This window comes from Ovis canadensis, chromosome 14, assembly GCF_042477335.2.
Source record: "Ovis canadensis isolate MfBH-ARS-UI-01 breed Bighorn chromosome 14, ARS-UI_OviCan_v2, whole genome shotgun sequence".
NCBI classification, from domain to species: Eukaryota; Metazoa; Chordata; class Mammalia; order Artiodactyla; family Bovidae; genus Ovis; species Ovis canadensis.
The window spans coordinates 33,962,099-34,250,456 of record NC_091258.1 but is presented as its reverse complement, the minus strand read 5'-3'; the positions used below and the strand labels follow the sequence as shown (position 1 = coordinate 34,250,456).

General features: G+C 41.4%; 1 protein-coding gene and 1 pseudogene across 2 annotated transcripts; both read left to right on the top strand.

Moving 5' to 3' along the window:
- The first annotated feature begins 47,498 nt into the window (after window positions 1-47,498).
- Window positions 47,499-167,990, top strand: TOX3 (TOX high mobility group box family member 3). 2 transcript variants are annotated; one of them, XM_069549826.1, is made up of 7 exons: window positions 47,499-48,064; window positions 135,220-135,285; window positions 139,539-139,790; window positions 155,436-155,705; window positions 159,780-160,007; window positions 161,595-161,675; window positions 166,076-167,990. In XM_069549826.1, exons 1-7 carry the CDS (start codon window positions 47,978-47,980, stop codon window positions 166,754-166,756), a joined length of 1,665 nt encoding a protein of 554 aa, XP_069405927.1. In that variant the 5' UTR covers window positions 47,499-47,977; the 3' UTR covers window positions 166,757-167,990. The 2 variants fall into 2 exon arrangements, with proteins under 2 accessions (XP_069405927.1, XP_069405926.1); XM_069549825.1 differs by having other exon boundaries at window positions 139,536-139,790.
- A 45,734-nt stretch (window positions 167,991-213,724) lies between these two features.
- LOC138419779 (histone H3-like centromeric protein A pseudogene) lies at window positions 213,725-215,473 on the top strand (annotated as a pseudogene).
- Window positions 215,474-288,358: the final 72,885 nt, after the last annotated feature.

The following is a 288,358-nucleotide window of genomic DNA, read 5'->3' as shown; positions in this document are numbered from 1 at the left end:
GGCACAAACTCCAAAGACTGAGTAAGGACACATCTGGGTTGTTGTTGTTGTTGTTTTAATATTTTATTGGACTATATGTATTTTAAAAATATATGTTGAACATGAGTTTGAACAAGCTCCAGGAGTTGGTGATGGACAGGGAAGCCTGGCGTGCTGCAGTCCATGGGGTCGCAAAGAGTCGGACATGACTGAGCGACTGAACTGATGGACTAATAGTTGCTTTACAATGTTATGTTAGTTTCTGCTGCTGCTGCTGCTGCTAAGTCGCTTCAGTCGTGTCTGACTCTGCGAACCCATAGATGGCACCTACCAGGCTCCCCTGTCCCTGGGATTCTCCAGGCAAGAACAGTGGAGTGGGTTGCCATTGCCTTCTCTGTGTTAGTCTCTACTGTATGGCAAAGTGAATCTGCTGTATGTAATCATAGACTCCCTCGCTTTTGGACTTCCTTCCCATTGCGGTCACCCCAGAGCACTGAGTAGAGCTCCCTGAGCTCTACAGCAGGTTCTCATTTGTTGTATAGTCACAAGTCATGTCTGACTCTTTGTGACCCCATGGACTGTGGCCTGCCAGGCTCCTCTGTCCATGGGATTCTCCAGGCAAGAATACTGGAATGGGTTGCCATTTCCTTCTCCAAGGGAACTTCCCAACAAAGGGACTGAACCCACATCTCCTGCATTGGCAGATGGATTCTTTACCACTGAGCCGCCTGGAAAGCCCGGTTCCCATTAGTTATCTATTGGCTTTCGCTGGTGGCTCAGACAGTAATAGTATCAGTATTGTATATATGTTAATCCCTATCTCCCAGTCATCCCATCCTCCCTTTTCCCCTTGGTATCCATACGTTTGTTCTCTACATCAGGACGCATTTGTTTTTAAAATGGCATTTTGTTTTATTCAATATTTACTGAATGATTGTTTTCTTGGAACAAGGGGAAGCCTTATTAGGGAAGAGATGGGGGAGGGTGAATCATGTAGGGTCATAAGACTATGATATGGAATTTGTGTTTTATAATACAAGAAAGGGGGTGAGTGACTAAAGCTCTTTCCTGCTTCCCCCCTTGTCCCCATAATTTGCATTCCTGCTATTACTCTGTTGCTCTTCTGTTTACTAGTTTCAACAGAGTGTTCTCCGTCACATGCCAGCTTCCCTGTCTCCCCAGAGTTTACCTACCCCACCTCTACCCTGTTCATTTATTTATCTTCTGAATATCTTCTCACTGAGATCCAATTTCTCGATCTGGTGTTTTTGCTAGCCTGCAGACTTGCAATCTGATGAGGAAGGAAAGTTTGAATGGTTCTGGACCACATCATGATCAATGGCAATTGTCAGACCTCACATCAGTTCTCTAGGTTGGAAGAGATCCACCAGATGAAGCCGTATCTTCCTTTTCTCGTGAATGGCATTTATTACCTTGGACTTTTCTTGAGTCTTTTGGGGAAAAGAGATGAGCCTATAAGTAAGGAGGATTGAGAAGGAAGGAAAGAAAGATTAGGAGCTGTTGAGGCCTGGGAGAGTTTCAAGAGAAGGGTGAACGTCAGCCAGTGATTCCCTCACCTGACCTCTGGACTGAGAGATGTTATCTTCGTCAACAGAGTACATTTCTCTTTTCAGTTTTCAACAAGCCCTTCTTTCTCCTGAACACTGGCTGTGGACTTGAGAAAAAAACAACCATTTAAGAACCTAAAATGTAAACTCACTGGTTATCCTCTGATTAAAGAATAAAAATAAGAGTGTTTTTTTTTTCTTCCCTTCTTTTTACACACACACACATGAACACACACACCCATGCTCACAATTTGTCAACTGTTGGTGAGAATTTGTTGCTGGATTCCTCTCTGACATAGATCAAATGGATTTTATCTTTTACTGGTGTAGTATGGTTTCTGTGGAGTCCCTGCTTTAGTTTCTTTCTTTAAACAAAAAAAGAATATAAATTATAGGAATAACGTGGCAAGTTATAGCAATGAATGGATGAAGGCCTAGAGGAGAGGGAGGGCAGGTGGATCTGGGCTTCTTGCCTAAAAAGAGTACGTGCCTTTTATTTTACAAAAAGAAAAAGGTGATACTTAATTTCAGGTTTCTATAGCAAGGAGAGTGGAACTGAGCCCTGGACTTTTCTGGATTCCCTTGAGGAAGATGACTCAATGTGGTTCCTTAGACACTTGAGCTTACCTGTTTTCACCTATTGTGATGGTTGAAAAAACCCATTATATCTTCCAAATTCCTGTAGAGGAGTTAGGCTGAGTAAACTCTGATCCCTGTAGAGATTACTTTGGAGATTCAAGAGCAAATATATCCAAATGTGATTTGAGAACCTGCCAAATATTATGCAACCATTAAAATGTATTGATTACTCACTCACCCTTGGATCCCAATCAGACAAACCTTGGCTCCATATCAGACAGATAGGATCCCTATCTGGCTGGAGAATGAAGGCATGTATTTATTATGTTAGGATTCTTTCCATTTCAAGGGACAGAAAACCCAATCCTTAACTGACTCAAACAAAAGAGATAAACTATTGGTTCATATAAGTGAAAACTGAGGGATGTAGCTCTGCGTGTGAGTTAGTTATCGATGAGCAGTATATAATGAGATTCCTTCAACATATAGTAGTTAAAACTACTGCTTTTGGACTTCTTTGGTGATCCAGTGGATTCCATGATCCCACTGCAAAGAGTGTGGTTTTGATCTCTGGTCAGGAACTAATATCCTGCATGCCATGCAGTGTGGCCAAAAATTAACAACAACAATAACAAAACCCAGCTCCTTATTTAGTTCAAAACCTATGGGTCAGCAGAGTAAGCTGGGCTCAGCTGGACGGTTCTGGTCTCCACTGACTTCCCTCATTCATCTGTAATCGCTGTGGATGGGGTTGGTAGCACTGCCTCTGGCAGTTGACTGGAATGCTTGGCTCACCCCTTCCCCATCTCTCGTCCTGCTAGGCTGGCCCAAGCTTTGCTGCATCCTGGGCAGATTCTGAGGGAAAGAGAACCACCACCTCCACTGTCACTACATTGGCCAAAAGAGTCACAGGACCAGTGCATATTTATGGGGCAGAATCCATCTCTCAAGGATCCTGGTGAGAGAATTTATAGACTCATTCCAAAGGGTTTGGATGCAGTGAAGGGTAAAAACTTGCTTCCGTTTTTCTCCAGTTGGTTTCCTTAAGATTAGCTTTAGGCAAAGCTGTACTGGGGACTTGAGCAATGTCATCATTCTGTTCTGTTGACTTCAGCCTCCAGCTCCACATGTTGGCACAATGGCTGCAGCAGTTCCAGCCCTCACGTTCAAGTCTAGTGGGAAAGAACAGCCCATCAGATCACTTCCTGCTTTCAGTCTCATTGGCTAAGCGGGTCGTGTGTGCCCATAACTAAATCAGTCTTTGTGACAGTACAGTGATCAGCCCAGGTCTGACTATGTGCTCCACCCACGCACTGCAGCTGAAACCCCAGTAGAAATGTGAAGGCTTTAAGGAGGGGAGTGATTGAATCTCAAGTAAAAATCGTTGGCTCTTGCCAAGAGGAGTAATGGGCGCTGCTAGTGGCAGTGACAATGCAGAATGACAGCAGACGCCCATAATGTGCTCAGGATAGAATGCAGCACGTGTGCTGAGTCTCAGTGTGTTGGTTATGTAGACTAACACAGAAGGTTAGGGGCAGTGCCATGCAGCCAAGATTTGAGCTCAGATCTTCAGATCCCAAAGTCTACACTCCAGTTTGAATTATTTTTTTCCTCCTCATGACTGAGCATAACTCTACATGATATGGGGAATATATGGTCCTCCCTGGAGGGACTTTTACTTTGTAATAGAAATATCACCCTGATGGCAGCTTCAGCTTTTCACGATCATCTTCTCCGTGTTGCGGGATCAATACACTTTCAAATACTTTCCCATTCACCAAGGCATTATCTCCCCAAACTTCTTTGTCCCTGCTTATATTTGTCAACTTTACAATCCTTTTATTACCAGCAAAAGCTTTGGGAAGCAACAAATAAAAGCAGGGATTATAAAAGGATTCTTATTAAAGCACGCTTTCTTTGAGCACAGAGTACAATGCCCTCCGTTCTCCCCTTGTGAAAAGATGTGTTTTCTTGTTTAATTAGAACAGACCTCCATTCCATTAGAAGAGGACAAGTAGGGCAGCCGGATTGAGACTCCAGGCCCCAAGGAAAAAAAATTATTTATTTAAGCTCCAGCCGACTTTAAGAGTATATTGCAACTTTGTGAAATGTTCGATCATATTCTGAGATGATGAATACATGTAAAGCACTGTGTCCCCACTGTATGGTAACTGGTCATAGCCTCCGTTTTTGTTGTTTATTTTGTTGTTGTTACTTTGCAATTAAAGCCTGTGTTGGAGAAACGCAAAGCCAAGTGCATCAATTAGGGTCCTAGCAGGAAACAGATGGCACACTCAATTTGGATAATTCAAGGGAAGCTTAGTAAAGGATTGTTTGCAAAGATGTGAGCAGGGTTAAAGGAAACCATGAGGGATAGTGTCATACCCTAGAGTTAGCAGACATGGGCACTGTCTCAAGTAGAGCAGGGGTTGGCTCTATGTGAGACATGATCCGTGGTCCAGATCAGACTTGCTAACTGTTTATGAAAATAAAGTTTTATTTAACCATAGTTGAGCCCATTTGTTTTGGGCTTCCCTCGTGGCTCAGCAGTAAAGAATCCACCTGGAATGCAGGCGACACAAGAGATGTGAGTTTGATCCCTGGGTTGGGAAGACTGCAAGTTCAACCCCTGGGTCGGGAAGATCCCCTGGAGAAGGAAATGGCAACCCACTCCAGTATTCTTGCCTGAAAAATTCCTTGGACAGAGGAGCTTGGTGGGCTACAGTTCATGGGGTCTCAAAGACTCAGACACAGCTGAGCGCTCATGCAGGAGCCCATTTGTCTACTATTGTCTGTGGCTGCTGTCGCATTTCAAAGGTGGAATTCAGTAGTTGCATCAGAGACTGGATGGTCTGCAGTACCTCAAGTATTGACTCTCTGGCACTTGACAGAAAAAAATGTACATCAGTGCCAGGATAAGGCAAGGGTCTTAAGAGTCAGGACTTATTTATATTTTGCACCCTAGCCACCACACTTGGCTAGCCTAGTCTCAGCTTGATTTGCTGATTTCAGCTTCCTGACAGGAGCTGTGACTTTCTGGGCAGAGATTCAATCAGTGCATGGCAACCCTGCAGATGGACATGGGGCACACACACCACCATCTCCTCCTGCCTTCCAAGCCCTCATATGGCCCTATCCACTTGGAAGGTACAGGGTCTGGGGGCTGGTATATAGGGTTCATAAAGATCAGCCTCCTGGGGAACAGAGTTGGGTGAAGATAGGGGGAGAGGACATAATAGTTGTTAAGAGAGATTTGCTCCTCTCTCCAGGAAAGGCACTGTGGTATCCAGCACTACCTGCCAGCCCTTCTCACACTTCTCCATGTATCTGAATCACCAGGGGATCTTGTAAGATGTAGATTCTGACACTTTAGGTCTAAGGTGGGGCTCAAGATTCTGTACTTCTGACAAGCTCTGAGATGATGCCAAAGATACCAGTCCCTGGACCACATAGTGAAGTCCCAGGGTACAGAAATGAGGATTTAGGGGTGGTTATTCTAACTTAGGATCTGGATCTGTTGTGGGTGAACTTCAGAGTTTGGGCAAAACATTTTCTTATTTCAAAACTCATGTCCCGGGGACTTCTCTGATGGTTCAGTGGATAAGAATCCTCTTGCTAACGGAGGGGCCAGGGGTTTGATCCCTGATCTGGGAAGATTCCACATGCTGCGGAGAAACTAAACCAGTGCACCACAGCTACTAAAGCCCATGCGCCCTAGAGCCTGGGCTCTGCAACAAGAGAAACCACTGCAATGAGAAGAAGCCCGCACAATGCAACAAAGACTATCCCCTGCTTGTCACAACTAGAGAAAGCCTGCTTGCAGCTATGAAGACCCAGAGCAGCCAATAAATAATTTTATTTTTTTAAAAGCATGAAAGGGTACAAAACTCCAGGGCTTGTCGACAAAGGAAGCAATAATAATCATACCACCTCAAGGTGGCTTACATGAGATCATACACGGGAAAACCATTGTCTCCCAGAAAGCGGAAGTGTGAGCTCTGATTCTTCTCAGGCTGAAAGGACCGGGCTGTCTCTCAACCTGAGGGATCCTGTCCTCTCTCTGGCTCTGCAATGCCTTGCGCAGCAGATATGTAAGAAGCCTTGTCCCCTGATGCTGCGGTAAGCACATCTCAGCTTCTAGAGAAATTTACCTTGGGCAACTGACAACTGTCAGGAAAATGCGGACGGGGAGGGTTTGGCCTAAGCTGCATACATGTTCCTGTGGGTGGGGAGCTTGACGGGAGGGTTGAGGGGTGGCTCCCAAGCTAAGGAAAGTTGGTCTGAATTGTCCACGCAAAGGCATCTTTGGCAAATAGAACCTGTTAACCAGGCCACAAGCAGTGAGACCCTACTTTTTCTTATGGGATGCGGTGATAAAGAAATTACATAGTTATTTGAGAGGAACATAAATAAAGATTAATAGGTTAATGAGTTATTTTCCTTTCATTACTACACTATTGTACTTTATTATAATTGCTTTGCACTCATTTAATTAAATTTGAACTGGGGCCAACACAAGATAATTTGTTTTCCCTGTACTGAACAATGAGTATGCAGATTGGATGTACTGAAGCAGTAATCAGCCCTCTGTTTGCAACACTTTTCTACTCTGAGTAGACATTATAATTGATAATTTGATTGTTGCAGCACTCTGTGCAATATATTTTAAAGCAACATTAACATAATGGAAATTATGTTGTGAGCTTAATCTCAGCTTTTCACTGAGAGGCTATCTGGCTCCTCGGTGTAAACCGGTGAGGATATGACAGCCGCAGAGCTAGCCCTCTCTCTGACTCTCTATCTCTTTGTCTATCTCTCTCTCTCAAGCTTTTCTCTCTATCTCTCTCCCTCCTTCCTCTCTTCATTCCCTTCCTTCCTGTTCCTTCCTCCATCCCTCTCCAACCTTTTCTGTAATTTTTCCTTCCTCCTTCTCTTCCTTTCTCCCCATCTTCATTTTTTGTCTCTCCCTCCCTTCTTCCCTCCTTGCCTCTTTCTCTTTCCTTTCTTCCCTTCTTGCACAACCACATTCGCTTTCTTGTCTTGCCTGGTTCTCCAGAACCGCTGAAGAAAGCAAAGGGAAAGTGGGGAGTGTGGACAGCAGCCCACCCAGGCTGCGTCTCTTTATTTTGAGACCCATTCACGTCCCTGGGACGTTCGGGAAAAGCAAGCGAAGGCCTTTCCCGCAAACAACCAAATGAGATATTATTCAAGGTGGTCAGAGGGACAGCCAGCTCCACACTTTGTGTTCTTGCTGATCTGATGGTCATAATGGATTGATTTGCAAAGCGGTCATGAGTTCTTTGAGGGCAGAATCTGCCAAGGTTGGCAGATGAGGAAAAAGCCACTGGCATCACCTTTGTCTAAAATCCTTTATTTTCTTGGAACTGCAAACACTTTCTTGAAAAGATGCAGCCCTTATCCTTATGAATACACTCTCAGAACCAATTCTTTTTGGCCCAGTGGTTTCTTTGTCCCATAGTGGAAACTCACGAGGTTCTGCTTAATGATTCCAGGCCCAAGATCTTGGGCACAAGTAGGGGAACCTCATGCCCAGGTGACTTATGTTGAACTTTCACAACTCTGTAAATATTTGCTTTGGGAGAAAACCACCTGTGAGTGGTTGAAAATCACTGTTTTGCAAGAGCCTGTGGAGGGGGTTCTGAGTGTTCTTTGTTCTCCTCTACACTGTCTGGGCCCTGATTTTTTTTGCAAAAATCTAATTTCTTTGAAGAAAAGCCTGTCCTTTCACCTCTGCTCTTTCTGAGGCCTGGGCACCCACACTCTAGTCTCCTGTTAGATTTTCAAATGATCTGTCAGTGTGACGAAGCGTGTTCCTACAAACTCCATGTGCTTTTGGATCAGGCAGGAGGAGAAGGGGGCAATAGAGTATGAGATGGCTGGATGGCATCATCAACTCAACGGACATGAGTTTGAGCAAGCTCCAGGAGATGGTAAGGGCAGGGAAGCCTGGTGTGTTGCAGTCCATGGGGTTGCAAAGAGTCAGACACTACTCAGTGACTAAACAACTTGGATCAGGCAACTTTGAACAGAAGGTAGATTTGTCTCATAAGTGTATTAATTTTCTCCAGTGAACACTTGAGTGTCAGAGCTGGTTCTGAGTATCTTGTTTTGTTTTTCTCTTCTGTGTTTTTATTTTTCACAGAAAATTGAGCTAGAATTTGACTTGCTTACACACCAGTTACTCAGTGGAGAAGTAGCTCTACTGAGTTTTACTTTTTCCCTCACTGTCTCCTTTTTAAAAAAAATCGTTTGGCCATGCTGCATGGCATGTGGGATCTTAGTTCCCTGACCAGGGATGGAACCCACGTCCTCTGCATCGGCAGCATGGGGTCTTAACCACTGGGCCACCAGGGAAGTCCTCACTGTCTCCCTTTATGTTTAGGGAATGCATCTTTCAGTCGCATTGTCATGAGACAGACTCTTCTCAGCTGAGTTTCCTGTTCTAATTCTTTTTTCTTTTTTTCTAATAGAAAGAGGGCCCAGAGACATAACTATTTTTATATTTTACCTTGTTTTTTTTTTTAAAGAAAAAGAATGAAGAGAGAACTCCAATTTGTCTGGCTGGGGTGTGCTTCCTCTTGTCCACAGAGGCTGTGTTTGAGTTGAGAAGCCTGCAGCTGGGATGTGATCCCAGCCTAGTGACACGATCCCAGCTTCTTGCATCAGCCCAGCCATGGCTCCTCGCCCCTGGGAACATCTCTAAGGGAGCCTGCTCCCAAACAGGGACCTGAGGGTAGATTTGTGGAGCTCAGGTACCAGGTCTTCAGGCCTACAGCAGTTTCAGACCAAGGGAAAACCACAGCAAAGATCATCTCTCCAGGTCCTGATCGTGGATCCCTGCCGCCTGCAGCATATGCAAACATCATAGCACTTTGGGATATGCAGTGAGACTCCTCAGTTTGTATCTGCTGTGACATGGTTACTAAGACAAAAATTCAAGTGTACATAACTTATTGGAGATGATCCCAGTAAACACCAGGAGAGGAAGGAGGGAATGGGGCAAGGTAGGAAGATAGCCAATAAATAACATGTCATCAAGCCAGTGGGCAACTGGGGCTCAATCCTGTTGTGGGAACTTGGGGATCCAACACAGAACATGCACACAGAGCTGTCTCACTGACGAATGAGAAAGCTGGGGGGTATCTATACCAGCTGTCCCCAAACTTTTTGGCACCAGGGATTGGTTTCATAGAAGACAGTTTTTCCATGGATCCCAGGGGGTGAGAGTGGGTGAAGCAGAGGGTTGGTTTCAGGATGATTCTCATAAAAGAGTGCAATATAGATCCCTTACACGCACAGTTTACAGTAGGGCTTGTGCTCCTATGAGAATCTAATGCTTATCTGACAGGAGGGTGAGCTCAGACAGTATTGCAAGCAGTGGGGAGAGGCTGTAAAGACAGATGAAGCTTTGCACATATACCCATTGCTCACCTCCTGCTGTGTGGCCTGGTTCCCAACAGGCTGTGGGCTGGTACCAGTTTGTGGCCTGGGGATTGAGGACTCCTAATTTATACAGCAGTTCCCATTAATCATTTCTTGAGAATGGCTTCCTGCAGTGCAGGGTGAATTTGGCGGCATAAAATCTCAGGGATTTTGGCTCTGCTGAACATGTGAACAGAGCAGGCCCTCTATGCCAGAGAAGGATCTCAGGTGAGATGCAAAGGCTGGCGATTGGAAGGTGGGCTTCTGCAATTCATGTGATGTAATATAATGCATGCAAGCTCAGTCATGATTCACTCTTTGCAACCCAATGGACTGTAGCCCCCGAGGCTCCTCTGTCCATGGGATTCTCCAGGCAAGAATACTGGAGTGGTTGCCATTTCGTACTCCGGGGGATCTTCCCGACCCAGGGATTGAACCTGGGTCTCCTGTGTCTTCCGCATGGGCAGGGAGATTCTTTGCCACCATGTCGCCTGGGAAGCAATCCATGCGACGCTTGTGTGTTTAGTCATTCAGTTGCGTCTGACTCTTTGCAACCCTTTGGACTGTAGCCCTCCAGGCGCCTCTGTCCATGGGATTTCACAAGGAATTCCTGAGAGGACATGAATGGGTAGCAGGAGACATATTCTGTTTTTCCCTAGAAGATAAGCTCTGTAATAACATGGGTGAGCTCATGCACTGTTCTATGTTCCATAGTGCTCACCTGGATAATCATATTTCTCATCCATTTGGCACTCACGGTAGGTGTACTGCTAAGCACATCCCAGGATGGATGGCGTTATCAAGCCTCAGAAGAGCCCCCTGAGGTAGGTCATCATTACCTCCATTTCAGGTGAGGCTATGGAAGTGCAGTGAGTTAAATTTACTCGCTAAAGTGTTGTCGGGGTTTCCCTGGTGGCTCAACTGTAAAGAACCCACCTGCCAATGCAGAAGCCGCAGGAGATATGGGTTTGATCCCTGGGTCAGGAAGATCCCCTGGAGAAGGGAATGGCCACCCACTCCAGTATTCTTGCCTGGAGAATCCCATGGACAGAGGAGCCTGGTGGGCTACAGTCTATGGGGTCACAAAGAGTCAGAAACGACTGAAGCCACTTGGCACGCACGGATGCACAAAGTGCTGTCAGGGTGGTCAAACACTTGGGGATACTCCGCTAGACTGCTTCTCCAGCTTTCTGGTTGGATTCTAAGTCTAGAAGCTCCAGAGATCACCACTTCTCCAGCTATGAGAGTGAAAATGTTAGTCACTCAGTCGTGTCCAGCCCTTTGCGACCCCATGGACTGTAGCCCACCAGGCTCCTCTGTCCATGGGATTTCCCAGGCAAGAATACTGGAGTGGGTTGCTATTTTCTTCTTCAAGGGATCTTCCCAACCCAGGGATCGAACCTGGGTCTCCTGCATTGCTGGCAGATTCTTTACTGTCTGAGCCACCAGGGAAGGCCCTTTCCAGCTCTAGCTGTCACTTGATAACATTTCACGTGTCTCATCCTAAGGGAACTGCTTTACATTCGTTGTTTTGTTTTAATTTTCTCATTCCCATTTTGGAGTTAAGGAAGGCAATGGTCAGAGAGATTAATTCACACACCTGGTGAATGGAAGAGTCAGGCTTCAGGCAGACCTGCACACCAGACACCAAAGCTGCTGATTTCAAGACACTGACTTTCCTACCTGGCCCACCCCCTCCCCCACCCCACCTCCCACTCCCCACCGCAGGGAGCCGGCCAGGGATGAAGGAGAGGAAGAAAGCAAGTTACATCCCCTGATTTGACCCAGAGAAAGCAGGTGGGTCAAAGGTCAGGCCAGAGAGGAGGGTCATTAAGAACATCAAAGACCCCCCTCCCCCGCTCTGCTTCCTATCAGGAACGTGGCACAATCAGCTCCGGTGGTTGCTGTTTCTTTTGAATAACCTGTGATAATGCCCAGAGTGTTTTAGAATCTACTTCCCCTTCACCTGGCGCGGTGGCAGGTTTCCCAGAACGGAGCCAACCCCGCCAAGTCTGTCAGAAGCCACGCCTACAACCCTTCGGAAAGCTCTTGGTCAGTCTTTAAGACCAAGCACACCACACAGCACCATGCCCCACAAGGAGGACTTGAGTGCTTTCTGTTCCGTGCATGGGGACAACAGCCAATCCTGCCCAGGGTGCATGGCCATTCTAGGGGGGCTAGAGCATGCGGGAAGAAGGGGTACCCACCTCGGCTCCTCTGCGGGGCATGCTGGACCCTCACTAGGGGGCGCCAGGCAGGGGATTCCTCTCTCTCTCCTTCACTGGCTCCTTCCACCCTCTTCTCTTTCGTGTGTCTCTCGCTCCTGCTGAATCCTTTCCAGAAAAAGAAATCCGTGTGGTCAAGCAAGCCCTACCCAGGAAATCAGGAGACCCGGCTTTAACTAGCAAAAAACGAAGGATGCTGATCGGAGGTACGAGGTCCCAGGTCATTCCTTCCATTGCCCACCAGCCAAACATCCCTCCTCTGCTCTAGATTGCAGCTTACAATCTGCACCACGGGCCAGTGAACCAATTTATGGTTTTTCAGCACTGTTGAAAAGACAAGAAATTTTTTCTTATGCCACTTACAATTATTTTTGAGCCTTTAAAAAAAAAGAGTCAGTTACCTATGCTTCCTCTGGAGAAGGGACTGGCTCCCCACTCCAGTATTCTGGCCTGGAGAACTCCATGGACTCTGTAGCCCATGGGGTCGCAAAGAGTCAGACGTGACTGAGTGACTTTCACTCACTCAGTCACACCTATGCTTAGTTTTAGTTTTTAAATGATTTCATTTTTATACAATTTATTTTTAAATGGTAGATTTCATCCTTAAGAAAATGCAAGATCATTGTCATTCCTTGGAACATCAGATCTGGCCACCCTGGACCTCTGTTCATCTGTGCCAACTGTCTGTTGGCACTGAGTTCTGCTGTCTCTTCTAGGTGGGGCATGTACACCCCACCAGAGCCCCTGCTCACTCTGTTTTATGCCACCCTCCTTCTGGGTTTCCTCCTTCTGGGCTTCCCTGATGGCTCAGTGGTAAAGAACCCACCTGCCAATGCAGCAGATGCATGCAGGAGACCCAGGTTCGAACCCTGGGTAGGGAAGTTCCCCTGGAGGAGGAAATGGCAACCCACTCCAGTATTCTTGCCTAGGGAATCTTGTGGACAGAGGAGCCTAGTGGGCTATAGTCCACAGGGTTGCAGAGAGTCAGACGCCACTGAGCAACTAAACGGCAACAACCACCTTCTGGGTTTATATGGGTCTATGGAAAGATAGAACCCCAAAGGGACCTCAGACACAACGAAAAATGCGCACAGTTAAGGAGTTTGCATGTCTGTGCTTTTACTGTGTGAGGGAAGATCGAAAGCGAAAGGCCAGCAATAACCTGAGATGGATCTTAGATCAGGCAGAAATGAGGTGCCCTGGATGCACCATTTTCAAGGTACCCTGACACATAGGGGATCATGGGTTCTCCAAGCCAGAGAGGCACAGCCACCAGGTTCTGCTCTGCTCATTGAGAGATTAGGAAGCCGAAGCCCAGAGAGGGGAAGTGACTTGCCCAAAGTCACAGAGCTGCTGATTGTCAACACCCAAGGTCTAAGTCAGGATTGCTCACTCCTGGCCCAGTGCTCCTTCCCCGCCGGGAAGTCTCTCCACCTTGATTTGAATACTGTCTAATGTTTCCCCGTCACCTGATCCGTTAGGCTCCTGTGATGATGTGTCTGGTGTGCAGAGCAGCTCTCACTAAACACATTTCAGTAAGTGAGGAAAATGAGGCAGTGAGCTCAACTGGCATAAAAGCAGAGTAGGCAGCTTTCTGGTGGCATAATTTGAAGAATAATGGAAGGGTATGTGTGTGTGTGTGTGAGTGCTTCTCTCTCTCTGGATGTGTGTGTGTGTGTGTGTGTGTGTGTGTGTGTGTGTGTGTGCTCAGTCAGGCATGTCCAACTCTTTGCGATCCCATAGACTATAGCCCACCAGGCTCCTCTGTCCAGAGAATTTTCCAGGCAAGAATACTGGAGTGGGTTGCCACTTCTTCCTCCATGGGATCTTCCCAACATAGGGATCAAACCTGTGTCTCTTGCATTGGCAGGCAGATTTTTCACCACTGAGTCACCTAGGAAGCCCCCTCTCTCTGGATGGGGGAAGCCCTAATACATTCTTCCAGCCCTTTTAATAGAGAGGATAAAAGGGATAGGGAAAGAAGAGATTAAAAACTGCCAAACACCAGTCTTGCTCCCTTTCAGTTCAGTTCAGTTCAGTCGCTCAGTCGTGTTCGACTCTTTGCAACCCCATGAATCACAGCACGCCAGGCCTCCCTGTCCATCACCAACTCCCAGAGTTTACCCAAACTCATGTCCATCAAGTCGGTGATGCCAGCCAACCATCGCATCCTCTGTCATCCCCTTCTCCTCCCACCTTCAATCTTTCCCAGCATGAGGGTCTTTTCCAATGAGTCAACTCTTCCCACGAGGTGGCCAAAGTATTGGAGTTTCAGCTTCAGCTTTAGTCCTTCCAATGAACATCCAGGACTGATCTCCTTTAGGATGGACTGGTTGGATCTCCTTGCAGTCCAAGAGACTCTCAACAGTCTTTTTCAAAACCACAGTTCAAAAGCATCAATTCTTCAGTGCTCAGCTTTCTTCACAGTCCAACTCTCACATCCATACATGACCACTGGAAAAACCATAGCCTTGACTAGACAGACCTTTGTTGGCAAAGTGATGTCTCTGCTTTTGATTATGCTATCTAGGTTGGTCATAACTTTCCTTCCAAGGAGTAAGCATCTTTTAATTTCATGGCTATAATCACCTTCTGCAGTGATTTTGGAGCCCCCAAAAATAAAGTCTGACACTGTTTCCACTGTCTCCCCATCTATTTGCCATGAAGTGATGGGACCACATGCCATGATCTTAGTTTACTGAATGTTGAGGTTTAAGCCAATTTTTTCACTCTCCTCTTTCACTTTCATCAAGAGGCTTTTTAGTTCCTCTTCACTTTCTGCCATAAGGGTGGTGTCATCTGCATATGATGTACTCTGCATATAAGTTAAATAAGCAGGGTGACAATATACAGCCTCGACGTACTCCTTTTCCTATTTGGAACCAGTCTGTTGTTCCATGTCCAGTGCTAACTGTTGCTTCCTGACCTGCATATAGGTTTCTCATATAGGTTTCTCATCTGGTATGCCCATCTCTTTCAGAATTTTCCACCTTTTATTGTGATCCACACAGTCAAAGGCTTTGGCATAGTCAATAAAGCAGAAATAGATGTTTTTCTGGAACTCTCTTGCTTTTTTGATGATCCAGCAGATGTTGGCAATTTGATCTCTGGTTCCTCTGCCTTTTCTAAAACCAGCTTGAACATCTGGAAGTTCATGGTTCACGTATTGCCGAAGACTGGCTCAGAGAATTTTGAGCATTACTTTACTAGCGTGTGAGATGAGTGCAGTTGTGGGGTAGTTTAAGCATTCTTTGGCATTGCCTTTCTTTGGGATTGGAGTGAAAACTGACCGTTTCCAGTCCTGTGGCCACTGCTGAGTTTTCCAAATTTGCTGGCGTATTGAATGCAGCACTTTCATAGCATCTTTCAGGATTTGAAATAGCTCAACTGGAATTCCACCAACTCCGCTAGCTTTGTTTGTAGTGATGCTTTCTAAGGCCCACTTGACTTCACATTCCAGGATGTCTGGCTCTAGGTGAGTGATCACACTATTGTGATTATCTGGGTCATGAAGATCTTTTTGTACAGTTCTTCTGTGTATTCTGGCCACCTCTTCTTAATATCTTTGCAAATCTGGAAACATCGGTTTTGGATTTTTCCCCTCTCTCTTTCCTCCTTTATTTTTACTATGCAAACAGAAGAATGGCCTAACAGTACTTCAAATTTTCAAATTACTCCATGGACTCCTCAGTGATCCTTGTCAAAATCCATAAAAGGCAGAGTGGATGATGAAATCTACTTTCTGAGCAGGATACTGAGTCAGCAATGGGATGAACAACCCCAGATTCACTCAGTGGCTTAAAGATGAGGCTGAGTTTGAACCCAGCATCACTTGGGACTTCAGCATGAGTGAAGCTGAGTCTCTCAGAAGAATTGTTATTTAGTCGCTAAGTTGGGTCCAACTCTTGGCGACTCCATGGACTGTAGCTTGCCAGGCTCCTCTGTCCATGGGATTCTCCAGGCAAGAATACTGGAGTGGGTTGCTATTTCCTTCTCCACTCAGAAGAATTATAGCTTCGGTTTTGGGAGCATCTGCAATGTGCCGGGTATGTGCTGGGAACTTTATAGACAAAATCTCATAAATCCACAAGACGCTTCAAGGCAAGCATATGGCCGGCTGCACTTCACCACTAAGGAAGCCGAGGAGGGCCCCAGCATGCTCAGAATAGCGCCCAAGATCATCCCGCAGGCCTGAGATTGATTCCAAAGCCCGCATTCCCTCTGCCGCACTGATTCTGCAATAGAGAGAGAGAAAAAAAAAAAAAAAAACAACTGTCCACAACGCTCTCCTCTCCACCAATAATCTTGTGTCGGGGTCTTCCTTAATCCCCGCCTTTCCAGTGACCTCTCCTGGGTGTTTTGGGGGTGTCCTCCAGTTCCTCTGGGATTTTCTGAAGGTGAGATAATGTTTGGGTCATGTTGCCACTAAAGAAAAATAAATCCTACATGATAGCTCATGGTGCACTGATTCTCCATTTAGCTTAGGGCTGTCACTTTTAATGATTCTTTGGAAGGGAGTAGGGCTGGTTTAAGCTGAGTAACGAACATTTATTCAGGAAGCAGAAAGGCCATGCCACACCCTTGACGTGGTGTACTAGAGAAGAGAGGCTAAACATTAACCAGAAGGCAAACACGGAAACGTAGGAAAGTTGGTGCACGGAGCAAAAAGCAAGGGATGCTCGGCAGCAGTAGCTAAGCTCGTGGCCTCAGAAATCAGCCAAGGCTTGCGTTCAAACCCCTCCTTTGATGCTCACTAGCTGCATGCGTGTGTGAATGTATGTGTGTGTGTGTGTGTGTGTGTATTAGTTGCTCAGTCATGTAGACTCCTTGTGACCCCATGGACTGTAGCCACCAGGCTCCTCTGTCCATGGGATCCTCCAGGCAACAATACTGGAGTAGGTTGCCATTCTCTTCTCCAGGGGTCTTGGGCAAATGACTGAACCCTTTTTAACCTTCATTTTCTCTGTGAATCTGGGGGTACTAATAACATATTCCTCTGAGAGTTGTGATATAGATTAAATGATATGATGTATAGAACATATTTGGACACTGCCTGGCATTCTTATGGGCTCCATCCATGAGAGCTCTTGTTAGATACAGTCAAACTGCAATTAACCTATTTTCAGGCTGTCTCCTCTCAAGTTTTTGTGCTATGCTCATATTTCAAGAAAAAGGTCACATCGGGCTTTTAAAAAATTATATTATTCTTTTAAATTTTCAAAAGCGTGTTCTGTGGCCACGACAGATTCAGGCTAAATTGCCTACAACGGGAATCAGTCCTTGCAATAAGAATGGCTCTTTTACTATGACAGGTGAGGCTCCACAGGCAGCGAAGAGAGTGGGGCATCCACTCTACTTATGGAGGAAAGATGGTAGACAGGAAAGCAACAGGTTATTTGAAATCTATGCAGAGCAGCCCTTGGGGAGAACGCCAAGTGTTGATTAACCAAGTCCTGGTCCTGGGTAGGGGCACCCTGGTCCACTGATGCCATGCAGAAATGAAACCTGGCAGAGGGTGGAAAACAGCAGCCGTGAGACTTAGGGGAAAAGAAGCTCCCAGTTCGCACGAGGCAGAATGAAAACTGACACCAGTCCTTCCTGAAAAAAGAAAGGGAGCGTATTCGATAGAACAGTGCGCGGTATCTGTGATGAATGCGGTGACTCTGGCCCTGTACAAAAGTCTACTGTGCCATTTTGGATACCTTCTGATGAAAAGGATATGGTGCCGTTAGTGAGGCCCAGTGCAACACAGCTGAAGTGATCCGGGGCACACAGAGCCGTATTTTCAAAGGGAAGTGAAACCAGGCTGGCATCCTCCAGGAAAAGGGTGAGCGAGAGGAGGGCATCACGGAGGGACACAGCATTCTGAAGTGAAAACAGCAAATAAAAGCTACAGAGGCTGTTGGGAGTTCATAGGTCTTTCTCTTTGCCTCCCCATCCACTCCCCCTCTAATTCAAACGAGGCAGGCAGTTTAAAAGAATTGTATGTTAACAAGGCATTTAATACACAGGCATTAAAAAAATGCTAAATATTTACCTGAGAACCAAGCAGAGAAAAAAAAGAGAATGATGCATTACAGGATTAAGGCAAGGAACTTCCCAGGCGGCACTAGTGGTAAAGAACCCTCCTGCCAATGCAGGAGACACAAGAGATGTGAATTGGATCCCCGCGTCGGGAAGATCCCCTGGAGGAGGGCGTGGCAACCCACTGCAGTATTCTCGCCTGGAGAATCCCATGGACAGAGGAGCCTGGTGGGCTATGGGCCACAGTGTCACAGAGTCGGACACAACCGAAGAGACAGCTCAGCATAGCGCATCAAATAATTGGAGAAAAAAGGGAAAAGGAAATCAAGAAATACTAAGCAGTTGATACATTCTAGAACTGCCTTTGAAGCCCAATATCTGGGTTCAACCCTCATCCATGAACTGTGTGACTTGGGATAAGTTCCTTAACGTCTCTGAGCTGCAGGAACAATACAAGCCCCTACCTCATTGTGCTTCAGTGACGATTAAAAATAATAGCGTATGTAAAATAGCTAGAAGAGGGCCAGCCATGGAATGGAGACTCATAGTTACTATTATTGCAGATTTTATCAGTGTTGCTCCACTGAGCATCCCTGGGAGAGCATTCATGTTTTACATGTAAGGACACTGAGGCTCAGAGAGGGTAAATATTTTGCCCAAGGTCACAAAGGCAGTAAATGTTGCAGCTTGTATTTGATCCCAGGTTTGCCTGACACATTCACTCCCCATCCTGCCTCCTGGCAGGGAGGTGATAAGAGGACACACAAAATCCTACAGCCTTGTTATGCTTAATCCATGCTTCCTTCATAGATACACTTTTGTCTAGGAACCTAAGTCATTAGCACATATATATGCTTTCTACACCTACGAGGGCTCTGAAGCCCTCATTGAAAACCTGACTTATATTTGGAGATCCTAGGGAAATGAACATTCTCAGAAGTCAAAATAAGTGGGGCACACGACTGCCTGCCTTACAATTGGGTAAAAATAGCATTCAAGACAATGGCTTGGGGAGAGAGGGTTCAGTTTTGTAGCAAGTGAGTATGGAGCATCTCTGATGATTCCTAAAGCTTCTTGTTGCATGGAAATGGTCCTGCCCTCAGCAAGCTTACTGTCCCACAGGGGCATCTGTGGATAGAAGCGGCTCTTCTTACCTGCCGTTATCCCTTTGTAACTTTCAGATCAGATGTTGGATTTTTCTCAGGACTGTCTAACCACAATGATGGATTGTGGTACACCTAAAGCAATCTGAACAACATATTCTCTTTTTCCAGTAGTAGGTCCAGTATAGGTATGTGGCCCAGTTCTAAGCAAAGAGATGTAAGGAAATATCTGCAAGAAACTTCTGGGCTTTCTTTCTCTAGTAAAAGAGATGTGAGAAGAACTTTTTTCTCATGCTTGCTTTGTTCCTGCTTGGTATGCTGGTGTGAGGATGTGATGCCTGGAGCCACAGCAGCTATCTTGCAAACATGAAGGAAGACATTACTGATTCATTGAATGATAAATCAGAGAGACAGAAAGAGTTTAAGTCCTTGGTGATAGTATTAAAGTATTGGACTAATACTGAAACCGCTTACTTCTACTACCCTTGTTAACTGTTTTTAGGAATGTTTTACTGAAACCACTGTTACTTGGAGTTTCTCTTAACAGGTCAATAATATGAGATGACTTTGGGATGGGAACTGGATATGAATGTTTCATATACTCTCAAACCACCCTAATATGGTTAGAGACGAGAACCACTTTTCTATCCCACGAAAATCTTAAGTTTCACAGAAAAGATAAGAGTGTTCAAAATAGTAAGAAACTTCTTTATGGATGGAGTATCAGTGGGAAAATATCTTGGAAAACAGAGCATATTATTTTCCCTGAGTGAGATGATAGGATCTGTGCCTGTGAAGATAAGACAGAATGGTATTTGAGTGAGCAAAATCCTAAGAAGCAGAGGCTATGTACGAGGAAGGGCAAGTAGCTCAAGTTGGTTGGAGCACAGTGTGCGAAAAGTAGTAGATGAAGCTGGCAAGATGGCTTGGGGCCAGGCTGGGTGCTGGATGGTTGTTCAATGCCATGCTAAGAACCTGGTGCCTGACACTGAGCTAGTATCTATAGACAGTGGCAAGAGACGTTTAAGACCCATGCTACTGAAATGCTTCCAAAGCAATTGGGAAAATAAGGGATGCTCATGTGAAACTCTCAGGGATGCAAAAAAGCCATATATAAACTTCCCAGCAGATGGCTTGGGGGGGAAATAGCCTCAGGACAGCAGAGTCTGGAAAGAAGAGTGTGGGGTAGAATAGGATCAAGAATAGTAGGATGTTAGAGGTGGAGAGATACCAGTTGCCTCAGTGTCTGAATTCCTAAATGATGCCAGAGTTCCATTTATGACGCTCTCAGAAAATGAATCATTGGACTCTAACCTCATCTGGGACAAGGGTTTTGCTAGTTTACACCTATCATTGGACAGTTTCAATGATCATTCCGTTTTTATTACATTATAGCAGAATCAGTGTTCTTTAGTCCACTGAACTTAGTTTTGCCCTATTAGTCTGGGGGTGGGTTGTGTTGGATTATTGGTTTTACTACTCAGTAATACTCATACGTCCAGTTTCCTTCCCATGGCCTCATAGTAATTTCTTGACCCTTGACTTTGAGATGATTTGATTTGGGCAATTGGAGTATTGGTGGATGTGAAACCAGAAGAGGCTTTGATTTTTGTGTGCCTTTTTGTGCTTCTTCCATCACTATGAAAAAATTATTCCCCAGGGCACCTACTGATTTTCAAAGAAAAAGGAACATAGAGAACAAAACTGAACCCAAACCATGACCTGCAGCCAAGCCCAGGCAAGCCTACATCAGATCAGACAAACTCCAGTTCTCCTGCAGACACCTACGAGGTAAATGAATGTAGTAACAAGCCGTAGCATTAATGTGGCAATAGCAGACTGAAACGTACGGCAACAAAGATTAGGTTTACTCCCTTTTACACCTGAACGCTCTTCAAATAGATCAAGGTCATTATTATTCCCCGAAAATATTATCACTTTGTTCTCCTTTGTCCCCAGCGCTGATAACCATTTCTTGTGTGACATGCATTGCAAATCCCTGCTGTATATAATTGCTCACTCTTTCACCCAGAACTGAGCAAATGATACTCCAGATGTAATATGCCCCTCACAGATTCTATTAGGATCATCATCGCCCTTCAACTGAAAATAATACTTTATCACTGCTTAAAATTGCATTAAATGAAAAAGCAGTTCTGCTGTTGGATTGTATTGAGCTTTGGGTTAATTAAAACCCTCCGATCTTTTCTTACTCAATTGCTGTCAATCTAGCTCTCTGACCCTATATTTACATCGTTGACTTCTTAGATGTTAAAAACAAGATTCTATTACACTTAAATTGTGTATGGTTGGTTTTGACCTAACAACCTGAACTGCCAATACAATTTAAATCCTAATTCTGTCATCAAACACACCAACTACTCCTCCTTTATATATGCCATCCATAAATTGGGTGAGTATGCCTGCTATGTCTTTATCCAAATCACTGAAGAAGGAATATTGAGCATAATAGGTGTAAAGACAATAACCTTATGACATATCTCTAGAGAGAATGTCTTCCAAGTCAAAGATATTCTTCCAGAGCATATCCTCCAGGTTAAATATAAGTATGATTGGTTGACTGATTTCAAGAAATCAGTCCTGAATATTTATTGGAAGGACTGATGCTGAAGGACATAATTTGGCTACCTGAAGCAAAGAACTGACTCATTGGAAAAGACTGATGGTGAGAAAGTTGAAGGCAGGAAGAGAAGGGGTTATCAGAAGATGAGATGGTTGGATGGCATCACCAACTCGATAGACATGAATCTGAGCAAGCTCTGGGAGTTGGTGATGGACAGGGAAGCCTGGCAGGCTGCAGTCCATGGGGTCGCAAAGAGTCGGACACGCCTGAGCGACTGAACTGAACTGATGGTTGGGTGAAATCAGCGACAAATTCCCTTTTAACCTCACAGTCATCCTACCTGCGTTTTGGCATATCCATGAGTATTGTGAGTGACATGATTAGAAGCCTTGCTTTGAACAATGTTTAGCAGTGGAGTAATTTTATGAAAAATGGAAACTGGTGGGTACAGTATCATCTGCTCTTGGAGAACTGATGTTGAGTCTTAATAATAATTCCTTCCTATGTGTGACATTGTTTAAAAATCTCTCCCATATAACTGTCAGGAAACCATGTTGAAATAATGTCTCTAGTCTTGAGGATCTACCTTTACAACTTTTAAGGAAATTTCTCATTGATATAGTAGCATAATTTGGTACAATGCACTCTAAGATGACGTGTCTTAGGGCATACCGCCCTGCGCTTGGTCCAGTTTCCCACATGGCCTCCTGGACCAGAGGCATTTGTGCACCATGCCAAATCCATCCTGGCCCCAGCATGGGCATGCATTTCTCCCACAGTCATGAAGCTGGATTACCACAGCATCTGCCCATGTTATAGATGGAATGGCTCGCTGAGGACCCACACTTCTCATGTCCTACCCCAGGCGTTGCCTATGCCCCGGAGGTGCAAGCTGCTATAGGACATCTTCTAGGCACCTTCACGCCTCTGATCCAGAAGTGCAGAGAAACTGAAGTCCCTTGGACATCCTTTTTCCTTCCTCCTCGCAGATGGATGAGACTGAGATGAGGCAGTTTCCTATGGTCTTCAAGAAGACATCTGTTTTTATTTTTAAATAAAATGAATAGCACAAAAATATTTTCTCACTATAATTTATGTTATTAATAATATTCTAGGTCCTTAGTTGCTGACAGTGATGCTTCTGAACATTATTCATTAATATCCTAAGTCATTTTATGTTTTTAACAAGAGTGGCTATGGAGTTGTGGCTTCAAATACTGTCTACAAATCCCCCCAAAACTTCTGGAGATACACATGCTAAGTCACTTCAGTCGTGTCTGACTCTGTGCGACCCCATGGACTGTAGCCTGTCAGGTTCCTCTGTCTATGGGATTCTCCAGGCAAGAATACTGGAGTGGGTGGCCATTCCTTCTTCCAGGGGGTCTTCCTGACCCAGGGATCATTGGCAGGCAGGTTCTTTCCCACTAGCGCCACTTCAGAGACCCATATATATGTGTGTGTATATATATACATGCACACACACACATATAAAATAAAATTTTAAAAAGGAAGGCATCCAGTAAAACTAAGCAATCAGTGTGTTATCAAGCAACACGCTTCCCTGTGTGGCTTTCTCTCCTTCCCTGCTTCCTAGGTACAAAAGTTCTTACCACAAGCTTTGCCTCCAGCTTAGCCAATGCCCATGGTGTCCTTTGCTCTAAATCCTTGGCACTCATGTCCTCTGCTCATGGATGACTTCCTGTCACCAGCACCCTCTCTGGCATCTCAGCCTGCGGTGGGGAGAATTGATGCCACCAGGAGCAGAGGATATTCCTTCCTCTTTGGGTGGGATAACTCAGCAAGTTCTACCCTGCCTCTCAGAGATCCCCAGGGGGACTGAACCCCAGCTACCCACAATGCCAACCATTGACACCTTCCTTATTGGCTTTCTTTCCTTTCTTGTTTCATTGCCCTACTCCTGTTTTGGTGCTTCTCAGGATCACCTCCTGAATAAATGACTTCTAAAATCCTTGACTCTGCATCTGCTTCTTGGAAAACTGACCCTACGGCACTAGAGAACTTGAGACTTTTCCCATGATAAGAGCCCCCTCCTGGTGAGTGGCTCCCAATCTGATGGAAAGAGTGACAAGGGAATCTGTTGACCAGATGAGTTTTAAATTATTTCCTCTATTTCTGTATACCATTTCTGGGTAACATTTAGTCAAAGACCTGAATCATCAAGGTTAGTGTAATAGCCTGTTACCATGCTATTTTAGTGTGTCATCTGCAACTTTATGTTAGCAGAGTTTGCTTTTTTGCTTCGTTTTTGTCAAAATGTTATTTCTGTCATTTGAATGGGTAATAAATGGGAACATGGTAAAAAAAAAATATGTGCAAAATGATAGATAATGAAAGTAAGCCCCCTCCCCAACCTAAGTCTATCATTCTGTTACAAATGTCTTTCCAGAAATACTGTATGCCTCAATAGTCACACATACATACTATACACACAACACACACATCCTTGCACAGGCACACATGCTTATGTCCCTAGAGGACGGGTAGAATCCTGCCCTATACTCTCAGACTCTTCTGAATACTGCTGTCTCAAGTGAGAGTAGATCATTGTTTTTAAACTTTTTATTTTATACTGGAGTGCAATTGATTAGCAATATTGTGTTAGTTTCGGTTGTACAACAAAGTGATTCACTTGTACATATACATGTATCTATTCTTTTTTCAAATTCTTTTCCCAATTAAGTTGTTACATAATATGGAGCAGAGTTCCCTGTGCTATACAGTAGGTCTTTGTTGGTAATTCATTTTAAACAGCAGTGTGTACATGTCAATCCCAAACTCAAGTGAGAGTAAATCTTGGTAATCGTTTCACACCAATAAACCTATACCTGCCTTCTCCTTTTAATAAATGTGAAGTTCTCCATGATATGGATCAGTTTTGCGTTGATGGCTGTTCAGGTAATGGGTCTTTAAAATAATCTAAACTCTAAAAATAAAACCTTAGAACAACAGCTGTTTTCTTTGCGATCTGACCTGGGCTTGGCTGGGGAATTCTGCTGGTGCTGTCTATGGTCATGCACAGAAATGTGCTCAGTTGGCAAGTGGACTTGGGGCTGGACACTGGGATGGCTGGGCCTCTTGCTGTCACTCCATTAAGTCTCAAGGCCTCTATCTTTCCCCATGAGCCCTCCATGGCCTCTCTGTGTGGGCTCCCCAGCACGGTAACTGGACCTGTTATATAGTGGCTTAGGGTTCTGGCCCAGTTCACTTCCTGGGTCTGGAAGATCCCCTGGAGAAGGGATAGGCTACCAACTACAGTATCCTTGGGCTTCTCTGGTGGCTCAGATGGTAAAGAATCTGCCTAGAATGCAGAAGACCTGGGTTTGATCCCTGGGTTGGGAAGATCCCCTGGAGGAGGGCATGGCAACCCACTCTAGTATTCTTGCCTGGAGAATCCCCATGGACAGAGGAACCGGTGGCTACAGTCCATAGGGTCGCACAGAGTCAAACACGACTGAAGCAACTAAGCAACAGGGTTCTGGAATCTTCCAGCCTTCTTAGAGTTAGGCCAGAAACTGGCTTATTTTTACCTCTCTGTCTTCTATAGGGCTTCCCAGGAAGCTCAGTGGCAAAGAATCCACCTGCCAGTGCAGGAGCCATAGGAGGCACAGCTGTCATCCCTGGGTCAGGAAGCTTCCCTGGAGGAGGCAATGGCAGTCCACTGCAGTATTCTTGCCTGGAGAATCCCACGGACAGAGGACCCTGGCGGGCTACAGTCCATGGGGTCGCAAAGGGTCGAACATAACTGAGTATTCAGGCACACTATCTTCTGTTGGTTGGACCAGGTCATGGGCTCCACACTGATTCGAGGAGAAGAGACATCATGGGGGTGTGGATACAGGGAGCTGGGGTTCATTGGAGGTCGCCAATCTGCTAGACCATTATGGGAGACTTCAGGGGAAACTAACTAGTTAGAGGATCAGGGCTCCCAGCAGATGTATAGCTCTTTTTTTATCGGATTTGTGATATTTTATTTGAAAAGATAATTATGCTTTTTAATAATGGCTGAAAATCACTAATTTACATCATGGAGTTATAAGAGGATTTAGGGAGATCATCCAACCCTTCCCCTTCATTTGACTGATGAGAGATCTGAAAATCTCAAAGGGTAATTAACGGTCGAAGAATGACAACATGCCCTGACTCATGGTCCTGGGGTCAGCACCGCAAGCCTTTATTCCCCCTTCTTGAGCCCTAGTTCCCACTGATCTTCCATCTATGAGCTTCAACCTATTCAGTTGCTGGTTTAACAAATGTTTGTTGAGCACCTGTTATGTGCACCAGCTTCTAGAGCACTGCTCAGAAGGTCAGTATTTCAGTAATTCTAGCCTCACATGCAGGAGTGGTGTGCTTGGGCCATCTCAGTGCTCATGTTCAAAGTCACATTGAGTGACATCTCGTCAGTGGCTTGGAATCAGCCACGGTGGAAATATTCACAGCACAAAACCCAGCAAACATTACAAATCATTGCTCTTTTATTTTTCCCAAAGGGTTGGTTGTTAGTCATTTACCAGCACCAGCACACCCTGGACTGATTCTTAAATCACATTCTACTTTGGGCTGAGAGGGAGGGATTCCTTTACCACAGGCCCTGGTGACCTACATGTCTCTCTATTTTTGTTCGTTTATTCACTCACTCAGTAAATGTTTATTGATCAGCTGCCATGTGATAGGCCCTGTCTTAAGAAGACAGCCTCTATTCTTTTCCCAACAATTGTTTTCAGGCAAGAATGTGGGCTTAGTTTTGCTAGATCTGAGTTTTTTTTTTAAAGAGAGACTGCTCATTCAGGTTTTGTGTAGAATGACCTGATTTTCAATGGAAGCCACAACATTTTTAAAGGTTTATACTACTGCCTGAGCCAAAGTAAACACATCCTTAAGTTGCGTTTGTCATGGAGGCCGCTGGTTTGTAACTGCTGCTTTGACCCTAACAGAAGTGTGTGACATCAAAGCCCTGGTCTCTCCAATGTACTTTTCCCGCAAGTCGTGCTGCAGTTAAATCATCTGGAAAGCCAGGGGCACACACGGAGTGCTCCATCTTCTACGCTATGTCTCTCATGATAAGTTTGAGATGCATGTTCAAAATAATTCTTTGCTTAAAGACCCTTGTGGCCTCCGCTGCCATGCCCCCTTCTCCAGTCTGACATTCCACTTTTCACTAAGCCGCCTTCTTTTGGTTTCTTGAACAGTTCATGCTTTCTGCCACAGGGCCCTTGCACTTGCTGTCCCTTCCTCCTACAACACTGAACTTTCACCTCATTGACTCAACACAAAGATAATTTGCTCAGGGAATCCCCATCCTCCTAGAGCAGATCACGTTCCTCTAATGTAGCCGCTGTTATGACCATATTTCCCTCCTTCGTAGCATTTTGATGGTCACAAAAATGCACTTCTCATATGTCTCTTACTGTTGTCATGGTTCAGGTGCCCAGTCTTATCTGACTCTTTGTGATTCCCATGGACTGCAGCATGCCAGGCCTTCCTACCCCTCACCATCTCCCAAAGTTTGCCCAAATTCACATCCACTTCATTGGTGATGTCATCCAGTCATCTCATCCTCTAATGCCCTCTTCTCCTTCTGCCCTCAATCCTTCCCAGCATCAGGGACTTTTCCAGTGAGTCAGCTGTTTGCATCCTCTCTTACTGAAAGTGAAAATGCAAGTCACTCAGTCGTGTCCAACTCTTTGCCACCCCATGAACTATATAGTCCACGGAAGTCTCCCAGCCAGAAAGTGGAGTGGGTGGCCTTTCCCTTCTCCAGGGGATCGTAACTGACTGACAGCTCAAACTTCTGACTCTGAATCTCCCACCAGCAGCTCTGTGCTGAGGCTGCCCTTCCCACAGGCCACTCCCAGCCTATGACTAAGCACAACAAGAATACAAAGGCAGGTCCATTCTTGAGAACTTGAGACTCTGAGCGGGCCTTGGCCTTGCCTAAACCCTGGGAGATAGTGAAGGACAGGGAAGCCTGACGTGCTGCAGTCCATGGGGTTGCAAAGGGTTGGACGTGACTGAATGGCTGAACAACAACGTCTTCCTTAGAACAACTCTGCAGCCTGGGACTACCCCTCTCTTCCCTTCCCAGAGCTGCTTTACTGCCTCCCAGGCTCTCTGGCCCTCCCAGGCTCTCTGTCCCCCTCTCTAGCCTTCCCTGGAGAAGGAAATGGCAATCCACTCCAGTACTATTGCTTGGAAAACCCCATGGACAGAGGAGCTTTGTTCACAAATAAATCTTTTTCATGTTCAGTCCTGTCTTAGCATCTGCTTCTTGGAGGCCATGAAATAACACAAGTTTCTATTCCAGTGGTAGATTTATATTTATATGTGTAATTATTTGACAAATGTTTACCTCTCAGACTAGACTACAAGGGTCAAATCAGTGCAGGGATATCTTGGGCTTATGTTGGGGCTTACCCAATGGCTCAGCTATAAGGAATCCACCTGCAATGCAGCAGATGTGGGTTCAATCCCTGGGTCAGGAAGGTCCCCTGGAGGAGGAAATGGCTACCCACTCCAGTATTCTTGCCTGGAGCATCCCAGGGACAGAGGAGCCTGGCAGGCTACAATCTATGTGGTTGCAAAGAGTCGGACATGACTGAGCACATTATCTATCTTGGCTTATGCCTGGCGCACAGTGGGTGTTCAGTAAACACCTGCTGATTTAACATATGAAGGAAACAATGGAAAATAAACAGCATTATGGAAATGGAAGTTATAGTTCAATGTAACATAGGCTTGTCCTAACTGCTTCTGCTGCTGCTAAGTCACTTCAGTCGTGTCCGACGCTGTGTGACCCCACAGACTGCATCCTACCAGGCTCCTCCGTCCCTGGGATTCTCCAGGCAAGAACAATGGAGTGGGATGCCATTTCCTTCTCCAATGCATGCAAGTGAAAAGTGAAAGTGAAGTCGCTCAGTCGTGTCCGACTCTTAGGGACCCCAAGGACTGCAGCCTAGCAGGCTCCTCCGTCCATGGAATTTTCCAGGCAAGAGTGCTGGAGTGGGCTGCCATTGCCTTCTCTGTGTCCTCACTGCAGCCTGTGCTAATTTCAACATGGAAAACTGAAATTGGGGCACATCTCCTGGAGAAAAGGTATATAAACATAAGAGAAATTCAGCCAGTCCAGGCAGCCCATGTGGTAACTTAGGGACTTAGAGCTGGATTGCATTCCAGTACGCTTGGAGGCATCACTCGTTTCTCCTTTCCTTAAGTCATGATAGTTTGGTAAAAGAGTAGCACTGATCTAACAGGAAGAGTCAGTTCAGATATACGAGATAACCTCAGGAGTTGGCAATGCAAACAGACTTGACAAAAGAGCTTTAGACTGGGCTAGCTTGAAACCTACAAAGACTCAACTCAGTACCTTGGACAAGTCATTTCTCCTCTTTGGATTTTTTTTAAGGTTTGTTTATTTATTTTTAGCTGTGCTGGCGTTTGTTGCTACACTCAGGCTTTCTCTAGTTGGAGTGAGCAGGGGCTACTCTCTAGCTGTGGTGGCTGGCTTCTCCCTGCAGTGGCTTCTCTTGTGGAGCACAGGCTGTATGGCGTACGGACTTCAGTACTTGCAACACACAGACTTATTTGCTCTGAGACATGTGGGATCTTCCCAGACCAGGGATTGAACCTGGGTCCCTGGCATTGGCAGGCGAATTCTTAACCACCAAGGGAAGCCCTCTTCTTCAGATTTTGATGTTCTCATCTGTACCACAAGAGAGATGGCCTGGGGACTCTGAGGCACTTCTAGACTGAACAAGTCTGGATTCTAAGTGGAGTGGACAGAGATTGGTGGGGCCGGGTCCTCTCTCTTGGTCCTGACTATATGCCAGGTATCCACCATGGAACCTGGTACTTAGGAGGCTTTTGATAAATCTTGCTTGAATGAATTAACACAAACATGAATGGAGGCCACCTCTTCGTTCCCCTGGGTACGCAGTGTTCCAGGCCCCAATCTGTGCTAGCAAGAAAGGCAGGAAACTGCTGTTTACCTTCAAGGGAGCGGCTGGGTGATGTGCCTGTGTAAACAGCCATTTACCCAGGTGTCAAGAGGAGCCACTGAGAGAGAACACGCATTTATTCCTACCTCATGGTAATGACCCAGAAATCCCAGCTTGCCTTTCCACATTTTTCCAGGCATTACTGGAGTGGGAGTCTGGTGTTTTTCTGCTTCAGCCTGAATAAGACTCCCACCTTCACTCCGCCAGCCTTCCCCTAGTCACTCCTCTAGTGACCCTCCAGGGCAAATATCAGCATCTGAAGTTATCGTATTATTGAACATTTTTGCCTGCTTGCTCTATCCTTCCCCTGCAATGGAAACACCTTAAGATTGGCCTGTTTTGTTCATTGCCCTATTCCCACACCTGGAAGAGTGTCCTCTACTGGGTGGGACTGCCCAGTCAATAGATACTGACCAACTGATGAATGAGTAAAGTTAACTCCAAGCCTGGTCCAATGTAGTCACTAGCCTCAAGTGGGGCCTGAAATTTCCACCACTAAACTCACCTCTCTGGGGTAATTCAGCATTCTTCGCTCAGTTATGACACCGCACTGTTGAAGTTTGGGTCGTATCTCTTACTCTAATTTACTTAATATATTTCTCTAATTCATGTCTCCTCTTTTCAAATTTATTTCCAACACAGTCTGTATGTCATAACTGTAAATGGAAACCATTAATCACTTTCCATACAGAGAAAGGGACTATAAAAATAAATACAATGATCCTTCCATGGTGGATAGAACTCTACTTCAATATTTTTTTTTCTTTTAATACTATGCATTTTGTTGTAGGCATTTACAGATGTTATTGTGATATAAATAATAAATAATAGGGTCCATATGTTTTACCAGACTTCCATAGGAGACATGGCATTGTTCCAAAGAACTCCGAGAAGAGATACGAGGATATAGTCCGCAATGGTCCAAGCTTGAGGCCTCTTCTTTCTTTGTTAAAAAGGAAAATCAGGGACTTCCCAGGTGGTGCATTCATTAAGACTCTGCACTTCCTATATGGGGGATGTGGGTTCGATCCCTGGTCAGGAAACTAAGATCCCGCATGCCACGTGGTGTGACAAAAAACTTAAAAAAAACTTTTTTTAAAGAAAAATCAAACAGTATTAAGACAGTATGCAAGACACGCTAATACCAACCTGGATATACTTTCTGGTGCACATATGTATTCATTTATGTTGGTCATATATCTTTGAATGGAAATTTTGGACCATAGGGTATCTGCACATTCAGTTTTATACCCGCAGTCAAAGAGTTTTAAAAGTGGTTTTTTACCAGTTTATAATACCCACCAGAAGTATGAGAATTCCAGTTATTCCATTTCCTTACCTCGTTTACTAACAGTCTTTTTCATTTCAGCTATTCTAGTGGATATGCAGTGCTAAATCCCTGTTGCTTTACTTTACATTCTCCCTGTGACTAATAAGGTTAAACAGCTTTCCAAGTTTATTGGCCACTTGGATACCCCTTTGAAAGATGGCTCTTTAAATCTTGTGCCTTTCCCTGCCCCGTATTTTTCTTATCTACTTGAAGGAGTTTATATATATATATATATATATATATATATATATATATATATATATATATATATATATATTCTGGATATGCTTCTTTTAGTATTCCAATTTTTTCTCACTCTATAGTCCCACTCTCTTAATAATGTCTTTTCCTGAAGAGAAATTCTTAATTTTAAAGAAGCCCAGACATCTGATCTTTTCCTTTATAGGATTTATGTTCTGTTAGGACATCTTAGCTGGGACTTCCCTGGTGGTCCAGTGGTTAAGAATCTGCCTTGCAATGCACAGGACTTGGGTTCGATCCTTGGTCAGGGAACTGAGATCCCACATGCCACAGGGCAACTAAGCCCAAGCACCACAACTACTGAGCCTGTGTGCTCCGGAGCCCATGTGCCACGACTAGAGAGTCCGTGCACCGCAAAGAAAGATCCCACATGCTTCAGCTAAGACCCGATGCAGTCAGACAAATAAATACTATTTTAAGGAAGAAATCTTAGCTAATCTCAAGATCATGAAGACGTTCTTCTATACTGTATTCTAGAAACTCTATTGTTTTACCTTTCACATGTACATCTATAATTCACTTAGGGTGCATGGAGTGAATTATGAGTAAACACTCTTGTTTTCATTTCATATGGATTTTTCATAGGATTTCAAAACCATTTTCTGAAGAATCTATGCTTTCTCGCTGTTCTGCAGTGTTACCTTTTTCACAAAACAAGTGTCCATATATGCATGGGTCTTCTTCTGGACCCCCTATTATCACCTTTGGTCGATTTGTCTATCCTTAGACAGATGCCAGGCTTCCTCAGTGGCTCAGTGGTAAGGAATCCACCTGCCATGCAGGAGACAGGGGTTTGATTCCTGGGTTGGGAAGATCCCCTGCAAAGGAAACGGCAACCCACTCCAGTATTTTTGCCAGGAAAATCCCAAGGACAGAGGAGCCTGGAGGGCTACAGTCCATGGGGTCGCAAAGAGCTGGACATGACTGAGTGGCTGAACACACACGCACGCAACCATTTACGCTGGTTGCTCATTATGCACTATTTCATTTGGTACACTACATATTTTGTAAAGTTTGGACTTCACTTTTTGATGAGGATATATTCATATATAAGGGGAAATAATATGGTTATTTTAAAAATTAAAGGAATAAAAAAAAGTAGCTAGAAAGCAAGCTTGTCTTTATATGTTTCTTGGGAAAGCCAAGCTTACAGAATATCAAGTTATATGTGGAGAAATTGTATTATGGTTAGACTCCTGCTGTATTACAATAGCTTCTCCTTACTAAGCTACATTAGGGAGGCATTTCTTAGTTCAGCGATTTTCCAGGTTAGTGAGTTACCTATGGGAACACAAACTTACTTGCTTTGTTACCTGCTAGATAACAAAGGACCAAAAGTTATAGGAATCTTCCAATTCTAGGAAAACATTGACTTTCTCAAACTAACCTTAGCATGCAACCAAATTTTAAAAAGAAAAAAAAAATTCTCTCTTAGAGAGATATAGATCTGTAGAGTACTAAAATTTATACAACGGCTCAATTTGTAAACTCCATTCCACTGCTTTTCCAGATTTGAAATCCAAATTAGGAAGTGAATATTTGTCTGAGATAACTTTCTTCTTATTCATTCTACCCAGGTCTTTTATGATCATTTTGAGTCTGAATTTTTTCTCCAATTATATTAACTAATGTTCCCATCATTTCATCAACTAAAAATTCAGTAGCTGTGTCTATGTCCTAATTTATTTATGAAAATATTGGGGAAATTTTTAAAAAAAAATCAGAATCAGGAATAGAATAAAATGGGACTTTACTAAAGGGTTTCTGTAGGTTGTCAATAATAAATCAACACCCTTTGTGTATGATATTCAATCTATTTCAAATCCACCTAACTACAGTATAAACCCATTAACATTTCTGTTGTTTTACTAGAGCTACCAAATATTTTATTCCTATTCAAACCTTCTCTTTGGTGAACTTCTCTATGACTAACTTAGTCATAGACCATAAGACCCAATCCTCAGGTACCTGACCACGTTAGATTAAACCAGGGACGAACAAACTGGGCCAGATTTTCTATCTCAAGAGCCTGTAAAGAATTGATAAGACAGATCTTAAAAGTTCTCGTCACAAGAAAAAAGTCATAACTATGTAAGGTGAATGATGCTAACTAAACGTACTTGCCGACTAAGGTCCGTCTAGTCAAGGCTATGGTTTTTCCAGTAGTCATGTATGGATGTGAAAGTTGGACTGTGAAGAAGGCTGAGCGCCGAAGAATTGATGCTTTTGAACTGTGGTGTTGAAGACTCTTGAGAGTCCCTTAGACTGCAAGGAGATCCAACCAATCCATTCTGAAGGAGATCAACCCTGGTATTTCTTTGGAGGGAATGATGCTAAAGCTGAAACTCCAGTACTTTGGCTACCTCATGCGAAGAGTTGACTCATTGGAAAAGACTCTGATGCTGGGAGGGATTGGGGGCAGGAGGAGAAGGGGACGACCCGGGATGAGATGGCTGGATGGCATCACGGACTCGATGGACGTGAGTCTGAGTGAACTCTGGGAGTTGGTGATGGACAGGGAGGCCTGGCGTGCTGCGATTCATGGGGTTGCAAAGAGTTGGACCCAACTGAGCGACTGAACTGAACTGAAATGTACTGTGGTAGTCACTTCACAACATGTTTTCAGCTGACCCTTGAACAGCATGGGTTTGAATTGCTGTTCACTTATACACAGTGAACAAATAGGTCCACTTAAACACAGATTGTTTTCAGCAAATACAGCACTTGTAATTTCATTTTTCAGATCTTTAAGTTAACGAAGTGTGGGGAAAAGTTTGCATTTGATTAGAGATCACAATAGATGGCACCAAAAGAACTAGGCTTTGAGTCCTGTTTCTATACAAACTGTTTCATCTTTCTGCCCTTAGGCAGGTGCGTCATTTATCATTTACCAGTTCCTTTGCATGTGAGGCAGAAATAGCAGTACGCAGAGTTTTCACTGAAGGAGGGGTACAGGCAGTGGAACCCCTAGTACCCATATTGTTTGAGGGTCAACAATTTTATTCTCACACTCACACACATACAATCATTATGTTGTATGCCTTAAACTTATACAATGCTGCTGCTGCTGCTAAGTCGCTTCAGTCGTGTCCAACTCTGTGCGGCCCCATAGGTGGCAGCCCGCCAGGCTCCCCCGTCCCTGGGATTCTCCAGGCAAGAACACTGGAGTGGGTTGCCATTTCCTTCTCCAATGCATGAAAGTGAAAAGTGAAAGTGAATTCCCTCAGTCATGTCCGACTCTCAGCGACCCCATGGACTGCAGCCCACCAGGCTCCTCCATCCATGGGATCTTCCAGGCAAGAGTACTGGAGTGGGTTGCCATGCCCTCCTCTGGAGGATCTTCCCCACCCAGGAATCAAACCCATTCCTCCTGCATCTCCTACACTGCAGGCATATTCTTTACCCACTGAGCCACCTGGGAAGCCTGAAATTATACAATGTTGCATGTCAATTGTATGTCAATAAGACTGGGAAAAAATTTTCGAAAAAGGCATGAGGCTTGAGTCAGCTCTAAGAAGCCAAACAGGAAGGTCCTGTGACTTGGGACCTGAGACCACCATCACACGGCACCCATGATGGGCCTTGTACAAGCAGAAAAGTGGGGGTGCTGATTGGCAGAGGGAAAGAAAAGAACCAAAGCCTATAAGCTAAGAAAAATAGAAGTTTGAGACCAGGAAAAGGAAAAAAGATGAAAGGAAGAGCTCCCTGTTGGCTTTCCAGTTCCCATGAGGTCTAACTTTATAACTCACACTTTGATTCTGTGAAATTTTTTTATAGTTTTAAAGTAAGCTTCCTTTTGGCTTAGGCAAATCTCATAACTGTACTCTCTGCAAAGTTCGTATGTTGTAACCCCAACTCTCAAAACCTCAGGATGTGATTGTTTTTGGAGATAGGGCCTTTAAAGAGGTGATCAAGTTCAAATGAAGCATTTAGGGTGAGTCCTTAGTACAACCTGACTGGTGTCCTTATAAGAAGAGATTAGGACATGCAGCAAGAGAGCATGGAGGCTCTGGCACAGAGAGATGACCACGAGGAGAGGCAGCATGAGGGTGGCCATCCACAAGTGAAGGACAGAGGTCTCAGGGGAAACCAGTCCTGCCAACACCTTGGTCTGGCGCTTCCAGCCTCTGTTGTGTAAGTCACCCAGTTTTTGGTATTTCATATGGCAGCCCTGACCAACCAATAGAGCAAATTAAGTGGGTTTCACTGCTCTCAGTTGCAAGTAACAGAAGACTTCAACTTAATTGACTCAGAAGATAGAATATATACTATTCCACATAGCTAGAAATCAGGAGGAAAAGAGCTCCGGGGCTGGTTAATTCAGTGACTCATGACATCGTCAAGGATCTATGTTCTTTGCATGTTTCTGCGTTACCATTCTTATCTCAGTGTGTCAGCTCTGACCTCAGGCTAGACTCCCTTCACGTTGACAACATTTCCAGACATGACACTGTCCAGAAGAAGAAATTATTATATCTTCTTGCTTCCTTTTAAGAGCAAAGAAACTCTTCTTAACAAGCCCTCCTGCACTCTTTTGCACGTCTCATCAAACAGATATACATCATAGCCAAAGACTAAACTTATCACTGGCAGTGAAAATTGGGGACATCATGATAGAATCTACTCTGAATGAATACGATCCAGTGGAGGAAAATGGGCCTACATAAAATAAAGGCAGGGTTAAGCAGTAAGAGGAAATGGATTTGGGCCAGGAAAACAACTGTGTCTTTCTGGTTCCTTTTACCATGTTTCCTAGGCCACAAGGAGAAGGAATTGGCACCCACTCTAGTATTCTTGCCTGGGAAATTCCCCTGACAGAGGAGCCTGGCAGGCTACAGTCCACGGGGTCTCAAAGAGACACAACTCAGTGACTGAACATGCATGCTAGACCACAATTGTGTGTACAAGAAATTTAACAAGTGCATTGCAGAATTAGAAACACTTCTTTAATATCACTGCTCTAATCTGTTGACCTTGTTAATATTTACAAACAGAAACAAATAAGTTTAGATGATGATATTTTCATAATCTTGCATAATTTAAAAGTTTTGTATACATGCTACAGATCCCTTTTATAAGAATGAGGCTCAGAGACTTAAAATGATTTCCTCAAGAACATACATTATTTACTCCTGGAAGAATGGGAAAATGACTAGGGGGCACATGTCAGTGAGTCATGATAGACTAGATTAGAGATATAAAATTAGAGATGTAAAATCAAAGGAATCTAGGTCACTTTATGAGGGCCTTGCATGTTAGGGGAAGGAGGTTTAAAGCTGATTAACTTAATATCGTAAGATCTTAATCTAAGGAGGGACAAGATGCAATGGTATTTCAGGAAGACTGATCAACAAGTCATTTCCAAAAACAGTTCATAGGTTTCTTAACTAAATAGCACATAAGGACCATATTCAATTCTGGATTCATTCATTATCCTTCAGTCAATGTTTATTGAGCCCATGCCTTGTGAGAGACCCTGTATTTAGCAGGCAACAGTGCTGGAGTGGATTGCCATTTCCTTCTCCAGGGGATCTTCCTGACCCAGGAATCGAACCCAGGTCTCCCACATTGCAGGCAGACGCTTTACCATCTGAGCCACCAGGGAAGCCCCGTATTTAGCAGGAGGGACCAGGAAATGAGTGACACAGATACAGTGCCTTTCCTTGTGTCACTTTTAATTTTATTTATTTATTTTTTGGCTGCACTGGGTCTTCATTGCTGCGTGCAGGCTTTCTCTAGTTGTGGCCAGTGGGGGCTCCTCTCTAGCTGTGCTTCATGGGCTTCTTGTCAAGATGGCTCCTCCTGTTATGAAGCAGAGGCTCTAGAGCTTGGGCTTCAGTAGTTGCAGCCCATGGGTTTAATTGCTCTACAGCATGTGGAATCTTCCCAGACCAGGGGTCGAACCCAGGTCCCCTGCATTGGCAGGCAGGTGCTTAACCACTGAACTACTAGGGAGGTCCTCCTTGGGTCACTTAAAGTCAGGGGAGTCTGTATTGATCAGGATAGGCTAGACTATGCAACAGTAACAAACACTCATATGGCTCAAAAACATAAAGATGTGTTTTTGCTCATGTAAATTCCGAGGTGTGAATGGCCTTCCTCTATTTTATATCTGTGGCATTTGAAACACCTGGCCCCCAAGGACAGCACAGTAGGGCAAGAGAGACACAGAGGATGCATGCATGTGTGCGTGCTAAGTTGCTTCCGTTGTGCCTGACTCTTGGCGGCCCTATGGACCGTAGCCCCCTAGGCTCCTCTGTCCATGGGATTCTCCAGGCAAGAATACGGCAGTAGGTTGCCATGCTCTTTGGCAGGGGATCTTTCCAATCCAGGGATAGAACTCGTGTCTCTTATGTCTACCTGTATTGGCAGGCAGGTTCTTTACCACTAGCGCCATCTGGGAAGCCCACAGAGGATGCTTATTGGATCTTAAATTTTCTCAACCTGAAAATGACACATTTGCTCACGGTCCATTGATCAGAACTGGTCATATGACCCCTTGTCTAATGACAGAAAAGGTTGGGAAATACACAATGAAGGGAGGGGGCAGCACATGAACACTTGAAAATGGTAACTATCTCTGCGATAGGGTTTTATAATAAATAAACTCGAGTAAAGATTTGTTTCTTCTTAATTCACTTATAAAATTGTCCTACTCAAGGAGTGCTTATATAAACAGCATTTTAATGACAACTTCTGCTTGAGGAGAAAAAGTATCATATTAACCTTGCTTTCAGACTCTGGGTATACGGAGAAGATAAAGAATAACAAGTCAATACTAAAGAAAGGTGGCATTTTTATTTCTTTGCCCTGCAGTGATGCAATAGAAAGAAAAGACCTCAGTTTGCATCATGGCTCTCCTATTGCTCCTTTTGTATCCTTAAGCAAGTCATTTAACCTCTGTGAGCTTACTTCTAAAACTTAAAAAAAAAAAATTGGGAATAATACTATCTACTTCAGAGAGATGTCATGAGGATTAAAATTTTAAATATACATATGCAAATGTCTACATTGCACCACAACTGGCACACAGGATAAACTCATTAAATGTTAAATGAGTCTGCTGAATATGAGTCAAAGCAAATTTTAGATCAGAGAACCCAGCCATGTTTTCATGTCATCCTCCATGTAGACTCTTGCATGAAGTCTAACTCAGCTGCAGGGACTTCAAAACTTCATTACCTTTCACTTCTCAGCCTGTCTTCCCCCGCCCCCCACCCCCCCCCCCCCGACCCCCGACACAACTTGCTGGCATCTTATCTCACCAAGCTCTTCAAGATTCACTCACTGCTCCAGCTAAACAATTTTACTCGTTGCCTGAGATGTTTGATAAGTCTCTTAAAAAAACTCTTCCCTTTTCACTGGTTTCATTTTTTCGAAATATTGTGAGCTCCTCCATATCAGACCATTTCCTACGGAGGACTGTACTTTCTGCCCCATTGACGTCAGGCGTGGCCACCTGATTATCTGACTCACTTTGACTAGTGAAACGTGAGTGGAAGTAATGTGGGCAGAGGCTTCAAGAGCCATAGCATGTTTTCACCACCTCTTTTTTCATTTCCAGAAGACCAGATAGAAACTTCTGCTTCAGCTTTGGTACTGAAATGAAAATGTGGCTGGTGGTAGATAAAATTTCAGTGAGAAACAGTCCTCTGTAGTGGTAATCCACTAAGATATTACAGGTTGTTACTGTAGCATAATCTCTCAAGGATGACCGAAAGGACTCCATATTCCGGTTGCACATATGAGCTCTTCTCCTTAATGACTGTGTTCAAAAGCTCCTTTCCTTAGGACACTTATTCCTCCCTCTTGTCTCCCCCAAATGCTTTCTGCTTTCAAATGCCTTCTCCAGGAAGCTTTCCCTGATAACTTTGATCCTAAACCATCTCTCCATTCTCTAAGTAATACCGTAACATATTATCTGCAAATGTATCTGTGAATAAATGTTTGTTGACTACATTGGGGAGGAAATGCTTCTCCTAAGACATGAACGATGGGCTTCCCTGGTGGCTCAGATGGTAAAGAATCCACCTGCAATGCAGGAGACCCAGGTTTGATCCCTGGGTTGGGAGGATCCCCCGGAGAAGGGAATGGCAACCCACTCCAGTATTCTTGCCTTGGAGAATCCCATGGACAGAGGAGCCTGGCCTGCTACAGTCCATGGGGTTGCAAAAAGTCAGGCACAACTGAAGTGACCAAGGACTCAGGCAAGATACTAATGATACTATTTCATCATTATAATACTTTCCCTGTGTCTTATAATCTTCACTGTGAACAGGGATCATACTTGCTTCCATTTCTGGAAACGGCATCAGGTACCTAGAAAGGCACAGGAAAGAAAAAGAACAATAAATGACATGAGTTTCAGTTCTGACTAAGATGGGGTAATCACATTCTACCCTATCTATTCCACTAAGCACAGCACTTGGTACTTTCAAATACACAGTGGGGACTCATTTGGTGATGCTTCTAGATTAAGACAGTCTTTCAGTAAAATCATTGCTGATGATATGTGGCTCTGGACAGCAGAATAGGTTTCTTGTTTAGACCAGTTTAAGTGCTTCCCAGGTGGCACTAGCAGTGAAGAATCCACTTGCTAATGCAGGAGATATGGGTTCAGTCCCTGGGTTGAGAAGATCCCCTGGAGAAGGAAATGGCAACCCACTCCAGTATTCTTGCCTGGGAAGTCCCATGGCCAGAGGAGCCTGGTGGGCTGCAGTCCTCGTGGATTACAAAGAGCTGGACATGAATGAACACAGCAACAACATTAGGACAGTTAAATGCAAAAACTTTTGGAAACTCTTATCTCTGGGACTGAGCTAGACTCACAGGTGTTCGCAAGAAAGCTAGACCTTTTATGGCTATAATTTTGTTATTGTTGTTAAGGGAATGTGACAGGCCAAGAAGGGTTTGTGGGGATCTCTCCAGGTTTACAATTGCAATGTCCCCAGTGAAAGATGGGGAGAAGCATACGATGAACCACCCCATGGGGTCAAAAGGGAGATAATTGGTGGGAAAGGATGGCCTATGACACCCAGGGCAATGTTTGTATGATGACCTGCATAGCTTGTGAAACTGGCTTCATTTTGCAGTGAAAAAGAAATGCTGAGGCATAGTAGAGAGTCCTTTAAAAACTAGTTGTTTACTTTGGGGGAAAAATAAAATGGTTATAGACATAGCGGCACTGGACAGATAGGGCAATAGCTAAGCAACTTGAGGGGAAAAATTAAATTTTGATTTTGTGATTTAAGGTCTAGAAGAATCCAAGACTCTCATGGGAGATGTTGAGGGTGAACAAAGGAGGAAACCATAAGCAGGAAGGAAGGCAGTGGGTGGGGGCAGAGGCCAGCCTTAGGACCAACCGCAAAAGTTAGGAGGCTGTCACTGTTCCTAAATTTTATTTTTAATTGGAGGATAACTGCTTGACAATGTTGTGTTGGTTTCCGCTATACAACAACGTGAATCCGCTATAAAGGTACCTATATCCCCTCCTTCCTGAACCTCCTTCCCAACCCTCTAGGTCATTGCAGAGCACCGAGCTGAGTCCCCTGTGTTATAGAGCAGCTTCTCACTAGCTATACAAATCAAATCTACAACGAGGTATCTCTTCCTACCGGTCAAGATGGCCATCGTCCAAAAATCCACACGCAGTAAATGCTGGAGAGGATGTAGTGAAAAGGGAACTCCCTGGCACTGTTGGTGGAAGTGTAAATTGATACAGGGACTATGGAGAACAGTATATCGAGAGTCCCTAAAAAACTAAGAATAAAACTGCCACATAAGCCAGCAATCCTACGACTGGGTATACACTCTGAGAAAACCATAATCAAAAAAGACACAGGCACCCCAATGTTCACTGCAGCACTATTTACAATAGAGGGTGTTATTTTTACTGGAAAGTCTACCTCAAGAGGTTTCAAGCAGGCATCAGTTCTGAAGAGCCTTCCATGATCTTCATTTCCTGCCTGTCCTGGGTTTCTGGGCTGTGGGTTGGGGTAAGTGGAAAAAGGAAAAGGAGGTGCTGTTTCATTGAACAACTCTAGGGGGCAGCATCCACATGGCTTGTATGTAAGAGAAGGACGTTATCCTCTCCTTTCCCACGGATAGCCATAAAAGAAGGAAACATGATGTTTTCTCTGAAACACTTGCCATGACCCTCTTTCTATTTAATTTCTATTACACATGTAACCAGTTTTCAATTCTCAGAGTCCTGGTTGGAAATTTTTGATATTTCTCTTTTCTTCAACATGCTGTTGATCCAGGGCACACTGAGTAGATAAAATGAAATGGTTTTACCTGCTTACCTTCAACAGAAAAGCTCTTTTGCGAACTAGCTTCACTTCTCTAAACATGTTTTCTTAAAAAAAAAAAAGCAAATCCTCTAACCTAACTTGTAAAACATTTAATATTTTGGGTATACGGCTTTCATGACCATCCAAAAGTCAGGCTGACTGGACAATGGGAGCTGCCGGGAGTATTGTTCATTGGCCACAAAGCCATGAGGTGGCTCTTTCTCCCGGGTCAAGAGGTCCAGCTCCACAGCATTAATTTTGCTGAGTTTCTTTGTTATAAATAACAAACAAGGTCATGTATTTTCATTTTCTTGTTTCTAACTGCATGCATCTACTCCCGAGGATGAACTCCATAAACAGGTGGCTGGAATGCTGGGGGAGAAAGCTTGAAACTGTTCCAGGAAAGAGGGCATGTCCCACTCTGGCGAAAACAGTTTGATGAGTTAGAGATTTCGTTACTGCAGGATACGCACCTGCACGATTACTCGAAAAGCAAACACTCGTGTGTTTGGCACGCACGGATCTATGTAAATTAGGGGAGATTATTTTGCTGCTAGTCCTTGGCTGTTCGGGGATCAAAATGTAATTGTTTCCTAATTCTTAAGAAACAGAATCTCTACTGGACTCAGTTCTTTTTTTGGTGCTTTTTTTTTTTTTTACAGTTTTATTGTTTCTATGGTTATTAAAAATCACATGCCCTATAAATTCAACCTAGAGACTTGGGTGCTTATCAAAGAAAGGATATCATCAGAGGCTCTAACTAAGGGAGGCATTTATGTGCATTGGTATATAGTTCTGTCGTGGAGGGACTTAATATCTGTGTAATGGTTTTTTTTGCCTTCATGGCCCTATAGCTGTCCTTTGGTGAAGAATAAAAGACGGACCGACTGCTACCCATCGCTAAGAGAGTCCTGGGTCCTCAGCTTTCATTGTTCAGTCAGGAGGCTTCGTGGGCAACCCTGCAGGGCCCCTCTTGCTGGAAACCCTCTGAGCTTCCTGATTTCCAATCCTGTAAAAACCTCCTCCCCCATCACTACCTTTGTCTCTTTAGGGGGTGGGGGGTGGGGGAAAAAAAACCTTTTTCACTTGAGCAAAATAAAAACTACCCAGTATTTGTTTCTGGAGTGTAATTATAAACTTCATTGTACATTCTTCCTGGCTTTGATGCTTATCTTGAAGAGTTCAGTGAAAATAAATTGTTTTTATGAAAGCAGAGAAACCATTTGATAAACACGCTGTCTCTGAAAATTGTTCCTGCAAAAGAGGTCATTCTTTCACTTTAAAAGAAATAGAATATATTTCAGAAAACAGGCAAGGCAACAGTTTAGGATTTCTGTGAACACAGGATATATATTTTTTAAAACAGGGTGTAAACACATTGAAAATTGCACACCTCCTGGTTGTATGGAGTGTATTGGTTTTTAAAACAGCTTTATTGAAGAGCTACTTAGGTCACAAGCAAATACTGGCTATATTTCATATTTCTGGAATGAATTCTCAGCTCAGTAATTTTTTTTGCTACTAAGGTTTTGGGGGTTACTATTTCATAATTACTATATATCTGTTGGAACCTATGGGTATATCTATTCTTAGCAAAAGTCAAACTTAGCTGGGAAAATGATTCCTTTTCTGGAGCTCTTCTTGTGCTTGGTAGCACAGAGACCCATGTGGCCAAAACTGGTTGTAGTAATATGAGAAACAACCTCATGTGCATAACAATACACATTTATTTTTTTTCCCCCACTGTCTCATATGTTTGTACATCTTGACCTAAGTAAAACTATAAAAATAATTCACATTTTCAGACCAGAAAAGTTCGGATTTACTGAAACTAACCATGGCAGTGCTTGGGGATTTTTTTTCACACTGTAATTCCTAGGTGAAACTCTTCCCTGGTGATTAGTTTTGAGCCTGAGCTAGAGATGTGTAATGAGGGCCCCGAGGTCAGAATGCTTCCTCCATACCACGTGTACATTCACTATTGTGAGAGCCTTGGTTGGTCTTGACTTGATTTTATCTGCATGTGATTTAGGCTATGAAAGTGAAGTGTTGATTCTTGACAGGAAACTCTCTTAAATTTCACGGAGATGAGTTATACAGACACTAAGAATCCATGCTAGATAGAAATGCTATGCTTTATGACGTGAAGCCAAATTCAGATATAAAGCCAAGTATAAGACATTTTACCAATATAATACGTTAGCTGTTACTGTGGGAATAGAAAAGAAACTTCAGTAGCTCTGGCCTTGTTAATTTCCATTTGGAGCCGCTGTTAATTTGGCTACATTACATATTGCAAACAAGGACCATAATGTTTGGATAGAATTTTTATGCCCCAAACTCAAGAAAATTAAACTGTATATAATGTTGAGTACAATCCTCATGTAAGGAAGCAGAATACAGGTTAAATTACCATGCATAGGTCCCTAAAAGTGGGGGGGGTGGTCTCATTAAGATATTTGGTTATAAAACTCAGCAGGCTTAATGCATCCTCATGGGGACTCTCTTGCTTAATTTGGAGCCAGATAAAGCAGAGAAATAAAGTTTTTGAGTCCTGTCAAGATATAAAAATGGTGTTTCGTAAAGTTTGTGTATTTTACCCCCATTTTTAAAAGATGTCTCGGATGACACCAAGTATCCAATTACAAACATCAAGCTAATAAGACTGATATTTTGGACCCAAATCATATTAAAAACACTACAGGAATTTTCTTATGCACCAAAGTTGTATTTTGGCTTCATAACTGATTCTTGTGCTGCCTTCTTCTAAATCAATGACTGTTAGCACCATGCAGCATAAATTCAAAGCATGTTTAAGATATGCTCTTGGAGAAGTTTCTTCAAATTCAAGGCTAATGTAATACAAAGAAAGCCTTTGTCTGTGGCATAAAATGCTGACAGCCTGAAAAAGGTGACACCCTTACGATGACAAATAGCATGACAGTTACAGTTGCATTAAATTTTTTAAAGCATCATTCTAAAATTTTTAACCAATGGGCTTCAGATCCACTGGAACCCTTAAAACTGGGGCGGCATTCTGAATACAATGAATCATCAGAACAGTGCTAAATGAAACAACATATAATTCTAGTGTTAATGTGGACAAAGGCTTGAACACTGCAGGATACACAAGACCCCCCCTCCCCAACCCTCAGGCAGTTTGTTCTTTTCCAAATCTGAACTGCTGGGTTTACTCTTTCCAAATCTTACCTCAACCGGGTTCCCTGGGAAGGATATTCCACTATGAATACATCTGTCTCTCTTCCCTCCCTCTCTTTCCCTTTCTTCCCCAACTCCTTCTTTCTCTTCCTTCTCACTTTCCTTTCTTAAATGCATATTTAATTATTGCAAACCACCTAAGTACCAAGGGTGGTTCTTGGGAAACAGCAGTGATCCTGCCTGGGCTCTTGAGCAGTGGTTCTGCCCCCTCCCTGGAACTTTCTTTTACTATGGATAAAATGCTATGGATGCAAATTTGCATATCAGGTGGCTTCTCCCCAAAGCAGCAGCAGGTATGTCATCACGGGATCTCCAGGTAACTAGATGCCAATGTGTGTGTATATATAACGTGTGCAGGAGTGTGACGGGTCCACTTCTTCTTTGAGGACTTTCACATGTGTCATTTTGGGCTCCTCCTCATTCCCAAGTGCCCCAAACAGTGTCCAGCACAGGGGAAGTCACGCGAAAGTAGCTGCTGAATGCACAGGCTATGGACAGTGGCCAAAGTCAGGGGTTGGTATACAGCCTTCCCAGGTGACTATTTCTGGTTTAGGGATTTTTTTTTTTTAAAAATTCAAAGTGTCTCAACATATGTATCTTCAGACTCATCAGTTTCTTTTTTCCTCTCCTTAATCAAGATCTACACTCAGAACTTTCGCTTACATTACTTCCTAAATCATCATCATCTTAAAATATCGACGAACAATATTGTTTCCTTCCCCCAAAACATCTGCATTGTAACGGGGAGGGGGATACTAAGAGCAAGCCTTTCTCACAACAATGGCCAGGAGGTGGTACCCCTAGCCCCTGGCATTCCTGCCTCTTCGGAGCCTCCTGGGAGAAGGTTGTCAGTTTCTAGTCTCTACAGCGCAATGCTCAATGCCACGCATGCGCTCACATGCAATTCCAAATCTCGCAGCTAGTGGGGTTTCCAGTGCGAATATTTGTATTCCTGATCCTCGAAGTCTGATTACAGCTTCAGGTTTTGTCTCTCTGTAACTTTGATTATACTTTGCTTCATCCTCTGTAATCAAGCTCAGATTGCTTCGGATGCGTGACAGAACGAGCAGAAGGTGAGGATTGTGAGTGCGCGAAGAAAAACTCCCCTTCCCAGCCTTTGGGGGCTCCTTTAACAACTATCTGGAAGAAAAACAAAAAAGATTTCTTTTTTGGTACCTCAGCTCAGCAGGCTGCTCCTCTCCTGTGGCCAGATGCTGCACTCTCCGCCATTGTTAAATACTAATAGTGAAACTTAAAAGATGTACTCTTGCGAGACAACAGGTGGCCACTGCAACCTCGGGCTCTGATTGGTGGAAAAGGCCACAGGCGCCCAGTGGCCCGGAGAAAGGGCCTCCACTTCTGCGTTTCAAGAACCTGCTCGATGGGGTGTTGTCCTGATAATATCTCAGCTCACTGCCAATTTGTGCAACCCGCTGGGCCATTAGGGAGCGCCGCTGGGTTGTCAACGCTAAATGGAGACTCGGGAGAGGAGACCAAAGCTTTTTCAGGAGGGGGGGATTGGAGTCAACCTCGCGACAATGTAAGCAGTTGTTCCTTCCCTGAATACACACCTCTCTCTCACGCAGTTTCCAAACACCTGACTCTACTAAGAGAAGGGCAAATACACAAACTTTCACCTAATTGAAGTTTATTTTTTCCTGCTTGGTTCCAGAAAGATAACGTTGGGCAAAGGTAGAGACACAAGGTGTCACCAAGCCAGGGAGAATAGACGAAACCGAGAGAAAGTCCTGTGATGCTTGTCCGAAAAACTTCAGGCTGTGGGCCAGCAAAGTGTGATCAGGGATGAAAGTGTGAGTGAGTGTCAGCTAAAATATTTGTAAATTTCTCCCTTCCGGTTAGTTTCTAGATAACCAAATTGGGGCTGGGGGCAAATCTCACAGCCTCTCCCTAACTTTCTCTTCTGCTGTAAAATCCCTTCCCTTCTGCCAAGGCTGAGGGCCAAACTCTCAAATGAACCCGAAGCAAAGTGGAGGGTAGGGACGTGGGAGTAGGGGGTAAGATGCAGCTTAAAGAAAGAGAAAGAAAGGAAGAGGGGCTGGGAGAGTGCCGCGTGAGGACGTTAATCACCCAGAACCTTTTAGGAAAATAGGGACATTTTCTCTCCGGGAGCAGTGAGTGATCTGCCTAGATCCAGTTACTCAAATGTCTTTCGAATACAAACAAGAGCAAAGAAAACACGAAGAGAAGCGACACGAGCCAGAACCCCGGAGCTTCAGGTCTGCCTACCTGTGAAAGGCCAGGCCCCCACCCCTCCCCACAGGTGTACCCTGGCCCCCGGCTCTCGGGAGGCAATCCTGCAGGTGACCTGCTGGGTTAGGTACCTCCGAGAGGAAGCGGACACTCGCAGGGGAAGGCGGAGTGCCGTAAAGGGACCCGAGGACCCACGAGAGAGGAATGGGGGCGAGGAGTGGAAACCGAGGGAAAGAGCGGTGGTGGGAAGGCAGTGGACGGCGCGTGGATGCGGATGACTGCAGCCGGGGGGCCCAGGGCAGCGGTGGTGGGAAAGGGGGCTGGAGGGCCACACCGGGCTGGCCGAAGCGGCCGAGGGAAGGAGGGGGGCGAGGAGCGCTCCGAGGCAGCGGGGACAAAGAGGACCGGAGAGGGAAGGGGGGCGCGGTGGGAAGAAGAGGGGCCCGGGAGAGGGGGAGGCCGCCGGCAGGGCGACGGGGCGGGTGAGGGCTGCGCGAGGCGCGGGGTGAGCTGCGAGGGGCCGCGCGGGGCAGGGGCCGGCGGGGCGGGGTCCGCGCGCCCGGAGGCGGTCCGGGCCGAGAGCGCACCGGCGGGGCGGGCGGCGCGCCAGCTGCCCGCGGTGGGAGGGGCGGAGCGGCGGCAGCGCGGGGAGGGGACCGGCGGCGGAGGGAGGCAGGAGGGGGAGCCGGAGGGGAGGGGCCGGGCCCCTTGTCTCCGCGGCTCCTCTCCTCAGTCCGCCCGGGGAGGAGGAGGAGGAGCGCGGCCAGCCGCCGCCGCCGCCGCCGTCCCAGCCTCGCCCCGCGCACCTGAACTCGCCGCGCCGTCCCGGGCCCCCGCGCCGCGCCCCGCGCCCCGGGCGCCCGTCCCGCGCGCAGCGCTGCCTCGGTGCCCCTGCGGGGCGCGTCCCCCGGGCCGCCTCCCGCTCTCCCGCGGTTCGCGTGGCCGCGCCTTTGTGTGCGGCGGCCGCGGCTCCCGGGCTCCTTCGGCTCCAGGTCGCTGCGCCCCTCCGGCCCCGCGTCCCGCGCGCCGCCCCCGGGACAACCCCAGCCCGGCGCCCCCCGACGGTGGATCTAGCGGCTTCGAGGAGGCGGGCACCGGCCCCGGCGAGCCCTAGTCCCGGCCCCGCGGCCCCGGGCCCGGCTCAGGCATGGATGTGAGGTTCTACCCCGCGGCGGCCGGGGACCCCGCCGGCCTGGACTTCGCGCAGTGCCTGGGGTACTACGGCTACAGCAAGGTGACCGGGCCGGGCTGAGGCCGGGGGGGCGGCGGGGCGGGGGCCATCTCTCCATCCCGGGCGCGCCCAGCTCCGCCTGCTGCACTTTTCTCTCCCCACTCCACTCCTTTCCCTTTGCGCCTTCGTCTCTGTCCAACTCTCTCGCTCTACTCTTTCTGCCCCTTCCCACCCCCCTTTTTGTCCCTCATCCTGCGCTCCCCTCTCCCCTCCGCCTCTCCTCCCACTATCTCACTCCCCCACCCCCCACTCCGCCGACTCTCTTTGGCTGCCCCCAAAGAAGCGAGGAGCAGCCCAAGAACTGCAAGGGGGCACTCGCTTTGTTGTTGTTATTAGTAAACCCGATCGCAGGCTCCCCGAGTTTGGGGTGGAGGGGGGCAATGCAGGAGTCCCCGATCTCGTGGTCTGATGACCTCGCCACCCCTCTCCCAGTCCATCTCACCTCCCCCACGCCCCCGAGAGCTGGACTCTGGGCCGCTTAGCGAAGGAAAGGAACTAACTTTTGAGCGTGCCCTGGATGGGGGGAACAGGGGGCCGGGAAGTGGTGGGACCCCCGCAGGTGGCCTTTGCTGCCCTCTCGCTGGGGCACTTTGGACCACGCAACGGAGGGGCCCGCTCTTCCCGGGTTAGCGCGAGTGGCTTCTCATCTTTCATTTTCTGGGGAGGGGTAAATTTGGCATTTCGGGGAGATCAGGGTTGGAGACCTCCACACCACGCCCTGGATCACCCCACCTCCGTCGCCTCCCCCTGCGCCAACTTTGAGGACCGAGCATTTCAGGTGGAGGAAGGTGGATCTCCCGGAAGGGCAGCTGGCGCCGCGCGGAGCGGCGAGTCCGTGCGGGAGCCGGAGTCCTTGGGCCAGGGCAGCGCGGACTCGCGTTCTCCATCCTTTCTGAAGCCCCCCCAAGGCCAAGCTTTGAAGGAAACATCACCCCGAGGGCGATATTCAGAGAAAGAGCTGTGCCTTTCGAATGTGGTTTTTCTTTCTCCTTTCCCCTCCCTGCTCCTCCCTCCCCCACCCCTACCCCCCTTTTTCTTTCAAATCGCAGTTTATGATTGCTGGGATAACAGAGGAGGAAATAAAGAGCCTGCAGAAAGAAAGGTGCTATACAAAACGAATGAGCATATCGCAGGAAGAAGGGGAATTGTATCTTGAGGGAGGAACGGTTTGCGGTGCCCCGTGGCTGATGGAGGCTTCTGTTCCTTTCTATTTGTTTATACTCCCATCCGATCGCAACTCCAGTGCTGAAGTTTGTGAAAGACCATCAAGGTCTCTCTCCTTCACCCTTGTCCCCTGTGTCATCATCGTCCAGCTCTGCGCCTGGCACTGAGGGGCCTCCCCGCAAGCATAGAAGGAAGGGACATTATTCAGAGTGTTTTAACCCTTTGGTGATGGGAGGGCGAGGCGGGAGCATTCAAGCTCTCCAAATTCCTGAGCTTTGAAAGAGAAGCAACAAAAAGCCCACCGAGGTAGCGAGAGTTACTGTTTAGTTTCTGTCCTCTGATTTTGGATTTACTCAGGTTATTAAATGCTTTAAAAAGTCCCCCATGTATGCTCAGTTAGGGACTCAGGCAGCCTAATTAAGTATGTAGTGTATCTGAGAATCCACCTAATTGTTCCAGTGGGGTATTATTTGTCTCCTTACAACTTAGCCTTGTGTATGCAAGCCTTGTCTAACTGGGCAGGCTCTTATTTTTGGAAGCCATTACCTTTCCTAATGTAACTACTTCTTTCTCTGATTTGAGATCAGCAACACTCCAATGACACCAAAATAGAAACCTTTTGTACTAATCCAGTCACTGCAATGCGTGGCAAATCTCTGTTCACTAGGATCCCAAGGGTACTTCAAGGGACCAGAGGAAATTGTGGGTGTTTTGTGTGTGTCTCTTTTTATTTTTTGAGAAAGGCTATTTGGAGTCAATTTAAACTCAGAGTGTTATTTATTTCAGGGAGGGTCTAGAAAGCTTAAAAACAGATAATATTTATTGAAATGCTTGTTCACCTTCAGGAGTAGGGACGCAAGTTGGATTGCTGTCATATTTTCTTAAAGCAGCTATTTGCCTGAAATAACTCGGTTTCATAGTAATTCTGCAATCTGTCGTCTTAAGTGCTCTGTGTACCCAACTTATGAAAGTTAGCACTTAATATTGGTACAAATCAGATTGCACTTATTTTAAGGGATGTTTGCATTTCATTCCTTGCAGATAAAAATACAAAAATCTTTCAACTGAGCCACGATACTATATTTTCCTACTCCATTTCATAAGTGAACAACCCAACTCTATTCCCTGTAATTTTTCTTTATGGAGGGAATGAAGTAGAAGAGGAAGTATTAACTTCATGGGTATAAAACAGCAAGTGCTAATTAAAGGTTTATAGCACTTCATTTCATAGCTAACTTGTGTGTCTGAAGTGGCATTATTCAATACAGATTTATATCGAAAATGTGAAAACTAGCGGACAAAGGCATGCATTTATTTTATTTGAAAACACCTGTAATTATTAATCTCCAAAGACTTTAACTTTTAATCATCTATATTATCTTTCTGGATGGGAAATGATGGCTTTCTAAGAAAGTCTGTTTCTGCCCTTTCTTGTTTTAATGACCATCTGGGAAACTTTAGAAGAAATACAGAGCCCTCTGCTCCAGGCTTAACAAGTGCAAAGTTAGCGCTTATCTTTAAGTTTATTTACAAACCGTGAATAATAGGGTTTCATTCATTTCTCTCTTTAACAAATGACTAGAGTCCTTTGTATAAATTATATCATGTGCATTATCTTTACATTCTGTGAGTATATGGATCCTTTTTAAATGTCAGCGATCATGAAAGTGTGTAACTCTGTCCATGGAGAATGGATGAAAGAGTTTTGAGGGTTCAAAAGTCATTGCAAGTAGGAGAATAACTTCAAATAAAATATAGCCAGGATCATTAAAATCAGTTAATAATTCATGAACCAGCCACTGATGTATAAACTTAAAGTCATCTCTATTTCCTCAGGGCTAATTTCCATTTTAATTTCAAGTGGAAAATCTATTGTTTGAGCATTTCTTTTTCTGATGCAGCTAACAAATTAAACTAACACCTATATATATATATATTTGAAAAAGGCCTTATCTTACTCAAGTGAATTAATGACCCATTGTCTATATATCTGGATTTTTTTCTTTCTCCGGGTTCAATTTGTCTTCACCAGTAAGAAGATAATATGCAACCTATCCATCAGCATGTTCAGAAGTCTGTTTTCCCTAAATAAACTGTTGTATTTAACATGGGTGTAAGCAAGATAAAAATCACACTGTGGGTTAATAATGAACTTGGACCCAACTCTAGTTACTTTCCTGCATATTCTTAGGGCTTCCCTGCCCCCTTTCAAAATACCGCTATTGACTTCTTACCCTATATAGAATGGGCCTAACTGTTGTAACTCTATCAGTCCCAAACATTCCTTTCTAATTACTATATGTGTTATTGATCACTCTGCTTAATTAAGACGCTCTGATGTGAACTCTTTTCCTCCACCTCATGGGCTTCTACCTTAACTAGCTTGAAGAGTAGGAGGACCTGAAGGGTGATTTGTCATTGGTCTATATTGGTGGAGACCATGGTTTAAATTGAGAACATATTGAGAGGGGAGGGGTGTAAGACTGAAACTCTCTTTACGTTAATATCTTGCACTAACATAAGAACTCATGATTTCATCTACAGGTTCTAGAGTATGGGAGTATTGAACTTTGAGAGCAGATTGAGAGATTTTTCCGTTAATATCTTGCACTAACATAAGAACTCATGATTTCATCTACAGGTTCTAGAGTATGGGAGTATTGAACTTTGAGAGCAGATTGAGAGATTTTTCATGTCTGGTATTTAAATAAGATGTGAAAACCACATTGTGAAAGAAATAAAATGTTTCTAAGGACCTTAAAGCAGGGGTCATAAACGCAAAATGTCTTTAGTGACATCTGGTTAACCTTCATGAAGCCAGGTGTTGTGGTTAAGTGGAGAACATGCCCCATTGAAAGGGGGCGCCTTGCTCAGCATTATTAGATTTTTGTTATACCAACATTTGACCCAGTATCTCCATATTCTGCATTTCTGTTTTTTTCAAGAGAATGATAATCTGGGTTTTTATGGGAAATAGCCTGAATTTTAAATATTGCAAATTAACAAACAATTGAAATCGTTATGTAGCACTCTCAAGCATGCTCAACTCTCGTCTTGACAAACTCATAGGCAGGTGAGAATTCAAAATATCAAATTTTTTAATCAGTCATTTCTAGTTTATGTTGAACTATGTGGGCGATTCTACTGCAGTGTCCACCTACATGGATTGTTCATTTGAGTGAGTGGGGGAGATACAATTTAACTACTTTCAGTGTAGTTCTAATCCAATCGTTTGGATTCTATTATTTGTTACTTTTATTGTCTCAAACCAATGGAATAGTTGTTATAGACCAGGATTTGGCAAACTGTATCCTGCAGGTCACATCTGGCCCCGTGACTGTTCTGGTATGGTCTGCAAGTTAAGGTTGGTCTTTGGATTTTTAAATGGTTGAAAGAATTTGAAAGAAGTATAAGATTGGATTGGCCAAAAGTTCATTCGGGTTTTAAGTAAATTGGTACAGAAAGTCCCAAGTGAACTTTTTGGCCAACCCAATATTTTGTGACTGTGAAAACTACATGAAATTGACTTTTGTGTTCCATAAATAAAGTTTTATTGAAACACAGCCCCACTCATTTGTTTACATCTTATCTGGGAGGTGGGCTGCTTTCACGCCGCAGTGGCAGAGTTGAGTCATGGTGACAAAGACTGCATGGCTTGCAAAGCCTGAAGCATTTGCTGTTTGCCCCTTTATAGAGAAAGGTTGCCAACCCCTGTTCTAGATAATTAGTCCACTGATGGTGCCATAATCTTCCTGTGTTCCAAGCCAAGGCAGCAGAAAGAAAATCAAGCTGGTCTAACTGGAAAGATGTCTATCTCAGAGAATGTTTCTGGAAATGGTTCTAGAATTGTGGGGTCTCAGCCCTGCTTTTGGTCATGGTTATGTAGGAGGAGGCTTGTAGAAGATATTGAAACTTATCTTCAATAAGATCTGATTGAAGCTCTTATTGATCTTAACATCAATATGAATCTCTGGGAATGGGATCTAGGCAGCAGTGTTTAAAAGCTCCTCAGGTGATTCTAATGTGCAGCCATGGTTGGAAACTTTATTTTAGGCTGAGGATCCTGGAGTGAGTAGTGTCAAGGGGCAGTAAAACTGGGTATGAAGTTTGTGATTGCTATAAAGAAGATAAGACCTAGGGCAGAATGGTTGGTTCCAGGTTGGCACTCAGGGTCTTTTGAGGACCTTGGCAATGCCTCAGTCCTATTGGTCTGGGCTCCCCTTCATGTCTTCCATTTAATATAAAATGATGTGATACCATATCTCAGTTGCTATTGATGAGGTGGCTTGTGTTTGTATTTTGTAGACATTTAATTAAGCATCTATTTGTTTTAATTTTGTGGTGTATGTCTGTGTGCACATGTGTATGTGTGCTGTGTGGCCAATTAATTTTTTCTCATATTTTGAACATTTTTATAGGCCCCCAAGAGGCTTGGAGTTCTAGGTGTCCAGTCTGTGGTGACTAATGAATAAAGTGATCCTTCTGACAGTAACTAGATGTCCATAACCCTCCCCCCGCCACTCGCATTTTGCCATCCCAAACAGTGGAGTGTTGATGAGAACCCTGTGCTCAGTGGAGCCTAACACAGTTAGCCAAAGAGTATTAATTTCAGTCATTTCAGGTGAAGTCAATGGTTGTCAGTGGCCACAACATTCAAAGTATGTGTGGATATTGCAAGAACTTTCTATTCCAGATCACAAACTGTCAGGGGAATGCTGAATCCACTTGAGGACTTGTTTTGTTCACTTTGCACCAGTATTTTTTTAAAAAATAAATGAATCATATGCTTCTAAAAGTCTTTGCACATAAGTCTGGATTTCCAGCTTTTCCCTCCTCATAAGTTTGGCAGTACTAGACCTGTACCCTCTTGCTGCCTCATCTCTTGTTGCCCTGATTCAGATGGCCATGCATTCCACCGTTCACCATGGTCCTCTCCTCCCTCTCTTCCTCATACTTAGACCTCTGTAAACCTCTGAGGTCCCAGGAGGCTTCAAGTTTGAAAACTTTGATTAGAAAGAGATGAAATTAAGCAAGCATCAAATGATGCCCAGACCTAGTGAAATGAGGTCACTGTCGTTAGAGAAGTGTTCCTTATGGTATGTAGGAGAGTGGATTAAATGGAAAAGAGTAATTTGTGGTCATATTATAGAGCAGTGTTTCTCAAACTTTCGCATATACGGTGATCACCTAGAGTGGTTTTTATAACACAGACTGTTGGACTTTACCCCTGGAGATTCTGAATCATCAGTCTGGGGTGGGGCTGCCAGGTGATGATGTCATGCGGTGAGTAGCATGGCATGGAGGGTGTTAAGTGGTAAGGGAAAGAGTTTGTCCTATATACATTTATGGGTTAGAATGCTTTGGGCTGCAGGGAATAGAATGCCCAGCAAACAGTGGCATAAACAATAAGGACACTGGTTTACTTGCAAGCCTTTAGGTGGGCCATCTCTGGCTGTTTTGGATGGTTCAGTCGTGTCTTCCCTGGTGGCTCAGATGGTAAAGAATCCGCCTGCAGTGTGGGATACCTGGGTTCTATCCCTGGGTTGGGAAGAACCCTTGGAGAAGGGCATGACAACCCACTGCAGTATTCTTACCTGGAGAATCCCATGGACAGAGAAGCCTGGTGGGCTACAGTTGATGGGATCACAGAGAGACAGACACGACCGAGTGACTGAGCACAGTACAGTCATGTCTTCAAGAAACCTGTGTGCTTTTCTTTTTATTCTGCCATCCTTGGGAGTTTCAACAGTCTTCTCATGGTCACAGGGTGGCTGCTGTAGCTCTTGGCATCACATGCCCATGTGATATCATGCAAAATGGGAAACAGAATAGCGATGTGGTGGGAGTGGTAGCAAAGGAGCACTTTCTCCTTCTATACGTCTCTTATGAACACAAAGTGGGGAAGATGGGGTGGGAGATTGCGATCGACATATACACACTGCTATGTGTAAAACAGATAGCTGCTGAGAACCTCCTGTATAGCACAGGGAACTCTACTCAGCGCTCTGCGGTGACCTAAATGGGATGGAAATTTGCAAAAGAGGGAATATATTGTATACATATGGCTTCCCAGGTGGCTCCGTGGTAAAGCATCTGCCTGCCCATGCAGAAGATGCAAGAGGCGCAGGTTCGATCCCCGGGTCAGGAAGATTCCCTGGAGGAGGAAATGGCAGCCCACTTCAGTGTTCTTGCCTGAAAAATTCCATGGACAGAGGAACCTGGTGGGTAGGCTACCGTCCATGGGGTCACAAAGAATCAGACATAACTGAGCACGCACGCACATATTCTGGCTGATTCACTTTGCCGAACGGCGGAAACTAATACAACATTGTGAAGCAACTATACTCCAATAAATTTTTTTTAAAAAAGAATAGCTTTCTTGATAACAGTTCCACTAAACTCTTTTGACTTATTGATCAGAAATGGATCACATGTCCACCCTAGACCCGTCATTGGCAAAGAGATTGCTGTGATCAACTTCAGCCAATCCTGTGTCATCCCCTGGGGCTGGGCACTAGTTTCATGAGCATAATGAATGCTATGCTCTGTTAGCAAGGAGGAAGGCTGTCGGAAAGACACCTGTGTCTACTGTGGGGCATGTCTGAACAATTTTGAGAGGACTGGTGGTGTGGGTGGGGCTGTCCTGGGTGAAGATGGCTCTGACTTTTTCGTGTGGGACCTGACAAGAGGTTGTGAGGGTGGGGGCAGGGAGGAAGGATTTGAGCTAAGGAGAGGTGGGTATGGCTGTGAAGGAGAGAGGCAGGGAACAGAGCATCTCTGTAGCTTAGGAAGGAGAAAAGGAGGCTGAGTGTTTGAACTTGGGACCTGAGTGAATGTTGACCTCAAATAGAAGCAGAGAGGCCAAAGGAGGAGCTGGTGTTGAAGGACAGATAAAGCTGATCGAGGATGTTTTGCTGGAACATTCCCACAGAGATATCAAGTAGGTGCCCTGGAACCTGCCAGTGCCCTGGAACTCAGAGAGAGAGAGAGAGATCGGGGCTGAAGGACCAAAGTCGAGGTCTTCCTCTATGTGATGAAGCACTGCAAACAGAAGTGACTCCTCTAAATGTAAGGAGACAGGGGTGCAAGGATATATGCTTAATCAAGAGGGTTGGCTGATGTGGTAGTCGTTAATTTAGCTTCCCAGTTAGGAAGGTGGTATTTTAGGACATCACATGTGAAACTCAGAAAATTTGGAAATCTTGCTATACCATTACAACTATGATACAAAAAAGGAGTGTGTGTGTGTGAGTGTGTGATGGCATATTTTTTCTATCTTAACAGTCATTTGGAAAGAAGCATTCTTAAATAGTGGTCATCAACTGGGAAGGATGCAAAATTTGTAACACTTTATGTTGCAACCACATCAGCCACTTTTGAATTAAAATATTTCATGTGTTTTTCTTGATGTAAGAGGTACAAGTTCAAATTGGATTTTGTGATGTGTTAATGATGGCATTAGTATCTTAGGGAATCTGTTTTGAGTGTGGTTAGTGAGGAAAGACAGGATATCAGCTAAGTATGTTTATAAATTCAATACATTTTACAGGTGGATTCAGCACTCTTTAAAAAACTGTTAAAATATAAGAAATAGAGGCTTTTATTCAAGGTCTGCGTGAGCTTCTGACAGATTTTATTTTCTCTCTCTGTAGTAGATCATTTTATGTTCTTTGTTTCCTAGGTTTGTATCTTAATCCCTTCCTTTGGGAGGCCATGTTCTTTTAAATATGTTCCATGCGTGTATAAAACACATGAGCCATTGGAAAATGGCCCTTCTTGTAGGACTAACATTCTGTCTTTAATCTTAATTTAATTTTACTTTGTTTATAAAAGAATACTTTTCATGTCTTCATAATCCTGAAGTTAAACAAATTGGCCGATATCAAGAAGTGTTTGGATTTCACTAAATACTATCTGGATGACGTCGATTCATTCTTTTGGAGGAACTAGATTTTAAGGTGGGCCCTTCTATTCCAGCGCTTGCAAGTTTAATGTGGCCTTTGCTACACTGACTATAAATTGTTTATATAAAAGTATTATGTTAAATATTATAACGGAAGTGAGTTCTCAATATATGTTAAATTGATATGGTAGAACTATACCATATTATGAGATTTTCCAGCAGTTTCTACAGCTAATTTGTAATGAGCAAGGGATTTTGATGTGCCATAGAATAACAAAAGTTCTCCACTTTCTTTTAAAAATCTTCTAGATACAGGAAGTAGAAGTTCCAAATGCTGACCTGCTAGAAAACTTGTATTAAATATGTATGTTTGACTTGAAACTTTTTTTTTTTTTTTTAGAAAAAGGATGAGTTAAATTTAGAACTGTTGAGTACTCATGAAGAATACTAGCAGATCTGTTTTCTAATCTTTTATGCTTGCCTCTGGGCTTCCCAGTTGGTGCTAGTGGTAAAGAATCTGCCTGCCAATGATGGAGATGTAGAAGACATGGGTTCGATCCCTGGGTTAGGAAGATTCTCTGGAGGAGGGCATGGCAACCCAGTCCAGTATTCTTTCACGGAGAATCCCACGGACAGAGGAGCCTGGTGGGCTACTGTCCGTAGGGTTGCAAAGAGTCAGACACGACTGAAGCAGCTTAGCACTCACACATGCGTGTCTTCAGGGAGAAACTCAACTCTTATTATTTGGCTTACACAAAAAATTCTAACAGTGTTTAATGGAGAAGTCGTCAAAGCTGTTGTACAGTTTTGAATCCAAGTAGGGAAAATCCTCAAACTGAGTTAAATAGAAAAAGGGTTGTGAGTTTTGCTTCAGGCATAGCTGGATCCAGGAGTTACAAAGGGATGCTGTCAAGACTCTTTTATATTAGTTCTGTTTTCATCTGTTTGGCTTCTTTCTCAGTCAGGTTATACTCAGATGGTGGAAAGATGTCCAGTAACAGCTGCAAGTCACACCTGCACAGCTTTCCCAAGAGGGAGCAATTCGCTTCCCCACTTGTCTTAGTACCTTGTGTGCGTCAGGTCTCATTGGACAGAGCTGGACAGTGCCCAGGTCCAGCGTCCCATCTTAGAATCAGAGGTGCGTACTGGCAGCCCCCACAGAAACCAGATGAGCCAAGAGTTGGGAGCAATGGTACCTCAGAGGGACACCAAAACACTGATGTTACAGTGAAAGGAAGTGGATGTGTGGTATTAAAAACAGAGAAAAAAAATCCATTTAAACTGCTAAATGAAGTGAAACGTGATGCTTTTGAAGAATTTTGAAGATTTGAGTTGTTCATGGTTCTTGTTCTTTGTGGAAACCAGGAATAGCCTGTGCCTAGTCATTGTTACTTATTATGCATTTATTGGGAATGCACTTCTTCTGAGGGCCTATTAGATGTGGTCTGCCTTTGAGAAAACTCTGGTTTGGTGGGAGAGCAGGTGTTTATATGTGAGTGTTCAGGAAATACGGGTGTGTGTGTGGGTGTGTCAATATGGGTACATGGGGAGATATTCTGGACAGAGGCCAGTGGTTGGTTTGGTAAAAGCATTCCAGAAATGGTCAAGGAAGGGGAAACTTTGATGCAGGTAAAGAAGAACCTTTGAGTTAGGGTTTGCTTGCAAGTAACAGGAAAAAAAAAAATCTTGAGGGCACTCCCACCTGGTAAATAAGAGATGCTTGCTCTTTGGAAGAAAAGTTATGACAAAGCTAGACACCATATAAAAAGCAGAGACATTACTTTGCTGACAAAGATCCATATAGTCAAAGCTATTGTGTGTTTCCAGTAGTCATGTACAGATGTGAGGTTGGACCATAAAGAAGGCTGAGCACTGAAGAATTGATGCTTTTGAACTGTAGTGTTGGAGAAGACTCATGAGAGTTCCTTGGAAATCAAACCAGTCAGTCCTAAAGGAAATCAGTCCTGAATATTCATTGATAGGCCTGATGCTGAAGCTGAAACTCCAATACTTTGGCCACCTGATGCAAAGAGCTGACTCATTAGAAAAGACCAGAATGCTGGGAAACATTGAAGTCAGGAGAAAGGGATGACAGAGGATGAGATAGTTGGATGGCATCGCTGACTCAATGGACATGAGTTTGAACAAGCTCCGGGAGATGGTGAAGGACAGGGAAGCCTGGCATGCACAGTTCATGGGGTTGCAGAGTCAGACACGACTGAGCAACTGAACAACAACAGCTATGGTTAGCAGTCTCTGCTCTCACTGCTGGGGGCCTGGATTTGACCCCTGGTCAAGGAACTAAAATCCCCACAAGCAGTGAGGTGTGGCCAAAATATAGAACAAAACAAGCAAAACACAAAACCTCAAAAAACTACTTGAGAAGCAGTGGCTTAAGTGAGGTAGATTTTCTCTTGTCCCTAATGAAGACTAGAGGTAAGTAGTACAGAGCTACTATCGGGGCTTCCTAAACATCTGGGACCCAAGCTTACCTCCAACTTTCATGTGCCCCTTGAACTTAAGGTTCAACGTGGAGGGCCAGTTATCTTCATGGTCCAAGCAGCAGGAAGGAGATGCGGTCAAGGGAGGTTTCCAGAGGCTGCCACAGGACACTTGCTTATTCCTCACTGGCCAGAGCTGAGACACAAGGCCACACCTAACAGTGCAAGTCTGTGGCTGGCCGTGTGCCCAGGCAGACACTCAGGTACTGAGGGAGCAGGCATGAGTGCTTGTGAGTGTGGTCTGAGGAACCCTTTCTGGTTATCTCCAGTACAAACTGTGATGTTGTATTTTACTTCATTCAGTATTTTAGCTTTTATTTGCCCCTTAGAGGGTGCAACGGAGAAGGCAGTGGCACCCCACTCCAGTACTCTTGCCTGGAAAATCCCATGGATGGAGGAGCCTGGTAGGCTGCAGTTCATGCTAAGGGTTGGACACGACTGAGCGACTTCCCTTTCACTTTTCACTTTCATGCATTGGAGAAGGAAATGGCAACCCACTCCAGTGTTCTTGCCTGGAGAATCCCAGGGATGGGGGAGCCTGGTGGGCTGCCGTCTATGGGGTCGCACAGAGTCAGATACGACTGAAGTAACTTAGCAGCAGAGGGTGCAGAAGGTGCAAAGGCGCAGTGGGTGGGTGGGTGGGGGTGCCATCTATCTCTTCACTATCTTCTATCTCTTCACTATCTCTTTTAGTGAAAGAGATACACCATGCTATCTTTTCAATCCTTTCCTCAGCTTTGGGGTTTATTTGGGCACACTTAAAATACGCAATGATTGATCTTTGCAGGAGCTGCAAATTCAATGTCCTGACATTAATTGATTACTTATATTGTAGATCCAAATTTCTTTCCTTTTTGAAATACCTCTTGAATTTTTACACTATCATTTCTCAAGTCCAAACTCTTGGTAACAGAGTTTTATGCAGAAGTCAACGTTTAGTTGCATTTTTAAATGAGATTGTTTTTCAATGGACTTGCTTCTTCTTTGATCAAACCCAGCTTACTTCTGACTCATCATATCCATATGTCCACCAAATCTTCCCCAGAAACCTATGGTTCTCTTTGCCCTTTCTCCTCACTTAACCCCCGGTCCCTTTAGTTAACCTGTGACCACTGCAAAGCCAAGGCATCCCTCCCCACCATGCCTCCTCAGCCCCCTCCCTTTTTGCTGTATAGGCTTTGTCAGCCTTTGCTCAAGCCTATTTCTCAACTTCAGGGTAACTGAGAACTGTGGCCATTTTCCCTACTAAAAATTAAAACTGTCTGAGTGTACCTGAGTCCTTTTGTTCATCTGTTTATTCTCTTGGACATTTTCCAAATGGAGAGCCCAAGGGCTCCCCACTCTTTTCAAGTCACAGTCAGACCAGCTTGCCCCTCAGTCTTAGGAGTGAACTCTCAGCTTTCACTTCACAGGAACGTTGATACTATCTGCTGGGAACTGCTCTCCTGTCATCCCAACTTGTGTAGGAACCGCTCCTCTCTTTCATCCAGACGCAGAGGAGAGCAGTTTCTACTCTTCGGGGGAAATCCCCACCACCCCACCCCCACCTCCATGACAATGTCACTCCTCTTCTGACTGTTAAATATTCTTGATTCTGCAGACAACTCCTGTCTTTCCTGTCTGGTCCCTGTCAATGGTTGCTTTCAAATGTGCCTAGATGTCCTCTGACCTCCGCTACATGCACTTCAGATTTTTCCACCTTCAGTTGGTTGAGGGCCACCTCACTTGTTATAATTTTGACTGTCTCCTCAGTCCATCCATGGACCTCCCTGGTGGCTCAGATGGTAAAAGAATCTGCCTGCAATGCAGAAGACCTGGGTTCGATCCCTGGGTGGGGAAGATCTCCTGGAGAAGGGAATGACTACCCACTCCAGTATTCTGGCGCAGAAAACGCCATGGACAGAGAAGTCTGGAGGGCTACAATCTGTGGGATTGCAAAGAGTCAGACACGACTGAGCGACTAACACACACACATTATAATACGTGTCACAGTTTCGTTCAACTCACTTTTCTCCCTTGCATAAATTAATGGTAAATGAAGACTATCACCAGTGGAAAACCCTATCACTTCCCAGACTTAAAGGAAAATCCTAAAGATAAACACCGGGGGAGTAAACAGTATTCTGGAAAGCTCACTGGAGACCTTGCTGGCCTCAGGCTCTGCTGTCTGTTTGTTGAAAAGGAGGATTTGCAAGTGTTAGCGAGGTGTGGAAGCTGTGTTAGCACCAAACTGAGATGCTGCCTTTGATTTTATCTGGGGTCTTGAAAGGGAGTTCAAAACAGAAGGACTTTCTCAAGATGTGATTAAACATTCTTTCTTCCTTGTCTGTGGACCTTGCAGAGCAGTGCTTCTCAAACTGAGATGTGCAGACAGGTCAGCTGGGGGTTGGGATACAATGCAGATCAGTGGGTCTCGGGGTGCTGGAGGGTTGGCATTGCTAACCTGTTGCTGCTGGGTCCCGGCCACACTGGTAGTTGTGAGTCAAGAAAGGACCATCTTCTTTGACACTTATCTGACTCTGTGAACCCCTGTTTTTTTAACATCGCTCTACACCATTGCTCAAACAGGAAATCTCTACCTGGACTTCCATGTCTTTCCTACTCCCAGACCCTTCTCAACACACTGCAGTTTGCTTCTGTTCCTCCTTTTATTTATTGACACCGTCTTCTCCCTCTTCTCCTGTGAGCTCTGCCTTGCCCAAGGAGACTTCATTCGTTCTTGCAAGAACATGGAGTGCCAACTTTAGGTGAGATCCTACTTTAAGCCCTGGAGCTATGCTTTTCTGATGGCTCCTTGAAATCGCCTATCTCTACCCCTGCCCTTCTATCTCCTGTGACCTTCTTTGTCTCTGGCTCCCAAATATGGTACATTTGGGTACTTCTGCTCTTTTGTCCTGTCTGCTTTCTCTCCTCTTCCCAGACAGTGAAAATGTCCTCCCATAACCTGTCTCCTTACTGTTTTGCCCCTGTATTTCCCCCCCCACCCCCACTTCATGTGTAGGTCTTGTTGTCTGCCTTTTGTGTTCCCTCTCTGATATTGTTTGTATCAGATAGCTATTGCTGTGTAACAAATTAAACCTTGTGGCTTAAAACAAAGAAACAGGTTTCCCTTGGGATTCTGCAAGTCAGCAGTTTAGGCTGGATCCAGAGGCTCAGTTATTCTATTTTTAAATTTATTTATTCTAATCGGAGGATAATTGCTTTACAGTATGGCACAGCTATTCTTATCTTAGCTGGGTTCTCTTATGTGTTTGTGATCGATGGCAGGTTGGCTAGGAGGCTCTGCTTCTGGAGATTGGCTGACTGTCTGCTGGGGGTCCTCCCTTCTCCTGCAAGTACATGTAATCTCTCCCCTCTGGCAAGCCAAATTGTACACAGGAGTCTGGATGGCAGCATTTTAAGAAGTTCAAAGAACCCTTGAGTTCAGGCTCAGAAACTTGTCCTTCTTGCACATTCTACTGCTCAAAGCCAGCTTCAAGGGGAGAAGTAGATTCCATTTCTTGAAAGGAACTATTGCAAATTCACACGACAAAAGTGTGTGGATACAGGGAGATGTGGGGCTTTTTTTTTTTTTTTTGCAGTCTACCCCCCAAGGCCTCAAATCTTCATCTCTGGCTCCATATGCATTTCTCACCTCCTACATGGCAGCTCTCTAGAAGATATTACCACTTCCCTGTCTCCCATCTATTCAAATCCAACAGAAGCCATATGGCCACCTGCATCCCTCTTCCCCCAAAGCTCCCCTTCACATTTTCACCATTTCTCTCCGTGCCCTCACCATTTTCATATACAAAAAAATTAATCATGATTGCTTGGCCCCTTTCATTCCCTTAGGGCAATAACTCTTCATGTTGTCTTCATTTTTCCTCTCATGCACTTTTTTGCATCTATCTTCTTTCTTTCCATTGCCAGCATCCTAGCCCAGGCCTCTGTCATAACCCCAGGCTCCTCACCAACTCTGCGTTCTCTAAATTTCTCCCACCTGCAGCTGAGTCTGTGCTCCACTTTGATTTGATCCTCAAAAGGATATTAGTCTAAGCATCATTCTCCTAAAAGCACTTCCAATGGCTCATTTTTGTGTATACCAGTGCTTTCTCAGCCTTGCCACCTCTTTTTGGCCATATCTACATACCACTGATATTATTTATTAAATATTTTGTGGACTCGACTAGCAGTCCAGTGGTTAAGACTTTACCTTCTGGTGCAGGAGGTGTGGGTTTGATCCCTAGTCAGAAAACTAACATCCCACATGCCTTGAGGCCAAAAAACCAAAACATAAACAATAAGAGCAATATTGTGACAAATTCAATAAAGACTTTAAAAATAGCTCACATCAAAAAATTAATAAAAAATGTTTTTTTTTTACATTGGCTCACTTTTTATTTCATATCACTATTGCATAAGGCAATCTTGTATTGCTTGCAATATGTAAAAATTAGCCATACAATAAATGCAAAACTGTTAATATTTTTTAAACACTTATTTATATATCAATTAAACTAATCCATTTATGCATAATAGATATTGGGAGTATTGGCCTACTGGCTAAATTGCTTTGTCCTCAATTTGACATTGGAGACCCTTCATATCTAGTAACAAAGTTAACCACACTAAGGAAAAATAAAATTCCTTAGAAAAGATTATTGAATTTTATTAAGGGTCATTACAGTGGCTATAGATCAGCACCACAAAGTAGGATTGCCTGTCTTAATATTTTTGTGCATTATTTAGATATATCAGTTGTCTTGAACATATTAATTTGAATTAGCTATTTTCCCTGGCCCTCAAAGCTCTGTTGTTCATACTTACGTTCTTGGTAGCATAACAATCTTGTTCTGTCTGCATTAATAATTTTTCAAATATTATCTCCAGTTCTGACTTTGACTTGACAGGTTTCCAGCTGCCAGTGGGCCAAAATTTTGTACTACGTATTCCCTTATTCATGGCTTGTCTTAATTCTAGATTCCTAGGAAATACTTTAGTTGTGATGTATACCACTGTGATCATCTGAAAAATCACCTCATTGTTAGACACTTTGAAAACACTGATGTTTGAGCAGATGCAAGATGGGGGGCACTCACCTGCCTTCCCCACGATTTTTGAACCTGTGTGTTTATTAGGGTAAAACTGGTGGAAGTTCAGGGCAGAAACCAAGTGAAGGAAAACCAAGTCAGTTTAAAGGAATTCTGATAGACTTATACAGAAAGCAAGAAGAGTGACAACAGAAGGCAAGAGGGACAGTGGTTGAGCGTGATCCCGAAGACACATATCTAGAGAGACAAAAAAATGATGTCTCAATGTGAGGAGGAAAAAGAAAGGGGTATTTTTTTTTTTAAAGAGGCCAATTCAACCTTAAGTTAACTGATAACTTTTGGACTATAGTCAACACTTTATTAGTTAACTACTAAAATTTCCCAGTGAAATGCAACCCACATGTGAGAATTCAACTTTCGGAGAAATGTTTTTCTGATGATAAATTTGGCCACTATACTTAATGGTTGACACAGAATACTTGTCCTTTAGTTTCCTATCAGAAATGATGCTCTTGAAGTCTGCTGCTCAATCCTTAGTAAAAACTGTTATTAAGAGATAATATATTTATGGCGAATGACCTGAAGAAGATGCAGGGCAGCCATTCAACCAGATAACCTAATTTAATGTGAGGCTTCTGCCAGCCTGAGAGCTGCCTGCTCAGGAGGATGCTCTGTTGTAAACCCCGCTCCACAGTTGCCTTCACTGGGTCTTTCTCGTGTATCGATTGCACACTCCTAGAGCTTCATTTTGCACAAATAGTAGTTTCATGAATATCTTCTTTTCAGTTCTGTGTTGGCTATATCCCATTACATATCCCAGGGTCCTCTTTTATGATGTCTTACCAGAGAATCTTCTTAGGTTACTGTACAGGAAAAGCTGGGGGAAAAAATCACTTAGCTTTAGCTAATAGGTATTATTAATCTTGTTATTCTCATTTCTTTGCATTGGCTGCCAAGAAGCTTGGAGTCCAACATGAAACTTACTCAGTAACTATCCAGGAAAGTAGAATGTACATTCCGGTCATCTTGGCTTTATTATTTTCTTAAAATTTTTGCCTTGATTCTTAGAAATATACTCTCTCTTAGAATCAATTGTACTTTTAAAAGTCACCCAACTCTTTTGTGGAGAAAGACAGGTTATGAATAAATACTTAAAATGCTCCTAAGTACAATGAGTGTGTTTATATAGTGTCAAGGATACCTTGCATATCTTTCTACAAGAGAAATTTCCACTTAGGAAATTAAAGTCTACTGGTTATGTCAATATTGTGCAACTGAAAAAAAAAAAATCACCAAACACATCCCTTCCCCCTTTGGTCTTTTTATAAGGACAAGTCTAATTCTCAACATAAAATGCTTGCTAGAGTTCATCACTTTTAGGATATTTTCCCCAGAGTTAGGGAATCTATTGAATTGATGAGTATAGAGAAATTGGGATAGTCCCCGAGCATTCAAATCAGTATTTGAGCTCTGTTATCAGTCAAACATTTCCTCTGATTGCTATATGTTCACAGTATGCCATCATTAGCATTTATCTTGGACTTCCCTGATAGCTCAGCTGGTAAAGAATCCACCTGCAATTGAGGAGACGTGGTTTTAATTTTACCTGAAGACTGTGCTAAGATTACGCCAGCATTGGGAGTCCATTGGACCAGTTGTCAAGTGGTGACTGGTCCACACATACATTCCAGGGCCCATGAGTTGGCTCCCTCATAGCTGGAAAACATTTCTGAGCACACCCAGGGCATTTGATCTTTGAGAAAGCGCTGCTGTCTTGGTTCTGGGAAGCCTGCCCGGTGCCACGTGAGCTCTGCCCAAATTAAGAGAAGCAGTTAACCTCTTGTAAAACCAACTACCCTCTTAGATTGCTTTAAAGTGACTCATGGCAATGCAGATGTACTTTACCATTGTCTTGGGGCCACTGTTTTGTTTAGTCAGCTTCCTGAAAAGTGGAAAACTTTATTTTGGTGACTTTGGAAAGCAGCCTGACTCATTCCTCCTTCAGTTGTTTATCTAAGGTTGGCCCAAGAGGTCTAATGGATTTTAATGACTCTGAATATCGAGCAGTTGGCAGGCTGGCAGGGTGTGGGGGCAGAGGCCCAGTTGGAGCCACTTTCCACTATGTATGGGCTCTTTGATCTCCAGCACATTTGTGAGCCTCATCTCTAAAATGGGAATTCTGCTCTGTTGGGTGGTAGACAGACACTGGTGAACAAAACGGAGAAATCTGCTCATAGGACTTCCATTTTAGAGGATTCTAGACCCACCTGCTACATGGGATTGTTGTAATAAATAAACTTCTTGTTGTTGTTCAGTTGCTAAATCATGTCCAATTCTTTTGCGACCCTGTGAACTACAGCCCACCAGACTCCTCTGTCCATAGGATTTTCCAGGCAAGAACACTGGAGTGGGTTGCCATTTCCTTCTCCGGGGGCTCTTCCCAACCCAGGGATCGAACCCAGTCTCCTGCAATGGTGGGCAGATTCTTTATCACCAAGCCACCTGGGAAGCCCATAAATAAATTTACTTTGTAGAAATTAATGACAGCATTTATAGCATAGAGTTGCTGTAAATATTGACTGTAGCTCTTTGTATACTAATGGCTTCATTATTGTTAGCTATTATCATCATTGGAGCTTCCCAGGTGGCACAATGGTATAGAATCTGCCTGCCAATGCAGGAGACACAGGTTCAATTCCTGGGTCGGGACGATCCCCTGGGGGGAGAAATGGCAACCCACTCCAGTATTCTCACCTGGAAAATTCCATGGACAGAGGAGACTGGCAGGCTACAGTCCACGGGCTCGCAAAGAATCGGACACAGCTAAGCACCATGCATGGCACAGTGATCATCATCATTATTCTAGGCTATTATTTTTCACCTGAGATCAGGTGAATTTCTTCAGATGTGGAGAGATTTCTAAACAGACTGTGGGAGAAGGATCTTGCCCCGGAATATCAAATATATGAATGGAACTGTTTGGAGGACTTTACACCTTAAACATTGATAGATGGATCCTGTTTTCTTTGCTTAATGTATAACTAGATCAGGGTTTCTCAACCTCAGCACTATTGATGTTTGGGGCCAGATGATTCTTTATTTTGGAGCTTTTTTGTATATTATTGGGTGTTGGCAGCAACCCTGGCCTCTAGCCACTAGATGCCTGTAGCACCTCCAGTAAAACAACCAGAAATGTCTCTCAACTTGGCCAAATACTCTTTGGGGGGCAGAATTGCCCCTGGTTGGGAACCACTGAGCTAGAGAAATATTTTGGAAAACTTTATGGTTTTACCATTTAGAAAGTGCTAACTGGGATGAATTACTCTTTCGCTACAAAGAGCATTTATCTAAATATAGGGCAGGTTTTCCTCTAGGGCCTAATGGAGCTAAAAGGAGGCTCCATTACTGTGTGTGCCTCAGAATAGCTAAGAAGGCCAGTGTCTGTTTTGGGGAGTCACCGGGGAAGGAAGTCCTTGGACCAGGTAAGAGAATCAACAGCTGTCTTGGCATCTGGCAACTGTTTTCTTTTTCTTCCTCTCTCTTTCTGTTTGGGGATCTCGCTGGGCTAATAGTAAAAAACTTTTGAATTTGCAAAGCTATGTGATACAGTAGATTGAGAGGAGAAGGTCTGTGTTCACTAGACAGAATAATTGTTCATGAACTTGGGACTTGGCTCAGTTAGGATCCACCTCTGCCTCTAGATACATGAATTAAGTCAGTCACAAAGCTATTTGGAGTGTCTTGTTAAAATACCACCAATGACTGGTTGTATGGTGCATAGAAGCTTAAGAAACAGTTTTGACTTTCTACACAGTGACCTCCATGTCTGTCAGTCTTGATTGTCTGTCCTCAGAACACATCCCTGTGTCTGGCATGCAGAAAAATCTCAATTTATAACTAGCTGAAATGTTTTATGCTAATAGTCAATGTTCCTTGTTTAAAGATTCTATAGACTGATTACACATTCCTTGAACAATTGATAGGATGTCTTAAGGAACCTGTAGCAATGTGTTCAAAAGAACAAATTCCAAGAACATGTACTGTGGTGGTCCAGCATTTTCCAAGCAATAAATTGCCAAGCCTACCTGGCTGATCCTTCCCAGAGCAGTCGTCGCCATGACCCTTCCCTCTCTACCGTGCTTGGAATTCCCAAAGGGAAGGGGGGAGTGCTGCGGACAACAATGTGCCCTCTTGGGCTCTGATCAGGGTTTTATTGTCAGGAAATCCCCCTTTTCAGGGACTTCATTGTCTGCATCCTCTAACCAGCCCTCCTCTAAACCGCTCCCCCATCCCCTACCAGCCAACAGATTTCAAGGCTTTATGGAAATGAAAAGTTGCTCTTCTTCACAAAGAAAGATTGGGGGAGATAAAGTGATTAACACTTATTTTGTTCAGGAATCCATCCGAGCCACCATCCTTGAACACTCATTTGGCTTGTTGGAAGGGTAATCTCTTTCAGAAACATTGGACAGAATTGACCAATTCATTATGTATGTAAGTCTGCTTAAGAATGTTTAATTCAGTGAGTCCTCATCTCCAGGCTTCGTAATCTCCTGCCTTGGCTATTCTGTTCTCTTTGAGTTTCTGCAACTCATTTCTCCCTTGATTATTGAATCTTTCCCTGGACATTCCAGACATGGTAGAATCTCAATGAATAGATGGATGGGGGTGGGGAATTCCACACTCTTTTAGTTGGTTGTCGATGACGGAATTGTTCTGGGGTAATTAAACTTGGGCAACTACAAACTTGAAAAAAGTATGAGAATACTTAAGCCAGTGGAAATGTTGGAGCATGCCTTAGAGGCAGCAGTAGCTTATAAAATGTAGCTACTTTGGCCAATATGGGAGAAGTTCCTGGAAAGCCAATTCTGGAAGATCTAAGGGAAAACAAGTGAACATTTAGTTCTTTATGAGCAGACCAATGTTTTTGCTATTTAAAGAGAGAAACAATTCAATTGTGGGTATCTTTCAGTGGGATATATATATATATATAAATTCATTTGCTCTTCTTTTTGGGTTTACCTGGCAGGTTTGTGTTATAAATTAATGCAGTATTAATACTTATAACAGGGAAGCAAGGGAGTGGGGAAAATATTTTAAAAGATTGGGAAACATTGAAAGGGTGTGTGTGTGTGTGTGTGTGTGTGTGTGTGTGCATATGCAGGCATTTGTACTGGGACTCAGATGGACGTCCCAGTGGTAAAAAGTAGCAGAGGGGTGAGATGAGACCCTTTCTTTAGCTATTGCCTTTGTAGTTCAGGCCTCCATGATCTCTGATTGCAAAGAAGCAATGAAATACATTTATATGTGCTTGACAGTAGCCACTGATTTGAAATTGATGTTTTTCCCTTTAGGTGTAGCTGGTAAAGTTGCTAATGGCAGGCTGCATGCTTCTTAACAAGTGGCCAGATGTCTGAAATAGAATTTGACTTATTATTTTATTTTGTAATTTAGGGAAGTGCTCTGGACTCCAGATAATTTTTTTTTCCATTTCCTTTGCAGTAGGAGGGCTTCAGGGAAAAGGGCAGAAGGAAAAAAGAAAACAACCCCACCAACTTCTTCGAGTGGATCATTACATTTTAATAAGTACATGGGTAGCCCTCCTCCCCCAATCATCAACCTTTGTATTCATCCAAAATGTTCTTCAGTTCATTTTATTTACTGTAGCTAATTAGTTGCAGTGAGTTCAACACACACGGTGGCAGTCAAGTCCTGCATGTTTACTTCCCAAAACTCAGCCCCCAGACTCATGACCTAAGAGGGGAGGGATGGGGGATGGGAGGGAGGCTCAAGAGGAAGGGAACGTAGGTATGCTTGGAGCGGGTTCACTTTGTTGCACAGCAGAAACTAACACAGCTGCAAAGCAATTACACTCCAGTTAAAAGAAAAGTCAAACCCCAAGCCTCCTCTTTTTCCCCTTAAAGAGCATGCCTTTTAGACTTTTGTGGAGAGGGGAATGGCAATCCACTCCAGTATTCTTGCCTGGAGAATCCCGTGGACAGAGGAGACTGGTGGGTTACAGTTGGTGGGATCGCAGAGTTGGAGACGACTGAATGACTAACGCTACACTGCTTAGACTTTTGAAACTGGAATAGAGCAGAGCAGAATTTTTTGTTATTATTATTATTATCATTCCAGCTAAGAAAACTGGGGGATTTTACTTTAGCAGAACTTGGCGGGGAGGTACGTGGAGGAGGAAAGTCATAGAGCCACGATCAGGCAGCAAACGGAGGTTCTCAGTGGCAGCCCAGAGGGGAGGACAGAGACTGCATTTGGAAAGGTCTCTCCAGGCACACTTCAGAGGTTGGGCTTTATCTTTCAGGCACTTTGCTCCAAGGGTCATGCTTATACTTTTATTTTGGAAGTTGGGTAGACCTGGCATGAGGGGCTGGGGGCGGCCTGGGGAGGGGAGATTAATGGGTCCCGGGTGGGGGGACGGGGTAGCCGTGTTCTTCTCACAAGACTTGGGTCCATTTTAGCGTCTTTGAGAAGACGCAGGGCCTGGGGATGTTCATTCCCTTTATGTCTGGTTCAGAAATGCTGAAGGCTTCCAACATCTCATTAAGGGCTGTTGTCCTTGTCCCCATGGTGTACACATCCCTGTGGTGATTTGACATCATTTGCATTTTCTGGCCCATCATGTAAATCATAGTCATTTTTAGGAAGAAAGAATCACAAACACCTAAAAAAACTGACTTACATTCGTTTCTCAAATTCCACCTCTAATATATCCTTTTCTTTCAGGTGATCAAACGTCTTACCAGAATTATTTTTAAAAACTGAAGTAGACCCCTTTTAGGGCCTATTGGATTCAGTGAGTTATTAAATTTCACATCTTCCAGGGTGTATTTTTTCCTGATGCCATAGTTCAAGATAATGTTTTTTTAATACTACATGCAGAATTCCAGAGATTCATAATAGCTTATGACATCTTAATGTCCATAGTGACATTCCACTGGTCATATCCAGCTGTGATAAACAGCTCTGTACTCTATAAAGACGACAGTCACTAAGTAAAATGCAAGAAGATGCAAACAGTCCCTGGGTCTTATGAATAATGTTACAGAACCTGGATGTTAATTTTGAAGAAAACACATGCTTAAATTTCAAGTTTATGCCTTCAATTCATAGTCCTTTTATTCTTCCAGGAAAAAAAAAATATCAAGCAGCTATACTTTAAATGAATTTAATGAACTGCAAAGACTGACATTTTCACTATAAAAGTCACACTTCATTTAATGAGTAGTTAAATATTGATGCTATATTAAAATACAGGCAGAATAAAAATGGCACAATGGATTTCAAAATAGGAATTCAGGGTTCTTTTATGTTGAAAATTTCATGAATGGAAAAAGAGTATCATTCATCAGAATGTCTTTATAAACACAAATATTCCTGAACAAAAAAATCATATTAGCCTCCAGTACATAAATCCCAGTAGAGGAACTGAGGTAAGTCTCTCTTTCACTGTTTGATTCTCTATCAGTCTTTGTGGCCTAAAGACCCAATGGTGTGAAACAAGGTTCTTACCTTCAATGAGAAGGATGCTAAAATTATAGGGGTGGAACCTAGTTTGCTTGAACTGACTTGCTTAGATATGAAGGAAAAAACCACTGTATGTTGATGACTATTGTAGAAACATAATTGGGTTAGGTCCTATTGCTCCTGTTATTCCCCTGCTCAGAGCTCTCCGGTGACCCTCTGACTCACTCAGTCAAAGCCGAAGTCCACGTAAAGGCCTGTAAGGTCTCAGCTGGGTGGCTGCCATGATCTTGATCTCATCTCTTAGGTGAGGCGCATTCTACTCCTGCCGCCCTCAGAAACTCCAGGCACACTCCCGTCTTTAGTTTACTCCCTGTAGTCTGGCCCCCAAACCCCTTTCAGCAGATGTTTTCATGTTTCCCTCCCCCATCTTCCTAAAGTCTTTTTTCCCAAATGTCCTTTTCTCAGGGAACCCTTTAATGACCAACCTATTAGGACCTTTCATGGGCCCTCTTCCCTTTCCATGATATTTTTCTATCCCCCCTTCTTGTCTCCATTTTCCTCTACTCATTTGGTCTTACAATAGACACAGTGTTTATTTCACTGACTGCCTGTCTCCCTTGTGCCAGGACATAATGTTGTAAGGGCAGAGAGTTTTATCTCTTCTTCATTGCTTAATCCCCATTGCCCAGACCTGTGCCTGCTTTAGAGGAAACATTCAAGAAGTATTTGCAAAATGCACAAATGCAAAAAGAAACTTTTTTGAGGTAAAGGTGGGAAGCATTAGCCATGGTAGTTGGGCATGAGGACCAGAATATCAGGAGAGACTCCTGGGGTATAGATTTGGGAGCGATCTGCCTGGGTAGGGTGCCCAACTCATCTTGGGTTTCCTGGGACTGTCCCAGTCTTCACAGGAAAGAGCCATGTCCTAGGAAACCTCTCCATCTCAGGTAGACTGGGGTGGTTGGCCATGCTGTGCACAGAGGACGTGCTGAAAGCTCTTCGAGTTTTCAGGAGGAAAAGGCTTACAAAGCCACCTGCCATAGGCACAAGGAAGGTAACATGTGACTGCAGCTGACTTGCCTGTGTATATGGCCGCAGACTGAGAGCAGAACATGGACCTCATCTAAGGGCATGGTTGCAACTCTACTCTGACCAACCCTAGCCCCAGGGAATTAGAGGAGCTAAGTCCTGTAATTCGGAGAAGGCAATGGCACCCTACTCCAGTATTCTTGCCTGGAAAATCCCATGGACGGAGGAGCCTGGTGGGCTGCAGTCCATGGGGTCGCTAAGAGTCAGACACGACTAAGTGACTTCACTTTTGCTTTTCACTTTCATGCACTGGAGAAGGAAATGGCAACCCACTCCAGTGTTCTTGCCTGGAGAATCCCAGGGATGGGGGAGCCTGGTGGGCTGCCATCTATGGGGTCTCACAGAGTCGGACACGACTGAAGCGACTTAGCAGCAGCAGCAGCAGCAAGTCCTCTAATTAGCTAAGCTAATTGTTCAGTATTTTCTCAACTCCAGTTTTCAAGGGGATTCAGAACTTTTGATCCCATGCTATTTTTCAATTGTTAAATCTTGGCAGCTCGTTTGAAACCTTCTAGGGACTGCATATGGCCTGTGGGCTGTCACTTAGCTACCTTGGCTGCAGTAGACAGGCTCCCAATTCTATAGGAGACGAGTCCTCTGAACCTTAATTTTAATCCTTAAACGAAAACAGTCATTCAATATCTTTGTTGTTTGGAGAAAACAAATCCCATTGTTAGTTGCAAGTAAAGGTTTCATGTGGAAATTTGGAGTATAAATGTTTGTGGAGTATTTCCAGAAACTAGTCTAAGCATGTTACCTCTATTGGTAAATTTAATCCTTAACTCATAATGTTAAGTCCTGTTAAGGTCCCAGTTTACAGATGAGGAAACAGAGGCATGACTAGATTAAATAATTTATTCATGGTCACAGGCTCAGAGGGGATAGATCTGAGATTCAAACTCAGCAGGCTGGTTCAGAGCCTGTGCTCCTTACTCTCATGCTTCTTAAAATGTAGTGAGCATCAGAATCACCTAGAGGGCCTGTTCGAACCGAAATTGCCGGATCTCACATCCAGAGTTTCTAACTTGGTCTGTGGTGGGGCCAAACAATTTGTGTGTCTAACAGGTGATGCTATTGCTGCAGCCTCAGGATCTCAGTCTGAGTGAGCATCACTGCTCTGAACCATCCCAAGGCCTCTGAAGGGACCAGAGACCATCGGAGAGAATATACTCCTATCCACCGGAGTTGTGTACTTTCAGTCCATTTCTGTAAAGTGGATACTCTGGTCATACAGTGTCTTCCATAAAGGCAGCGATAGACAAAGGCAGAACACATTTAACAAGTATAAAATGGGTTTCATGTAGAGTGAAGTGCTTCCTGGACCCCTGTGGTCTTACACAACTTAAGTTTCTTTGCAGCTGCATACTAAAGCCCTCTCTCTATGTGTATTTCCAAACAGCTGTCAGAGAAGGTAGGGCCAGCCAGGGATGGGAGCAGACAGCTGGGATGAGTTTGTGTAAGACTGGAGGGAGGGAAGTGGTGGTGAGCTTCAATCATCAGTGGGATGTGATTTGATTCCTGGCTCTGAGGATATGTTATTAAACCATACCGAATGATGTAGAAAGGGTTTCTTTTCCATTTCCTTTTCAGTCTTTTTACAGCAATGAGAAAAATCTCAGTTTGGTGCCACTATGTCATTAACACCTAATACTTGCTAATCTTTCCTTTTTAACAGAGCTTGAAAGAGAGCGAGGCCAAAGCAGAGAAGAAGAAGGAAGGAGACATAGGCAGAGAGAAAGAGGAGGAAGGAGGGAAACATAGGACTTGGTCACAAACTTTCTGTAGCTAATTTCATTCTTGCTAGAATGAAATTGATCATTTTTCTTTTATTGCATTAGTTTTGATGGTTATGTTGTATTTATGGCAAAGAATACTGGTTTTCTACTTATGATATAAATTTTCATTTTGTTAATAAAAAAGTATAATTTTTCTTATTCAAATGGCTGAATTAAAGAGAAGTAAAGGCTCACAATGCCTTAGCCACAATTCCCGAATTCTGAAAGCTCTGAAAAACAAAGTTTTCTTTATTAAAAAAAAAAAGTTTACGATAATACACTTGCAAAAAAACCTGAACCGAACTTAGGTAAGACTGTTTTTATTTTCTACTTATCCCCCTTCATGTAAATATTCAGACATTTTGCTGCAGAAATATTTGCGTGTTTGATTATGGGATGCTGCCCAGGCCACTAGAGGTATCATGTCATAGATGGACTATGCATTGTATTACTTTTCTGAATCTTAAAAACGCTCAGCTGTAAAACCCATCTGTCCCCAAGATTTTGGAGAAAAAAGAATGTGGACCTGCTTTAAATAAAATTCATAGAGGTGGTATACAAATATTTGAAATTTGGCAGACACTGATCTGGGGTGAAGAGCTGTAATTTGAAGTGCGTGTTTTAGATCCCCTGGAGAAGGTCACGGCAATGCACTCCAGTGTTCTTGCCTGGAGAATCCCATGGACAGAGGAGCCTGGCGGGCTACAGTCCATGCGGTCCCAAAGAGTTGGACAGGACTGAAGCGACTTAACATGCGCACATTAGGGTGAGCAAAGCAAGCACAAGATTTAAGTTTCTCAGCTTTAGCTTGCTGTGAGCAGTTGCTAGCGGTTGCATCTCTCTTTGTTGTATTTGTATTTTGCATCAGATAAGGTGCTTGTCCTGCTGCTAAGCCTGATCTTTGGAAATAAAGGCTTTTCAGGAAAGTTATAATAAATGACAATATTTTCATTGGCAAACTGAAGATAGTCGACCAAGAGCTAGTTTTTTTAAATATATAATTTTATTTATTTAGTTAGTTATTTTTGACTGTGCTGGGCCTTAGTTGCTGCATGAGAGCTTTCTCTAGTTGAAGTGAGCAGGCTCTAGAGTTGTGCCTCAGCAGTTGGGGCACATGAGCTTAGTTCTGTGGGCATCCAGATGAGGGATCCAACTGGTGTCTCCTACATTGCAAGGCAGAGATATGTTCTCAGGATTTAAAAAATTCACCCTATAGATTCACTTTTTATATTTAGATCTTATATACCATTGCTTCATAAAACTGGGCATATCTGACATGTGATATCTGCACCCGTAATCCAGTTTCCATGAGGCATGGTATTTGTAGGTCGTTTTACTACTTCTACGTAAGAGGAGATGTCTGGTGTTTAAATGCATCGTCTCAGTGTGAATTGGCTGATTGCCCAACCATCATATCCCTTTATTTTTCTCAGCTAGGATTCACTTCTTTCATCCAAACCAGTCCAGCAAAGAGACAGAAGAGACAGAAGTAGTAGAGAAGCAAGACTCAGGTGCTCACAGAAGAGACAGTGAGAAGTGATGAGGGGCATCCTGCTTCAGGGCGTGGCACATGGCCTTGGTTTCCCGACAACCACCTCTCCCATAGAAAGACCTAATCTTCTGGTGTGGTTGGCTAGTGGATCTTGGTTGGCCAGCTGACAGTATATTTTATCACTTTGTGTGATGAGTGAACTGGTCTTGTATTTTTAGTTTAAATAAGAAGAAAGCATTTGGGAATAAGGAGGTATAGATTTCAATATAACATCCATGAGCTAGAGTAGATTATATGGGTTTTAAACAATTTGTAGCCTCCAAAATGTTTGTAGATAAGACAGTTTAGCCCATCCATCTGCCAAGGACATTTAGTGTGAGAAAAGGTTGGTTTTGCGTGCCTTGAGTATTACTCTTTTTATTTTGATCTTGGCAATAGTTGTCTCTTAATTGTCCTTACCACGAGGAAGGATTTCTTGATAACTGAAATTTAGCCTTTCTGTAACTTCTTCCAGTTACTAAAGTCAGTCTCACTGCTTATTGTCCTTGGTGTTTATACTCAAGTGTAAATTTTGGTAGAAAAACGAATTGAAGTGATTTACTTAATCACAGAATATTAATGATCGTAGAAATATGATTCAAATCAGAAACATCCCATCCTACCATAGAAGAGAATGTCTGGAAAAGCGTGCCTTATTCCTCATGCTTGAAATCTGTGAGAAATAGATCAAGAAAAGCAGTTGTTCTTTTTATTTATATTTTGCAGATGGACATTAAGCCCCTGATTCTAAGTTACTGTAAGGTGCTTTTCCTCCGTGTCACACACATACTATTGCATTTTATAAAGGTAAACGTAGATATTTGAGAAATACATAGCTGGCAATTCTTGTAAATATTAAAATTCTGTACGGGAATATTGATATTAAAGCTGTATTAAGACTGATACCATTAGCAGCAATATAGAGAAGATGTTTTATTAAATACTAATTTCATATGTTATTTAACAAGTAGCTGGCTTTGAGCACATTAATCTCTCTTTTTAATTCAAGGTTGATGGTCTGGGTCTTACATAGTGTATCCCTGAATAGGCCATTCAATAACTATGCAAAATATCTATTTCTCCCATGGGTATTTGTGCTTTGATATATTCTGATCCTTATTAAATTTAAACAGGATCAAATTTATACAGCTCTGGCAGAGATTTATTAAAATACACTGAATGGACAGCTTGTGGGAGCGTAGTGTACTGTAATAACATATGCCTTTTACCAGAGAATAGTAATTATTGAGAATCAAATAAATCTGTAGGAGGTTAAATATATATGGAAAAGATATCAATTGCAGTTCTTCAAAACAAGACTGAAATATTATTTGAAGATGTGTTACTGGGCAGAATAATGAACCTCATCCCTTCAGATTCTAAATATTTGGTAATATTTGGCATGCAGGTTTTTAGAGATGCTTTAAATTCCAAAGGAGGGGAGGGTGGAATTCAGCATTATCAGAAGTATTACATGTGTTTCACATACTCCATCTGCAGAGGCACCTGTTTTTCACTTTGCCATACTTTTTATTAAATAAAATTGAAAACATATGTATTATATGGTTTGCAAGAAATCATTTTTTGGAAGTAGAAATCTGTGTCTCCTTTGCTTGGGGGTTTGGGAGAAGGTGCACAGATGGATGCAATAGAAACTTTTTTCATACTTTTCATTGCCTTTATTTTTTAAATATTATTTTTGTTCTTAATTGTGTGTTTCCTTATATGTTTTCTTTTCTTTTTCTGTTAAGTAACTTTTCTTTCTTTTTAAAAAAAATTTCAAATTTATTTCTTAATTGAGAGAAAATTGTTTTACAGTGTTGTGTTGGTTTCTGCCATACAGCAGCACAAATCAGCCATAATTTTACATGTATCACTTCCCTTCCCTATATATTTTCAAAGTGGTCTTGGTGTGTTTAATCTGATGGGAAAGTTAGCGGTATTCCCAATGTATTAGTTTTTTTCCTTTGGTATGATGGCAGAGGGAGAAGGCAATGGCACCCCACTCCAGTACTCCTGCCTGGAAAATCCCATGGATGGAGAAGCCTGGTAGGCTGCAGTCCCTGGGGTCTCTAAGCATCGGGCAAGACTGAGTGACTTCACTTTCACTTTTCACTTTCATGCATTGGAGAAGGAAATGGCAACCCACTCCAGTGTTCTTGCCTGGAGAATCCCAGGAACGGGGGAGCCTGGTGGGCTGCCATCTATGGGATTGCACACAGTTGGACACGACTGAAGTGACTTAGTAGCAGCAGCAGCAGCAGCATGATGGCAGAGGACAGTTAGTACTTACTTAACTTGGAGGTAAGATACATGTAACCTATCAATTCCCATGGCTCTAATATTTTATCCTTCATAAATTGCTTAATTATGTTACATTCATCATTATTAGTGCTTTTCTCTTCTCCTCTGTATTTATAGACACTCTTGGGAGCTGATTAGGGCATCATCAAGGTGAAGGGAGCTCTCAGTGAGGCAGGAAGAGATCTTCCTGTAGCAAACCATCCTGGCCTGCCACTACCTCCTCCACCCAGGATCTGAGTTTCTTTCTCCGTCTAATTCTTTCTAGTATAGAGACAGAGGTGTAGGTGGAGTTGGCCGCTCATCTTTTCTGGTCAGAATAATGATGAGTGTCAAGTGAGACTAGACTAAAATATCCAAGGGAAGCTTTGAGTGGCGGTGTTGAGGGGGAGTGAGTTAAGACACTCCCGAAAGTTCCCCCAACTTTGTTCTAAATTAGACCGGGTGCTGGTAAGGAATTATTGGGCTTCTCTGGTAGCCCCAGTGGTAAAGAATCCACCTGCAATGCAGGAATCCCAGGAAATGTGGGTTCCATCCCTGGGTTGGGAAAGTCCTCTGGAGGCAGGCATGGCAACCCACTCCAGCATTCTTGCCTGGAAAATCCTATGGACAGAGGAGCCTGGCGGGCTACAGTCCATGGGGTTGCAAAGAGTCAGACACTGACTGAAGCGACTGAACACAACCCACAGCACAGCTCAAGGGATAGTTAGGGCGGGGGATAGGAAAGCTATTTTCCATTCTGTGTTAATAGTGTCTAACAAGAGCCAACCAGTCCATTCTGAAGGAGATCAGCCCTGGGATTTCTTTGGAAGGAATGATGCTAAAGCTGAAACTCCAATACTTTGGCCACCTGATGCGAAGAGTTGACTCACTGGAAAAGACTCTGATGCTGGGAGGGATTGAGGGCAGGAGGGGAAGGGGACGACCGAGGATGAGATGGCTGGATGGCATCACTGACTCGATGGATGTGAGTCTGAGTGAACTCTGGGAGTTGGTGATGGACAGGGAGGCCTGGCATGCTGTGATTCATGGGGTTGCAAAGAGTCGGACACGACTGAGTGACTGAACTGAACTGAACCTAAGTTTTGTACTTAATATTCATTAAACATCTCTCTCTCCGTGTTTTATTAGAGAGTCACTGTTTGCCTAATGCATTCATTGTAGTATTTTTAAAAAATAATTACTTATTTGGCTGCACTGGATCTTAGTTGCAGCATGTGGGATCCTTGTTGTATGAAGCAGGATCTTCCATTGCAGACCATGGGCTCAGTAGTTGTGAAGGGAGGGCTTAGTTGCCTCTCCACACGTGGGATCTTTGTTCCCTAACTAGGGATTTAACCTGGGTCCCTTGCACTGCAAGGTGAAGTCTTAACCACTGGATCACCAAGGAAGTCCCTCTTTGTAGTATTAGGCTGGGTCATAGTTAATGTTTGCATGTGCATGGCACGCACTCTATAGAAATGATTCTTTAGGTTCATGGTACATTAGGGTTTGGGGTTTTATTTTGTCAGATTTATTGAGATATAATTTACATGCAAATGCAACTCTCCAGTCTTAAGTGTACTGTTTAAATTTTGATGAATTTGTACTGAATTTGTACCATTAACAACCATCTCAGTGATTACAGAGCATTTCCATCCTCAGAAAGGTTTCTTCATGCCCTTTAGCACAACTTCGGAGAAGGCAATGGCACCCCACTCCAGTACTCTTGCCTGGAACATCCCATGGGCGGAGGAGCCTGGTGGGCTGCAGTCCATGGGGTCGCTAGGAGTTGGACACAACTGAGCGACTTCACTTTCACTTTTTACTTTCATGCATTGGAGAAGGCAATGGCAATCCACTCCAGTGTTCTTGCCTGGAGAATCCCAGGGATGGGGGAGCCTGGTGGTCTGCCGTCTCTGGGGTCGCACAGAGTCGGACACGACTGAAGCGACTGAGCAGCAGCAGCAGCAGCAGCACAACTTACCCCCAATCACTGATCTCTCTACAAGATGTTTATAATATGTATTTACGTTTAAGAGAACTAGGTTAAATCAATAAATGGGTAAATGTTTAGCTATGTCCACATTTAGTAAACCACTGTGGTTAGCATTAATGTTAGTTTTTTCAGTCTGCTACATTTTGGTAATATGAGTCATAATCAAGAAGAGGAAAATTTGAGTAAAAAGTTTATATCAATTATAGTGAAAAAGATTTTTAAATGCTCTGAACTATTTTTTACTTAGCAAATAATATAATTGGCTCTGTTGCCAACTTTTCTCCTTCATTATTGCTTATGAACAAGATAGATTTTTCTAAATGCGCACAAGTGATGCAATTAAATTGCAGGCAAGGGTCCCTTTCTCCTGCAATTATTTTTTTTAAACTTGTGTGTCTGTTTCTACATGGGAAAAATATCATATTTTTTCTTTGATAATATTAGATCCACAGGGCTACATAGGCCTGCTTTCTGAAATTTGATTTAAAAATATTAAATGAGATGATTTTTAAATCTAAATGCATTCATGTTCACCTTTAGTCAGTTTTTTCAGACATTATATCTGTAACTATATTGGAAATCTGTGTGGAATTTGAAAGTTATTTTACATTCAAGGTCATCTACAATGCCATGGCTTTGAACTGTATCAGCTCAAAGGTCTTTTCAGTTCTGAAGTAGACAATTCTTTGAGGGTGTTTTTTTGCAATTATATGTGTGCATGTTTGATTTGTGTGTATGTGTGTGTGTGTGTGTATAAGTGTGTACTTATAGGACTGTGCATACAGATTCACACACAAAAAGAGAAAAACCCCAAATGATTGTGCTGTAGATATTTTAAAGCTATCATGTTCAGAGGATTGACTGTAAAGATCATTAAAATAAACATTCTATATGTTGATTATATCACTGTGAACAGTGATGAAGACAGAAAGCTATTTGCTGTTGTGTCGAACTCTGCAACCCCATGGACTGTAGCCCACCAGGCTCCTCTGTCCATGGGATTTTCCAGGCAAGGGTACTGGAGTGGGTAGCCATTCCTTTCTTCAGACTGACTTCCTGACCCAGGGATCAAACCTGGATCTCCTGCATTGCAGGATGATTCTTTAACATCAGAGCCACCAGGGAAGGAAGTTAAAGGGCAAAAAGAAAAAAAAAATCAGCTTATTCGGCCCTTCCGTTTCATCTCCTTCAAATTTAGAGTAGCCTGATCACTAGCTTCATAAATGCAAGGCTCTTAAATCCTTTGCAGTAACAAGGGCATGTTTTAGTGTTGTCAGAACTTTTGTTTGCACCTGGTGTTACACTTGATCACTGAATAATTGAGTGATAATGACTGTTATTTTTAAACTAAAGTATAACATCAGAGGAGGATGAGAAACACATAATGATTAACTTCCCAAGGGGAGTAGGGAAAATATTTGTGTCAAGCATGGTAGAACTGTTGAAAGTACATGCAATCAGCTATGCCAACTCTGAACAGAAGTCATGAAATGATTTGTTCTGCAGCTCAAAAAAATCAGACTCTTTAAAAAATTTCATAAAGATGAAAATTCAAGCAAAGGAAAGTGAGTAGAATTTGGACATAAGTGAACAAGAATTAAGAAACTATCATAACAAGCCAAACACAACTGTTCAGGACCAAGGACAGGGGCACAGGCAAGCCTTTTCCCACTTAAAACATTCCCCCCCCCCTTTTTTTCCCCTTTTTTGGTGAACTCTTCATAGTTATGCCTTAAGTTATCCATTTGCTTCATTTACTCATTCAGCAATTATCTACTGAGTATCTATCTTGTGACAAAAGAAGGCAGGTCAGAGCTCTGCCCTCATGAGACTTGTTTTCTCTTGGGTCCTTTTCTAAAGTTGGCTCTTTTATAAGATTATACGCTCTTTCTCATCTGGGGCTTGGCTCCTCCTCCAGGGTAACTCCTATCTTCTCTATAAGTACCTGCTGTTAGATTCTCAACCTACTGGTCTTCTTCTGTTATATTCACCCTCCCTAGTTTTCACAAGCTTTCTATTTCTAGAGCTATTGAAGTTGCAAGTACTGTTCTTATCTCAGCTTTTATAACCATATTGAGAAAATAATTACTGTTTTCCTTATTTTTAAATGGCTGTTCTAAAGATGAATGAAGGGTGCTCTGAGTAGTTTAGTGGTTAAGTGTCAGTTGGGTTCTTGCTCAAAACCAGTTATTTGGGGCTTTCCTGGTGGCTCAGTAGTAGAGAATTCATGTGCCAATGAAAGAGACACAAGTTTGATCCCTGATCTGGGAAGATCCCGCATGCTATGGAGCAGCTAAGCCCATGTGCCGCAACTACCGAGCCAGGGCTCTAGAGCCCAGAGCTGCAACTGCTGAAGCCGGTGTGCTCTGCAGCCCACGCTCCACAACAAGAGAAGCCACCTCAATGAGAAGCCCACGCACCACAAAGAGAGAGTGGCCCGCACTTGCTGAAACTAGAGAAAAGCCTGATCAGCGATGAAGCCCCATCACAGCCGAGAAATAAATAAATAAGCAAAATCTTAAAAAACAAACAACCATATGGAGTTAAGTTTGTAAGCATTGGCTCTTGAACTATGACTGAAATGATACCCAGAAACAGAAGACATACAATGTCTAATTTTTAAAAGGTATCTATTTAGCTTCTAATAATTTGGAATTTGCTAAACTTGCCAAAGAATTGATGCTTCTGAACTGCGGTGCTGGAGAAGAGTCTTGAGAGTCTCTTGAACTGCAAGGAGATCAAACCAGTCAATCCTAAAGAAAATATCCCTGAATATTCATTGGAAGGCCTGATGCTGAAGCCGAAGCTCCAATACTTTGGCCACCTGATGCAAAGGACTAACTCATTAGAAAAGACGCTGATGCTGGAAAAGATTGAAATCAGGAGGAGACGGGACAATAGAGGATGAGATGGTTGGATGGCATTGTTGGTGATGATCAGGCAAGCCTGATGCATGGGTTGCAAAGAGTTGGACATGACAAAGTGACTGAACAGAACTGAACTGAAACTTGTATTATATTTAGGAAGTCTGATATAGTGGAAAAACATAGATATGGAACTTAATAACCCTCTGTTTGACTCCCACAATTAAGCATTTATTAGCTTGGTTCCTTTGTATATGTACTTAATGATCTCTGAACTGTCATTTCTTTGTAAATAAGGGAATAGTAATACCTACCTCAAGACATTGTAAGTCTTAATGAATGTAAAGCATGTAGAAAAATATATGTAAATTCCCTGCCCTCCTTTGTATTTTTGTAAGTAGTGAATTTCCCCTTATAATAAAATTCTTCATTTTAGATTTTTCAATTTTAGATTGGTCTTTCTATTTCAAATACTAGGTCACTCTGCTTTTACTCAGTAGAGCTTTAGTTTTAGAACTAGAATAGAAGCAACACAGAAAAATCATGTCAATTTTATTTTGGAGAAGAAACCAACATTTACTGAGCCCTTTTAGGACCCCAGAGATGGGAATACCAGGCCACCTGACCTGCCTCTTGAGAAATCTATATGCAGGTCAGGAAGCAACAGTTAGAACTGGACATGGAACAACAGACAGGTTCCAAATAGGAAAAGGAGTATGTCAAGGCTGTATATTGTCACCCTGCTTATTTAACTTATATGCAGAGTACATCATGAGAAATGCTGGGCTGGAAGAAGCAAAAGCTGGAATCAAGATTTCCGGGAGAAATATCAATAACCTCAGACATGTAGATGACACCACTCTTATGGCAGAAAGTGAAGAGGAACTAAAAAGCCTCTTGATGAAAGTGAAAGAGGAGAGTGAAAAAGTTGCTTAAAGCTGAACATTCAGAAAACGAAGATCATGGCATCTGGTCCCATCACTTCATGGCAAATAGATGGGGAGACAGTGGAAACAGTGGCAGACTTTGTTTTGGGGGGCTCCAAAATCACTGTAGATGGTGATTGCAGCCATGAAATTAAAAGACGCTTGCTCCTTGGAAGGAAAGTTATGACCAACCTAGATAGCATATTCAAAAGCAGAGACATTACTTTGCCGACTAAGGTCCATCTAGTCAAGGCTATGGTTTTTCCAGTGGTCATGTATGGATGTGAGAGTTGGACTGTGAAGAAAGCTGAGCGCCAAAGAATGGTGTTGGAGAAGACTCTTGAGAGTCCCTTGGACTGCAAGGAGATCCGACCAGTCCATTCTAAAGGAGATCAGTCCTGGGTGCTCTTTGGAAGGACTGATGCTAAAGCTGAGACTCCAATACTTTGGCCACCTGATGCGAAGAGTTGACTCATTGGAAAAGACTCTGATGCTGGGAGGGATTGAGGGCAGGAGGAGAAGGGGACGACAGAGGATGAGATAGCTGGATGGCATCACCAACTCTATGGACATGAGTTTGAGTGATCTCTGGGAGTTGGTGATGGACAGGGAGGCCTGGCATGCTGCGATTCATGGTGTTGCAAAGAGTTGGACACGACTGAGCAACTGAGCTGAACTTTAGAACCCCAGGTACTCTACTAGGATCTTGGTATTTCTTATCCCATTTTAACCATGAGAGAAATTGTTTTCAGTATGTTTTCAATTTCTCCCTCATCTAGGCTTCTGTAATTTTCACTCATGCCTTTATCCTTGTAATGATCCTAATTATATGAATGTTTGTGAAGTATAGGACTGGTCCTCAATATTTCTATACATTGAATATACAAAGAGGAATCAGTTGTCTATCATCTTTGTGATGAATATACCATACATCTCCGGGTATCATAACACAAAATGTTTCTGGAACACAGGTAACGTATTTCTGGTTGTTTGTAAAATGGTGCTGCTGGTAGTGATGAGTCTCAGAGGGCAGAAGTGAAAATGGAGAGCCAGTTGGCTTTTTGTACAGTATACATCCCTATTATTGTGCTTTGGGTAAGACTGTGAATATTCAATCTTTGTGTTGGTGTCTCCACCTCTTTTTTCTTAAGCCCTGCCCCCCAAATTAGTTGCAGTCTGTTTGTATTATAGCCATTCTTTCCTTGTGATCCACTACTGTCGTGCCTAATATGGTATGTGCATATATAGTTTTTAGAATTGCAAAAAGAAAATTGATCTACTGTTGACTGTTATGAGGAGTACTATTTATTCTTTCTGCTTACTTTGCTTGCACCATTTTTTTTTTTTTTTTAGTCTCTTCCACCCTGTCCAAGCTTGTGTTGAAATCCTCCCTGGCATTCCCTTTGCTTAAACCATCTTTCTTTTTTTCTCTTTCCCTTCTTCCTTCCATCCTCATGCCAGGCATGTTCCTTACTCAGGGCTTTAATACTTGTTCCTTCTTCTTCAAGGGATCTTCTTCCAGCTCTTGATCTTCTTCCAGCTGGCTGCTTCTCATTGTTGATGCCTTAGCACAAACTGTCACCTCCTTCCAGAAGCCTTTCCTGTTCCCCCTCTCAAAAACATCCTTCCCACAAGGCCTTTTTAGTAACATAGCCTTATTTTCTTCATCTGAAATTCTTATGTAAGGTCATCTCTCTTTGTCTGTCGCCCCCCTCGTCTAGGGCAGAGACCTTGGTCTCTTTTGTTGCTAGCTACGTCTTAAGTGCATAGTGTAGTACCTGGCATGTGATGATGAATATTAGCATTTGATTCATAAGTGGCTGTATTGAGCAGTGGCTGTGCTTTGGTAAATAGGAAACAGAAGCTCTTGTTGACTGGAACATTTCTGGAATAAAGTTCGGAGTTCTAGAGTATTTAGGGTTGGGATCATTTTTGAAGGAGTTGAACACAATTCATCAGTTTGTAGTTTTTTCTTCAAAAATCACCCTGGCATTTTGGCAACTATATCTGAGGCAAATTTTTATTCTCTTGATTCAGTTGAAAGAAAATCAATTGGAACCCATATTTCTGTCTCTTTTCCAGAATATGCCCTGATTTTGGGGGTATAGTAACAAAAAACATGTCATTCTTTTCATGGTCAAACTGTCTTGGAGATGACTCACCAAATATCTGTACAATCAAACAAATGCTATAGAGATGGTCACTTTGCATAGATTCTCTCACATTTGATCTTCATGTTTACTACAGAGAGAGATCTGATGGGTCTTACCATTTTAAAAACTGGGAAATAGCAAAGTGTAATTGGACTTGAATTCTGATTCCAAGTTCACTCCTCCATTGTCTCCTGTTTCCTCCCTCAGAACTGAATCTATCCAGTTAGGCAATAAATATCTTGCTTGGTTTTAAGCGTTCTTTGAAATTATACAAACACAATTTTGCACTGAAGAGTGTGTTTTTCAAGTACACTCAGTTTTTGAGTCAGAGAAGGCAATGGCACCCCACTCCAGTACTCTTGCCTGGAAACTCCCATGGACGGAGGAGCCTGGTGGGCTGCAGTCCACGGGGTCGCCAAGAGTCGGACACGGCTGAAGCAACTTAGCAGCAGTAGCAGCAGCAGTTTTTGAGTCATTCGAGTGTGGGCTAATAGTTTTCAAACTTCTTGAGACCTGAAGACTCACTCTTGCAGAGGTTGCTGGGATTCGTCATGTTTTCTTGGAATAGTTCTTACTTTTCTGGGACTGTTTGGGTTACTCAGGGTTCATTAATACCCATAATGAAAAATGAAGATCTGTGCTTTATAAAGAAGCACGTGCCTAATAGGAGAAACCGAATATCCAAACCTGTGAGCACTTTACCACCTATTAAAATTGTTTTTAAGGGAATTCTCCTGCAGACCAGTGTTAGGGCTCTGCGCTTCCACTGCAGGACTTCAGGGGGCACAGGTTGCATGGATCCCTGGTTGGGGAACTAAGATCCCACATGCTGAGTGGTGCAGAAAAAAAAATCAATTTTAAGATTTTTTTTTTTCACATACTCATGCCTCTTTTATATTACAAATACCTTTCTTTGGGGTATACTCCACATTAATGTTTCTATTTTAGCATCCTGAACTCAGAGCTTTTTATAGGATGTACTTGTTCTAATTAATTATGATACATATTCTCAGGTTGATGCTCAGATGGTCACAGCTTGACCTGAGGGAATCTTCTTAAGCTTTCTCCTTGGTCCTCTCAGCATCTCTCCAGGCATTCCTGAAAGCACTTTTATTTTCTGAGAATCAAAACAATTTCCAGTTGACCTTGATTTTTTTTTCCTGTCCCCAACATGTGGAATCAGCTATTCTCCAAGGAGTTCTGATTCTTTAGTAGAGAATAGTATTGGAGTCTAAAATTTGGATGCTGTGCCATTCAAGTGCCTTTGAAAAGAAGAAGTGATTCCCCTGTTAGGCCATTTTAGGGTGAGATCTGTAAAGGTTAAAGTCATGAGTTCAAATAGCTATTTCCAGTTTAAATCCAGTATTACTAAATCCATTTTTATTTTGTTCTAAATATAAATTTATATATATATTTCTGCTCAACAGACCTACTCCTAGATTTTTAAGGCCTTTGTCCTCTAAGTATTATATTTTACTCCTTTCTCTTCTGTAATATTTAATCTCATTCATCATTTTATTGTAATCACTTTATTGACAAAATAATTTTGAGATTATCTATGCTTGTCATAAGAGAAAAGGGAAAAACACATGAAAACGAGACTTGCGTTTCATCTTTTAAGTGGCATCATTTGACCAAGGTTTATGTCTTTGCTCATTTTCTTGGAAATGCAACAGATATTTTTTTCATGTATAAAGGGAGGTGATGAATTACTGGGGACTAGAGGGATATAGCTGATTTTGTACTTGGATGCTCCCTCCAAACCATTATCAGCAGGAAATAGCTCTGGTTTCTGGGGATGGGGGTGGGACCACGGGGTCCTTTTAGGTTCATCTCACAAATATCATGATTGGCCATTATTTTTACACCAGCTTAGTGTTTGGACTTGCCAATTCCTATTTAAAAGTTAATTATATTAGTAGCATTGCAAATATCAGTATTATGTTTAATATATAATAAGATGATATGCTAAAATCTATTTTAACCAATACCCAGCAGTTAATGTGTTTATACATATTTAAGTATTATGTGTGCTTGTGTGTGTACACGTACCCACACATACGCATGCATGTTAGACTCCAGTGCATTATCTCAAGGAATTAAGAGTGGGTGTGTGTGATTGGCAAGTGTGAAATTAAATTTAATATAAGAGTCTCTGTCTTAGGTAAAATATTTGAAAGGACGCTGGTAGTGAAAAGCTGTCTAGCTTTGGAAAAAATGGCTTATGTGTTTTGGGAGCAAGAGGTCTGAATGTTAAAATTTCATTTAAATGGCAAAACATTTTTAGAACTACACTGAAGAATTTGGCTTTAGTGGGAAAATGTTAATTTGCCTATAACATGAAGTACAAGTTATTAATTGCACCAAAGATAACATACTAATTAAAAGGTTCATGTATAGTTGTCAGAGGTTAACAGTGCACACTGACAGACTTGGAATAGAAACTAATTATGTTATGTTCTCTAAAAGGAGTATTTTTATCCACGAATGTACCATACCTTATTATAGTACTGTTTTTTCTTAGTGTGGAAAGAAGTCTATTAGATGTACTTTATAATAAAACTGCAGTGATAAGCATTCAGACCAATGGTGAGGCTATATAAATAGCTTTACTTGCAACATTAGCTTCAAACATGGTTACAGAGATAATTCCAAAGAAACATTTATTCATATTTTCAGCTCATAAGAAAGATACACAGAGTGGAACTTTCCTAAACTTATTATCTTGGGTTGAAAGAACATCACAAGAACCAGGATTTCTAGAAATACTCTAATGCTTCTTTTACAATTACTTTCTCAATAACAATCATCTTTTGATTGTTAGTATGTTAGAGATTCGTGCTTATTCGGTCTTTTATTGCACTTTAAGCCCCTTAATTGTTATATATATATATATATATTTTAATATCTCTCTCTATATAACTATATATAGGGGCTTCACCAGAGGCTCTGTGATAAAGAATCCTCCTGCAATGCAGGAGATGCAGGACATGTGGGTTTGATCCCTGGGCTGGGAAGATCCCCTGGAGCAGGGCATGGCAACCCACTCCAGTATCCTTGCCTGAAAAACCCTATAGACAGAGGAGACTGGTGGGCTACAGTCCATGGGTTGCAGAGCCAGACATGACTGAAGTGACTGAGCATGCACACATAACTATATATGTGAATTTAGATTGGAAAATATATTTCATGTGTAAGAATATAATTAATGTTTCAAGAATAATAAAGCCGTCACTATCTAGCCAACACCCAGCTTAACTGAAAGTTATGAATAACGTTGACACCTCCGCCGTGTCCTCAGTTGCAGCTCTTTCCATCCCACCCCCAGAGGCAGCCGCTTTCCTGAAGTTTACATTGATCACTCGCTTGTTTTTCTCTATAGTTTGACTATACGTCTAGTTATCCCTCAACAACATGTTGTTTGGTTTTACATATTTCTAACCTGTTTAATAAGTAGAATTCTACTGGACATTTTCTTTTCTGCTTGCTTTTTCCCCCTCAGTGTTATTTTTGTGACAGTCATCCAAGTTTATGTATCTGGCTGCATTTTTTGGGTATACATTGCTGTAAACTATTCCACTGTATGGACTGAATTGAATTCATCACCAACCTTTTGCTGTTATGAACAAGATCCCTGCACACATCCTGTATCTGTATCCCAGTGCTCTCCTGTGTTTCTCTCCTATCTTTGCTTAGGAGTGCAACTCATGAGTTTTAGGGCAGAATATGTGCTGGACTATATGATGCTGAACTGTTTTCCAAAGTAACTGTATGAATTTACACTCCCACCCAGATGTATCTGTGTTAGACCTCTCCAAAACAGTCTTCACATTAATGCCTCCAGATACTTGTATGATTAATTAATTCTCTAGTTATATCAAAGGAATTTTTTTCCCTATATAATGGAAACTTATACGAGTTCTGCTATGTTAGCTTATTTCTTTGATTACCGTGCTTAGTCAAAAGTGCTCAATATTTTTGATCAAATATTAAACGTGTTCAGAAATAAGCCTAAAAGCTCATTCATAATATTGTTATAGCTACGTCAAGGCTGTATATTGTCACCCTGCTTATTTAACTTATATGCAGAGTACATCATGAGAAACGCTGGGCTGGAGGAAGCACAAGCTGGAATCAAGATTGCTGGGAGAAATATCAATAACATCAGATATGCAAATGACACCACCCTTATGGCAGAAAGTGAAGAAGAACTAAAGAGCCTTTTGATGAAAGTGAAAGAGGAGAGTGAAAAAGTTGGCTTAAAGCTCAATATTCAGAAAACTAAGATCATGGCATCTGGTCCCATCACTTCATGGCAAATCGTTGGGGAAACAGTGGAAACAGTGGCAGACTTTATTTTTATGGGCTCCAAAATCATTGCAGATGGTGATTGTAGCCATGAAATTAAAAGATGCTTACTACTTGGAAGCATCTTACATTCTTGGAAGGAAAGTTATGACCAACTTAGACAGCATATTCAAAAGCAGAGACATTACTTTGTCCACAAAGGTCCGTCTAGTCAAGGCTATGGTTTTTCCAGTGGTTATGTATGGATGTGAGAGTTGGACTATAAAGAAAGCTGAGCACCGAAGAATTGATCCTTTTGAACTGTGGTGTTGGCGAAGCCTTGGACTACAAGGAGATCCAACCAGTCCATTCTAAAGGAGATCAGTCCTGGGTGTTAATTGGAAGGACTGATGTTGAAGCTGAAACTCCAGTACTTTGGCCACCTGATGTGAAGAGCTGACTCATTGGAAAAAATACCCTGATGCTGGGAAAGATTGAGGGCAGGAGGAGAAGGGGACAATAGAGGAAGAGATGGTTGGATGGCATCACCAACTCTATGGACATGGGTTTGGGTGAACTCCGGGAGTTGGTGATGGACAGGGAGGCCTGGCATGCTGCAGTTCATGGGGTCACAAAGAGTCAGATGCGACTGAGCGACTAACACCTATGCAAACTCCATAGCTTAGCTGTGATAGAATTGAGTCCTCTGATATACTTTCACTCTTTCCTGGGTTTTCTTCTGTCACCTAACATAATTGAAAGTCACTATTTTCAAATAATATAATCTAGACACCAAAAAAGAAAGAAAAAAAATAGTATTAGGCCTGTGTATGTGCTTAGTCGCTCAGTCATGTCCGACTGTGACCCCCTGGACTGCAGCCTGCCAGGATCCTCTGTCCATGGGGGTTCTCTGGGCAAGAATATTGAAGAGGGTTGCTGTACCCTCCTCCAAGGGATCTTCCTGATGCAGGGATCAAACCCAGGTCTCCTGCACTGCAGGCAGATTCTTTACTGTTTGAGCCACCAGGGAAGCCTACATATTAGCCCTAATAAAATGTAATTAAGATCATATAATAGCCAAACTGTAAAAATGATCTCATGTATAAATGAAATCCTCAGTATGTAACTTCTGGACTTTAGTACCAGTTCTGGACGAACTGATACTTTGGGTAGCCTATGGCATTTCTTTGCTCTATTAATAGGAAAATAATCATATGCTTCATTTTCTATTTTTGACATAAATACTTCTCTTCTTGTTTGTGGCTTGCTTTGCTTACTGAACTGTGTGCAAACAATTAAGCATAAATGTTGAAATGAAGACTTCATGACTCCTTTGAGGTATACCTTCTTAGACTTTATCACAGAAGCCCCCCTGATGGTAAAGAAGGCAGGGAACTCACATTCTTCAAGATCATTTTGCTGCCATCCATTCTCTAAATCGCTTGTTTTATTTTTTAAACATAGTTCCTCCATGTGTACTATAATCCAAATCATGGCTTTCTCCCTCCACCCCCACTCTTTGAGTAAAATTTGTCTGGAAGATTGTCAACTTCATTCTGTGACTTGGAAATTTTTATGTATATCCAATGCATCCATGTACCCTAGTTAAATAGTGGTGTTCCATCTATTTTAGCATTAAATATGAGCTATGTGAGCTTCATCACCTTGACAGCCAGTGACCACTTTGTTGGAAGCCTTAGAACAGTGTGAGCAGAATTAAGATCTCCGTGGGGGACTCTAATCACAGTTTCCTGCCACTTAAATTCATTAGTCTCCATGATGACCTCAGTGACTACTTGGCACAAGCATTTGTTGTTCAGTTGCTCAGTTGTGTCTGACTTTTTGAGACCCCATGGACTGCAGCATGCCAGGCTTCCCTGTCCTTCACCAACTTCCAGAGCTTGCTCAATGTCCATTGAGTTGGTAATGCCATCTAAGCATCTCATCCTCTGTCATCCCCTTCTTCTCCTGACTTCAATGTTTCCCAGTACCAGGGTCTTTTCTAATGAGTCAGTTCTTCACATCATGTGGCCAAAGTATTGGAGCTTCAGCTTCAGCATCAGTCCTTCCAATCAATGAATATTCAGGACTGATTTCCTTTTGGATTGACTGGTTGGATCTCCTTGCCGTCCAGGGGACTCTCAAGAGTCTTCTCCAACACCGCAGTTCAAAAGCATCAATTCTTCGATGCTCAGCCTTCTTTATGGTCCAACTCTCACATCCATACTTGACTACTGGAAGAAACTTAGCTTACAAACAATACTATGTTATAAATGGAAAAACCATAGCTTACAAACAATACTATGTTATAAATGGTAGTACTTTTTAGATGAAGTAGATTTAGAAGGACATTCTAAGGGAAATTAGAATTCTAAGGAGAATGTTAATGTATGATTTAATCTTGTTTTTGAAATTTTTTAATGACCCTAAGTGGTATCCCATTGTTGGAGGCCTCCACAATAATTCCATTCTCCTTACTCCCCGATAAAAATTCTTTTACCTTGAACCTTGCCTTCAGCTTCTGATTACTTTGTGAACCTGAACAGTATGCTTGTAATAAGCAACTTCTGGTAGGAGGCTGGCTGCCATGACCCTGTGAACTTTAAGAGAAACGTCAAGAATCCGTAAGACCCTTGAGTCATGCACTGCAGCTCTTTCATAATGACTGTGGTCTACCATTCTGTGTGATGCATCACTTGATGAGTTGGGTTGATATGAAGGTTCTGATGACTATATGTTTTTTGGATTTTTTCCTATGGAAAGTTGTTCACCTTCTTGTTCTTTCCTCTTTTCTGTTGGACCTCGCTTCTAGTAGTTAGAGAAAAACACTCCTCTCTGTCTGTTGTATTTGTTCATGTCTTTTGGTAGTTAGACCTTTGGGCATATGAGAAATGAAGCTTGAGCATTTTGTGTGTTTCAGGCATGTGCCTGCTAAGACTTGAAACCAAGAGGCACTCGGTGCCTTGTTTTTAGCATAAGAGTTTCAATTGCACTGCTTCCCAAATTCTTGGATGTAGATAAAATAGCCTTGGAATTGAATATTGAGACCCCTCTCTGGTGATTGTAATTTTGTGTGTCCACTCAGGGCTAAGTTAATAAAATTCATCACTGAGGTTTCAAATAGATTTAGATAAAAATTGAGATTCTCCTAGAGACTCTTCATTCTTCTTGTGTTTTAAAATTATTAACTGGTTGATTGTGATTCTGATTTTGCATTCACCAGAAGGAACTTGGGGCTTATCCATGAGGTCAAAGCAGTTGATGATTTTTGTGGCAAAATACAGTCATCAGTTCCATGAAAACTCAATTTCGTTACATTGTCTAGTATAATCTGTAATTATTCCTATGCTTCCAAATTGTCAATCAGCATGCTTAATGCTTAGTTTGGAGACCCCGACACTCAGAGTTTATTATAGCTAAAGAAACAAGCAAACAAGTCATCCCTCTGAAAAAAAAATGGATAAGCCAGTTATTATTGTTATTCAAATGAGAAGTTAATAAAGTCAGAACTATTGGTAGCAGAAATGAATCATTACATCTAAACTGCATTGATGACTAAATAAGAGTAGCAGAAGAGTCAGATTCAGAGACTCTTAGCCAGGCTTTTTCTTTCCCATGTATTGGTATCCTTAACTGATCTGTGTTTTCTTAGTTCTTTAAAAGTTTCTCTGTCTTTAATGTATCACTGCTGTTCTGTCTATCTCAATAAGTCTTTAAGAGGCTTCTTTATGTCAACAGTGAAGCACGCATCTCTTCTGTCCTTTGAATCTCACCTGTGCTTTCCAGTGTTGTCGTGTAAGCAGGAAAGCAAGTGTGTGTGTGTGTGTGTGTGTGTGTGTGTGTGTGTGTGTGTGTGTGTGTGGAGTACTGTGTGCACACAGACATTTCTCATTCTCTTCATTTGAGAATGTGATCATCTTAAGGGAGCAAGCCGGGCCTTTAGGTTCTTTCCCAACCACAAAAATTGTTGCACAACAGGAATGCTTGGCATATGTTGCCCTTATGTTTAATTTTGCTAAAAGAAACGACTTAATCCCTGGACTTTCAAGACCTGCTATTTATTAAATATCTCATCTCATGCTATCATGAATAGGAAGTTGCTGATTCTACTGGAGGACAAATATCAGAATATGTCTACTTGATTTCAAAAACAACAATAAATCAAACTTTGGAGTGATGTGTAATTATCTCACATTTTTGTTCTAAAAGAGTATTGTTTCGTAGTATTGAAACCGGTTAGTTTACAATATGTGTGTTGTTTCCATAAATGCATCCCCTGGTTCAAGTAAGGTTGTAAAATAACAGCTTCCATTTACTTTTTATTTCTTATTCTTTGAAGGTTGGAGAGAAGCACATTATATATAATTTTCTCTCGAAAACCTGTTGATACAGTTTCAATATTAACTATTACTTTCTGTTGCCTTTTTCTCTTGTAAAACATTGGAAGATCCAGTTTATGCTTTGACTTGGAAGCTAAGGTAACATTTTGCCATCTCCCACTCTTTCGTTTATTTCATTTGCTCATTCATTCAACACAGGTGCATTGTGCTGGATATTTTTGGAAGAAAGTTGATAGCAATAACTATTATAGGTCATTTAGTAGAAATGTGCTTTATGGTCGCTGTCTGGTCCTCACAAGGAATGACACTGTGGGTTCAGGACTGTCATCATCTCCATTTTACAGGTGACAGAACTGACACCTACCTGATGCTAGGTCACTTGGCCTGAGTCACACAGCTGTCCTAGAACCCATCCCTGTTTGACTTCATAGTCCAAGGCTCTTTCTTCATCCTGTATTTTTATGAGCAAACACAATTTTTAATGGGCAAATATAATTTTTATGGTGGAATAATCCCAATAAACAGCAAGCTGAAAAAAAATTAAGTAGATACAAGTAATCATTTAAACCAGAGGATGGAGAACTATGGCTTGAAGGCCAGTCGTTAAGTTTTTGTAAATAAAGTTTTATTGAAACACTGCCATGCTCATTCATTTATGTCTGTCTGTCTTCTGTGACTGCTTTCATGCTGCCTCAAGCAGAGCTGAGTAGTTGCAATACAGACCAGATGGCTCATAGAGCCCAAAATATTGAATTGGCCAATATTCTGTGAAAGTGTACAGAAACCCAAACAAACTTTTTGGCCAACCCAATAATTACTACCTGGTCCTTTAAGAAAAACTTTGCTGAACTCTCTGAAATGTAAAAATGCATTGTTATTATTATTTTTCATATTAATACTATACCAGCAAGCCAAAGTTATACTTAGAACAAGAAGCAATATTGTTTGATTATGTTTTGAAATTCCCAGAAACTGAATTACCAAGGTTTAGTCTTCATCAGGATATTATGAAATTCTTATGTTAGTGTCTCAAAAAAAGTTGGTAATAATTGTAAAATACTTTCTCTTCTTTTAGTTTTGTTAAAAAGTTATGTTTAGAGCTCATTCTGGCATTCTTCATTTTGACTACAATATAATCCATTTATTTGATCGAAGTTCACTGCTAAAGATTATCTTTAAAAACCTTAGGGCTTTTCATTAGACATGGCAGCCAGGATCAATGGTAATTTTCCTTCTTTGCTACTGAACTATTTTCTCAATCTGTCCTTTTTGTTGAGAATAGACTTTTACATTTTACCTGAAAATTGTTTCCTTTTCTTGAAGACCCCATTCTTGTAGGTTTGATCTGTATGGTATTGACTACTGCTTATCTTGTTAGAAACTGGCTTTCTGGCTAATATACAAGAGAAGATATTTTAGAAATGAGAGTTAAACTTGAAGCATGGAAGAGTGTAGCTTTTTCTAGCCATGTTAAGTTTCCTTCCTGCTTTTTATGGTTGCAGCTTTTGTGTGTGTTTCTGGTAATGCTCATGGGCTGGCAAACAGTAGGCACTCAGGAAATGCTTGAGTATTTGCCTTATTGTAGGGTTGGAAGGGACTGTCAGGAAAAAAAAAATGTAGTTGCAGTGTTCCAGAAAACCATGCATTGATAAGCCATCTGGGAAGATGTGGCCACTTTATTGACAGGACTCATTGACATGCCCATGTTTTGTTTGGTGAGTGTTCAACTTGCAGGAAACTGATACCTTCCTTCCTTTTTCTGTTGCTTCCTTTCCTCAAGTAATTGCAGGATGGTGAGACAAGTCTGTACCACTCCAGGAAGGAAGGCAGAGGGAGCCTTAGTTGGTGGTATGGTTGTCTCTCATAGATCATTCTAGATAAGGAGGGTTGTCACAAGTAATCTGTTTAGCAGTGGTTTCCCTATTATGGCCTCACATAGCTCAGGGAGTAACTTTAGGATCAGAAAAGAAAATATTAGTAATTGTCTCTATGTTTCTCATCCTTTTCATTACATTTTTGGGGTACATTTTAAAGTATGTATACCATGTCAGAATGGTGGTAATTAGCTATATAAATTAAACTAAATAAACCCGCATATGTTGGCAGTGGACGTCAGTGATTTTAGGGAGACACTTCAGTCGAGTGTGGAGTCTGCTTATCTGCATCACCTGGTTTCCTTGATCAAGGTCCTTAGTTTTTCTCTCTGTAGAATGGGTTTAGTCATGGTGCCTGTCTCAGATTGTTGTGAGGAAGTAATGAATTAACATACAGAAAGGGAGCTGAAGTGTGCCTGGTACAATGGTAAATAATATGAAAATATTAGCTATTATTATTTATGAGAATGTTTTAGTAGAGATGTACAATAAAAAATTGTAGACTACTTAATTAGAATATAAGATTTCAGAATCAGACCATTCTTAGTGAGTCCACGCTTTCTTGCTGTGCAATTGTGGACAAGTTACTGAACCTCTCTGAGCTTTGTTTCCTTAGTTGTAAATGGGGATAGTAATAATAAAAATACCATATTTCATTGATCAAGGCACACATTTATTCACATGTTAACAATCTGTAGTTGGATTTTATCTTACAATCGGTGGTGTTCTAGATTTTATAAAATATGATAGTTTCTTTTTTACATCATATAGATGTTGTGAAGGATAAATTAGATAATTAACAGGATGTGATTAGCAGAATGCCTAGCATACAGAAGGTACTCAATAAATGTTAACTGTTATTATTACTAAGACACATTGGTATATGAATTATTCTAAAAGGAGGTAAGAAAGCAAAACGCAGTGACCATCACTGGAAGGTTTTGGAGATCAGCTCTTGATAACTAGCAGGAGTGTAGATTCGGCCTTCACAACTCACAATTCCTCTATGGTACCTAGCTTGAGAAATGTGGCAGCACTTAAACGTTCTCCAGAAATCTTTGTGAAACATCCAGTGTGATACTATTGGTTCATGTGATCAAATGCTGATGAGGTAGTGCCAGTAGTGGTCAATTTGCAGGATATTTGTTGACTATGAAGCTATGTCCTCGGCCAGTGCTGAGGAGCTGATATCCATGAGGTGTGCGTGTTTTATTTACATACTCGATATTTGTTTGAGTCATAGTGCCATTCCTCCAATGAAGGAGATGTTTAAACACAAGAAGTACTTGTGCATTTACAGGGTAAAATTTGATGTGAGGTGACTTCCTTTGCCAACTAAATGTTAGTGTGTTACTTCTTTTAAATCTCTTAGGATAATTTCTTTTATCTGGAGAGGAAAACCATAGTCAGTGATCCCTTTTCCAGTTCTAGAATGCCCTGTCTTTGTAAAGATGGAAAACTTCTGGCTTGCATAACAGTATCCATTCTTACATAGAGCCAGAAGCAGGAATTCATAGTTGTCACTTTGAAGCCAGTGACTTTTGTGTTTAAACCAAAGATTGATGCTTGCTATGCTTTTGTGTTTGTCTCAGACATCTTGTATGCTCTCAGAAACTGACAGAGAACTGACTTGGAAAAAGCTTTTATGAAGGGTCATGTGTTTATACCCTGTACCTAAGATAATGCAAGAATTGCTGTTCGGTACTTCTTTGCTCACCCTCTACCTGTTCAGGAAGGTATATTTTTGAGACCATAGTGAAAGCATATTTTCATCTTGCTAGAACCATGAGTCCAGGTGTGCACTCTCTGCCAGCTGAGAGTATCCTGAGGTGGATCTTAGATCCTTCAAGATTGCTGGAGAGGAGATTGGTTTAGAGATAAAATAATTGAAATGAAATTTACATCCTTTTTACTTGGGCTGGGAGACAGGAATGAAAGAGGGCCTTGGACCAAAATCCTTCAGGCAGTTTTGCGTCATCGTTTTGTTTATTCTGGACTTTTAGAATCACTGTGATCTTTAAAAATCTGATTCCAGAAGTGATGAATTCTTCATACTTTGTCTAGAATCCTCTAGTTCAGGTTTTTTTTTCAATTTTTAAAAATTTTACTGGAGTATAGTTGATTTACAAAGTCATGTTGGTTTCAGGTGTATAGCACAGTGATTCAGTTATACATATACACGTGTATTCTTTTTTTCAGCTTCTCTTCCCTTATAGGTTATTACAAAATATTGAGTATAGTTCCCTGTGCTATACAGTAGGTCCTTATTGGTTATCTTATGTCTTTTTTAAAATCAGAAACCTTATACTAATGATATACGTGAACACAGCTTTAGTTAACATTATGAGTATCTGGAACATGTGCCACGAAGAAAAACGAAGGCATATCTCTCAGATAATTCGCAAGGACAGGGTGTTTGTGTTGTTCCCAAGTAAATGCCGCCTGGCTTCCTCCAAGCAGCTGTCTGCCTCGCTAAGACTGGTGTGGGAGCACCCAATTCCCTTCTTGCCTACTGGCTTTCTAATTTTTCCCCTGTGATCATAGTTATAAAACCTAATTTCCAGGGGGGTCTTGTGAATCATATTAGTAGCTTTCTGTTATAATAGCAATTTTATATTGCATTGGTATTCATTTTCACTATTACGGAATAATCAAATCAGCACCTCTCTTGTTATGCCGTTGAAATAGAAAATAATGGACTGTAATGTAAAACTGCTAATGTGATGAAACTCGCTCATTGTGTGAGGGTAAGAATGTCCTCCTTTCTTGTTCCAGCTCACTTGAAACTGTGATTGAGGGAGGAAATGGAAAGCATTTCTACATCTGTGATAAGGCCCCGCGTATATCCTTCATTTGAATACGTAATTGTCTTTTTATGGCTCAGGCAGTGACAATTGGTCCACACGCTCGGAGCCCTTCCCTGCCACTGGGGCAATGCTCAGGCTGGCGAGCAGGAGGTCATGTGGATCAGTTTCATACTGCAGTCTCCCTTTTAATCATGAGTAACAGTTGATGTCTCTTTGCTTCCAGAATTGTTTGCACTTGCTTTCCTGCTCATCCAGGGCTTCTCCTGGCTTTAAAAAAAAAAAAAAAATCCAACTTGAAGAACACATTTAGGCTACATTGTTAGAAAGTACAACAACCTCCCCCCTCCCCAAAAAAAAGGTTCTGATTTGACAGGAATCTTGGGAGGGCGGTCAAGTGACTGCCTAATGAAGATGAATGAAGAAAATTGCTGGTACCAGGATCATGCCGGGGCTCCCAGCCCAGGTTGTTGAAAGTGTGATGGAATCTCATCGCTTCATTTATCAGTGTCATATTTGGGCTAAAAGTGAGCAGTATTGTTCTCATTTCTCCCAGATGGATAGGTCAACGTTAATATTTATTGCTCTTGTAGAACATTTGTTTGATGTATTTCCATTAGCTAGGCAATAATAGAAAAGCAGTGGAGAGAAACATAAAGCAGTTCTCTTCCTATTCAGTTGAAATACAGCATACACTAATGCAGAACTACAGCTTGAAGTGCCACGAATTTCCCCCCTTTTGGTTGATGACATGATTGTATATATTAGAGAGTCCCATGAAAATAATGGGGAAGTGGCAGGAATATAATGTATATTGAGAGCAGCTGGTGGGATATAAGTTGGGCTGTCTTTTGATTTTCATGATTTGGTCATGTAATTGGTGGATTCCTCTTGGCTATATATTAAATTCTTAGCCCAGTATCATATTTTGGAATTGGGAATAATGTGCAGTAGATCACGTTATCCTCTGGGTTCTATGGCGAATCTCAATAAAGCTAGCATTTTCTTCACATCATAGAGCAAATTGTTTTCAGTCGCTGAATAATGTTGATTCTTTTTTTCCCTTTCTGTCTCTGTGGGAGAAAAATACCGTGTTCCACAAAGTATTTTCCCATATGTTTTGAATATATGAAAAGATAAGACCCTAAACACTCGAAGAGATTGGCTCTGCAAGGACATCCCGATTTATTAGCTGATACTCACATTTTGCAGGAATCTCAATGTTGGGATATTATTTTCTGCTGTGGCACAAACCTAGCTCTTTGTGAGGTAGGTGTTGTCTTAAGTGCAAAGCAAACATCCTAGCCATATGTTTCTATAATTTAAATTAATTTGGTACAGTCATACTGTTAATCTTTAGTGACTTGTTGATTGGCATTTTGCAGACATATTTCTGGAAGGCTCCCAATACCATTTTCTGCAGCCTTTCTGGCAGTAGCAAAGAGCAACATTTCCACAAATTGGAATCTTGTACAGCACTGGGAAGCAAGCCAAGATTTAAATTAGACAATAACCTCTGCTCTGTATATAGCTTCTATTCTTCAGCTGTAGGCAGAATGATTTGTTTAAAACAGTCAGCCCTGTAGCATATAATAGACTGATATATGAGTCACTCCTTGGCAATGTGTGTTTCTTAAATTTATATAGATTGAACAACTGGTTGGTAATGTACTTAGTTACAGTTGTACAAACAATAACTATTAGCAGGGCTGAAACAGGCCTGGAAAAGCTACACCGGGCTGGTGTTTGCAAGGATCCTGAAGTATTGCCGAATTTCAGAATAATTCTCCTTTGGAGGCTGAGGGAGACTCTATTTCATAAACATGAGTGTGCTTTTTTAGCAAAGTAGCAATAAAAGTTTGATGTTATAGTTTTCTGTTTCTCATTCTCTATTTGTTTAAAATTGAATTGGGGAACCTAATTTGCTTCAAAAATTAAACTTAACATCAGTCTACCTTTGGGGCAGGATAATTTGGTTGCAGGGTCTTTGTGTGTGGGTTGTATGCATGTATAAACGTTTCAAAGAACATGAGTATAAATACGTATTTTCCATTTTTTTCCCCAGGTTAGATTTGTCACTGGCATTAACCGTTCATAGGTTGAAAGAGATCTTTCTGGACAACAAAGATCTTTTCTTAAGGGAAAAACCTGTGCTCCAAGTTCAGTTCATGTTTATTTAAAAGATTAAATTCATTAGATCAGATCTCACTTTTTTTTTGGTCCAAAAGAAAATTGATTTTGCTCACTATAAAAGTGGGATCTGAAAGAGGATATTCAGGAATACGCAAATGGAGGCGATGGAGGAATCTGTTTGTGCAGCTGAACAAAGCAATTGTGTTTTTACCGCTGAACATTTACTTAGCCTTGGTGTGAAAATTTCTGAACAGAATTGTCACCTGTCTTTAGAAAGTGCTTCTTTTGTAAGGCAAAGGGGATCATTTTGATCTGAAATGTTTTAATGCCTTTTTTTTTTTTTTTTGGCTTATGCCAACTCGAGCATTTATAAAATAACACACCCTGTAAATATTGAACAATACAAAGACATCTTTCATAACAGTTTATAGTATGTTGCCTGTGCTCTGTGGAAGCCAAGCAGTAGTTAGTGGCAAATGATATGCCAATCAAAAATTATTATTGCAAGTATAACCTGGTATAATGCAGTATCTTATCGGGAAGTGTCAACTTGATATAAGCCAAGTCTTTGTCTTTTAAAGTTAAGCTCCTGTTTGCCCTCAGTTAATTCTGTCTCCCAAAGGCTCATTTGAATTGCATAAAGGATAATCTACTTGACAGTTTTATACATTTAAACAATCTTGATTATATGATATTTTACAGGTTTTTTTTTTTGTTTTAAAGCTCCGAGTTACTGTTTTGTGCAGGCTTTTAAGTCTTTAGTTTAGAAAAGAATGAGAAAAACTCATGGGTAGAATTTGATCCTTTTTTGTGAACAGCATTTAGTAAAACTGGATACACAGCACCTCTTTTCACCGGCCCCATAGTTCTTAGTGATGATGTTTGATCACTGTTGATGGTGTAGAGTCTGCTTTCAAAGTTTCTCAGACTAAAATTCCAGCGAGAATAACTGGAAGAAAACGTAATACTCAAGTTTCACTCTTCTGAAATAGGCATTTATAGATCGTTTTTTACCCTCTCGCCACGGTCATTTTGAGAATTTCTAGGTTAATTTGGAGTTGGGGATTTCAAAATCAAGTGCCTTGCTGCAAGAATTTGGAGATCATCAGTGGGCCAGCTGTGCTGTGGAAGGGCAGGGGTGGGTATCAACACTGTTGTGGTCACTGAGAACACAACATCTGACGTGATCCACCTTGGCTTGGAACCCTATGTCCACCACACGTGCCTGCACTGTGGTTTCTGAACAAAGTTGCTAAAGTTCTCTGAGAATCAGCTTCTGCATCGACCAGAGGAGACTGCAATACACCCCTCATTCAGGGTTGTGATCCAGGCGAAATGTACTGAAACCCCAATAAATGTTATTCCAGTGTGTCTATCCTAAAGGAAATCAACCCTGAATATTCATTGTAAGGCCTGATGCTGATTCTCCAATACTTTGGCCACCTGATGCGAAGAGCTGACTCATTGGAAAAGACCCTGATGCTGGGAAAGATCGAAGGCAAAAGGAGAAGAGGGTGGCAAAGGATGAGATGGTTAGAAAGCATCACTGACTCCATGGACATAAACTAGAGCAAACTCCAGGAGAGAGTGGAAGACAGGGAAGCCTGGTGGCTGCAGTCCAGTGTGGCAAAGAGTCAGACAGGACTTAGTGACTGAATAACAATATGGTCTATTCATTCAGTGTTTTAGAACTAGTGAGATTTGGGAATATGGATCCAGAGTGGTTAATACTTAAATTTCCTTTCACCAGCCAAATATTTAATAATTATTTGATCATTATTAGGAAGGTCGCATGGCAATTCTCCATATCTTTTGAAGAAATGTGTTTTAAAGACAAAAATAAGGCATTGGAGAATTGCATTTTGAGGAGGTAGGGGGATCTCTGTTTCCAAAGTACCCAGTAATGTAGAGGTAAAGGCATCTTGAAGGTAAAAGGGGTTTTCTTCATGTCTCTTATTGGTGGATGGTCAACAGTCCTGCAAGGTCTGGGTCAGTATTATCTCTCTTCTCTGGATGAGGAAATGGGAGCTTACCGAGTTTAAGAGACTTATAAAGAGTTTACATAACTACAGCCCGTGGGTGGGATTTGAACCCATGTGCTGCCAACTGCAAACACATGCCCTCATCAGTATCAGCAGACAGTGATCCTATTTTTAAGAGAAAAATTTCTCCTGTGGAATTTCTGAGACCCACCCCTCCATGTATGGTGCTGAGGTGGATATTGTCATCAATGAGCTAATGACACCCTGTTGGCCATTTGACATAAACTCTTGTACCTGCAGTATACAACACAGGTGAATGGTTTGTCATAGGAAAGCAAGCAAGCTAAAAAAAAACTTACTCTCTCCTCCAATGTGATATCATCATGTTGCCATATAACTTTGCATCTGATATAAGAGTACTGAATAAATATTTATCAATGGAGAGATGAAAAGAGTCATGTGACCAGATGCAAATGAGTGTAATACAAGCAATACATAAGGGCTGAGAATATGGTTTTTGGTGGAAGTTTTGATTAGAGAAATAGATTTGATTAGGGCTTTGAAGGTCAATATGGACACTGAATGAGTCATTCAGTGATGGCCTCAAAACCTGTGAGACTAGAAATGTTCAAATGGAAGATGAATAGACAAAATAGAAGATGGTGATCTGGTCAAAATTGCCCAACAGCTGTATAGCCTAAGAGCTATAACACCAGGGGCTTCCCTGGTTCGCTGGTGGCTCAGATGGTAAAGAATCTGCCTGCAATATGGGAGACCCCGTTTGATCCCTGGGTCAGGAAGATCCCCTGGAAAAGGGCACAGCAACCCACTCCAGTATTCTTGCCTGGAGAATCCCAATGACAGAGGAGCCTGGCGGGCTGCAGTCCATGGGACTGCAGAGAGTTGGACACGACTGAGCGACTACACTTTTCTATGACAAATAGACCTCAAATGTGTAATGAAATACACGTAATAGAGGTGTAGTTCTTGTTCACCCATACAGATCAAGATTGATTCCAGTAGTTGGGAAACTAGGCTGGTGGAGATTCTGCCATCTTCTTTTAAGTGCCAGCACCTTCTGTGATAGAAAGGGAAGCAGAAGATAGAGAAGCCACACTTACTTCTCAACTGTCTCCTTCCAAACGTGACACACATTATTTCTGCAGTGATGAGAGCTAGTTGCCCAGCCTGGCCAAAGGCATTTAGAAACAGCCAGTAAGTCTATACCATGAAGAGAGGAGCCTGACTTTTAGAAAATAATTAGCTGGAGCTGCCACACATGACAGGAAGATTTGTTTGCTAGTATTAAAGGATTCTTTGGGGAGTTGGAAGAAGAGATTATAAAATTATTCTTAGAAGTGTGGCTGGAAAGATTGTAAAGGGGTTTTGGATGATCAGTTGGAAAATATCTGCTCTTCTAAGATATAAAATTCAAACCTTTCAATGCTGGGGAAGATAAATGTTTAAGGAGCATGTGCCCACAGGGAGAGTTATAAACACTGGGAGAGCATCTAGAATATTGACACTGAATATAGAGAATGTGGCTGTGATCGAGAGTTGTCTGGCTGGTTGTGGGCTTCAATGCTAGGACTTTGGAAAATAATTCTTCCAAATAGAGGGGGAGACTTTATAGGAAAGGTGGGGTTTCAAGAGATAGAAGCAAAGGTACTGAGTATTAGGATGAAAAGATGCCTTCTCTAATAAGACATAGTCTTTAGGAAGGTTCTGAGACGGACAGGAGTGAAAATGCAACTGAGGAAATTTTCCTGTGGGTAAAAGAGAGGTTGGGAAGGACAAAAAAGACTGTTTAGGGTGGTCAAATATTTATAACCAATTGTCTCTCTTCTTGCTGGTGATTCTCTTCAGGTGATATTAGGTATAAAATGGGCTTTATGGTTTCTCATCACCCTGTAGTTTATTAGTGCATTTATTTTTTAAGCTCTCCTGGGAATTCACCATCACTTTTATGTTATGGTCCAATTTATGGATATGCTGAACTTGAATAAAGATTTTAGCTCTCACTTTTCCAAAGAACTGGTTTCTGAGAGGGAGAGGGTGGATATGCATATGTTCATATGAATATGTCTGTGTGTGGGGTCGGTGTATGGCTGTATGTTCAAGGTTAAATATTTCTTGACATCATCTTACATTTATTTCTCCCCTGTACATCACTCTGCACATGTTGTCTGGAATACTGAGCTAAGATCCTCTTTCCTTTGCCCCAGTTTTAAGTCACTAGTTTCAGCTGCTTCTGCCTTTTGCAGGCAAGAAGTCCTTTGCAGGTGTGAGTATTAACGAAGCGAAGGGAAGCATGCTTCTGTCCACTTGTTCTGTGTTCAGTGAAAGTACAAAGTACATGTTTGTTTCGCTTGTAAGTATAAAGGGGAAAAACCCACCTGTTTTGCCTTCAGAAAAATTCTTTTGATCTGACTGTTCTCAGAACGAAAGCTGGGGTGAACTTTTTTTTTTAGTTGGATTGTCTGATCTACCTTGTGCCTCGCATGAAAACAAAATTGGGAGTTGAAAGAGTCTACTCTTGAGGAAAAAGAAAATAAAGACGCTTTTCATCATTCTGCAAATCAGAAGCAAAGATACGGCCTTTCATTTTTCTCGTCATATCCGATAACACCTGGTAATGTTTGGAGCCCTGACTCAATTGGGAAGGAGAAGAGTGCCTTAATTTTGATCGGCCATCTGTCTTAGATCCCAGATACAGTGTGTGAAAATTCAGTTGTTCGTGAGTGTTCTACATAAAAAGGAAAATTAAGGAATTTTTGTATAATTTAAAAAAATGATTGACAACAATAGCGCCATTAAAAAGTTTATAAAAATGGCCAAAGTAATTTGATACCCAGATTCATTGCACACATCCATTTTGAGAAACTGATCTAATTTATAAATCCTGGAACAACTGAAGGAATAATATTTCAAAGCCAACCTTTGTTGTGTCAAGGGGGCCCAGCAGATTCAAGTCCTTCAGAAGCCAGCCTTCCTCTTGCTACCGGCCCCAGGGCATGTGGCCCTGAAATTAGCTTGGCCTGTGTTTCATGAGAAACAAGAAATCTTCTGAGAAAATGATTATGGGATGCTGAAACATATGAGTGTGTCATCTTCTGATTCTTGATATGAAACCTGTACTTCAGTTTCTACTATCTAAGCTTGGAGATCATGCTGTCAGTGACCTCATGGAGTCACTTATTCCTTCTTGCAGGAAGTATTTACTTAGCACCTGTCTAGTCCCACAGTGTGTCCGATACTCAGAACAAAATAGGAAAAAGGGATGCAGTTTCTATGTGACATTGACAGTCAATGGGTGGGTCAAGCATATTCATCAAATAATTACCAATAGTTTGTCCACCTGATACAAAGAGCCGACTCATTGGAAAAGACCACAATGCTGGGGAAGATTGAGGGCAGGAGAAGGGAGCAACAGAGGATGAGATGGTTGGATGGATGGATGTGTTGAATTTGAGTTGTTGGTAAGACATCCATTGCAACTTTCAGGAGGAGCTGGAAAACTGAAACTCAGTATAATGACTGATATTTAGCCTGGAGAGTGTTGGTAGTGACTGATGCATCAGACGTGATGAATTTTCAGAGTATGCATTAAGAAGAAACTGAGAACTCTTCAGGGGAATAAGAAAACTGGCAGAGAGTCTTTCCAAATAAAAAATACTCTTTCCAAAAGGGGATGGTTGAAAGTGTCAGAGGAGGGAAAGTGACCATTTGAGACAGAGCGGGGAAGTGTCGGTGAATTTTGGTAATTAGGAGTCCAAGAGTTTTCCAGTGGACCAGGATTAAGAATCCACCTGCTGCTGCAGGAGACATGGGTTCAATACCTGGTCTGGGAAGATCCCACATGCCGAGGAGCAACTAAGCCCATGTGCCACAGCTACTGAGCCTGTGCTCTAGAGCCCGGGGCCACAACTGTTGGAACCCATGTGCCCTAGAGTCTGTGCTCCGAAATAAGAGAGTAGCCTCCATTGACAGCAACTAGAGAAAAGTCTTCATTCAGCAGCAAGAAGACTCAGCACAGCCGTAAAACAACAAGAGCAACAAAACCCCCAGCAGTTCATTAAATAGAGGAAGACACTTGCAGCCTTAGGAATGGATGAAAGATGGGTGTGGAATCAGGGTGGGTAGGGGTGGGGTGGGAAAGAGGACAGATTTATTTTAAGAGGGGCTCTGGTCTCAGTGGCCTTTGGTGCCCCCTCCCCTAAAGGATTTGAATTTTTTTATAAGTCTAGAGAGGACGCTGTGAAGTGGGAAAAGCTGAAGGATCAAATGAGAGGTAAATGAATAGAGGCAAGTCTAGATGGGAGAAAGAAGAACACGTTTTCCTTGGTAAAGGAAGGAAAAGGATGATTTGACGGAATGGTTTGGGGGTGATAGTTGAAGAACTCAATTGATGGCCTCTGCTTTCTTTTGATAAGGGATACAGTTCTCTTGTGGAGGAGTGGGTGAGGACTGGCAAAGAGCTAGAGGGGAAGGGAGAGGTTTGGCAGAACCACTCTGGGATATGGATCTGCAGTTGCAGGGGACTGCTGAGTGTTTTCAGGGCTCTGCTGAGATCAGAGACTTAAAAATACAGAGATCATGCCTATTGGGAGTTACATATTTTTGGTGCTGTCTGTGTATGGATGTATGTGTATTCTATAATGAAAGCTCCACACACATTTGTTGAACAAGAGTCAGTCATAGGTTGGCAGATAATTTGGGGTTAGACACTTTTTCCTAGAACCCAAGTAATATGTCAAGATTTGAATTCCTTTTCCTTGTTACTTTTGTGACCTTGGTTTCCTTTCTCTTCAGTTGATATTTTCTCTGCCACTAAAATAAAAAGTTAATGTCAGAATGAAAAATTAAATCCAAACACTTACTGTGTCTCTTCTATGGATAAAGCATTGTATGTAGCTAGCCTTGCAGAAGAGTTGGAGGGGACAAGATGGTCCTTGGCCTTAAAGAGCTTCCAGTGTGGTAGGAGAGGTGGGAGAAAGCATAGGAAGAATTCATCATTTTCAGCACATGCTGAGCATCGTAAAAGACATGGGAAGGAAGGGCTTTGAAGATTTCAAAGAAGGAGAAGCAGCTCTGCTGGCCTAGGCCAAGAAGGATCCTGCAGAAGAGGAGACGATCCTAGTGCATTCTTGACGAATGCATAGAATTTCAACAGGAGGCCACTAGCTGGGGGCAGGAGTGTTTTGGGATGGCGATGGAGAGAAGCAGCGCTTCAGATGGAGAAGATGGCCTGGAGCTGGGGAAGGCTGGGATGTGTTCAAGAAGGAACATATATACCAGGAGACGGCATATGGAGGAAGTACAGTCAGTTAGTTACTCATTTTCAAGTTTAGGGACCCAAAAGTTTTATCTTTCACTTACTTAATAAAGCTGAGAGGACCTCAGATTCAAGGTAGACAAAGTTCATTTTTTATTTATTGGAGTATGGTTTTGACTTACAATATTCTGTTAGTTTTAGGTGTACAGCAAAGTGATTCAGTTACACATATATATGTATATGTCAATATTATTCTTTTGACTCCTTTCCACTATAGGCTACTACTATGAGATATTGAATATAGTTCCCTGTGCTATACAGTAAATTCTTGTTGGTTATCCATTTTATATATAATAGTATGCATCTGTTAATCTCATACTCCCAATTTATCTCTCCCCTGCCCCTTCCCTTTTGGTAACCATAAGTTAGTTTGTTTTCTATGTCTGTGAGTCTGTTTGTGTTTTGTAAATAAGTTCATTTAGATTCCACATATAAGTGATATCATATCTTTCTTTGTCTGAGTTAATATGACAATCTCTAGATCCATCCATGTTGCTGCAAATACAATTATTTCTGAATTTCATTCTTTATATGTATCAGAATCAGGAGGAAAATTTTGCTTTTCCCTTTTAGCCACTACATTTTTGATCCCAAAATTTATAGACTTGTAAAATTCATACTGATGGCTTCATAGACAATGTGTCAGTTTCCAAAGGCCCCAACAACAACCTTTATCCACAACCAAATTGCTTTGTGAGAAATAGTTTCAAATTTATTAGAAATTTCCTCCAACTTTCGGTTAAAATTTCATGCATTAACTTTAACCACAACATCTAGTCTGATTCACTTGGTTTTAAAACAATATTGAGAAAATAATGGGACAGTCGCAGTTGCAGGCTTACAAATTTGTTGTCCTAGAAACAGAAGCAATCCTTTTAACCCTGTTTCTTCTAGATGGTATTTCCTTCTGAACATGTCTGGATAATTCCTTATGTTTAAATGGTGTGTGTGTGTTGGGCGGCACTTCCCTGGTGGTCCAGTGGTTAAGACTTTGCCTCCCATTGCAGGGGATGGGGACTCGATTCCTGATTGGGGAGCTAAGGTTCCACATGCCTCATGGTCAAAAAAAAAAAAAAAAAAGCAAAAGCACTATTGTAATAAATTCAATAAAGACTTTAAAAAAGTGGTCCATATGAAAATAACAATCTTTAAAGTGTGTGGGTGAATAAAAGTGGAGAGAGGAAGTGTTTCTTGCTCCATTACATGTATGCTTAATTTTGAACTATCTCTATTTTAGAATTAAATATTGTCCTAAAATCAATCTATAGTACCATTTGTCTTATTTTTTTAATTGGAGTATAATCGCTTTACAATATTGTGTTGGTCTCTGCCATGCACCAACATGAGTCAGCCATAGGTATACGCATGTCCCCTCCCTCTTGAACCCTCCTCCCGCCTCCCACCGCATCCCAGCCCTCTAGGCTGTCACAGAGCTCCGGGCTGGGCTCCCTGTGTCACACCGCAAACTCCTATTGGCTACCTGCTTTACAGATCCTACTGCATATGTTCCAGTTCCGTTCTCTCACTGCGTCCCACCCTCTCCTTCCCCGCCTGTGTCCACAAGCCTGCTCTCTGTGGCTGCGTCTCCGTTGCTGCCCTGCAAATAGGTTCATCAGTACCCTGTCTCACAGTTCCTTTTAATAAGACACTTCTCAGCCATGAAAGAATATTGGGAAAGCTCACTTTTCTCTCTTGCGCCCCGACTCATGACGAAGCGGGTGTCTTCCTTTTGCCTTGTCTGTCCTCTATGACTCAGCTGCTCTGGAGAGGAGGGATGTGAGGTGGAGAGCTGACATGGCATTGCCTCGTGCTCATCACCACCTGAAACCAACAGTTTCTGGGCCATCCAGCTCTTTGAGCTCATCAGCAAACAAGACCTTTTCACTAATCCCAGAAAATGCACCTTCTGCTTTATTATAAGAGAATCTTGTTTGTCCACTTGTTCTAAGGGCTTTTCCTTTACAGATGTTTTGGGACTCTTGTTTATCTATTAAGGGATGATTTATATGCGAAGACCATAATGCTTATTATTTTTTCTCCCATAATTAATGAAAATTGTAGGGTAGCCGTCCATCACATTTATTTACTTACTTGTTCATTTATTTACATTGATTTATAACATTAAATAAATGTCATCAGTTTTTATTTTAAAAAATTTTATTTATGTATGGCTGTGCTGGGTCTTCATTGCTGCTGCCTACTTTCTCTAGTTGCACAGAGTCGGGGCTAAGTCTCCATTGCGGTGTGCAGGCTTCTCATTGTGCTGGCTTCTCTTGTTTGTGGACCATGGGCTCTAGGGCACATGGGCTCAGGAGTTGTGACTCCCGGGCTCAGCTGGCCTGTGGCATGTGGGATCTCCCCAGACCAGGGATCAAACCCGTGTCCTCTATGTTGGCAGGTGGATTCTTAACCAGTGGACCCTAGGGAAGTCATATATATACTATATATATTTATTTATTTATTTATTTTTACATAGGTGAAATCTTCCTTAGCCATAGGCATCCCCCTTGCTTCTCCCCTTTTCTCTTCCACCCAAACTGGAGTTGAGTCCTGGAGTTTCTTCGGTAGGTGGTTTTGTGCCATCAGGCTTCCCTGGTGGCTGAGAGGTTAAAGCGTCTGCCTGCAATGCGGGAGACCTGGGTTCAATCGCTGGGTCGGGAAGATCTCCTGGAGAAGGAAATGGCAACTCACTCCAGTATTTTTGCCTGGAGAATCCCATGGACGAAGGAGCCTGGCGGGCTATAGTCCACGGAGTTGCAAAGAGTCAAAAGGACACGACTGAGTGACTTCACTTTCACTTTCATGCCATTGCCTGTGTGTCATTATTGTCTTCACAACTCCTCGAGGGCAGCTGGTACTCTCCCTCCGCCATCTTTCTGCTCAGCACCTTCCGTGAACAGCAAAGTATTTTGGTGTCACTAAATCCAACAGATGTATTTCAGCTTCATCCTGCTTTAAGTGTTTGCAGTATTTAACAGGACCTGTTCCTCTCTTTCTGAAGCTTCTCTTGGTGTCGGGAATGCCACTCTGTCTAAACTGCACTTCTGCAACCCTCGCCATGCTTTCACAGGCTCCATTGCTGAGTCAACGTCCTGGACTTGCTCACTGTTCTGTTCGAGGCTTCTTCTCCTCCTAGTCTCATTCCTGTTCATGGTTGTGTTAAACATCTGCACCCATGAGTCTTAACAAAGATTCTCACCAAAAAATTCTCACTGTTTCAGACCTTTCCCATAAACTAGAGATGTTTCTTGGGTCTCTGAATCCCAGTTGTTGCTAGACACAATTTCGAGCGTCCAGTGCATAGTGAGGCCGAACAATACCTAAATATTGGAGTTTAGAGCAGGGAAAGGTTTATTGCAGGGCCATGCAAGGAGACAGGTGACTTGTGCCTCCAAAACCTCGATCCGTGAAGAATTTCAGCAAAGCATTTTTAAAGGCAAGGTGAAGGAGGGGACATGATTAATTGTTGGAAACTTCTTGGTGTCTGAATCCTTTGTTCTTGTAGCTATCCACATTGATCAGATCACAATGTTCCTATACACCTCCAACAAAACAAATGCCATTCTTTGTTCTGAAACTTTTTATCTCTATATGAATGAACTCTTAAAGGTCAGAGCCCTGAGAATAGGCTATCCTGTTTATTTCAAGCTGTAGACAACTTTTTTTTTTTTACAAAAATACATAACCAACTTGACTAAGCTCAGGCAGTAGAACAGAGCTAATATGGAGTCAGATTTAGTCTTCCTTTTTGCAAAACTCTGGGTTTTTCTTGGCTCCTGAATCTCAACACAGTTAAAATAAACCCATGATTCAGACCACCCCACAATCCCAAGTCTGATTCTGTTCCGCATCTCCTGCTTAGATGAATGGCACTGTCACTCACCCAGTCTCATGAGCCTCAAACCTTGCCATCTTCCCTGACAACAGCCTTCTCCCTCACTCCTCTCAAGTCATCATGAAGTCCAGGGAGAAATAAATTCCTGGATTCCATCCACTCTTTGACTTTCCCCATCTTCCCTCCCTTACCCCCACCATTCCCACCTTAGGTCATCATGCTACTATCACCTTTCATCTGGTCTGTTGTAATATTTTCCTTCTGATCTACCAGCATTTATTCTAATCCATTTTACAGCCTTTGTCCTTCTTCATGGCATATCTCACAGGTGAAGTCTCATCAAATATTTCTATAATCATTTAATTGCTATCTTATCTCTCTGCTCTCAGCTATATGCTCCATGGAGTCAGGAAACATCTTTTTTAGCTCACATTGTATTCTCAGTATTTAAGCAAACTTCCTGGCATGTAGATTTTATCAGAATATATTTACTGTAAGAATGAGTAAATAAATGAACAGTAAAAATTGATTATTTCTCTTTCTTATTTTCAGTATTTTTTAATTTATTATGTGTTTTGTGCTGATAGACATTGAGGAAATACTTCTTGGGAGCAGTTCCATTATAAATAATATAGTTTTTCTGATTATCAAACTAGTAGGTGCTAATTTTAGAAAGCATAAAAGAAGAAGAAAAAATTATCACATGATTTTGAATCATTACCATTGTCCTACAATATTAAAGCCACTTTAGAACTGTTTAAAATAAAATTCACAAATGTGAGACATATGGCCTTTCTAAGATGTTTATATTTGATGCATATCATCCTTGGGAAGACCGTTTAGTAACAGTTAGGAGCTGTTGGAGTTCATAAGGTTTGATGACTCTTAGGCTTCATTTAAAATATACAGCACTGTTTATTGTCAAAGATATGTTTTCTACTTTAGGACGACTGCTACTTTGTAAAACCCTTTATTTTTACCTGGACCTCCCCTCATTCAGATTTTTCAAGAGCAGGGTGAAGATTCCTTGATTAATATCTGTCCCAAAGCAACACTTGATATAGTCCCAGATGACCACCTATGACATCCACTTCAGGTTCTACCATTAGAAATGAAATCTTGTCTCTTTGGTAAAGTTACTTTCCTTGTATTAAAAACTTCCCTGACCAGTAGGGGAAGCAACATGAAAAACTTTTGCCCAGCAGGGGAGAGAAAGCAGGTGAGGCTTTCCTTGTAGCTCTTATTTTTGAAAGACATGTGCAGGGAGTTGATCATTGTTCAGCGCTAGAATGAGATGAACACTGAACACTTAGTGTTTTCTCAGCCCTTCTTTTCTGGTCAATGCAAGGATCAAGGACTTTGACTTAATAGAATACATTTCCTGTTATCTCTGGAGGGTTTATTTTTCCATGGAGATGTGTGATCTTATATGTTGAGAGTTTCCCTATTATATATATATCTCCCCCCTGCACCCCAATGGTGTATTAGGATATGAAGCTTCACCTCTTTGTAATCTGATGCAAGTCATTAAAACATGATGAGAGTAAACAGTTTGGGTGATAGTCGTGGTTTTTAAGGTCATGGTCTTTCTGTGAGCATTTATTTTGGGTATGGAGCATTTAGACAGCACAGTGAAGGGAGCAGCGGCCAGTGCCAGATGGAATCCAAGGGGTTCCTGGAATCTGTTCCTTATCCCAGGGGCCCTATTAGACAGGGTTCATTTTCAATATTAATCTTGATATGAAGGCAGCTGCGCTTCTTTAAAAAATCATGCCCTAGGACTTGCCAGGTGGTGCAGTGGATAAGAATCCTCCTGTCAATGCAGGGGACGTGGGTTCAATCCCTAGTCCAGGAAGATCCCACACGCCGTAGAGGAACTAAGCCTGTGTGCCACAACTACTGAGTCTGTGCTCAGGAGCCCAGGGGCCACAGCTACTGAAGCGCACACTCTAGAGCCGGTGCTCGACAAGAGAAACCACTGCAATGAGAAGCCCGTGCACCCCAACAGAGTAGCCCCCACTCGCCTCAACTAGAGAGAGCCCTCACAAAGTAACGAAGGCCCATAGGAGGCAAAAAAAAAAGAAGCAACTGTTAAAATAATAATCGTACCCTAAATTCTTTTTATTAGGGCCAAATAAATTTATAGATAGGCTTTATAGACGGATCTGACTTTTCCCCTCCATTATTAACCAGCACTATAGAACATGTAGTAATTTTTCCTTTGTGCCATATATATTCTTCCACTAGTAGCAATGAGAAAGAAATTCTCTTCCTAGGAATAAATGAAGTCAGTATAGGTTGATAAATATGTACATTTAAAAAATAAGAGTCACTAAATAAAGTGCTAACATTTTACTTTAAAGCCAAGTAGTTTGCCTTTTCTAAGAAGTTTCCAAGCAAAAATTTCCTCCCCTAATAGATGGCATTTTAACTGTGGCCTATTAAGAGGGTTGGGGCCTCCCAGGTGGAACTTGTGGTAAAGAATCCACCTGCCAATGCAGGAGACATAAGAGACACAGCTTCGATCCCTGGGTTGGGAAGATCCCCTGGAGGAGGGCATGGCATCCTACTCCAGTATTCTTGCTTGGAGAATCCCCATGGACAGGGGAGCCTGGCGGGCCACGGTCCCTGGGGCTGCAAAGAGTCAGACATGACTGAGCAACTAAGCACATCAAGAGGATTGGCTCATGTTTAAATAGGATGCAGGTAGTCCAGCCTAGCTAATATCCCCTTGTGATTGTTTTAAGATTTTCACCTGTTTTACCTCATTTGGGGTCACTTTTGCATTTACAACTTGATACGGTTTGCCTTCCTAGAGTTGAGTCACTCTTCTAGAATTGAATGTGGATTTTGCTGAAGAGTAAAATTTGATATATGATTTAAGAAGAGCTGCTTACAAATTGCTGTATAATCACATCTTTTTAGATTCATGCGAAGAAATGTTAAGGTAATCTTGAATGTACTGGCATACAACGACTGTTTGGGATTCCAAGAATAAAATGCCTCCCTTATTTAGGAATGCTTAAAACTCACGGTGATTTTATGTAAAATGCTAAAATAAGTTTGAGCTCTACACCAGATTAACACTGACATCTTGACTGAATTCCATTATTTGTTTTTAAGATGAAAGCCAACAGTTCCTACTTTGAAGGGATTTTATTTTATGGTTATGTTTAAAAAACCATTAGCCTCATACTCCAACTAATTAAAATATAGGTCTAAAGAGGGGGGAAACCTCCTTTAAAAATAAATATAAATATAAAATCTTAAGTTACAGATTTCAGAGCAGTTGTTTGGGAGGCATGTAATTTCCCTCCCTCCTGCCCTGAGACCTTATCAGAAGTGGGATTTAGAGTCTCCTGTGAGCCCTTTCCTAGTAAAAGATTTTAGCTAAATAAACAAACATAACTGGTAGGATACAGAGAACTAATGAAAGCTATATGATCGCCCATCTGGTAAAAAGTTGTCCCTGCAGAATTCAGGCAATCATAAAATCACAGAAAAAATGTATGTAATCAAGATATTCTTGCAGTGTGAGCAAAAACTCCCTGCCCTACACTGTAAACCACTAGTCCTGACATGTTTCCATAGCCAGCACAGAACCAGGGTCTTGTACATTCTTACAATTTCTTATCAGGTATCTGAGACACGTTCTTAAGCTTTTGGAAATGATAGATGTGAATTAATAGGCATTCATAGACATATGTAATCCTGTTTGATTTAAACGATTATGTATTTCCTGACAAAATCTTATCATTGATAACTTTAGAATTAAATGGGCTTCAAGTATTTGGTGCATCAAATATGTCTGAGACTGGAAAGTAGACACAATAAGTCACTTATCATTCTTTGGGAAGAATTTATAGGTTTATTTCTCTTTTTAAAACAGCCTTAGAATAACGGCTAAAACTATTTTTGTTTCTTGACTTATTCAAAACAGGGGGAAAACATGCAACTGAGTATTTATATAAGTGTAAAGCTTCAGAGCTGACAACCAACTAGTTGCTACATATTTGAAACCCATTTAAGATAATCCTTAATTGCAGTCAATAATCTTATAAGTAGATAACATCCAAAGTCAGCATAATGCCCACTTGAAGAAAGAACACTGATTGTGTTTGGATAGTGTAACAGCAAGAATCCTGTAATATGTCTTTTAAAAGATTTTAACTTTTGTTTATGCTTAATGTATGAATTGATCTATATCCAGATTTCTCAGTCTCAGCACTATTAGCATTTTGGTTTTGTTTTGTTTTTTAGCAGCCAATTTTTTTTCCATTGTCATTTGTTTTTTAATTAAACCTATTTTGTATTGGAGTATAGCCGATTAACAATGTTGTGATAGATTCAGGTGGACACTAAAGGGACTCAGCCATGCACTTACATGTGTCTGTTCTCCCCTAAACTCCCCTCCCATCCAGGATATGGCACTAACAGCACTTTGGATAGGATAATATTTCGATGCGGGAGCTGCTCTGTGCATTGCAGGATATTTAGGAACATCCTTGGCTTTTACCCACTAGATGCCAGAAGTACTCTTTAGTCATGACAATAAAAACTCTCTCTAGTTAGTTAGTTAGTTAGTTTAGTCGCTCAGTCGTGTCCGACTCTTTGCAACCCCATGAATCGCAGCATGCCAGGCCTCCCTGTCCATCACCAACTCCCAGAGTTCACTCAGACTCACGTCCATCGAGTCAGTGATGCCATCCAGCCATCTCATCCTCTGTCGTCCCCTTCTCCTCCTGCCCCCGATCCCTCCCAGCATCAGAGTCTTTTCCAATGAGTCAACTCTTCGCATGAGATGGCCAAAGTACTGGAGTTTCAGCTTTAGCATCATTCCTTCCAAAGAAATCCTAGGGCTAATCTCCTTCAGAATGGACTGGTTGGATCTCCTTGCAGTCCAAGGGACTCTCAAGAGTCTTCTCCAATCCCACAGTTCAAAAGTATCAGTTCTTCGGCTCTCAGCCTTCTTCACAATCCAACTCTCACATCCATACATGACCACAGGAAAAACCATAGCCTTGACTAGATGGACCTTAGTCGGCAAAGTAATGTCTCTGCTTTTGAATATGCTATCTAGGTTGGTCATAACTTTTCTTCCAAGGAGTAAGCGTCTTTTAATTTCATGGCTGCAATCACCATCTGCAGTGATTTTGGAGCCCCTCCCCCCCAAAATAAATTAACTCTCTAGACAGCATCAAATATCCCCTGGTTGGGGGGGGGTGCAAAATTACCCCTGGTTGGGAATCACTGGTCTCTATACCTGTGTATTTATATCTGTAAATCTATAGCTTTATTTTATCTCTATATGAGCATAGTTTTAGGCACCCCAACATGATATGATACAGTTTAGGAGCATTAAACTTTATACTTAAGGAATCAAAGAGTGGAAGACAAGGCAGAAAATCATTTTTGGTGGAATTCATACTAACTCATAATTAGAGAGATTGATTGAAACTAGAGAACACATGTTTTACCTTTGGTTGGGAGAGTTTGGTGACTGAACTAAAAAAATAGTGTAATTAGTTAAAATGTTTTCATTTAAAAATAGCGAAGAACATTTTGCTTAATGCACGGTTCCTTTTTTACATTTGAAATTTCATAGGGTTGTGCAAGAAGACCCAAGAGACTTATTGAAGGTATTTAGAATAAATATGTCCCATCATTAGAGACCTTAAAGTTTGTTTTCAGTGGAAAGTTTCTGAAGTCCTGGGTCATTTGATTGCAGTATGAACTACAAAGTCTGGCAGGACAAGGAAAAGAACTCAGATTTTATCTTAGATGACTTTCCATTTCTATTTTAAGACTTGGCAGTGCTTTGGCAAACCCTCTCAATGGTTCACCTGAATTTGAAGTGAACTGAATCACGTGCACAAAAATAAATGGCTTAGAAAAAAAATAATAAATGGCTTAGCTACACACTAACGCTGCCAGTGGCAAGGACCCCTGAGTTGATTCTGAGGCCGTTGCCTCAGTAGTTGAGTACTTCCTGTGTGCCAGGCCATGGGGCTGTGATGGCCAATGGGCCACATACAGCCTCTGCCCTCGAGGGAGTCAGACATGGAAACAGATCGTTTTAGCACAGTGTAGTGATGTCTTGTGGCTCAGCTGGCAAAGAATCCGCCTGCAGTGTGGGAGACCTGGGTTCAATCCCTGGGTTGGGAAGATCCCCTGGAGAAGGGAAAGTCTACCCACTCCAGTCTTCAGGGCTGGAGAATTCCATGGACTGTGTAGTCCATGGGGTTACAAGGAGTCAGACATGACTGAGCACTCTTCACACTTCCCTTTAGAGTGATGTACAGTTTGCTTTGGAGCTTGAAAGAGGAGACTCTAGCAGAGCCCAGGGGTGCACAAGGTGCTGCCAAGCAAGGCTTTCCAAGGTGGTGTTTGTTTTTTTTTCTTTCAGGTTTACTGAGATATAATTGACATATGGCATGGTATAAGTTTAAGGTGTGCAACATAATAATTTGAAATGATTATCCTGGTATCAAGAACATCCATCATCTCATACAGATACAAAATTAAAGAAATATAAAAAGTGGTTTTTTTCCTAGTGAAGAACTCCTAGGATTTCTTCTTTTGACCATTGTCATATATTCCACGAAGCAGGGTTGATTATATTTATCATGTTGGACATTACATCCCTAGTACGTTTTATCTTATACTGAAAGTTTGTACCTTTTGATCACCTCCTCTGACCCTCCCTCTCCCAGTAACCACAAATCTGACCTATTTTCCTATGAATGTGTTCATTTGTTTTCGAAGTATAATTGACCTACAACACTATATTAGTTCCTGTTATACAACATAGTGAATCGATATTCTATACATTTCAAAATGATCACTGTGATATATCACATGCAAAGACATTGCATAATTATTGACTGTATTCCTTACACTGTACATTTCATGCCTATGACTCATATACTTTGCCACTGGAAGTTGGTACCTTTCACTCTCCGGCTCCTGTTATATTTCTATCCTCCCACCACCACCTCCCCTCTGGCAGCTGTCTGTTTGTTCTCTGTGTCTATGAGTCTGTTTCTGTTTTGTTATATTTGTTCTTTTTTGTTTGTTTGTTTGTTTTATAGATTCACATATACATGAAATAATATGGTATTTGTCTTTCCCTTTTTGACTTACTGCACCTATCACAACACCCTCTAGGTCAATCCATGCTGTCACAAAAGGCAAGATTTCTTCCTTTTTATGGCTGAGTAGTATTCCATTTATATATGTACCATATCTTCCTTACCCATTCATCTATTGATAGACACTTAAGTTGCTTCCATATCTTGGCTATTGTGAATAACACTGCAGTGAACCTCAGGATGCATAGATCTTTTCAAATTAATATTTTTGTTTTCTTCATATAAATACCCAGGGGTGGAATGGCTGGATCTTCTGGTAGTTCTGTTTTTCATTTTTTGAGGAATCTCCATGCTGTTTTCCATAGTGGCTGCACCAATTCACATTCCCACCAACAGTACACAAGGGTTCCCTCCCTTTTCTCTGCATTCCATGGAATTGTTTTCTGAGCATCCCTGAAGATGATACCTACTGTGTGCATCAGTGGGTTTATTACAAATTAAAGTGAAGTGAAAGTTGCTCAGTTGTGTCCAACTCTGTGACCCCATGGACTATACAGTGCATGGAATTCTCCAGGCCAGAATACTGGAGTGGGTAGCCTTTCCTTTCTCCAGGGGATCTTCCCAACCCAGGGATCGAATCCAGATCTCCTGCATTGCAGGCAGATTCTTTACCAACTGAGCTATCAGGGAAGCCCCATTATAAATGAACCTACACTAAAGTGCCCATGAGAGATGAGAACAAAGTAGTTATTTCTTTCAGGGATGTTAGAATTTATCTTGAGACACAGCCCTTTCTAAACCCAAGTAACTGCTAGGAACAGAAATTTGCATGTGAATGTCAGATCTTTGGGGGACAGGCAGAGTCTTTCTGGGTTTTACGGTGACATCAAAGAAAGTAGCTGTTTTTTCCATCCATATTAATGGCTACTCTTCTCTCTCATTTCAGTCCTTTTCAACAACCCGAAAGAGACCAAGCACATCTAATGCACAAGTTGCTATCATTGTACAAAAGATGCCCAGTTTGCCAAATACAAGGGAAACCCCTGTAAGACAAGACATTCTTCTTACCTTCTGGAAGTTATACTCTGGACCTTATCTTCTGCTTAACGTTGGCTGGTACTTCTTCTCTTCTGTCTTTAGTCTTTCCTCGGCTTGCAAACATCCGTACAGCATGTCTGAGCTAAAGCTCTCCAAAGTGTAGTCTGTACTTGCCGTCTCCCATATGCACATTCTCTGTTCACTGCCAAGAATCCACACATCCCCATTTCTTTGTCTGCCAGGCCTGCTGATGACAAGTAATTTTCTCTACCAGAGTGCTCTTGTCTCATAGACAAACTCCTATACATCCTTCAAGACCCCATTTAAGTGGCCTCTGTTATTTGAAAACTTCTGCTGACTTTCCATGGGGAGTGTTTTTCTTATCTCTAGTGTATAGAGTGGAGAAGGCAATGGCACCCCACTCCAGTACTCTTGCCTGGAAAATCCCATGGACGGAGGAGCCTGGTGGGCTGCAGTCCATGGGGTCGGGAAGAGTAGGTCACGACTGAGTGACTTCACTTTCACTTTTCACTTTCATGCACTGGAGAAGGAAATGGCAACCCACTCCAGAGTTCTTGCCTGGAGAATCCCAGGAACGGGGGAGCCTGGTGGGCTGCCGTCTCTGGGGTCGCACAAAGTTGGACACGACTGAAGCGACTTAGCAGCAGCAGTAGCAGTGTATAGTGTGGTGATGTGGAGTCCTACCTGTCCTTAACATTAGAGCACTTCTAGGGTAGAAACTGAGTCTTATTCACCTGGATTCTACCAAATATGTACCACGGTGTCTTTTATATTATGTGTGTGTGCTCAGTAGCTCAGTCACTTTTGATTCCTTGCAACCCCATGGACTGTAGCCCACCAGGCTCCTCTGTCCATGGGATTCTACAGGGAAGAATACTGGAGTGGGTTGCCATTTCCTTCTCCCGAGGAATCTTCCTGACACAGGGATTGAATCTGTGTCTCCTGCATTGGCAGGCAGATTCTTTACCACTGAACCACCTGGAAAGCCCCTTTTATATTGTAAAAGTGAAAGTGTTAGTCGCTCAGCTGTGTCCGATGCTTTGCAACCCCATGGTCTGTACCCCACCAGGCTCCTCTGTCTATGGGATTTTCCAGGCAAGAATACTAGAGTGGGTTTCCATTCACTTCTCCAGGGGATCTTCCAACTCAGGGACTGGACTCCCACATTGCAGGCAGATCCTTTACCGTCTGAGCCACAAATAAATATTACATGAAATGTTTCAATGATCCATTTATTTTTCCCAGATTACCAAACACCGAGTTCTTTACTCTCAACTTTCTTTTTTGTTTAGTCATGTGCCTCTTCCATATAAAACACTTTGCTGGGGGCTTTGTCTTGTCTTATTTCTCCTTACATAGCCCAATCCCATGAAGTTCTGTCCTTTCCTTCTTAGAAACAAGAAAACAGAAACTTAGAGAGGGAACATGAAGCATGGTACCTAATGATAACCCAACATGTAAGTGGTAAAGCTTGGATTTGAACTTGGATCTTTCTGGCTCATTCATCCACTCATGCATTCAACTGATAATACTGATGTATACTTACTGTGAGCAACCATACTTACGCCAGGACTAGAGGAAACTGCATGGACCCAGATAAATTCCCTGTCACCACGGACTCTCTACTCTGGTGAGGCCAGAAACAGACAACTAAATACACTGAAGGAACTTCCCTGGTGGTCCAGGGGCTAAGACTCTGAGCTCCCGGTGCAGAGGGCCCAGATTCCATCCCTAGTTGGGGAGCTAGATTCCACACACTGCAACTAAGAGTTTGCCTGCTACAACTAAGACCCAGTGCAGCAAAATAAATAAGGATGGGGTGTGCGTGCCTTATTCTAGCTAAGCTGATCTGGGGAGGGACCTTAAGCAGAAACTGACATGAATTAATGGTGGAGGGGAGAGTGGTCCAGGCAGGGAGGAGATCAGGGGCACTGGCCTGGAGAAGGCAGCGAGGAATAGCCAGGGCAGAGTACCTGGATCTGAGCGGCTCAGAGGTATTTTGGAGGAGGAAATCAGCAGCCAGGTCACATGGGTATGTGTAGCCCATGGTTAGGGATAAGGCTTTTACTCTGTAAACCAAAGGGAAGCTATTTGAGTTCGTTAGGTAGTAAAATTCTCTTGTGCAATCTTATAAGCCTTTGCAGTTTGTAAAACAGACATGCTTGGTCTGTTTTGGTTTCTGCAAGACTCTGAAATGTCACCTTAGTCATGAGTACAGATAGAAAAAGTAGCTTTCTGTGCACAACCCATTTCGTTCTCAAAACCCCCAGGATGAGGCAAATGCTGTTCCGCCCACATTATAGGAAGGAAAAGTGAAAGCCGTGGTGGCTAACTAGCTTGTGCATAGTTACAGGACTCACAAGCAGTCAATAGCTGCTGGAGTTTGAACTTGTCCTGAAGGTGAGTTAGGTAACCTACCTGCCTTCCCATGACTAGCTCAGTGGGATTGGATTGCAAAGCCAGTTGGTCTGACTTGTAATGAAATGCTCTCTGTACTACATTTTTCCTGCTCTTGGCCCTGCCTGGTCTCAGCATCTGCAACTTGGTGCCAACCTTGCCATGTGAACTGGTTTCTCAGCTTCTATCCTGATACCCATCTTGTACACCTCCTACAGGTGATGTGCTCAGGGGAAAGGGGCTTTACATCTCTCTCACTGAATCTTTCCTTCAACAAAACCCTTCCTGGACCTTCCTGTTTAATGCATTTCAAAATATTGGGTTGGTCAAGAAGTTTGTTTGGGTTCTTCCATAACGTCTATGGAAAACCCTAAATGAACTTCTTGGCCCATGCAGTAAATACTTACACTGGCCTTCAGGGCCCCCTCGGAGCCTGGCCACTGACCATCTCTCCATAGTGACCTTGCCTTTCCTCAATACCTGCCCTTCGCCTGCAGCCAGATGGATCTGTCTGTTCCTGGAAAAGCCTGTGCTTGCTAAGGTCTGCAGCTTTGCTCGTCCCATTCTCTCTGCCTGGGCCATGCCCCACCCCCACCTTCATGCTTCATTCAAGATATACTTTTTGAAAAGGCCATTCCCTTTTGATTCCATCTTCTAAGCTTGCAGACCATTTGTCAGTGTCACTCACCAACCAACCTGGCCCTTGATAAATGTTTTTGTGCTATCACTCCAACCGAGTTGTCATCTCTTAAAACCAACAGTCACGTCTCCTACTTCAACTTCTTGACGTCTGTAGATAGAGCCCCAACCACATCCTTTTAATTAGCCTCTATGAGGTCCCCAGTGAAGTGTTGGTAAGGCTTTCAGGAGGAGGAAGTGAGATAAATTATAATTACACGAAAGGTGTGGTCACTTCACAGCAGATGCCTTACCATTGGCCCCTTTGGGTATGTATTTAAGGAAAATTGGGCCTTTTCCTGTTCCCTGAATATTGGTGATGCTCAGTAGCTGGACCAATCCCAAGGACTGCTCCATTTTTGCTAAAAGGGAAACTTGATTTGAGAAATTTATTATCCTCTCCTCTACTTATATATATATATATATATATATATATATATATTATATTAAAAAAGTACAGTTGGGTTTGAGAGGGTGTTGGGGTTTTTTTCATTATTTTTCTTGCTACTTCTAACTAGTCCAGATGGCTATGCCATTCACAGACTCAAATGTGTCCAGATCATGAAACTCTAAAGGCCTCCCTGTTTGCGAAGAGCCCATATGTTTAGGCATTGTTGCTCCTTGTGTGGGTCCACAGAACGTGTTGAAAAATCTAACAGGGGAACTTGCATTTCCTACTTGGTCCACGTTAGGATATTTCTGTCCTTCCTCCTGGTTGTGAGGGGAGGGGAGGGGGATCATGGTCACCTTTCAAGTGATTACTTTCTCCTCTAAGCGAGGAAGGTAAGAAGAGATGATAAATAATTGAACAAAGCCTTTATTACTCTAAACAGTACAGCTTGTGCTATGTCAGCATTTTGGCAAGATCAGCGTCAGATGTATGGAAAGGTTTTTTTAAAAAAAAGAAATTTCCACCCATTAGCCTAAAATTAATCAGGCTCATCATTTTCAAATAGGAGTCTATTTTTGAGTTCCTGAGAAGTTGGTTCAAAATATAGGTTTAAAAAAATGATAATAATACTTTTTCTTTTTTTTTTGTCCACACCATGAGGCATGCAGAACCAGGGATGGAAACAGTGCCCCCTACAGTGGAAGCATATAGTCTTAACCACTGGACCACCAGGGAAGTCCCAAAATACCAATTTTTTTTAGGTCCCCACTGCCAGTCCCTTCTAAAGGAGACCAGCCCTGGGTGTTCTTTGGAAGGAATGATGCTAAAGCTGAAACTCCAGTACTCTGGCCACCTCATGCGAAGAGTTGACTCATTGGAAAAGACTCTGATGCTGGGAGGGATTGGGAGCAGGAGGAGAAGGGGACGACCGAGGATGAGATGGCTGGATGGCATCACTGACTCGATGGACATGAGTTTGAGTGACCTCTGGGAGTTGATGATGGACAGGGAGGCCTGGTGTGCTGTGATTCATGGGGTTGCAAAGAGTTGGGCACGACTGAGAGACTGAACTAAACTGAACTGCCTTGAGATTCTGATACATTAAATCCTAGTTGGGTATCAGGTCATCTGCCTTTAATACCAGGCATCTGATGACTCCTTGGTTCCTAGCCCCAGACTTTGAGAAACTCTAACCTATACTTGAAAGACAAAATTTCAAAAAACAGGATATTTCAATGAGAAAAAAATATCAACTAACTAATTTGAAGCTCAAATTTTTGCCCCATTAGATTGTTGGCTTTCTCTTCTCTTCTTGCCTGCCAGCCAGAATCTCTGTTATTCATTGCAACTTGTTTTTAGCCACTGAAGGCATCATCCTTAATACTCCAACCCCACCCACCTATAGGCCTGTTTATCCTTCCTAGAAAGGGTTAGTGCATTTTCTAGAATAAAGCATTTTTCTTCCAAGCTAAGTATCTCTAGTGTTTAAAATATTCATTTTATTAGAGTATATAGGTGACAGAGGATGAGATGGCTGGATGGCATCATCAACTCAATGGACATGCGTTTGAGCAAACTCTGGGAGATGATGAATGACAGGGAAGCCTGGTGTGCTGCAGTCTATGGGGTTGCAAAGAGTCAGACATGAGTAAGCAACCGAACAATAACAGCAAATTCTTTTTCCACTTTTTCCCATATGCGTGGTTTTCCAAGGGACCCTCTGGTAATGTGCATACTCAGTTGCTTCAGTCATGTCCAATTCTTTGTGACCCCCAGAGGAGCCTGCCAGGCTCCTCTGTCCGTGGGATTCTACAGGCAAGAATACTAGAGTGGGTTGCCATCCCCTCCTCTGGGGGATCTTACTGACCCAGGGACCGAACCCCTGTCCCCTGTGTCTCCTGCATTGTAGGCATATTCTTTACCCCTGAGCCACTTGGGAAACCCAGTGGTGATGGATGCTTGGTTTCTCCTTCTTATTTGAATTTCATGTGCTGACTCTGTGCTCTGCTTGGCTTGAAGGACAATGCCACATACCATCGTTTCACAACTAGAAATGAATTTATCTATTTGTTTGTTCAGTTGAGATTTATTGAACACCTACTATTTATCAAACACTCACCTTGGCACTGGGACATCAGTGTAAACAATAGATAACACATTCTTATTCTCACTAAGTTTACAATCTAGTGGACAAGAAAGATAAGACCTAGGTTACATTGTGATAAGACCTGATGCAAAGAACTGACTCATTGGAAAAGACCCTGATGGTGGGAAAGATTGAAGGCAGGCGGAGATGGGGACAAAAGAGGATGAGATGGTTAGATGGCATCACAGACTCGATGGACATGAGTTTGAGCAAGCTCTAGGTGTTGGTGATGGACAGGGAAGCCTGGCATGCTGCAGTCCACGGGGTCACAAAGAGTTGGACAAGACTGAGCGACTGACCTGAACTGACTGAGGTTACGTTGAAAATTGTTATGGAAAAGGAAAGTAGGGGAAGGGTAGTGTTCTAGAGGTGGAGGAAGGCTGCAAAGAAATGTTATATGGTAATCAGAGAGAAGGTGACATTTGAGAAAAGTCTCAAAAGGAGGGGAGTGAGCAAGCTATCAGGCTTCCCAGGTGGTGCAGTGGTAAAGAATATGCCTGCCAATGCAGGAGACGCAGGAGACTCGGGTTTGAACCCTGAGTCGGGAAGATTCCCCTACTGGAGGGCGTGGCAACCCACTCTAGTATTCTTGTCTGGAGAATCCCATAGACAGAGGAGCCTGAAAGGCTATCATCCATGAGATCACAAAGAGTCAGACACAACTGAGCGTGAACAAGAATGCCCACGAGCACACCAGGGACACTTGGAGTGACAACAGTCTGGGCAGGGGAAACAGCCAGTGCAAAGACCCTGAGATGGGAATGTGTCAGGCGTCTTGCAGGAACAGCTAGGAGAGGCTGGCAGGGATAGGGTGGGATAAGCAAGCAAGAAGAACATCAACAAAGGGCGGAGAAGACTTCGGGCCATTGTGCAGATTTGGGCTTCTTCCGTTGGATGAATGGGCAGCCACTGCAAAGTTTTGAGCAGAGGAGGGAGGTGATCTGACTTGGATTTTCCAACGGTCTCTTTGGCTCGGTGCTGAGAATAGACTGTGTGGTAGGGGCTTGGCAGAGCTAGCGGGACCTGCCAGGAGGCTGCAACAGGGACCCAGGAGGGCATGGATGCTGGGGCCTGCCTGAATCCTGCAGAAGCGGTGGCAAGCAGTCGGTTTTGGATATAATTAGAAAGATGAGCCAACAGAATCTTTTGATGATTTGATGGGGGAAGGGAGAGAGAAAGACTGGATTCAAGGATGATTTTTGGCCTGAGTCACTGGAACTGAGTCACTTCCCTTTCAAAGGAGATGAGGAAAGGCTGAGGGTGATGTGGTTGGGGGAGAAGATGAGGAATTCAGTTTTGCTCTCATGACTGAGATGCCTATTGATATCCAAGAGGAACTGCTGTGGGTGACTATATATGTGTCTGGTGCTCCGCAGGTAATTATCTAGAAGTTTTTAGCATATGCACAGGCAAATAATATTTTTGAAAGTGTTTTTTCTTAAAAAAAATGTTGCTTTGTACTTGAACCTGTTTATGTGTGCTTATGTGCGTGTATGCACGCCAAGTTGCTTCAGTCAGGTCTGACTCTTTGCGATCCTATGGACTAGAGCCCGTCTGGTTTCACTGTCCATGGGCTTCTCCAGGTAAGAATACTGGAGTGGCTTGTCATGCCCTCCTCCGGGGCATCTCCCCTGCCCAGGGATGGAATTCATGTCTCTTATCTCTCCTGCAATGGCAGGCAGAATCTTTACCTCTAAGTCAACCTAGGAAGCGCATGTCTGTGTATGTGATTGTATACATGTGTATACATAATTCTCTCTGGTTATAATTGTATAATTAGGAGAATTGTGTTTGTATGCAATTAATATGCTACCACGTGTGTTGGGGGGGAGCTTCCCATGTGGCTCAGTGGTAAAGAATCTGCCTGACAATGCAGAAGATGTGGGTTCAGTCTCTGGTTCTTGCCTGGAAAATTCCATGGACAGAGGAGCCTGGTGGACTATAGTCCATGGGGTTCCATGACTGAGCGACTCCACACACGCACACGTGTGCTCTTACACTTAGTATACCTCATAGTCCATTATTTGCAGGGTTTTTTTGTGTCCAGCCTATTGTTGACCCCCTAACCTTTGGTACAGACTGACTTGACAAAGCCACTCTTTGTTTTCTGGAGTGATGCTCCAGATTTACCCCTGATCACATCAGTATTATCCTTCGCCATATTGGGCTTTCGAAAGATGGATTACCACTGCTGACAATGGTTAAATCTTGATGATCCCTGGCAAGTTCTTTTCCACGGGATAGTTAACAGAGCCTTCGCGAGTGTGTGGACTTAGCAGTGCAGCCTTCTCCATCATGTGACCGTGCTTGGCACACTTGGTCCGTGATGGCACAGTTCATTTGTGTAAGCAACTTGACAGATGTCCTTACTGAGGCATCAAATTGGATGGTGTCTGCTAACAAATCGAATGGGAAAAAAGAAAAGAGAATTCCAAGGATTATGGTTTTTTTTTTTTTCAGGATTAAATTTGTGCCATTTAGCTGTTTGATACCCTGTAGTTAATGCTGCTTTATTAGAAGCCTATACAATTCTTTACATGGGTGTCAGAATAATTTCAGTGAGAATGATGTTGTGTGGACTCATCAGGCTGAAGTCTTCGTCTTGTGACTACAGATGGGTTATTGTCTGCTGTTCCACTGTCTTCCAAGCCTTTTGCTGGATGAGCGAGACTTAACAATCTCCATTAATTTGCTTTGGCACTTCACATGGTTAGTCAGGCCATGAACACGATGGTCTTTAATAATTTTTTAAAAAAATATTGCAATGCTCCTTTTCAGTTGATGTCCTTCATAAATTGTATTTGCTGAAGCTATAATTACCCATCAAGCAGCAAAAGCAAATCTACCTCCAAGTACAATGAAGATGTTCTTTTGTGAAATTATTAAGATAGAGAAGTTTGACATGCAGAGTAATTTAGTTCTGTTTTATAATTATATCCCACCTATTAGAGCCTATCAGATTGGAAAGGACTGATCATCACCAGCACACCTCATAAATGCCCCTGACTCACAGTGACCATTTCCCCCACATAGATGAGGTCTTTAAAACAGTTAAATTAGCCTGTTTCTTTCATAACATGTTTAAATGCTGTTTGGAGTAGTTAACTCTGTTTTACCTACAGGTTCATTTAATTTATTTGACATATTTTGTTTTGACTCTTGAAATCACATAGAAGAACTTTGTATCACTGAGTAGAAGATCTTGGAAGGAACATTAGTGAAGAGTTACCACTGAGAAAGTTTGGAAATTGACCAAATTAAGGTGACTTGTTGTTGCTGTTCTTGTTTAGTTGCTAAGTTGTGTCCAACTTTGTGACCCCATGGACTGCAGCACGCCAGGCTCCTCGGTCCTCCACTATCGCCTCAAATTCATATCCATTGAGTCAGTGTTGCCTAACCGTCTTGACTTAGAATGTCAAATTCAGAAATTCATATTAATTGATTAGTAAAATACCTAAACTTTACCATGGTGCAAAGTTAGGATATTAGTTATTATAAGATGGATTCAGGGGAAAATAAGACAGTATTATCAATAAAGGATTTGGAACAAGGTGTCTAGAGTGTGTTCCCACAGGGTGTTGTGGGGGGAAAATGAAGTGTTCCACAGCCAGTTTATGTGGGACTGGGTTTACTAGCTCTCAAAGAAAAATGTCAGCTCCATCCAAATAGGAACCTTGTCATCTTTTCCATCATTTTGTCTCATGTCTTACACATTGTAAACACATAAATAAATAAACACATAAATAAGAATGAACTGCAGGACGTCTCACAATCTTCAGTGTTACAGGGAGCCCTGTGACTCATTCAAGAGAGGGCGGTGATCCACAGCCTTTCCCAAATTTACTGGTTTTTGAAATACTTTTCCTGAAGTGCATTTTACTAGACTTAGTAAATGAGTTACCCTCTGGGAAATTTAAGCTTTGAGTAAGATCATTAAAAATGAAGTTCTGAAATTGATCACTAAGTGGAATATTCAAGTTTTTGCTGCAATTGGAATGTAATTGATACAGATTATGAGGCAGGAGGGGCTTCCCTGATGGCTCAGTGGTAAAGAATCTGCCTGCCGATGCAAGAGACGCAAGTTTGATCCCTGCATTGGGAAGATCCCCTGGAGAAGGAAATGGCACCCACTCCAGTGTTCTTGCCTGGGAAATCTCACAAACAGAGGAGCCTATAGTCCATAGGGTTGCAAAGAGTCGGACACAACTGAGCAACTGAGCAGGCAAGTATGAGGCAGGAGGGATGTCAGACTTTACTGCTTGTATCTGTGTTTGGGGCAAGTTTCCTGACTCCCTAGAAGCCTCAGTGTATTCCTCTGTAAAGTAGGGGTAGTAATTTTATTTCTCTGTTTGTTGGGAAAATAAATTACATTTGGCCCCACTCTGGAAAGTGAAATGAAATATTAATTATGTATGTAGAGGACTTCCCTAGGTAAGCCTTTATTATCATTATCATCATAAAAAACTAAGGGGTAAAATTGTTCTCCTTCAGATGTGTGATTATGATACACTGAAATTAAAATATGATCACCCTCCCTTCCACAAATATTGGAGGGCTTATAATATGCCAGGCATTGTTGTTAGTTCAGGCAGACAGTGGTGAGCACAGTCAAGGCCCCTTCCCTTGTGGACCAAGAGTTTTTGTAATACAGTGTGTTTGCGGATGTCACTGTCCTTAGAATGTAAATCTAATTGTACACAATTCAGTAGAAGTTAATTGTTCTGAGGTCATTATATTATAGATCTGCCCCAAATGATCACTTTTTCCTCTCAGAATCAGATTGGTTCTTACACAAAAGAAGCACAACAAAATCCAGAGGTCATGTTTTAAAAGAAAATAAAATTAAGCTAGCATTACTTGATAAGGTAAAGCCAGTGACCAGGGCATCCCGTTCCTCCTTGTCAGGTCCATCAGCGCATGAGGGTAGCCAGATTTAGCAAATAAACACATACAACCTGCAGTTAAATTCGAATCCCCATAAATAAACACTTTATTAGTATAAATATACCCCAAATACTGCATGGGGCGTAATTATAATAAAATAAAGTGGATTTTTTTTTCATTTTTATTTTATATTGGAGTTGCTGTTTAGTCACGTCCTACTTTTTTGTGACCCTATGGACTGTAGCCCACCAGGCCTCTTTGTCCATAGTATTTCCCAGGCAAGAACTCTGGAGTGGATTGCCATTTCCTTCTCTAGGGGATCTTTCCCACCCAGGGATCGAACCCACATCTCTTGCATTGACAGGTGGATTCTTTACCACTGAGCCACCAGGGAAGCCCAAATTGAAGAATAGCTGGCTAACAATGTTGTGATAGTTTCAGGTGAACAGCAAAGAGACACGGATCCATTCTCTCCCAAGGCCCCCTTCCATCCAGGCTGCCCCCACAACACTGGGCAGAGTTCCCTGTGCTATACAGTAGGGCTTTGTTGGTTATCCATTTTAAATACAGTGGTATATTTGAAAGGGAAATTTAGCTGGGCATCCTGTTTTTTTTTTTTTCCTTCTGAGTACCCTCCAGTTCCAAACCAGAGGAGATATTTTTACCCCAAACAGAACAGAAATCTTGCTTCCATTTGAAATGATTTATAACTCTTCCCGCCTGATCACCAAGTGTTTCCAAATTAAAAGCCATTCATTAAGGCCTTATATAGATATAAAAGATATGCAAGGAGTGCTTTGTAATGCCAGCTCAGTACTTCAGGTGAGAGCTTTTCAAATTACGTGGACCACTGGAGCCACCTGCTTGAGTAACCACGATGGGGCCGGCCCGTGGCTCATCAACGCACCATCGTGCCTGCGTTGTTACTGATTTTTCTCATTTCTCCAGGGCAAATACTAATTAATGGATACAATTCACAGCTGATTAGCTGTAGTTTCTTCAGTAATTACATTCGCATACTAACTGTTCAGAAGAGGATTTCTAACCCAGTTCTTATTTCACTCTAAGCTTAATTTGTTTTTTGAATTGTTTAAGCCCTTCGTTTAATAGCCATTTTATTTTTCTTTGTTGTTTTAGGTGCTATTAGATAATAAGTGAGTTTAATCTTAAAAAAAGAAAAAAAACCAACACTCTGATAATGAGCTGTTTGCTTTAAATGGATTTCTAATTCCCCAACAAAACCTACATTTAAATAACAGTAAAGCTGTGATACAGGCTGTTGTCAGTAGCTTGGGAGCCAGGGTTGGTACACGGAATATACATCGTGATCCAAGCTCTCATAAATACCCTAAAAAGAACATTTGAGATGGAGGCCTGAGATCTTAATTCTAAAATCCTTCATTCAACAGAAATTCCTGTCCCTTCTCTTGCGTGTATTTCACATTGTGGAAAAATGGGCGGGTGGAGGGGGGCTGCGCAGAATATATGTGTGTGTTCATGCACCCTCTCATGTGTTTCTTTTTTTTTATTTTAAAATTATTTTTGAAACACTTTATTGAGGTACCATAGACATACAAAAAAACCTGTCCATATTTAATGTATACAACTTGATGAATTCGGAGATAAGTAGACATCTGTGAACCCATCACCACGTGTTTTCAATATCACATGCCTTCAGAAAAGCTAGAGAAAGGGCTTTCTTAAGCTCTAACAAGTACATCTTTCAGAAATCCTCATAAAGATACTTATCCAAATGAATCTGAGGGCTCCTTGTGTGAGGATGTATTTAGGTGTCGGTTTACCGGGTGGGATTTTGCTTCTGTAGACTGTAACAGCGTTCTGGAACCATTAGAGCCTTCCGTATAAATCCTGCTTAGGTCTTGGATCCCTGACATGATAAAGTAGAGCGTGTCAATCCCACTTCTGTGCACGAATCCTACAGGTTCAGAGTTGGAGGATGAGAGCCCCTCAGAAATAAGTGTTTGGGGGTATATTGAGAGGAGGATTTGTGGGTTTATTGTGGGTTTTTCATATCTGTATGTCTGTATTTATATTTAGTCTCTGTCTTTATCAATCTTTGTATCTATCTGTCTACCTATCTCCTTGGGAAAATTGTGCCTTTTACTTTAAATAATTACTGGCTGTATCTATAATAGAGAATGGATATACATTTCACCCTTTGGAGACCAAACCTATGTGTTATTTGATGCGTGAAAGGGAAGAAATAATACACTTTATAAAAAGATGGGCGTTCTTTAACCATTTAAAAATCGTGAAAATAATATAGCTCCAGATAATTTTGTTCCCAGAGCCTCTCTACATTGCCAGACTGATAACAGAAATGTTTAAAGCAACAAAAATGTGCCTTCTTAGACCATCTGAACCTGAAAATGCATTTCTGCCAAAATCCAAGTTTTACATTTTGATAACAGGTCTCTGGAAGGAAAGAGCTTATGTCTGAAATGCTGATACAGTCTTATTTGTGATGGTCTGAATGGGCTATTGTGTTAGGGAATTAAATAAAAATTGCTGTGTTCATGGGATCCTGCTTATTTTTTAAACCTCTTTGCACTTAATGTTATACTGAGAGATTAAATACCACTATTTTCAACAGCCCCGATGGATATAGATATCGTTTTAAACTCTATTTGAAGGTTTAAAAGATATTCTTTAGTCTTATTATTTATTTATATTCATGCCACACCCTATTCAGGGGAAAATAGAATTTGAGTCCTGGGAACTGAATTCTATTCAATTTAATTCACATTTTAATCTACCTACACTTGTGACATTTGTTCTTGAAAAGTAAGCTATGAAGTCCCAACATGCTTTAAAAATGTGTCAAGGTGATTTTCTTGGAAACTCTTTTCCTGCTAACCTCTGACAAATGCCAGCCAGTTCGGTAAACAACACTGACTAGTGACCAGTTGGCCAAATGTTTACCGTAGTCTCCTTTGCTGTTAGTCTTAATGAGAAACAACACTATTTTCTAGAATTATCACGTAAGCTTAACTCGATGCTCTATTTTCTGAGGGAGTCAGCTGACAGAATATAGCATAGTGCTCTGAAACCTGTCACACTTCACACTTGGTCTGAGTCAGACCACCCTTTTATCTCATCGCACCAACGTTCTTTCCAGATCCCATCTGAGCACTGAGTATATCCCCAGCATGCTTTATGACACGGCATATTAACATAAAACAATGTGTTTTCTTTCAGTTTGGAAATAACAATAACTACATGAATATGGCTGAGGCAAACAACGCTTTCTTTGCAGCCAGCGAGGTAGGTGTCTGTCTTAATGTGTCTGTTCATGTTTTGTGTGTTATTTAGATTGTTTAAAAGGCTTGAAGGGAAAAGCCAAGTATTGAATTTATCTCACTCTCGCTCTTACATGGCACGAGGTAACAACTTTGGAGGAGAAATGAGAAAAAGCTATTGGAAGAGAAAATAACCTGACAAGTCTTTATCACTCGTCCGTAGGCTGTTACAAGTGTTAGTAATTCACACACACACACACACACACACACACACACACACACCTCTTGATGAAAAAATATATAGGTGCAAACAGAAATAAATATATAAGAAAAGAGAGACTATCCAAACTATATTGGTATCTAAGCAGATAGGGGTTATTCTGGAAACTAGGATGAAAGGCATTTCTAACAGAGAATATTTAAGCTTCACACAGCTCTGGGAATAATTTCATTAAGTTGCCATGGTTTGGGAATGGTGTGGCAGAATGGTATCATGATTTCTTGGGTCTTCAGTGGCTGTGATGTAAAATGAGTGTTTTTTGTTAGCTTCCCACAGTTGAGCACAGTGCTGTGCACATATTGCCTGCTAAGTTGCTTCAGTTACATCCAAGTCTTTGCAGACCGCATGAACTGACCTTCCAGGCTTCCCTGTCCATGGGATTCTCCAGGCAAGAGTACTGGAGTGGGTTGCCATTTCCTTCTCCAGGGGATCTTCCCAACCCAGGGACTGAACCTGCGTCTCTTCTGTCTCTTGCATTAGCAGGCGGGTTCTTTACCTCTAGCACCACCTGTGCTCAGTAAATATGTATTGAATGAATGAATGAGTGTATCAGCATGCTCCAAGACTCCGTCAGGGCTAGGAAAATAGAGGGATGGAATCAAAAGGCAGCACCATGGTGGGAAACCATGAGATTGTGTGAAGGTCATCAGTGCGTGTGGAATGAACATATTTTTGTTGCTGTTTTCACACTGCATTGCTTACTCTGTGACTTAGGGCTGCTCCCTGGTCTCATTGGTCTGCCCTCCAGAAAAACCTCCATCTTGATGAGATCAAGAAATGTTTTCCTGAAAGTGGTAGACAACTGTGTGAGATTTAAGGAAACAAAAACAAGCAGAAGTGAGATTGGTCCAAACGGAATATTTCCTCTTGCAATACCCATAATAAAAACTCTTCATTTTCCAAATACATTCAAATATAGGAAGCTGAACCAGCTTGACCCCAGAGAATGAAAATCATAATGGCTTCGTAAATGATCCCTGTTACAGGGAGGCAAGTGGTATGGAAGAAACGAACTTGACAAAATTAGTAGAGAAAGTGGGGAATCCAGAATTAAGGGTATCTGTAGATTAATCATTTTTGCAGTGACCGCCATCTCTCTAACCAAGAAGACTGCCTAGATAAGGGAATATTGTTTGGCACTGGCTGCTGTGTTGTTTGTGATAATGAGCACAAACCCCATCTGTAAGGACAACATGATGTTTCATTCTGTAGGATTTTTTTCCCTACATTTGAATCAAACATTGATGAAAGCTCTAGTGCCAGCAGCTGTTCAGAGACAATTTAATTCCAGCTGTGATAATTCACCGTGTCAGACATTGGCTGTTATATGTTGATACAACAGTTCTCCAGATTTGCATTTTTATCAAAAGGAACAAATGTTTTGAACATTTCAGTACAGATGGTATTTAACCATGTACATACTACTTTAACATGTACAAGGTAAACACTGGAAAGTCAATATCTGTAAAAAGTAATTATATGAACTCTGATTAATCTGATATTGGTCATATGGCATAGTTGCAGAAGTCAATGTCTTTTTTTGGTTGCTGCCATACTTGGTTATTTTTATTATCTCAGATAACCAGTGCTTTGATTACTCTCTTCTCTCAGGAATGTTTAACTTTATATTTCATGGATTATCTCTCTTTAAAAGTCATTTAAGGTTTTAGCATTTTCTTAGTTATATAATATAGTGTTATGGTTTTATTAGATTATGAAACAGTAATATATTGAATTCTAGGTCAAAATTAATTTCTTTAAAAAATATACTGGAGGGACATGTTATATGTAAGATCTCTTTATACCTTAACAAAAATAAAAATGAAAATCTCCTTAATTTTAACTGCCTAGCAAAAGACATGTTTTATGTTCAAGTTTAAAAAATAATCCTATGTGATGATTTCACTGTACATCTTTCTTGAGCGAAAAATAAAGCCCAAGTTAACGTTAATATACTACATTATAGTATGTGCCTAATTTCCCAATCATTTCATTAAAAGCGTTAAAAGTAAATTTATTTGGTTTCTTAGCATTTTAATGAGTGCAAACTCATTCAGGAAGACTTTAGGTTTGATGCTGTGAAGTCACAATTGTGCCTGAAACTTCCCATAGGTATCGCCCAGTAGATACCACTATGGGGACCAGGATGCTCCGAGTTTGAAATTCACACATTTGCTTTATGTTTTCTGTCTGTGTCATGATTACCCTGACCATTTTTAAAGTACTTTAAATATTTATTGAAATAATATTTCAAGTGTTAATTACAGTGGTAATGAAAACAGCCAAATGCCACATATCAAGAATGAGTGTTTATCCGTATTGTTAATGTGATATGTTAGATTTCATTAAGCAGTAATGGGGTAGCAAATGAGTCACAAATTACAGTTGCATCTGTTACTAGACCACATTAGTGCCAAAATAACAGCAAATGCAGCCATAGGGTTACATTCATTAGCCAGCCACGCTTGTGGCCAATTCATCCTTTGTGTTTGAGAACTCGGGGTACCGCAGTCGGAAACTGACATCTTTGGGGAGTCGTTCTTGGAATCAATATGTCAGAAAATCTAATATTTCACTCTAGCTTTCAAATGTGCAGTTGTACCCTCATGTTTTGCATCTACTGAATCTGCGGAGAAACTCAAGATGTTCAGTTGCCCAGCCACGGACACCCATAGCTTGTGACTTCTTTATTTCTGGTGAGATACAAATAGCAGTTGACAGGTTCTATAGACAAGAAATGGGGTGTGTGTGTGTGTGTGTTTCTCCCCTTGGGTTTGTTTCTATTTTCTTTCAAATGGTTATTAAGTTACATCATCATTGATGGCTTGAAGAAGGATGATTTTCAGCTCTTAATTAGTTTTCTTAACCAATTACAGTAGATTCAAATTATCTTGCACCAATTCATTCTTCAAAAAATACTATTAATAATAAATGAACTATAATGTTGACCCTCTGAGCTGGAAATAAAAAGTATCTGAGTAACTGCTTCACCCTACCAAAAAGAATATCCTAGACATTGACCCCTCTTCCCACAAAATCGAAGTTCTATTTTAAGAAAGATGGTTCATGGGGTTCAGCAGGCAGCTCTAATTTGTACTCCATTTTTAAGGGTCTAAGTAGCACTGAAAAAAGTATGCATTATTTACTTAGGTCTTGAGAAATAACAGTAAGTACTTGAGTAACATCCATGGAATTAGTACATTTCTATCAATATATCTCTATGCTCCTTCTATGGCCTTGTTTGGGAATGCATGTAAGAATTAAAGATTTTAAAATTAAAAAAAAATAAATAAATAAAATTGAAGACTGGAAGAGAAGTGTTCCAATAAATACAAATCAAAAATCTTCCTGTAAAAGAAAATTCTCCTTTTTGTTTAAATAAAAGCCCTGGATATATATGCTCTGATCATCCTTATATAAAATGCTTTATTACAAACGGTAACAACTTCCATAGAAGCAGGTATTACACTTGAGAATATACCAATAAGGAAACTTTAAAAAGCAAACCATACATTTGGCATCACTTGTTTTATATGTTGTGGCAGAAAGTAAATATGTGTTATGTTCACTTCTGGATTAATGTTGTGTGTGCGCGCCACAAAATCGTCAGCATTTGATGAAGCATGTGGATAATGTAAGCGTTTGAGCTGTTTCACTAACATATCAATAAAGTGGCAATTTGTTATATAGCCAAATCTAATGTCGCTGGTGCTCCAACTAACAACAAAGACAGATGTTGCTAATTAAGTACGCATTAAAAAACTGTTAATACTGATACTCCATTAAAACCATATGATAATGAGACTTAAATCTTTAATCAGAATGATCAGCAAAACTTTATATATGGAAATCTGTGTTTAAGATGTTTTCATTTGAGAAATAAATATTTGGTCTAGCTATGTAGTATTTTCATGTGACATAGTTCTTTTTCCCTCCAAGGAGAAATAAGATCTAGGAACAGAATATGAAGATATCTATATTTTGTTTCCTTTTAGCAGACATTCCATACACCAAGCCTTGGGGATGAGGAGTTTGAAATACCCCCCATCACGCCACCTCCAGAGTCGGATCCTGCCCTTGGCATGCCTGACGTCCTCCTGCCCTTTCAAGGCCTCAGCGATCCGTTGCCTTCCCAAGGAAGTGAATTCACACCCCAGTTTCCCCCTCAAAGCCTGGATCTTCCTTCCATAACAATCTCAAGAAATCTCGTGGAACAAGATGGCGTGCTTCATAGCAGTGGGTTACATATGGTAGGCAGCAAATTTACTGCTTGAAAGTGTTTTACTTATTGTTTGAACTTCGCAGGGTAAAGATCCGAGAGCCCATGTTCTGAAACATGCTCATGCCTGTCTACTGGTGGACATGTCTACTGGTGGACATGTCTACTGGTGGACATGCAGATTGTTCCTCCTGGTGCCATTTAAAAGCACATAGCGGAGCAGTCACTGGTGTTGGACAAGACGGCATTGGGTTGGTTGTTTTGAAAAAGGAGGACCCCACAAGATCCTCTGGTTTGAATTGATTTTTTAAAGAAGTCTGACTCATTGGTTTGAAAGCAGCCAATTTTCCCTTGCTTTTGGTTTAACAAAGGTATGTCCTTGAGTTGAAAGTTTGCCCAGGAGATTTTTTTAAGAAGGGAGCCCTTACCAGGGCCCAGGTCTTTTGCGTTTGTTGGATTAAAGCATCATGTTTGTGGTATGTGATTTGCTCCTACCTGAAATGAAATATCAAACTGTGATACAGAGAAAGGGAAAAAGAATAATTGTTTATAACCAGCAGAGGAAAGTATAAAGTGGGTTATTTTGTGAAATATACCTAATTGTGTTATTTATTGTTGTAAACATCAAATAAGGCACTCCAGAGAGCCAAAATTACTAATGCAATAATTTTGGTTCTGTTTTTCTTGGTGTGCAATTATAGTTAGCAATCACCAGAGTAAATCTACTTAAGTATTTTAAACTCTTCTGCTGGGGCTGTTTTTTTCCCTACCATGGTATATAAGGCATTGGGTGTCTATCTAGGTGAAGCACGAAGCAGACGTTTTAAAACAAGATTAATAGTTTATAGGGCTTTTTTTTTTTTCTTAAACCCTGATAAAATGAAACAGATGTGTTGGTATAACAAAAAACAAATCCTGTTGCTTGTTTACATATTTCTCTGCACGTTATGACCATGCCAGTGATGTTTATTGGTTTCATTGTTAATTCCCCAGATAACAGCAGATGATTGCAAAATATGTAGTGGATTAGCAGTGCAAAGATTCAGTGTGCTCTCTGAAATATAAGATTACTTTCCCAAATAGGATTGCAGCAACATAATTTTCTTTGCCTGTGATCTTTTGTGTTTGAGCTGAACATCAGGGTTTTTATTTTTACTTTTTTGTCAGAAAAGAGTGCAAGGAGCAGTCGGGAAATGGTCATTAAGTATTCATAAATGTTCCTCGCCATCTCAAATAATTGTTTCCTGTGGACTTTCTTGCATTTTTGTCCCTTTGACACTGGAAGGGAGGGTTCTGTCCTCTGTTTCTCTACAATCAGCCTTGCAATGTTGTGCCTGGAAAATAATAAAAATAAAAAGGGTGTTTAGTTGCCAAGGGAGTTTGCCCAGGGTTCACCATTATTCATAGATGCTCAGCGAGGCTCATTTAAGTTAGGGAAATAGTTAAAAGACCATATAATGCATGCTAAAATGTGTGCTTTATTAAATTGGTAAATATTTATTAATAATATAAGAATCTGCCTTTAAATTAAACATCTGATGAATTACCTTGCCTTAAAGCTATAAAACTGTTATTGCTGCTATAAAAAAGTGTAAAGGAGGCATTTTGACTATGAAATTTCATTTCATGGTCAATTGAATTTACTATATTGGAAAGAACTAAAGATGGAATCATAAAATAATTATGATATTCACATACACTTAAAGAACAATGCTTTCACGGAGTGGCGTTGGGAGAGAGGACTCAATTTTTAATGCTTCTTTTGTAATGTATTGCTAATCACTCACGCAGTTGAATTATTTCATTGATTTTTAAAAGTAGAAGTCCTTTAGGTAAGTGCAAACGGTTGTCATAGTGTTTACGTGGACCTCACCGCATTTATTGGTGCCTTTCTGAAGTTTCGCTGAACCTGAATGATATTTATTTTGGCTGGAAACAAACTAATCTTGTTGAAAATTCGAGTAGAATTTCACCTTGAAGAAATGTCATGGGATTTTAAATCACAAATGTTGGAAAAAATAAAATGTACCGGGACAGAATTACGACGAATACAATGTGTCGTTGGCTTTGTTCTATGTACTACCTGACATGTTCACCTATAAACTTGAATTCAGAATCGCCAGAGGCATGGTTAAAAATAGGTTATGTCAAGGTTCTTCTATATTTCCCTCCGGGTACCGAGGTGGCTGGCGACATCGTAATGCTCCACAGCAGCTCCTCGGAGATTTCCCTCAGGAAGGTCACCAGAAAAATAATAAATAATACTTTATACATCATGCATTCAGTTTCCCAGTGTGCACTGGCTATTTCGTTACCTTATGCAACTCAGAAGTTTTATTATCCAAATGAGTATGGCTGTCGGTTAAGAATTGCTATGGTAAATTAAGACTATCGTGTAAGAAGAAAAGCCAGCTTGTTTATGTAGTATTGAACCAGCTTTTCTTCAGAGCCTCATTGGTTTTCCTTTAGAGAGTGACAGTTTGTCACATTACTGATTAACTGCATTTTGTTGGCAACATGTTTATCTTCTTTAAATCTCTGCTGTTATATTTAAAAAAACAGAAAACAGGAACAAAAAAGAAAAGAGGGGGATTAAAAAGAGTCTAATGATTAGCATTCCCATTTCAAAATATGCAAATAATGCCCTGGTATTCAAAAGCAAATTGTTGAAAAAATTGAAATCTGATGCATTTGTGACTTCAAAGAACAACCTTGATTTGCTTGTTGTGGATATGTGTATTTTCAAACAGGATGTGGTTGGCAAGTCAAAATCAACAGTCATAGTTTGGTTAAAAATTCTTTTTACCTCTAAGCATTATTGTCAGTTCAGATGATCATCTGGAAATTATTTTAATCTGCAAAAGATGGCAATCCTAAAAATCTACAACATGCACTCCAAAGGGTTTCTTTTTTATTTTTAAACACCTCTCTATAATCTGCCCAGCCTGCTGAGTAGCATTGACATCAGTAGTACATCAATTTCAGAAAGTGGATTATTTTTACTAGACAGCTATTGTGACATATTGGGTCAGTCATAAATGAAAGATATTCATGCAAGCATGCAATACTTGTAATGAAGTCTCACTCTGACCTTCTGTATGATTGATTCTGTAATTTAGTTTTCTCAGGCAGTGCCTGAAATGAAATGAAATCATGTTGAACAAGTTTTGAATACCCACAGTGCACCAGGAGAAGAAAAATCTGCAGCCCTAGAGGCTTGAGAGAGAGCAGCTGAGCGATTTATCTCTATGCTATTATAGCCTTTGCCAGCATTCAACATTTCTTTTTTTTTTTTTTTTCTTATTTGGCTTAAGTACTTAATTCTGCAGGTAGCTGTAAATGGGAAAATAAAATGCTGTTCAGATTTAAAATGACAGGACAGGAGTATGTGCAGGGGACTGATAAAATATCTTGAATAGAACTGACCTTTCATGTAGCTGAAAGTTACTGGGGGATTCATCCTCATAATTACCATATAGATTATTTTTATTTCTTTCCTGCAATGAAACATTTCAGAGAGCAGTAGTGCTGATTGAATGAAAATTGAACTTGTTAACATTCTTTTCAGCTTAGCCCGTTGTACATAACAGAAGGTTAGCTTTGATGAATTTCAAAATTCTCTTTGATATCCGAGAAACAGACAGTAAAATAATTGTCTCTAGTCTGATATTTTAGATGCCCCCCCCAAAGAGAATTTATAAAACACACTGATAATTCCTATACTTTTTCTTTGTGCATTATATTTCATGTTTGAAGGACCAACGTTTTCTGTTTGATATTTGCTTTGGACTTAATTGTGATAGCATATATTTATAGAAAATACTCCTGGTGCTCTGGTAATATCAAACATAGTGTTAGAAAATTGAAAATGATGGAAGTAAGGGAGGTAAATTTGAGTATAGTAGTCTCTGTACCTGTTAAAGAAAGAGAATAAGAGAGAAAAAAAGTCCTATAGAAGATATGCACACAGAGAAGAAAAAGTAGCAGCTTTTAAAATATTCATAAAGCTCTTAAGACATAATCCAGGCAGACATCATTTTTGATCAGAATAATCGAAGTGAATCAAAATAATTCTAAAATTACCAGGCTTGTTTTAGAAATTTTTATTTTTCATATAGTTATTTAGTATGGGTCTAATTCTGGATTATTTTTATTTTCACAAAATAACTTTCTTGTCATTTTTGTACTTTCCAAAATCTTAAGAGAAATAGCCGACTTTCAATTAATATATTGTTTTAGCAATGTTGCTTAATGTGTTACAGATAAAACAGTTATTTCATGGGTCATTAATGTGTTTAATGCGTGGAACATTCTATTAAAACAAGCCCTTATTATTGTTATGGACATGTTCATTGCTATTGTCAATAGAAGCGGCAAAGCTAAATTCCGCTGGACGATTACCATTTAGCCATTGGAGGGGACCAACAATTTCTCATACAAATTGAACAATTACTTCAATAATGTTTATTTTTGGTCAAGTATGGTCGAAACATTTTCTTGTTAAAAGTTAACAGTAGAAAAGGCATGTCTTACATAAGCGAAATGACTCATTTTGAATGCAGTGGGACCCATCTCTTAAAAGTCCAACTTATAAAATTGAAACCATATTAACTCTAGCACACATTTACTGAGCACCTACTAAGTGCTATATATTCTTAATCATTAGAGACTGATCACTTATAAATTGAGTGTTTGGTTAGCAGTGTCTCTTCCATGTAATACCAAAATGCAGAGTCTGATGACTGCTTCATAGAGGCATGTTGTCCGGAGTCAACTTTAATTTAGCTGTTACTACACCTTGACAATTGTCTGTTCAAAATACCAAGGCCACAGACATTTACAAGCCGCCTTTCTTGGTAGAGCAAATAGCCTTGTACGTAGCTCTACTGACCTGCTGAGCCTGAACATCAGAGTGTTTTCTTTAAGGCTGGGTTAACTTTAGGATCATGTTTTTGTTTTTAAAAGGATCATGTATTGAAGGAGGGGAATGTTCCAAATTTCTACTAAACCCAATTAGCTGTTGTGAAGGGCAACCTGTGATGACTTGGCTGGTTTATCACATTCAAGGAAACATGTTATTAAAAAGTTAGCCTATGATTTATTTCCCTGTGTCTCATTTTGAACATATAATCTACAGTTATAATCTTTTATAGCATTGGCAGTACTTCCCTGTGGGTTAGGGACAGTAGACAGACCATTTTACAAATTTTTATTTATGTATTTAGTTTAGTTTTGGTGGCACTGAGTCATTGTTGCTGCTCATGGGCTTTCTCTAGTTTGCTGAGAGCAGGGTCTACTCTCTAGCTGCAGTGTGCAGGCTTCTCATCGCAGTGGCTTCGCTTATTGCGGAGCGTGGGCTCTAGGGTGTGAGGACTTCAGTAGTTTCAGCACATGGGCTTAGTTCCCCTGTGGCATGTGGGATCTTCCTGCACCCAGGATTGAACTGGACTTGCTTGCATTGCAACGTGGATTCTTAACCACTGAACCACCAGTGTGTGTGCATGCTCACTTGTGTCTGATTGGGACTCCATGGACTGGAACCCACCAGGCTCCTCTCTCTATGAGATTTCCCAGGAAGGAATACTGGAGTGGGTTGCCATTTCCTCCTCCAGGGGATCTTCCTGATCCAGGGAATCTTCCTGATCCAGGGATTGAACTCACGACTTCTGTATCTCCTGCATTGACAGGCGGATTCTTTACCGCTGCATCACCTGGGAGGCTCCCTGGACCACCGGGAAAGCCCTCAAACAATTTTTAGAGGGATGAGAGTTACTCCTGTTCTGTTGTCTCACTTTCTTGTACTCACAGCCCTGTTGCCCTTAGGAAACAGTCTTCTTTGCTTGTTTAAGGCCTGTCCTCCCCTCCTTGCCTGTCTTGTTTGCTACTAGTTCATCCTGAGACCTAGAAGTAATATTTATTGGTTATTAAGAGCGTACTTTGAATGCTAAATAAAAATGGAGGGGAAGGGGATTTAAAACATCAACAGCTGTAAAAATAGAATTAATCTTTAAAATTTTAATTTAGGATCAAATAAAATCATTATAGAGCTGACTGCTTGGTAAAACAAAGGAGTTAGAGGGTGTATGAGAAAATACCATTGTTTTATCATAAACTCTTTTTTTTATTTTGCTGAGAAACTATTAATTAACTTTGGGGAAGACTGTTTTTCGCAAAACTTTCATGTGTAGGTGTGTTTGATTATAACCCTGAGAGTAGTTATTAAGTAAAAATGATCTATTTCAGTGTAGATATTTTGATGAATATAAAGTTTATGGTATGTAGGTCTGTAATTATCATTGGTATGCATCTGGCACAACTTTATTTGTTTGAGGTTCTATTTGGGTTAGGAATACATTAGTTATGCCTGAGTATTGATTAATTGCTTATCTGCAAATAAAATTTTAACATTGCTATAGAATATAAATAATTGAGCTTAAAATTATTGGATTTCCTATTTATAGTTCTCTGATATTTATAAATACAAAGCAATTTTTATTACTGATAATTGTTTAATTACTCCATTTCTTAAGAAATATTGATTAAAATAACACATTGTGAAAATTTATTTAGTCACACTTGCTAATATGTTTGGGCTGTTTGCTTCTTAACTAGATATTCTCCTGTATTATGAAAACCTAAGGTTGAATTGTTACAGAGAATATTTGTTTGTAAATGCAGATGGTAGATGCATTAAATACATTTGCATCTTAAATTTTTAAAATTCCTTTTGATAAAATCCTTTGGCTTACTTTCAGAGATGGAAGTAACCACCATTGTGCTGAATAACAATCGATAAAATAGAATACTTTGTGATACTTAAAATTATAAAATCTATTTGAATATATTTTACTTTGTAAAAGAAACAAGAAAGCAATACAGGAGGATGTGTGATTATGTATCACCAAGTGTGTATCACAAAGATAAATGTCAGGCATGGGGAGGAAGGAGAAATTTACTCTGAGAGAACTTCATGGAAGGACTGGTCCTTATGGGCCTGAAAGTAAGAGTGGAAAAAATTTGAATATGTAAAGGAAGTAAAGTTTTCTTGGCTAAGGTAGTAAGAACAAACTGTTTCCATTCCCCTCCCCATCCCCTCAAACCCCATATATCTTCTAGGAAGTACGGACATGGTAATATGCGATCTTGATTTACACAGTAGGGACATTTTTCAACTTTTCATCCTCTTTCAGTCTTGATTAAATCAAGGAGGCAGCCTCAGTTTGAGGCTAATTAGTCTTTCACATCTCTCTTTCATCCTCTTTCAAAAGGAGAAAGCAGAACTCTGACCCCAAATCTTAGGTAGATCCCCATATTTAGATGGACTGTGTTGTTATTTGCTTTACTTGGTATTTACCTGGCATTGCAATGATCATGGTGATTCCAGTTTCTAATTTATGCTAGCAAGCTAAAGTGTCCTTTTTAATATAAAATTATTCGGATTTTTAGCCATTCGCTCCAATGATTAATGTTCACTAATAGACTGGATTTCAGGAGATTGAAGAAAACAAGGAACCGCTACCCAAAACATCCATTCCTTGGTTTCCTTTTTAAAAAACAAACGACAAAGAGGCTCTTTCATCAGGTGGAGAGAGGAGCAAGTCTCAGCTAAGCACTCTGCCCATGAAGACACAGACAAACCATCAAGGCATCACTGCCCAAAGACTTTGTTGAATTGCATTTATAGGCAAGTAGAAGGCAGTGTGCTTCCTATAAGAAGTCTGTGACCTGCCCATTCTGAATACTCTTCTCTGGTTGCAAATGCTTGAGTACTCTTCAAATCATGCTACCATATGACTCAGCAGTCCCACTCCTGGGCATATACCCGGAGAAAACCAAAATTCAAAAAGATACATGTACCCCATGTTCATTGCAGCGCTATTTACAATAGCCAGGACATGGAAGCATGTCCATCCACAGAGGAACGGATGAAGAAGATGTGATACACGTATACAATGGAATACTACTCAGCCATAAACAGGCACAAAATTGTGCCATTTGTAGAGACGTGGATGGACCTGGAAACTGTCATACAGAGTGAAGTCAGAAAGAGAAAAACAAATATCGTATACTAACACATATGTGTGGAATCTAGAAAAATGCTATAGATGAGCTTGTTTGCAAAGCAGAAATAGAGACACAAACATAGAGAACAAATGTATGGATACCAAGGGGCGGGAGGGAGCGTGTGGGATACATTGGGATTGACATATACACACTACCATATACAAAATAGATAACTAGTGAGAAACAAAAATCATAAACTAAAAGAGCCTGGGCTTTTAGGAGCTATCATATATATTTTATTGATTGTCAGTTCAATTTTTATCAGAAAATTAAAATTTATGGCTTTCTTGATAGCTCAGTTGGTAAAGAATCCACCTGCAATGCAGGAGACCCTGGTTCAATTCCTGGGCTGGGAAGATCCACTGGAGAAGGGATAGGCTACCCGCTCCAGTATTCTTGGGCTTCCCTTGTGTCTCATCTGGTAAAGAATCTGCCTGCAGTGTGGGAGACCTGGGTTTGATCTCTGGGTTGGGAAGATCCCCTGGAGAAGGGAAACTCTACCCACTCCAGTATTCTGACCTGGAGAATCCCATGGACTGTATAATTCATGGGGTAGCAAAGAGTTGGACACAAGTGGGAGTCTTTCACTTTACTTTTTATTAGAAAATAAATTAAAAATTGCTTCATTCTACAAAAAATAAAAAGTTCATACCAATTAAAAAATAAGTTGAGGTGTTAGGCTCTTAATACTATTTATAATTAAATCCAAGTTGTCCACAATTGATGGGTTGCCCATGAAGTACAATCAGTTAATATTTATTGGGATGAATGACATCATTAAATAGGTACCAAGCTTTTAAACTTTCAATGGTTTCTTTCTCCGTTGTGAATAAAATCCAGAGTGGATTATAGACCCATTACTTACGGCCATCACTTGTTCTCCAGCTTCACAGTGAGCCTTGCTTTTCCTGGGCAGTGACATGGACCTCTTCTTTACTTATCCATCATGTGCTTCCTTAGGGGTTCCTAAGTGGCACTAGTGGTAAAGAACCTGCGTGCCAGTGCAGGAGATTTAAGAGACGTGGGTTTGATCCCTGAGTTGGGAAGATTCCCTTGGAGGAGGGCATGGAAACCCACTCCAGCATTCTCGCCTGGAGAGTCCTTTGGACAGAGGAGCCTGGTGGGCTGTAGTCCATAAGGTCGCAAAGAGTTGGATGCAACTTAGAGAGCACACACGCATGTGCTCCCTTGTGCCACGGGACTTGGTACATGTTCTTCTCTGCATACAATGCTCTTCCCTCTTTTCTGGCTCTGTCAGCTGCCAGTCATCCTTTGCAACTCAGTGCAGTGGGTTACCTCTGCAGGGAGCATCCCCCAGTTTTCTCACCTCACCTGATCTGGCTCATCCCCATCTTTCCCAAACCCATTCCACTTGCTGTTCGCCTTGCCTACCCCGCTTCTGCCTCTCCTGGCCTCCTCATTTCTCAAGCATGACAAGCCTTCTCCCATCTCAGACTTTGCACATGCTCTTCCCTCTGGCTGGAACATACTTTTTCCTCATTGCCTGATGGACTTCTTCTTACTCTTCAGGCATCAGCTCAAAAGTCACCTTGGAGAGGCCTTGCCTACTAACTGAATCACATATAGCTACCCTTTCCTGAATAGTTTTTTTTTTTTTTCTTGCATAGCCTCTTTATTTTTCCACAATATTTGTCACAGTTTGAATCTTTTTTATGCACATATGTTCTGTCACCCCCTTCTCTTCCCCCACAAGAAGATGATTTGTTATATTTCTCTAATAAAATCATTTTCAAATGGGGCGTTGCAGATTTTATCCATCAGGGAACTTTGCTGTGTCTGGAGACATTTGGATGTCACAGCTTGGAGGGGAGGGGAGGTTACTGGCACCCAGTGGGTAGAGACCAGAGATGCTATTAAGCATTTACAATGCTCAAGATGTATTGCAAGCAAAGGATTTGATGCATCTGCCAAACAAAGAATTATCCAGTCCAAAATGTCAATACTGCTGAGGTTGACAAACTCTTATCTAATATTATCAGTTAGAAGACAAAGTGAGATAAGAAGAAAGAAGGAGTTGCTTTCCAATGATGAACAATTTAGGAAACGATACAAGTGAACTCTCCATATAAAACATAATTGTATGAAGAGTCAAAAAAGCCACCAGCATTCAGTCCTTCTTGTTGAGTGTGATAATAGCATCTCTTATAACCCAGTAGTTGCTTTGCCTTTCAGTGATCACTGGTAAATGTTTCAATGCTTAATTTTAATAAGTAAGATTAATGATTTACGAAAACATGTTAAATTTCTTGGGGCTATATCCATGGTTATACATTTCCATCTCATGTCATTGGTGGTGGTGATGGTGGTGAGTTAGTCGCTAATTCATGTCTGACTATTTTGTGACCCCATGGACTGTAGCCCACCAGACTCCTCTGTCCATGGGATTTCCCAGGCGAAAATATTGGAGTGAGCTGCCATTTCCTTCTCCAGGGGATCTTCCCAACCCAGGAATCGAACCCACATCTCCTGCATTGCAGGCAGATTCTTTACTGACTGAATCAGCCGGGTAGCCCTGTCGTGTCATTACTACTAGGAAAAGTGGTGAGCTATTTCGGAGTAATATAGATTAATTATTCTTGCCTACACTTTATTATAGTATTAATAAATTCATTAGTCCATTCTAAATTTTGTCTAAATAGAGTCATGTTTAAGAGAATCACATGGTAATTTTCTAGTTTTGAGAGATATGAGCATTAGTATATTGGTGTTGCTGGCCTGCCACATTGTAAGTGCTCAATAAATACTTTTCAACTGAGCTGATATCTTTTTTCTTCTTAAGTGGAAATCCTAAGATCACAGGAGGTTTTTTTTTAAGGTTACTTTTTTGAAATAGGAAATGATTGGAGCTGTTAAGGATCACCAGGTTCCCCAAGGAGGTTGTTAATAATTGGTGACCCTAAAGGAACTTGATTCTCTAAAGAGATACTTTCACCATTAATCTTCTTATACTATAATCCTCACACATAGGAAGTTGTTATCAGATAACAATGGACCATGGTAGATGCTAGCACATTTTGTTGCATTGATTATGTTGTTCACAGGTTACCTGGCAATATTTTAGAGGTCCTTGGTGTATGGTCCCGTGGGAGATAAGAAAGGTGGGCCAGCATCTTTTGGATTTGAAGACCATGTGGATGGCTCTAAGTTTTGGCAAGATCTTGGCCCCACTGCCACCAGTATGCTTTGGGAGTGGTTTTCACACTGTCCCCAATTCAGAAACCAGCCCTCTCTTTTTTTTGTGAAATGAGTCTCAATTTATATAAAACAAATAAAAATGGAGTTGCTTTTGTTAAAGGAGGGTGGTGATGGTACAGAGTTCAGAGCCCATTCAGCTCTCACTCTGTTGGCACAAGCTTCCACCGGTGGTGGCACCATGGCTCCTTTGTTGTGTTGTTGTGCAGTTGCTAAGCTGTGTTGTTGTTCAGTTGCTAAGTTGTGTTGTTGTTCAGTTGCCAAGTCAAATCTAACTCTTTTGCCACCCCGTGGACTGTAGCTCGCCAGGCTCCTCTCTCCATGGGACTTAGAGAATGGTTTCTCCATCAATCAATTACCCCAGCAACCTCTGTGGCTTAGGGGATCCTTCTTATCCAAGAAGAGGTACAATAGTATCTAATTCAGGAAGTTATTTAGAGGATTGAATTGGAAAGTGCATAGTAAGCTTAGCACAGGTCCCAGATCCGAAGAAACACACAGGCAATGTTCCTTGTTCATGAACCTTGGCTGTTTGTCAACAGGATCTCTTAGGCAACCAGGTCCATCATAAATGCACAAATTACAGGTGGAATTCAGGAAGAGTGGACAAAGCCAGAAATCTAACCCCATGGCCTTCTGTGTGAGCATGAGATTCCTCTGAAATATTGTACATCTGGGATGCACCTGTCAAGTATCTATACGTGCTGATGTTCATGGGCATGGGAGTAAAGAAAGCAAAGTGACTTCTTGGTTACTGAGAAGGCTGTGTAAATTATATCCTGATACTTCATGGCCATGCCAGTTAACTGGTCATTTTACCATTGGAATTAAAATACTCTGGAGTTGCCTGCAGATATTTTAAAATAATTAGATTTAAAGAAGTCTGAAAGGACCTCTGAAAAGCCTCTGAAAGATGTAATTGGAGACTAAAGTTAAGAAAAAGATAGCATAATTTCCACTTGTGGCGGGCTGAAATACATCAGTAAGCTATGGTAGGACTTTAAAAGAACATGGAAGAGTGGACAAAAATCCTCAGATTTTTGAAGCGAAATAGCTAAATGTGTGAGGAGTGCCAATAAAAAGAAATTAAGACACAGTGATAACATGAAACCCACTTTTGTGATACCAGACTATAGAAGGACTCCTACAAGAATGTGGTATTTCTGGAGTATATCGTTAGTGAGACAAAAAGAGTTGGGGTTGCTCTGAAATGTGGAGCACCTTTTTCCAGGATTGCATAGGAATGTGCTAATTCAAAACTTATCAATGGAAAATATGTATATTTTCTATTAAACCCTGACAGTTAGCCACAGACTCTTTTAAGTGTTTTTGTCTCTTGGTTTTAGATTTTCCTAACTAGAGTGTTTTCGTCTCATTTGTTTTGTTTTGTGTTTTTTGTGAATGGGAAAAGCTAAGGTGCTCCCTTCCTTACCCCTCCAATCCAGTATAATGTAACTACTGTTTACACTTTATAAAAATATTTATTTATTTGGTTGCCTCCAGGCTTAGTCACAGTGTATGGGATCTTCCTTTGCTGCAGACAAGGTTCTCTCTAGTTGTGATGCAAATATGTGGAATCTTAGTTCCCTGACTAGGGATCAAACCTGCATCCCCTGCATTGGAAGGTGGATTCTTATCTACTGGACCACCACAGAAGTCCCTTAACTTAAAAAACAAAAACAAAGAGGGGCCTATACTCTATAACTGTTTTGCAACTTGGTTTTTCACTTGCTGCTGCTGGTGCTACTGCTAAGTCGCTTCAGTCGTGTCCAACTCTGTGCAACCCCATAGACAGCAACCCACCAGGCTCCCCCGTCCCTGGGATTCTCCAGGCAAGGACATTGGAGTGGGTTCCCATTTCCTTCTCCAATGCATGAAAGTGAGAAGTGAAAGTGAAGTTGCTCAGTCGTGTCCAACTCTTTGCGACCCCATGGACTGCAGCCCACCAGGCTCCCCCGCCCATGGGATTTTCCAGGCAAGAGTACTGGAGTGGGTGCCATCGCCTTCTCTGTTTCACTTGCTAGATCTTGCATATCTTTCTAGATTAGTGGCTCTCCAGAACTGGAAGCAAGTTTGCCCTCCATGGGGCAATGTCTGCAGACATTTTTGATTGTCATGACTGGTGAAGGAAAGGAGGTTGCTATTGGCATCTCCAAGTTTGATTCCTGGGTTGGGAAGATCCCCTGGAGAAGGGAAGGGCAACCCACTCCAGTATTCTTGACTGGAGAATTCCATGGACAGAGGAGCCTGGTGGGCTACAGTTGAAGCGGTCACAAAGAGTTGGATAAGACTGAGAGACTAACACTCACACACAGGGAGAGACCAGGGTTACTGTTAACATCCTACAATGCAAAGGACAGCCACCACAGCATAGAATTATCTGGTCCAAAATGTCATTAGAGCCAAAATGAAGACACTCTTCTCTAGGTCAATACACATAAATCTAATTCATTATTTTAAAAAGCTTCATAATACTTTGTAGCATGATCGATCATAATTTATTCAACTGGTTTCCTATTGATAGCTCTTGGCTTCTGAATTAGTGGCATTATAATATTTACAATTCATTTGTTTCTTTAAAGAGCAAAAATAAGCTTTATCAGAAATATTGAAAAGAAGAATTCATAGGGTTATGTATAAAATTAGATTCTGGGTCACTGTGAGTCAAGAGAATTTGGTTTCAAGAAAATTGCAGGCTCACTCTAAATGACAAGTCTTAAATGAAGTCATTTGAAAAGCATGTTTTCATTTTTGTGTTCTTTGGAATGAGAAGAAGCAGCAAATCTAAATCCTTTTCTATGCCTCCCCAAAACAGAGAAGGCTACTTTTGAAGTGTCGGCAGTAATTTTCAGAGGAGCTAATTCTGATGGTCTCTACCTCCTTCTTATACATATTTTAAACAATTCATTAAAACATTAAATCAGAATGGGTTAAGCAAAAGAAAACAAAGCAGGTTTAAGATGAAAAAAAGTGATATCCAATCCTAAAGACATGGAATGGCTTCCAGATGCCATTGACAATGTAATTCAGAATTGGAATGATCCTCTGGTTAACCACAAAGGGTTTTACAGAGAGGGTGCCCTGAAGCAAACAGATGCTTGCTCCGCGTTTCTCTAGCCCATCCTTGCTACATGGCGTATGCATGCCTGGTAGAATAAAATAGAGAACAGCTTCTCCCCATTTTGCAGAGCTGGAGAAAGAATCATTGAACCAGCGCTGTGTGGAAGAAGGATGGCCAATGAGTTGGTGAGCCTGAAAGGCTAAGACCTTGGCATCACCCCTTTCCTTGTCATCAGTTTCCTCAGTAAGGAGCAAGAGGTGGATATTTCTCTTCCCTTTGCTAATAGTCCTTTATTTTCACTTAGTTAAGTCGTCCAGTGATAGTTCTAGGCTTCCCTGGTGGCCCAGTAGTAAAGAAAATCTGCCTCCCAATGCAGGAGATCCCTGGGCAGGAAGATCCCTTGCAGGAGGAAATGGCAACCCAGTCCAGTATTCTTGTCTGAAAAATCCCATGGACAGAGGAGCCTGGTGGGCTAGTCCATGAGATTGCCAAGAGTCAGACATGACAGCATGCACGCACGCTCACACAAGACAGTTCTACAGTGTAATAGTTGAGGCTGAATAATTTGGGCTTCGTGCTTTTGATCTTTCAACTTTCTAGCATGAGTCCTTCTAGTTAATAAATTAATAGAGACCATTATCCTGCAATAAATCAGATCTAACAAAATTGGAACAAGTCAAACCTATCTAAGGAGCTGCTGAAGTTATGTTCATTGATCTTTTTAATTGAGGTATTAATTGACATATAATATATTAGTTTCAGGTGTACAACATAATGATTGGATATTTGTATATATTCCAGAATTATCACCACAGTAATTGTAGTTAACATTTGTCATCATACAGTTACAAAAAAACCCCACAAAAAACGGTTTTTCTTTTTCTTGTGATGAAGACTTTATGATCTACTCTTTTAGCAACTTTCAAATATGTCATAGAGTAGTATTAGCTACAGCCAACCAGGCTGTGTATTCCATCCCTATGAAGTATTTAGGGCTTCCTGGTGGCTCAGCGGTAAAGAATCTGCCTACAACGCAGGAGACACGTGTAGGAGATGCAAAGTTTGATCCCTGGGTCAAGAAGATCCCCTGGAGCAGGAAATGGTAACACACTCTAGTATTCTTGCCTGGGAAACCCCATGGACAGAGGAGCCCCACAGGCTATAGTCTGTGGGGCTGCAAAGAGTCGGATATGACTTAACAACTGAACAACAGTGCAATGCGATGATGTATTTATTTTGTAACTGAAAGTTGGTACCTTTTGACCCCCTTCTCCAACCCCTGCAAGATCACTGATGTTTAAGAAAACTAAGAGTTTCCCATTTCTGTTGCCCCTTTAGGATCAGAGCCATACACAAGTTTCACAATACCGCCAGGATCCCTCTGTGATCATGAGGTCCATCGTCCACATGACGGATGCTGCTCGCTCTGGGATCATGCCTCCTGCCCAGCTCACCACCATCAACCAGTCTCAGCTCAGCGCCCAGTTGGGGTTGAATTTGGGAGGGGCCAGTGTGCCCCACACATCTCCTTCACCTCCTGCGAGCAAATCGGCGACTCCCTCCCCTTCCAGCTCCATCAACGAGGAGGACGCTGATGAATCCAACAGAGTAAGTTAATTGGCTTTAGTATATAGGGATCACCCCTATGTTCTTGTGTTTAAGCTTCATTCACAATATTATTTTCCTTTACTTCATGGATGTGGAGTAGCACTTACATTTATGATGGTTTAATTTTTTCTTAACTCTTTTATATCTGTTTATTTCTGTGGAAAGTATATTCAACTGAAACTTGGAAGATCTGACTTCTCCTACTAGTTGTAAGGCGTTGAGCAAATCACTTAATAGGCTGAATTTTCCTTAAATTGGCAAAGGAGAAGGCTTGTGCTAGACTTTTCAGAAATTCTGAACTGCTCTGTTTCTAAGTTAATGTCCAGGTGGGCAAGTTTCATCTGGTTAGTTGGCTGAACTGCTGCCCCACTGGACAGTCTTGCACTTCATTGGTGTTTACCACATAGTATGTTCCAGTGGTTTGGCACCTTTGCTTTTGTGGAGGAAATGATGCATGATTCAAATATACACAATTTGAAACAAAAACTTAGTTGCCAGTTTGACTTTTTTGCATGCCTAGAAAAAGCATTGTTTCATTAAAGTTACTTATTCTAGGTGCACAATTACTTATTCCTCATTTATTAATTATGTGTGGTACACCTACTCTGTGCTTGGCATTTTACTTGGTTCTGGTGATACAAAGACGTATAAGAGAATTACTGCCCCTGGGACTTCCCACTGGGAACAAATAAGAGTGTTTAAAACTAGCTTCAGATGTGATTAGTGGCCTAACTGATGTATCTGGTGTACTGAGATTGTCATTGATTCTGCTTTGGAGAGTGATTTGAGGAAGACTTTATTGAGAAGGTGATGTTTGAATTAGGTCTAAGAGAATACATAAAAGTTTGTGAGGCAGAAGAGAGAGGCCCACATTGTGCTAGAAAGAGCAAAGGAACTGTATGTCCATTTTGGGGTACCATGAATGGTGTGACACGGAGGTGGAAAGAAATGGGATTTGAAAGAAATTGCTAGAATGTGGTAGCCTTTCCCTGCTGGTAGCTGAGAGCTGATTAATTCTTTGCATCGAGGAATGGCATGAACAGATTTTCTGCTTTAGAAAGATAGCTTAGGCTGTATATAGAACGAGTTACAAAGAGAGGGACCAGAGAGAAGGAAATCAATTAAAACATCCTTTTGTTATGATTTGTTTCCTTTAATTTTAGCAAAGGAAGGCATACAGGAGGTGCCAGATTAGTGAGACATTCAAGAGAGAGAGAATCATCCATTAAGGTTTGATGATTGCCTGGAATTTGAAGGAATAAAATGTATGTTGGGTTTTAGTTTGAGAACAGCATGGATATCCGTAAATGGAGAGGATTAACCTAGGAAGTGAGGAGTGTTATTTTCTTTTCCCCCATGGGGAAGCTGAGAGTTTGGCATGGTAGGGGTTGAATTTGAGACGCTTCCATTTGAGTCTAGAACTCAGTCCATTGGAGAGCGTCTAGAATTCAGTCCGTTAGAGATGGAAGTATAGATTTTTGAACCATCGGCATATAGATAGGAGCACATAGAAGTAACCAGAATTTCTCAGAGTGGGTAAGGATCAAGTCAAGGCCAGAATATTAAGCATCATTTATTTTTACCTTTAGCATCATTTATGTTTAAATAGAAATGGAAGAAAAGGTGCTTAGAGAAGATTGCTGGTGATGAAAAGAGGAGGGAGTTTAGCTGAAAAGAGGAGAAATGTGCAGGGATTTTAAGGAGGGTTTGGTCTGTCCAGATATGTTAACTCCCCACTGGACACAGAGTGGGGAAATTTGCTTAGCAGTCTCTACTCACACTCACAAGGACTTCAGCAGGGTGAAGTGGGAAATAATAAACTCAAGGGATGTGCATAAGATATGGGTTACAGCTGGCTATGACACAATTCAAATGGATTCCTTTCACTTCATTTGCATTCCCACTGATCTTAATACTTACCTCTGTATCAATCTGAAATTGTCATTTCTATAAAGAAAATTTTATGTAACTCTTAGCTTGTTCCATTTTTAGACAGAGTCTAGGTGTTCAGTAAAGACAAGGAATCCAGTTTATCTTTTAAGTAACTTAGCTGAAAAAAGGAAGATTAATGTTATTGTTGACTATGTCTTTGGGATAAAGCTATTTCTCCACTTTTTCATAGCCCTTTGAATCAACTATGCAAAGTTTCTTTAGGAGAATTAATTCTGAGCTTTTATTTAAACTGTGAGATTCTTCATTTTGGGTTTATTCTTAAAAGGTAATGATGACTATGGCAAGTCATAGTTGTCCAAGAAAGATGACAAAGTTTGTCGACATTTGAATGTTGTTTTGCAAAGAATGGACCTGAACTCTTATTTGGAAAAAGCTACACTGGAAATAGGTCAGGGTATTTTTGGTGCAAACAGTGCCAAATTCTCTTCCAAGAAAAGAATTGAGTTTGAGTCAATTAGAAAAATCTGTGTATATATTTTTTTCTTGTGGCTAAAGTAATATTTTTCATTGAAGGAAAATTTGGCTCAAGTTGAAGCTCTAACTAGAAGACATCTGACTCATTTGCAAGTTCAGATTCATTAACTAGAATACAAGTTTCACTTATTCTGAAAATTTAGAAAAAAAGAGTGGCGTCTATGGAATTTTATTTAATTCATTGTGTGAGTTATGAAAGATGGCATTTTGGAGGAGAGGTGAAGTCTAGCTTAATACCTACTGACGTCTGTAAGCTACTTGTGTAAAGTATGGGTGTGGTTATTACTCAAATAGTGCAAACAACAGGCCCACCAAGAAGGAGGTTACTGGCTTCCTAGGGTTCAGAGCCCTCAAAGAAAAGTTACTTATCATTTTCCTCCCTACAAATTCTGGTCATTGAATTAATTTCCAAATGACCCTCTTTCAGAAAGTAATGATACTCTTGGAAAATCTGAGTTAAGATTCAAGACTCAAGACCATTAAAAGCCAATCTGTTAGTAACTTGAATCTATCTCTGTTGATCTTGCCCAGAGCTGGCTTTTAAAACATATTTTGTCAAACACTTCAGGATTCTTGGTAAAGTTAACTGCAAAATTATCTCCAATATAGTCATCATATTATAATCTAGGGGATGAGGAAGGGGATAAAACAAGGTTGATGAATCATTTCCTCTGCTTCTCTGATGAGTCTGTTATATGATTGTTGAAATTAGATGATGGTGGCAGGTGGGTATTAGAGCTCAGTGATATATAAATTTGGTAAACTATGTCTATATCATTCCTATGGTTTTGATCATTGGGAATATGTGTGAGTATCACTAGGCCAGTATTCTTGTGGCAGCGTTGATTTCTATAGATAATAGTAAGCATCTTCTTATTAGTCTTCTTATTAGCCTTGGTGATTTTAAGTATCTACTGATGCTGCTCTTTTACAGGTTTTTAATTTTATGAAGAGTATCAATTTCCTTTCTAGCTCTAGTTAGAATTTGGACACTTTTACATTCCTTATTATCCTATTCTTTAGCAAGTTTTTATTATTTTAGAAAATAAAAGTGGCCTTTCCCTTTTTGTGCAAATTTAGGGATTAGAGCTAATTTCTATTTGAGTTTCTGGAGACCATTAGCAAAGTAAAGTTCTGGTTAAAAAAAAAAAAAGAAACCAAGCTTCAAAAAATCAATTCAGACCAATCATACTTACGATAGTATGTGTCTTTGGCCAAGGGACCTCGTTTAAAATATCTGAGTATGGTCAACATCCTGAATATTATTTAGGTTTACTTCTAAAACCTCTGAAAATGTGAAATATTTTGTTTATGGGTACATATGTAACACACACATACATACACACGCACACATACATACATGTTTGGTACAAAGCGTCCTGTTTTTCATTACTCATAATTGCTATTTAAAGCATATGTTGTAAATGTATTGAAGATACTTCTGGGTCTCATTAATCAATGTTCTAAAAGCTAATCTCTTCCATCCAGTTAACACTAAGCAAATTTACCCCTCCCCCTCTTTTGATGGTGATTCATCTGTTGGTGATGGATAACAAAACCTTAAAAGAACAACCAGGGATCTGAGTAAGTCTTTCTGCATTCTCTGCAAGAACATTCTAGGCAGTGAATTTTCATCTTGCTTTGCAGGCCATCGGAGAGAAAAGAGCTGCTCCAGATTCTGGCAAGAAGCCCAAGACTCCAAAGAAAAAGAAAAAGAAAGATCCCAATGAGCCACAGAAGCCAGTGTCAGCATATGCCCTGTTTTTCAGAGACACACAGGCTGCAATTAAAGGTCAGAACCCCAATGCGACCTTTGGAGAGGTCTCAAAAATCGTAGCATCTATGTGGGACAGCCTCGGGGAAGAACAAAAGCAGGTGAGTTCAGGCAAAGACCCATCTCAGCCATATAATTCAATGTTCCAAGAATATTCCTGACACCTTTTCTGGGTGAATACGTCCCCTTAATATGACTGATTCTCATGAAATCATTTTTCTAAGCTATGGAATTAGAAAAACACAAACATATAACTCCAAAGTACCTTCCAGTTATCTGGATTTCTCAGTTCCCTTAAGGGGTGTGTGTTCAGAACCCGTTCAGAAGAGAGTTGGAGGAGATCCAGGCAGTATCCTGCAAGCATAAACTTTTGATGATAATCTTTCCATTTTAAATAATGCAGAATTTCCCCAACCCCCTGTTTGTCACAAAGGGCACCACAGAGGGGTTAGGTCCATCCTGCTTGCCATTTTTTGATCATCTTTCTGAACCCTTGTGCTCTCCTGGTGGGTTTCCAAACTTTGAAGCCACCTCTGTGTGTTTCATTATTGTCAATGAGCATTTGAAATTTTATTCCATGTTCATTTGAAAGTGTGGCCATATAAGAGGCCTTGAGCGATTAGCCATGCTGATGGGAGACGTTCCTTAGGGTCTAGTGTCCTGTCTTTCCCATGCAAGTCCTCCACACTGATGCAGAGAAGAATGGCTTCCTTGGAGCTCAGTTCTCCTCTGTCTTCTCCGTGAAATTTCAATGACCATTCACAGGTGTTAATTTCACATATCCTCACAAGTTACTACTACCCTGTTAGTAGTAAACCAGAATAATTGTTTCAGGAATAGAATGGAAAACCCTTGATTTTCTTTCTTTCTCTCTTCCTTCCTTCCTTTAATCATGAACTCATTCCTACCAGCTGGTTACCTTGGGCTGATGCTCCTGTAGAATCTGCCTGTTTGTTTGCACTGAGCTCCATGCTCTAGGCAGCAGCCCCATCTTCTACCCTAGAAATGTAATCCTATGGGGCTGGCAAACTGCTGCGTCTAACTTTTAAATCCTGGAGAAAAAAAGTGAGTTGCATTTTGGTGTAACAGCTAGCCATCAGACCATTGTTTAAGAAAAGGAAGCTCCAATCAGGTTTTGTATACTGGGATTTATTTTTGTAAATCACTGGTCTCACTAATGGAAATCTTTTATCTTTCACTATTTCTGACTTTTTTTTCCTCGAAAAGAAAGGTCTCCATCTTTTCTCTTCTATCTTCACTCGCTCTCACTGTTGTTGCTGGGTTTTCATCCTCTGATTTGTTTCAGTTTACAAATGGATGTGAGGGAAAGAAGACATGATGGAGAAATGGTTAATTTTCTATAATTTAAACTGTTTGCCACACATTTCATTCTCATTACCTTATTCACTGCCTGAACAGGAGGCCCTCAGCTGTTATTCTCACGAATTCTGCGCTGCTAGCCGAAATCTTTTTCTGTTTGTAATAGTGAACATCAAAACTGTGTCCCAGTGAGGGTGGCAGGGTTTGGTTTTGTTTTAATACCTGTGTGTGTGTTTTCATATTTAAAAATCAAAGCCAGGGAGACCAACTTTTTATGTGAGTTCTGTTGCAACCTAATTTGCACAGCAGTTATTTTATGGCTGAGAATGTGTATGCTAAAGGTGGTGCTAATTGTGGTCTTTTAATAGGTATATAAAAGGAAAACGGAAGCTGCCAAGAAAGAATACCTGAAAGCCCTTGCTGCATACAGGGCCAGCCTCGTTTCTAAGGTAAAAGAGCGGCCAATCTCTGCGTTACAAAGTTGAAAACAGCCCTGGAGCATTGAAAACATAAATGCGACTCCTCAAAAAGATAGCACCTCGAATAACTCATAAACTTATTTGTTCTCATTAGAGATAACTCAAATGACGGCACGAAAAATAAGAGTTCATTCAAGCTAATGAATCCGCGTTGTTTCCAAAAGATTCACTGATTTCTGCATATGTTGGCTGAAGCTATTTAGACAAATCTTAAACAGCCCCCTTTCTTCCTGTCAGGGGCTGAGATCTGTGTTAATGTCCTCTATTTAAATTGAGAAGTAGGTTTCTCAGGCATTTTTGGACATCAGATCATAAATTCTCCAGTGGCTGCATTATTGTAATAGAGGATGTTGCATTTTTGACCAAACTGTTCCACATCATATAAATAAATAAACCTCATGATTATTTAAAATAAAATTATGCTCCAAGTACTTAAAAAAAAAGACACATATACATGTATTATACATAGAGTATACAATGGGCCCTGATGTATTATAAAATGCACTGGTATTCTAAAGCAAATGTCACTCTGGATTATTATTACCTTGATCCAAAAGGAGCATGAGCTGTTACCTTCTATTTTAACATTTAATTAACTTTGTCTTTAGCCTTCCTAGAATTTAGAAAGGCTTTGGGAAGGATAATGTGAACTAATGTTTTTGCTCTTGATGTATTTCCTCCGGCAAGCAGAGACTCCATTTCATTGTCTTTGTCGTGGCCTCAAAGTACCACATAGGGCCTCAGGGCATGGTCAAAGGTGCTGGCAAAGCCATTTAAAAAGAATTTAGCCCTTTTTTTCTCTTTTTCACCTGAGTTGTTTCTTCTTTATATTAAGATCTACCATTGGCAGCTGCTCAGAACCAGATCAAGAGAGGTTGTCTTTGACAGTTCTTAGGACACTGCCCATTTCATTAGAAAGAGAAAATATTCATCAGGCCCACAAAAAGCCTTTTTCTGGGACTCTGGAAGATGCACATTGAGAGAGATACTGATTATGGATGCAGACTCACACATTGGTAGAAAACCACTGAATGTGTGGGCTATAGATGTTAAGAATTGAGGTGTACTTGATGGCTAATTAGATGGAGTGACGTGAATAGGGTAACAATGTGCATGTCCTCAAGTGGATCATTTATTCATTCAGTTAGCCAGAAGCAGGTATAGGTGATCTTTGTGCATCAGAGTGTGAATAATTGACCATACGTGGATTTAAGCCAAGAGCCAGTAACTCAAAGTGCACTCTGAAAATAGCATCTGTGATTGGGCTGATCAGGTCTGTGACTGACTTAGAAGGGATAACTTAAAAAGTTTTACTTTTGGATACTAAAAACTGATTCAGAAATGTTTCCCAATGGATAGATTGAGTCCATGGATACTGGAAAAACTATCTAATAGGATGGGATTTAAAAAGAATAAATCTAAATTCTTTAGGGGCAGGTTTGTTTTGCTTTTGTTTTTTCAATAGGTAAGTATTGTTGCTGTTTATTTGCTAAGTCGTGTCGTACTCTAGCAACCCCATGGACTCTAGCACATCAGGCTTCTCTGTCCATGGAATTTGCCAGGCAAGAATACTGGAGTGGGTCACCATTTCCTTCTCCAGGGGATCTCCCCAACCTAGGGGACCAAACCCGTGTCTCCTGCTTGGCAGGCAGATTGTTTACCAGTGAGCCTCCTGGGAAGCCCCAGGGCAGTTAAGAACACCCCAAATTTATAGTCAGAGACATAGCAGGCAACTAAAATGGCCCTTGAGGTATAAGTTTAGAATAACTTCAACCTGACCCTAAAGTGTGAAATAGCTGCTAATATGGTGATCTCGCAGGAAGCAGCATCTAACTGTATAGTTTGATGACCAGACCACATCTGAAGAATTGGTTCTCTCTTTTTCGGTCCCCATGATATAAAGAGAAATGGTGACTAATTGAAGGCCCTTTAGTGGGTTGTCTCCATGATGGTAAGGACTGAAAATCAAATCATATTTAAATAATTAAAAGAATCATGGAAGCAAGGATTTGGGAGCATTTGATTTTGGTCCTCAAGTATAACAGCCATCATGGAAGGAAAGCTTAAGTTTGATCTCTGTGTCCTGGATGGAACCATTTAAGGAGTGGGATTCCAGGGAGCAAGATTTCAGCCTCAGCATTAGCAATAATAAACAAGGGTGCATCACATGTGCTTTTAACTTAAGCCTCTGCATTCAGAGGGCTTCTCCGGTGGCTCAGTGGTAAAGAATCCACCTGCAGTGCAGGAAACACAGGAGATTCAGGCTCATTCCCTGAGTGGGGAAGATCCCCTGGAGGAGGGCATGGCAACCCACTCCAGCATTCTTGCCTGGAGAACCCCATGGACAGAGGAGCCTGACGGGCTACAGTCCATAGGGTTGTAAGGAGTCAGACGCTACTGGAGCAACTGAGCATGCACTACATTCAGAGCCGGGAACTCCCTCCCTTGAGATGTGACTCAGCTATCACTTTTAGTCTTCAGAATAACCAACAAAATTAATCGAAGCTTAATATTAAACCATAAAGGAGTTGAACCAGCAGGTGAGCAGGAGCTCTTCAGACTCATCCGCTTTTCCATTCTCCTCTAGGGGAGCATCTTAAAGGTGCAATGGCGTGATTGCCCAGGTGTCTAAGTATAGACTTTTCTTGTAGTTTCTTCCTTAAGACCGTCTTGGCAATTTTTAAATATCTGAGTATTTTAAAATAATGTGTCGTTTACATGTAGAAAACTGCATATTCTACTTTGTGGATGACGTAATGGTTTTTAAAGATCATTATGAACATCTGTGGGTTTCTTCTTAACCAAAGACTTTAGAACATGACCCTCCACCCTCAAGTCATGTGCAGCCCCCACCCACCCCATTCCCTGAGCTTTTGTGCAAAATCAGAAAACTGTCCACCAATGGACGGAGTCTTATACTGATAAGGTCTTCAAACAGAAGCCATCAGCCATGGCTTTTCCTACCTCCAGTGACTCTCCATGTAAAGTAATTCCTCAAGTGTCTTCTAATAGTAGATTTTATAAATGCAAGTAATAAAAATCTAGAAATAAACATTCAAAATCATTAAAGAGAGTAGATGGCAGCTTGATGCCTCCAAGTTCCCCTGTCCCTATTGCCCTCCAAAAAACTCTAATTTTATGAAGAATAGGAAGAAAAAGTAGTCTTTAAAAGAAGTCATTCCAATCACAGTTGCATTAGTAAAATATTTTTGTGAAGGTAATTATGTGTTTTTAGTACAAAATATATTAGGCAGTTTCTCTGCATGTTGAGTTCCAGATTGCTTGTAACAGGTTGTTTAGTCACATGAGAGTTGAACACTCTCCACTTATGCATGATGTCTTTGATAAATTTTGGAAAACTTTGAAAATATTTGGTAAACCAAAATATTTCTAAAGTTGTAAAGTTCTTCAATTAAGTGTTCCTAAAGAATTCAATTATGTTTTTCTTATATGCAAGTAAGCACTGTTATAAATTATCATGGCTCTGTATATTATATACAGGGCTTTGAAGTTTTCTAGTAATAGTCATTTTCTGGCAGTAGAGCTTGTTAATGAGTGAAAATAGCTAACATTTACCAAGTGCTTTCTGTAGGCCGGGCACTGTTGTAAATGCTTAACAGTTATATATGAGTACATTTAATTCTCACAACCCCTACACAAGGTGAATACCATTAAACCCCATTTTGTGGATAAGGAAGCTGGGTGAATGGAGATGGGTGAATTAACTTGCCGCAAATCCCAGAGTTGTTGAGTAGTGGAGCTAGACTTGGACTCGGGCAGTCTACTCTCATTGTCCTTCAGAATGGTTCTTGGTGGTGATCTTGGTTCAGGGTTCAATCCTGAACAACTGTTACTGACTCAAACATGTGCATCAGTCATCTTTCAGTACAGTAGTGCTGTGGAACACTTGTATGGACCCAAAGTCCAGGGACTTACAAAGATAAGCATGTATCTCAGAGACTGCCAGGTAACTAGCTGGGTCTTCAGATCTAGGCCAAGGCAGGGCAGCATCACCAAATCCTTCTCACCTGTGTGCAGCTGGCACACATATACCCAGACATGGCAGTGGGCTGGCTGGCAGGAAGCTAGTAATTGAGTCTGGTACCAGGGCCACATGTCTGTCATCACCTAGGGGTAGGTTCTGAGAGAGACAGACAGTCTTTGAAGCCTCAATTCCGTCACTTTCTGTTGACCAGAGCAAAGGTGCCTAGCCAGCTCAGATTCAAAACTTGGGGACTTGGACTCCACCTCCGGGAGGAGCTGCCTAGTCCTCCCACAAAGTGCTTGGGAAGCAAGAGTAACGCTGACCATTTTGGTCATCCATTCACAGTCCTTATAAAAACACTCCAACCATCTCCCTTCAAATGCAGGCTGCCGCGGAATCAGCAGAAGCCCAGACCATTCGCTCCGTTCAGCAGACCCTGGCGTCCACCAATCTGACCTCCTCCCTCCTTCTCAACCCTCCGCTGTCTCAGCACGGAACCGTGTCAGCGTCCCCTCAGACTCTCCAACCGTCGCTCCCTCGGTCAATCGCTCCCAAACCCTTGACCATGAGACTCCCTGTGAACCCGATGGTCACGTCGGTCACCATCGCCGCCAACATGCCGTCGAACCTTGGGGCTCCACTGATCAGCTCCATGGTGGGCTCGGCATCCTCCGCCCAGGTGAGCCCCTCAGTGCAGACGCAGCAGCAACAGCAGCAGCAGATGCAGCAGTTGCAGCAGCAGCAGTTGCAGCAGCAGCAGCTCCAGCAACAGCAGCTCCAGCAGCAGCTGCAGCAGCAGCATTTTCAGCACCACGTGCAGCTGCAGCAGCAGCAGCTCCAGCAGCATATCAACCAGCAGCAGCTGCAGCAGCGTCTCCAGCTGCAGCAGCTGCAGCACATGCAACATCAGTCCCAGCCTTCTCCCCGGCAGCACTCCCCAGTCACCTCCCAGATCACCTCCCCCATCCCCGCCCTCGGGAGCCCCCAGCCGGCCTCTCAGCAGCATCCGTCGCAGATACAGTCTCAGACACAGACTCAAGTATTATCGCAGGTCAGTATTTTCTAAAGACAAACGCGCAGGGCAGGCTGTTGTGCCGCGTCTGGAAGAGAGTGGCCGTCGGAGGATACACCCCAGGCGGCTGCAACTGGTGGAGTCGGTGTTTGGTGATGCAGAAAAGTGTAACGATCGCGGCGGTCCTCTCCAGTGTCTATTAGATAGGCAAGAAGAACTAAACAGTGGAGCTGAAAGATCTCGAAACTACTCTGTTTTTAATAAGAAAAGCTGTGCTCTGCTATGTGATGGCTTTTTTATTTATTCAGGCTCTACCTACAATATGTGAATCAAACCGTGTCATGAATCCTAGGACAGACTGATGACTATAATAAACTGGCCTCTCTGAGTCATAGCAAATGGCCTTATTTCTCCTGAAGTGAAGAATCCCCACTTCAAGGCGACTGGAACTTCTGAAGCCCTGAAAATAAAAAGCACAGTCAGTAACTACCTGAAATCTGAAGATCCAGTTTCATACAAACATTTGTATGATGTCAATCGTTGATGGCATTTTTTTGTCATGAAAAAAAAAATAATGTAAATCACAGACTTTTGCCAAAGCTCTTATTTTTTTCCTTGAATCTCTCCAGAAAAAAAAAAAATGAAAAAAAAATGCAAGTGATTAGATTCAATTATTGACTCCTTTTCACTTTTTACCCATGACTTCTCCAAACCAAACCACAGTATATGTTGTAACGCTATGACCACTGTTAACCCATTCTATTCATTCCAATTAGAAGAAAAGAATGTGAATATTATATTCTGTGTTTTGAGTGACAAGTTTCAAAAATTAAAAACACTGTATTTTTAAAAGGGAAATGCACTTAAATGAAGACAGTTATTACAAAAGTTAAGATTTAAAAAAAAGCAAGAGTTTTTATTATGATGTAATACCGGTAGAATATTTAAAAGGCGCATCACATCTGAATAATCAATGTAAATATTTTCTTTCAAAGTTGTAAGTTTTCATATCATGTGTTGTAAAGTTTTCATAAACGAGGCTTTAACGTAAACACTGGTGACATAAACCATTCATTGCTATGTTGCTTATTGTGTTTTTATGCTGTTTTATACTTTTTTATGAGTTATGATAGCAGCAATTAAGTTGTTTGTATTTTGCTTAACTAAAACAAAAATGCTTTTATCTTGCTATAGAATAAACACATTTCAGTAAAAACTGTGGACTGTATTTTGATGCAACAACCAGACAACTGTTCACTTTTCAAATAAAATGATATGTCAAATTTCACTTGTGGTTACTTGAATATGTAGGATATGGGGGAAATAGAGCCCATACCAACCTGTGTTTAAGCCCAGGTATCTTCTATTTTTAGCTGAAAATACGAGATGTACAGCTAAGAATATGGATTGCATGGCCCCGAAACCAAGGACTGTTAAAAAGAAGCTAAACCATTAGAAATAGAACCATTAATGGAACTCCCTGGTGGCCCAGTGGTTTAGGACTCTGAGCTTTCAGTGATGAAGGCACAAGTTCGATCACTGGTGGGGGATCTAAGCTCCTACAAACTGTGCAGTGGGGCCAAAAAACAACAAAATAAATAGAACCATTAGTAATTATTTATAATTATCATTTTATTAAGATGCAAGGGCAAGGTATGTCTAGAGGAAAAAGCAATCGCCTTCTATTTGGGGCTCAAACTAGCTGGCATTGTGTCTTTATTGCTATTAAAATGGATGGTGGATGCTAATTCTTAAGCCAAAATAATTATTTCGGTGCCCATTCCTTCCCCCCTTTTCTTGCTCTGTAGCGACTCCTCTTTGAGAACACTGTGACCACTATCCCCAGTTGTCCTGCATGATTAATTACAGCATCTGTCCTGTCAGAAGCTATAATGAAGAGGTCTTGATAAAAATTGCAAATTACCACTGGCAACAGTCTTCAACTGCTTATGATAAAATGAAAATTAAAAACAGCAAGTGTCAACCCTGACCAGAATCCTAATCTGGAAAAAAAAAAATGAGGGTGTGAGTGGTGGTATCCATGGCTACTGTGTGCAAGACATTCAAGAAATAATGGAATATGGATTCCTCAAAGTTGTTGTTGTATTTCAAAGAATATTTACTGTATGTTGTGGGCTATGAATAATGAATTCAGCTTTCAATATTTCATAATCCTCTCGTCCTCTGTATTATGTACAAATATTGAACAGCAAGAGATTCTAATTATAAATTTATAGATTTCTGGCTGTAGAAAAATTTATGTCTAAATTGAAGCTTTTCATGAGATGTATTAGTTGACAGGTATCAGTGTTCAAACAGTCTACGAATGATGCCTAATCACATCTACAAGGGGGCAATTGTATTCCACAAAGAAATGAGATGCTTACACCAGACCCATCAGAGGCAGAGCTGATGGTAAAAGATTTTCTGTGAATTGAAACTAACATTACATAACAATAAGAACCATTTTATATTCTGTTGTGAAACCTTTAGACAAATGTCTTCAAAATTAATTGCTAAACTACATGTGACAGTAATTGTGTATTAGTTCTGTAATTGTCATTTTGAAAACCCATGAAGTATTGCTCGAAAAAAAAATGTCACTAGTGATAAGACTTAATTGCAAATGAAGTCTGTTTTCAACTGTTTGCAGTTAGAAGCAGGTGTTGTATCATCTATTAAATGATTTTTATAAATCTTGGGTTTTATCACATCTGATTAAATGTTGCTAAGCCACTGACGGTCCATTTCAAGAAAAAAAATAGCTTAATTACTACAGTTTAAAAAATTAATCACCAGGCAAAACTATATCTTGAAAATGTCAAAAAGCTTGAATCATGAAACAAATTCCCCGACCTTGTTACTATATTATTCTCAGGATCTGCTAAATGCATATTATGAGTCAACTTGTATTTCATTTTGTACATAGGATGGATTCCTATTTCTGAGACATAAGTAAGTACATGGTGTATTTGGTGTGTGGTTTTTTGTTTTTTTTTTTTTTTGGTTACAAGTCAGAAATGAATCAGGGTAATGAAAAATAGGCATGAACATTGTAGAAGCTGATTAGTGGGACACCTTTATACTTTCCCTCTTCAGGGGTCCATGGACATTAACGAGGCGCCCCTCATCCCCTCCTCCATGACACACACACCTTTTCTCTCCCCTGCCGTGTGCACGTTATTTTATTACTCTGGCTAAACAGGCTCTATTTTTTGCATTAACCTGTCCTGCTTTATGATGAAAGAATATAAGGAGTTTTCATTTTCTAGCTGACATGGGGTCGTTAGCTCCCAACTCACAGAACAGAAGCTTAAATGCCTTCGCGCAGCATAATTTCTGCAATACATTACCACCGGACGGAGGTTTGAAGGCTTTCTAGACAGATGGATGAATATCTCAGGTTTAAGTAGAAGTCCTCTGCTGTGTCCATTCAGACATCTGAATGGTTTCTCTCCCATTTCTCACTTCAGGGAGCATTTTTCAGCACTGGACTTCCATCTAACCTTTCCTTCCCCCCCTTCCCCACCCCCTTTGTTTGGCTTTTGTTTTGCAACAGCTGTTATTATCGTTTTTGGTCAGCTGTGATTGCTGGAGGCAAAATAGGACCAGATGGTGTTTTGCTATGCATGAATGGCGAGTTAGAGGAGTTGGGATTGAATAGGCCAAGTTTGAATGGTGTCTCCGCACCACCTGCCTGCCTGAGCCGTGGCACACACATCACAGGAGCATGATCCGCCTCAGACCTACTAGGATCGGATGGGAAAGTGGGGAGCTGAGCTGGATTTTCCCCATATTTATTGATCTTCCATGCACTCACAGAATAACGTGGTGTACAGTCAATTTGAGTTAATTGGAAGTGACACAGCATGGGCATGTAATCTATCACTCAAGAATTCTGGTTAGCTTAAAAGATTTCCTTGCTCCTCCAAACACACACACACATACACACACACACACACACACACACACACACACACAATACACAGTAATAGCAAAAATTAATGGGCATAGTGAGCACAAAATTTTTTGAAATATCTGTCTGAAGTGCTAGAATTAAGGCATGAAGTTTTGATAAAGGGAGGATTCTTCAAAATGATATTTGTATCAGTTAATAATGCAAGGTGAAAGAAAAGCCATGATGCTAATGGGTATAAAGGGCCCTTGTACTTGAAGATTATCCATCAAATATTTCATGTTTAGAAGAAATGTGCCTTACTTGAAAGACCACATAAATAACAACCAGATTAAAATTCTCTTAGAAAATATTCTTATCTAGGTTTTGTTCTTATCCTCTCAAATACGGTTCTTTTTGCTGACTGTCTGATATAACTCGGAGGATTAGCACTTTGCCTAAATCTGAGAGTTGGTGAACGGGTTTAACCCGTGTTGACTGTGACCCCACAGGTGTGTGGGTTGTGCGTGCTGGGGTGTTACCAAGGAAAAGCATAACCATCCAGGAAACGTGGAGTCAGAGATGCCGACCGACCGCTCTATTTGCCTAAGGCCCTAATTACTTAAATTTACTTCTGCTACATGCAAAACGCTATGATAGATCCCAAAGGAGATGCAAAAATAAACAGGGCCTTCTGTTGATGACTTTGTATATGTTTGAGATTTTCCATAATACAAGTTAAAAAAATAAAAGCCATCCTTAACTTTGGGAGTTTTAATTTTTTTTTCAATTGTGGTAGGGAAAGCACTCAGTAGATGATAATCAATATGCCGCTAGAGACAGAGAACACACATGGGTGGTTGTGAGGTTTTGTTGTTGTTGCAGTTGGAGAAAATTACAATTTATTTGGAAAGGGAAAGGATTGCAATTGGTCAGGGGTATTGGGGAAAGCTCCTTGGGATTATTGGCATTTAAGATGTGCCTTAAAGGTTGGGCAGAATTTTACTAGGCCAGAGATGGAAGCCCCATCCTAGTAGAAGGAGGCATCTCCAGACAAGCAGGAGCAGGAGAAAAGTCACCTGGGTTGAAAGCGCAGACACCATCAGAACAGCAACCGAGGACTTCCTGGTGGTCCAGTAGTTAAGAATACGCCTGCCAGGGCAGGGGCTATGAGTTCAATCCTTGGTCCGGGAAGATCCCACATGCCACGGGGCAGCTAAGCCCATGCACCGCAACTACTGAAGCCCTCACGCCTAGACTCCATGCTCTGCAACAAAAGAAACCACAGCAATGAGAATCCTGCTCACCTTGACTAGACGGTAGCCCCCACTTGCCCCAACTAGAGAAAGCCGGTGCACAGCAACCAAGATGCAGCATGGCCAGAAATAAATAAGCAAACAAATCTTAAAAAAAAAAAAAAAAAACAGCTCCTAGAGGATATAGCAAATTGGACACACAGTGCTTTGGTTGGTGATGGGGTTGGGGAGGGAAGATTGAGCAGGAGAAAGAGCTAGAAAGGAAATTTGGGATTCGATTTGTAGAAGTTCTTGTACGCCCAGCTGGGGACTTAAATCGAAAAGCACTGGATGTGTCTGAGTAAGGAACGTATGATAATCAGGGTTGATTGAATGCATAAGGGATTTTATCTTAACTTACTTTTGAAAATGAGAGTATCCACTTGGCCCTAAAAGCCAAGGGAGAAAAGGAACAAGACTCCCACTTGAAAATGTATCCCAATATTTTAATTCTTCACATAAATAACAAGGCAATGGCTGCAGACTCACTCTTACCACGCCCAACTTCCTGGTACAGAAATGCCACTGACAAAGCCGAATCGAGGCATTTTGGGAGACGACTGCAGAATAAGCCTCATCCTCACATTAGCATCCAGAGGGAGGGCGTTTTCTGTGTTTCTGCTGTGAAAAGAAAGCTATTTTCTCCACTGGTAAAAAGTACCTCTTGGTGCTTGAACTCAAATGCGATGAATGATAAAAAGAAGGCCTTGCTTTGTTGCTTGAGTAAAACCTCAGGCAGCACTGGGAGGGATGTTGGTTATGGTCTCAATTTAATTTCAAAGAAGAACCTTCACAGACAGAAAACGCGAATGTGGATGTACACTTCTTAGCAGAGAAATAATGTTCTTTTGTAAAAATCTCATTATATCCCCGGCATTTGTATAGCACTCTGCACTTTTCAAAGCAGTTTGCTATGGATTTGCTCATTCAGTTCCCTCTCTGGATAGTACAGGAGTGAACCCCACGTCACAAATCAGGAAACTGAGGCACAGCGAGGGTCTTAACTTGTTCCAGTATCTCTTTGCTTGTAAGAGACATAGTCAGAAATGGAATGGAAATCTTCTCCTTCTAGACCTGTTATTTCATTTATCTTCTAATATTTGTATTTGTATGTATGTATGACATATATATTTGACATGTGCTTGTATCTGTCATATGTTTTTATGTAGGATGTATAAATATGTGTGTGAATAGATGGGTGATATATATAGATAATAGGTAGATATTAATAGATATATAGATGACAGAAATCCATCACAGTAGCAAAGAGAATAATTAATCCATGTTTTCCTCATGGCTAGTCAAGCAGTAAACCAAAGCAAATGCCCCCTAGCCTGTGTTCTCAATGGGGCATAATGCCACATGGCAGTTTTTACAGTGTGAATATCTTCCAGTCTGATTGTTTTCTCTACTGAGATCTCTCTGTAATTATTTTCTATTCAGGTAAACAACTTTGACCTCTGGGTTTCGAATGCTGGGGTTGGAGGTGCTGCAAAAGTGTGAAAGCATGATATTTCTCTATGTGTTTATGAACAGAAAAATTAAACAGGCTTTAGGGAAAATTGGGAGAGATAAACACTACATAGGTGCGAGCTGTTATACATAATTTAAGGAATCCTGTGAATCAATATTGAGCATGGGAAATCAATGACAGGATAGGGAATGTGTTTCCCTAGGGATTATGGGTAGGGACGCTGATTCATAAGTTACCTGTTCATTTCCCCCTCATTAAGCCGGCAGTGTTCTGCCAGAGGCTGCCACATGTTAAAGGAAATACAGAAGTTAAGTATGTCTGCTGTCCACAAGATTTTATTATTGTCTTTTATAAAAACACTGCTAAAGATACCTTGAAATTAGTCACTTGCTAAGGTTGAATAGAAATGGATACCATTCTAACAGATTCATAATACCAGATACCAGCATTCTGGTGAATGAATACTTGGGAGCTTTCATTCATAATGTATTTGAGTGACTTATTCAAAGTCAACAGGATCGTGGTTATTTTGAGATCCAGGTCTTATGTTTATTTTCAGATTTTTGCCTGCTTTTTCTTTCTGGTCAGTCTGCCTTGCTTCCAAGGATCTACTGTTATCAAGTAAGATCCTTGTGATAATATTCCTTATTAAGTGACATCCCTCTGCCATGCAGTGCGAACCTTAATTTCCAATTTGTCACAATGAGCGAGGATGATGCTATGTTCTAAACCCACCTTAATTGGTAATTTGCAAATTTGATACAAGATCTTAGCCCAAATCATTCAGACCTGCTGTTCCACACTCACCCCTTCTGCCCATTCTTAATCCTCTCCTCCATAATTGGTATTGAGTATGTGGATTCCCAGGGGACAAATAATAGCATCTGAGGAAATTACCTACATACAGTCTGACCTCTCTTGTGCTTTTTTTTTGGATGCCAAATTAAGATATCCATCTTTGGCTGTTTGGATGGTTACCTGGAAGGACTAGCACCATTTTCCTCATAATAACATTTTTATAAATTGTATCCAAAAGCTGGCATACCTAGCATGGAACTTTTTAATGATGTTCAGAATATTTTGGCCGACTAATGTGACTACAGTTATAGCTCTTTCCAAAGCAGAATCTAATTCCATAAGGGAAATGCACTTTTCTTTCCCCTTAATTGATCCATTGCTAAGTTGCTTCAGTTGTGTCCGACTCATTAGGACCCTATGGACCAGAGTCCACCAGGCTACTCTGTCCATAGGGATTTCCAGGCAAGAATACTGGAGTGGGTTGCCATGTCCTCTCCAGGGGATCTTCCTGACCCAGGGACTGAACCCACGTCTCTTACTGTCTCCTGCATTCTTTATTACTAGTGCTACCTGGGAAGCTCAGAAATGCAGTATTTTTTTGCATGTAGAAAATAAAGTCATCATTGTTTATGCTATTTGGAGAAAATGTCTTACCAATAAATATCATTTTTTTTTTCTTGCAGCATAAATTCTAAAATCTTAGCAAGAAGAGCAGAACTTTCTGGCACAGAAAATTTGCAAGATGTAAGTATGTTAAAAGGGTGGCAATAACATTTGCATATAGATCTTTAAGAGCCCAGAAATGGGCCTCTGGAGTTCATTCAACTTCTGGACACAAGTTACCAGTTGTCAGTTATGTCTGAAGTTTGTTTATTGCCAAATAACAACTTACTTGTCTGTTGGGGACAAAATATGTATGTCATTCATTTTTTGGACAAAATTTGAAGGTCAGATTCTTGAGATAAGTAATTGTCTATAGAGGTTTAAATTATTTTTCTTTAATTTTTATTTTATATTAAAATATAGTTGATTTACAATTTCTTTTTTTAATTTAGTATTTTATTTATTTATCTTTTAATTGGAATGCCATTGAATTACAATGTTGTTAGTTTCAGGTAGTCAGCAAATTGAATCAGTTATACATTACATATATTCACTTTTATTTTAGATTATTTTCCCATATAGGTCATTACAGAGTATTGAGTAGAGTTCCCTGTGCTATACAGCAGGACCTTATTAGTTATATATTTCATATATAATAATGTATATATGTCAATCCCAATCTCCCAATTTATCTCCCTCTCCCCACCCTGGTAACCATAGGTTTATTTTCCAAATCTATGATTCTATTTCTGTTTTATAAATAAGTTCATTTGTACCATATTTTAGATTCCACTTATAAGTGATATCAGGCTTCCCTGGTGGCTCAGAGGATAAAGCGTCTGCCTGCAAAGCAGGAGACCTGGGTTCGATCCCTGGGTTGGGAAGGTTCCCTGGAGAAGGCAATGGCAACCCACTCCAGTACTGCCTGGAAAATCCCATGAACAGAGGAGCCTGGCGGGCTGCAGTCCACGGGGTCGACTGAGCTACTTCACACAGGGCTTCCCTGGTGGCTCAGATGGTAAAGCGTCTGACCACAATGCGGGAGACCCGGAGTTCCATCCCTGGGTTGGGAAGATACCCTGGAGAAGGCAATGGCAACCCACTCCAGTACTGCCTGGAAAATCCCATGGACAGAGGACCCTGGTAGGCTGCAGTTCATGGGGTCGCAAAGAGTTGGACACGACTGAGCGACTTCACTTCACTTTCTATAAGTGATATCATATGATATTTGTCTTTGTCTGATTTTACTTCACTTAATATGACAATCTCTAGGTTCATCTATATTGCTACAAATGGCATTATTTCATTCTTTTGTATGGCTAAGTAACGTTCCATAGTATATGGACCACGTTTTCTTTATCCATCCCTCTGTTAATGGCGACTTATACGGCTTCCATGTCCTGGCTCTTGTGAATAGCACCGCAACATTGTCATTTCAAATTACTGTTTTCTCTGGGTATATCTCCAGGAATGGGATTGCTGACTCTAGGGTTTAAGTTCTTGAACTGAAAACTGTGCAGAGCCCAGAGTCATGTTTTTTTCAAGTTGTTCTTCCCTTTCATTGTTAAAACCTTTTGCATAGAAACAAGCATCTTCAGGGGAAAGCTTCATTTGGAGATTTCCAGGGGAATGGTCTGGCACCCAAAGACCTCGATAGCATTTAGCCAAGGGAAATTCAGGAAGCGGTGCTCTTGGCCAGCTTCAAGTGCTTAAATCACCACTACACATAAAGAAAATGAACAGAACTCTGCAGAACAAATTAAGCACATTCAGTGCTAAGCAAAACCTCTGCAGAAGCATATCACTGGTCTGAGCACCTAGGCATCATTCCCGCAAGGATGCTGAGCATACGGTTAACTAGGCTGTGTGTCAAAGAAGCAGGACGGAGCCCAAGGAGAAAGAGATCGTTGGATTCATGTGGTTTGTGGGCACCCGGGCAATAGCCATGAAACTACTTGGCTCCAGAACTAATCAGCTACGTTTCGTCAGCCTGTGTTCTTAGAGCAACTAAGAGTTTTATGTTTGATACAGATGGTGTTTATATAGAGTCTACGAGCTCAGCGTGAGAAGTAGTCGTAAAACAGACTGGGGTTTGGTATAATTATTCACAATTACTATTGTATAATTGGATGCCATAACTATTATATAAAAAATATTTTAAGAAGTAGACTCTGCTTCTACTTTCACAATAGTTCTTAACAATAAGAGACATATGCTGTAAACGTTGTAACATATTTTATGGTGTTTACAAACTCATACCAGGTTTGGCAAAATGGCAAATATAAAAGGCCAGGTTCTCGCATCCTTGGGAGACTCACTTGCGCTAACTTACCTCCAACAGTAAGGTCACTTTCTAATCACCCACAGGGCTTCAGAAGCTTACTGCATTCGGTCACCCAAATGAATGGGTGGGTGTGAATAACAATATTTTAGAAGTTAAAAAAAAAAACAAAAAAAACACAGGTCTGTTCCGTGGAAAGTACTCATTTCTTCATCTTTCTCCAAACCAGCAAAAGAAAATTCTGTTGGGCCAAATAACGGCCATCGCACATCAATTCAGTCCTTATTTCAATGCTTCTAAATGGAATTAGTGAATCTACAGACATCCAATCATTATGTATGTGAACACCCATGTCTTCTAAAAGGAAAAAAAAAATGAGCCTAGTCCTAATTGCCCTCAAGGAAAGCAAGCAAAAAACAAATTCATGAGAGTTTTAAGAGAAACTTCGTTTCCTCTTAATTGCATTTACGAAGCAGGTCTGTGTTCATGAGTTCGATGGCGTTTCTTGCAGGCAACAGTAAAGCATGGGAAGTAAATTTCAGAACGACTGACTTTGATGAGAGACTTGTTTCCGAGCACATGTGTAATGGGCATGGAAATCAATAGAGCTCTCCGATTGCCCCTTGTGCAAACTCATGGGTGGGCAGCCACTGTTAAGCTTTCACCTGCGAATCTCAAAAGTAATTGCTATGTTTTAATGAGTGGAGTCTTTATTATAGTAAGATCTGGGATTTCCAAGGTGCATAGTGTTATCATCGAGAAGTGAAAAGCATCTTTCCCGTCTGGACACTGGGTGCCAGGATGGAGACCATTATTTGTGCAAGGCCACCACCTGTTGCTTTAATGATGGTGTCCTTGAATATTTATCTACCACGTAAATACAAGCATGATGTCTATGCCTCAGGAGCCAGGGAGAGTGAGGGTTATGTCTCTGTTATAGCAACGGCCAATACTTAATGTTCCAAGCCTGGATTGAAACAACCTGTTTTAAGTATGGTTTCCAAAGGGATTGCTTCCAGGAATCCTCTTTGGCCCTAGAAGAGGAAGTAGTGAAGTATAGCTTTAGTACTGTATTATGCCAGAGTGAGCAGACCCAGCCTTTCAGAAATTCTCAGGCATCAGCCTATTCCCTATACCTGGCAGATGGCCAGGAATGCTCCATGAGAGCAGTGGCCTGCACAATAGGCCCTGAGATCAGCTTCTCCTACAAAAGAGAACATGAATGAACGCTTAGTGTGCAAGGGTTCTGGGGTTTTGTCTACTTGGACCTGTCCTTGCACACTTTATTTGTTCTATGTAGAATGTATAACACATGCATATGTATTTATGTACTGCTAAGTTTGATCAATATATTGCAACTGTTTTGTTTTTGATTTTTGGCCACACTGCATGGCATGTAGGATCTTAGTTTCCCATCCATGGATCAAACCCATGCCCCCTGTAGTTGAAGCATGGAGTCTTAACCATTAGACTACTGGGGAAGTCCCAGCAGTTTCTTTATGACTGTATTGTATGGTATGCCTTTTTAACAACCAGGCTTAATTTTCTGGCACAAGCAGCCCAAGGGAATGTTAAAACAGAACAGTTGTCCATTCTGATGTTAACCTCAGAGTTTCAGATTTTATTTCCAACACCATGCTTTCCATTAATAGCTCTCTGTGAATATGTTACCTATTAATTAGTCTTACCTTTTCGTGTTTACAGATTTTATGGGTTTTCTCTAAGCTTTATGAAATAGAGTATCTATTTATTCTACTTCTTACCCTTTATCCCACCATCTCATTGGTACACTGGTATTATTATTAAGCCTAATAATACCCAATTAAGTCATTGACTTGTGCGTTTGTTCAGCAAATATTTTCATGGTGCCTTCTCTTGTGGAATTATAATGTGAAGGGGGATATGGTTTTACTAGTTCAATAAGAATTTGGGTACCAAATGCAGTGGATAAAAAGAAGCAAGAAAGGGAGATGGGGAGGTATCAAGGGATGGGGAGAGGATGAACTGCTGTTATCAATAGTCAAAGAAAGCCTAAAGAGAGAGTGATGATGGGCAAGGTGAAAAGGCATTTGTCCACCTTGGGGAAGAGCATCCAGGCAGGGAGAATGGCAAGTGCAAGGGCTTGAGACTTTGTCTGAGACACTGCAAGACAGCGGTGTGACTGGAGGAACTGGAGGAAATGGGTATGGGAGATAGTAGATGAAGTTCAAGTGGAAACAGGGAGTTAAGCCTTGTAGGGTGGTGGCTCTCAGTCCTCAGTGAATCGCAATCACTGTTCCCTTAGCTGTGATTATGATATTGTGGTCATGTTTGAAAAAATGAGTCCTTAACTTTTCAAGCTACTGAAATATGTCTGGATAGAAAGAGGTGATGTCTAGGATTTGCTCATGCAAGATGGGGGACATGGACGGGAATGTGAAAGGCCATCCCCTTTAGCCATGGATTTGAGAAATGTGGGCACTGGGTTATGGATATATGTATGTCAGTGTACTTTTTTACTTTCTTATCTAATTTTGTGTATGTTCAAAATTCACCATAATAATAACATTAAAAAAAAAACCACCTGGGGAAACTTTACAGATAAATTATGGCCCCAGTGAGTGGTATAGCTGGTTTGGGGTACAGCATAGGTGTTGTTTTTGTTTAAGTTGTTGTTGTTCAGTCACACATTCATGTCTGACTCTTTGCAACCCCATGGACTGCAGCACACCAAGCCTCTCTGTCCCTCGTATCTCCCGAAGTTTGCCCAAGTTCATTGCATTGCATTGGTGATGCCATCCAGCCATCTCACCCTCTGATGCCCTCTTCTCTGTCTGCCCTCAGTCTTTCCCAGCATCAGGGACTTTTCCAATGTGTCAGCTGTTCACATCAAATGACCAAAATACTGGAGCTTCAACTTCAGCATCAGGCCCTCCAAAGAGTATTCAGGGGTGATTTCCCTTAAGGTTGACTGGTTTGATCTCGTTGCTGTCCAGGGGACTCTGAGGAGTCTTCTCCAGCACCATAGTTCAAAGGCAATTCTTTAGTTCTCTGTCTTTTTTATGGTCCAGCTCTCACAACTGTACATGACTACCGGGAAGACCATAGCCTTGACTATACAGACCTTTGTTGGCAGAGTAGTGTTTCTGCTTTTCAACACATTGTCTAATTTTGTCATTGCTTTCAGGCCAAGAAGCAAACATCTTCTAATTTCACGGCTGCAGTCACCATCAGCAGTGATTTTAGAGCCCCAAAGAGGAAATCTCTCACTACTTTCGCCTTTCCCCTCTCTATTCACCATGAAGTAATGGGGCCAGATGCCATGATCTTAGGTTTTTTAATATTTAGTTTTAAGCTGGCTGTTTCACTCTCCTCCTTCGCCCTCATCAAGAGGCTCTTTAGTTGCTATTCACTTTCTGCTATTAGAATGAATTCATCCACATGTTTGATGTTGTTGATGTTTCTCCTGCATGTCTTGATTACAGCTTATAACTCATCCAGTCCAGCATTTCTCATGATGTGCTCAGAGTATAGATTAAACAAACAGGGTGGCAACAGACAGCCCTGTCATACTCCCTTCTCAGTCATAAACCAATCAGTTGTTCCACACAGGGTTCTAGCTGTTGCTTCTTGACTGGAATACAGGCTGCTCAGGAGATAGGTGAGATGGTTTGTATTCCCATCTCTTTAAGAGCTTTCTGTAGTTTATTATGATCCACACAGTCAAAGGCCTTGATGTAATCAATGGAACAGAGGTATATGTTTTTTTTTTTAATTCCCTAGCTTTCTCCATTGGAGAAGGCAATGGCACACCACTCCAGTACACTTGCCCGGAAAATCCCACGGATGGAGGAGCCTGGTAGGCTGCAGTCCATGGGGTTGCTAAGAGTTGGACACAACTAAGCGACTTCACTTTCACTTTTCACTTTCATGCATTGGAGAGGGAAATGGCAACCCACTCCAGTGTTCTTGCCTGGAGAATCCTAGGGACGGGGGAGCCTGGGGGGCTGCCGTCTATGAGGTCGCACAGAAATCGGACACGACTGAAGTGACTTAGCAGCAGCAGCTTTCTCCATGGACTGTAGCCCACCAGGCTCCTCTGTCCATGGAATTCTTCAGGCAAGAGTACTGGAGTGAGTAGCCATTTCCTTCTCCAGGGGATCTTCCTAACTCAGGAGTTGAACCTGGTCCCCTGCATGCAGGGCAGGCAGATTCTTTACCATCTGAACCATCAGGGAAGTGTCCCTGGGTTTTGTTAATTTCCTATTCCCTGAGAACAACGCATATAGGATCTTTTAGGCCATTATCAGAACTTGGGTTTTTCCTCTGAAAAGGAAGTGAGAATTTTGAGCAGTAGAGGGATGCAAACTGGCTTACGTTTGAAACAGATCCTTCTGGGTTCAGAATAAACTAAGGGGCAGCAAGGGCAGAAGCAAGGTGATCTAGGCAATTATAGATGAAAATCATTATAAAACAGTTTGGTGAGGACTGTGATAGAATGTTAGACACAAAGAAAGGTAGGCTGAACATGCATATTCTCACTCTACCCAACTACTGCTAGACCATGAGGGACATCCCAAAATATGCTAGATGATTTGTGGGAAAAGAGTAATGGTAGCAGACAGGTGCTGGACAGAATACAGTTAGTATGTGACAGCACAATAGCCCAGGGAAATTCCCACAGCAGGATAAAGCCACTTGCCCTTTAAGACTTCTGATTTCTTTACCTGAAACAATTATGTCCTGGTTACTTGTCCAAATCTTTTCCCTGATTTCTGATCTTTAACAAAGAGGGCAAAGTGAAAGGTTATAAAGAAGAAATGCTTTTTGAGTCCAACATGCAGGAACTTAGCATCTCATAAACCATCTTTCACTGATTTGTGAATGCACAGAATGCTTTGGAAGTTCAGCCAAACTAATCAACCAGTTTTTCAATGACAGTTTAGCATATTTTCCCACATGATGGAAACTTACAGGTAGAAATGGAGTATTTCTCATCTTTCTGACTTGTATCTTTCAAATATTACTCTCAGCAAACCTTCAGTGCTGTGTTGTGCTATGCTTAGTCGCTCAGTCATGTCTGACTCTTTGAGACCTCATGGATGGTAGCCTGCCAGGCTCCTCTGTCCATGGGGGTTCTCCAGGCAAGAATACTAGGGTGGGTTGCCATGCCTTCCTCCCAGGTATCTTCCTGACCCAGGGATAGAACCTGGGTCTCTTGTGTCTCCTGCATTTCAGGCAGATTCTTTACCCCTGAGCCACTGGGGAAGCCCAGACCTTCAGTAAACCTTGTTTAATCCACATCTATCCATTGAGTGTGAGTTCGGTAAGGTCATGAATTGGACTTAGTAAGAATGAGTAGCCGAAGATGCAAACCCTTACATTTTGACCTCCCTCTTCTTGAATCAACCACTGTGCATTAGTTAAAACTAAATAAGTACCTAAAGACTGTTTTAATTTGTTGTGTATGTCACTACTGATTTTAAATCAGATGGATACAGAGGTCATGGCTTACATGTGGTCATTTGTATTCCTTCACCACCATGGAAAGTGCTGGGTCTGCAAAAGATGCTTAAAAATATTGGTTGACTGATTTCTAGATAATTTTCATGAGAAATCAATAGTAAGACATTTAAGAATAGTGCATTCCCTAACAGTAATTGCAGAGGGATGATGGGATAAGTTCAGCTGACCTAAATTAGTCTCTGGAGCATCAGTATGGTTCTCAAAATGCAACTGACCAAAGAGCACACAAGAAAGGAAAGCTAAATTCATTAGATTTCCTGGTGGCACCAAAGAGGATTATGGAGTTAAGCAAGACTCTTAACACTGGCCAACCTGAAGCTCTTTCCCCCAGGCCTGTAAGGGGAAAGAAACCCAGTTTATCTCACTTCCTAGAAAACCTCCCTTTACCTTCCATGTGGATCTTTCTCTTTGTATCACTTCAAGTCTTTTAGATATCATTTGGTATGATAACTCTCTTCATTGCTTTAAGTAGGAGAGTGATTCCATACCTTGTGCAGATTGGAGCAGTATGAGCATTGTCTTTTCCTTCAGCAACGAAGCAAATTTTGGTAGAAGGACAATGCCTTCTACTCCTTTAGAAGCCCACAGCAAGTGCTCAATAGGTAGTATTTTTTAAAGAAACAGAATTACCAAAATGCATTATTCTGTTCATTCCTGTTTTAATTAGGGCTTTTCAATTGCAAGTAGTAAAAACCCAAATCAAATCGGCCAAGGGAAAATAAAGAAATTGATTTGCTCCAGTAACTGAAAAGTCCAGGGACAGGACTGGTTTCAGGCTCAGCTGGTACCAAGAACACAAGCAAGTCATCAGTAAGTCGGGGCTCATTTTCTCTGTGCCTTTGCTCTGCCATCTACAGAACCATCTGCATCCTCAGGTTCCACTTATTGACTCTTGGAAGTGCCAGCTCAGGATATCCTGTCTACTGGCATTCTCAACAGAAAAGAGGATGTACTCGGCTCACCATCCCAGGAAATTTTCATTGTGTTAAGTTGGTTCTGATTGGGTCTTGTGCCCGAGCATAAACCAATCACTGTGGACTACTGTAATGTCCTGCTCTGATTGGTTAAGCTCGTCGCCTCTTCTACCTTGGAGAGAATGGATGCAGCTCGTCTAGAAATACACGGACTGAAAACAGGGAGAGGTGGTTTCCCTGTGAAAACAAGAGTACTATTGCCAGAAGGAGAGAGTGCACACCAGGTAGCATGAACAGTGCTCGTCAAACACTTTCTGCAAAGGAAATTCTTCTTAGAGAGTTGGCTGATACAAAGCGTCTAGCAGGAGTCTGGGAAAAGGGTACACTTGCTTTGGGTGTGTGCCAAAATTCGTTTTGCGGCTTTGGGAATGTGTTCCTCTTGCCCTCAGCCTGCTTTTTGAAGTGAGGACATTGCCTGGAGTCTATTCCAGTTGTCTGTCCCTCAGAGTATGACAATATGACCTGCTTATTGTTCAGATTCCTTGAACAATATACAAAATGAATTCTCGAACAATATACAAAATAAGGAGAGACATTCTTCCCCGAAACATCCAGTAAAGCACCCAGACTTCACTTTTCTCCGCCAGTTAGGTTCCCTGTGTGGCTGTTGAATAAATGATTGAACATGGGACAGCACTTAATCTTCTGAACAATGGCCCTCCAAACATCCAACACTGTCAGATGCTTTTCTGGCATTTGACAATACGCCTGCAGCAAAGCCATCTATTGAATGTTCACTGTGACTAAGACCTCGTGGACAAAGAAGACTGTAAAGCTTCCATTATTGGCAAAATCAGTCGCTGTGGGGCCTCCTAGGGAAACAGGAGAAGACATGGAAGGTGACCTCCTGAAAGCCAGCTGTGGGGTGTTGGGGTTGTCTCAAGCTTGTCTATCGACTTGATGCTTTCCATACAGCACAATAGGCATGCACTCCTATTTGGGAACATTTCAGGGTGTGGGCCTGAGGGCTGGGGAGAAGGGTTGTCCCTACATAAGTGTTGTCTCTGATGTTTCATTTGTCACTATAAGGCTCTATATTTTGATTTCTTTCCACTTGCTCCATCCAAACTCCTAATCCAGGTTGGATTTGCAAATAGGACATTTCCTCCAACTTTCCAGCACAATTATGTTTCATAGTTAAAAAAATTATTGATACAGTATTTCAGAGCTCTAAATGAATTGTAAAGACCTGATAATGAATTTCTACATGACTTGGCTTATTTTATCAGTGATATAGAATTGATTTAGTGGTGATTTCCAAGCTATTTGTGATTTCTCCTTCTTTGGAACTGCATCTTGGTGCATGGGATAGTGTCCCCTGACACAGCCCTTCTGGTCATAGCTGATGGATCAGAGACACTTTTCTCCAGGTGAGCAAATCAGATTATCTCTTTCTGGAATTGTCAATCGTATTGGAGCTAGAGGACCAATGGAGCAGAATTCATATTACTACTTCTCAGTGGTTCTTGTTTTTTTCTGTTAAGTATGCTGATTCTAGGCTACTCCCTGAAAACTGAGTTGTTTTTGTTGTTGTTATTTTTAAAAATTTACTTATTTTTTAAATTGAAGAATAATTCCTTTACAGAATTTTTTTTTCCATAAAACATAAATGTGAATCAGTCATAGGTATACATATGTCTCCTCCCTCTTGAACTTCCCTCTTTTAACAAGCCCTCCTAGGTGAGTCCTATCAACCCATTGATGTGGAAGATGGTAGTTAGGGAAAGAGTCTAGGAACTTCTCTATGGGATCTCCATAGTAGGCTGGGTTCTTCCTTCCCAAATTCTTGTGAGTACTCAACTCTTCACTCCATCAATAAGCTTAATGCATTCTCTTTTGTCTTTAAATTGATCAGAGATAGTTTTTGTTACTTACAATGGAAGACTACTAATATGGAAATACACTTGGTGCTTGAGGCACCAACCAAAGAGTATGACTTGCTGAAGTCAGAGTTACCCATGAGCTAATAGAATAAACCGGCTAGCTGGTTGAAGAAGATTCTATTCTATAGTATACCCTTCATTTATTTGCCCTGGAAAGAAGAAAAACATGATAAATGAGCGACTTTGACCCTTTAAGCAAATGAACAAACTGTAGCTATTGTTTTGCAGACCTATGTGACCTACAATTATGTGTCTGCTGCCTTATTTTGCTTCCTATCATTTTATTTTCAGAAAGTAGCCAATGCCCTGGGCTCTCTTGGTCAATATCCCCTTTGTGTGAGAATGAATGTTCATTTTTGGATGTAACATTGATGTATGAGATAAACATGTGATGGGAAAAAAAAAAAAGAACCATGATCCCCTGTTTGACAGCTGGGTCAAGAAAGGCCAACAGGCCAAATGCTTTGACATGAGCACACAGTCAGTGAGTTGTTCTATTTTCATTCAAAGTTCCTTAATTCCCAGGCACTGGGAAGTAGCTTCTGCCTTCTTAAGTGAGATGAGTCTGCTAAATGGACATGGATATGCTTCCCAAAAGGCCGAACTCTAGGGGTCATATTACTTGTTGTTGTGTTTTTTTGTTTTTACTTAACCAGAAATCTCTAGCTAAACTTCAGTCTTAAAAACTAGAAGATTTGCAACTCTGTGATCTTCAAATTAGTACAATGCAATGGGCAGAGGTCTCCCAAATGGACAGTCTTTGTAAGAAGGAATTTCTTTACACTAGGAATGTAATGTGTGCATATTTTAAAATCCCAGAAAAAGGAATATCTGCAAAAAGATATGTTCCTCGAATTGAGTTCTGTAGCACTAATATACTTTCTTTTATTTCTGTTCCTGAAAGCCAAACCTTAAAATAGCTTCCAACCCCCCTCCCTCGCCCCCCTCTCCAATATTTGGTTCATGGATGGGATTCTAAGTCACTCTAGATTTTCCTAAAAAATCCTAGTTTGGACTTGCCTGACAGTGTGACTCTTGGCAAACCAAGATAATTTGATCTAGAGTAACAGTGTCCACTGTAATATATCAACCCTTTCTTCGTATTCCTCAACCCTGAGCTGCCTTTTGTCCCCTCTCTCACTGACAGCCTGCTATCAATTTCCAGCCGGGAGAACACAGCCTGGCTATGTGGCAGGTAATTAGTTGGCTCTATATCAGCAAGAGTTGGTCATTTTATTAAGCATGTTCACATCTTGTTAGCAGTTCCTCACCAGGCCCCATCAGCATTGTGGCAGCTTTAGTTTGTTAATCTAATATTAAGTCTCCCGGCTAATGAGGAATTGGGAAAGAACACTCAAGTAGGGCAATATTTGCTGTCCTTATTTTTGTATTGCACCTGAATATCTAACATCAGCTTTAGGAGCCCACTGTCAGGAAGCAGTATCATCTTGTCCTACTTTCAATCCCTATTCTCCTCCCCGCAAAAATGTCATCAGTCAACTTTGCTCAAAAAATATCAGAATGGAATTAGCCCCATGAGTTCTGAGAAGTTTCAAATCTCGCTCTCTTCTGCTGTCATGAAACTGTCTTTAGATCTAAGTTTATGGACTCCCCCCACCCCTCCCACCTAGCTTTGTTGCTACTTTGAGAAAGCTGATGTGTGCCGTAGAGTGAATGGTGACTTTTCTATTTTTCATGTCCTAATGACTTCCTGTATGGACAAGACTCACCTGAATTGGGGGGTTGTCAGTTTCAGTATCAAATCTAGCAATATTTCATCTTCTATTCTTTCCTATATTCATAATTAAGTAGAAGTTGTAAGATTTTTTTTTGCTTGCTAATAACTATTCTGGGCTTCCTTGGTGGCTCAGTGGTAAAGAATCTGCTTACTAATGCAGGAGATGCGGGTTCAATCCCCAGGCTGGGAAGAATCCCCGGAGAAGGAAATGGCAACCCACTCTAGTATTCTTGCCTGGAGAATCCCACGGACAAGAGGAGCCTGGTGGACTACAGTCCTTAGGGTCCCCAAAGAGTCACAACTTAGTGACTAAACAACAACAGGAGCTGTTCCTCTTCTTTTTGTAACTAAATTCTGGTTCTCCCTTGTCTATATGGTATAGGTATTGCCGAATCCTTTCCTGAACCAGAGATAGATGATCAAACCAGGCATGGCGCATCAGAGAATCACAACTTACTGGTAAGCAGGATTTGGAGGTGGGCAGGTGGCTCAGTCACAGTCAAGGTCTCTAAGGATGGAAGAACCTCTTGATTAACTCAGGTTGCTCAGGAACAAACATTAAGTTTATCACAGGCAACTCTAGGAGAAACGCAGTAGGGTGAAAGTGATGTCCAAGGGAGGAAATGAAGCCAAGAGGTGCAAGAGTCAGCCTGAGTCTGGTGACATGATGTCAGTCTCTGGTTTCAGGTGCCTGCAGCATAGATTGGACTTCTCAAATTTTCACGCCAATACATTCCCTTTCCTACTGAAGCCACTGGCTTGGTTTTTGTCATTTGTAGTCAGATTTTGTCATTTGTAATATATGAGTCTTGACTAATGCTCATACCTCTTTTCATCCTGTTTCACATGACTGCTTTTCTTTCCTTTCCCAATCTATTGTATGCATCTCTGTCAAAATCTGCTCGTCCTCTAAGATTGACTACACATGTCCGTGTTTCCAAAAAGCATGTTTTCCTGGTATTTCCTCCAGTCAAGATAAATTGCTCACTCCTCTATCCACCAGAAAATTCTCTATGGCAATTTTCACATTCACATTTCCATGTATTGTTAAGCTTTCTGTTTCATGAACGTTTTAGATATTCGGTAATGTATTAAACTGAAATTAGGACCTTTGGAGGCTGTGAGCGCTTTTGCCTTCTTAGGAAACATTAATTAGATTAGTGATGAGTCCCCAAAGCAGCATTTCTGAAACTGAACTGTGGAATACTGTGCACTTGAAAGTACTTGAGTCATAGGTATTCAGCTCTTCAGAAGGTCTCATGGTCAAATAAACCTGGGAAACTTAGTTAAACAGAATTGAACTGGTGCTTTTTAGAACCTTGTTACACTAGTCAGCAATATGACACTGCAGGATATGGGTGGTGTGGCTATGAATGGTAATAGTCGGGGTCTATGGGTGGTGTGGCTATGAATGGTAATAGTCGGGGTCTAGTTGGGAAATAGAAGCTACATAGTAATTTGAACTGGGAAGATTTAATAAATTATTATATATATAAATAAAATAATTATTAACTAGTTTCAAGGGATAAAGAGAGCTCTATAACCTAGACAGTATATTCAAAAGCAGAGACATTACTTTGCCAACTAAGGTCCACCTAGTCAAGGCTATGGTTTTTCCTGTGGTCATGTGTGGATGTGAGAGTTGGACTGTGAAGAAGGCTGAGCACTGAAGAACTGATGCTTTTGAACTGTGGTGTTGGAGAAGACTCTTGAGGATCCCTTGGACTGCAAGGAGATCCAACCAGTCCATTCTGAAGGAGATCAGCCCTGGGATTTCTTTGGAAGGAATGATGCTAAAGCTGAAGCTCCAGTACTTTGGCCACCTCATGTGAAGAGTTGACTCATTGGAAAAGACTCTGATGCTGGGAGAGATTGGGGGCAGGAGGAGAAGGGGACGGCCCAGGATGAGATGGCTGGATGGCATCATGGACTCGATGGACGTGAGTCTGAGTGAACTCTGGGAGATGGTGATGGACAGGAAGGCTTGGCGCGCTGCGATTCATGGGGTCGCAAAGATTCGGACATGACTGAGCGACTGAACTGAACTGAACTGATACACTTTCAATATACATTCTTATATATTCATTAAGGGCAGTGATATGGAATATATGTGCACTAGTTCCTTAATATTTCTGTGAAAATAAGAAAATACTGATGATGGGACTCAGTGTGGTGTGATGGGCACTGTTTGACTTTGAAACTAGATGGACCGAGAGTTTCCCTGGTAGCTCAGATAGTAAAGAATCTGCCTGCAATATAGGAGACCTGAGTTTGATCCCTGGGTTGGGAAGATCCCCTGGAGAAGGGAATGGCTACCCACTCCAGTATTCTTGCCTGGAGACAAGACTACAGTCTATGGGGTCGCAAAGAGTTGGACATGACTGAGAGCGACTAACACTTTCACACTTCACACACTAGATGGACTGAAGCTTGAATATGAATTTGCTTTCATTACTTACTAGCCCTGTGATCTTACTCAGAGCTTATTACCTTATCTTTCAAAGGCAATGATAACCCTTTTTTGCAAGGAGGTAGTACAATCATGAAAACGTAGTGTTATCTGCCACAGTGCCTTGCTCATAATGGTTAATGGATTGTAGATATTAGTTTAATAGGATTGAGTCTTCCTTCCACTTTATTAAAATCTCATACAGCCTAACACCTCAAATCCTTATAATGACCTAAAAGGCTTTATATAATTTGGACACTGACTACTTCTCCATCCTGAGTTACTACCATTCTCATCTTAGTAAAGGAGCTGTGCTGGCCTCCTTTCTAGTCTTCTCAGGTGCTAAGCTTGTCCCTGCTTTAGGGCCTTTGCACTTGCTGCTCCCACTGCATAATATGCTCTTTGAAAAACTGGTTCTTATTTAGCCAAAATGTCATCTCCTCATCCCACATCACTTTCTGTTAAGTCACTCTATTTTGTTTTCTTTATGCAACTTAGCACTCTAAAATGATCTCTTTTTTTAATTCATTTTTTTTTACTTAGATATTGCCTGTCTTTTGCCACTAAAATGTGAGCTCCCAAAGAACCAAAACTATACCTGTCTTAGTTTCTGCTGAAACCCTAGTGTATAGAATAGTCCCAGGAAATATCTGTTGTATGGAGGATTTTTTATTAGTCACTATCTTCTTTTCCTATTTGAACAAACACAGCTACATCAGTCATAGTATTTCATTGAGATTCAAGTTGTAATACAGATTGTTTGGCATTGCACAAATGAGGAAACTGAAAATTAAGAAGCAGAGATGCTAAGAAAGAGGAAAAGTTGTGAAGAAAATCCTCAAACTTTTTTTTTCCCTCCACAAAGTAATATGACTGATTTTCAATGTTTACTTCAGGGTCCCTTTTCAGCATTTGTTTTTTTCCTCTATCATCAATCACTGTCAATTTGAAAAAGTACAATACTTAGGGTCATTTATCTAGACCTATTGGAGTCTGAAATTATGCAGCTTCAGTCAAATATACGTGAATAAAGACTGTCATTTCTGATTAATGACATGTGACTTGAATGTCTCACAAAATCACGTGTGCCATCCAGGCTTTACAGAAAGGTTATTATGTAAGGTCTTCCACTAATGTTTCTGCTTTTCTCCCTAAGAATCCTAGAGGATCTGATTTCTCCACAGGGGGAAAAAAAAGCGATGCTTAATGATTTCAGTTGTAATTGTTACTCAGATCTTTGATCTGCTGGACCAAGAGTGTTTTTCAAGTTGAAAATTCTCTTCCACTGGATGGTTAGGCAAGCTTATGATGTTGCTGTTTTGCAATTTTTGGTGCCAACATAGCCTTCCCTATTATTGAAAAAATAATCCATGTAAGACACTAATCTTATTCAGCTGATGCAGAAAAAAAGAAGAGTGAAAAACATGCCAATTCTTTGTCAATTACACTTTCCATGATTCATCAACTCTCTTCTTGAAGCATAAAATTCCACTTCAGCATAGTCCCAAAAACCTGGAAAAGAGAGACTTTAGAAAGCAAACCCTGAAGGAGAAAAAGCCAAGGCTGAAATCATGAAAGAAGAGAAATTCTTCATGTGAAGTGACATTGTGTCTACCTCGCCTCAATGGTATCACAAAGTCTCTTAGATTATCTCCATATAATCACTCTGAGAACCTTTTTCTATCCCTAGGAGTGTTTTTTGCTTTTTTTTTTTGGCTGAGCCACATGTGGGATCTTAGTTCCCTGACCAGGGACTGAATCTGTGCCCCCTGCATAAGAAGTGCAGAGTCTAAAGCAGTAGACCACTAGGGGAGTCCTCTATCACTAGGAATTTAAGAGGAGACCACTAGCAAGTGTAAGTCACAAGCCCCTAAGGTTTGACCCAGGTAAGTAGCTAGAAGCACATGTAGGGGGAATGCTTCTTTTCTGCCCTTGATGTTTCCTTCAGGGTGAAAGGAATGTCTCATGTGACACCTCTGATTTTCTCCTCTTCATGCCTTCCTTGGATCAGGAAAGTGATATATTTGATTGTAAACATGAAGGGATTAACTGGCTATGGTAGGTCCAAATCTGACTTTATTCCTCTTAGGAGTGAGCTGTCTGTTGGCAATAAAAATCAGAGTATGATTTCTCTGCTTCTCCTTTCACTCCAAAGGAAGCTTTCCTGGTTCAGTGCTGCCAAGACTAGATAGTTAGCTCTTCCTGATGTGGGCCTTAAAGTTAGTAAACTCATGAGACTGTCATTCCTGATGGCTCATCTTCCATCTTTGTTGCTGTTGTTTAATCGCTAAGTCATGTCTATCTCTTTGCAATCCCGTGGACTGTAGCCCACCAGGCTCCTCCTTCCATGGCATTTCCTAGGCAAGAATACTGAAGCGGGTTGCCATTCCCTTCTCCAGAGGAATTTTCCAACACAGGGATCAAAACTAAATCTCCTGCATTGGCAGGTGGATTCTTTACACTGAGCCACCATGGAATCCCCATCTTCCACCTTGGTCTCTGTTAATTTAATAGGGATGACATTTTGGCCTTCATCTTTTTTTTTCCTTTGTTTCTTCAACTTACACAGATGCCAGCGGTGGTTGGGGGTTCTAATTTTCAAGGACCTCTGTCAGAGATTGAGATAGTTGTGTCCTCTTGGGTCATAGCAGGAAACTCACATTATATCTGAAAAGTTCACCAGCATCTTGGTCCCTTCTCAAGTACCCTGTGCATAGTAAGTATCTTTTGCTCATTTTTTAAAGTCTCTACTATGTGCTAAGCTCTATTTTAAGTTTTGATATGACTACAAAATATCTGTGAAACATGGCTTTTTCCTGCAATATTTTACTTAGGGCCAAAACCCATTTTTGCCCATTAAATGGCACAATAGGCCATAAATAGCTGGAACTGTTTATAGGTTGGGTACTATGTGTTCAGAAGAGAGAGGGAAAGTGAAGCTTAGGATTGATGAAGGGGAATTCTTGGAGGAGGTGGCACTGTACTTGAACTAAACCTTTACAGATGAACAGAATTAGAATGATGAAGAAGGGGCCATGTTAACCATGGCTGTCTTGGTTGCAAGTGATGGAATGACATCCAAACTAGTGCAAGTGAAAAAGGGGATGCTTTGGTTCACAGCTGAAAACCCAGAGGTAGTATTGTGTTAGGCATAGCTGGATCCTTGGTGGTCAGTGGTCCTCTCCAAGATTGGTTCCATCTTCTTCATTTCTCTCTCTTTTATTTTTTAGCCAAACCACATGCAGGATCTTAGTTCCCCAACCAGAGATTGAACCTGTAACTCCTGCATTGGAAGTGTAAAGTTTTAACCACTGGACCACCAGGAAAGTCCCTCATCTTCTCCATCTCTTGATTTATATCTCCTTTGCCTTATGTTGGCTTTATTCCCAGACAGATCATCTCTTTGGTAACAAGATACCTGCCAGGATTTCCAGACTTAAATCTCATCAGCACCCTCAACAAAAAGCAAACTCTCTTCTAAACAGTGCTAAAAGTTCTGGGTATCAGCCTCATGGACTCTGATTGGGTCATGTGTCCCTCTTTAAAATAGTCATTGTGGCTGCCTGGTCCTTATTCCCTGTTGTGTGTCACATGGATTGACAGAGGGGAAGGGATATTTTTCAGGAAATTTAGAGTGCCATCAGCAAGACCTATGGGAGAGTAGATATTGGATAAACAAATGTAAAACATGGCTGTAGGAGGTAAGTCAACAAATGTATGAGGGGACGATGCTATTTAACTAAGAGATGTTCTATAAATATAAGTAAGTATAAGGGGTTGGTTATGGAGTGGCAGTTGATGTAAAACTTGATTAGGACATCATCCGGTAAGAAAAGGCTGTGTTCAAGGAACAAGGGAGAATAAAAATTGATTAGAATGTAAAAATATCTTGAAATTTAGAGAAAATCTAGAGAAACAGAGTGGACCAAAGCATAGAGGAAGTTGTCTAGAGGCTAGTTAATTTTATGCCCTTGGCAAAAGCAACTAGCCGTTAAAAAACTTTTAAATATCTTCATTAAACATTGCACCACATTATTTGCAATGTCAATATACTAAAAATACCTCCCTACCTTTCCTCATTTTTTGAAGGGAATGGCAGGCGACTCACTCAAATGCATTCCTAGTGAGAGGCTTGGTGTGAGCCAATTGGGGTAGGCCCTTTTCCTTGACCAGGGAGGGACTGAGTTGGAAGTGGGCATGAGATCCAACTCTGTCTCATGAGAGGTGAGAAGTCTGTTGGAGGAATTTCTGCAGAAAGTTTTATTTTTCCTAAACGCGGTCTAAAGGGAGAGATTTTCTTTTTCCATGGGAAGCTGGCCCTGATACCTAGAACTGTTGAACCTTTTTACTACAAGTCTGAGGATGGAGCCCATGCTACAAAGACATAAGAACCTGGATCCTTGGTGTCAGAGTACTGCAGTCTGATCTACTTTGGGCTTTCTATTATGTGACTTGATAAATATCTTTATTGTTTCAGCCAATTTGAGATAGGTTTTCTATAATTTGTAGCCAAAAGCAACCTGAGCTATATACTTTATGTATAGAAGATATAGACATAGAAACCTTTATTGTAATATCATTTATTTATTCTTTTATTATTCACACAATAAAATTCACTAAAATAGAAAGAGAAAGCTATGCTATTATGTACAGAATTGTATATATATTGGTACTACAATCTCATGGAAAAAAAAAAAGACTAGAAGTAAATTGATCAAAATCTTAATACTTCACTTTAGGGACATCTATACTTAATATAGAGAGCTTCCCTGGTGGTTCAGATGGTAAAACGTCTGTCTACAATACTGGAGACCTGGGTTCGATCCCTGGGTTGGGAAGATCCCCTGGAGAAGGAAATGGCAGTCGACTCCAGGACTATTGCCTGGAAAATCTCATGGACAGAGGAGCCTGGTAGGCTACAGTCCATGGGGTCGTAAAGAGTTGGACACGACTGAGTAACTTCACTTTCACTTTCACTTTATACTTAATATAGAAGGGGCTTCCCAGGTGGCTCAGTGGTAAAGAATCCACCTGTCAATGCAAGAAGCAATGCAGGAGATGTGGATTAGATTCCTGGATAGGGGAGATCCCCGAAGGAGGAAATGGCAACCCACTCCAATATTCTTGCCTAGAAAACTCCATGGACAGAGGAGCCTGGTGGGCTAGAGTTTGTGGGGTCTCCAAAGAGTTGGACACGACTGAGCACACATGTAGATGGTGTGGTATTTCTCTTCTGTCTGGTTCTTTTTTTTCCCCAAAATGCTATATTTAGAAACTTGTTGCTTTTATAAAAATTAGAAAATGGAACATTTTTCAAGACCAAAACAATTCAATCAATCTAAATTTTGAGTGATTGGTTACTGTTGATCTTAATTTTCTGCGTAATTTAGAACCCTTTCGATTCCAAATGTTGTGATTAGCAATCGTTCTGAAATACATGAGTCACTTTTATATCTTAGTAAATTGGGCAGTAACCAGAATGGAATTTATCTTTGCTGATGGCAAATGTCTCCGGGTTTAGGTCATCTTTCTGAAGGTCAAGGCCTGGAATTACAAGCTGAGCTGGTGTGGGAAATTAGGCTTAGTCTCTACTGATGGAGTACTGTCCTGGAAATTGCCTGCCCTCCTTGTCCTATATGTGAGTTCCTGGGAGTCATTTGTACTCTATTATTTGAAGGATTTACTTAGAATTTATTTTTAAATTAGTTTACTCTCCTTCCAGAAAAAGATTTAATTGAAAAGGAAAATTTTTATCACAATGAAAACTGGTATCCTTTGAGATTAATAGAAAGCAACCCATAAGGATAACCCACATGAAATGTAAAGATATTAATCACATTCTCTCTTGATACTATTGAATGTTAAAAGGTTCTGAGCCAAGACCTGCTATGTTTCTATTTAAGAGAGAGATTACTAAGTGTTAGAGAGATATTAGAGAGCCTATTAGTATCAAACTGGGTCTTCTTGAGTAGGGAGAAGTGTTGAAAAGGATTAGCTTTCTTTCTAAGAGATTCAATATTATTTAAAATTGTGTTCCAGTGTTATTTGAAATCATATCCTCCAGACCACCCAAGGTGACTTATCTTTCATTATTTGGATGTCACCTATGTTACCTGCTGCAGTCCACATTTTAGGAAACACTGAACTACATCAGTGGCTGCACATTAAAAGCACCTGGAGGGTTAACACACACACACACACACACACACACAAATTCTCAAGCAGTAGTGTGTGTCAAAATCACTGGCAGTGCTTGTTGAATTAGAGTTTCTGATTCAGTAGGTTTAACATAAGACCTCAAAATTTGAATTCCTGACAAGATTCCAGGTAACACTAACATTGCCTCCCAAGAAACCGCTTTGAGAACCACTTTGCACAATAATAATAATTTTAAAAAAAAATCAGTGTAAGACGAAGCTCAAAAAGTATTGTCTCCTGTTTCACTGAAGCCAATCCAGGCTGGTCTTACATGTTAAGCCAAAGACTAGAGCAGGGTTGAAATCCAGATGAATTAAGATGCACATATTTCTTAACCTTTACTCCAGCTAGGAGTACATCACTTCCTACAAGTGGAGCTGTAGCGCAAAGTAAATAGATCTGCTCTGAGAAAAGGTCAGTACACATGTTCAGCTACAATCTAATTTCAGTCTATTGCTCTGTGCCCTATTACTCACTCTGGTGCAAGAGAGCCAATGGTGAAAAGCTTGAATTTAATTGTCTCTGCTATACTAAAAGCTTCTCGGCCTACAGAATATTCATGAAACTAAAGAGAGCTGCTGGAGAAGGCAGGTTTGTCCAGCCACAGTATCACACACGTCCCTTCCACTCTGCCTCTGAAACTGCTGCTTCTCTGGTTTCCATCAGTGTTTGGGAGAAGGCTCCTTTTAAATCTTTAAGCAGTCCTCTAGTCTATGTTTCCCTGCCTCTTCACTTACTGCATGTCATCATCATTGAGAACCAGATATGAGGAGTTACTGGAGAAAGAAGCCCCGAACAATTCTTACTCTGGCCTGCTAGCTATTTGCCAGCCCTGCTGTTGACTGTGGAATTGCATTTCGTTTCTATGACTTAATAATTACTTTAATTTCACTTCACACTGTTCTGAAGAACTCCTTTTGAATGAAGGGCACTTACCACACTCCTAGTGCTCGCCTGGCACCGACACAGCAAATCAGAATGTGTAGAATTAAATAAAAGAGTAATTATGGGAGACTGTGATGTGTTATAACAGATGTACCAAACAAGGCTGGATCAACTCATTGCTAGGAAGAGATATAATTTATTAAGGCGGTTTCAGCACAGATCTTACAAGCACAAGTGGAAGTATTTAACAGGGTAGAGGAGAAGAAATGGAAATTTTTGAAGCATGGAATTTAATAAAAAGATTCCAATTACTTTATTTATTCTGTGCACTCTTCGGGTGCATCTTTGAATAGTCCTTGGTGCTCAAATCTGTTTGAATTTCCTGTCCATGGGATATAGGTCCCTTTTTCCACTGAGATATCTCCCCAGGATAAGTCTCTAGTCAACAAACTCCTCATCTCTCCCTTTCTTTTAAGGTGATCTATGGTATGCTAGGAGGAGGAAATGGCACCCCACTCCAGTACTCTTGCCTGGAAAATCCCATGGACGGAGGAGCCTGGTAGGCTGCAGTCCATAGGGTTGCTAAGGGTTAGACACAACCGAGCGACTTCACTTTCACTTTTCACTTTCCTGCATTGGAGAAGGACATGGCAACCCATTCCAGTGTTCTTGCCTGGAGAATCTCAGGGACGGGGAGCCTGGTGGGCTGCCGTCTATGGGGTTGCACAGAGTCGGACACGACTGAAGCGACTTAGCAGCAGTAGCAGCAGCAGCACGGTGTGCTAGGTGGACAACTGAAGGTGAGAGCAAATGGGAGTCAGGCTACTGAAAGTAGCTGAATTGATGGTGTGCTTCTCATCTAGCTCTGAGCTTTGCCAGCCTCTCAGGGAATGTTTTCCCTAAATACTGCATGGTTAAAGCAGCCATGTACTTAGAGCTCATTAGCTAAATTAGATTTATTTCAATACCAGTTTTATAGAATTTAGCTTTTGCTGTGGATACAGACTCTTGGTGAGGAGGGGAAGAAAAGGTCGAAAACAAGGTTTATTTCTTAACTTTAACAAGGCCTATGATTAACTAATAAAGACAAGACAAGCCCATGCACTTCAAAATTTAAGAACAGTTCCAGTACGTCACTAGATTATTGCTGAAAATATAATGTCTAATTGTTCATAAACAGCCTAAGGGATAGGGTTTGCCACACTTTTAGGAGGACCCAAGTCTTAACCCTGAACTTCAAGCAATTTGCTGTCATTCAACAGGTTTGATTTGGCAAAGAGGGTCTTTAAAAGGTGCCTTTTTAAGATGCCATTTTTTTCTTTGAACCTATTCTTCATTTGCCCTCTGTACAATTTGTATGGATTTTTAATTGTTGATTGCATAGGGGCATCTTTCCATTTATTTTGTTTCAAACTCTATCTATCGTCTATCTGTTTAAACTTTCATATAACTTACAAAAGCATAGATAATTTTTTTTCAAGTTTGTCTTGTGTCCACAACTAGGCATCAAGCTTTTTGAAGATTAGTGATATTTCTTATTCATCTGTGTATCTTTGTGTTTAGGACAGTGGCTTTTTTTTCTATAAAAGCAATCAATTGCCGATTGATTGTACTGAAATAAAGTGATGATCTTGGCTGTCTAGGTCTGAAGCAGTACAAATCACAAGTATGGATAATGAGCAAGTGGTTCTTTGCCTTCTTCCTTCTTTTTCATATTGTACCAATGACTAATGAGGCCAAAGGGTATGTGAGTAGGGTGGGGACCACTGAGATATGTCCCCAGGATAAGTTACAAGGCACAACAGACTACACCAGAACAAACATGGTGTTCAGTCGGGAGACCTGGGCTCCAAGCACCATATGCCTGGCACCAAGTTGAGTTCTGGAAACCTTTCATCACTTAGGCTGCCAGAGTCCCCCTTGGTCAAGCAGGCCTGGCAATGGTACTTATCCACACATGGATTTGGTGCGGATCAAATGAAATGATATGTGAAAAACATAAAGAAAAGTTCTGGTCCTATGTAAATAAATAGAAATGGTTGTTTATGATAATAAAGCAGAGAGAACGGAGCACATATTGAAACCAGCATAAACCAGTTTGATCAAGTCCAGACAGTTTGGCAGTTTCAATAAATCTCATAGCTTTATAAAGTTTCTACTGTTTACTTGAAAAATCATAACATTTTCCAAAAAAACAAATACAGGCCTCTTTAATTGGGGCTGCCTTGTGGAAAGAGAAGGGCAGATGGTTACCAAATGGGCTGGTGGATTAGAGCGAGGCAGCTGGATTAATCATCCTTTTCATCAGGTTGGGAGATCTTGGCTGGAAGAAAGCAGGGTGGTTCCATCCTGGCCCGGTACCTGCATGTGCCTGTCGGATGCCACAGGCCTGAGGCAATTGAGGATCTGCCCTTAGATTCTCTCCTGCTCAAAACAGAACCCTAAGGGAAGCTGGGGAGAGGGTGAAGCGTAGTTGGTGGTGCTTACACAGCCATCTGCTGATGTGTGCCTTCCTGCCACCCTTTTCCAGTAAGGATAACTTGTTTACCTTGAGAAACCACCCTTCTCTCAGCCCCAGAAAAGGTTATGTGGCCCAAGTCTGTCCAATCAGGGTACTGTATTGTCCCAGCTCTTATGGCACACGACCCAAACTAGGCCATCCAGGGCCAAACAGACTCAATTCGATAACTTGCCTTTAAACTATCAGAAAAGAGATGCCTTCTCGCTCTCTTTTTTTTTTCCTTTTCTTTTTTTATTGAGGTAACTTCTCAGGTGGTGCTAGTGGTAAAGAACCTGCCTGCCAATGCAGGAGACATAAGAGATACAAGTTCCATCTCTGGGTCAGGAAGATCCCCTGGAGGAGGGCATGGCAACCCACTCCAGTATTCTTGCCTAGAGAATCCCATGGACAGGAACCTGGTGGCCTACAGTCCATAGGGTCACAAAGAGTTGGACATGACTGAAGTGATTTAGTGTGGCAAAATTGATTTACAATAGTGTGTTGATTTCAGATGTATAGCATAGTGATTCATTCTTTTGTTGTTTCAAGATTATGCTATAGAAATTCCATTATAAGACATTGGGTATAATTCCCTGTGCTATACAGTAAATCCTTGTTGCTTATCTATTTCATGTAAAGTAGTTTGTGTCTGTTTATCCCATACTTTTCATTTGTCCTTCTTCCTACCTTCTCCCCTTTGATAACCATAAGTTTGTTTGCCATATTTATGAGCCTATATAGATTATATAGTTTAATTTGTATATAGATTAATTTGGATTATTTTTTAGATTCCACATGTAAGTGATATCATATAGTATTTGTCTAATGTTTCACTAAGCATAATATTCTCTAGGCCCATGCATATTGCTGCAAATGGCAATGTTTCATTTTTTTTCATAGCTGAAATATTCCATTATATATATGTATATATATGAAATGAAGTGAAGTTGCTCAGTTGTATCCGACTCATTGGGACCCCATGGACTGTAGCCTGTCAGGCTCCTCTGTCCATGGGATTTCCAGGCAAGAATACTGGAGTGGGTAATCCATTCCTGACCCAGGGGATCTTCCTGACCCAGGGATCAAACCCGCATCTCCTTCATCTCCTGCATTAGTATGTGGATTCTTTACAGCTGACCCAACATATATATATATGCATACACACCATACCACATTATGTATGCATGGGTATATACATATATATGTATATATAGTCACATCTTAAACCAGTCTTCTGTTGATGGGGATTTGAGTTGCTTCAAAGTCTTCTTTCTCTTGATATTGGAAAGATGTAAGTTTGGAACTCTTGGTAGCCAGTCCCGTGATAGTGCCTGCTTGAGAGTGGGGCCGGTGCTGAGAAAAGCAAAGCTGAGAGATAAGGACACCTCACTGACCATATTGTTTGAGTACCTGGACTTAGTGACCCATCAACAAGTCCTTTCTTGGAATTTATAATGGGAGTAAAACCAACACATTTCTCAGAAATGAGTGGGACAAAGGTAAAATAAATGACATCAATAATAAGGTCTTACGTACTGGGGAGTGCTGTGTCCTCTTCTGAGAAGATACCTGTCCCCACCCCTCACTGTCCATCCTTCCTAATTGGAAATACACAGTTATATATTGTTCACTATTTGCTCTTGAAGTTATGTCAGTCATGTCCCAGTTTAGACTCTGTAGTAGATTGACTTAACCTTGAGGGCAGGGCTTTATTTTGTTTTGGCTCCTATTTGGCATACAGAGCTACTTAGAGTCGGAGAAGGCAATGGCACCCCACTCCAGTACTCTTGCTTGGAAAATCCCATGGATAGAGGAGCCTGGTAGGCTGCAGTCCACGGGGTCGCTGAGAGTCAGACGCGACTGAGCAATTTCCCTTTCACTTTTCACTTTCATGCATTGGAGAAGGAAATGGCAACCCACTCCAGTGTTCTTGCCTGGAGAATCCCAGGGATGGTGGAGCCTGGTGGGCTGCTGTCTATGGGGTCGCACAGAGTCGGACACGACTGAAGCGACTTAGCAACAGCAGCAGCAGCTACTTAGTGTACAGGCTCAAAAATCTATGCCTTTAACTATTGGGAAAATGGGGATGTTTGTTGACTTCTCAGAGGACAGTGCTTCTCCACTGGGCCTGTGTGTAGCCAGAGTGGACAGGCTGTGGCCTTAGCTAATATTCATTTCTCTCACCAGCCACAGCAGTTATAATAAGGGAATTTGGCCTGAGCTTTTTAGGACATGTCAGATTTGGGGCAGGGATAGCTCTGCGTACTGAAGAGCCAGTCTCCTCTTTGCCTTCTGACTTTACCATCTTGTCAAGGCTTGCATCACCACCTATGTTTCCTGAAATGCAACAGCATCCAACTACTGATGCTGAGGATGTATGTGTATGTGGAGAAGTGGGTCACAGGACAAGACCCCGCAACAGCGTTGTCATCCAGACCCTGGATCAGGACATTGGCATAGGTCCCACGCAGCTGTGGCTCTTTCAGTTTCTCCCCATCCCTTTTGCCGTGGGGCAGTCATTCAGATTGTTCCAGCTCACAGAGGTTTTGTCAACACTTCCTTGACCCAAGGCCTTCTTTCTTCCTTTCCTATCCCCTCACTACAGCAGAATAACTTTTTCCCCTATAACCAAAATGCAAGAGCCCTGTACGTAGTCAATGATCCTCCAATAGAAGCAGCGAAGTCTTCCATCCACCCCAGCCCAGGCATTGTTATCTCAACAACCATTGTAAAAGAGGCTCTGATCATGACTTACAAAGTGCTTTCACATACATGGCTTGTTAATGCTCTATAACGCTGTGGTGAGTCAGGACACTCAGCCAGTGAATGGAGCCCATGATCACATAGTTTGAAAGGTGCAGAGCCAAGTTCCGAAAATGTGTCTCCTAACTTCTTATTTTTTATCAAATTATTTTTCTTCCATAAAATCAGCTTCTGATCACGAAGACTAAGACCAAGCCCATGCTTCCCCAGTCTCCTGCAAAACTTTCTCCTTGTAGCTTGTTTGGGTGAAAACAGAGCCCCCTTCTTTCTCTAGTCTATCTGTGAAACTTTGAACCAATTGGGCTGGAAATTTAACACGACCTCAGCAAGATACACGAACAGGGCCCCTGGTACATCTTTCATTGCTGAGCAACCCTGAGGGTTCCAGGAGAGGGTTAGGTTGGGATGGTATCCTAGACCCTTTGAATAGAATTCTTCCCTCATCAGATGAGTTGTGATTATTACGAATGATAAAGAGGTTCAGTGCTTTATTATTCGCACTTAAAAAAAACTCTGAAGCAAATGTTTCTCTCTGCACCCTAACTGATCATTTTAATTTCCTTGCTTTTGCTGTAATAAAAATTGACGTTAAAGGATGCCTGAGGCAGTGTAATGAGAAAATGAAATTAGTTTTTCAGTTGACTGATCAAAAGCATTTTATATGTGATAATAAACAGTTATTTTACTCTTTTGCTTATGACATAATTAATGGCAAAAATATTTTCCTGAAATTCATATTGTCTGCAAAACTCTCCTTCCAAGTTCTAGGAAAGTAATATTTTTGTAATTCCACAAACTGAACAAAAAAATAAACTTTACCATCCCCTGCAGAAGAGAATCCGTAATCTTTGTTTAACTCTTCATGATTTGTGGCTACTGTTAGACCAATCAGGTAGCAGAAAAATATTTGTCTGCATTTCCTTCCTGGGGGACAGCAATATTTCTCTGCTGAAACTGAAGCCAAACTTCCCAGTGGTCTTTCTTGTGGGGACGCGCTTCCTAAAACCCTTACAAGCTCCGGTTTGTTGTCAGGATTAAACAGCATATGTTTTTAAAAATGTAGACTCATCGCAATCCAGCAAACTGAATTGGAAAGTTTTTGATTTTCGACTTTGAAATTTGTGTTGCTTTTGCTCCACTTAGCAAAATTAGACGATGGTGGATTTGAATAAATGTTGAATTGAGTTTGAAGAACTGGCTACTAATCCCCAAATATCTCCCTCCCCATGTGTGAGTTTGGAATTTCAGTTTAAGTTAGCTACATCTCAGTTTCTTCATCTGTGCGATTTCCTAATTTATCTAAATAATAATAATAGTACCAATTACTAGGGGCTTGCTATGTACTAGGTGCACTAAGATGTATATGCAAAGACAGTTCCTAACGCACTGCTGCTCAGAACAGAAAACTGCAGACCACCTGCAGCAGTTAGCTTTTACTACCTAACAACTACTCTAAAATATAATGGCTTAAAATAACAACCATTTTATCTAGCTCATGATTCTATGAGTTAGCTGGGTGGTTCTTCTAGTCTCAGCTGACTTGGCTTTTCGACTCTTTGTTTTACTTTATTTTTTCAAAAACATTCTTCTTTTATTCATTTATTTTCTCTTTTAGCAGTGGCTTGTAGCATGTGGGATCTTAGTTCCCCAACTGAGGATCGAACCTGTGCCCCCTCCAGTGGAAGCACAGAGTCTTAACCACTGGACTGCCAGGGAAGTCCCACTTTTTTGACTTTATTATGTCTGTGATTAGCTGTCATTTTGCAGCTGGAAGGTCTTGGATGGTGTCTGGAGGTTGACAGGCTGGATGATCAGTTGAGATAGCTGCTCTGTGCTCCACGTACTCTCTTAACCTTGAGTAGGCTAGCCTGAGCTTGTTCATGTGGTGGTCTCAGAGTCCCAAGTACAAAAGGAGAGAGGAAGCCCCAGTGTACAACATTTTTGTAAGTCTCCACTTCCATCAACGTTTGCTATCTTTCCCTTGGCCAAAACATGTCACATGGAGTAGCCCAGAGCCCATATAATAGGGTACTACCCAAAGGAAGGGAATCTTTGCAGCTTCTTTGGCAGACAGTCTACCACATGACCTAAATAGCCATCAATACCAAGAAAGTGTGAAAGTGAAAGTGTTTGTTGCTTAGTCTAATCTGACTCCTTGTGACCCCATGGACTGTAGCCTGCGAGACTCCTCTGTCCATGGAATTCTCTGGGCAAGAATTCTGGAGTGGGTTGCCATTCTCTTCTCCGGGGGATCTTCCTGACTCAGGAATCAAATCTAGATCTCCTGCATTACAGGCAGACTCTTCACCGTCTGAGATACTGTGGCCCCTGTACCAAGAATGGTTGATTCAGTTGTGGTTCATACATGCTCTTTGCACAAATGCTTTGCACATGCTATTGCTTTTGTTTGGAATGTTCTTTTCTCTTCATTTATTTACCTGATTTTCTTCTTCAGTGCTCTCCTTGAGAACTCTTCCTTAGTTCTTTAACTCGGGCCGATCTTTAAAGCTCTCAGAAACACCATATACCTTCCTCTGTAGCCCTTCCCATGTTTGCAATATAACATTTAATTTGCATGGTTATGGTTATTGATTATCGTACCGGACTGCAAGCTCAAGAGCATAAATGACTTGTATGCTCAGTCAGGGTTTTTGGCATACAACATCAACGTGCTCATTATGTTATTGTTTTTAGATTATTTTTAATATTTCTCAATGTCATGTAGTTGTTATCATGGAAGTCTTACATACCTTTCATTAGATTTATTTTTAACACTTTGATGTTTTCAGTCAGTTTTTTAAACTTCCTTTTCTTTTTCTTTGTTGCTGGTAGCTAACAATAAGTTGAATTTTGTGTATTATCTTTATGGCCAGAGACTTTGCTAGATTCACTAATTTATTCTAATGTTTTATAAATTAAAAAAATTCTTATAAGAAACGAAGTCACCTATAAATGGTGATTATTTTATTTCTTTCTTTTAAATTTCTGTCTTTTTATTTTCTTGCCTTATCATAATACCCAGGAACCTCATTCCATGTTTAGTAGAAGTAGTGGTATCAGGCATCCTGATTTATTTGTGATCTCAGAGCGAAGCATTCTGTAAGTCACCATTCCTCTGTGGTTTGCTAAGGAGTTCTTACATTTCTGGCTTATTTTCAAAATGACAAAGTACAGAAAAAGACAAGTGACCACAGTGAAACTGGATGTGTTCTCAATGCCAGATGCAAGGTACTACCTTGTCTTTATCCATTTCAGCAAGTTATTTGGTATAATACACTGAAATAATAACTTAACGTAAGGGGACATTGCAGGCAGGCAAACAGCATTAGGACTCCTAATCAAGAAAAGAGACCTCAATGAGCTCATCTAACACCAACAAGAGATATTTCTAGAAGGAGAAGACTAAGTTATTTCTACTGGAGGCAGAGGAAAAGCAGAGAGGAAAATCCAGGAATCTTGAGTTAGAGATTTGCTGTGTGATTTTAGGTCAGTCACTTCCCCTCTCTGAGGGCCAGTGTCCTTGACTATGGAATGAGAGGAGTGATCCAGGTAAATACAGTATGATTTTCTCCAGAAACTTAGGTTTTACTGGAAAGGACTCTGGGGCCACCTCCTGGGACAAGAAAAAAACTGACTAGAAATCTGTGAGTCCCCACCCCCACCAGAGTCTACCAAGGTCCAATCTGTTTCATATTAGTGAGGTTTCTATGAATATTTTGTCTGTGAAAAAAGTTCCCATTTTTCAAAAATAAAAAAAATACATATGTAAACTTAAACCAAGTTTCCGGATCTAAGTAATGAGAGTTAATATATATTGAGAACTGATCACTCTTCTTAAGAAATAACATGTATTATGTCATCTAATTCTGACAATAACGCTGTAATGTATCTATTATCCCATTTTACAGATGAGGAAATTGAGTCTTGGAGCCATTTAGTCACTCACTCAAAGACAACATTTTTACATGTGGAGTGGTTGTCTGATTCCAAAGGCTGGTTATGATACCATATTTGCCTCCAAAAGAAGGCAGAAACCCTAGATGATTTTTAAGTCTCTTAAAATTTGAAAGTTGGTGTCTATATCTGCCATTCTAAATAAGTAACATTAAGTTTACTTGAGATTCATTCCTTCAGCCATTCAATGAATGGTTTTTGAGCACTTACTATGGGCAAAGGCTTGGGAGCATTGAAGCAAAGTGGGTTCCTGCCCTCATGGAACATCTACCACCAGGTCAGCTGGGGGCACTGTCCAGGAAGCTTGGGCAGCTGTGAATACAGCCAGAGGGTGTCCCATGTTGTTGTCATTTAGTTGCTAAGTTGTGTCTGACTTTTTTGTGACCCCATGGACTGTAGCCTGCCAGGCTCCTCTGTCTATGGGATTTCCCAGGCAAGACTACTGGAGTGGATTGCTGTTTCCCACTCCAGGGGATCTTCTGGACCCAGGGATCGAACCTGTGTCTCTTGCATTGGCAGGTGGATTCTTTACCACTGAGCCACCAGGGAAACCTGGATATCCCATGGGCTGTGTCTTTTGTAGTCCTGCTTCTTATCCTGCAGGGACTACACTGCACAGTTCCTGAAAGCACAATTAATTTTTGCTCACTTCCTGACTGCAGTGTCATCTGTCATTGAGACCAACAGACCCCTGTGACGGGCTGCAGGAGTTCTGGGCAGCTGTGGGGAGGTCAAAGTTCCCTGTTAGGTCATAGCTTCTGCTTGGAGGCAAAGATAAAGTGATTTGTAACTCCCACAGGAACAAGTAAAATGGATGGGAACTAGTAGTCAGGGAAGAGGGATTGGCATTTAAGATCTTTGGAAATGTCAACAGATCCATTAAAGTTTCCTCGGCCCAGGTTTCGTTCAGACTCACCTGGAGGGAGAGAATCAATTTCAGAAACATCAGGGATCACCAGGTACTCAACACAGATAAATACAGGTTAATGAGGCACATTTAGTTAGATGATTTTATAAGTCCTGCTATGCAGATCTTTCGATGGGGAAAAAAATGCATAGTTAAGCTTAGGTGGAAGAGAATTTGGCCTCAGCATGTGTACCCAAGCTTTATCCAGTAGTTTGAGGGGGGTGATTCTGATGAAATGTAAAATCACTTTCTTTAATCTGAGTTTCTCATGCAGTGTGTGTTAATATTTGTCTTCTTCCTTAAGTGCCTCAATGGTTACATTTTCAATTGCATAACCACTGAATATGCAAGATATAAACCACAGGCAATTAAATGATAGCTAAGGTAGTAGGGCTGACTTAACTGGTGTCTTATTAAGATTATAAACATAGTCAGTTCAGCCACTGATGAAAATATTATGTCTGGCTGAGGGTCCTTTTTCCAGTGAGTGTCTGGATGTATAGAGGGAGTTTGAGAGGCAGGACCCCAGTATCTTCCTGCCATTTCTCCTTTGGTGCTTAACATTTTGTTTCTGGGGGACACCAGTGAAAATATTTTGGTTTTTAAATTTTTTAAAATTTATTTGGCTGCACCAGGTCTTAGCTGCAGCTTGCAGGATCTTCCATCTTTGCTGTGACATGAGGGGTCTTCAGTTGCAGCTTATGGAATCTAGCTCCTGGGCCAGGATCGAACCCAGGCCCCTTGAATTGGGAACATGGAGTCTTAGCCACTGGACCACCAGCTGCTGCTGCTGCTGCTGCTAAGTTGCTTCAGTTGTGTCCGACTCTGTGCGACCCCATAGACGGCAGCCCACCAGGTTCCCCCATCCCTGGGATTCTCCAGGCAAGAACACTGGAGTGGGTTGCCACTTCCTTCTCCAATGCAGGAAAGTGAAAAGTGAAAGTGAAGTCGCTCAGTCGTGTCCGACTCCCAGCGACCCCCAGAGAAGTCCCCAAATACAGCTTTGTTATGAGGGAAAGAGAGAGAATCACAAGGACCACTGAATGGAGTTTCCTATTTTTCTTTCTGCCTCATTGATGGCTCCTTTTCTTCTGTCTGACTCTTGAATGTTGGGGCTTCCCAGTTTGGATTATTAATTCTTCCCTTCTTGCTCAGCAGTGGGAAACTGACACTTAAGTCTTACTCAGAAAATAGAACCAACACCAGATAGTCTAACAGAGGACAAGTTAATAAGGGCAACTGGTTATAAAATGGTGGAAAGTGAGAGAGTTAGTCCCTTAGTCATGTCTGACTCTTTTCTACCCCTTGGACTGTAGTTGTCCAGGCTCCTCTGTCCACAGAATTCTCCAGGCAAGAATAGTGGAGTGGGTAGCCATTCCCTTCTCCAGGGGATCTTCCTAACCCAGGGATCGAATCTGGGTCTCTTGCATTGCAGGTGGATTCTTTCCTCTCTGAGCCACCAGGAAAACCAGGAAAAGGGTAGGGAGAACGGCGAAGCTGAATGCAGGAAGTTGAGACAACCTAGAGAGTAGTAATGGAGAAGGCAATGGCAACTCACTCCAGTGTTCTTGCCTGGAGAATCCCAGGGACGGGGGAGCCTGGTGGGCTGCCATCTCTGGGGTCGCACAGAGTCGGAGACGACTGAAGTGACTTAGCAGCAGTAGCAGCAGCAGAGAGTAGTAATAAGGGGAAACCTCCGGCACTCCTAGGCTTGGAGGTATAATGGTAGCAGGTGGCAGGATCTACGTCCCAGAGCCAGGGCTGCCTGTAGAAGCTGGAGCCACAGCAGAGGCTACCTAGCCTGGAGCTGGGCCCCAGGGGAAGGGGCAACCACTGTGGGAGAAGTGACTAGAAACAGACAGAGGAAGCAGTACCCTGACTTTTCCCATCTCTGCCCTCCTGTCTCCTCCAGAGTCTCCCACTGGGTGAAGCCAGAAAGAAGCTAGTAGTCAATGACGCTCAGGAAATGTACTACAACTAGCAGGAAAGGGGCAAAGAATGGACCTGAGTGAACAGGAGATAGCCAGACAATAGTCTATCTCACTCACTCACCTTTATGGGCTGTAAAGTTCCTATTTCCAGCCTGCAGTGCTTTCCTGAGCTTCAGACACACACGTCCACCACTTGTAGACATCTTCACCTGGATCTTCCTCAAGTATTTCAAAGTCAACATGTACTTTATGTATATGTGTTTGTATTCTCCCCAACCCATCTCTTCCTACCAGCCTTTCCATCATGATTAGATTATTGAGTGGTTTGTGTATCTGTTGATTTCTTGAAAAAGAAATCATCCTTGATCTACTTCTTAGCTGTTTACTGGATTTTATCTCAATAACTATGCTTTTATCTTTACTATTTCTATTCTGCTTCCTTTCACTTCTTCTTCTTTTTTTTTTTTACTATTTTGACTTGGAAATTTGTTTCAATGGCTTTATTTTTATTGGCATAAATATTTAAGGCTATAATTTTTCTATGATTATCACATTGTTAGTATCCCAGAGATTCTGACAGGTAGCACATTCTACAATTTAATATTTTTAGACTTATGCTATTTGGGTTTACGTTTCAACTTTTACCTGAGAATGTTAAATGGATTGTTTTTTAATTTCAGAGAAAAGGACTTGTTCTTTCTTTTTATTGTCAATTTCTTATTTTATTGAAAAAATCTGAGAATGTTATCTGTATTCTTTATACCTTTTGGAAAGTATTTTTTTTCCCTGTGAAATAGTGTTCACTTTTCATAAGCTCTTTATTGTATGATGCTTTAGAGAAAAGAAAATTTTTCTGTTGTTGGGAAGGACATTTTAATGTTTACCCTCAAGATCTGATCTTTCTTATGCTATTCAAGTCTTTCACATTATTATTTATCTGTTTCTACTTGCATTTCCGATGCTGAAAACTTGAAAATAAATACTTAATTAATATTGAAGTACTAGGTTAAATAAATTACAACATCCATTCAATAGAACATGGTAAGAACATGGTACAGCTATTAAATGTAACAATGAAGAAAGCTATTTATTATACAAGATATACTGTCGAGAGGGTCAAGTATACTAGATAGCCTATATTTTGTTAGAAAGCATTCTTCCAGACAATCTAAAAATCTACATTGCTTAAATTTTCTGTAAGAAACATGTATTACATATTTAATTAAAGAAAAGGAAATCTTGAAGCAAAGGCTGAGTTCAATTCCACAATATTTATTATGCATCTAGGAAAAATGGGTCAGGTGTTATGCTGCAAAGGTGAATAAGACACAGTCTTCTCCCCTAAGAAAGTCATAATTTAATACAGAAGACAAATGTGTATTTTTAAATGACTATACCATACAACAAGAGAATAAATAAACAAGTTGTTATCCAGAAAACAGAGTGATTAATTCTTAATGGGTAACGAGGGGCCCCTCATAGAGAAGATACCTGGCTAGGCAAGCCAGAGTTGAGTAAATATACACTTTTCTAGCTAAGCCTATAGATATATATTCTCATACAAAGAGAGTGGATTTTGGGATAATCCTTTAACTTCCTAAGGAGAAGATTTTTAAAGTTTTATAGCTAACTTAATTTATGAACTTTTAGAGATATTTAGAAACAGTCAAATATTTTATTATGTTCTTTTGATTAGTTTAGACATACATATTAAAATTCATGAATTACATACTATAACTATTTATACATATTGCTTTTGTGCTCATAATTAAAGAAATACTTATCATAACTCCTTAATTTTCAACTTCAACGTTTTATGATCTCCAGGACCGTAGTTTGAGACATCCAAAATAATTTTTAGATCATCACATTCATGCTTGTCTAAGTTGTCTTTGAGATATATCTCTGTTAGAGGTTGAATTGTGCCCCTGCCAAATTTGTAAGCCGGAGTCCTAATCCTCGAGACCTCAGAATGTGAACTTATTTGGCAATGAAGTCTTCACTGGATGAACTCTTCATCAATATGAAAATGTCCTTATTAAAAGGGGGAAATCTTGAGACAGACAGGTTTACCTGGAAGAAATGTGAACCGTGTGAACATTCAGATGGCAACCTACAAGCCAAGGAAAGAAGCCTGAAATGGATCCTTCCCTCAAACCTCAGAAGGTACTCACCCTGCCTACACCCTGCTTCAGACTGCTAGCCTCCAGAACTGTGAGATAACAAATTTCTGTTCTGTAAGCCACTCAGTTTGTGGTAGATCGTTATGACAAATTAATACAAGCACTTTTTGACCTCCTGGAAAAAAAAATTAGTATTTATATATCAAGTGCAGAGATTTGGTCATTCTTATTCCTCAGTTCACAGCATACTATCATCTGAGCCTTTGAACCATTTTTATTTCATTTCTGACTGTGTTCTGCATCACTTTTCATCTCTAGTCCCACACCTATTTTCCCTATAGATGTCCTTGCTAATATCTTAAATGCACACACTCCTTCCGATCCAGTTTATGTATATTTATACGTGTACTGAGAATGCAGTCTTGAAAAACACTAGTGTTGTCCTCCATGTGTTTGCTTTGAATTTGAATTATGATATTGTTTGATAAACCTTGCTCTACTTCTAACTTGGTTTACGTGATGCGATTCTGCTCTGTCGCCAGAGTTCATTATTTTCGACTGCTGCATAGTATTTCACTGTCATATACCACGTTTCACACACCTGCACATCGAATTATGGATATCCAGTGACATCCAGCTCCTTGCTACCACTGACAGCGTGATGCAGCACTTTTAAGCTTGTCCATGACCTTGTTGCTAAAAATGCTTTCTATTTAGGAATCCTCCCAAAGAAATTTTTAGTATAATAATGTCTTTCACCAGATGAGATATTATTTCTGCTCAAATGTCTTCTTATTTATTGTATTATTGGATGCAGTGAGCAATCTCATTAAGTAAGGATGAAATTATCAATCCTGTTCCACAGATGAATAAGCAGAGTCTTAGGGATCTGGAGATGTTTAAGGCTTACCTAACTGGTCAGTAGAAGATTTAAACTGGGATCCAGATCTCCTGTCTTCTAGATGGAGGTGATGGTAAATGGGTCTACGGGAAGGGTGAGAGGATGGAGGTGAAAAGTGCAGAGTGTCTGCGTGTGCATATCCTCACCATTTGGCTAAAGGTTTTCAAGAATGGAGGAAAACAAACAAAAAGAATACATATACGAGAAGAGTTTGATTAGATAATTTTTTTGTGTATGTCCCTTAAAACACTTCCCATTTTGATCACCTCATATGCTTGTCATGGAAAACAAAGCATGAACATTTTGGCTGCAGATATCACTGTAATACCAGGTCTAGAGTGAGAACACTTACAGGTCAATAAGATACGTTGACCTGCAGGACTGATCCTCTTGTTTGCTGAAGGTGGAGACAGTGCTGTTTTTCAGGTCATGTTACACCAAGAGAGTCAGCTGATACCTGTTGTGGAGATCATTACTTTTCGTGTTTTAGTTTTTTCAACAAATACTTATTATGTAGTTTCTTTGTGCTTGGCTGTGTGCTCAATTCTAGAGATATTAATCTGCTCAGTCACTTCAGCTGGGTCCAACTCTTTGTGACCCTGTGAACTGTAGCCCACCAGGCTCCTCTGTCCATGGGATTTTCCCAGACAAGAATACTAGAGTGGGTCACTGTGTCCCTCTTCCAGGGAATCTTCCCAACCCAGGGATCAGACCTGTGTCTCCTGTGTCTCCTTGCATTTGCATGTGGGTTCTTTACCTACTGATCAATTAGGGAATCCCAGAGAAATGCTAATAGTCTAGTGATAAAAAATTCCTCCCCTCAGCATATTCCCTATCTAGAGGCTCTTCAGATAGAGTGGTGACTACTGGGACTGGGGAATAAAGGTTGTGATGGATACACAAATGTGGGACAATGATTTAGAGAGAGCCCTGCTCCCCATTACTGTGTAATCCTACTTTCTTTTTCACCCTAATTTCTTGGAGTTTGAGGTACCATATGAAAACTAAGATCTGTCTGCCCTCAGCAACAGGGAGATCCATTTTTATGCTTTGAATATTTTGTCTTTAGGATCCCCTGAAGGAGGGAATGGGAACCCACTCCAGTATTTTTGCCTGGAGAATCACAGGCACAGGGGAGCCTGGTGAGCTACAGTCCATAGGGTTGTTGCAAAGAATTAGATAGAACTGAGTGACTCAGCACGTAGGTCTTTAGGTTTAATGGATTAACAAAGTCAGAAAGGACAAAGAAATAGAGGAAAAAAATAGAATGGGAAAGACTAGAGATCTCTTCAAGAAAATTAGAGATGCCAAGGGAATATTTCGTGCAAAGATCAGCTCAATAAAAGACAGAAATGGTATGGACCTAACAGAAGCAGAAGATATTAAGAAGAGGTGGCAAGAATACACAGAAGAACTATACAAAAAGATCTTCATGACCCAGATAATCACTATGGTGTGATCACTTACCTAGAGCCAGACATCCTGGTATGTGAGGTCAAGTGGGCCTTAGGAAGCATTATTACCAACAAAGCTAGTGGAGGTGATGGAATTCCAGTTGGGCTATTTGAAATCCTAAAAGATGATGCTGTTAAAGTGCTGCACTCAATATGCCAGCAAATTTGGAAAACTCAGCAGTAGCCACAGGACTAGAAAAGGTCAGTTTTCATTCCAATCCCAAAGAAAGGCAATGCCAAAGAATGCTCAATCTACCACACAATTGCACTCATCTCACATGCTCAAAATTCTCCAAGCCAGGCTTCAGCAATACGTGAACCATGAACTTCCAGATGTTCAAGCTAGTTTTAGAAAAGGCAGAGGAACCAGAGATCAAATTGCCAACATCCGCTGGATCATGGAAAAAGCAAGAGAGTGCCAGAAAAACATCTATTTCTGCTTTATTGACTATGCCAAAGCCTTTGACTGTGTGGGTCACAATAAACTGTGGAAAATTCTTCAAGAGGGCGGTGAGGGCAATTCGAATAGCACCCAGCCGGGGCACGCGGCCGGGACGCCCCGGCCCTCCCAGCCTCTGTCCCCGGACCCAGAAGATCTAGAAGGAGCCGCGGGGCTGCAGCCCTGCTCGCCCGCCATGGGCCCGCACCGCCCGAGACGCAAGCCCGAAACACCAAGGAGGCGCCCCGTGAGCCCGGCTCCCGCCGCCCGCCGGCCGGCCCGGTCCTTAGGCACGTCCTCCCGTCCACTTGCTCGCCGGGGACGTGGAATCCTGAAGGAGATCCGAACTCTTCAGAAGACCACACACCTGCTGTTAAGAAAGACCCCCTTCTGCCGCCTGGCAAGAGAAATATGTGTTCAATTCACTCGTGGTGTGGACTTCAATTGGCAAGCCGAGGCCCTGTTGGCCCTACAAGAGGCGGCAGAAGCATTTCTAGTTCATCTCTTCGAGGATGCCTATCTCCTCTCCTTACACGCTGGCCGCGTCACGCTCTTCCCCAAGGATGTGCAGCTGGCCCGGAGGATCCGAGGCATTCAGGAAGGGCTTGGCTGAGCAGTCTCTGGTTGGTACCAGAGCTTCTGCCTGTAGCCAGCTCCAGATCCACGGAGTACAAGGTGTTGCCTGGACTTGCTCTCTCGAAGCAGAGTGTGCGAGTTGCTTTCGTAGTTAGTTTTTTTTTTAGAAGAAGACTGCATGGCTTTCCTCTGTAACAGAGGTAATATATGAGAGAATCAACACATTCCAGAAATCCTGAGAATAATTTTCAGATGAAGAGACTCTAAGGTTGACTTCACTTTGCAAATTATTCATGTGACTGATGATTTGGAAGAGATCAGATTTTCTAGGTTAAGGGGGAAAAGGATATTTACTAATTATTTTAAATCTTCTTGTACCATTTAAATTTTTTACCATATATATATATTTACTTTTATTTAAAACATGATGGAAAGAAATAAGAGAAGACCAGTCAGTTGCATGAAAGAGCCTGGCGCATCCAGCATACAAATCTCTGTCCTTCAGATTGACTTCATCGTTAACGGCAGAAGCAAGTTTGTATGTGGACTGTACCTGTCAAAAGATTATACAGCTTTTCAAAAACTCATTTGGGATGAAAACAGAAAATTGTTAAGGTTTGATGTTCTGGGTCCTTCTGGTAAATTCCTGCCAAAATCATTCAGAAATTCCAACTTGTAGAATTTATATTTTTTATTTGCAAGTCATAGAAGATGTATCATAATTTATACTTCAGAATTTTTCATTCCAGGATTTTAAAGAGCCTTTTCAATGTTTTTATAGGTATTTTTATAACTTCCTTGTGGAGAGATAATAAAAATAATTCTTAATGAAAAAAACTTGAAGCAAAGTTACTGTTATACATAGATTATACTGTGTTCTCTGTGTGTTAGCATTAAATTCTTCATTTGGACACTTTGCCAACAACCATAATTTAAACAAGAGAATTGAAGGATGTATCTTTGCCTCCAGTGGAGTAGGGTATGAGCCGATAAAATCCTTGCCCTTCTCTTTTAACTGAAAGCAGTTTAAGAGACTTCCAGGGAAATAGGAAGTACCATACTGTGTGTGATAATGATTAGTGAGGACGGATACTAATAACGATGTGTCAGCCAACTGAATTCAAACTAAAGGGAAGGACCAAGTTCTGTTGTTTGATAAATTTTAACCCTTTGTAAAAACCTTTTCCTGTTCAACATCAACTCATTTTTATGTAAACATTGGAATAAAGCTTATCTACGAATACATTTAAAAAAAAAAAAAAAGAAAGAAAATTCTTCAAGAGATGGGAATACCAGACCACCTGACCTGCCTCTTGAGAAACCTATATGCAGGTCAGGAAGCAACAGTTAGAACTGGACATGGAATAACAGACTGGTTCCAAATAGGAAAAGGAGTACGTCAAGGCTGTATATTGTCATCCTGCTTATTTAACTTATATGCAGAGTACATCATGAGAAAGGCTAGGCTGGAGGAAGCACAAGCTGGAATCAAGATTGCCAGGAGAAATATCAATAACCTCAGATATACAGTTGACACCACCCTTATGGCAGAAAGTAAAGAAGAGATAAAGAGCCTCTTGAGTGAAAGAGGAGAGTGAAAAAGTTGGCTTAAATCTCAACATTCAGAACACTAAGATCATGGCATCCAGTCCCATCACTTCATGGCAAATAGATGGAGAAACAGTGGAAACAATGGTTAACTTTATTTTTCTGGGCTCCAAAATCACTGCAGGTGGTGACTGCAGCCATGAAATTAAAAGACGCTCACTCCTTGGAAGGAAAGTTATGACCAATCTAGACAGCATATTAAAAAGCAGAGAAATTACTTTGTCAACAAAGGTCTGTCTAGTCAAGGCTATGGTTTTTCCAGTAATCATGTATGGATGTGAGAGTTGGACTATAAAGAAAGCCGAGCGCCAAAAAATTGATGCATTTGAACTGTGATGTTGGAGAAGACTCTAGCAAATCCCTTGGACTGCAAGGAGATCCAACCAGTCCATCCTAAAGGAGGTCAGTCCTGGGTGTTCATTGGAAGGACTGATATTGAAGCTGAAACTTCAATACTTTGGCCACCTGATGGGAAGAGCTGACTCATTTGAAAAGACCCTCATGTTGGCAAAGACTGAAGGCAGGAGGAGAAGGGGATGGCAGAGGATGAGATGGTTAGATGGCATCACCGACTCAATGGACATGAATTTGGGTAAACTCCAGGAGTTGGTAATGGACCGGGAGGCCTGGCATGCTATGGTTCATAGGGTCACAAAGAGTCAGACATGACTGAGCAACTGAACTGAACTTAACCGAAAAGGACAAAAGAAAGGAATGTTTTGGGGTGAATAGAAAACTACACAGGAAGGAGGGCCTGGAGATTCCCCTGGCTTTGGATAGAAGAGCCCTGTCGCTATAACTTGACTCAACCACTGCTCTGGGCCCGTTCCCTGAAGAGACGGCCTGGCCTAGAGGGTATGAATGCATGGTCTACCTAGAGTAGAAAGGTTCAGAGGCATGGGAAAGCTTTCACAGATCTCTCCAGGCATGAAAATGCGTAGCAATGAGGCTCCAAGAAAGCAATGGAAAAGCAGACAAAGATTACTGTTAGAAAAATACAGTGGGAGGGGGTCTAGAATTGTCCCTCTTTTTGTTCTGCGTTCTGAATTTTAGTACAGCTCCATTAAAGATGGAGGAAGGATTTCTTACCAACCTCTTGGAATTGAGATTTCAAGGAAAAAAAAACCTGATTAATGAAAAGTAAAGTATTGTGTTATTGTCTGTCTGAATCTTATGACCAAGGTTCCTGTCTGTGCTGGGTATACTCAGGTGAAGCTCGACTGAGGCAGGGCCATGGCCTCTGGCCATATGCTCAACTATGCTGATTCTATAGCTCAACCTTGTTGAAAGATGCTGACTATTTACTTCACAAGATAATTCCTGGCTCCTCTGCCACCTTTCTCCACAGTCTGTCCAGGAATTCCAGGTGCTCCTCAGTGGTGGTTTCCAACGAGAAAGGCAAATTTTGGAGCCTTAGGCTCTCACCCAGGAAGCCTGTGCAGCAGAGTCTGACTCTGGCAGGAGTTACAACGTTACCATCCCATTAATGGGTAATATGCAGAGGGATAGGTTAGATTGCTTCCATTATTCAAGGAGCTCCATGTGCCTGGTAGCAACAATTACCAAGACGCATAAATACAACAAAGTTAATTAAAATGTTAGCTGATATAAATAACCTAAGGTTATTGAACATTGTTCCATTTTAAATTAATAAATACGCAAAGGTAATGTTTATAATTAAAGCTATAATTTATCTTCATGCTCTGTTTGTTTAATAGCAGTGGTAATATAACGCTACATGCAGAAATGTAGTAATAGATTTGTTTAGCACTGACATTATAAACAAATGTCTCAGTCTATTTATTCTAAGTTATGATACAGATTCTTTTCACATGCATCTGATGGCCTTTAAACCATTTAAAATGAACTGCATTAACGTAATCTAATCTTGATACTGAACATAACATTTCAGTTTGAATTATCCTGAATCCATGATCCATTTTATTACTCACAAGGCACTTTATACATTTATGATAATGGCAAACCTTGCTCTGTTATTTAAATCCCATTTCAAAAGGGATGTTATTTTTTCTTAAAAAAATAAATAAACCCCACACATTTGGGGTAGTAAAGTACAAATAAGGAAAAGTCAATGCCCAGCAAGCCCTTTAACAAAGCAAACAATTCAGATTTTTATGACATTAGCAAATAATAAAGGGAAGAACTGACATTTACAGCTGATGAAATTTTATGTTATAACAGACGATGAAAATGGAATGAAAATCACACGGAAAAATTTGTCCAAGAGGTTCAGCCATTCTGAGGCAATCTCTACCTGTGGACTGTCTTTAGGGACTCTTTCCTAACTTCAACCTTTATTCAACCCTCAGAAAGGTCTCAGGTCTACCCAGAGAGGAAGGCTTGTTTGGAAGAGAACAGAGCACATCCCTTCAGTGGCCTTTGATTCTTCCTCCTTTTGGCTTCCTTCTCTGCCCTCCCCACTTCTTCCTCCCTCCCAATCATTCACCTTCTTCTGCTCTCAAGGGAATACTTATTCTCCACCCTCTCATTTAAATTATAATAGGCAAACTCGCCTGTTTTCTCCTAAGGTTGCCTGAGGTATAGCAGAAAGAGAAGACAGGTTGGTTTTTTTTTTTTCCTTTCTTGTATATTTCTAGTTCTTTTCCTTAACACAGCTTCTCCTTTCTCTCCCTCCTTAATCCCTTTTAAAATAAATGTTTCTTCTGGGTTCATTTGCAGTCACTGGGAAAAAAAAAAATCTCACTTATTTTAGTAAGAATATTTCATTGGATATCTTAGAAATAGTTGCCCCTGAAGTGAAATAAACAAGAAATTTAATTTTTTTTAAAGGCATTTCTTTCTTTCTTTTAAAGGAAGTTAAAAATGTAGCAAGCCTATGTTTGGAGAAAGAATGGGCCGGAGAGGTGTTTTTTTTTTTTTTCAAATTTCTAAACAGATTACACACTTTGAAAAATCCTAAAAGGATTTCTGATACTGGAACGTCTGAAATTCAGGAAGGATTTAAATTTAGGATTATAAACTATCCCACCGCAAAATCCTCCTGTGATCAAATATCACATTTTAGGAGACGAGTGTCTTTGTAGCTGCCACTCAGGCTGGTTCTTCTCGTTCTGTGCAGTATTAATAAAACAGGAGGAATGCGGGGCTCAGGGCAAACTTTGCAGAGCTGGGCTGCCAGGCTGGCCTGCTGTCAAAGGTTCAGGCTTCAGAAATAAGTCAGAGGGCTCCAGTCAGTCCCCTGCAGAGGCTCAGAGGGGCTGGGGGAGGCTGAAGTGGTTGCCTGCGCTGGTAGATCTGGGTTGCATTCAAGCCCTGAGCACAGAGGCAAGGAGTTGGGCCAGAGAAGGTGATGGTTGAGGAGAGAAGAGATGATTAAACCTCAACTTCAAACTCACTCCTTTCCTTTGCTACCATCTCATATATCCTTTAAATTCAGGCTCTTCTCAATGTACAGTAAGTTTCCTAGATACTAGAGAGTTCTGTTCCAGGAGTGTGTTCGTTAAGTCCAATTTATTAAGTCCAAAAAAATTAGCCCAGGTACCCAACTGACACATTCATCTATACAGTATTGTACTATAATAGGTTTATAATTCTTTTCACACAAATAATACGTAAAATACAAAGAAACGCATAAAAAAAAAGAAAACATTTTTAGCCTTACTGTGTGAAAACAGTGAAAGTGTTAGTTTTCAGTCCTGTCCCACTCTTTGGGACCCCATGGACTGTAGCCCACCAGGCTTCTCTGTCCATGGGATTCTCCAGGCAAGAACACTGGAGTGGGTTGCCATTTCCTTTTCCAGGGGATCTTCCTGACCCAGGGATCAAACCTGGGCCTCCTACAGTACAGGCAGGTTCTTCACTGTCTAAGCCACAAGGGAAGCCCAACCTTAGTGTATAGTACTTTAAAAAATACAGTAGTACAGCACTATAGCTGGTGTACAGGGGCTGGCATTGAATGAACAGGCAAGAAGAGTTACTGACTGGAGGAGGGAGAAGGTGTGGGAGATGGTAGAGATGAAGGATCGTCAGCAATAGGAGACGAAGGGCAAGCTGCACAACCATCTGTAGAGGACGCATGGACGAGACAATGTATGCCAGATAGGTGAACTAATTTACGCGGCTGGGTATGTGAATGCTCGTGTGCGTCTTTGAAAGTTCGAGGCTTGACGTTTGTGTGTAGAGGACTGACTTGTACTCTATTTTTGGTCCTTTCCCATCGCAGTTACGCTGTATCAGCGAAGTGAAGGAGGAATGGGTTGACAGGCTTCAGAACACTCTCTGCCAAGATATGGCCCTGTGGCAAAACTAGTATTTTAAACTGAAGGAATTTGGGAAATGGGAGGGGCAGGAAGGACTTTTTGGCCTTCCCTGGAAGCAGATCCCAAGACCCTCAGATGAGAGGAGTCCTCCCATCTCCCATAGGAACACCTTTATCTCTGGAAGTGGAAGGATACCATCAGGAATCCAAATAAGCAGGCCTTGTTAAGCTTAAGCTTCCTCCATTTACCTGGACTACCTCCTATCCCATTTTGTTCTGTCATTTCCCCCCACAACTGTTTCATTCTTTATCAGAGCTGGTATAAAAATATTCCTTTGACTGTTCTTTGGGTATTCATTTCCTTAGGAAAACTCCTGAGTTGCATAAAACTTAAAGTCAATGTGTATATTTCTCTCTCATTAATCTGTATTTTGTTATAGGGACCTCAGCTGAGAACTTAGAAAGGTAGAGGAAACCCCTACCCTTGCTCTCCCTCAAATTCTTGGTCTCTTTAAGTCTGGCTTCTAGTGGCTATTCAAGTATTTTTGTACACAAAATTATGTCTATATTAAGAATTTTTCTAGAATTCTAGAACCAGAAGGATTCATTAATATTATCTAACCTAGAGATTTTAAAACTTTAGTAACAGTTATGCCTCCCTGCCTGCTAAGTTGCTTCAGTCTTTTCTGACTCTTTGAGACCCCATGGACTGTAGCCCACCAGGCTCCTCTGTCCATGGGATTCTCCGGGCAAGAATACTGGAGTGGGTTGCCATGCCCTCCTCCAGGGGATACTCCAGATCCAGGGGTCAAACCCAAGTCTCTTACATCTCCTGCACTGGCTGTTGGGTTCTTTACCACTAGCACCACCTGGGAAGCCCCAATAACACTTATACATACTGATAAAGATTGCTTGACCAAACTTTAGTCAGACTCCTGAATCTTCTCCCAGGCCTATCTGTCCATTTTTTGGGTAAAATCCAGTTTTAGCGAGAATACTAATAATGCAGTTTAACCAGAATCCCCCGTTCTCAATATCTGATCACCTTTGATATCTGATCGGATTCCTCATTCTCTACTGCCCACCTCCAGGTAATATCTGACCACCCTGGCCAGTTTTCAGCAAGAGTTGTGTTAGCTGGATTTAGATGGAACCCCTCTTTACCCCTGTTATTTTCTCTTAGTAATTTTCCACCCACTGACCCCAAACACTTGCCCATAAATTTCCTCTTGCCCATGCTATATTCAGAGTTGAGTGTAATCTCTCTGCCCTTTGCAAAATCCCATGCCTGTGGTTGTAACTACCGAGACTGAAGTCTTCCTTACTGTGACTTAACAAGTGCCATTGAATTATTTCCTTTAAACACACACACACACAAGATGCTGAAACATTCTCTCAGGAAGGAAATTTAACCTGGAAGTCCAGTATGAAGAATAGATAAGAAAATTGATCTTATTAACTCAGCATTTGAGTGGCAGCCTACCACTCCCCATCTCACATTTTCTCGCAAGGGGGTTCCTGCAATAATACCTTTATTAAACTTTAGAAATACACACAACAGTTTGAAGATCCTTAATTGGGTCCAAGCTCTTCTTTTTCTGCACTTCTACTGAAAGAAAGTCAAACAAGGCAGCCAAAGAAGGCAGGGGAGTTGCTCAGTGGCTCCCAGATGACCTGAACCCCAAACCCACTTGCCCTAACTCTGAGCTTAGATTTGCCCAGTTTTGTTCTATATACTTTAATAAGCAGAGAACCCCAACTTGGGTATAAGCATTATCTAGCAAGTTCAACAATTAAATTTAGAGCCAGGAGATTTGATAGACCAATAGAAATGTACAGCTTCATGTTGACCCTCAGGAGACAGGTCAGTGATTTCAACATGATATCACTGTGTTGGTTTGGTAGAGGGTGCCAAGGAGACTAGAGGCATAATGAGTAAGTGAGCCTAAATTTGAATTCAACAGTTCACTTTGTCCTAGGTTACCATCTCTTCATGAAATTGTGTTAAGGTTGGTCTTGTAATCCTGTGATGTGCTAGGACGGTGGTTCTCAACTGGGGAGATTTTGCCATTCATGGGCTCTTTGGCAATATCTGCAGACTTTTGATGCTCCTAAACATCCTACAAAGTATAGGACATTCCCCCCAAACAAACAGTTATCAGGTCCAAAATGTCAGTAATGCCCAGGATAAGTTAACCTGCTTGAGAATTTATCAATCACTTCACATGCCCAGTCTCATAATTATCCAACTAAATCCTTATTCACACTTTGATTTACAACATAATCAAAACTCAGCACTGAATTAGACAATATACCACAGGTAAATAGGGCAAACATGTTGAAGAGTTCCAGCCTTTTGGAGGGGCTCCCTCTCTTTCTGATGGGAGAGATGGGCATACTGGACACAAACAACTGTGTTGTTACGGGTGGGGGGAGAGAGGAGATTGGGGGTGGGTGTCTGGATCCTTGGCTTGTGTGGGAGGGGTATGGTGTGTGTTCCAAGTTTCTTTCTTGACTTTTATTTTTGGATCAGATCAGTTGGATAATCACTCAGCAATGACATGGGGGAAAGAGAGACGTAGGGAAGTAAAAGAGAGGGAGCAAACCCATTTAGTTACTGAGGATCCGCCTGGAATAAGAATGTAGAACATCATGGGAAACAGATGGTGGTAAGGATCAGGGGTGAACATGATTTTGGGTGGCCTCGGCCTGTAGCAACTCAAAGCAGGGCTTTTGGTTCCCAGAGATTGAGGTTGGATCGAGGAGGTGAAAGAGCAGAATCCTAGCCTCTAGACCACCAGGAACCAATGGCCAGTGACAAGGCCCTGGCCTGTCCACTGTGTAGAAATAAATTTCCACATAGATATGGAAAGTAGTGAAGCAAGTAAAGCATTCATTAGGAGGAAAGTCAGTACAGTATATGTGGATAGACACACAGGTGGGCTCAGAGAGAGATTTGCACCCTCATGGTGGTTTGAGACCCTTTTATGGAGCATTTCTCTCCAGCGTCCTTTGGCCAATCATCTTGCTTTGCCTGGTTCTGAGTGCATATTTGGTTTATCTCAGGATCCTCCCATGTGTGCAGACGCATCTTTTAACCGAGATGGATTCTACCGAAGAGGCCTATGGGTAGTTAACATCATTTGCTATGGGGTTGCGCACCCTCCTTTTTAAACCTCCGAGGAGTTTTCTGCCCATGTGTAGTTGGGGAGGTCTCTTGACTTGAGAATGAAGAATATGTGGTCTTTTATATCATATCTGGGAAGGGCTTCACCTCCTCCCTTGATTGTCCTGCCATACTCTTATTGGAGTATCTGTCCACAGAGAATGAAGTCCAGCTCTTTGTCCTGGGGGTCCATCTATCTCCTGCCTCAACTTGGCCAGAGGAAGCAAATTACAGCATGGACAACTTAGGTGCAGTCTCTCCTGTGGAACCATGGCTGCCTAAATGCAGGTGCTTAAAGGAATTACAGAATCAGCTCCCACCTTGGATCCTATTTTCTAAAAGCACTGCCCACTGCCTTGAAAAAAGAGCTTTCTCCTCTGCCAGCCCAGGAGACAAAGAGCAATGCTTTGCAAAATCCATAAAACAAAAGACTCCAACAGTGTCAAGCCTCTTTAAACAATCACTTGTGCTATGAGGCAAAACAACTGAGACATCCGGATAAGCACTGCGGTGGTATTTTTCATGTTGATTGCAATAACACCATCAAAGCCACGCACATTCTGTGTAAAATCAATGTCTGCTTGTTGGAGGAGGCGGGGGAGGGGAGAGGCCTGGGGATTTTATCTTGTAAGTCAGCTTTGCAGATAATCACATGCCTGGGGCTTGGAAAAAATTGATGGTGGATCAATGGTCAGGAACATGAACTGGATTCACTTGTGACTATGCAATGCCCAGTGTTAGCTGGAAGTCTTGCTATGTATAAGAGAGATGGGGGACTGAGATGTTACTTTTGAATGGGCTGGTAAGGTCTTGGCATTATCTGCAAGGTAGTGAGAATGATTACTCTAGGAGGGTTCAGATACTAGAAAAGATGAGCTATAGTGAGAGTGAATTTCCAGGGGCTGGAGGATGTTCCTATCCAAGAAGGGAGGTGTGTGTGTGTGTGTACAGGTGCACACACACACATACATGCACAAACAGCCCTTATATTCATAGGGAAAGCACACTTGAGTTTGTGTCAAGTTTGTTACCCAACTACTTGGGTCCACTTCCCCATGAGCAGTAAAGCCAATCTACGGACACCAGGTTGTGGTGAAGGAAAGAGCAGCTTTATCAATGGGGGTTTGTTACTCTGGGAAGGATGTCAGCAAAGCATTTCTTTTTTAAAAAAGCTTTTTATCTTATATTGGGATATAGCCGATTAACAATGTTGTGATAGTTTCAGGTGAACAGCAAAGGAACTCAGCCACATATATACAGGTATCCCTCCTCCCCCAAACTCCTCTCCCAACCAGGCAGCAAAGCATTTTGAAAGGCAAAGCAAAGGAAGGGTGGTCCAGGATATGTGATCAGCTCATGCATAATTCTGATTGGTTCACGATGAGATAACCAGGTGATGTCACAGGGGTTAATATCATCCCTCCTTAGGTCTGGGGGCTACTGTCTCCGGTGTTCAAGTAGTACATTTCTTCCATGTGGTGGTGGCTTTAGCATCTGAAAAAATCGAGAAACAAGCATCAGATACTATTATCTAGGTGCTTCAGAGAGGAGCTAAAGCAGAGGATATGGGGGAGAGGTCTGTTTGGGAAGGCCCCATAGGTCCTGCTCCCTTCTACTTTTACAAGTTATTTTTGTCCTGATCAAGGGCATTTGCTGGTTCCTTTGCTTCATAAGCCAGGAAAATATTGCGTTGACCAAAATGTTTGTTCAGTTTGGGTTTTGTGTAAAATGTTTTGGAGAACCCAATACTTAGGCCCAGGGTGGAGCAGAGGGGTTGAATTGTGCATCTAACTTGGTACCAGCCTCCTTATGTTTGACCCATGGTTTTGCAGTTCCTCTCTACTGATGTGGATGCTTAGGGGTGGTGATAGGAAGGAATAAGGAAAAGAGGGCAATCACCTTACTGTTTCTTTATTTCCAAATGAGGTTTCTATAGGAGTGGACTCTTTTTCCCCATATTTTTCCCCAAAGTGGTTTCAATTCCCTTTCACTGATGAGAAAGAGGGAGTGAATTGCATCTTCCTTCTGTTGATCCCTGTGAGGACTAAATGAGTTATTTCACTTAAAGCGCTTACCGTACCCACTAAAGATTTTAGTTACTGTGGTCTCATCATTTTTAGAGACTTCCCTAGTGGCTCATACGGTAATGAATCCACCTGCAATGCAGGAGACCTCAGTTCGATCCCTGGGTCAGGAAGGGCTACCCACTCCAGTATTCTTGCCTGGAGAATTCCATGGACAGTGGAGCCTAGTGGGCTACAGTCCATGGGAGTAGTAAACAGTTGGATACAACTGAGCGACTAACACACTTCAAGATTCTGGAGAGGGACAGTATGATATAAGACTTTCTGTTGGACCTTTGGTACCAATACCTGCATGCTACTTTGATGGAGCCTCTTTGATTGTGATAAAAGTATAATTAACATGTAGTGTCTGGATCACCTGTAAGACTTTACACTAAACGTTACCTCAGCTGTCATAAGGCAGTGGTTCTGAATTTTGGGGGGATCAAATTCTTTGGAGAAAATGACAACACCTATAGATCCTCTGTCTAGAGCATACACGTACACACACACACATTTCATATGATTTTGAGGGAGTTTGTGGACCCTGTAAATCCTGCTGACCCCTGTAGGCCCTTTGTTAAGAGTCCTTGCTCTCAGGGGAATAAGAAAGTGGGCTGCACAGAATGTTTCTGGAAGGGGGACCCCAGAGAGGGGCTCTTGTCTAACACTTGGAAAGGAACTGTCTGAGGAGATACACATACTGACGAAAGCAAAAGGCTATTGAAAAGGGGTGCTAGGGTGAAGAGCAGCAGGGTAAGACAACCCCAGAGAACTGCCCTGCCACACGGCTTGCAGTCTTAGGTTTTAAGGGAATGGTGTTATCTTTCTGGTTGTCTTTGGCCAATCAGCTTGCTTGTGCTCATATCTGGTCTGACTCAAGGTCTTTCCTTGTGGCACATGCATCTCTCGGCCAAGATGGATTCAACAGTGAAGGTTTCTGGGAGGCCGACTGGCATCTCCTCTCTGCATTCAGCCCCTCCCAAATTCTCCTGGTTAGTTTTTGGCAGCAGCACTAGAATTCCTTATTGGGACCTCCTCTTGTGTGACAACTCATGCAAGTGGTTATTATTGTGACTGGTCAAGGCAGGCATGTTTCATTCAATGGTTCCCTAACAAGAAGCCCACTCTCCTTTCTGTTATGGTAAGTTGTTACTGCAGCTCTCTGCCTTTGAACTAGAATCCAGTCTGACTCAGCTTCCTTATTTAATGACATCATGTAAGATGAGAGAAGAAGATAAAAGAAGTACATAACTTATTCTCCCTCTCAGTGAACTTTCAAACCCATCCAGAATATAACTTGACCAAGTTACTGAGCCTTAGTTTTTCATCCCTAAAATGGAAATAATTGTATCTACCCCACAGGGTAATTGAGAAAATTACAGACTGGGATTAGAATGAGGAGCTGAGGCATTCTTCTAGGGTGCAGAATTTAAGAGAAAGCCAGAAAACCCAGTCATTGAGATAAATAATGTTTTCATGGAAGAGTTTTAAAAATTAAAATGAATATAAGCAATCCATGATGAGCAAAAATATCATAATTTTAAAGAAAGACAGGATCAGTAACACTGTTTTTTTCTTTGCCTCAGGTCCCAATAGGAAGAGCATAGTACTTTTACTGATCCTAAAATCTTGGTACATGGCAAAAAAAAAAAAAAAAAAAAAATCGGCATGGCTTATCTAAATCCAATTTCTGTCTGAAACCTTAATCTTGCCTAAAGCATGTCCCAGGACATGTGTCAAGCCAGAAGTTTGTAAATTTGGCTAGTGTTCACCCTAAAAAGGTCGACCCTACAACTTAGCCCACTTTTGGTGTGATCTGAGAAGGGCCAGGACAGATAATTGTGGGGGAACAAATAGCAAGATTTGTCTTTTCCTTCCTTACACATCTTAAGAAGGAAGCCAAGTCTCCAAGACAGTGTGGTTTATGATTTTTTTCCATGCTTCCTTCATGACATACCTAGACAGTCATATGTGGGTAATTATGATCTGAAGTGAATGTGAATTATGATTCTCAATGATACTTCCTTGTGATTTGTTGCAATATAAATAATGGTGATTTATTGCAGCTTCACCAACTGCTCTGTTGGTGATGGATCATAATAGTAGATCATGATAATTATGAAATCAGCACAGAGCTGTTTTCTCCTTGTAATTCAATTGTAACACAACCACCAAGGCTGCTGAACATCACAGCTTGTCTGCTGGAGGCTGGATTGTGTTCAAGAGGGGTTTTTTGGTCTTTCATGTAATTCACAGCAGTTCATCTCTAATAATTATCCAGGTGGTTGTAGTATTATATAGGTTGATGGCATTTTACTTGTAGATTTTTATTCTAGATGCAAATTTAAATTCCAGAGTTTGTCATTCCTAGACTGGAGGAATTAGGAAACTGCTGAAGGTCTGGGGAGGCCTGATCAGGTGACAGAACCCAGATCCTTCTCCTTCAGTCTCTCCTGGACAGACCCTCCCGCTCCCCTACTCTCAGGCCTGGGCTGTGTCATGCAGGCTGTGTCAGAGTGTTTATTAATTTTTCTGATTTACACGGAAGAACTTTTTCTCCAAAGAACATGAGATACATGTCATTTTGGACTCTGCATTAGGCAACTCTAATCTATAAAAATCGACTTCATTTTTAGAACGCTTATTTCCCAAACTGAATGCAAAGATACTAGTTCCAGGAATTCTCTGAATAAAAAAAGTACCTATGGTCAACTTACTTTGAGAGACACTTGGGTTAATACAAATGAAAAATGTGTACAGATATAAATAAATAAAAGATACATTTTTTAAAAAAAACCAGTAAGTGAAATCATGTTCTTTACCATAAGACTTCTTAGAGACTTTGCTTTGATGATGAGCTCAGTGAATGTGAAAAAAACATGGTACACAGCAGTTCCTCAACTGTAGTCAGTTCCTGTTTCTGCTTGGTGGACTGAACAAGGTGGTCAATTATTCACCAATCCTCCCATCAAGAAGTAGAGCCAGAAGGTCAGGCATAAATTAGGGGTTTGGGATTAACATATACATGCTCCTACTTACAAAAGAGACAACCAGTGAGGACCTACTGTATAGCAAAGGGAACTCAACTCAATATTTTGTAACAACCTATGAAGGGAAAGAACCTGAAAAAAAAAAAATGTATATGGGGCTACCCAGGTGGCTTAGATGGTAAAGACTCTGCCTCCAATGCATAAGACCTGGGTTTCATCCCTGGGTGGGAAGATGCCCTGGAGAAGGGAATAGTAACCCACTCCAGTATTCTTGCCTGGAGAATTCCTTGGACAAAGGAGCATGGTGGGCTGTGGTCCCTTGGGTTACAAGGAGACCCACAGGACTCAGCCACTAAAACTTTCACTTTTATAAGAGGAAATAACCTAAAAAAAAAAAAAAGAAAGAAAGAAAGAAAGAAAACAATGGAAACAAGATGGTGGAAGACTAGGTGGACATGGAGTACATCTCTCCATGGATACACCAGGAATACACCTTCAGACACAGAAGTGTATGCAGAACACCAGCTGAGAGCAAACAGGAGTACCTGACCAGCGGGGAAAACACATAGAACCATGTAAAACTAGGTGGGATGAAGGAACTAGCGGGAAAACTGGGAGTGTTCATAGGTCTGGATGAGCCTTGGGCAGGTGGGGGAACTGAAGCAGGGATCCGATCCCCATATCGGGGCAATTGTCTGAGTCAGAGGAGAAACATTTAAGGCTGAGAGTGAAACAGCTGATCTGTGGTAGGTGAAGTGGAATGAGAATCAGATAGTCCTTGCTGCAGCCATACATACCCCAGACAGGGACGCAGGTCCCCTAAAAGGTGCAGTGGCTGGGAGCTGGAGTTTAGGGATTGTGGAGCAATCCCAAGGCATGGGCTGCTGTTAACTGCAGAGACAGATCGAGGGGATGTGAGGGAGGAGATTGTGGTGGGAAATGCCTGTGGAGGAAAGCCAGGCAGCCATGGAAGCAAGGCTATACTGCTGAGTCATGCATAGGAGGTGGAGCCATCACCATAGCCTTTCTCTCCCCACGTGCCAACATCGGCAGCTGAACAATAGAGATGCTGGCCCATCAAACGCCTGACAAACTGAACTACAGAGTAGGACCCCCAGCTAAGGTGCTCCTTTAAGTGACTGATGCCCCAAACTATAGAGTAGGACACCACCTAGGAAGCTTCTTTAAGTGCTTGATGCACTGAACAACAGAGAAGGACCCCAGGCAAGGGAGCCCTCTAAGTGCCTGAATGGACAGAGCTATGGAGAAAAACTGGACAAAGAGGCTTTCTGATCGCCAGCTACAAGAGGCTTGAAAGAAGACTCTGGTAGGGGCATAACTACTGTGGCAGAGGCAGTCCGTGTCGCTGCACACTTGGTGCTGCCAGGGTCCCCGCAAGCCAAGCAGCTGCACCACCTCCATGCTCAATCCTCACTGCAGCAGAGTCGCTACACGCAAAAAGACTTGCTTCTGTGTGCAGGGTCACTTCAGTCATGTCTCTTTGCAACCCTGTGGACTGTGGCCTGCCAGGCTTCTCTGTCAGGGTGGTTCTCCAGGCAAGAATACTGGAGTGTATTGGCCAATACTGGTTGTCATACCCTTCTAGAGCACTATATTTCCTACTGCCCTAGACACCAACTCCCTTGAGTACCTGGTGCTGCCAGAACCCCTGCAACCCAAGCAGCTGCACCACCTCCATGCCTGGCTTTCACTGGGGCAGACCCAAGTCCTCCAGGGCAGCCTCAGGAGCAAATCCCAGGGGATGACCCACATGCAGAGGTGGAAATAAGACCACAGATGAAACCCAGGGGGCAGTGTGGCTAAGGAAGAAGACCCAAAACCTTCCCACCAGTTGTACAAGCTGCAGATTAAATCCACACAACCAGCTAGGCAGACTCTGTATCTATGGAATATACAAAAGGACATTGAAATTTCCCACAAAAGAAAACGCACTAGTTTTGATAGCTATGGACATTGGAGGCAAGAACACGCAGGAGTAGGAACAGAATAGAATCTGAGCTGCCAGATTCAGTAGGTCCAGAGACCAGCACAGTGTTGGAGGGCATCTTAGGGAGGTGAGTTGGAGTGTGACTTCCAAAGAGGGAAAGGACTCTGACAGCAGTGACTCAAGAAAAGTATTTATTATTCTTATGTTTTGACTTGTTCTGTAGATTCTTTTGGATTTTTTTTTTTTTAACTTTCCTCTTCCCCTGCCCCCTGTTGTAGTTGTTGATTTTACTGGCACTATGAAATTTAATTAAGCTTTTGAGGTTTTTTTTCCCTCAGTAACATTTTTTATTGTTGTTATAAACCCCTGCCTCTACATTGGGCTTTTGCAGTTCTGTGGAGTTTTCCTTTTTTTTCTTTTCTTTCTTCTTCCCTTTTTTCTATCTTTTCTCTTTTTTTAATTTTAATTTTTAAACCTATTATTTTTTTCTACATTTATTCCTTTGTTTGCTTTTCCTACTGTTCTTTTCCCCTTGCAGTTAATCTTTAATGTATATAAACCTTCTTAATCTACCTCTATATAACTTTGCGTATCTATTCTTTCCTTCTTTCCTTTCCTCTCAACATATTTGTTAGTTTTGTTTTCATTGCTTTATTCTCCACTTGGCACTTTGCTTTAGTTTTGTTTTACAGCTTGTGCTTCGGTTAGTTTCGTTCTTAACTGGTAGATAAAATTTTTGATTTCCTTTGTTTGCCAGGTCAATCTACTGTACTTTATTTTAGTTGGAGTGTTTTGATTTTGCTTATGGGTGTATATGTGTATGTGTATATTCCATTAAGTTAAATGTTATTTGCCTGATTTTGTAACTGCCATTTGTCTGGGGTTCATCTTTGGTTTCTCGTTTTGAGGTATTGGTTTTAATCTCACTTAGTGCCACAACAAACCACTTGTGGAATCTTCGTTCCACACCAGGGGAGGGGGGAATTTGCTGTATGTCTCAGGAAGCTCAAACAGGGTCTCTTTATCAACCTAGAGGGGTGGGATGGGGAGGGAGATGGGAGGGAGTTTCATAAGAGAGGTGATATATATGTATACCTATGGCTGAGCAATGTTGAGGTTTAACAGAAAACAACAAAATTCTGTAAAGCAATTATCCTTCAATGAAAAAATAAAATAAAAAGTATAGATCTATATCAATGTATAACTGAATCACTTTGCTGAACAACTGAAACTAACACAACATTGTAAATCAACTATACTTTAATTTTAAAAAATTAAAAAGTGAAAAAAAAAAGAAGAAGTAGGGGCAGATGGATGTAGTGATGTCCTTCTCCGCTAGGCCCAGGCCTAAGCCACACCAAACAAGGGATGGAAGATCACGGCAAACGCAGCTGCTTTTCTGGTTCCCTCTGCGAGAGTCTCGCCTCCCCTCCCCGCCTGTAGGTGGCCTGTAGTGTGTGGAAGGCTGGGGTGCCGCCTCAGGTCAGACCCCGGATGTCACACCCACTACCTCACAGCGCGGTAGGGTCCTGGTTCTCCGTGCAGCACAAGCTCTCGCGCAGTCCCCTTGCTGTCTCGCGAGAGGGCCTCTCGCTTGGCTGGGCGGGAATAGCGGTGGGGACTTCCTGCTGCAGTGCTGCGCGCGGCAAAGGCCCTGGGCGATGCTCCTGGAGAGCTCCGGGCAGTCAATTCAGGTGCCTGAGGCCCAGCGGTGGCTTCCTCTCCTGTGCCCAGAGAGCCCCTGGGGCCCCCACTGCGGAGGTGCTTCCGATGAGCAGTTCTCCGTGGGTGGAGATGGTCAGGGAGGCACGCCTCTTGCCTCGTGGGACCCAGGGCCCCCTCCTCTCTGCGTACATGACGGGCACACGCCTTGTGTTCCGGCTTCTCTCAGGTCCCGCGTGGGGGCCCTGGTAGTGACGATGATGGACCGGGGGCTGCGAGGACCCGCCTCATGCTTTTCAGAGGCGCCTGAAAGCAGCACAGGTTTTGCCTTGGCCCTGACCGCCAGCACTCATGTTTTGAAAATGTTCTAAAAAAAAAAATCAGTTTTTTTGGAAGTAGAGTCAGATTTCTCTACTCTTGAATCTGAAATAACCTCATGACTTGTTTTGACCAACAGAATGGAGCAGAAAGTGATCCTGTGTAATTTGGGGGCTGGGCCTTAAGATATCTAAAGTTTTCATCTTTTCTACTCAGAACACTGCTTGAAAGCCAGCCACCATGTGGATGAAGTTCTGGAAGGTTTGTGGAAAGGCTTGTGAGAACTCTGGCCCCAGTCACCAGTTGGGCTCCCAGCTAGCACCCCTACAGCCACAGGAATGAGGCCATTTTAGACCTTTCAGGCAGCTCTGTACCCCAGCCAGTAATACCATGGGAAGCAGAAGAACCTTCTAATCAGTCAACAGAATTGTGAGAAATGGTAAGTTGTTATTTTAAGACACTGAATTTTGCATTGGTTTTTACACCTCATAGATGACTGAAGCACTCTGCCACTTCTTCAGTATTTCTTATCATAACACGCTGTTCATGTCTTACACAGAATTTAGCACTGTTCATTTCTTACACAGAATTTAGTTTGTTTACATCTTTAGTTTTTCTCCCATTCTGCAAACTCTCAGATTGCAGGATCCATGTTTATTTTGCTTAATTCTGTATACTCCTACCTAGCAACCTAGCACAGTGACTGGCGGAGAGATGACCTTAACTAATCTTTGTTAAATGAATGAGCATCTTTTAGAAAGCAGCTTCAAACCTTACTCTAGTTTATAGACAGAATTAGGCACTGACTACTTAACAGAAGGATTCTTTGTTAAAGCAGGGATTATTCAAGTTTCCCTTTAATATTGAACCTCCATAGTATACCTAAAATAGGATGTAGTGTGGAAAGCCCCAAATTGCTGAAATTTTTCTAGAAATGAGGACTAGACCTAAAGGCAGTCATGTAGTACTCATATCAGAAACAGAAGTTTCTACTCACGGGCCTTCCCTTCTTCCCTCTGCAGAGGAAACAATATTCTGAGGTTGTTGAGTGTCACTCCCAAGTATATTTTTATTTCTTAGTACACAGGCAAACAAACGTAAAACTATGGAATATACACTATATTTTGTATTACATACTTCCCATCCATTTGTGTTTTGCTTTGCTCACTCTTAGTTTTTGAAATTTGTTCACCTTAATACAGGCATATCTAATTCATTCATTTGACTGTAAAAGTATTCCATTTTATGACTAAACATCAATCTCTTTATTTTCCTACTGATGGATTATCGTCAGTTCTTTCCTATATTTACAATGGTAAACCAGGCTGTGATGAACATCTTTGTACATGTCTCTGGGCATGGTAAGAGTTTATTGTGGCCCCTTTTCAGATGAAAAGATTGAAGCTCAAAGCATTCTCAGAAACGTCTAATGTCAGAAAGTTAATCAGGTTAGGACTAGCTAGAATTCAAATTCAGTCCATGTTCTGTCCTTTGCTGCATTTAGCCTCCTCCAAAGGCTAGAAAGTCCTCAGACAAAGTTTTTACTGCTTGGAGGGGGTTCTGAGAAATGGAGCTTCATGGGTGCCTCATTGGATTGGCCTGAGATTGACTTCTGTTTCCTGAAGTTGATCACTAAGTAAAGACATGACAGGGAGCCCAGTGGTGTGGGACAGTACAGGACTAATGATCATAAGTTATGAGATCAAAGCCTAGCTATGCCACTTCTGGGCTGAAGAACTTGGGCTTGTGACTTGACTTCTCTGATGAGATAAATGTGGATTCTTATTTCTTAGCCTTAAAAAGAGGGGCTTAAAGAAAGTGATTGCATTTGCTGAAAATGGACTAGGCCTTGAGCTCTGGAATATGTGAGAGGTGGGCTGGTGAGTTAAGATAGAGGAAGATGAGCTTCTAGGGGTGTTGAAGGAGCTTGGGGATCTGAATGTCTCCAGAGCCACAAGGTGGTTTTGATTCTTTTGAACTTAGGGGTAAATGTTGCTTGGAGTGTGCCAGCTATCAACGTGGTGACTTTTACACTTGTTTTTCTCATATTATTTTCAGTGTTCTTCAGTGTGATTCTGAGACCCATCTCTGCTCCTCTTATCTGAGTGCAGGAATGGTTTAGTGAGTTCCTTTGGCATCTTCATTTTTCTAATTGGAATAGACCTGACTATGGGAATCTTCATGTGTGTTTGATACTCACAGCAGCACTGGAACATTAGACATCCAGAGCTAGAAGGATCTCAGAGACCCTGTGCACCATCTTCATTTGGCAGATGAACACCTAAGGAACAGAGAGAGGAAGAGACTCACTAAGGATCTCACAGCCACTGAATGGAATACAAAGAATCAGAAGCAGGTACTCCAAACCTTGCCAGTGTTCTGTTTTCTTTCTGTGATGAACTCCTTGCTCCTGTAGGAACTGTCCAGCGTGGCCCTTCATACAGAGCTGGCACTTTGTGGCTTTGCCTGGGGGCAGTTCTTAGGTGTCTCCTTGGGCAGATGGGGTCAGTTAGAGTCAGATTGTGTCCTGAGTGCCCCTCTGAGGTCTTGCCAAGGGAAAAAGAGGTTACTTGTCTACAGTTTCTTCCATCCCATTGTCCAGTCCCACAGCTTGGTTAGCCATGGAAGGTTGTTTACATGAGTTGGGAATATCAAACCACTCAATTTGGCAAACCCTCCTCCCAGGATAACAACAGTTGGCCATGCCTACCTGGAAGACCATGTTGACAAATTTTCAGAGGTTGAAGTAGGTCTGTGATCCATTTTTGCTGTCTGCCATGAACATGGGCATAGAGAATGGTAGTGTTACCAATGATAAATACATGGCATATGTTTACATTCCTGCTTTCCTCCGTGTGTGATGTCAGCACTGCCCTCCAGGGCTAAGAGTCCTAAGAGTCTTGGAGGTGCAAAAATGGGCATGTGAAACCTTGTGGTGGTTGTTGCAAGAGCCACCACTCACATAAGGAATGTCTTTATCAATTCCAGAGTGCATACTAAGCAGGCTCTGCAACTCTCCTGCCTTTTCCTCCCCACAAGTAGAGCAGCTGACCCAGTTCCTGGCTACCCAGATCCTGACTAATTGTCATCCCTTGCAAGCAGACCTTTGCTGAACCTTAGAAGCAGAAAAATTAAGAAACAAAAGCAAGATATAAAAGAGCTGTCAGAAAGAATCTACATAGAACCCTGAAGTTGTGCTTTCATAACTGAATAAATAACTCCTTGAGCAATAATTTGTTTGCAAGCTGTTAATTAGCAGCATAATTAATTTCTGCAGATTATAAATAACAGAGCACAAAGTGGCATTCCCAGTAGAGCCAATGAAAAATTACCTAAACCATTTTAAGAACCAAAAATAGTCCACAGTGTAACAGATTTAAATGGGCTCTAGAATCTGAGTGGTGCCATTTTCTTTTTCCTTTGGGTTAAAAGGAAAGAAAGAAAAACAGAAAAAAAAAATCCCCAGAAAACTCAACAACTATGAGCTTGTATCTGAAGTCAGAAATTTATTGGCGAAAAGCAGAGTTTCATTAATCACCCTGTTCTCTCTTATGCCTGGCATGTCAAGAAGAAGAAGAAAAAAAAAATCTCTGTTTATCTCTGCTTCAAACAAACAGCCGCATAAGTGGATTATTCCCAACAGAAAGATTTTCCCTATGCTCTAATCTCAGAGCAATCATTCACTATTCTAAATGAGCAGTTACTTAAAATGTTAAGAAGGGATGGTAATTAGCTTAAGGAAAACCCTGCCAAGTATTTAATTTTCAGAAAATAAAATGAAGATAAGAAAGGCCTCTTACCTTTGCACCCTGAAGCCATTGTTTTCTATCTCATCTCTTGCTTCGAGTGCCTCCCTGTTTTAGGATCTGGACTCAGAGATGCTAACTGAGTGGTACCAAGTAATCTCTAGTTTCAGAAAATCAAGGGTAAGTATATTCTTGAAACTTGAGGAGAAAGATTCTTAACTTTTTTTATAACCTGGAATCTTTTCCAAAAAGATTTAGCTAGTTTGCTAAAAGGAAAAAAAAGTGAAAAAATTAGTTTGTGAAAGACCAAGTTGGATAAATGCTGGAAGGAAATAGACCTAAGAGAAATGAAATAGGCATTCCAATTATGCTGCAGTTTGGCACCACTTAACCCCGAGCTTCCCAATAACCAGTGTAAGGAGAACAACATGGTGCTAAAGGGCTCATGTTATCTGAAAGGAAAACCGGTGAAGACAGGAACATGGACTACAAACCCTTAAGACCTGGGTTTTAGAACCAGAAGAACATGGGTTCAAATTGATCTCTTCATATACAAACTTTGTGATCTGGGCAAGCTGTATAATCACCCTGTGTCCCAGGATTATTCTTTATTTTAAAAAAGTGTTTTTATTTTGAAATAATTTTACACCCATAAGAGGTTGTAAGAATAGTTCAAAATTCTTTTGCATTCTTCACCCAGCTTCTCCTGATGATATTATTTCAGATTCAAAAGGACATGATCAATACCAAGAAATTTGGTATTGATATCAATGATGTCATGACATATCAATGTCATTGTAATGATACAATACTAAGGACCAAACAACATGCCATATTCTGGTTTCACCATTCCCAGGTTTACATTTTTTAAAAAGGGAAACACACCAACAACGATAATACTTAGACATAGGATTTTTATAACAACTACAGTGTGGCATGTGTAACTCACTAAACATTTAATCAACCACATAATATGCATTCAATAAACGGTAACTACTACCTTCCTCCTCAGAAGAGATTAAGAAGAGGTGACAAGAATACACATGAGAACTATACAAAATAGGTCATTAAGATAATGACCATGATGGTGTGGTCACTCACCTAGAGCCAGACATCCTGGAGTGTGAAATCAAGTGGGGCTTAGGAAGCATTGCTGCAAACAAAGCTAGTGGAGGAGATAGGATTGCAGCTGAACTATTTCCCATCCTAAAAGATGCTGCCGCTAAAGTGCTGCACTCAATATGCCAGCAAATTTGGAAAACTCAGCAGTGGCTGCAGAACTGGAAGAGGGCAGTTTTCATTCCAATCCCAAAGAAAGGCAATGCCAAAGAATGTTCAAACTACTGTACAATTACACTCATTTCACATGCTAGCAAAGTAATGCTCAAAATTCTTGAAGCTAGGTTTCAACAGTACGTGAACCAAGAACTTACAGATGTTCAAGCTGAATTTAGAAAAGGCCGAGGAACCAGAGATCAAATTGCCAGGATCCACTGGATGGTAGAAAAAGCAATAGAATTCCAGGAAATCATCTACTTCTGCTTCATTGACTGTGCCAAAAAGCCTTGACTGTGTGATATAAAACAAACTGTGGAAAATTCTTAGAGATGAGAATACCAGACCACCTTACCTGTCTCCTGAGAAATCTTTCTACATGACAAGAAGCCACAGTTAGAACTGGACATGGAACAATGGACTGGTTCAAAATTGAGAAAGGAGTACACCAAGGCTGTATATTGTCACCCTGCTTATTTACCTTATATGCAGAACACATCATGCCAAATGCTGGGCTGGATGACTCACAAGCTGGAATCAAGACTGCTGGGAGAAATATCAACAACCTCAGATATGCACATGACAGCACTCTTAATGGCAGAAAGTGAAGAGGAACTAAAGAACCTCTTTTTTTTTGTTTTGTTTTTTTTTAATATTTTATTGAAGCATAGTTGATTTACAATGTTAATTTCTGCTGTACAACACAGTGGCTCAGTTTACACCAAGGCTGTATATTGTCACCCTGCTTATTTAACTTATATGCCGAGTACATCACGAGAAACACTGGACTGGAAGAAGCACAAGCTGGAATCAAGATTGCCGGGAGAAATATCAATAACCTCAGATATGCAGATGACACCACCCTTATGGCAGAAAGTGAAGAGGTACTAAAAAGCCTCTTGATGAAAGTAAAAGAGGAGAGTGAAAAAGTTGGCTTAAAGCTCAACATTCAGAAAACAAAGATCATGGCATCCAGTCCCATCACTCCATGGGAAATAGATGGGGAAACAGGGGAAACAGTGTCAGACTTTATTTTGGGGGGCTCCAAAATCATTGCAGATGGTGATTGCAGCCATGAAATTAAAAGACGCTTACTCCTTGGAAGAAAATTTATGACCAACCTAGATAGCATATTCAAAAGCAGAGACATTACTTTGCCGACTAAGGTCCGTCTAGTCAAGGCTGTGGTTTTTCCAGTAGTCATGTTGGACTGTGAAGAAAGCTGAGCACCGAAGAATTAATGCTTTTGAACTGTGGTGTTGGAGAAGACTCTTGAGAGTCCCTTGGACTGCAAGGAGATCCAACCAGTCCATTCTAAAGGAGATCAGCCCTGGGATTTCTTTGGAAGGACTGATGCTAAAGCTGAAACTCCAGTACTCTGGTCACCTCATGTGAAGAGTTGACTTATTGGAAAAGACTTTGATGCTGGGAGGGATTGGGGGCAGGAGGAGAAGGGGACGACAGAGGATGAGGTGGCTGGATGGCATCACTGACTTGATGGACGTGAGTCTGAGTGAACTCCGGGAGTTGGTGATGGACAGGGAGGCCTGGCGTGCTGCGGTTCATGGGATTGCAAAGATTCGGACATGACTGAGCAGCTGAACTGAACTGAACCTTCTTTTCACATTCTTTTCCACTATGGTTTATCATAGGGTCTTGAATATAGTGCTATACAGTAGGACCTTGTTGCTTATCCATTTTCTATGTAATAGTTTGCATCTGCTAATCCCAAACTCTCAATCATTCCCTCCCCCCACTCCCTCTCACCCTTGGCATCCACAAGTCTGTTCTCTATTTCTTTATTTAAAAAATTAATTAATTTTAATTGTAGGTTAATTACTTTACAATATTATGGTGGTTTTTGCTGTACATTGACATGAATCAGCCACAGGTATGCATGTGTCCCCCATCCCTATACCTCCTCCCACCTCCCTCCCCATCCCATCCCTCTGGGTTGTCCCAGTGCACCGGCTTTGAGTGCCCTGTTTCATGCCTTGAACTTGGGCTGGTCATCTATTTCACATATGGTAATATACATGTTTCAATGCTATTGTCTCAAATTGTCCCACCCTCCCCTTCTCCCACAGAGTCCAAAAGTCTGGTCTTTATATTTGTGTCTCTTTTGCTGTCTTGCATATAGGGTCATCATTATCATCTTTCTAAATTCCATATATACACATTAATATACTATATTGGTTTTTCTTTCTGCTTTTCTTCACTCTGTATAATAGGCTCCAGTTTCACCCACTTCATTAGAACTGATTAAAATGCATTCTTTTTAATAGCTGAATGATATTCCATTGTGTATATGTACCACAACTTTCTTATCAATTCATCTGCCAGTGGACATCATGGTTGCTTCCATGTCCTAGCGTTTGTAAACAGTGTTGCATTGAACACTGGGGTACATGTGTCTCTTTCAATTCTGGTTTCCTAGGTGTGTATGCTCAGCAGTGGGATTGCTGGGTCATATGGCAGTTCAATTTTCAGTTTTTTTTTTAAGAAATCTCCACACTGTTCTCCATAGTGGCTGTGCTAGTTTGCATTCCCACCAACAGTGTAAGCGGGGTTTCTTTTTCTCCACACCCTCTCTAGTATTTATTGTTTGTAGATTTTTTGATAGCAGCCATTCTGACTGGCGTGAGATGGTACCTTATTGTGGTTTGATTTGCATTTCTCTGATAATGAGTGATGTTGAGCATCTTTTCTTATATTTGTTAGTCATCTGTATGTCTTTGGAGAAGTGTCTATTTAGTTCTTTGGCCCATTTTTTGATTGGGTCATTTATGTTTCTGATATTGAGCTGCTTGTATGTTTTTGAGATTAATTCTTTGTCAGTTGTTTCATCTGCTGTTATTTTCTCCCATTCTGAAGGCTGTCTTTTCACCTTGCTTACAGTTTCCTTTGTTGTACAAAAGCTTTTAAATTTAATTAGGTCTTATTTTTTAAATTTTTGTTTTTATTTCCATTACTCTGGGAGGTGGGTCATAGAGGATTTTGCTGTGGTTTATGTCAGAGAGTGTTTTGCCTATGTTTTCCTTTAGGAGTTTTATAGTGTCTGGTCTTAAATTTAGATCTTTGATACATTTTTAGTTTATTTTTGTGTATGGTATTAGAAAGTGTTCTAGTTTCATTCTTTTACAGGTGGTTGACCAGTTTTCCTAACACCACTTGTTAAAGAGATTGTCTTTTCTCCATTATATATTTTTGCCTCCTTTTTCAAAGATAAGGTGTCCATAGGTGTGTGGGTTTACCTCTGGGCTTTCTATTTTGTTCCATTGATCTGTATTTCTGTCTTTGTCCCAGTACCATACTGTCTTGATGACTGTAGCTTTGTAGTGTAGTCTGAAGTCAGACAGATTGATTCCTCTAGTTCTGTTCTCCTTTCTCAAGATTGCTTTGGCTATTTGAGTTTTTTTGTATTTCCATACAAATTGTGAAATTATTTTTTCTAGTTGGCAACCCACTCCAGTACTCTTGCCTGAAGAATCCCATGGACAGAGGAGCCTGGTAGGCTGCAGTCCATGGGGTCGCTAAGTCAGACACGACCAAGTGACTTCATTTCACTTTTCGCTTTCCACTTTCTTGCATTGGAGAAGGAAATGGCAACCCACTCCAGCATTCTTGCTTGGAGAATCCCACGGACGGCGGAACCTGGTGGGCTGCCATCTATGGGGTTGCACAGAGTCGGACACGATTGAAGTGACTTATCAGTTCTGTGAAAAATACCATTGGTAACTTGATAGGGATTGCATTGAATCTGTAGATTGCTTTGGGTAGTATGCTCATTTTCACTGTATTGATTCTTTGGATTCATGAACATGGTCTATTTCTCCATCTATTTGTGTCATCTTTGATTTCTTTCCTCAGTGTTTCATAGTTTTCTATATATAGATATTTTGTTTCTTTAGGTAGATACATTCCTAAGTATTTTATTCTTTTTGTCGCAATGGTGAATGGGATTGTTTCCTTAATTTCTCTTTCTGTTTTCTCATTGTTAGTGTATAGAAATACAAGGGATTTCTGTGTATTAATTTTATATCCTGCAACTTTACTCTATCCATTGATTAGCTCTAGTAATTTTCTGGTGGTGTCTTTAGGGTTTTCTGTGTAGAGGATCATGTCATCTGCAAACAGTGAGAGTTCTACTTCTTTTACAATCTGGATTCCTTTGATTTCTTTTTCTCTCATTACTGTGGCTAAAACTTCCAGAACTATGTTGAATAGTAGTGGTGAGAATGGGAACCCTTGTCTTGTTCCTGACTTTAGGGGAAATACTTTCAATTCTTCACTATTGAGGATAATATTTGCTGTGGGTTTATCATATATGGCTTTTATTTTGTTGAGGTATGTTCCTTCTGTGCCTGCTTTCTGGAGAGATTTTTATCAGAAATGGGTGTTGAATTTTGTCAAAGGCTTTCCCTGCATCTGTTGAGATAATCATATGGTTTTTATCTTTCAGTTTGTTAATGTGGTGTATCACATTGATTGATTTGTGAATATTGAAGAATCTTTGCATCCCTAGGATAAAGCACACTTGGTCATGATGTATGATCTTTTTAATATGTTGTTGGATTTTGTTTGCTAGAATTTTGTTGAGGATTTTTGCATCTATGTTCATCAGTGATATTGGCCTGTAGTTTTCTTTTTTGGTGACATCTTCGTCTGGTTTTGGTATTAGGGTGATGGTGGCCTCATAGAATGAGTTTGGGAGTTTACCTTCCTCTTCAGTTCTCTAGAAGAATTTAAGTAGAGCCTCTTGATGAATGTGAAAGAGAAGAGTCAAAAAGCTGGTTTAAAACTCAACATTCAAAAAACTAAGATCATGGCATTTGATTCCATCACTTCATGTCAAATAGATTGGGAAAAAGTGCAAACAGTAAAAGAGTTTATTTTTTTGGACTTCGGGATTACTGTGGATGGTGACTGCAGCCACGAAATTAAAAGAAGTTTGCTCCTTGAAAGAAAAGCTATAATAACCCTAGACAGTGTATTAAAATGCAGACTCGAATACTTTGGCCACCTGATATTAAGAGCCAACTCATTGGAAAAGACCCTGATACTGGGAAAGACTGAATGTAGGAGGAGAAGGGGCCCACAGAGAATGAGATGGTTGAACGGTATCACTGACATACTGGACATGAGTTTGAGCAAACTCTGGAAGACAGTGAAGAACAGGGAAGCCTGGTGTGCTGCAGTCCATGGGTTTGCAAAGAGTCAGACATGACTGAGAGACTGAACAACAACAATCTTCCTCTTCTTTAATATATAAGTTAATGAGAAGAAGATCATTAGCCATAGCACCTACATGATGTTTCCTAGACAGGAAATGTGACTAATATTTTGTTATCAGCCCAGACTTCCAGTGGGAAGAGATATATTTGGTCAGGTATGACAAGGCTGAGACTGGAAAGAGGGTCCATTTAAGAGTGAGGAAATGCAGACTGGCACATTTAATCTGGGTTCTGATGATAAAACACAAAGAATCGAAGCATCTTCATTTCTGTTTCAGGCACTGGTTTATTTTCTGCTTCCCCAGCCACCCAGAAAGTAAGAGCTCCTTTCTCATCCCTCTGATATAAAAAGAACAAAATGCCTAATTATAGATAGTGCTTTTCTAAGATCTGAGCCAGTGCTGCAGAGGAACTGGGTATGAGTTTGCAGTTTTATTGTTGCTGCTTGGATGTGTTTGAACATTTCTGCAGATGCTTGTGCTATTCTATTCAATTCCATTTGACACAGCTAAGCTGTTATTATATATGTACATTTCACGGTGCTTGCTGGGCATTAAAGGAAGCACAGGATGAAAAAGAGATGACTTTTACCCCCAAGGAGCTTATAATCTAGTGAGTATGTGACAAGGATATATACTCTAATATTATTTCCCACTGAGTTTGTATATTACCAGTTATTTTATTCAACTCTTGAGTAATGCTGTCTCAGATACAGTAAAGTGATTGTGAATGGAATATCTGCTCTAGAAGGTATTGCCCTGAAGCTTCTAATATTATTGGAAGAAGAAAGAAAAAATATTGATTCACCTAGTAAGTATTTATTGTGTATATACTATGTGCTTGGTGATTTTCTATGTGTTGGATGTTCAGCAGTGAACACAATAGGTAAAATTCCTATTCTAATGGATTATCTCTTACAGTAGGGGAGGAATATGGAAAATTGTGTAAACGAATGAAGAAAACCGATGAAGACTAACTGGTGGGAGTAGGATGTAACTGGAAAATAGTGAGACGTGTTCTGCAGAGGCAGTATTTGATCTGACACTTGTAAAATGGGGAGGATCAAATTATGTGACGTTGCAGGGGAATAGGAAAACATGGCAGAAGATGGAGGGACCAGTCAGTGCAAAGACTCAAATGCAATCCTATGTGATAGGAGACAGTGTGATGAAAAAAATCTTAGTACAGTATAGATGTTCTTTCAGTGTTGACTGAAAGAAGTGCCAGAGTGCATGGTTCAGAAGGTCAGAGACAAAGGATGGTTTTTAGGTGGTGAGACTGAGCTTCCCAGAAGGAGGCATTTAACTTGACTCTGAAGATGAAACCTTCTGGATAGATGGGGAAGGGTTAGCCTTTCCCTGGGAAAAGGAATGAACAAAGTGCTCTGTAGGGTGGTCTCATTTAGGAGAATGTGAGAATGGGTTGAAAGAGTGGAGAGGATGACTGCAGGGACTGCAGAAATAGTAATCGTCTATTAATGAGACAGGCTGGGACCTGGAACCCTTTGCTGTGGCGCTGCAGTGCTTTCACCTGGACAGATGTCTCCTTGAGCAAAAAAATACAAAGAAACTATAAGGGACTAAAGATAACTGTGTGCATGTGCAATTGGGGCAAATTCTCGATAAAAGATACAAAAAGACTAAAAAACACAGAGGCCATTTCTGAAGAGTTGGGAGCTAAAGCAGAGGTACTGTGTATGCTCCCTGCACACAACATCACAGAGGGGTGGGCAGAACACCCGAGCCACCCCTTTGACCCCGCCCCTGGATGCACCCCTACCCTCACCCCATATAAGGAACCAGCTCACCTGGACTCCAGGAGCAAGCAACAAGGAAACCTGTTACTTGTTTTCCCTGTTCCCTGGTGCAGCAGGGGCCCAAATAAAGCCTTGCCTGAATTTCTTGTCTGGCCTCTCATTAATATCTGTTGATTGAGGAAGACCAAGAACCCTGGCTGGTATCATTATTATTATGACACAATTGGGCTTGGTATTAAAATATTTAATGACATTAAATATCAAAAGTTTATTGTGTGCCAAGGATTATTGTGTGATAAGTATTTTGCCTCCTACTCAAAGTGTTAGTCACTCAGTCGTGTCTGACTCTTTGAGACCCCATGGACTGTAGCCTGCCAGGCTCCTCTGTCCCTGGGATTCTCCAGGCAAGAATAATGGAGTGGGTTGCCATTTGCTTCTCCAGAGGATCCTCCTGACCTAGGCATCGAACCCAGGTCTCCTGCATTGCAGATGGATTCTTTACCATCTGAGCTACCAGGGAAGCCCTTCTACTAGTTCATTATTATTCACCTTCAGTTTTACAGTTGAAGGAACTGAGGCTCAGAAAAGCAGCTTGCCCAGGGTCACATAATTGAGTGGCAGGGTCAGGACATGAACTGGTGTCTGTCAGACTACAAAGTTCATGTTGCATTATATGAAAATATAGTTCTTGAACATGGGCTGTTGAATTTGTTTCCCCAGGTCTTTTTCTCTGAGATCCCAGAGGAGTTTGGCAAATGCTGACTAAATTTTATGAAACAGTGAAAACATACAGTGTCTAACAGTTAGATAACTTTAACATCATCCTCAGTGATGATGATGTCATCGCCTATGTCTTTGCCATAATCTTGCCCAGTGTCAGCAGTGGTGATGGTGGTAGAGTGCGTTTTGGGGAGGGACTGAGTTTTTTCATTTTCTTACTTGGCTCTTTTTATGATAAAGGGTAGCACTTGGCTGTGGTGAGAAAGCACAGTACTTCCTACTGATACAGCATGTGGTCCTGGAGTAGGAATTTTTCTGTGCCAAGCAAACTGGTTCTTGTACATATTAAGTACATGGCTGAGATTGTCACCTGATAAGGCACGGCAGCTGCCTTTAAGAGTGCCACGCTTTCTGGGCATAGGTCCAAAGTTATCATGCTAAAGTGAAAATGTCTGATAAGAGCCTAGGGGTGATGATGGCAAGGTCATGCCTTTCATCACACTGCACCCATGACCTAGTTAGCATCACTCAGCCCATTGCCACAGTAGGAGCAATCATCTCAGCACTGTGTCCTGTATATCTGTGCTGTTGTCCGTATAGGACACTAATCAAGAGAACAGCTGATACCACACACTTGCAGGACCTGAGGTCTGTCCTAAGATGATATGTGCAAAGCAGCAAGCACAGTGCCTCAGTTACATGGCAGAAACATACTCAGTAAGTTGAATTTCTTTTCCTTTTCTGATTTTTCCCCCAACCTCATTCTCCCTTTCCAGTGGTCATGTATGGATGTGAGAGTTGGACTGTAAAGAAAGCTGAGCACCAAAGAATTGATGCTTTTGAACTGTGGTGTTGGAGAAGACTCTTGAGAGTCCCTTGGACTGCAAGGAGATCCAACCAGTCCATCCTAAAGGGGATCAGTCCTGGGTGTTCATTGGAAGGACTAATGTTGAAGCTGAAACTCTGATACTTTGGCCACCTGATGCAAAGAGCTGACTCATTTGAAGAGACCCTGATGCTGGGAAAGATTGAGGGCAGGAGGAGAAGGGGAAGACAGAGGATGAGATGGTTGGATAGCATCACCGACTCGATGGACATGGGTTTGGGTAGACTCTGGGAGTTGGTGATGGACAGGGAGGCCTGGTGTGCTGCAATTCATGGGGTTGCAAAGAGTTGGGCACGACTGAGCGACTGAACTGAACTGAACATTCTCCCTTGCTCTGATACTTGCTCCTTTTGTGCTCCTGGATAACTCATTTCCCCCTTTCGACTTCTACTTTGTCATCTAAAGGTTGGTCAGGGATGGCAGGTTGTATTAGTCTGATGTTCCAATATGTATCCATGTTTAAGGAGCACCGAATGAAGAATTGTGGAGCTGTGTTCAGGCTCACAATAAAAGGGTCTTGGATTGACTGGTGATGTCTGCCAAGTATATGAACTTGCTGTTTACTGACCTGGTTGGTTTCTATGTTTCTGCCACATTTAGTCTTCTCTGATTATGTTTCAACAACTCATCATACGTGCAGGAAACCAGTCTAAGCTGCCCTCTTGGGGTGGACCAGTAGGGTCACCTTTATACTTAACCGTAGCACGTTGTTATGGCAACTTGAACAATTCAAGAACAATTCAAGGCTTGGCAGCTGTGAGGAGTGGCCCAGGCTCCCACTGCAAACCGCTTTCTCCTGTGACTCTTGGTCTTCTTGCCAGCTGTGTGGACCACAAAGGCACTCTACCTTTTAGGTCTGCTTGGAAGAACAAATGAACGAAGATCTGGGCCTCTGCATGGTATGGGTGATGAGACACCCCCGCTGTAGTTAAAAGTGGTGAACAGCATGGGAGGCACAGAAAAGGCGGGTTAAGGGTGACCTTTATCAGGCTCTGATTCACTCCCACCTTTGACTCTAAGCCTGAGCAGCACAGCCATGCCTTGACTCATTTTATTTAAAGCTCCAGCCTCTTCTTTCCTCTTCATCATTTTCAGTTTATACTTTCCATTACTTTCTCCTATTTGGGATGAACGAAATTTGCTCTTCACCACCAGACTTTTTAGGGGTTCTGAATTCTTCTCAGGTATGCCATGGGGGGAGATCTCTGAGCAAATCAACCATCTTTTTCATTGTTCTCATTGCCATATTTCATTGTCTGAGGGTGAAAGTTTGGAATCATAAAGACCTTCTTAGTATATTAGATCTATTAACTAGTTATTTTTCATATGTATATTTGTCTCATACATATATATCATATATATATTACATATGTTTTGAAGATTTTCCTAAAAGAGTAATTATCTTGTGATTTTATACATTGTATCCTGTGCATCATCAAATTGATAAAAAAAGACCAACAACTCAAGAGTTCTTTAGAGAAGAGAGAATCCAAATGGACAAGAAGCATATGAAAAGATGCTTAACCTTACTGCTAGTCAACAATATTTCTAATTAAAGATATAATGAAAACATTTCAAGTGCATTATCACCTCATGCTGGTGATGTGCCAAGGAAAAGGAGGCACTCACACGTTGCTGATGGAGATGGAAACTGTTGCAGCCTGTTGGAAGGCAGTCTGGCAATATCCTTTCCCTGCAATACCATTCCTGGGAATCTGCTGCTGAAAAAAAAGAAAAGACCAGTATATTGTCTTTATTCTAGCATAGTTTGTAGTGGGGTGGGGAAAAAAAGAAAAATAAAATGAAACAAACTATCAAATAACAAAGGGATGGCTGTGTGAAATGTGGCTTATTCATCCATAGTATATGAATTGTGATCAATAAAAATAATGGCTTAACCCCCTCCCACCTTCTCCCCATCCCATCTCTCAGGGTTGTTCAGTATGGGGGACACATGTACACCCATGGCTGATTCAGGTCAATGTATGACAAAAACCACTACAATACTGTGAAGTAATTAGCCCCCAATTAAAATACATAAATTAATTTAAAAAATAACAGCTTAAATCTGTATCATTTAACTTAGATGAATTTTTATAATGTATTGTTAAGTGAGGAAAGTTATATGCAAAGACAGGTATACCGTATGATACCATTTTTATAATAGCAAGAAACAATATAATTCTAAATACATACATTAATGCATATATGTATTTGATCAAGAAGAAATGTATGGAATAAAAACACTAGGCCTATAACATTTGCTGGGAGGTGGGACAGAGGATTAAAAAGTGAGGAGAGAAGTAACAGGGAAAGGAGGACAACATTAAGTTGCAGAATAAAAAGAAAAATGTTTATAATAGTATATATTGGGTTGGCCAAAAATTTGTTCCAGTTTTTCCATAAGATGATCTCATTTATGAAAAACTGTTTGTTCTTTCTTATTTTATATATATCATAAAAATGTTAACGGAGACTATCTCTGAATGATGAGGTTTCAGGTGAGGTTTGCATTTTCTTTGTACTTTTTGATTTTTTTTTTTCATGGTGGTCAAATAATGTCATCAGGACTGACCTCTCATTCTCTATATCTGAATTCTGTATTTTGTTGGTTTTATTCTGTTTCTTTTCAAGTGATAACTAATATAGCAAGAAAGAACAGAATATATTATTACCTCAGGGAGCCTGGTGCAAGAACACCTTGTTTGTAATAGTTCCAACAAAAAGTTCATACTCTGATTGGTCCTACTTTGCATCACAATCTACTCCTGAAACAACCACTGTTGCCAGGGCCAATGTTGATTGACCAGTTTGGGGTTACATACCCAAATACCCTGAACTGACAGTGGAAAAAAGCAGTTTGCTAAAGGAAGCCCCATGTGCTCTTATCAGAATATGGGTAAATTACAGGGAGTTATTACCAGAATATATCCATTCTAAAGTGGGGGAGGTGGGGAGGGAGGATCTAATACTGCCTTGAACAACAGTGTCAAATACTATGGTGAGGAAAATAAATAACTATTAGAGATTATAGCAAGACCACCTAGAATTTGCCTAAGTGCACAGGAGAAGAGGAAAGCTTTTCCAGAGAAAGAGACAATTAAGCTAAACTCTTCTATTTGAATGTTTATCTTTCTCTATATATTAATCAGAGATTCAGTTGCACACACCAGATCCATGCTGATATATGATACAGAGTAGTTCATTTAAGGTCTAGGGGAGTTGGGGAATTAAGCTTGGATGCTACATACTGGGAAAAATGCCCTACCCTGCCAAGCTAGAACCATACTTCTGCCACTGGCCTAGGTCCACACTGATGAAAGTAGGGAATGATCATGAGAAACATGGACATGACTATCACAGAAGAAAGAAATACTTGCACTATGTGTGCCAGGAAAGTCATGTGGCCTTAGCCTTGTGATATTTGCTTCATCCTTTTAATCTGAAACAGATAGGTCTACTTGATCAGGACAAGCGATTTGCAGAACCATAGCTGCGAGTCTGGGAAATGCTGTCTTTGTCTGTGACTTCTACTGTGAAAAAGAAATACAAGGAGTTTAGAATAGTAATGGGTGAGCCATTCTGCAGTTTCTATCATATTTTGGTCCATTGTATATTCAGCAGCATACCTACTCTTTCTATTCCAGTGAAGCTTCCAGAAAATAAGAATATCAATAACATGGTCATGCTTAATATAATGAAACCTACTTCTCAAACAAGCAAAGCGGCTCATCCTCATATCCAAAAGGTAAGAACCAAATTCCTATCAGTCATTGCATCCATCTCTTGAGTGATGTTACCTTATTTTTCTGGTCATAATCTATCTTGATACTTGCAAGCTATACTTTAATTTGTAAAGGTAATTACTGTGAACACTCATCATATGAAATAATAGGGAAAATATAGTTATTAGAACAAGTATGGGTAACGTCTTCAGTCTTTGATTCTGCAGTGTGTCATGAGCTCATAGTTAGAATTAAAAATTTTTTTCCTCTGCATCCCAGTTCACATTACCTTGTTGGGGTTTATCTACTGGATCATTCATTTCTAGGGGTACAAGCCTTGGTATTACTAAGTTGCTGTTTCTGTCATCTCCCATTAAGTTTTATCACTGAAAATGGTAGCAACAGGAACTTTTGGGTTCCTTTCTTAAATTCTCTTTCTCCTTCAGAGTAAGGCTTGATCATCTTAGCCAGCACTTTCTTTTGAGGAACATAGTGTGGCCAACAGGGACTCTCAACTTGATATTCAATGGAACACATATGTCCTTTATGGACGAAGATATTTCTGCCTGAATTATCAAGACTGCTATGTCAGGACTGTGGAAATAAATACCTTTTTAGGGGTTACTAGTTCTGGTGAAAGGAGCCATTCACCTTCCTGTTTGTGTTTCTGTCTCTTGTCTCTTCGGTCTGTAAGAGAAATGGCACAATATTGGCCTCTTGTTTGTTCAATGCGCATGTTACATGCTATAGGACAGTTATCTTGTCTGTCAAGATATTGTCTCCAACAGCTGATAATTCAGTAGATCACTCAATCATTCTGTAAGACCAGCTCCAGTGGGTAGTGGGGTACATGGAAAGACAGTAAACCCTCATGAACATTAGATACTGCCTTACTGCTTTTGTGGTAAAATAAAGAGACAGTGTTGTGTATGATACCATGATCATAAACAAAGCACTTAGTGATTCTGTGCCTGGTGGGACTGTGGGAGACATGGTAAACAAGGACTGCAAATCCAGAGAGAGAATAAATATCTATTCCAGTAAGAGCACACTTTTGTTCCTTCATAAAGGAAAAGTTCTGATGAAATCAGTTGCCACCAGGTAGCAGTCTGGTCCTCAGAAAATGATGCAGTATTTAAAACCCTGGTGCACTGATTGATGGTGATAGCCAGAATTAGTGTTGTTATTAAGCCTGTGCATTTCTTCTGTCTTTGCCTCTGTGACCACTTTGTCCATGAACTCATTCATTAGTGTCTGGAAAAAGGTTGACAGACAACCATGGGGATATGATTTGAAGCATTATTTTTGAGAACTTATACAGTGGGGTTCTTTTCTGAACACTCATATGGAATAAAAGTACTCTCATATTCTGAGCCCATTTAGAATCGCCAAATCTTCATTAAAACCTTCTTGTTACCAATCCTGGAATGTTATTCTTTCCAAATGCCTAGACCTTGCATCATGAGACGAAGTCCTTAAAATCCTACCTGTTGGAAAACTCTCCCACTCTCCATTGTTGTTTAAGGTCATTCTTGAGTGGGTCTGAAATGGCACAGCTATCCATTTCTTACTGCCACCATCGATCAGGCCTGATTTTCCTCCTCAGCCATCTGATCATAAGGACTCCTTATGAGTCTTGGGACTGCAGTGTGGCAGGAATAATTATACTAAGAGTGAAAATAACTTACACCTTAAATATCTGCTCAAGCCCAGTTCTATATATATCACATCTCCTTGATGATGGACCACTGCAGGGCTTCTCTGACTTTTTGGTTCGGTAAATTAGACAATGTCTACTTCATGATAGCAAGCTCCATTTTTATGACTTCGTGGCATTTAAGTGCTTTAAGAAAGCTGTTTTCTCCAAAGGAGGAAAGAGTATGGCTTTGCTACCAACCCTAAAGGCTGCAACTCTGATTCTCCTAACATTTGTTGCCTCAAGCCTTTAACAGTACCTGGACCATTCGCAAATCAAACATCACTGGATCTGAGGAATCATAAGGGCCAACTGACTGAGCTGGGCCAGCTGGAGAGTCTTATCTTGCTCTGACTTTCTTTCTAAATTGGCAACCTTATGGGTTACTTAATAGTTACTTTTGATATTTTCTGCTAATGGGGATAGAGAAAAATGCATTAGACGGATCAATATCTGCACACTAGGTGCCAGAGGCTGTATTGATTTACTCCACTGAGAAGACTACATCTGGAATAGTAGCTGCAATTGAAGTCAACACCTAATTAAGTTTAGAATAAGCCATTGTAATTCTCAAAGATCCATCCATCTTCTGCTGAGATTAAATAGACAAACTAAATGAGATTGTGATAGGGTTGATCTTCCAAGACTTGGTTGGTGGCACTAATCTCTGTATTCCTAGAGGGATTAGGATTCTTTATGGTTTACTATTGTTGTATCAGTTCAGTTCAGTTCAGTTGCTCAGTCGTGTCCGACTCTTTGCGACCCCATGAATTGCAGCATGCCGGGCCTCCCTGTCTATCACCAACTCCCGGAGTTCACTCAGACTCACATCCATCGAGTCAGTGATGCCATCCAGCCATCTCATCCTCTGTCGTCCCCTTCTCCTCCTGCCCCAATCCTTCCCAGCATCAGAGTCTTTTCCAATGAGTCAACCCTTCGCATGAGGTGGTCAGAGTACTGGAGTTTCAGCTTTAGCATCAGTCCTTCCAAAGAAATCTCAGGGCTGATCTCCTTGTAGTCTAAGGAACTCTCAAGAGTCTTCTCCAACACCACAGTTCAAAAGCATCAATTCTTCAGCACTCAGCTTTCTTCACAGTCCAACTCTCACATCCATACATGACCACAGGGAAAACCATAGCCTTGACTAGACAGACCTTTGTTGGCAAAGTAATGTCTCTGCTTTTCAATATGCTATCTAGGTTGGTCATAACTTTCCTTCCAAGAGTAAGCGTCTTTTAATTTCATGGCTGCAGTCACCATCTGCAGTGATTTTGGAGCCCCCCCAAATTAAGTCTTACACTGTTTCCATTGTTTCCCCATATATTTACCATGAAGTGATGGGACTGAATGCCATGATCTTCGTTTTCTGAATGTTGAGCTTTAAGCGAAATTTTTCACTCTCCACTTCCACTTTCAAGAGGCTTTTTAGTTCCTCTTCACTTTCTGCCATAAGGGTGGTGTCATCTGCATATCTGAGGTTATTGATATTTCTCCTGGCAATCTTGATTTCAGCTTGTGCTTCTTCCAGTCCAGCATTTCTCATGATGTACTCTGCATATAAGTTAAATAAGCAGGGTGACAATATACAGCCTTGACGTACTCTTTTTCCTATTTGGAACCAGTCTGTTGTTCCATGTCCAGTTCTAACTGTTGCTTCCTGACCTGCACATAGGTTTCTCAAGAGGCAGGTCAAGTGGTCTGGTATTCCCATCTCTTTCAGAATTTTCCACAGTTTATTGTGATCCACACAGTCAAAGGCTTTGGCATAGTCAGTAAAGCAGAAATAGATGTTTTTCTGGAACTCTTGCTTTTTCGATGATCCAGCAGATGGTTGGCAATTTCATCTCTGGTTCCTCTGCCTTTAGAGGAGAGCTAAGGCGCTTCCCTTCAATCCTTTTCCCATAAACCTCTCACTGGAACAGTGTTCTGAGGATATCTGTTCCTTCTGTGAACTCAGGAATTAGTGAAATAACTAACATGGGTTCATGTATCCATTGAACCCATGGTTATGTGGCTTAGGCCTAAATTGTAGTATCAACCCTGCTCTAACCCTTGGTCCATAATTGCATTGTGAGGTCCCAGATTAGTGATAATTCAGAGGAATTCAGTCCAATGATGCTACAAAGTTCTGTGTATCTCCCTTTTCCCATTGCACAGTTATCAATAAAATGTAAATCAACTATGTGTTAATCACTTAGTTGTGTCTGACTCTTTGTGACCCCATGGATTGTAGCCTACCAGGCTCCTCTGTCCATGGGATTCTTCAGGCAAGAATACTGGAGTGGGCTGTCATTTCCTGCTCCAGTTACAATAGTATGTTATGTTATGTTATGTTATATTATATTACAAAGAGAGAATAAGTGTATTGGGAAAAAATCTGCATGAAATATTTGAAAGACAGAAAATACTTCCTCGAGTGCTTTATTCTATTTTGGGTTGTGTGAACATAGAGATTTTCTGAAGGCAGAGACAAGAATAATATACAAATGGAATGACAATGTAAATATATAAAGTATTAAACAAAAATAACTACATCAAAACATAATTTGATTTAAACCTAATCTCATATTGGGAAAGTCCCCTATAAAAAATAAAGAACTCCCCATTCTGAAGGAGATCAGCCCTGGGATTTCTTTGGAAGGAATGATGCTAAAGCTGAAACTCCAGTACTCTAGCCACCTCATGCAAAGAGTTGACTCATTGGAAAAGACTCTGATACTGGGAAGGATTGGGGCAGGAGGAGAAGGGGACGACAGAGGATGAGATGGCTGGATGGCATCACTGACTCGATGGATGTGAGTCTGAGTGAACTCCGGGAGTTGGTGATGGACAAGGAGGCCTGGCGTGGTGCGATTCATGGGGCCGCAAAGAGTCGAATATGACTGACTGACTGAACTGAACTGAACTGAAGTTATATGTACATGCAAATGCAGCTACATTGCTGCTAAGTCACTTCAGTCGTGTCTGACTCTGTGCGACCCCATAGACGGCAGACCACCAGGCTCCCCCATCCCTGGGATTCTCCAGGCAAGAACTCTGGAGTGGGTTGCCATTTCCTTCTCCAATGCATGAAAGTGAAAATTGAAAGTGAAGTTGCTCAGTTGTGTCCGACTTGTAGCAACCCCATGGACTGCAGCCCACCAGGCTCCTCTGTCCATGGGATTTTCCAGGCAAGAGTACTGGAGTGGGGTGCCATTGCCTTCAAAAATCTAAAAAATTGACAGAATAAGAGTTAAAACCCAAATAGGAGATTAAGATGACTTATGTGTAATAGACAAAAAGTTACATGTACTCAAATAGAAGGGTTTTTTATATTAAAATTATGCTCATTCATTTTCTAAAAATATTAGGAAAGGTCATGAACAGGCAAAACACTAAAGAGACAAAAATGATTGATACATACATAAAAATATTCAACCATAACTAGGATTATAAAAATGCTAATTATAATAGTCATGACTATAAATTCAGTCTCTTTATATTATAAAATTGCTATAACAGCAACCATATAAAAATTAGAACATTTATTTTTTAATGATAACATCTGAGTTTTGTTTAATGATTACATCTAAATCAACGATACTTCAGTTGAAAAAAAAAAAACCTTCAAAAATGACCCCTAACAGAAACCTCTCTGGATCATCCTTCCAGCCATGCTGATCATCCTTCTGATCAGCCTTCCAGCCATGCTGCCTGTTATAGTAATCATGCTAACTTTGGTGGTTGTGCCACCATCAACCCCACTGAAATCAGAGGGTGCTTTTCAATGACAGTGTCTTGAATCTACACTTCTAGCATGGAGTCGAAGCCACTACAGCCCTTTTCAAAGGTTCTGCTGCTCCTGTTGGTGAGTGCATTTCTCACCGCTTTGGTAAGGGAGTGTTCTTGAACGCTCTCAAAGGTGGGTGAGTGGAATGGAACATAATGAATTTGCTCCTACATCCTTTCTCCCTACATCGTTGTCATCTTCCTTCTATATTATGTGATAAATATTGACTTTATTTACAGTATGACACCACAGAGTCAAAATTTCTGTCTGTCATCTGGAACCACTCCCAGTTGCTTGAATGAGCCCATTGATATTAGAATCTCTGGTAGATAAACCCACATCACTAAATTCAGTCATATTCAGAGTTATGTTACTCCCTCTTTAATCTCACATATGTTTCCTGGGCTGTGTTGACATAGTTTAGCAAAATCTTGCCATTCTTTTAGTGTGGCCCTTCTTTTCTGGTTTTACTCCTAAATGGACAATCCAGGGCAGATTGAGATCTGACTCTGGTTTTAAGCCTGAAGCCCCTGAAGAGGTAGTATATTGAGTCAAAGAAATAGTTGGATTTCTGTGATAGTAACTCTCTTCAGTGAGGCTTTTACTGGCTGTTTTAGGAAGCAGGGCCCCCTTCATCAGACAGCTAAAGATGGGCTGCTTCTGTTGGCGATGGGAGGTCACATTTGGAAAGTTAGAGGTCTTCAGAAGCCTTCAAATCCTCTCTACTCTCCTCATTCTTATTCTAAACATCCTTTTCTTTCCAAATAATTTTCTAATTTGTACATAAGAAATCCAATGAGGCTGTTTAATCAATCTGTGTTGAATGTTGAGCAACCCACAGGATTAGGCTTGGCATCTTATTTTTGTAGCTACCTCCTTTTAGGTTACTCATGGAAACTGTGATTCTCTAATTATGCCTTAAATAGGGAATGAAATCTTTAATTTGTCATTTTATTTTTTAGACTTGCCAGTGCAGTTAGAATTAGCCAACCGTTTTGGTAATCTGCTGCTATATAACAAACCACTCCAAAGCTTCGTGGCTTACAACAGTACCAGTTACTGCCTCTCACAATTTTGTGGATTGACTGGATTTAGTGGTGACTGCTAGGACAACAAGCCAAGGGTCAGTGTGGACTGGAATATTCAAGACAGGTGACAAACAAAAAGGCTGGTAGTAGATTCTGGATGTTGGTTGAAGATTTAGGTGGGGTTGTCAGCCAAGGACACCTTGTTTCTGCTCTCTCAAGCCTTTCTTCCTGGTTGCTTGTGCTTCCCCACAGCATGGTGACCGGCTTCCAAAAGAGAATGTTCTAAGAGGGAAAGGCATTTACTGCAGACCTAAGGCCCCGCCTCCGTAGTTATACAGGACTAATTTTGTTATATTTGTATTCATTGAAATCAAGAGACAATTGCAGTTTGGGGGAAGGAGGGAACAGATGGATAAGTCACAGAATTTGTAACCATCTTTAATCTACTGTATCAGTCGACTCTATTTTTTCCTTCTTTGTGCTTTGTGATGGTCTCTAGCATCATCCACTTGGTCCTACAAAACCTTACAAGAGTTCCGTTTTCTAATGCTAACTGAATCTGCATTGATTTCAGACTCAACCAGGCCCTAATCAATCTCATATTTCCCATTTCCTTGAAGATTGATTGCCTATAATCATCTGCTGTATTACTTAGCTTCTTTAATTGCAGACAAAATAATGCACTCTAACTAGTGTAAGTAGGAAAGGATTTATGATAGGTCATTAAGTCACTTACAAGAATTTCTAGAGAGCTAGTGGAAGAAAATTAAATGCTACACAGCCTGGAGCAGAGAAGCCAAGAGAAAATCCAGTCACATGTAGCATACTTTCAGTGAAAACCTTGATGCTTCTAACAGTTGACGCTCAGAATAGAGCTAGAACCACAACTTTGGCAGAAAAACTTCAAGTGAGTTTGTGGGAGGGCTTTACCACTGTGGCCTCATGGATCTCACTTCTGGTTTCCAATTAAGTACATGTGGAACTCTAGCTGCAAGATATTTCTGTCTTGGGAAATAGCTTTGTTTTCCCGTCTCCAGGCAGATTTCACAGCTTTGATTTTTATTGATATTTTAGACTAGATACTTTGTTGGGGGGTGGGGATCATCTTACATGTTGTAAGGTATTTAGCAACATCCCTGGCTTCTACCCACTAGATGCTGATAGCGCTGGCCTGTATCTCTCCTCTCTTCTCCAGATTGTGACAACCAGAAATGCTTCCAGTCATTGCCACATAGCCCCTGGGGGAAGAATTGCCTCCTGTTGGGAAGTGCTCCTGCAGAGTGGAATGGAGTGGGAATGGGACTAAATAAACTGCCACACTCCACAAAATAGATTAGCGGGAGGTTGTTGGTTATTGTTGTTCAGGTACTAAGTCATGTCCAACTCTTTGCGACATATGGACTGTAGCCCACCAGGCTCTTCTGTCCATGGGATTTTCCAGGCAAGAATACTGTAGTGGGTTGCCGTTTCTTTCTCCAGAGACTCTTCCTGACCCAAGGATTGAACCCAAGTCTCCTGCATTGGCAGGTGGATTCTTTACCATTGAGGAGGTTAGTGTAGAAGAAAAAAATTCTTTAATAGCTCAAGGATCAGTGATACAAAAATGTCATTTTAGATATACTAATAGCATTTAGATATTTAGATATATGAATACCTATTTAGATATACTAATGGCAGTGGAATGAAAAGTCCAGCTAGATAGTGGTAGATGAGAAAGAGGGAAATGCTTGACCATTTTTTCCAATGATGTTGACAATTAAGGTTTAGAATAAGAGAAGTTCTCCAACACAGTTGCCCTCAGATAAACTGTCTTCAGAACCCCTCTTTACCTGAGTTTCTGTCAGCTTGGCAGGGGTGATTCTTGCTATCTATGTGAGTGCAGAATACCAGCAGTCTGTCTGCATTTCTCTCCATTTAACTGCCTCAAAAAGCCTAATATGAGTCCATACGTACAGTATTGCTATCAGTGTCATCTGACAATTTTCTGCCCTCCATTCCTTGTACTTTTATTACTTGAATCCAAGTTCTATTTGGGATATTTTTTTAAAGTGGCAGTAGGAAACTAGTGGACTAGAGGAGTGAGGGAAGACTATCCGCATCGTTGTGGATAAAGGATTTTTATTCTGTGCAGCTAAGGATGTCAGTCCCACAGGAAATTGCTTCCCTAGAGAGACAGACGTGGAAGAGACAGTAATGTTATGTTGTGTGACAGCAAATGGTGAGAATGCAGTTGGCCAGCCAGCTCTAATCTTCATATTAAAACAAGTGTCATTGTGGGATAAGAAATTGAGTTAGCAGGTTTAATCTGCTCCTTCCTGATACCTTGATTAGTGTGGTGTATTCACTAGGCACTTACTGTGAGCTCAGTCCTATGAAAGATAAAAGACAAGTAGAAGATATTGTCCTGCTGTTAGCAACCGTTATCAGTTATTCAATCGTATCAATTATGTCAGTTCTTCTCTTCATTTAGTGAGAACTCACAACATTCGAAGCATCGGTTGAACTGCTTTGCATACATTACTTCATTAAATGCTTAACATAACTCTTTAAGGGATATACTTTATTCCATTTTACTTAGCTGTCATACATTACAACAGGAGGACTTCCTGCTTAAAAAAGTAGATTAGATAGAATCTAGAGTCTTATAATACAATATCCAAACTTCCCAGGATACCAAAAAAAAAAAAAAAAAATCACTGTTCATACCAAGAATGAGGAAAATCACATCTTGAGTGAGAAAAGGCAATCAATAGATGCCAAGACTACAATAAAGCAGAATTATCTGACAGGGATTTTAAGGCAGCCGTCTTATAGCAGTTGTGAATTCTCCTGACACAAATGAAAAAATATCAAATGTCAGCAAAACATTGAAGTTATAAAAAAAGAACAAAATGGAAATTATAAAACTGAAAAATAAAATAACTGAAATAAAACATTCACTGGATGGGTGAATAGTAGAGTAGAGATGACAAGAGGATAAAATCTGTAAACTCGAGGACAGAATAATAGAGTTTCCTCAGTTTAAACAGGAGAGAAAATAAATTGAAAGAACAATGAACAAAGTCTTCAGGAACCTGTGGGACAACACAAAGGGCTGACGTATGTCCTACTGGAGTCCCTGAAGGAGAGGGAAGATGGAGGAGTAGTGAAATATTTGAAGAAATAACAGCCGAAACTTGGTAAACTTGGCAAAAACCATGAACCTACATGTTTACGAAGCTGAGTTAATCCCAAATGGGATAAACACAAAGAAATCTATGCCAAGACACACCATAATTGAAGTACTGAAAACTTTGAAGTAAACACCTTGAAGGCGACTACAGAGAGACAAAGGATAGCTTAAGGAGAAGACAGAATTCAAATGATTGTGGATTTGTCCTTTGAAACCATGGATGTAAGAAAAATGTCATTTGACATTTTTCAAATATTGAAATAAGAGGACTGTCAACCTTAAATTCTAAATTCAGAAAACTCCATGGACTTGGGGGAAAGAAAGTTACACGCAAAAGACTCGAACAGTAGAAGGGAATCCAGCTGTTGGGGAGACTGCAAGAATACATGTTGCCTCAAAATATAATGGGTAATTAAAGCCATTTCCCAAGTCAGCTAAAATTTTTTTTTTTGCTTCTATGATTATGCCTATTTCTGTATTTTTTAAGAAAATATATTAGATGTCTCCCACCACTGACAAATCTCTACACACATTTACTACTCTGTGCTTGTCTTCCCAGTCTGTGGAATTATCTTCTTGCTACTGCTAGAGAGTAGTTTCTGACCAGACTGAGTAGGCAAGGCTGCTTTCGGATTAGTGTCTGTCTGAGATACCAGATAAGGCATTTGTGGATGAAATCCATGTCCTATCTTTGCTTTGGCCACCAGGAATTGCATTGACAAACCAAACTTCTCTGAAAAAGAGATTGGGTTGAATTGAATCAGATATAATGATGACATCAAATTCTTATCAATATTAGACCTTTGCCATTCAGTGGGAGTAGGTGTTTGTTTATTGAAGACACATAAACAAAAAAGTTGGCTTTTCCAACACTCTCAATGCAAAAATCTTAACAGATGGTTCTAAAGGGAGAAACGTAGAGCCTCAGAAAACAGAGGTGATGAAGAAGGGTGGAAGCATTAATTACAAGGAAAGACAGAAAGTTCTGTCATTTGAGCTTAGACTAAAAGGCTCTATCAATGAATGGATTCTGTTCCTGGAAGCACCTTTAACCATTCTAGGTTTTATTTAGTAAACTTTATCTTATGTAATGTCCTTCATATTCTGTAAATAAATTGGCCATGTGTGGTTGTACCCATTCCTTAGATGAGAAAATCACTGCACAGATTTTACATGGTATCTAGAACTTGATGCTATTTAAGTATTCTACCTACTGTACCGTAGACTTTTGCTATAGACTTAAATTTCCATGTGACTTAAATAATCCCCTCCATTCTGGCTTCTCTCTGGCAAGTGGACTCCAAATAGACTTTGCCACTCAGTGATGAGGAGGTAATTCTGTCATGATTAAATGGATCTTGCAAAGAATCATTGAAGAGAGGCCCTTTTCACTTGGGAAACCACAGCTTGAAGGCTCAAAGCTGTGAAAGATAAATTAACCTTCCCTCGGACTTCGTCCAACCCGCCAAGCAAACTGGAAGTAATTATTTTATGTGGAATGCTTATTGCCATTACAGTGGCAGAGACTTGATTTCACCATTTAGCAGACCCATCTGTTCCTTCCTTGGCAGGCACTCTGATCGCACGTCACCTGGGGTGCTGGCACTGCTGGGCTTGGATTGCAGGGTAGGTCCAAGGCTAAGATGTGGGCATATAGAGAGAGTGAGAAGACCTGACTTCCATCCCTAGTCTAGCTGGAGAGGTGGGAATAAGAGTGAAATGATAAACACCCTTAGAGGCATATTAGTACCTCTAAGGGTTGATGAGACAGTACATATTCAAAAATTAGAAATGATGCACTGTGGTCACAGCCCAGGCCCCGGTTCCATCACTTGTTAATTGTGAGATCTTGGGCAAGTTACATAACCTCCACGTGCTTCAACTTTTTCAGTTATAGTCAGGATAATGTTTACATCATCAAACATCACGTGAAGGTGGTGTAAGGGGCTCAGCACATAATAAGTATTCAGTACCTGTTAGCTTTAATGGTAAAGAGTTCAGAAGGAACAGAACCCTGGGGGTGGTCAAAAGGGGCTTTCTTTGGGTTGGAAATATTGCTTTGTCTTTCTGCTCCACTGTCGCCCCATTTCATGGCTGTGTCTGCCTCACTGGTCCCAGCTGGTTGGTCTAAGCATGGTCATCTGATGGGGAGGAGCCAATCAGAGTTCCTCCCCAGAAAATGTAGAGCTAGGAAAGCCATTATCCCCATGATGGCTGAGACTGTGAGAAGTAAAGCTTACCAAGATGATGGCTGGGCTTCCTGCTATGTGGACCAGAGAAGGGAGGATAGGGAAGGCTTTAAGACCCAGCTAATGTTGGTTCTTCGTCTGATAAACAAGCAGGGCTTTCTGAACAGGGGCATGAAACCCAGAAATGAGCATTTTAGGAAAGACTTGACTTCCTCCTTCAGACCTGGGGCACCTGTTTCCTAGAAAATATCTGCTTTTTAATGATGCTGAAAGTTATCAATCACTGTAGATGCTGCGCTAAGTGTGAAACCAGGGTTGAGAAACATCAGTAGTCTCCAGCTTCTAGTATGTTGACTGTATTTTTCCTTTATAAGGAAGTCTCTGCAGTCCTGGTTGTACCTTAACTACCTTTCCGATGGACGCAATCTAATTTTTCAGACTAGACAGTTACCTCTCATTTCCTTATGGGGAGAAGTTGCCAACAGTTTCTGTTTAGATCAGGAGCCATTTGTGTACCACATGGCAGCGAGAAATGATGAGATCATGTGAGCCATCACTTAAGTTTGTGCTGAGACGGTTTTGTTGTCGTGATGAGGAATACACATTAAAAAACACCCTTGCGTCTTCATCAGCAACAAACCAGTTGTTGTGAAAAATGGCATGCCAGTGTGTTTCTGGAACTCTGGTTTCTGATAGAGACCCTACAAAGATGGAAACAGTTCTGTCTTCTGGCTTTTACTTGCAGGGTAGCCTGGCCTTTGGAGTCATTCCTGGCTTTGACACCATTTCTCTGACTCATAACATTGTTGGGAGGATTAGATGGTAGATAGCATCACTAAAGGACCTGGCACAAGGTAAATGCTTAACAAATGACAGGAATTAATATTATGCTTAATGATAGCTCCCCAGAATTTGCTCATTTTGTCTTTTTAGTTAGATCACAAATCTCATTAAGAAGGGAGTGTACCATGTTGGCATCTTCTGAAGTGTTGGATTATTGATCCTGAACCATTTATTTCCCCTCTTTTGCATTTTAAATGTTATGTATGTGTGTCCATGTATGGGTGTGTTGATTGAAGAATTTTTAACACATTCGTGGAGTCACGTAACCACCACCAGAATCAGGATTCTATCACTCTCCCCAGTAGTCCCTGAAGTGCCCCTTTGTAGCCAAATCCTCATTCCACCCTCGGCAACCACGGTTCTGTTTGCTGTCATGATACTTTTGCCTCTTTCAGAATGTCACATCAATGGAAACATAGAAATGTAATGCTGTGAGATTTGTTTTTCTGTCAGCATTAGGGTGGCTTCCCTGGTGGCTCAGTGGTAAAATAATTCACACAGTGCAGGAGACTTGGGTTTGATCCTTGGGTTGGAAAGATCTCCTGGAGAAGAAAATGGTAACACACTCCAGTATTCTTGTCTGGCAAATCCAATGGATAGAGGAGCTTGGTGGGTTACAGTCCATGGGGTTGCAAAGGTGTCGGTCAGGACTTAGTGGCTAAACAACAACAGCAGTACAGTCTTTATCAAATGTCTTTGTTTGATGTACGTTTAATGCATATTTATCAAGAAAGCATTCTTGTTTATGGCTGAAAAGTATTCCATTGAATGAATGTACCGCTGTTTGTTTATTTGCCCTTCCAAGGATATTTGTGTTGTTTTCAGCTTTCATCTCTTACAGATAAATTGGCTATAAACATTCACGTGATCGATCAATCCTTACTTGGATAGATGCTTTCATTTTTCTCGGGTGAAAACTTGGGGTAGAATAACTGGGTCATGAGAGAGGTATCTGTTTATCAAGAAACCACCAGTAAGTTTTCCAGAGTGACTGTACCATGGCGCATTGTCACCCGTGATGTCTGAGAATTCTGGTTGCTTTACATCCTCACCAGTACTTGGTATTGCCAGTTATAGTTTAGCTTTGGCTACTCTAATAGTTGAGGTTTTAACTTGCATTTCTTTACTTGTTAATGACATTAAACATCTATTTGTTTACCTGTTTCTGATCAGGATAGCCTGCTTACTAAGGTATCTGTTCATATCAGTCCAGTTTTTTTAAAAATTGAGAAGTAATCCACATGTCATAAAATTAACCCTTTTAGTATTTTATGACTTTCTTTTCCTTCTTCTTCTTTTTTTTTTTTTTTAAAGATTATTCACTGTCCTTTTTTGGATCATGATTAAAACAGATACTATATAGGTCTGATAATTCCAGTATCCATGTCATCTTCAGGTAGGTGTGTGTTGATTGTCTTTTCCTTTTCCAGATATTGAGATTTTTCTCATTGTTTGTCTGTAGGATTAATTTTAAATTGTGTCCTAGACTTTTCTAGTGTAATGTTAGGACACTCCTGCTTTTATTAAACCATGTGGAGAATGTTATTTATGTGTGTGTTTGTTTTACCAGGCAGGTTCTGTTCAGACTGCAAGTTTCCACCTGCCTGCTCTGAGCTGTTGTGCCAGGGTCAGGTCAGTGTCAAGCCTTAGCAGTGAGTGCCGTCTCGGTCCCTGCTTGGGAATGAGGCAGTTGACTACTCTCTAACTTAGTCTGAAAGCTTCCGGCATGTTATTAGGGATCCGATCCATACGTGCATAGCTCAGAGTGGGTGTGAGAATTCATACAAACATTTTGACCTCATTGTCTACCTTTCAACTCTCTGTGACTTCCCAGGCACCAGCTGGCTTATAAGAATTTCCTTTCCTGGTCTTTTGATTAAAAGGCTGTGGCTTAATTTCTTCTCGCTGTCATCATCTTCCCACAGTTTATCTGTGTCTGAGACTAAATGGTGGGAGGATATACAGAGAAAAAGAACAATGAACATTTTCCTCTTGCTTTTGGGAAACATCTCTCTGGTCAGAAAAAAAAAACCAAACAAACAATAAAACACCTCTCCTCCCTGAGTTGTAGGCACCTGCTCATCTTCTGCTGTCATTACTACCCCCAGCACTATGTGATTGCCTACTACTGGAAAATGGGATTTTTCCAACTCTTTGTTATCCAGAGGGCCCCCTTTCCATTCTTTGGACCAGGAACAGAGCTCATTTGGGGGTCCCCCTGGCTGCTGTCCCTATGCAGTTCAGAGTTCTAAGATGCCTCTGAATTAGGTCAGAAGATTCTGGAAAGGGGCAAGTGGGCGCTTACTACAGTAGTATTTAGAACTCTGGGTTCCATCCTCAATACTTGTTGCCATTCACTTTTCAGAATCCTCAGCTAGCTGCTCCATGCATTTTGTCCAGAATTTTTAGTTTCATTGAGTGCCTACTTCATTTTGAACCTGAATGCTCTTTTATTTTGGACAAAGGAAAAATGACCTGTTAAGGCAATAAGTAAGCTCCAGTTCTTTTTTAAATCATGAAAATTACATAGAGTGATAGTCAAGCACACGGACCCTAGAGCCATCTGCTTGGATTCAGTCTTGATTCTGTCGCATTCTCACTGTACAGCATTTAGCAAGTTATTTGATTGCTGTGATTCAAAGAGACATCTTTGATAATAACAAGATACTTCATAGGGTTAATATGAGTCTATATTTATAAAGCATTAGAACTTTGCCTGACACATAGTAAATGATACCCAAGTATTTTTTGTGTAAACTAGTATCTGTTGGCTCCATGGTTTATAAGAAATGAGTTTCCCTTCTGCATTTCCCAATTCCCTTGGTGTTTAACTAATCATTTTCTATAGAGTAGAAGTTAAAAACACCATAGGCATTAGGATCAGGATGATCTGAATTGAAATCCAGTTTAAAATACCTAGCTCAGTATCAGTCACTTGGTGGGAGCAATGTAAATATTCCTTTCCTCTTATTGTAAAAGAAAATGCACAATGCCCTTCACTGTTCTCGATTATCATCCTAGTGCTTCTTCTTCATACATTTATCCATCAAATCATTTCTTTTTAAATTGATTAATTTAAAATGTATTAAATACCTACTTTCTTCCTGGACAGGTGCTAGATGCCAGGGGAATATTGGTGAGCAAAATGGACATGATTCCTGCCAATATGGAGGTTACATTAATCAAAGAATTAATGTAACTAAGAATCTAAAGACACAATTACAAAGAATGATGGATACACTGAAGAAAAAGTACATAATATTTTCTGAACATATACCAGAGGAATCTAATCTAATTAGGGGAGGTGAAGGAAGAAGGTGGTAAATAATGAGTTGAATCTGAATAATGAGTGGGAACTGAATTGGCCAACTGGTAAGGAAGCGTAGAGAGCACAGCACTTTCAGTGACCCTTCAATGTAATGAGAGTGGCATATTCCGTAACAGATAAGGTTGCTGCCGTGGTTAGTGAGGGAGTTCACAGGAGAATGGCACTTGGAGAGGGTGAAACAAGCTAGAGAATTAGGTTGGGGCAGGCCTCTGAGCTTTGTGAAGGATCGTGTTATAAGAACAAGATGAGGGAATTGCAGATTTTTAAATGGGATATAGAGTGGGCTGCTGCTAAGTCACTTCAGTCATGTCTGACTCTGTGGCCCCATAGACGGCAGCCCACCAGGCTCCTCTGTCCCTGGGATTCTCCAGGCAAGAACACTGGACTGGGTTGCCATTTCCTTCTCCAATGCATGAAAGTGAAAAGTGAAAGGGAAGTCGCTTAGTTGTGTCAGACTCTTAGTGACCCCATGGACTGCAGGCTACCAGGCTCCTCCACCCATGGGATTTTCCAGGCAAGAGTACTGGAGTGGGGTGCCATTGCCTTCTCCAACAGAGTGGGATAGGAGGGGACAATGATGTGACTAGATTTATTCTGGAAAATTACATCCATGGCCACCTCCATGTGGATAGTTTGAGGCTTAGAGTCATTGATCCAAGTCTAGGTTTGTTTGGAATCACTGTCCTCCATAATTATTCCCTCTGGGCTCTTAAGGGGCACCACCAGTCTCTCCACAGTGAAAGTCATAAAGCTTGGCATCAGCATTTAATGATATGGTTGAAGATGACACCCACCCACTGTCTAATGGTCTCCCCACACCTTTTGGATGTATTTTCTTGGCTTAGGCAAATCATCTTCCTCTGGAAGCTGACATCAAAAACTGTAGGAATGAATTTTCTCTGTGGTGGGAAAGAATGGAACAGATTCTTCAAGAGAGCTATAGATGGGAGATGAGAGCCCCTGTGATATTTGAGTTTCTGTGGATCCAGTCAATCCTGAAATCGTTCCCATTCCTATTTTCTCTGTAGTTTGTGTTTCCTGGGTCAGCAGATTTCTTTTTGTGCTCAAGGCAACTTTTAAGCAGAAAAGCCCTGACCAATACGTTCTTTCAGGAAATTCTCAGGGAACAAGTTTTGCTTTTTGTGCTAATTAGTTTAACTCAAGATTTAGCTGGGGTCAGTCACTCTGTCCTTTGGATTTAAATAAATTTGGCACACACTTCCATCCCACACGCAGAGGGCAAGGGCATTGTTTCTTCCCTGGGATTCTGTGTGTGTGTGTGTGTGTGTGTGTGTTTGTGTGTGTGTGTGTGTGTGTGAGAGAGAGAGAGAGAGAGAGAGAATAGGTGGGAGCAGGAAATAGGGGAAGGAGAAGAAGGGAGAATGTGGACATTCTCTGGCATCCCGCTGTGTCCGCAGTGAACTCTTAGCCGTGTTCATTTCTCACATCTGGTGACTCTTCTTTCTCTGCCTCCCAATTCAGGAAAATCGCCCTGTTACCTCATTTATCCCAAATCACTGTCACCAGGCATCGATGCTGTACATGTTGCTTGAAGTCTGGGATGGCAGAGATGTTGACATTTCAAACTTGCAAACATCTTAAATTTAGACATCAAGTCTTCTTGAAACGACGTAGAACATCTCAGTGATCACTCCTCACTGTAGGTGTCTGCTTCCGGTCCTATTGTTCTCACCTTACCCCTTGCTGTGTTTTCCAGTCCTGAATTCTTTGAAATTCCCATGCAGAAAAGTTTTTCTCTTTTGTCTTAACTGTCTCCATATAGAAGCTCCCACCTAGAGCAGCCTGGAGACATACGTTGCCTGTAAAGATAGTTCCTCCTCTCCTGCCGTTGTTGTTTAGTTGCTCAGCCATGTCTGACTCTGCCACTTCATGGAATGTAGCCCACCAGGCTCCTCTGTCCATGGCATTCTCCAGGCAAGAATACTGGAGTGGGTTGCCATATTCTCCTCCAGGAGGATCTACCTGACTCAGGGTTCGAACCCCTGTCTCCTGCATTGGCAGGCGGATTCTTTACCACTGAGCCACCAGGGAAGCCGAGTAGTAGCTGGGGTTAAATGAAGGTTGTTTTTTTTTTTTTTTTTCACCCACTTCACTATCTATTAATATCTACACTCTCTGGTTTGCCTCTTTAACATCTCCTTTTCTCCTTTAATTTCTATTGTTATTTTTACCTCCTCCCCTGAATTGCAGCAAAAAATAAAAAAAATCTTGGCATTGATTCTTAATGGTGTGCTTTGCTCTCACTAAGCAAATGGCTTTGAAAAGATCATTTTCACTCGTCTACTGGGAACTGGGGAGAGGCCCCAACCCTCTCCCCCCACCCCTGCAACTCAGTATTCTAAGGTACCAAGTTGGCATCAGCTCTGAACAGTATCTTTTGTGTCGTGCAACCCTTTCCCTTTCCACCCTCCCCACCATGCCCAATAGGAGCTTTGGCAAAAGAAAGAAAAAAACCTGACTGCGTTCCAGCTCTTCTCTTGCCTTTTTCTCCCAGGTCTCAGGTTACTTCAATGAGGAGACTCTCTTGTCGACTGAACCTCCTGTGTTCAGCTTTTTGAGCGGACAGCTTCCCTTTCTTCTCCTGCCATGAGAAAGCTTTCCTGGGGCTCAAGCGTGTCCCCTCTCCCCTGGCATGGCGGTGCAACCGTGCTCCAGCTTAGGCCAGCCACAGGGATGTAGGATTGCTGAGCCCTTGGCCCCAGAGTAGCTGACCCTGCACCACTGTCCCTCTGCTTTCTGCTGAGGTGCCTTGTTCCAGGGGGAATGCTGACTTTGGTGGTTGACCGTTCATTCCAGGCATAGCTTTCTTCTCAAACTTGGGAGAAGGAAATGCAGGAAGGGGAGAGCAGAGAGGTGTGCCTTCTGTGGCACAAACACGTGGCCTGACCAGTGTCAGTAGTCAAGTGGATTTTCCCAATGATAGCCAGAAAGATTGCCCGTGGGAGAGAGAATAAGACTGTTAATGCCCCTTAACCTTTCCTTCTTCCTTGTAAGCAGTCAACTGTAAAATGCAAGTGTTATGCATTATTTTTGCATACCGTACAATTCCTAGCTCATACATTTTATGTGCCAGATCCTAAAAACTTTTCAAGGCATCACAAGCAGTGGGAAGATGTCAGGTGTCACTAATAACGTTAATCAGCAGTCAGTCATTGTTGACACCATTACTGGTTGTGGAGCACTTAATTGCACACTAGGTATTATGCAAAGTCCTTCAAATGGAGTGTCTTTGAATACTCCCAATAATCCTGTGACTTAGATTTGATCAAACTCTAACTTAAAAACAGAGGTAAAGAGGTTAAGCCATTTAAACCCAGCTAATTTGTACTGGAGCTAGAATTTGAACCCAAGCTACCTCCACTCTGTATGTTGAATTGAACGCTGTATTCATGCATGTCATGGATGTATGGGGAAAGCAGTCTTGACTCTTGATGGATATAGTACATCTAATAATGAAAAAACCTCATATCTATGCAAGGAAAAGCAAAGGGAGTTTTTCTTCTCTGTCCTTTATTTTGTGTTTTCCTGTAAACATCAGTCATCTTTGAATGATTTCAACTCATGGCCCTCTGAGGCCAGGTAGACTTAAAGAGTTCAGATTCCCTGAGAGGGATCTTTGGAGAAAAACTGAAAGTTTAGAGACTGCTTCTCTTATCTTAACACTGAATAAGTGTCTTAAAGGATGGAAAACCAGAGATTTGGTATGCAGTGTAGAAAACCAAAGCAGAGAGATAGGGAAAGGTCCAGAGTTTGGAGGTTTGAAGGAAATAAAAGGTTTGGCAACTCTTCACTGTAGGAGGGAATTTGTAACTCTCTCACTTAACATCAGGCAACCATGACTAGGCCTTGACTGTAGACTAAAAGTATTGGGAGTGTAGCATGACACCTTGGTCCTTGTCCCCTGGGGCTTATGTTTTAATGGGGATAGATAGACTGAAACAAGCAAACAACTGTTTTGACTTCAAGTAGTGATAAATCAGTGCCATGCAGAGAGTAAAGCAGTATAGTAAGTCAGATAGAGACGGGCTAGACCAAAGCATCTGGGAAGGCTTCTTTGAGGCAGGTGGGTGGCATTTGATCTAAGGTTGTCTACGTTTAGGCTTATTTCTGGGCTTTTTTATTCTGTTCCAATAAAATCTCTATGAAAATTCCAGGGGAATTTTTCATAGAAATAGAAAAAATTCTAAAATTCTAAAAAATTCTAAAATTCTAAAATTTTTTCCTTGTTCCACAAGGAACAAGAAGACTCCAAATAGCAAATGCAATATTGAGCAAGAAGGGCAGAGCTGGAGGCAGCACATTACCTAATTTCAAATTATATTACAAAGCTATAGTCATCAAAACAGTGTAATACTGGTTTAAAAACAGATACATAGACAGGTGGAACAGAATAAAAAGCCCAGAAATAAACCCAAGCATAGTGATTTTTTAACAAAGATGCCAAGAATACAAGTAGGGAAAGGTTAGTCTCTTCAGTAAATGATGTTGGGATATCCATATGCAAAAGAATGAAATTGGACCTTTAATTTAAGCTATTTATACCAGACTACTCTTAGCAAATTTTAACTGTTTAATACAATATAATGAACTTTAGTCATCCTGCTGAAGATTCGCTCTCTAGACTTACCATGTTCAATTTAATTCAGTTCAGTCACTCAGTCATGTCCCACTCTTTGCAACTCCATGGACTGCAGCACTCCAGGCTTCCCTGTCCATCACCAACTCCCGGAGTTTGCTCAAACTCATGTCCATTGAGCCAGTGTTGTAATCGAACCATCTCATCCTCTGTTGTCCCCTTCTCCTCTCACCTTCAATCTTTCCCAGCATCAGGGTCTTTTCAAATGAGTCACTTCTTCACATTAGTTGGCCAAAATATTGGAGTTTCAACTTCAGAATCAGTCCTTCCAATGAATATTCAGGACTGATTTCCTTTAGGATTGTCTGGTTGAATCTCCTTACAGTCCAAGGGTCTGTCAAGAGTCTTCTCCAACACCACAGTTCAAATGCATCAATTCTTTGTGCTCAGCTTTTCTTATAATCCAACTCTCACATCCATACATGACTATTGGAAAAACCATAGCTTGGACTAGACAGACGTTTGTTGGTCAAGGAATGTCTCTGTTTTTAAAAATGATGTCTAGGTTGATCATAGATTTTCTTCCAAGGAGGAAGCGTCTTTTACTTTCATGGCTGCAGTCACCATCTGCAGTGATTTTGGAGCCCCTGAAAATAAAATCTGTCACTGTTTCCATTGTTTCCCCATCTGTTTGCCATGAAGTGATGGTACCGGATACCATGATCTTAGTTTCTGAATGCTGAGTTTTAAGCCAGCTTTTTCACTCTCCTCTTTCACTTTCATCAAGAGGCTCTTTAGTTCTTCCTCGCTTTCTGTCACAAGGGTGATGTCTTCTGCGTATCTGAGGTTATTGATATTTCTCCCGTCAATCTTGATTCCAACTTGTGCTTCATCCAGCCTGGCATTTTGCATGATGTACTCTGCATATAAGTTAAATAAGGAGGGTGACAGTATACAGCCTTGATGCACTCCTTTCCTGATTTGGAACCAGTCTGTTGTTCCATGTCAAGTTCTAACTGTTGCTTCTTGACCTGTCAGGTGGTCTGGTATTCCTATCTCTTTTAGAATTTTCCATGGTTTGTTGTGATCCATACAGTCAAAGGCTTTGGCGTAGTCAATAAAGCAGAAATAGATGTTTTTCTGGAACTTTCTTGTTTTTTTTGATGATCCAGTGGATGTCGGCAACTTGATCTCTAGTTCCTCTGGCTTTTCTAAATGAATTTGAACATTTGTAAGTACATGGTTCATGTAATGTTGAAGCCTGGCTTGGAGAATTTTGAGCATTACTTTGCTAGCGTGTGAGATGAGTGCAGTTGTGTGGTAGTCTGAGCATTCTTTGGCATTGCCTTTCTTTGGGATTGGAATGATCTTTTGACATTGCCTTTCTTTGAGATTGGAACTGACCTTTTCCAGTCCTGTGGCCACTGCTGAGTTTTCCAAATTTGCTGGCATATTGAGTGTAGCACTTTCACAGCATCATCTTTTAGGATTTGAAATAGCTTAACTGGAATTCCATCACCTCCACTAGCTTTGTTCGTAGTGTTGCTTCCTAAGGGCCACTTGACTTTGCATTCCAGGATGTCTGGCTCTAGGTGAGTGATCACTGTCGTGGTTACCTAGGTCATGAAGATCTTTTCTGTATAATTCTTCTGTGTATTCTTGCCACATCATCATAATATCTTCTACTTCTGTTAGGTCCATAGCATTTCTATCATTTATTGTGCCCATCTTTGCATGAAATGTTTCCTTGATATCTCTGATTTTCTTGAAGAGATCTTTAGTCTTTCCTATTCTGTTGTTTTCCTCTATTTCTTTGCATTGGTCACCGAGCAAGTCTTTCCTATCTCTCCTTGCTATTCTTTGGAACTCTGCATTCAACTGGGTATATATTTCCTTTTCTCCTTTTCCTTTAGCGTCTCTTCTTTTCTCAGCTATTTGTAAGGCCTCCTCAGACAACCATTTTGCCTTTTTGCATTTCTTTTTTCATGAGGATGGTCTTGATCACTGCTTCCTGTACAATGTCTTGCATCTCCATCATAGTTCTTCAGGCACTCTATCAGATCTAATCCCTTAAGCCTATTTGTCACTTCCACTGTAAAATCATAAGGGATTTGATTTAGGTCATACCTGAATGGTCTAGTGGTTTTCCCTACTTTCTTCAATATATGTCTGGACTTGGCAATAAGGAGTTCATGATCTGAGCCACAGTCAGCTTCCAGTCTTGTTTTTGCTGACTGTATAGAGCTTCTCCATCTTTGGCTGCAAAGACTACAGTCAGTCTGATTTTGGTATTGACTATCTGGTGATGTCCATGTGTAGAGTCTTCTCTTGTGTTGTTGAAAGAGGGTGTTTGCCATGACCAGTGTGTTCTCTTGGCAAAACTCTGTTAGCCTTGCCCTGCTTCGTTTTGTTCTCCAAGGCCAAATTTGCCTCTTACTCCAGGTATCTCTTGACTTCTACTTTTGTGTTCCAGTCCCCTGTAATGAAGAGGACATCTTTTTTGGGAGTTATTTCTAGTAGGTCTTGTAGGTCCTCATAGAACTGTTCAACTTCGGCTTCTTCAGCATTACTGACTGGGGCATAGACTTGGATTACTTAGTATATTTACACTGGACTATTTCTCAGCCTTTAAAAAGGAATCAAATGCTGCCACTTGCAGCAATATGGATGGACCTAAAGATTTACATCTGAAGTGAACTAAGTCAGAGAAAGACAAGTATCATGTGGTATCACTTAGAGGTGGAATCTAAAAAAATGATACAAATGAACTTATTTACAATATAGAGGAGACTCAAAGACACAGAAAACAAACTTATGGTTACCAAAGGGGATAGCAGAGTTGGAAGGAGAGATAAATTAGGATTTTGCAATTAATATTTACATACTATTATGTATAAAATAACCAACGAAGACCTACTGGATGGCACAGGGAACTATACTCAGTATTTTGTAATAACCTATAATTGAAAAGAATCTGAAAAAAATATATATATAAGCATATATATGTATTTACATATGAATCAATTTCCTGCTGCTGCTGCTGCTAAGTCGCTTCAGTCATGTCTGACTCTGCAACCCCATAGACGGCAGCCCACCAGGCTCCCCCGTCCCTGGGATTCTCCAGGCAAAACACTGGAGTGGATTGCCATTTCCTTCTCCAATCAATTTCCTATACACCTATAAATTAACTATATTTCAGTTTAAAAAAATGATTTTCTGTCTTTTTAAGTAATTTGATTATGCTGTTTATGTGGTAAACTTCATTTTTTCATCTTTCTTGTGCTTGGCATTTATAGAGTGCCTTGGATTCTTGGGCTTATAGGTTATGTGAAATTGGAAGAAATATCATTATTTCTTCAAATCTTTTTTTTCTGTCTCTTGGTACTTTTTCAGGCACTCTAATAGTCAGAGGAACATGGCAGACTCCAGTTCCTGGGGTTGCAAGAATTGGACACGACTTAGCGACTAAACCACCACCAATGACACAGGTTATGCTGCTTGAAGCTATGCCACAGCCCACTGATGCTCTGTTCCATGTTCTTTTCTTTTTTTCTTTCTCTTTTTCATGTTAGTTTCATTTTTGTGTCATTAAATTCTCCAATCTTTTCTTCTGCAGTATCTAATCTGTCATTAATCCCATCCAGTACATATCCTCTTATACACTGTAGTTCTTATTTGTCCAAGTTCAATTTAGGTGTTTTGTATATTGTCCATGTTTGTACTTAACAAGTACAGTCTTTCCTCTGTGTTTTTTAAAACATTATCTGGAGTGAATTGTAATAATTTTAATGTTCTTTTCTGTTAGTTCTACTATCTGGGTAAATTCTGGGTTATTTTCACTGGACTGGTGGTTTTTTCTCTTCATGATGGATTCTATTTTTTCCCGTTTTTTACATGCCTGGTAATTTTTGATTGGATACCAGATATTTACCCATAGTACCACAAATACTCCAGGAGGACACTCTGCAAATTTATAGTCTTTTTCTGTGTAACTCTTTCCTCTGGGTGCTCTGCCTGTGAACACGAGCCAGCATGCTCTCCTTGGACACTCATTCAGGTCCCCAATCAGGGAATTTGCCTAGGACCACCAGAGCTTCCCTTGCCTGCGTTGTGGACAGGAAACTTTCTCAGGGGAGTAAACCTGGAAAGCTGCAGGGCTCTCCTCACGTGTTTCCTGTATGTCAGGCACTGTCCTTTGTTGACAATGCCTAATGTTTTGAAAACAATTGTTTTATGCATGTTGTCAGTGTTATAGTGATTTCAGGAGCAAAGGTTCCTGTTACTATCATGGCAGAAAATAAAAACAGTGAGGGTCATTTTTTAAGTAAATGACTTTTAATAACAGAAAGGGTTACTAATAATATGTGATCCCTTTGGCTTTCAGATAACTCTTGGGGTGACTTAGCATAGTACATGAGTGCAGGGCATATTCATTGCATGCTCATTACAAAAGATGATGAACATTTTACTTTAAAAATATTTCTAATATTAAGGCACAAGGTGTGTGAGTGTAGCGGTAAAGCATCTGATTACTGATTGACTAATATTTTAGAACTCTGACAGTTAAATTTGACACAATATCAGTGAAAGTATTCTCAGTATACAGGCCAATTACTGATGACAGCCCATCCATGATGCTAATGGAACAAATAATGATTCTGTAAAGTTTTAAAACAGATGGGCAGTTATTTCTGTGTCTACAAAGTCGATGCTCAAGATAAGAATGAATTCATTTTCTTCTAGCCAGGGGATTTTGTTTATGATATGGGAAAACTCATTCCTTATAATGAATAGGAGTTAGCTTGTCATTGGCTTAGAAGGCTGAGAAAACTCTCAGGTAAATGATAATCACTTTCATAGACATTTATCAAATAAAAACAGTATTGTCTATCCATTACAACAATAACAAATTGGTGACTTGTGTGTATCATTTGTATTTTAAAAATCAAGATATTTCACTGATTCATCCAGATTTTCAGTTTTTTCTTTGATGAAGACTCTCCCTTGTTAAGAAATTCGGCCCCTTTTATTCATTTCTATTAGTTGATGTGTATTTATCTGAATTTGCAACCCCTTTCTCAGTACTTCACCCTTCCTATTTTTTTTTTCATTGAGCTATCTTCCTAATAAAGATAATGCCTACAATATTGTGAGTAGTAAAAATACATCATTGAAGCAGGACTGCTCTAAAATGCACTTTAAACTTATTACTTCTATCTTCTGGTGGTTTAAAATAATGGCCACTTTTTTTTTAGATTCCACGTATAAGTGATATCATGTGATGTTTGTCTACTTGAAAGTAAAACAACATTGTACATCAACTATACTCCAATAAAAACTATTAAAAATAAAATAAAATAGTGACCACAAAACTTTTGACACTACTCCTATTGAAAGAAGGAATCTGTGTCTATTTTTTTACTTGAATCTAAATAAGCTCATGACTCAGTTGGAGCCAGTAGAACGTGGCAGCAGTACCACTGTGATTTCCTAGTGTAAATAATGAAAGGTGATGCAACTCTCCTTTTGTTTGCTGAGATAGCTGGTTTTGCCACCTAGAGCTGCCAGTTATGTAGTTTGGTGGCCCCGAGGCTGCCATATTGTGGGGAAGCGCAGACAACAAGGAGGAGGGATTGTAGCCCACAGTTCCACGTAAGGGCCCAGCTAGTAGCCATCATGAACTGTCAGACCTGAGAGAAGATGCCTCCAGGTGATTTCAGATTTCAGCCTTCTGGTCATCCTCAGCCATCAAGAACTCCAAGCTGAGGCCTCAGTCACTGTGGAGCAGAGACAGATTGTTCCCTGTAGGCCCTGTCTAGATTTTGATTCACAGAATCTGTAAATATGAAAAAAAATGGTTGTTTTAAGGTGCTAAATTATGGGGTAACTTTACACAGCGACTGGGACGTAACTGTTTCAAAACTTGAAGCAATTCTGCACTAAAGAACACGTGCACTGATCTGAACCTCTCTGTCAAATAGGAATGATAGTTTCTGTAAGATTAAGGGAAAGAAAGCATGTAATATACCAATGCCAGTACCTGTTACATGGTAAGTTTTTGCTTTTAAAAATAATTAAAACAAGGATAATTTGTTGCTATGTAGCACTAATTCCTCAATAGAAATTTAAAAGGAACCCTAGGCCAAAATGCCACAGTGGTAAAGGATCCGCTTGCCAATGTAGGAGATGTAGGAGGCGCAGTTTGATCTCTGGGTTGGGAAGATCCCCTGGAGTAGAAAAGGGCAACTCACTCTGGTATTGTTGCTGGGAAAATTCCACGGACAGAGGAGCTTGGTGGGCTACAGTCCCTGGGGTTGCAGTGAGTTAGACACGACTTAGCAACTGAGTACTCAGATGATTCCTGTTGCTATTTTTTCCCCAAATCCTGATCTCTCATTACAAATGGAACTGACTCATTTGAAAAGACCCTGATGCTGGGAAAGATTGAAGGTGGGAGGAGAAGGGGACGACAGAGGATGAGATAGTTGAATGTCATCACCAGCCAATGGACATGAGTTTGAGTAAACTCTGGGAGTTGGTGATGAACAGGGAGGCCTGCCGTGCTGCAGTCCATAGGGTCGCAAAGAGTTGGACATGGCTGAGTGACTGAACTGAACTAGAGGTTAATGGACAGAGGACAGGATTTCCTCTCCTTTTCCTTGGGTCACTTAGTTGCATGGCTTATTGGCTAATCCAGATCCCTCTGGGATGAAAGGAACAAGCAATCAACCGTAGATCTTGCAGCTATTCCAGCTGTAGATGAGCCATGTAGGTGTGCACCACTTTGCTGTTAAGAGTAAATCACCAAGATTCTGTATCCCATGTATATTTTGGAAGATGAAGTGAATTATTAGTCTTGAAGGCTCACCCTCATTGTGGATTCACTTCCCACCTTTGGTTTCTCTTTGGAAACTTGAGAAAAGGTGAATTTCCTTATGTGTATTAGGGTCTTCTCTTGAAGAGGAGGTGACCAGAAAAAATTTTAAAAATGGGGGCCAAGTACTCAGAGAGGTACTTTCTTTTTCTCATTTCAAAAAAAAAATCACCTATTCCTACCAGCTCCCTAGTGCAAAGGCTGTGTTTCTGTCTTGGTGTCTGAACATTTGGATAACACCAAGTTCTCTACACAGATGTGGGGCACTTTATATAGAAGACACATGTGTGACACCTCCCTTTAAATCCCCCCTCTCCATCCTTCAGCACACATTTCCCCTAGTGTTTTTCATCCTGTTAGAGAGACTCTGAGAAGAAATGGAAACTTACTGGGGAGCTGACAGAGGGAGCACTTTCTTGACAGAGAGGGAGCACTTTCTGGTTTTCTCTCTAAGATCCAGGGCTCATGGAGGCTCTGTGGAGGCGGGGTTCTGGGTCCTGGGCTGGAGTTCTCTGACACAGGTGTGTACTCTCTCTCCATCTTCCTGCCAGTTCACAACCAGCTGGCCTCGAGTTCTGCTTTGGCCAGTGTCTGCCCTTTCTCAGCCAGATAACATTTTCCGGTGCTTTTTCAAGCATGTAGAAGTCCGTTTGGATGCAAGAGGGCATGTGTCTGGGCACCATGTAGAAGGTTAACTAACTTGTTGGAAATCTGGCTCCTAATTGTAGGAATCAAAATGAATTTTCAGTATTTATGTGGGAGAACAGGGTCATTAACCATTGCAGAAACACAGCCAAAAAGGTGTTCATTCTTTCAGCGAATATTTGACCACCTTCTCTATGTCAAAGACTGCTTCGGGCTCCTGGAGGTCCAGTGAGCAAAACAGAGAAAAATGCATATCCCGGCGGAGCCTGTATTGTACTGAGGCAGAGTGAGAGAGAGGGAAGAAGGGGGAGAAGATAAGCAGTATAGTAAATAAAATAAGTGCTAACCAATTTCGGGAGAAGGGAAATGATGAAGGTAAGGGAAATTGAAATAGTAAATAGGGCAAACAGGGAAGACCTTACAGCAAGGTTGCTTCCTTACTTTCGGTATTTCCTAGAATGAGACCAAGCCTCTAGTAGAGGGATACCTCAGGCAAGGGGCAGAGCAAATGCAAAAGCCCTGAGCTGACTTGTTCAAGGAGGACAGCCGGCCTCATGTGCTGGAATGAGCTGTTTGTCCAAGTTGTTTTTCATGTTTTTCTCTGCACAGGGAAGGTCTAAGATCTGACCTAACATAGTACATGTTATCATTTCTGTGTACTGGCTGGATTGTCGCTAACCGTAGACAGCACTTGGAATACACAGATGTTGGAATCCCTGGGCAAGCTATTCTAGTTGAGTAGGTTCAGGGTGCTGGCCTGGCGCCTGTCTTTGTAGACAGCTTCCCGGGTAGTTTAGATGATCTGTAAGGTCTGGGGACCAGCTCTCTAGATCGAATCCGTCATGAGCTCCAGCTTCATTTTGGCTACAACATCTAGGGATCCCCTTTTCAGGGCACTGAAACATTGAAACCAATATGATTAATGTTGGATTCCGTTATTTTATTGGCAGGGAGAAGGCCTGGTGATGACAGGCTAATGTTTTTGTGTCCTATGCTCAGTAATTGCAGCGCAGTTTCCGGTTGCCCTATAGATTTGTGCTGTGCTTCCTTCCATGAGAACTGGCCTCTGTCTTCAGCAGGTTCTAGTTGCTGTACTCTATATGTCACTGTAGCCAAGAAAAGATTAAATAAGTCAGCTGTAGTGGTAGGTATGTAAATCACCAGGAACTTGAATGCAACTTGAAATGTTCTGTTCTTTTTCCTGCTCTCTGCCTGTTGCTCCTGTGTTCCATCATTCCCACAATGCAGAAAACATGGCCTCTCAGCTCTTGAGTTTTACGCCTGAAAGCTTCTGCCACGAGAGGGTCTGACTTCTATTCTTTGAATCCCACGTCTGAGAAGTTCCCAGGGAGGAGCCTGAGTGGCCTGTTCCTGGTCAGATGTGTCCTGTTGGGTGGATTCAACACGTCCAGGGTCGTGCAAGTCCCTGGCAGCTCCTCTAGCAGCCGCCAGTGAGGACCGATGGCAGTTCTCAGGAGAGGGATGGGGTGAAGTGCATATGAACAGTTACTTAGATGCTCACTCCAGAGCTGAGACTTTCCTTGAACCTTTTCTTTTGATACTGCTATAGAGCCAGAGTAATTTAGATTTAGAACCAAAACCGAAGTCCTTAAAATTAGGTAAATGGCCCTCCTAGATCTGCTGCTGCTAAGTCGCTTCAGTCATGTCCGACTCTGTGCGACCCCAGAGATGGCAGCTCACCAGGCTCCCCCGTCCCTGGGATTCTCCAGGCAAGAACACTGGAGTGGGTTGCCATTTTCTTCTCCAATGGTGAAAGTGAAAAGTGAAAGGGAAGTCGCTCAGTCGTGTCCCACTCCTAGCGACACCATGGACTTCAGCCTTCCAGGCTTCTCCGTCCATTGGATTTTCCAGGCAAGAGTACTGGAGTGGGCTGCCATTGCCTTCTCCATCCTAGATCTAATTCCCTGTTATTGCACTATAACTCCATCACTGAACATCATTCCTATGCTCGGGCGCCTCTAGTCATGCTGGTCCTCCCAGGCAAAGCCTTTGAACTTGCTGGTACTACTGCCTGGAAAATCCTGCCCCAGAAATCTCCAAGGCTTTCTCCCTCACCTCCTTTTGATCTTTGCCGAAATACTGTTTTCTCAGTGAATCTCCCCCTGTTTACCTTATTTAAAACTGCATTTCTCCTACCCCAGAGCACCTAAGAATCCCTGATAATTTTATTCACAGCATACATTACCACTTGACATACCCTGTGTTATGTATTTGTTGTCTCTCTCATTCATTACAACATCAGCTTCACAAGGCCAGGGAATTTCTTTTCTTTTCTTTTTTGTTTTTGACTGTCTGTCTTGTTCACTGCTGTATCCTCAGCACCTGGAGCAATGCCTGGCATGTATTAGGCACTCAGCAAATACTGAGTGGTCAGTAAAGTTCATGTACATTTTCTTGGATAGCCATAGTTATTCCCCAGCCATGGGGAATAACTCACCTATGACTTTCCACGACTAGGAACTCCCAGGTAGGGAGTCCCGCCTGGGCCTCCTTTGGATGGAAGCCAGTGATGATTCCAGAGAACAAGCAGAAGAGCAGGGAGGCTGGTGTTGGCATCGCCACTCCTGAGCTGGGAAGGGGGCAGCATCTGCATTACTCAGACGTAGCAGCATCCCCAGGGAGAGGGTAACCCTGAGGCTCTGCAGGTCTTTTCAATATCTTGGAGTAAATGAACTGTGAAATATTTGTTTTCTTAGAAGAGCTTGGCTTTGTTTCTGAGGCTTTAAATCATGTCTGTTCTGGGCAACTGATACATAGCTGAGTGGAGAGTGCTCAGTGTTTAGAGAACTCATGGGAACTTCTTCCATCATCGGGAGTCTGTTTTCAGGGCTCCCTCTCACTTCTCCTCCAAGACCAGCAATCTCTTTGTTGGGTGAAAGCCCCAAGGAAAGGTGAGGTTACTGTTGGTAAAAGAAAAGGACCACGGAGGGGAGCAGCATCAGGTAGCACTGAGTGTGGAGGAACTCAGGCAATTCTGTAGTCTAGAGAATATTTAACTGGGGCAAATGCTTTAAGTGAAGATGGAACTGGAGGTTCAGGAAAAGCTAGTTCCTAAAACTGATAGAAATTAGAGAGCTGTTATGGCACTTGAAAGAAAAGACCTTGATGTGTATAGAGGTGCTGGATACAGTTCCACAGCTTGCTCTGCCAAGTGTGTTGCTCTGAAACCCACTTTCCATCTTTGTCTAAGAGAGCTGAGGGCCTCTGAGGTTTAGGAGGGAAGGCTTACTTTCTGAGCGGGGAATGGGAAAGCCCAAATCCCCTGATGAATGCCCATAGTGAGTGGGGGCAGGAGCCTCCATGCTCTCAGTTGTGAATTCTCAGCATCTTTCTTCTTGCTGCACGTCTGTCACTGATTCACCTGTCAGTCCGCCATCTCTGCAGATGCAGAACCTACAGATATGGAAGGCCGACTGCACTCCTCCATGTTATATGTGTAAAGGACTTGAGCGTCTGTGGAGTTTGTGTATATGTGAATGTATGTGTGTAGACATGAGTGTGTATGAATGTATGGGAGCAGTTTTCGAGTGTATACCCTCCCAATGGTTAAGTGTCTGACTGCGAAGAAAAGAAAGACTAGAGCAAGGTAAAGTAAATTGTTTCATTTTTAGCCTTATATAATTCTAAAATTTGGGCATCTTTTTTCCTACCAAAATATATTCATGTGTTATTTGTGGTTTTAAAAAATTACAGGAAGATTGTACATGTGTCTCTTTCAATTTTTGGTTTCCTCGGTGTGTATGCCCAGCAGTGGGATTGCTGGGTCATAAGGTAGTTCTATTTGCAATTTTTTAAGGAATCTCCACACTGTTCTCCATAGTGGCTGTACTAGTTTGCATTCCCTTTTCTCCACACCCTCTCCAACATTTATTGCTTGCAGATTTTTGGATCGCAGCCATTCTGACTGGTGTGAAGTGGTACCTCATTGTGGTTTTGATTTGCATTTCTCTGATAATGAGTGATGTTGAGCATCTTTTCATGTGTGTGTTAGCCATCCATATGTCTTCTTTGGAGAAATGTCTATTTAGTTCTTTGGCCCATTTTTTGATTGGGTCGTTTATTTTTCTGGAATTGAGCTGCAGAAGTTGCTTGTATATTTTTGAGATTAGTTGTTTGTCAGTTGCTTCATTTGCTATTATTTTCTCCCATTCAGAAGGCTGTCTTTTCACCTTGCTTATATTTTCCTTTGTTGTGCAGAAGCTTTTAATTTTAATTAGATCCCATTTGTTTATTTTTGCTTTTATTTCCAGTATTCTGGGAGGTGGATCATAGAGGATCCTGCTGTGATTTATGTCGGAGAGTGTTTTGCCTATGTGTGTTCATCGCAGCACTGTTTATAATAGCCAGGACATGGAAACAACCTAGATGTCCATCAGCAGATGAATGGATAAGAAAGCTGTGGTACATATACACAATGGAGTATTACTCAGCCGTTAAAAAGAATTCATTTGAATCAGTTCTGATGAGATGGATGAAACTGGAGCCGATTATACAGAGTGAAGTAAGCCAGAAAGAAAAACACCAATACAGTATACTAACACATATATATGGAATTTAGAAAGATGGCAATGACGACCCTGTATGCAAGACAGGAAAAAAGACACAGCTGTGTATAACGGACTTTTGGACTCAGAGGGAGAGGGAGAGGGTGGGATGATTTGGGAGAATGGCATTCTAACATGTATACTATCATGTAAGAATTGAATCGCCAGTCTATGTCTGACTCAGGATACAGCATGCTTGGGGCTGGTGCATGGGGATGACCCACAGAGATGTTATGGGGAGGGAGGTGGGAGGGGGGTTCATGTTTGGGAATGCATGTTAAAAAAAAAATTACAGAAAGATTGTAGTGGACAGATGAAATCTATTAACCAATGACAAACTGACTGATGGTCCCTTTTCTGCTCTACTGTATTTCCTGCTGGTTCTAAATGACCACAGTAGTCATGGATTGGGGAGGGGGATCTAATCACATCGTGTAGGAATCATGGTTTCTCTAATGCTGCTGACCTACTTGCCTACGTATCTATGCCATTTTTTTCATGCTGTCCTTTACACCTACAATCCTTCTTTTCCCAGCTTTTAGTATCTTTAGTTACCAATTTTGCCAACCCTTTAAGAACTATCTTGATTCAGTCAGCCCCATGACACTTTTTCTCATTTGTTTAGCATTCATCTTATCCATCCATCTATCCATTCATTATTTAGTGAATGGCAGCTAAATGTCAAACACAGTGTGGAACTTTAGGTAATGCAGATACTATTCTTGCCCTCTTCAAGATAACGTTATAAAGAAAAGACAGAAAATAAATAATCAAGCAATCAAATAGATATAAAATTTAAATTGTAATAAATGCTTGAAAAAAATAAACATGATGCTGTGATAGAGAATAAGGAAACAACACCCGAATTAAAAAGGGTCATCAGAGATGGCATTTATCTTAAGATATAAAAATGAAAAAGGGAGTAATATGTCAAAGGATGAGGGAGAGGAGGTATAAAGATGTTTTCATAGGAGAAACATAATATATATGATTCTTTGGCTTCTGAAATCCTTCTGTATTTGCTTATCAAATTGTTCATTGTACATATAATGTCTGTGTTCTTTTTTAAAGATGTATTTCTTTTTGGCCGCTCTGGGTCTTCGTTGCTATGTGTGGGCTTTCTCTAGTTGCAGTGAACTGGGTCACTTCTCCAGTTGAGGTGCTGGGGCTTCTCACTGTGGTGGCTTTTCTTGTTGTGGGGCACAGGCTCTAGACGCATGGACTTCAGTAGCGGTGGCACATCGGCTTAGTTGCCAAGCAGCATGTGGAATCTTCCTGGAGCAGGAATCGAACCCATGTCCTCTGCTTTGCAGGCAGGTTTTAACCACACTGGATCATCAGGGAAGCTCTGTGTTCATACTCTTGACTTTCACGTTTGGGGGCAGCTTTCAGTTTCCTATCATGTGGTAGAAACCAACACACAGAGTCGAGCATCTGTGAACTCCCAAGCAGGAAGAAGGAATTCCTTATATTGTCTCAAAGATATCTCAGATTTCACTGATACCCTCTCTGGAGAGTTTCTAAAGACACAGAGATTATTTCCAAATGATTTTCAGGACTGCATATTAAAATGGTTTTATGCCTCTCTGCGATGTGAGAGCTTTGCTCTTACCAGGAAAGGAAGGTTTCCGTTATCTACTAATCCAACTTTGGTTGGATGGAATTGATCCTTAGGCCAAACTTTATTTAAAATCATTTAAAGTCTTGTTAAAGAGGAAGTACTTTCCTCCCTTTGTGTTCCCTCAGGCCTGTGGTTTTTTTTTTTTTTTTTAAATAGGAAAGAGAAAGTATAATTTTGGTAGACCAGAATTATTTTCTTTACTGGGGTATATGGCTATAGAGTATACCTAGCCTATAATCACCTCTCCATGACTCTAAACTGAGGTAGTGCTGTTTTACCAACTTAATGAATTGTTATTCATCTTGATTTTTCGCTAAGGTCTGGCCTTAAGGCATGGAGAGAATTTTATTTTCTAAACCAGAAACCAGGGTACCTTCGGTTTCTCCCTTGGGGATAGCATCTTCCAGACTAAGGCGCTAGAGAGAACAACTCCAATTTCAGAAACATACAGTAATCAGAATAAAGTGAAAATCACCTTGCTCTCTCTGAAGGGTCATCAGATCTTAAGAATTAGAAGGTACCTTGGAAATTCAGTGTGGAATTTGTTTATAATAGCACAGAAAAATGGTCATACATCTCATTTTCATGTAAATATTTCCCTTGATGAGAAACATAATACCTTCCAAGGCAGATTATTCTGCTTTTTAGTTATCTCTGGTTATTAGATATTACTTATTACACCACTTTTATCCCATAATTTTCAGTGAGACAAAAGCCACAGTTCTAATATCTTTCCAGTAATCCTAAGAACTTGTCTTATATATGGCTTAATTTAAACTAAATTAGGCTTTGACTTGGAAGATTTGAATTGTGACTCCACAGATTAGTTCATCTTGGGCAAATTTTTAACTTCCATGGCTCAATTTCTTCCTCTGTTAAATGTGGATAGTCACCTATCTCACTAAATCATTGTGAGGATTAAATAGGAAAATGGTGTGAAAACAATTACCTTATCCCCAACATAGGGTAAGTGGTCAGTAACTTTTTTCTCCCATGTTCTTATGTTTACTTCAAGAGTCTGAGGACAGTTATAGATAAGGGTTGCATTTGTCCACAAGTCACAGAGAACCCAGATGTTACTGACTCTATCATAAGGATGTTATTTATTTATTTATTTATTGTGCGTGCATGCTCAGTTGCTCACTCATGTCCGACTCTTTGGACTGGAGCCTGCCAGGCTCCTCAGTACATGGGATTTTCCACACAAGAATACTGAAGTGGGCTGCCATTTCCTCCCCCAGGGGATCTTCCCCACCCAGGGGTTGAATTCGCATCTCTTACGTCTGCTGCATTGGCAGGTGAACTCTTTACCTGCTGAACCGTCAGCGACGCATTTATTAAGCAACCCAAAGACGGGCAGCTGTAGGCTAAGTGTGGTCACTTACTGGTCGTATGAAGGACCCACGCTCTACCTCTCTGCTCCACATTCTTAGCATCACTGGCTTTTGTCGTCATGCTCTCTGCGCTCTAGCTGTAAGATGGCTGCCAGAGCTCCGGGCATCATGGATGAATTTAAGTCAGAAAGAAAGAGGGAAGAGTGGCATCTGTAACTCCTTTCCATTCCCTTTCCTTTTCTCAGGAAGCAAACTAGTGTACCATAAAGCCTCTATACAGACTTTTGCTTGTCGTCCATTGGCCAGACTGAGTGGCAGAGCCATGCTCACTGCAAGGTGAGCTGGGAAAGTGATACAGGCAGGAGGGAGGGGGGTGGGAATGGCTGTGCATTAGCTAGCTAACCACAGCTGTTCCTGAAGCACCTTCCATGTCTCCCCCAAACTGCCACTTCTCCAGGCTTATCATTCCTTAGGGTCTCATCGTCTCTGAAAAGGACTTTATTTGCATACCCTTTGCTCCTTTAGTCTCCTTGAATGAGTTTAATCAAGGTCAGAACCAGGTGATGGCCTTACCCCATGGGGCTCAATCAGGGAGCAGAACCACTGTGAGTAATAGGATCTGTGGGATTTACTGTGAGATTAGATTTTATAAAATGTAGGAGGACCTAAAGAGGTAATGTCTAGAAAGGAGAGTTGTTAGATCAGAGAAAATGACTAACCAGCTCTCCCAAGACACGAGCATAGGGGAACAAGTCATAACTTGTAGGGAAGTCTGGAAAGTCAGGCATGTGTAGCTGCCAGAGCAGGGCCACAGAAGGGATCTGGTAAAGAAGTTTCTGGAGGGTTGTTTCCTCTGTCCGGTGGTGAGCCAGGGTTCATGATAGTTGGGCCTGGAGTCAGGAAGAGGAGCTGTGTGCAGGGGAAAGCTGGGACAAGCTGGAACTCATTGGCGCCTCTTTCCTGTCTCTTACTTCATCAAACCACAGTGGCTCTTGGAGCATAAATTCAGAGTGATTTGAATGGGCTCAAAGGTAGCTCCCCCAAACGCAGGATGTGTCAAGCGTGGGGGAAAAAGAATAGGGCTGTGCACCCAAATGCACTTTGGCCGCGAAGAGGTTTCACACATTTTCTTTATAGCAAGACACACTTTTAGGAAGAGCAGATTCTCTGAAGGTTTATCAAATGAGCGAAACAGAGCCCATTCTAAAGGTAAAAGTAGGGTGTGCATGGAATATGTATAAATTGTTCTTGTGAATCCGTGAGGGGAAAGAAAAGCAGAAACTTAAGTTGTGAGGATAAAGAAGGAAGAAGATGGAATTTTGAAGCAGAAGCTGTGCCCCCAATCATGTTCCTACATAAGCCCTTCCCATCTCCACTATTAATTTTATTTCCTTAACATCTGTGTCCAAACCCCGTAACAGCAGTTTTTCCTTAAGGATATTTTTCCTTTCAAATTAAATCTTTAATCTTTGTCTTGACTTGTATATCAGTAAATGTTTAGCAGTATGTTAACTGTTATCTTTTGTGTACTAAAGCACAAGATTGTTTAGAATAATTAAATCACAGGATGGCTCCTAAGACCCATCTTACTGCTGATACTCTTTTCATCTAGGTGATAAAAGCCAGACATTCATTAATCCACATCAAATTGTCTCATGATAATTTGAAAAATTATGAGAGAATCTTATCTAATCTTGAAAATAAGCTAAATTATTCCTTTTCTATAAATAAGGGTGTTTTTTTTTTGTGGGGGGGAATTTACAAAGCAGACAGAAGATTGGCGAGTAGGGTCATTTTTCTATTCCATTATGAAACACATGGTATGTATTTATTGTTTAAATAAAGTTTAGTATTTTAGGGCTGATCTGTCAAAAGGACAGCCTGACTTATGTCTTGTCTGCATAACAAGCTGAACGCCAAACAAATGTCTCCTTCATTCCAAAGACACCATTCTATTCTAGTCTATTTAGGTAGAAGATGATGCTTAACTTAGCAGCAGGAAATTGCTTGACTGAAGTACCTTCTGATGGCAAGCTTATTTCACAGAGCTCTGTAGAGAAGGTGAGTTTTGATGTCAGTGCTAGTTAAAGCAATGGTTCCAACCAGATTTCCAGTTATTATTGTCCAAATGGGAGCATTCAGATGCTGAGATTTCCTTTTAAAACTTGTAACCCTAGAAAAGTGACATTTGAAAAAAACAAAACAAAGCAGCACAACTTAAGGGTATATTCAAAAGCAAGCATTATAAATTCCATATTACTCTGGACTTGGGGAAATAAGCAGATGGAATATATTGGAAGGGCTGAGGGCACAGATGTCTTCTTGGCTTGGGTTCAGAGTGAAAGAAGAAGCCCATTTTGTAGCTGAGTCTGGGATAGGAAAGATCCCAGAAGGGGGATCGAAGGGCTGAAAAGTTGAGAACACAGGTTTAATGAACTGTTTATCAGAACAATTATTATAATATTTAAGCAACAAGTTATTGTCTGAGAGTGTGCTTTTTTAACTGATTTAAATAAGTGTTTTGAGTGGGCAAAGCTTTTCAATGGTGGTTGAATTATGCTAAGTGTCCTTAGATCTTCCACTTAGAGTAGCATTGCTGTTGCTCTGACCAAGAGAAATCTTACTCTTTGGAGCCCTAAGCCCTTTGTTCATTACAAACATTGTCTCTCCCATGTTTAATAAGCTGGGAATGAATGTTTACTGTGTCAAATTTTCCTTTAAAAGTGAAAAAAAAATCAGCTGCTATACTCAGTGTAGGGACCATATTGCTAAAGGAGAAGCCATGAAAAATAATTAAGTTCTACTGTTTAGTTCTTGTTATAAAATTTATGCATACGCATTGGAGAAAATGTAAGAAAATACAGACAAAAAAGTTTAAATCACCAGAAATCCTTCTATCAGAAAATGATCAAAGTTAACATTTTATTTTAAAATTTCCAGTTACATATGTATTTTTCATATTTCTATTTTTTTCCCAGCAGTATGTTATAGACGTTGTTCCTTGTCAATAAATACAGATATAAACTGTCAGTTTAATAGATGCCTATATTTTATCTATAGTTTATCTAGCCTATCCACCATTTGTAGACACAGTGAAATCTATCTATTTTTTCAATCCACGTACTTGTC

Bases quoted from the DNA above. Each gene is read 5' to 3' on its own strand.
- TOX3 (XM_069549825.1), top strand. From the start codon at position 47,978: ATGGATGTGAGGTTCTACCCCGCGGCGGCCGGGGACCCCGCCGGCCTG. The intron at 155,706-159,779 runs GTAAGTTAATTG...CTTGCTTTGCAG, and splicing joins ACGCTGATGAATCCAACAGA to GCCATCGGAGAGAAAAGAGC. The intron at 160,008-161,594 runs GTGAGTTCAGGC...GTCTTTTAATAG, and splicing joins TCGGGGAAGAACAAAAGCAG to GTATATAAAAGGAAAACGGA.